The sequence below is a fragment of the Peromyscus eremicus genome, chromosome 7, assembly GCF_949786415.1.
Source record: "Peromyscus eremicus chromosome 7, PerEre_H2_v1, whole genome shotgun sequence".
Classification (NCBI taxonomy): Eukaryota; Metazoa; Chordata; class Mammalia; order Rodentia; family Cricetidae; genus Peromyscus; species Peromyscus eremicus.
In genome coordinates this window covers 3,753,476-4,041,833 of record NC_081422.1, presented here as the reverse complement: position 1 = coordinate 4,041,833, position 288,358 = coordinate 3,753,476, and the positions used below count along the sequence as shown (strand labels likewise).

The window sequence follows — 288,358 nt, the reverse complement described above, 5'->3', positions numbered from 1 at the left end:
AAACTCTTCTTGTGCTCCCATTATCTTTCCTTGTCAGTCATAGTTTTAGAATGGTGTCATTAAAGGAGACTGGAAAGGTTCTGTAGTCAGAAGTCCAATGTGGTGCTGGGTTCTTAACAAACATCCTTGCCAAGTGTTTTCCTAGTGTAGAGGGCTATACTGGGTATTTTAAAGATGTCTTCCCAACTCAAAGGTAAAGAGCTAACCTGTTTTTCTCACTCAGTCAGAACTAAAATGTCGAGGTGATTGCTACCTGAATCCCTGGCAGCTCGTCTTGATGGACCACCTTAGCAAGCCAGAGCCAAAATAGTGCCAGGGAGTAACTGGAGGCAAGCTTGTGTAGTATTCCGATGAATGTTTTTCTTGAATTCAGTGATGAACCTTAGGAGTGGTAAAGCACTTACTTTTTACTTTATGAGCCAACTACCAAGCAGAAACACATTGCAGATGTGCCGAGAGAAAACATATGTAGCATGAAGGAAATAACACTCCTAGATTTCCAAGCACAACACATGACCAAAGCTCCATATTCGTGCCACAATATTATCCTTACTAATATCTACATGCTATTTTTGAAAGTCCAGTAATGAAAGATCCATATTTTTCCTGCTGTTCCTTCTTTCTGAGAGTCGTTGGGTCCAAAGTAAGACCTAGAATTCAGGATATTCTTTTTCTTCCCCCATCTGGGATGTATAGAAAAGGAGATGAGGAAAGAACTTGGCAGTTCTCTATGTCATGGCTGGCTTCTTTTGAGTTAAAAAAATAAGCTGATATACTGAATTTTGCTTTTATAGAGTAACTGTAAAGAACAATAGAAACATTCTGTGTATTGTCAGTGAAAAGGTAACCGCATCAGCTCACAGACCAACTGATTTTCATGCGTTAATCTAAGTAGAAGCAATGAAAAAGCTTGAACAGCAATGCATGCTATATTTTCTCATGTTTCCAAATTTATAGCTTGATCTTTCTACTTAATTAAACCATTAGGTTTTTAGATCATGTTAAACTATGTCCTAAATTCATGTGCTTTCTGATGAAATCAGAAGAACAACACTTCTTTAAAGTGTGTATCACTGTAAATAATTCTTGCTGGGGTCTCCTGCTTGGTGCAGTTTTGAGATGGCTGTCAATCATGCTCACAGAATGGCATTTCAGTTGGTAGCAGAGTTTCTGAAGTTGTGTGTTTAATCCATGGATAGTTTTCAAATGTCCTTTTGACTAACCCAACTGAAGTCTCTCCTCTCCATCTATTCTGGTGTTTCTATCCCCACTCCTTCTCTGTGTGTATCCGAGGAGACCAAGTCTAGGTATCCTTCTATAGGAAAAAACTGGATAACGTGTGTGCAAAGAATTTCATGAAAAACAAAAAACAAATAACAGTGTGGAACAAATGTTAACAAACAGGCCTCTGGAGCCAAATTGGAAATGAAACTGTCATGGTTTCGTCCTACCCTGGAGAAGGACACCACAAGAAATCACCTGTCAGATCCAATTCTGTCTAAACGTGTCATCTGTGCTGGGCAGCAGGGAAATGAGCTCATTCAATTTAAATTCTGAAGGGCTCCTAAGACAGACAAAGGAAGAAGAACAGATCTGAGAAGACTGAATGAAAACATGCTGCATATGGCTGTGCCCCAGAGAACTAGGGTAACAAAGGTAAAGCTCTATTTTAAGGAAAGAGATTGAAAGAGAACTCTGGAAACCAGCAACGATGTGACAGGAACCATAAATAGCACATGGTTGGAAAAATGAGCTAGAGATAAAAACCAAACCACAACTTCAGCTGCAGATTTCTGGCAGGACGTTGGGGTGACAGAGACTCCTCACTGCTCAATCAATGCAAGTGAGGAGACTAGTGTAGCGTAAGACTGGAAGCCTTAATTACAGAACAGCACAGTGTCCACAGGCCTTAAGCTTAGTTAGTGTGGAGAGCTAGCTACTCCTTTTTTTCTCCACAGAAACAAGGCACACTGAGCTCTTCTTCACCCCTCCAGAACTCAGCTTGCTGCAATAGATACTGTGTAATGCAACCCAGTCTTAGGGGCCAGCATGGATATCTCAAAAGGAAGAACACACTCTGCATCATGCAACTTCAGAACCAGTCACCACTGCAGCTACTGCAGAAGCTCCCCCACATGTGCTTGCCCTGCTGACACTATAAAAATTCTCTTCTTAAGCTCATAGCATTTGGATTACAGCCACTGGCTCCCCAAATCCCTGGAATTTCCCAAGGCTGTCTTAGGAGATGGACCTGGAGAAGTTCTTATCCATAAACTTATGCTTCAAGAACATGACTGCCAATGCCACAAATCCTAGCTCTGCTAGTACTCATTCTGTGTGATACAAGGGCATTTCCATCCACATCCCAAAGCGCCTATACGACAGATGGGAGAAGTGGTAAGTCTTAAACCTAGGACTACCTGCTGACTGAGGTGCCTACTAACATATCGAAGTGGACTCTGGCTGTCGGGTGTCCCAGCATCCTTCAATCCATTTCAGGGTCCTCCTGGCTAGCATACCCCGCCCCCAACCCTGAACTCTCCAGTCCAAAGAATGGACTGGGATGCCTTTTTCCCAACTGTTCTTCCCTATATAACCTAGCCATTTTGGCTACGTGGTCCCTTTTTGGCCTTTTTGGGTTTTGTGCCTCTTGGCTGTAGTTCCTGGTTTCCCTCCCTTACCCTCTCTTACCCTTTCTCCTCACATGGCCTGGCTCAGTCTGCTGGTCATTGCCACTCTGGACTCTTTCAAATGCTTCTACCTCTGGCTGTATTCTCCACCTTATCTACAATAAAACTTCTCCATCATACCTAGGAGCAGTCATGTCCTCATTTTATTTCTATTTTTCATTCATGAAGAATGTGGTTACCAGTGGCACAAACCCCAATAGTACCTGTACATATTCTTCAGGACATAAGGATGGCACACCAGTGATTGTTTACCTGGGATTACCCCCGTGGAATCATGGGGCAATTCTTTCCACATCCTGCACTACTGAGATCACTGCAGCTACTGTCACAAGGCCTCGTATCTTTGGTGTTCGACTGTGTGGCCTCAGAAAATGTACTTTTGGAAGCCTATGTCCATTTCAAAGCCACACATCATTGTTCGTGGACTGCTACAGTCTTGAGCACTGAGCCGCTCATAGGTGCTCTTGACGCCAGTGACAGACAAGTACATCACACAGCAGTTACTCTTTTAAGCTCATGAAAAGCCAACGCCAAAGGCCCTACCCAGCTGATACCTTATCTCCCATTTAATGCAAAGAGCAGAGAAAGGTGACAATGGCGTCTAGTGTACATGCATTAGTCTAGGGATCCAAACGTGAAAGGATGCAGGATACCTCCAGAGGAGCAGAACAAGCTTACAGAAACAGGTCCCGGTTTGAACTAGAATAAATTCAAAACAATGAGTCTAAGAAAACTCAGAGGCATTTAATGGACTACAGGTAGACAGCACAAAGAAATGAGAAGAAATTCATACATGAATGATAAATTCATTAGAGATATAAATAATAAAAAACAACTAATTATAAATCTTGGAGCTAAAAATAATCAATGAAATAAAAAACACAACTGAGGTTTTCTAGAGGACACTAGAATGAGAAAAGGAAGGATTTCTGAAATTGATAAGAAGTATTTTGAATTATCACAGTTAGACAGAAAAGAAGGAAGAAGAAAAAGGAGCAAAAGGATAAGAGGATAAGTCGGGAAAGAGGAAGAGGAAAAGAGGAGACAAGAGAAGGAGGAGTAAGAGGTGGAAGAAAATGAAGTGAAAGAGAGAAGAAAATCAAATTAAAGTGTACATGAAATATGAAGCGGTATTGAATGAACAAAGATTTGCATTATGGGACTATCATAAGTAGGAGAACAACATTGAAAATCTAGGTAATTAAATATATAAACAATGTTAAGTTTTGTGAAGAAGGTAATTTGAGTGAGTTTGGAATCTTAGACAAAAAGTGGATAAATGTAGCTATAATTGTTAAAGAGATTAGCATCATTAAAAAGGAACCCAACTCTGAGTGGGCCACTGAAACTTAGGAAAGGAGTTCTGAAGGCAAGATCCAGCCAGTAAAGGCTTCAACTTGTGAATGGTATTTGAAAGGGGAGAGCCTAAATTGAGAGTGCCTCTGGGGGCGTTCCTTGCTTGAGAACAACGAAGTAGAAATATGTCTCAGATTGAGACACAAAAGAATTTAGAGACAGTACAACAGAGGACACACTACATCATGAGCTGACATGAAAACCTGGGAAAATTGTCCACATGACACTGGTTTTACAAGGATGAAAGGCACAAGAATGAGGAAGAGTGGATCGTAAAACTGCTTACCAAGGTTTCAAAGAGCTGTGGTGGCTAAGCAATGTCTAGCAGGATTGGATTCCTTGCAATGAGGTTCTGAAGGGCCGTTGACTGAAGCTGAGACAATGAAGCCTAGGTTGCCATTGAAGCTCCAGGATACTGGAGAAGAAAGAATCATAGGGTGTCTCTCCAGTAGAGTGGAAAGCATGGGATGGAGGCATCCCAAGACAGAAGCAGAGTTGAGTCATGGGCTCTTGGAGTCCTGATAATCTTTTTATGAGCAGCAGAGAGAAGATATGAAGATACAATGTTTTCTCTGCTGGGTTTAAGTCTTGCTTTGGTGCTGTCTTTCTTGCTACCTCCATCCCAATTTCTTTCTTTTGGAATAGGGATGCTTTCTTTGTACTCATGTGTATCAGAAGTAGGTAACTTTTAACTTTTATTTTACAGGCTTATTTTTATCTCACAGGAGTGTTTAACTTGACAAACATGGTATTATTTGCTTATATGTGTATGTTAGGTGATGAGACTTCGATAAGCAGGCTGCAATCAGTATAGCTACAGAGGCAAGGCAAAGAATAAGGGACTGGGGGGCAGGGATAGATCTCCCATGGAAGGGAAAATAGAATAGATAGCTATGGATGGATGAGGGGGATTGGAATGGGAGGATCAAACAGGAAGGGGAGGGAATAGGGAGCTGTGGAGAGAATACAGGCAGGGACAGCTAAAACTAACGGCCATTTGAGGGGTTGTATGAAAACCTAATACAGTAGAACCTTCCTAAAAATATACATGTCTAAATGAAACCACCAAATATCATGGGAATTGGGGCCTAAACTGGCCATTTCTTGTCAACAAATGAAGCCTCCAGTTCTGGGAATAGACTACATCTAATAGAGTTGTTGGCCAAAGGGACCCCATGGGAGCCTTAAAACAACACAGGCTATTGCCAATGCTATTGATTGCTCTCCATAAACTAATTGTGAGTCACCATTGCTGAAGAAAGACACCTATACAACTCATTCACCACAAAGAGGTCAAGCTCGTGCCTACCTAGACTATTCACTCCTACTAAAGACTAATGTTTGTGGTACTGGAAGGTGACCTACAGGCTACCAGGGGAACCTGGCTAGCGACAACCTAGCTACAAACACTTCTATCTACAATGACGACCTTTACCACAAGTTCTGCTAGTGCAACAGTGGCACAGAGCTTGTGGGAGTCACCAACCTCTCTCTAGTTGGATTTACAGCCCACTCCATGAGATGGAGCCATACACAATGCTGCTTGGGTGATCAAGAACCTGAGATAGACTGGGACTTAGGGAAAACCCAAATACTTTTGTTCTTAAAAAAATAGGGGCTGAAGAAATGGCTCAGCAGTTAAGAGCACTGGCTGACCTGGGGTCAATTACCAGCACCCACATGGCAGCTCAAGGTTATCTGTAACCTTCAGCTGGAGGGGATTTGACATCCTCACAGAGACCTCATACAGGCAAAACACCAGTGCACATAAAATAAAAATAAGCAAATAGTTATTTAAAAAAAAACAGTAGCAATAAAATGACTCAACATCATTTTGCTATAATTATAGGTCAGTGCTTTGCTAAGCCATCACGAGAGAAACTTTTTTCTGTAGCAGATGGGAATAAAGACAGACCCACAGCCAGAAAATACTCAGAGAGTGAGAGACCTTGGCACAACCAGCCCTAAATGGGATGCCTTCATCAAATACCTTTTCCCAGGTCCCCGGGAACCCCATAGAAGATGAGATGGAAAGATTATAAGAGCCAGAGAGGATGGAGGACACCAAGAAAAAAGGTCCTTCAGATACAGCATGACTAACTCACTTATGAACCCACAGAGACTGTCTCAGTATACACAGGTCTACATAGGTCTGCACCAGATGGTGCTTCAGTATGGATAGTAGAAATGGACACAAGCCCTTATATCTCTAATCCAGAAGATATCTTCAATTCATAACCACTTGCAAATGAAAATTAGTTTTTTCCAATGGAGTCTCACTGAAGGATACAAATCACTCTTAGTGGTAGTCCCCATACCCAGTAGTAGATAGCCAATAAATGGGATCTTTGGAGAGAATTTTGTTTTTGTCTCAATGTTTAGGCAGGTCATTCATTTACTTATTTTGAATTCTTTTAAGTTTTACTTCAGGTTTTTTTTTTTTTTTTTTTTTTTTTTTTTTTTAAGGGATTTCCTTGCAGGAAGGAATGTATCATTTTAGGGGGATTGGTGAATGGCTTCTTAATAGTCAAAAGAGTTATGATTGCAGTCTAGTCTGAGACATATACTGCAAAGGAAAAATAGGTATATTACCCATTTTAATCATGCTTGTTTAAAAGGAATACTGGATTAATCCACATTGCTTCAACTAAAATATTTTTTTTTTGCAGTGTCTCTTTTTTTTCCTCTATTAAGAAATTTTCTACTCACTCCACATACCATCCACAGACCCCCCTCCTCCCTCCTCCCACTCCCAAGCCCTTTTTCCCAAGCCACCCCAAATCCCCACATCCTCAAAATCAAGGTCTCCCATGGGGAGTCAGCAGAGCCTAGCACACTGAGACTAGGCAGGTCCAAACCCCTTCCCACTGAACCAAGGTTGTGTAAGGTGTCACACCACAGGCACCGGATTCCCAAAAGCCTGTCCATGCACCAGGAACAGATCCCGATCCCCCTGCCTGGGTGCCCCCCCCCCAAACAGTTCAAGCCAAACAACCATCTTCTGTATCCAGAGGGCCTAGTCCTGTCCCATGGGGGCTCCACAGCCGCCAGTGCACAGTTCATGGGCTTCCACTCTTCAGTTTGTTTTTTTTTTTGTGTGTTTTTTTAAAAAATTTTTTTCCTTTGGTTGGAAGTAGATTCCTTTCTCATACAGTGTATCCTGATTATAGTTTCCCTCCATTAACTAATCCCAGTTCCTTCCTACTTCCATTCCCTTCCAGATACAATCCTTTCTGTCTTTCACTAAAAAAAAAAGAACAGGCTTCCAAGAGATAGCAAACAAATATGAAAAACTAAAATATAATAAAATGAATAAAAAAATTATCATATTGAAGTTGGACATGGCAACCCAAAAGGAGGGAAAGGAGTCCCAAGAGCAGGCACAAGAGTCAGAGACCCACTTATTCCTGCAGTCAGGAGTCCCATAAAAATACTAAGCTAATAGTTATATATACTCAGGGGGGCTGGTGCAGACCCATGTAGGCCTGTGCTTGTTGCTTCAGTTTCTGTGAGCTCATATGTGCCTTGCTTAGTTGAATGAGGGGTCCTTGTTCTCCTGGTGTCCTTCATCCTCTCTGGCTCTTTACAATCATTCTGTCTCCTCTTCAGCAGGATTCCCTGAGCTATGAGGAGAGGAATTTGATGGAGGCCTCCAATTTAGACCCTCTCTCCACATAATGTTTGGCTATTGGTTTCTGCATCTGCTCCCATCTGCTCCTGGAGGAAGCCTCTCTGATGACTGACTGGATAAGGCAGTGATCTATAAATATACCAGAATATCAATAGAAATCATTTTAATGATTAAAAAAATTTTTAGGCCAGTAATATTTGGTTTTATCCTGGGTCTCTGGGCTATATAGTCTCTGGTTCTTGGTTACTCAGGCAGTGTTAGGTGTGGTTCCTTTTTGTTGAGTGGGCCTTAAGTCAAATCAGGCATTGATTGGCTGCTGCCACACATTCTATGAGACCATTTGCCTAGCATATTTTGCAGTCAGGACAGATTGTAGGTGAAAGGTTTTGTGGCTGAGTTGGTTTTTAAATTTTTCTTTCTGTAGCCTGTAGACTGCCTACCTAACATCAAAGAGACCAGAGTATAGAAGTGAGGGCTCCATGTAGGCACCAGTTTGACTTATACATGTTCAGTGAGTTCTGTGAGTGTTGTCCTTGGCAGTGGGGCTGCACTCTAAGTTTGCAGACAGCAACCTTTTGTCTTTGCAACAGTCTGTGTTGGTTGGGGCTTTGCATGGGACCTTTTTGGCCAACAATAAAATTGAGTGCAACTTCATCTTGCCACTGGAAGCCTAAACTGGCTATAAGAGATAGAGAATTGAGACTCCTTATCCCCTATTACTAGGATGCTTCATTTGGATCACCCTCATAGATTCCAGGAAGTTTCCATTGCACTAGGTTTCCATACTAATTTCCAAATGCCACCCAATTCCAGCTCTCTCTCCTTAAACTCTCTCCCTCTACCCCATTCCTTCCCAGCCCGATTCCCTTGCTCCTGTCCCATCCACCTCCATTTCTCCCATGAAATCTATTTTATTTTCCCCTCCCAGGAGATCCCTGTGTCCCCACTAGACTCTTCCTCTTTACCTAACCTCACTGGGTTTATGGATTATAGCTTGGTTATCATTTTCCTAAATGTTAATGTTCATTTATATGTTAATACATACCATATTTATTTTTCTGGGTCTGTGTTACCTCACTCAGGATGATTTTTGTCTAGTTTCATCTATTTGCCTTCAAATTTCCTGATGTCTTTTGTTTTTGTTTTTGTTGTTGCTGTTTTTAAAGCTGAGTTATACTCTGTTGTGTAAATTTGCCACATTTTCTTTATTTTTCTGTTGAGCAACATTTAGGTTGTTTCCAATTTCTGGGAACAAAACTGTGATGAACATGGTCAAGCAAGTGTTCTTGTGGTAGGATGGAAAATCCTTTGGGTGTATGACTGAGTGGTATAGCTGGATGTTGAGGTAGATTGTTTCCCAACTTTCTGAAGAACCACCATATTGATTTACATTGTGAATATACAAGTTTGCACTCCCATCAGCAGTGAAGGAGTGTTCCCCTTGCTCCACATTCTCTCCAGCATGAACTGTCACTTGTGTTTTTGATATTTGCCATTCTGACAGGGGTAAGAGGCAATTTCAAAGTAGTTTTGATTTTCATTTCCCTGGTGTTGTTAAACATTTCATGGTTTCTCAGCCATTTGAGAGTCCACTATTGAGAATTCTGTGTTTAGATATGTTCCCTATTTTTTAAATTGGATTATTCTTGTTTTTTTTTTTTTTAAAAAAATATCTAGTTTGTTGAGTTGTTTACTATCTTAGATGTTAATCTTTTATTGGATGTGGAGTTGGTAAAAATTATTTCCCATTCTGTAGGCTGCCATTTTGTCTAATTGATAGTCTTTTGCCTTACAGAAGATTTTCAGTTTCATGAAGTCCCATTTTTTAATTATTGATTTTAGCACCTGCACTAATGGTATTCTATTTAGAAACTCATCTCCTATACTAACACATTCAAAGCTATGTAGCATGAATTGCTAAACTGTCTAATTAATAAAAAAAACCCTAGAGCCAGATATTGGGGTAAAAGCTGAAAGATCAGAGAGGCAGAGCAGCAAGCCACAAGTTCTTACTCCTATGAAATCCTCCACCAAAAGAGAGCATGCTCCTCTCTCCACGCTGCCTTATCACTTCCTCTCTCTGCCCAGCTCTATCACTTCCTGTCTGTCTGTACAGACCTCTAGACCTCTATGGTTAACTAACGGCTAGCTCCTCCTTCTGATTTTCAGGCAAGCTTTATTTGTTAGAGCACAAATAAAATATCACCACAAGGCTATTTCCCACTTTCTCTTCTATCAGGTTTTATGTTGATGTCTTTGATCCACTTGAACTTTAGTTTTGTGCAGGGTGATAAGTATGGATCTATTTGCATCTTCTACATGCAGCTATCCAGTTTGACTAGCATCATTTGTTGAAGATATCTTTTTCTAGTGTGTATTTTGGGCTTCTTTATCAAAAATCAGGTGTCCTAATATATGTAGATTTATGTCTGTGTCTTCAATTCTATTCTATTCATCAATGTGTCTGCTTCTGTGCCAATACCATGTGGTTTTTAGTTACTACAACACTGTAGTACAGCTTAAACTTGGAAATAGTGATACTTTCAGCAGTTCTTTTACTGTTCATGATTTTTTTTTTTTTTTTAGCTATCTGGGTTCTTTTTTTCCTTATAAAATTGAGAATTGTTCTTTCAAGAGCTGCAAAGGCTGTGTTGAAATTTTGATGGAGATTGCATTGAATCTTTAAATTGCTTTTGGTAGGATGGCCATTTTTACTATGTTATTCCTACTGATCCATGAGCCTGGGAGATCTTTCCAACTTCTGATATCTTCTTCAATTTCTTTCTTCAAAGACTTGAAGTTTTTCTCATACAAGTCTTTCACTTGCTTGGTTAGAGTTACCCCAAGATGTTTTATTATTTGAGGCTATTGTGAAAGGTGTCGTTTCCCTGATTTCTTTCTCAGTCCATTTGTCATTTATATATAAAAGGCCCGATTATTTTTTAAGTTAATCTTGTATCCAGCCACTTTGCTGAAAGGGTTCATCAGCTGTAGGAGTTCCCTATGGAATTTTTAGTGTCGTCTATGTATACTATCATATTTTCTGCAAATGATGATACTCTGATATCTTCATCTTCAATTTGTATCCCTTTGATCACCTTCAGTTGTCTTATTGCTTTAGCTAAAACTTCAAGCACTGCAGTGACTAGATATGGAGAAAGTGGACAGCCTTGTCTTGTTCCTGATTTTAGTGGAATTGCTTTGCATTTTCCCTATTTACTTTGATGTTGCATATAGGCTTGCTGTAAATTACCTTTATATGTTTAGGTATTTCCCCTGCATCCCTAATCATTCCAGGACTGTTATCATGAAGGGGTGTTGGATTTTGTCAAAGGCCTTTTCTCCATGTAATGAGATGATCATAGTTTTTCTTTTAATTTGTTTATATGTGTTGGAAGGCTCTGTTGTTTAAGGATGCAGTCCACCATGTCCAGACAACTCTCTGAGCTCAGCGCACAATGGAGGACTCTCTCCTCCTCAAGCAAGTCCTCCTCTCTGCTTGACCTTATCTGAAAGCTGGCCCTAAGCCTGGATGCTTGACCTATCTCAAGTGTGACCTTTGACACAGATCCCTGCAGATGCTCTCTCCTTGCTGCCCATATGACGATAGTTATTGTGCTCCAGTTGTATGGTAGGATGTTGCTGCCAAACACAAATTAGGTGATGCTCCAGCTGCTGTCTCCATCTTCTATATTTCCTCTCACTCTGAAATAAAATTGAAGTGTAACATTGAAACTGTCTCCCAGAAAGCGGATTTCCATCATGCTCCATGCTCACAGCTGTCTGAACCCTGTTCATCACTTCTGCTCCCTCTTCCCTTGTAGACTGGTGGCCAATGATCCCCGAGGAGGATGGAAATCTACATGTATGGTGGATTAAATTTACTGATTTTCATATATCGACTCATTCCAGCATCTCTTTTTTTTTTTTTTTTTGGTTTTTCGAGACAGGGTTTCTCTGTGTAGCTTTGCGCCTCTCCTAGAACTCACTTGGTAGACCAGGCTGGCCTTGAACTCACAGAGATCCTCCTGGCTCTGCCTCCCGAGTGCTGGGATTAAAGGCGTGCGCCACCACTGCCTGGCCCCCAGCATCTCTTGATTGAAGCCTACTTAATCATGGTGAATCGTCTTTTTGATGTGTTCTTAGATTCAGTTTGCAAGTATTTTATTGAGTATTTTAACATCTATGTTCATAAGGGAAATTAATACTGTAATTCTCTTTCTTTGTTGAGTCTTTATGTAGTTTGGATATCAGTGTGACTGTGGCCTTATAAATTGAATTGGGCAATGTTCCTTCTGTTCCTACTTTGTGTAATAATTTGAGGAGTATTAGCAATAACTCTTCATTGAAAAATCTAGTATAATTCTGTGTTAGAACCATCTGATGCTGGCCTTTTTTTTAATGATTGTTTCTATTTCCCTGGGGCTTACAGGCCTTTTTAAATTGTTTTTTCTGAGCTTGATTTAATTTTGGTGAGTGGTACCTATAAAAATCATTCATTTCTTTTAGATTTTCTACTTTTGTGGAGTACAGGTTTTTAAAGTATGTCCTTACGGTTCTCTGGGTTTTCTAGGTGTCAGTTATTATGTCCCCCTTCTCCTTTCTGATTTTGTTAATTTGGATATTCTCTCTCTGCTTAGTTTGACCAAGAGTGTCTCTATTTTGTTGATTTTCTCAAAAAACCAACTCTTTGTTTCATTGACTCTTTATTTCTTACCATCTACTCCTCATGTGTGAGCTTTTATCTTTATCTTCTAGAGCTTTCAGATGTGCTGTTAAGCAACTGGTATAAGATCTCTTCTGTTATTTGATGTAGGCACTCAGTGCTATAGGATTTCCTCTTTGAACTACTTTCAATGTGTCTCATAATTTGGGGTATGCTGTGTATTCATTTTCATTGGACTCTAGAAATTCTTTAATTTCTTTCTTTATTTATTTCTCTCTTGACCCATTTTTTTTCATTCAGTAGAGAGCTGTTCAGTTCCATGAGTTTGTAGGCTTTCATTGTTTCTGTGGTTGTTATCTAGCTTTAATCTGTGATAGCCAGGATGCAAGGCATTCTTTTAATTTTCTGTATTTATTGAGACTTGTTTTGTGTCCAAGTATGTAGTCAACAGGAAGTTCCATGAGATACAGAGTAGAAGGCATATTCTTTTGGGTTTGAGTGAAATGTTCTGTAAACATCTATTAGGTCCATTTGATTTATAATGTCTGTTAGCTCCAGTATTTCTGCTTAGTTTTTGTCTAGATGACCTGTCCATTGGTGAGGGTAGGGTACTGAAGATTCCCACTCTCAGTGTGTGATTTAAGCTGTAGCAGTGTTTCTTGTACAGACTTAGGTTCCCTTGTGTTTGGGGCAAAGATGTTAAGAATTGAAATATCATCATGATAGATTTTTCCTTTGATGAGTAAATAGTGTCCTTCTCTATTTCTTTTGATTAGTTTTTGTTTGAAGTCTATTTTGTTAGGTATTAAAGTGTCTACACCAGTTTGAATCTTAGGTTCATGTGCTTGGGATAGCTTTTTCCAATCCATTACCTTGAAGTGATGTTTATCCTTGTTTTGTATAATATCAAAGGTCTAGCCTTAATATTACAGTATCCCAGGGGCCTAGAAGGGATGCTACTGTCAGCGTGGGAATAAATCCAGATGCACAGAGCTCTTTTGTCCAATTCGTTTATTCATCTGCCACCATCACACACCAATTCAACTCTCTCAATTCAACTCTCCCTATTCTCTCAGGACCGGTCTACATCTTTCCCAAGCAGCAACACCTCATGTTTACTATACAACACAAGACTGCAAGGTCCCCACCAGAAGCTTCCTGAAAACTTTATTTGCAACCCAAAAGGGGAGAGAACAAGAGCGGAGTCAGACAGCAGTTGGAATAAATCAGAAAAGGAATTTATGTGCTAGAAATATATCCTTACTGTGTGTGGTTTGGTGAAAGCATTACGAGTCTATCATAAATGTGTTCAACTATAAACTTACAGGAGATAGAAGAGGGAAAATCTGTGGGTCACTAAAGGTTAAAACTGTCACTATTTTCCTCTGCTGCCAGTTTCCTGACAGGGCGGGGGAGGTGTACTGATAGCTAGTCAATCTGCATCAGAGCTTGAAGCACCTGGTGAAGGAAAACCTCTTTGATCTAAGAAGTTGCTCTGGGGCAGTGGAAGACCTGAACTTGAGCTGCACAAGAAACAAAGCTGTGCAACTAGGGGGCCAACCACTTGGCCTGGGAGACAGGTTGTCTCCAGACGTTTTACCTTAGTTTGGGAGGGCTTCAGGCATCTAGCAGGTGGTCTGGTAGCTGTCTGTTCCTCATTTGTCTTTCAAGGCTTTGTTTGGGGTTGGCCCTATCTTAGGAAGTAGCTTTGAAGGATATTTGCAAAAAGCAGATACCCAAAACAAATGCTAAAGAGGAGCTGGGAACTCAGAGGCAGAAGGTTCTGTCTGCATGACTTTATCCAAGTACTTTGAGAAAGAGGTTCACATACACATACAAATTTTAGGAGAATTATGAGCACAAGGAATTCATAGCAAGGCACAACTTAATATTAACCTGTGTAACACCAAATAGTCCCTGCTGATTGGCTTTCCACTCAACTTACCCTTGGTCTTGTCAAGGTATAGCTTATTATATGCAGTCGGACTTCTGTTTCACATTCCTGTGGCTCGCTGCATCCTTGATGATGAGGTGTATTTTTTGGATACAGCAGAAGATTAGATCCTATTTTCACATCTACTCTGTCACTCCGAAAGGGAAAAATCAGTAGCCATCTTAAGAGATGCTTCCCCCTCCCCTCCTCCAAAGGTATTTGCTGACCAGCAGTTTTAGAAGTGATCAGAAGGTGAATTAAGGCTGGGATAATAAATCTACGTATCCTGGACTTGGCAAAACAAGATATGGGGAGTAATGGACTCAACTGACCAGAAGTTGACCTTAGAGGAGAGTAGGATTGCAACAATAAATCTGAATGTGTCAACAAAAGCAAGACATAGGGAATAAAAATTTATGTCTCTATAGATACCCTGAATCCTGTTAGCAATTATTAACCTTATGCTTACCTCACCCCTAGCCCCCTCATCCAATCCCAAGCTGCATGTAAACTTTTCCTATATAAACCCCTTAAAGTGAGTGCTTGGGGCCGCTCTCCTCCACCTGCTGTGTTGGATGCTGGACTGTGGACCAAGTTTGCTTGTTTTTTTAAAATAAAAACCTCTGTGTGCTTGCATCGGATAATGGCTCTGTGGTGGTCTTGCTTGGGGGTCTTGCAGCCTGGGCACAACAACTCTGTGTCTTTTTATTGGGGAATTGAATAATTCATATTAAGAGATATTAATGACCAATGATTGTTGATTTCTATTATTTTGTTGTTATTGTGGTTTTCAGTGTTGGTGTATGAGTGTGTGTGTGGACATATTTACTTTCTTTTGATTTCTCTGGTCTGAGATTACTTATTTCCTATGTTTTCATGGGTGTAGTTAACTTCCTTGGGTTGGTGTTTTCCTTCTAACACCTTCTGTAGGCTTGGATTTGTAGATTGTAGTAATTTGAATGTAATTGGTCCCCATAATCTCACAGGGAGCGGCACTCTTAGGAGGTATGGCCTTGTTGGAAGAAGTGTGTCACTATGGGGGTGGGTTTTGTTCAGGATACCACTCAGTGTCTCAGTCATGATTTCCTGTTGCCTCCAAGATGTAGGACTCTCAGCTACAACCACAGCACCACATCCACCTGCAGGCCACCATGCTCCTCACTATGATGATAATGGACTGGACCTCTGAAACTGTAAAAGGACCACCCAATTAAATGTTTTCTTTGTAAGAATCGCCATGATCATGATGTCTAGTCACAGCAATATAAACCCTAAGACACAGTTTAAATTTGACTTTATCGTTTCCTTTATTTTCTTCATGTATCATGATTCAAAGATTTGCAGGGATGGCCTCTGTGGTTTCTTAGCATCTGCAGCACATCTGTCCAAGCCCCCTGACTTTTAGAGTCTCCTTTGAGAAGTCAGGTACAATTCAAATAGGTATGCCTTTATGTGTTACTTGCTCCTTTTCCTTTGCAGCTTTTAATATTCTTTCTTTGTTTTGTATGTTTAGTTTTTGATTGTTATGTGGTAAGGAGACTTTTTTTTCATCTGGTACAGTCTATATAAGCTTCTTGTACCATTATGTGGTGTGGTGTATATTATGTCATGTGGTGGTATTTTATTTGAGCTCTAACAAGTAGAACTTATCTGGGGATCAGAGGACAGAGCCAGCCACTAAATTAGACATAGGTGGCACACACACTTAATCCTATCACTGGGGAGGCAGAGATCCATCTGGATCTATATGAGTTCAAAGCCACTCTGGAAACAAAGCAAAGCAGTGGTAGCACACACCTTTAATCCCAGGACTTGAGATCTCATGTCTTTGCTTGGAAAGGACATATACCTTTAATCCCAGAAAGTGATGGCAGGAAGCAAAAAGGTATATAAGGTATGAGGACCAGGAAGTAGAAGCTTTTTAGCAGCAGTTCAGTGGAAACACCTTTGGGTGAAGACTCAGGAAACAGGATTGGCTGAGGAATTGGCAAGGTGAGGTTGGCTGTGGCTCATTCTGTTTCTCTGATATTTCAGCTTTCACTCTAATATCTGGCTCTGGGTTTTTTTTTTATTAATAAGACAGTTTAGAAATTTGTGTTATATAGGCATCTCCTTATTTAGGTTAGGAGAATTTTCCTCTATGATTTTGTTGAAAATATTCTTGTTTTTTTAGCTGGATTTCTTCTCCTTCCTCTATACCTATTATTCTTAGGTTTGGTCTCTTTGTAGTGTCCCAGATTTCCTGAATGTTTTGTGTCATGAGTATTTTAGATTTAACACTTTCTTTGACCAGTGCATCCATTTCTTTTATTGTCTTCAACACTTGACATTCTTTCTTCCATCTCTTGTATTCTGTTGGTGAAGCTTGCCTCTGTAGTTCCTGTTTGAATTCCTAAAAATTTAATTTCCAGGATTCTCTCACTTTGAGTTTTAATTGGTTCTATTTTCAATTTCAGGTCTTGAGCAGTTTTATTTACTTCCTTACATTGTTTGTTTGTGTTTTCCTGAATTTCTTAAAGGGATTTATTCATTTCCTCTGTAAAGACCTCTATCATATTCATAATAGCTGTTTTCATGTCTTTTTCTTGTGTCTCAGCTATGTTGGAATATTCATAGTTTGCTGTGGTAGAATAGCTGGGCTCTAGTGGAGATGTATTGTCTTGGCTATTGCGGATTGTGTGTTCATGCTGGCATCTAGGCATCTGGGTTTGGGATGATAATAGGTCTAGGTGCTGATTTCTGGGTTTGTCTTTGTTGGATGAGTGTTCCTTGGTTTCTGTTTCCTGTCTGGATTTTTGGAGAATGTGATAGCTGTGTGTTAACAGTCTGTTTTCCCGGCCTTTTCAGCTAATGTGTTCACAGAAAATGTCTGGTGGTGTTGGAGGTTGGGTAACTGGGATGAGTTAGGGAAAGAAAGTTTGGAGGAGAAGGTCTTTGTGATCCTTTGGGGATGAGGTCAGAGAGGAAATGGAGATGGCAGCAGGTTTCCAGCTACAAATTTGGAGATGAGATTGGGAGGATTGAATCTCAGGAGCAGTGGGAGAGGTGTGGGGCTGCCATCAGCCTACTTGTTGCCTTGGGAGGAGCAGCCCTTGGATTTTATCAGGGGGGCCCTGTTGGGTTTGGGGTCTGGGACTAAGCAAAAGAGTGTGGGAGGAAGGTTATAAGGTAAAGATCTCTGGGATCCACAGGAGATGGGTCTGGGGAAGGAAAGACTTTCACAGGTATTCTGCAACAAGAGCTGGGGATGAGACTGGGAGATTGGATCTGGCACAAAAGAGAGACAAGACATGTTCTAAAGGCAGCCTACCTGGCTTTCTGGCAAGTGTGGCCTGTGGTTCAGCAGGGAGTACTTGCTGGAGTTGGAGGCTGTGATATGTCAACTGAGTGTAGGTGAGGGAGGGTGCCTAGGAGGGGATGGTCTATGGGGTCTGTGGGATGTCAGCAGGGGTAGGGAAGGCTGCAGCTGGTGTTCTGTTGCAGTGCTAGGGAGGAGACTGGGGGATTGGGTTTGGGGGAACAGAGGGGAGAGAGAGAGAGAGAGAGAGAGAGAGAGAGAGAGAGAAAGAGAAAGAGAGAGAGAACAGAAGGTCTGTAGGCAGCTTACCTGGTTTTCTGGCAGACATGGCCTGTGATTTAGCTGAAGATCCATTTTTAAAAATGATTTTACCTTACAGGTCCTTTGCATATATATTATAGCTTCAGGTTTTGTGTTTTTATGGGATTCCTGTGTGTGTCAATGTGTATGTCTCTGCATTTATATGTGTTTTTTGTGCTTTTTGTTTGGTTCCTTCTCTTCTGTTTGTTTTGTCTTATTCTGATTTATTTGTTATTGTTTTATGTTATTTTATCATTATTCTTTAGATGATTTTGATTTTTTTTTAAAATTTAGATTGTTTTCTAATGAAACAGAAAGGGGGTAGATTTGGATGGGATGTGAGGAAAGGTAGGGAGGATCTGGGAGGAATTGGGAGAAGGGAAACTGTAATCAGAATATTATGTGTGAAAAAAACTATTTTCTATTAAAAAATAGGAAAAAAGATGCCTCAGTAGCCTGATGACCTGAGTTAGAAGGAAATGATTCCTATAAGTTGTTCTAGACTTCCATGTACATGCTATGGCACCACACAGAGAAAATAAATGTATGTAATAAGAATATAAATAGTATATTACAAAAAGGAAAAGAGTTTTCTTGATTCTCTGAATATACTTTAGGTTTGTGAATGTTGTTGGGATTGCACAGACTATCAGGATGTTTAGAGTTGAAACAAATGTATTTTCATTATGAAGTGAAAATGAGATTTTAGGGGCCAGTGTGGAGTGTTGGTTTATTTCATTTTATTATTTTTTAAATGAATAATAGTTTTTATATCCAAGAATTTGATTCGTATTCTTCCCCCCATCCTCCTTCTCCTCCTAGTCCCTTCCCTCCACCCCCCACTCTATAACCACCCCCCCTCCCCCAATCCACTCATCCTCCATGTCTGTTCAGGAAAGGGCAGACCTCCCATGGGTATCAACAAAACATGGTATATCAAGTTGCAGTAAGACTAAGCATCTCCCCATGTATTAAGGCTAAGCAAGGTGACCCAGTATGAGGAGTCCCAAAAGCCAGGAAAAGAGTCAGAGACAGCCCTTGCTCCTACTGTTAGGAGTCCTGAAGAAGATCAAGTTACATAACTGTAACATATATGCAGAGTGTCTAGGTCAGTCCCATGCAGGCTCCCTGGTTGTTGGTTCAGTTGCTATGAGACCCTATGAGCGAAGGTTAGTTGATTCTGTGGGTTTTCTTATTGTGTCTTTGAACTCCCTGGCTCCTACAATCCTTTCTCCACGTCTTCTGCAGGGTTCCCCAAGGTCTGCCTCATGTTTGGCTGTGGGTCTCCATCTGTTTCCACCAGTTGCTGGATAAAGCCTCTCTGATAACAAATGGGCTACACATCAATTTACGAGTACATTGGAATATCATTAAGCATCACTACATTGACATTCCCCCCTCCAGTTGTGTTTGGTTCTAACCTAGGTCTCTGAGTCATCCAGCCTGTGGGTCCTCATGCTCCAGGCAGTATCAGGGATGAGTTTACTCTCCTGGCATGGATTTTAGGCTAGACCAGTCATTGGTTGGACACTCTCTCAATCTCTAAGCCACCCTTATGTCATCACATCTCATAGGCAGGGCAAACTGTGGGTCAAAGGTTACATAGCAGGGTTCATTTCCCACTCCCTCCACTGGAAGTCTTGCCTAGACAAAGGAGATGGCCAGTTCAGGCTACATATCTGCTGTTGCTAGAAGTGGAGTTGGGATCATCCTTACAGATTCCTGGGAGATTCCCTTGTGCTAGGTTTTTACCTGACCCTGAAATGACATCCCTCCAGTAGTCTCTTTCAGTACTCTCCTCCTCCCCTCCCCCAACCTGATCGCTCATATTCTCATCCCCACCTGCCCACAGTCCACTCACAAAATCTCTTCTATTTCCCCTTCCCAGGGAGATCTGGGCATTCTGTTATTTAGTCTCTGGGTCTGTGAATTGTAGCATAGCTATCCTTTATTGTATAGCTAATATCTATTTATGAGAGAGTACATACTATGTTTGTCCTTCTGGGTCTGGGTTACCTCACTCGAGATGATTTTTTTTTTCTAGTTCCATCCATATGCCTTCAAACTTCATGATGCCATTGTATTTAACAGCTGAGTAGTACTCCATTGTATATATGTACCACATTTTGTTTGTTCCTTAGTTGAGGGACATCTGGGTTGTTTTTAGGTTCTGGCATAAAATAAAGCTGCTGTGGACATAGTTGAGCAAGTGTCCCTGTGGTACAATTGGGCATCCTTTGGGTATATCCTTTGGTATAGGTGGGTCTTGTGGTAGATTGATTCCCAGTTTTCCAAGAAACTGCCATACTGATTTCCAAAGTGGATGTACAAGTTTGCACTCCCACAGTGAAGGAGAAGTATTCCCCTTGTTTCATATCCTCTCCAGCAAGAGCTGCTACTTGTGTTTTTGATGTTAGCCATTCTGACAGGTATAAGATGGAATCTCAGAATTGTTTTGATTTACATTTCCATGATGGCTAAGAATGCTGAACATTTTTAAGTTTTTCTTGGTCTTTTGAGATTTCTCTGTTGAGGATTCTCTGTCTAGGTCTGTACCCCATTTTTAAATTGAATTATTTGGTTTATTGATGCCTAGTTTCCTGAGTTCTTTATATATTTTGGAAATCAGCCCTCTGTCAGATGTGGAGTTGGTAAAGATCTTTTCCTATTCTATAGGCTGCCATTTTGTCATATTGATGGTGTCCTTTGCCTTACAGAAGCTTTTCAGTTTCATGAGGTCCTACTTATTAAGTGTTAATCTTAGTGTCTACACTATTGGTATCCTGTTCAGGAAGTTGTCTACTGTGCCAATGTATTCAAGGCTATTTCCCACTGTCTCTTCTATCATGTTCATTGTATCTGCATATATGTTGAAGAATTTTATCCACTCAGACTTGAGTTTTGTACAGCGTGATAGATATGGGTCTATTTGCATTCTTCTACATGTTGACATCCAGTTATACCAGCACCATTTGTTGAAGATACTTTCTTTTTTCCATTGTATATTTTGGCCTCTTTGTCAAAAATTAGGTGCCATAGGTGTGTAGATTTATGTCTGGGTCTTCAATTCCATTCCATTGATCCACTTGTCTGTTTTTATGCCAATACCATGCAGTTTTCATTATTATAGCTCTGTAGTAGAGCTTGAAATCAGGGACGGTGATATCTATGGAAGTTCTTTTATTGTACAAGATTGTTTTAGCTATCCTGGGTTTTTTTGTTTTTCCATATGAAATTGAGTATTATTCTTTTGAGGCCTGTAAAGAATTGTGTTGGGATTTTGATGGGGACTGCATTGAATCTGCAGATTGCTTTTGGTAAGAATGACATTTTTTTTTTTTTTTACTATATTAGTTCTATTGATCTATGAGCTTGGGAAATCTTTCTATCTTCTGATATCTTCTGCAATTTCTTTCTTCAAAGACTGGAAGTTCTCGTCGTACAGGTCTGTACCCCACTTGCTTGGTTAGAGTTACACCAAGGTTCTATATATTATTTGAGGCTGTTGTAAAGTGTGTTGATTCCCTGATTTCTTTCTCAGCCTGTTTATCATTTGTATATAGGAAAGTTATTGATTTTTTTGAGTTGATCTTGTATCCAGTCACATGAATAAAGGTGCTTATCAGCGGCAGGAGTTCCTTGGTAGAATTTTGGGGGTCACTTATGTACACTATCATATCATTTGTGAATAATGATACTTTGACTTCTTCCTTTCTGATTGTATCCCTTTGATTTCCTTTAGTTGTCTTATTGCACTACCTTCTTTAGTTTGGGAAATTTTCCTTACATGATTTTGTTAAATACATTCTCTGTGTTTTTGAGCTGAGATTCTTCTGTTTCTATTCCCATTATGCTTTGGTTTGGTCTTTTCATAGTGTCCCAGATTTCCTGGATGTTTTATGTTATGAATTTTTTAGATTTAACATTTTCTTTGATCAATGAATCGATTTCCTCTATCATCTCTTCAATGCTTGAAATTCTCTCTTCTATCTCTTGAATTCTGTTGATGACGCTTGCATCTACAGTTCCTGTTCACTTCCCTAGATTTTCCATTTCCAGAATTACCTCCATTTTTATTTTCTTTATTGCTTCTATTTTCATTTTCAGATCTTGAACTGTTTCTGTCACCTTTTTATTTTCTCTTGGCTTTCTTGGCATTATTTTAAGGAATTTATTGATTTCATTCAATTTTTGTCTTTTCCTCAATCTCTTTAAGGAATTATTTCATTTCCTCTTTAAGGACCTCTATCATCTTTATATAGTTATTTTTAGGGTCATTTTCTTGTGCTTCAGCTGTGTTGGATTGTTCAGGTCTTGCTGTCATGAGATAGCTTTGTTCTGGTGCTGCCATATTGCCCTTTCTGTTATTGATTGTGTTCTTATACTGTGTTTAGGTATTTGGATTTGGGATGATTATAGGTATTGATTCCTGTGTTTGTCTTTGTTGGATGGGTGTTGCTTAAGTAGCCAAGGTGACCTTTGAGTCTTCAGGTCCAGTAAGGTGTCTCTGCTGGAGTTTTTATGGCCTTGAGTCCCTAGACCTGTCCTGGTCTCTGGTAAAGCTGAAGTTGTAGGCTGGGATATGGAGCTGGGGAAGGGGGGGTAGAGTGGTTTCATTTTAGGGTTGTTGGGCAGGCTTAAAGAAATTTAGTGGGTAGTGTCTTGCCTGGGGTCCCTAGGGTCAGCTTGACCTCCAATAAAGCTGCTAGGGCTGTGGGCCCTACTATGGGGCCCAGGGGAAGCGGTTCAGTCTGAGGTTGTTGGATAAACTTGGAGGAGTGTTAGCAGGCAGTGGGCAGTATCTTACCTGGGGTCCCTAGATACGGCCTGGCCTCTGGTAAATACAAAATCTTGTTCTGAAGTTGTAGGCCAGGATATGGAGACCAGAAGAAGGAGTGAAGTCTGTGTGGAGTGTTTTTTAAATTGTTATCTTTTGGTGTCAAATTGATGAGGAGTGGAATTATAATGACTAATCTTCATTGTCAATTTGACTAGGTTCAAGCTCACCATGGAACATACTAAGTCTATGAAGGTGTTTTCAGGAAGATTGAACTGAAGAAGGAAAAGTAGACCTGAATGTGTGTTCCTGGACTGAGCAAAAAGGAGGAAGTAGACTGAGTGAGGAAGCGTTCACTTCTCTGTGCTTCCTTACTCTAGATGTAGATGACCAGCCACCTCATACTCATGCCACCATGACTTCACTACCATGATGCACTGCATCTCTTCTTAAAATCTGAGCCCAAACATACTTTTCCTCCCTGCAGTTGCTTTTAGAGGTGTTTGTCACACACAGAAAAGTACCTAGTACAGCATCTTTCCATACATGTTTGAAGTTCCATCTCTGCTCAAATAAGATATAGCTATTCTTACAAATGAAGAATTCTCACCCTTCCCAGATGTGAGATGTACGTTTGTAACAGTCATTTTAACCATCACTGGAGATAATAACTCTTACATTCTATTTTAGCTTCACTGACTATTCTGTTATCTTTAAAGTACATTTAAAATTTAATCCACAATAGTTTGCATCTAAAATTTAAAAATTATTAGAGAAGAAAATGGTTCCCATATAAACAAATGCATGTAATAAACAAATAGGAAACATACAGAAATATTAAAGTTTTATTCCTGTAATTGTTCAAATGGTTCTAGCCAGTATTTAATCATTTTTTTCCCACCACTGGTTTTGTACGTCTTCCACATTTACAGTCAAGGCTTTTGTTAGTTGAGGTTATTTACTTGGAAGCATGACTTGCATGTTAATCTCCAAAGGTCTAAGTTATTAATTAACCTGCATTTTTTTGTTGTTGTCATTTTATTAAGTTTTTATGTTGAGTGTGGAAGTACTAAGAGACACTCCAGAGTTCAGGTAGACATTTCCAATTCAGTGGATACACTATTGTGTCCCTAATGTAACATTCTCTCTTTATGTAGAAAGATAGCAAAGCACAGTGGAAAAATCCTGAGAGGGAATTATTAAGGTATTAATGAAAAGAGGCCTCCTTACACATTGTTTCCTAGGGTGACATAATCTAGCTGTGGGAGAGATAGTGTTATATTATGGTCTGTTATGTAAAGCACATGGTGTTATCCTGTAAACAAAATAGCATCATTTTTAGGATGCTTCCAATCTGTGTAGTAACTGAGTTTCTCATGAGCAATTCTTCATCTGATTAAGCCTACCTGATTCTAGGTCATGTCACCTGTAGTGAGACCAGTTAATGACACAGACATAAGCTTTACTTTGCAAGGAAATAAGTTCTTTCATTAGAACCAAAGCTATGCAGAATTCCATGGTAGGAGGTTGCTTTGGTTAGGCTTTCTATTGCAGTAAAGAGACACCATGAGCACAGCAACTCTTGTAAAGGAAAACATTTAACTGGGGCTGGCTTACAATTGAGAGGTTCAGTCCATTATTGTCATGATGAGAAACAAGGCAGCATGCAGGCACACATGGTGCTGGAGAGGTAACTGAGAGTTCTACTACTTGATCTGCAGGTAGTAGAAGGAGACTGTGTGCTACAATGGGTGGGTATAGATTTGAGTATGTGAGACCTCAAAGCCTGCCCCAACAGTGACACACACTTCCTCCAACAACGCCAGACCTCTTAACAGTGCCACTTCCTATGGGGCCAGTATTCAAACATATGAGTCTATGGGGGGTGGCAATACCTATTTAAACCACCACAAAGTATCCCTGCAGGCTATGGGTGCTGATGTTGACACAAGCATCACAGCACAGCAAGCAAGTCTAGAAGATAGGTTTCTTCCAGGGAAGACGAATCTTTTTTTCTTTTCTTTGCTCAGCTTTAGTCTTTTGCTTTGGAAAATTAGACAGTGGCATTAGCCAGATCATTCTTGGTAAAGGACCTTGATATTACTGAGTCCTGATGTTCTTGCCTCTATGGTCATTTTGTTTGCTGGTCCACTTAGCAAACACTAATATGGTTAGAGAGAGGTTTGTGTCATGAGAGCATGCTGCCTATACACAAATTGCTTTTAAGAGTCTCCACTTCAGTAGATGTATATAAACACAAGCACTGTCACAATCTGGTCATTATGAAATTCCTTCTACAGATGTCACTTCCTTCCTCATGTTCCTGTCAGCATTAATTTCCTGAGACAGAGTGGTCAACCAAATGCATTGTTGAAGTTGTACACATTGGGAAGGTTTTCTTTAAGTGGTTCTCAACCCATGAATTGCAACATCCCCAGGGGTCCCATATCAGATATTTACATTACAACCATAACAGTAGCAAAATTACAGTTATGAAATAACAATGAAATAATTTTATGGTTGAGGTCCTGTGGGGCGTTTACCCACCACCCCCACAGTTCCCCAGAGTTTTCTTGAGTGTGAGCAGCAGGAAATATTAGATAGAAGGATTTATTGCAGAGATAAACAGATAGAAAATAAAGGATAGCCTCGAGAGGGCCTGGAACCTATTCCAACGGGCCCCGATTGTCTCTGCCCCAGGGTTTTTATAGAGATGCCAAGGGATGGAGCAAAAGACCTCCCCCTCAGCACAGCCAAGTGCAGACCATCTCAGACATCTGCACTCAGGCCCCTAATCATCCTCTATGAGGACCTGCTGCTGGGTAAAGCCACGAGGAACCTGAGAACGGGCACCCATAGGGTCCCTACAACATGAGAAACTGTATTAGAGGTCACAGCAGTAGAAAGATTGGGAACCACTGCTCTAGAGTCTTGTCTGAGTGAGACTTCACTGGTACAGCTGTTCTCTTTTTACTAGTTCCATCACATCATACGTGCCCTGTGGCTGGAAATTCTTCTTCCTGTCATTTATACCCTACCTGAGGGTATAAAAACTATCATTAGAGGCCACAAACATGAACTAAAACAAAGCAGTCAATACAAGAGAATTCCTGCTAAAGGAACCTGAGCTACTTTTCTATTCTGACTTCCGAGATCTGGATGAACCTGGTCTTCTAAGTGTGGTCTTTGGTTCCTAACAGCTTGCTGCGGCAGCCATCCACCCCAGTAAATAAGTAGGTTAGAGAATTCTAGTTTATGAGGAAAAGCTCATTTCCCAGGGCCACCTGATACGCTGTCTTTAGGCATTCCGTTTCTGCCAATGCCCGACAGCAAATCCGAAGGTGTTTTTCATGAGAAAAGGTGCTGTCTGCAGAAGTTAGCTTGGGTTTGTTTCCAAATCTTAGAAACATTTCCTGATGGGGCTAAACTCTTCCACACAGTGTTCCCATTTATCAGACGTACTTCAGGTATTGCCGGGTGTGCAGGTACCTCAGGTACTGCCGGCTGTGCAGGTACCTCAGGTACTGCCGGGTGTGTAGGTACCTCAGGTACTGCCGGGTGTGTAGGTACTTCAGGTACTGCTATCACCTCTGCTACAAAGACTACTGCAGCTTGGCAGATCTAGCAGCCCACATTCACTTTAAGCCTTTTCTTGCTCTCATCTCTACTCAAAACTTACAGGCCTTCATGTGTCTGTGAGAAGAAACAGCACACACGATATTGTATAAATTACCTCTTCTATGCAGAATGTCTGCCAACCATCACTCCTGGTGTTCCTGGTAGGTAACAGGATGAGAATCCTCTCTTTTTTCACCTTGGAAAAATTACCTTGACATGTTGTGTGAGAGTGAGCCATCACTTACTTCACTGAGGTATCAGGTATCTGAAGTTGTGGGGTTTTTCTCCCATTCCTACTTTGCACATGTCTTACTGAAGCATCTAGAGTGCTTCCTAGCTCCTGGTCATCAGACCTAGTGGGTTGACACTGTGGTCTTGGGTAAGGTTTTGTGGAAGAAGGCAACTGGGGTTCCTTTTGGGAAAAACTGGCAATGCTTTGATAAAGGATAGAAGGGTTTGCTGTTTGCACCAACAACGTTTCACTTGTTGACTCAAGTCCATTCTGTGTTCCTGAGAAACTGTAGAAAGTGGTGTTTGTCAGGTCAATAGCTGCAAACTAAGTGCCTGAGTTCTTGCTGAGTTCTCATAAACTAATACAAGAGGAACAGTAGGAGTTTCAGGGTTGCCATCTGTGAACATTACAATAATCTCTGGTCATTTTTGAAGAGAACGCTGAAGAGTTGTGTGGGAATATGACCAGTAGCCCCACTGATCATACTTCAAAATCTTTGATGGAAACCTTAATCTCTCCACATTCCCAAGACCCAAGTATTCCTTATGTTGATGCCCCTGGCAGTGAAGGCATGTTCCATGGGCTTTTGTTGAGTCTTTCCCTCCACAATGACCCTCACTCTGCTTCTAGAGTCAACACGAAAACAAACAAAATCTACTCTGAGTTGTATTTCAAGCAAGTCCGTCTTTTATTTGATTACAATACTGACAGCCACAGTATTTTAGGTCTCCAAGAACTGATATCAATTTAGGACTATTATGTAACAATTTTCTACAAGTTTGAACATTTGCTGTGGTCCCAATACAGTCTAAAAAAATGGTCTTGGGATACTTATTGTATGTCCTTGTCAAATTGGCTAGAGGTCTTCTCAAGGTTACGTGACCTTTTTCTTCAGTGACGTGTTTGAGGTAGAGGTGTCAATAAATTGTCTAATATGATGTTTAGACCAATTAAGTGTCTTCACTGTGGTGACTCAAGTCAGGCTTTTGGTCCCAGACTTAGAGTTTATTATATCTGTTTAAAAATATTTGTTTAAGTTACTAGTCTATTTAATCTTGGAGAACATCATGATCAATTAGTCCACTGCTAAATATATGCAATTCAAATAATTTTGATTACTGGTATATCCCTGCTGCTCTCTGTGGTAACCATCCACACCTTGTTTTTCTGGTTAAATGTCATCACTTGTCTGACTCACTTAGACACCAGCCCTAGACACACTTCCTGAGCTTTGGCTCCTGTACAATAGATTGTGCAAGTCCTGTGCAAGCCTTGCAAATGTTTTGGGGCATAAATCCTCTCTCATGGTATATTGTGTGTCCTGGGCCTTGGAGTATGGCGAGGTATGACTTTAATCATGGGTGTAGTGCAGGAGAGTACAATGAGTGTGTTTGTGGGTCTGTATTTGGGAAATGGACATGGATTTTTAATACCTGCTCAAGGTGAGAATACTGTAAGATTTTAAGTAATTTTTCAAATGTTAGAGAAGAATCTAATTTCTTTAATAAAGAAGGCTCAACATGACATGGAAATTTGAAAGTTTGGCTATGTGGGTTCAGCCAAATGTCTCCAAAGGTTTCAGGATTCTGTTATTTCTTAATTGATATCCTAAATTTCTTGATGTAGGCCAAAAGTTAAATGACCAAGAATACCAGTTTCTAAGTACTCAAAAGCATTACAAATATCAATCCCAAGACACAGGACTTAGAGTTATTTTCACTACTAGGGAAATGAAGCGCATCCATTGCTTGGCTGTCAAGGTACCCATTTCAGTTGTCTCCACATCACAATCAACTGCAGACCATTGTTTGATTGATTATAATGTTGCCCTATACTGTGGGTTACTACCATCCAAATTCACTTTGTTGAGATGCTCAACACTGAACTTTAACACAAGGGCAGGATCAAATCAATTGTCTAATCTGTCTTTGGGGGGAATAATGCCTGCTACCAATTACTTATTGGTTAGCTTCCACTTAGAAGACAAACCACCCAGAAAAAGTTTAATATAAAACATCATTCAGTATAACGGGAGTTGAACCATGAGAAGCTACAAATATTTAGAGAACATTGAAGAACATCTCATGACTGCATTAGAGTACCTGAAGGAGAAACAGGCTTGGAGGAGGTTCTCCTTGCTGAGCTAAGATTTAGACATCCTTGAAAGTCTGCTTCAGTCAACTTACTGGAGAAGATTCCCAGGTTGTACCAATACCAGGTAAGCAGGCTAAGGCAAAGGACTGGACTACATGGAACCAGGGCTCATCATCAGAAGACCATCATAAAGGGACTACCTGATTAGGGTCAGGGCTGCAGTTATACTTTAAGCAACTGAGTGCCCAAGAAAAGTGGGCGAGGCTACTCTAGCCTCTCATCAGCATCCAGGACAGACATGTGGTAGAAACAACAAAGAAACCAAACAGCAAAGCTCCAGACACCAACAACATCTCCTTCCACCACTGCCCATTATCAGCAATGTTTACTTCATGGTCTTTGCAGTGCTGGGAAGATGGGTCAGTAGGTAAAGTGCTCACCGTACAAGTGTGAAGACCTGAGTTTGGATTGCTAGAACTCAAGTAAAAAGACAGATATGGCGGCACACGTTGGTAACCACAGTGCTGAGGACATAGAGGCAGTGGACTGCCAGACTTGATGTCCAGCCAGGCTAGCCAATTGGTGAGCCCAAGGTTCAGAGAGAGACCTTGTTCACAAATAAGATTGAGAGTGATAGAGGAAGTCACTGCACACACACATGTACATAGCACAATACAGGCTCACACACAGAAACCACACACGGATTTCATGCTCTTAGAGAATCTTACTGAAGGCTTTCATTACCATTATCACAGAAGCAGGGACTAACCAGCAGATTTGGCGCTGAGGGGCAGTTAGTGGGTGCTGAACTTGACCCTTTGTTTCCCTTGCTTTCTTTCCCCACCCTATCTTATCTAGTGTGCCTTATACCCAAGCATGCACCATGACTGCTGCAGTCTTCTGAGTTTGATGATAAAAACACCATAAAGTGCAGGTTAGTGAAGGGGCAGATGGAAGGCATTAGCTTTTAAAATACTGATGCAATTTCATTAAGTGATATTGAGAATAAATCTAGTATTACCAACTTCATTGTGATCTTAATTTTCCCTTTCCCTGTTCTGTAGCACAGATAATACAATTATAAAAAACCAGAAGACATCTTTCCCATTGCTTCTGATTTGCAGTGGCAATGATTGGAATTTAACCCAGAAATACTGTTACAATTACCTGGCTCCCTGGTGGCCTGTGGAAGTGTTATCAATTTAATAAGAGGGATTCTCCTAATACTGGTTGCCCATTTAAGTAGGTCTCGGTGGATGGATGGGAGTATTTGCCAGCACAAAATCTGCGCTTGAGCTTGCCCTAACTCAAATCACTCATTAAGCTGTAAAGGAATGGTGTGTGGGAGGTCATCTTAGAGGCTGGTAAGCCTTTTCTGTGAAATTGTGTTCTAATTTCAATTGCAAATAAGCATTTTCCAATTTCAGAGTCAATAAGCAATATAGTTTTCCAAGCAATGAAAACCAGGCTGTTGGACTCCTAAGCTGACCCCCTGTTAACCACAGTGGGCGGCAACTGCATGGTGATCCTAGTGCTGTTTACTCAGTAGACGGTGTCGGGCAAGCCTGCTGTGACAGATAAACACAACGATACAACAACAGTTCCAACTCACAGGTCTACAATGTGAACATCCTGGCTCTCTTGCCAGTGAGAGCTAATATAAAGCCTCCCCTTCACTTCCCAGTCTCAGGTTCCCTACATTGTATCAGCTGGGATTCTTTAGTGCAATCTAGAGGTAATAGACTATCTAAAGTCCTCAAAAGACTCTACTAGAGGGACACTTAGACTCACATAGCTAAGAGGTGCCTGACAGCCTAGAGTGAGCAGAGGGGCAGTACCAAGTGCTCTCTGGAAGTTGGCAGCTGACATCAGGCTGTACTGTCCCCTGTAGCTGTGCAGATGGTTCTGCCCATCTGTGAGACCACATGTCATTCTCTGTCACTGGAAAGTGTGGTCTTAGATGCCTTTCCTTAGAAAGAAGGTTCTCTTTCATCCCAAGGCCGCATGGAACAAAGAGATTGGGCGCTAATCAGAACAGAAGATTAGGTACTGGCCTGTCAATGGTGCTGACTTTTTTTCAGACGGTTTCTATTTTTTACAGCCCCTTTTGGGTGACTTGCCAATAGAGGTACCAAGAAGTGTTCATTTATAAAAAAGATTAGTGTAAAAAAATTAGTATCTGGTCACTCAGTCACACAAACACGCATTCACTATGTTTAAAGTGCATAGCCCTGCTTCAGCTCAGTGGAACAACCTTGCGGATGTGTGTATATGAATGGACATGTTCATGTACTTGCAGATACATGTGTTTCACAGCTATTTGTGCTAGTGTATAAATGTGGAAGAGAGAAGGACAACATTGGCTGTCATATTTTGGGTGCCATCTATCTTTTTTTTTCCTTTTCTCTCCTTCCTTCCTTCCTTCCTTCCTTCCTTCCTTCCTTCCTTTCTTTCTTTCTTTCTTTCTTTCTTTCTTTCTTTCTTTCTTTCTTTCTGTCTCTCTCTCTCTTTCTTTTTTTTTTTTTTGAGATTGAATCTCTCATTGGCTTAGAATTCAATACATACAGAAGGTGATTTGGCCAGTAAGCCCACAGTTCTGCCTGTCTCTGTCCCTGCAGCACATGGATTTAAAGTACGGTACCATGCCACCATTTTTTTTAAACATTGTGAATTCTGGGGTTGTATTCGGGTTCTTGGGTGTCCAAAACAGGCACTTTGCAGACTGACCCACAGCCCTAGTGCAAATCAAACCCCATTGCTCTCCAGTCGTCCATGCCCTGATCCCATTGTCTATCTCAGTCTTAGCTTATGTAATGGAACCAGTCAATCCTCATGGTTATTTCTGTGCTGGAGATGGAACCCAGGGCCTCACACATGCTAGCCATGCTCAGTTCCATCCCTAGCCCTTCAGTTATCACGTCTGGTGGATGTCATTAAGGTCCTTTTCCTATAGCACTCTCCTTCAGCTTTTCCTCCTGGGGCCAAGCCTTGGTTACTTGAGACTTTATTTAAACTCCTGTTGTAGGGAGGATAGGGAAAGGAAATAGAACCATCCAGGTATATCGCCAAGGTCATGTTAAACAGCCATGCCAAGAGATTTTTAACTAGATGTTGCATAAGACATATTCCAGAATTGTATTTGGATTTCAGTGACCTGTGCTTTCTCTGACCCCTGCCATTGAAGCAGAATGGCATTGGTGCAAGGAGTCTGTTAGTAAAATGGCAGCATTAAGCACTTGGGCAGGCAGCCATCAAATAGAGCACAAGACTTTCACGGGCCTTTTGGCTGTGTCTCTTACCAGATACATGAACTGCTTTATTGCTTATTTGAATATGTAACATGCACAGATATCCACATGCATGTTCACATATCTGTAGCTTGAGTTTTCCTGCCTGGCCCATGGTCAGGGCAAATCTCTCTCACCTGCCAGTCCCACAGCCGTCAGACCCAACCAAGTAAACACAGAGACTTATATTGGTTACAAACTGTATGGCCGTGGCAGGCTTCTTGCTAACTGTTCTTACAGTTTAAATTAATCCATTTCCATTAATCTATACCTTGCCACATGGCTCGTAGCTTACCAGCATCTTCACATGCTGTTTGTCATCGTGGCGGCTGGCAGTGTCTCTCTGACTCAGCCTTCCACTTCCCAGCTTTATTCTCCTCCTTGTCCTGCCTATACTTCCTACCTGGCCACTGGCCAATCAGTGTTTTATTTATTGACCAATCAGCAACACACTTGACATACAGACCATTCCATAGCACATATCTGTGCATATCAAGAAGTAGGGGAAGCAGTTATACTCATGGACTATGAAATGGAACTTAGATTAAAACCTTGATTCATCACTTAATTAGCTGTGAAACATTGAGGGAGTTACCTTCTTCAAGCATTAATTTCCATAGATGTAAAACAGGAATAATTTCAGAGCTTACTTCATGGCTTTGCTGTAAAAATTTAAAAATATGCATGCAAAGCTCTGGGTGAATAGTTGGGACAGAGCAACTCCCTGATAATAAGCAGAAGCTATTATGTACACAGACACACAGACACACAGACACACAGACACACACACACACACACACACACACACACCCTTGAATTATCTGCTTTGTGATCGTAAACATCTCCTTTAACCCTTCTGAGTTACCTTTGCATCTGGGCGTTAACAACTACCTCCTAAGTTTGTTTTCATGATTAAGAAAAAAAGAACAGGTAATATTGGTTGAGCCATTAACTCTGTACATGGATTCTCTGTATTATTATATTAATACAATATAAAATTCCATATGGTGCAAGATATTGCTGTGGAGCTGGGGATCGTGGTGTAGGCAGTTTAGTGGCGTATGAGTTAGAGATGTGGCCTGTCTGAGATACATGCTGAATTGCAGGCTAGCTTGAGCTATACTGTTAGATTCTATGGAAAAAAGAAAGAAAAATATCCACCAAATAAAAACACATTACTGTGCATAGCAGCTGGTGGGAGGACTCTCAACAGAACGAGCCTCACATGCATTTCACCATCACCTCTTATTAAAACGCCACTTGGGAAGTACAGACCTTTCATTCTGAAGTGATCCACAGCCAATCAAAAGGTTAAACAGCAAGCCACCACTCCAACTTTGCAATCAAAGGGAAGTTCAACCTGTCAGCCTGTGTTTATGAGGAGGAGAAAGGGTAGCAGCACACAGGTGAATGTCACCTCATTCAGCAGACACTTTTCTATGGAACTTTGAAAACCAGTACATTGAAGCCTTGGGCACATTTGAACTCTCTACAGTGAGACAGGGCACAGACACAAATTTGTTGTACACACATGCAGATTGAGAAAAAGTAAGGAGTGTACACGTGAACTCCATGATTTGAAAAGTCTGAAATGTATGGGACTGTGCAGCAAGTTGAAAATGCAGACAGGGTTTTTATGTCACCATCTCAGGGCAAAATTCTTTTTCTAGGTGTAGAGGCCCACAAAAGTTTCCTAGTGAGATCTGAGCTTGCTTTACCCAGCAGGGCTGCATTAGAGGATTGCTTGACCATGTACATGGTTACTAGGTGATTGGAAGGGTCTACACTTGGCTGTGCTAAGGGGTGGTCTTTGGCTCCACCCCTTGGTATTCCTATAAATAATCCTTTATAAGAAACAGAAGAGGCGGGTGGATAATGATCCAGGCCCTCCCGAGGCTATCCTGTGTTTCTTTTTTTTTTTTTTTTAAATTTTTATTTTGCAATACAATTCAGTTCTACATATCAGCCACAGATTCCCTTGTTCTCCCCCCTCCCGCCCCCCTCACCTTCCCCCCAGCCCGCCCCCCATTCCAATCTCCTCCAGGGCAAAGCCTTCCCCACAGACTGAGATCAACCTGGTGGACTCAGTCCAGGTAGGTCCAGTCCCCTCCTCCCAGGCCGAGCCAAGGGACCCTGCATAGGCCCCAGGTTTCAAACAGCCGACTCATGCAATGAGCACAGGACCCGGTGCCACTGCCTGGATGCCTCCCAAACAGATCAGGCCAATCAACTGTCTCACCCACTCAGAGGGCCTGATCCAGTTGGTGACCCCTCAGCCATTGGTTCATAGTTCATGTGTTTCCGTTTGTTTGGCTATTTGTCTCTGTGCTTTATCCGACCTTGGTCTCAACAATTCTCGCTCATATAAACCCTCCTCATTCTCGCTAATTGGACTCCCAGAGATCCACCTGGGGCCTAGTCATGGATCTCTGCATCCAGATCTCTCAGTAGTTGGATGAGGTTTCTAGCACGACAATTAGGGTGTTTGGCCATCCCATCACCAGAGTAGGTCAGGATACTAGATGTGGAACAAGGATGACTGGACTGCTACTCACATCACCAGGCAGGCTACCTGGAAAACAGGACCTCAAGAAAGACACAGGGATTGCCCAATGACAGAGAAATGGAATGAGATCTACATGAACAGCCTGGACATGAGTGGGGGTAGTGAAGGGCGAGGGTCGAGGGAAAGAGAGCTTGGGTGAGTGGGAGATCCCAGCTGGATCAACAACAGAGAGGGAGAACAAGGAATAGGAGACCATGGTAAATGAAGACCACATGAGAATAGGAAGAAACAAAGTGCTAGAGAGGCCCACAGAAATCCACAAAGATACCCCCACAACAGACTGCTGGCAATGGTCGAGAGACTATCCTGTGTTTCTATCTGTCTTTCTTCCCTCTATCCTTCTACCTCTATATTTCTACCTAATGCTCTTAATCCTCTCTCCTCAAGAGTTCTCTATCATAAAAAAGTGGGAGCTGGTCTCCCTTGTCTAGGAAGCTCCAGTCTCTATTCTGAAGTTTTTGCAACACATTCATAATCCTAGTTATATTGTGGAGAGGAATCTGCTTGGGTAAAATGAACTGATTTTAAGTGTTGATCTCACAACAGTCACTTTTACAGCAACTAGATGCTAGCAACCTCTCATGCTAAACTCTGGTCAAATTGTCAAATAAAATGTCCCATTGCAGCCGAGAAGAATATTGCCTAATTTTACTTGAGGTGGTTATGAAAACTCAGAATAGGATAGATGACATTTAGCATCCAAGAACTGACAGACCTCTATACATATGTTATGGTGTTATGGTTGTGTACCTTTGTGTTCTCATGGGATTCCTAACTTTTGGAGCAGGGGTTGTCTCTGATGCTTTTGCCTGCTTCTGGGGCCCTTTTCCTCTTACTGGGTTGCTTCGTCCAGCCTTGATGTGAGAACATGTGCCTGGCCTTATTGTAGTTTGTTATGCTGTATTTGGTTGATGTCCCTGGGAGGCCTGCTCTTTTCTGAGGGGAGGTGGGAGGGTGGGTGTTAGGGAAAGGGGAGGTGGAGGAGCGAAGACTGGGGGAGGAGTGGAAGGGAAACTACAGTTGAGCTGTAATATATGAGAGGAGAATAAATAAAAGGGAAAAAGGAGAGTCAGAAAATGGGAGTTCATTTTCTAATAAAACAAAAAGTAATAAAATAAAAATAAAATGAAGTCTCACCAGGAGCAACAAATCCACTAAAGTATGGACACTAGAAAGAGGTGATGTCTCAGCACAGTTGAGTGTTCATTTCCACAGGCCAGGAAAATAGTGCTATAAAGGCCATTGGCACACATGCTTGTGAGCGACCTAGATACCAGTGAGATGATCAGATCTCAATTAGTCTAAACACGAGTGTGGCAGTGGCCCTTGTGCTCGATTGGGATTAAAAATGGCTCAGTAGTTGATGAAACTGACAATTCTCAGGGTGTTTACTTGGGTCTTCCCACCCAACAGATACTCGCTGAGGTCCAACGCTGAGCAGATTTGTAACAAGCACATGATTTCTGTGCAGGTGTTTTGGTGACCATACCCAGAGTAGTACTAGTCCAGAAAGGACTCTAGCACCAGAGTGTGAACAAATGTAGGGAACCAAGATAGCAGCTCATGGTCGTAGTCATAGGCTTCACTGATGGACCAGACCCTAACCATCTACCTTAATCCTCTGAGCTCAAGGGAAAGAAGGGGTTCTCTAAAGACATAAACAGCCCCAGTATATAGGTCACCTGTTTCTTTACTTAGATGTCATTTATCACGACCATCCAGGGCAATGGTTTCATTTGCTGGACATTTCCACAGCAATACCTGGCATTGATGCTCTTACTCAGAATCTGTCCCTTTAGACACAAGTGACAGGGTACTCTGAAGGCTCCTACTATCTTCCTAAGCAACCATGTCCAAAGCTTGTTAAATGTCACAATTGATTGTTGTGGTTCTTTTTTTATATATACAATGAATTGTTTTCTAGGATTCCTTGGCTCCTGATATAAGCCACTTTCTCATGGTTGCTTTCTGCCAAGCCATCTAAAATCACCAGGTTTTTTCTGAATCCCTGTAAGGAATGTGCTTCAAACTTTGGTGGGAATAACGGATAAATATCAATTATTCTGCACAAGTCATGATGAATGCATCCATTCTGTTGTCCTCTGCATGGTTTTTAGAGCTAATCTCATCTAAATTCAAAGGTAAAACCTCAAGATTGCTCTTGCCAACATCCTAGGTTAAGCCTACAATGTAGGTTCTTAAGTCATGTCTTAGAGATTCCCTCATGACCATCATGGTAGCCCCACACTGCTTGGGCCCTGGTATGCATTCCAAAATAATTGACTCCCAGAACAAGCTCAGAATTTACCAGTTCTTTCCCTTACAAGACCATTGTGGAGAAGGACTTTGCAGATCCTTCTAAGTTTTGTGTGATGTGATATCACATGAATAATAAAGGACAATAACAATTCAAAGAGATGAAAGTTTACAGTTATATTTTAAGTTGACTCAACATGAAAATGCACATAAAATTTTGACAGATTTTTAAAAGCAAATTCAAAACATGCAGCAGGGAAGACAGCTTGGTTGGCAACTGCCTTCTTTGCAAGCACAACGACTGGAGTTTGACTCACATAACCCACGTAAAGGAAGTGTGAGGGGACATGCAGGAGATCCCTGAGGGAGGCTGGACCACCATCATTCATGTGTTTTACTCTGAAACTGGCTAGGCATTCCCAGGATGCATCAGATCTGCAAACACTGCTATTTTCAGCTCAAAAGAGGAAGGACAGAGCTCTCTATCTAGACTCCTATATGTGAAACATTTGCTTCAGCATAGTGTCATTTGTTGGTATAATAGCACTCTGCTTTCCACCTGGAGATTGTTCCTTGTATGTCCAGCTCTTTGAGTTAGGACACCAGGGACAGTCTGTAGTAAGATTTGAGGACCAAAACCTTCCTCCAAAGTATGTCCAAAGTGCAATTCATCAACTTCAGAATATTTTCCAAAGTATGCTGTCACAATCATTTCAGACTGCACATAAATTAACCAAGAATAGTCAATCAGTCCTTCCTTGATATTAAACCCTACTCATTGTCACTCTGCAAGACTTTTGGATATACCCTATACTTTAGTTCTTAGAAGAGAGATGATTTTTCCAGGGAGAGTGTATATTATGGTATAGAATTACAGAGCAAGGGGACAGTGCTAAGAATTGCTCTGAACTGACAGGAAGCTACCATACCACCAAGATTCATTATCACTTTGCAATGTGCACAAGGGGAACACATTTGCACTGTCACCTCAGGGGCAGCGAATAAGCAGCCACTTTATCAGCCCCTGTGATGCTCAGCTGCAGACTCTCTCCAGAAAAGCAGTTGCATTTTGATAGCCCATCAATCTTAGTTCTTGGGCAATTGACTTCCACCTATGCTGATGTGGGAAATCAATCATGATTCCCAGAAGGCAGAGCAACTGTTTCCAAAGGTCACATTCAACAATTTCAAGTGCTTTTCTTCAGGAGTGTAAGAGGTGTATCCCTGGGTTCTGCCTAAGTTCTCCTGGCCAGTTTGGAAGGAGGAATAATGGAGTCCATATCATTGATAGTGGGAAAGTCCAGCAGAAGGGCTGTCGTTTTCAAAAACTGTCACGTGTGTCAAACAGAGTTTGGAAAATTATGCAACTTCAAATTTCTCACAGCATTCCACCTCAGCACTTACAATCAAAGAAGTGCTATCCCTACATTTCTTTCATGCATACCAATCAACTGACAATTTGCCATTTTTCTTCTTCAGAACAGATCTCCCATCTATCCATATTTTCCATTCTTCTTTGTAAAATGGTACAGAATTGAACCTGGATTGTGATATGCCTTGCTTAAATTCCTACTTCAAGGATCTTTCTCTCTAGTTCACACAAAAGCTCCACACCTCAGAGCTACTTCTTGCCAGGAGTTTCTTTCCACACCCTAGGAAGGAGGTTTATATGTCCATGTAGATGAGGAAGTTACCCAGGCCCACCAAGTTGAAATGCGTAGAACACTCAAGGTCACGTACTGTCTTGGCAGGTTGAATATGGCTCTACAGACACTGGGTTTCACTGTTTTCCATCCCTCCTAACTTCTGATCTTCTCTGACAAAGCATTCGTTGTCCCATACCTTTCTTACCTATCTCCAGTTACCCATCTGTACTAGTTAGAGTTGTCTAAAATGATGAAATATTAAAAGAGAATTTACTAGCTTAGTTTACAGAATATGGTTACCATAGTCCAACAACAGCTGTTTCATTTTAAAGAGGCAGAGAATCTAGTAGTTTCTCAGTCTACAAGGCTGGTTATTCTAGCAGTCACAATCCAGTGCTGAAGACCTGGAGGACTCATGGACTCTAGTCTCCAACAGAAGAAGCCTGAAGAAGCTAGTTCTAATACCAAGTGTCTTAGTTACTTTTTTATTGCTGTGTAGAGACACCATGGCCAAGGCGAATTATAGAAGAAAGAGTTTCACAAGCATGAGGGGGGGGGGGAGAGAGAGAGAGAGAGAGAGAGAGAGAGAGAGAGAGAGAGAGAGAGAAAGAGAGAGAGAGAGAGCACAAATTGGGAATGGCATGAGTTTTTGAAACCTCAAAGCCCACATTCAGTGGCACATTTTCTCCAACAAGGCCACACTTCTTAATCCTTCCCAAACAGTTCCACCAACTGGGGACCAACCATTCAAATATATATGCCTATGGGGGCCATTCTCATTTAAACTACCACATGAGTGAAGTGATTCAGTAAAGGCAGCAAGAGAATAGATGAACTTGCCTTCAAGAGTGAAGGCAAACAAGCAAAATTTCCTTTTTCCATCTCTTTTTTATCTGGGCTCCCACTAGAAGGTGCCACCCACATTAGAGTGAGTCTTTCCACTTTAATTAATCTTATCAAGTAAATCCCTCACAGGAGTGTCAGTGGTTTACCTTTTAGTTGATTCCATATTTAGTCAACATGATAACAAAGAGTAAGGATTTCTCTGCCATTAGAACACTGCACCAGCATCTATGGTACAGTCTAATTAGGCTTCTATAACAACATGCCACATACTGGATATACTTTAATAAAAATCAGCTTTGATATGAGGGTTGGTGCCCAGTCTTATTGTATCTTATTATGCTGGATTTGTTTGATATCCCTGGGAAGCCTGCTCTTTTCTGAAGGGGAATGAAGGAGTGGATCTGGGGTAAAGGGAAGGTTGTAGGAGTGTGGAGGGAGGGGAAATTGCATTTGGGATGTACTGTATGAGAGAAGAAGAAGAACAGAGAAAAAGAAATCATTTCCCTATGTGGTGGAGGCTGGAAAGCATCCCTTGGGTTGCAGACAGCTTTCTGACTGTGAGTTCACATAGCCTGGCCTTAGTACTTGGAGAAAGAGTAGCACAGGACTGTAGACTTGTGTTGTTGTCTATGGCTCTGTGTGGCCTCTGAGGAATCTGAATTAAGGTTCTCATTCTTAGAAGGCAAATACTTTACCAACTGAGCCAGTTGCCTAACCCACTTCTCTCTTTTACTAAAATAACTACCTTAATTTCTGTATTTTTTCTTACTGTATCTAGTATAGAACCCAACAGCCTAACTCTAAGTTGTTTCATCTGTACTAGATGGATGAGTCTCCCTCCATCGTATCTCACTCTCTTACAGCCCTTAACTCATGCTTTAGCTCTTTGTTCCACATCACCTGCTCCATGCATCGAGATGCATGCCAAAGCCGTGTTTGATTTTCCTGCATCTTATGACCGTCTGTGCTTTCTTTTGTCATGTGGTCCATGCTTCACAGAAACTTGCTGCTCGGCTGAACACCATTCACTTTTAGTTTGCTCATCTCAGAGTCCCCTCCATGTACGCATCACCCACTCTACATTGTTGCTTGCCCAGGCTCATATCTAAAAATCTAAAATTGATTCTCTAAATTTGTGGTTCAGTCATGCTTTGCCAAAATCTTTCAATTTGTTTTCTGCCACAGCTTGGCTGCTCCAAACCAGTGAGTTTGTGTATCCACACGTGTCCTAACCCTTTCTTACTTCAGAGACCCACACTGCCTTTAAACTTGGAAGTTTCAATCTCTGATATTTCAAGCACAACGTTTGATAGCTGTGGCTTGCAAGTGGGTGACAAAGGAAAAAGTCATTAATTCTAGAGAAATATGATATTGCAACACAAGTACATGGCGGCAAAAAGCGACAGAAAGTATTTATGTGCTTCTCAACAATCCAATTAGGAAACGTCTGGATAGGGATTTGGTTTCCGACTCCAACCCTTAAAGCACACAGAGCAGACATATTTTACACATGAGTCTGGTTTTGAAAACAGCATGTAGGGTGAAAACTATGTAGAATATTCCTTACATGGTGTTGGACTGATACAAATCACTCAGAAAGTTTTTCCTGTTTTGTTTTCTGGTTGAAAAGCAGATGAAACAGTTAGCTTGAGTTTGGAATACATATCATTAAAAAGAGAAAGAACTTTAAATAACTAGCACCATTCTGCCCACCAAAAAAAAAAAAAATCCTTACATTATGAAAGTCATGTGAGAAATGATACTGACCCGCCCCCCCTAGCCCGCTCTTCTGCTTTTTTAAAATTTTTCTTTATTAAGAAATTTTCTACCACATACTATCCACACCCGCTCCCTCCTTCCACCCCCAGCCCTCTTTCCCAAGCAACCCCACATCCCCCAAATCGAGGTCTCCCATGGGGAGTCAGCAGAGCCCAGCACACTGAGCCTAGCCAGGTCCAAGCCCCTTCCCACTGCACCAAGACTGTGCAAGGTGTCACACCACAGGCACCGGATTCCAGAAGCCTGCCCATAGACCAGGGACAGATCCCTATTCCCCTGCAATACTGACTTTTTGAGTGCAGATTTATCTCTATTTTGGAGTGCCAACTCACTATTAGGAAAGTAAGCTTGTTTACTTGCACACTGCACAGACTTGTTGATATTTTTCCAATACATAATGGGCTTCATGTAGTAGGTGCTCAATAAATATGAGCCATTTGACTCCTTAGTTTCAGCCTTGCAAGATGAGAGAGACAGTGGCCTGTCTTTCTCCCCCACTTCGCTTGATGAGACACCTGAGTGCTGCTGAGACCTCACAGGCCACTGCATCCACAGCATGGTAGACCAGCCACCCACACTAGGAGGGAGTTCTGCCTGTGAAGCCAGGATAACCAGGGACACCCACACTCAGTTTTTTTCATTCAAAGCCAGGGGTCAAAAGATTGAAAGCTCATCCAATTAGGACCTAGGAAAGTGCCTTCCAAGGGGAGCACAGTACAGGAAACTGTTGCCATGATGAAGAGCTTTAATAAACCCACTATTTTGTAGGTCTTAGAAAAGCATATTACCCCCAGGTGAGTGATAAATGCCTTTCAGCTTCCCAACTCTGAGCAATATTCGCTCCATGATCCTCCTCTTAAATTTTCATTAGGGCAAAAATAAATGTATATTCATCCTACCTATTGAAGCTATCTCAAATTTATGAGTGGCAAAGTCTCCTATATTTCCTTGTAAGTTCCCCTGTTTTTGTTAAGTTGGATCTATTTCCCTATAAAAACCCTTATATGTTTAAGTTTCAGAATGATCCACAATGCCCTTTAAAATCTTCAGTGTGCATATATTGGAGAAAAAAAAAAAAGCCCTAAGCCTGGGGCAGAACCAAACCTAGCCTTAGTTTGGGACAAAGGTTTTGATGCTCAAGTCCTAAACTTCTGCTTCTGGACCAGGAAACACAGAGTAATTGTGGAGATTGGGTTTATGCTTTCTCAGATCTCAAAGGAGGGACCTCGGAGAGGGCTCAGTGGGTGAGATTTGGATCCTTCTTGTGCCTGGAATCCAGAGGAGTTGGAGCGAAGAGTTAGCCTGGGTGAAAAACAGCTCCAGATTCAGCAAAAAGTGATAAAATAGAGTGACATGTCTGGAAATTGCAGGTCTTCCTCTGGTTTTAGACTGTCATGTACACACAGACAGACACACACATGCAAAAGGTTCAATACAATGGGCTCAAAATGCTTCACAGGAATTAGCAGCAGCAAATGGGGAGCATGTAAGTGAATGGAAATTAAGTGTTTTAGGTGTTTACAATCACACCATCAGAGCAATCCTCCCATTCTTATCATTCCACGTTCTTTGTCCCTCTTCTGAAAAAAAGAGAGCTATTTTTTGAAATGTCCCCTTTCTCTATGGGAGACTTGGCCACTCATTTGGTGTTTGTGTCCTTCTGTGTGTCCTGTAGAGATAATGTTATTATTATGATGCTGCTTGCCTACTAAACTGTAGGAAACTGTGAAAACCTAGGCCATTTTTATAGCAGATAGCTCCACATGTATTTCTACACATGTAGTTAATATATCAAGCACTAAGCCAAAATATAAGCAGCCCTGAAGGGGATGTGAAAAACCAAAGTTGCTTGGAATGCAAAGTGTTATGCCCCCCTTGGTGAAGACAACCTTATTGACTTTGATTTTGAGGTCCTCCAGTCTAACCTGGGTTCCAGCACCAGGGCAGTCTTGAGTTTGGAATACATACATGAAGAGGAGAAGTACACCTTTCATGGCCAATTCTTTTCTCCGGCAGATAGCTTTATTTAGAATTGTATATACTGACCAAAGGGTACCTCTCATAGGAAACTTGTTTATGCTGGCAGAAACCTGTTTGGCCTTTGTCTGACCTGGTCTAGTTTATACTGCCTGGCCATTGTGCTGGTACTAGGAGACAACCATTTTTATTTCCTCAGAATCCCGGGAAAAACATTGCCTGCAGCAATCCCCGGTTCTTCAGACACAAGGGTGTAGTGTAGAACCATAGCCCTCTCAAGAGTGACAGAGCTGCTTTTTGTAAGAGATAGTTAAAACTTGTATTCTCACTGGACGCCAGGCCAACCGAAAATCACTAAATAAGCAATTACTACACGCGTACAGCAAGGTGTAGTTTCGTCAAGTAAAAGCAGCTGGGGGTCATAGGTCAAGAGTATGGTCAGAGTTCTTCCTCCTCAAGTAAGTAGCCCATTACTAAGACCATCTGTGAGGTGCAGATCCTGAGCCTATAATCTTGTCCTTTTCATAATCTCAGCTCCTACATTGGTCTGCAGTAAACACTGCCAAGGCCTGTCTTCTACAGTCAACCTAACCGATGGTATTTTCTGCTTTCTCTTTTTGTCTGACAGGCTCATTGATCTCTCCTATAAACAAATCCTATATTTCCAATTATCCCATGCCAGGGCATTCTGAAACTATCCTGTTCTCCATCTTACATGCCATATTGCATGCTTAACATGTTAAGTGTGAGTATCTTCAGACATGGGACTCTTTCAAGAATAGTAAAAGCCCTGAAGGATGTCTGATTAATGAACTTGGTGTTGGTTCTGGTAAGTCACCTCTTCTCCAGCTTTAATCTTGATGTCTGAGAAATCCTTATGGTACACAGATAATGGAGATGACAGCCTAAATCAGGAATGTGCATATAACAAGGCAAACTCCTGTCTAAAGGAAGGGCCTTGAGCTTCTCATTAGGAAAACTGGGCTTTAATTCTACAATTGCTTTAAGTGTGGCCTGGACTGAATGCCTAATCTTTCTGATATGAATTTTATTAATAGAAGCCACTGTATCTCTTCCAGCTGTTCCTCTGTTGTCTCCTGGTTCAAGTTAGATCATAGGTAAGAATGAATTCTTAAAAATAGCAAACATAAAATATTGACAATGTTTATAAACACCAAATTGCAAAACAACTCTGTAGCCTTTCGAATTCCGTGGTCAAATGCCATGTTGACCTCTATAGCAAGTCTGCTATGTTCCCAAAGGAGACACTGGCCTTTCAGATACAGCTCTCTATTTCTTGGTTCACTGAATTCCCTGTTCATTGGCCTGTGTCTGCCTTTCCAGTAACAATCAGCTTTCAGCATTGTTTAGAGTCTCCAAGTTGCTCTTCATATTTGACCATAGGTTGACACCAACTAATAAATGTACAGCAAGCACCAGCTTCATGGATTAGACATTAGACTTTTGGGAGGATGCAAAGAAAACTAAAGCCCAGTCACTAAGCTTAAGAAATCTACAATTGCTCTCAGGTTGCACTGTAAGGAAAGAAAGAAAATAGGAGTTTCACAAAGAGTATTCTCAGGGTCTATGACTGAAAGTTTTCAATTCCACTTCACTAACTGGAGGGCAGTACATATCCTCAGACAGCAACAGATGACCATGGAAAATGTGTTTTTCTACAATGTCTCACAAAAATGGCAGGGAGGTGCTGACCGTTTAATGTGCCTTCTGCTGTATGACATTTGAATAAAACATGCCAAGGATTACATGTATGTTATTGGTTGTTTTTGCTCTTTCACTCTTTTGGGGGCCCGCCACCCAGCTTCACACATGTAAGCTTATTTTTACTTATAAATGCCCAGCCTTAGCTTGGATTGTTTCTAGCCAGCTTTTCTTAACTTTAAACTATCCCATCTACTTTTTCCCCCTGGGCTTTTTCCTATTCTTACTTCTGTAGTCTTACTTTCACTCTTACTCTGTGGCTGGCTGGGTGGCTGGGTGGCTGGGTGGCTGGGTGGCTGGGTGGCTGGATAGCTGGCCCCTAGAATCCCCCTTTCTTTGTTCTCGTGCTCTTTTTTCTTTTCCTCCCAGATTTCTCCTTCTGTTTATTCTCTCCACCGGCCAGACCCACCTATCCTTTCTTCTGCCTCACTATTGGTTGTTCAGCTCTTTATTAGACCATCAGGTGTTTTAGACAGACAAAGTAACACAGCTTCAGAGAACTAAGCAATGCAGCATAAAAGAATACAACACATCTTTGCATCATTAAACAAATGTTCCAAAGCACAAACAAATGTAACACATCTTAAAATAATATCCTACAACACATGTGAGCATCTCTAAAAGACCAGATAAGAGGCAGCCTTCAAACTTACTGGCTTTGAGGGGAGTGACATTGAAGTAGCGCCTCTGAAGATGAGGGCACTGGACAGAGTCAAGCCAATTCTAGGAACAATGTGAGGTGACTGTTGAGCTATGCTTTAGGAGAGAGAAGTAGACTTGCTAAGTTGAATTCCATAATTTCATGGAAAATGGTGAAGTACAGGACTACAAAGACAGGCTGGGGGTCGATTTATAAGGTCCTTCATTAGGATGCAAATTCACTTTATCAGTCCATGGGAAGCTATTAAAGATTTTTAATGAGAAGCTTTGACGTGGAGAGAAAAATCCTCTGGTGACAGAGAACAGAGGAGACAGTAGTGGGTGACTATATAGGAAATGAGTTCTGCCAATGGGCTTCAAAGAAAATTGCATGCAGGGATTTCCTGAAGGGCTTTTCAAAATACAAATGTGTGTACCACTTCACTAAAATAATTCCATCAGAATTTTTGGGGCAAGTACTATACTTTTCAAAACTGAATGCATTGGTTCCTGTCAATAAAATTATAAAGATCAACATCAAGAACTGTCACACTAATTAGGTTGTTGCTGTTGTTGTTAAACAGGTGATCTTTGTCCCAGGATGGTCTCAAACTCACCATGTAGCCCTGACACTTCAAATCCTTCTGCTTCCATCTCCAAAGTTCTGAGATGGCACATGTCTTACTCATGTTCTATTGCTGTGAAGAGACACCATGACCAAGGTAACTTATAGAAGAAAGCTTTTAAATGGAAGCTTGCTTACAGTTTCAGAGCATGAGTTCTTGATTGTCATGCTGGGGAGCATGGCAGAGGCAGGCAGGCATGATGCTAGAGCAGTAGTTAGAGCTTACGTCTTATTTGTAAGTTTCAGGCAGATAAAGGAAGAGACTGGGCCTGGTGTGGACTTTTAAAACCTCAAAACCTATCCCCACTAACACACCTCCTTCTACAAATCCACACTTCCTAATACACCTCAAAACAGTCTACCAATTAGTGACCAACTTTCAAATATGAGCCTATGGGCCATTCTCTTTAGAACTACCACAACAAGTATGCACCGCCATGCACAGTGTATACAGTAGTGGGTATTGAACTCAGTCAGGTCTTCATTCATGCTAGGCAGAAACTCTTCCAGCCACACCTCTACCCTAATTAGGCATTAAAGAAAAACAGATTTTTTTGTTTTGTTTTGTTTTGTTTTTTTGTCAAGTAAAGAGGATATAATGTCTTAACTGTTTGATATGTTTTGTTGTTATATACTTCTGGTCTCAAATGAGTGGTTCTGTGGTTTAAGCTGGTGTGAAATCTTGGCTTGGAATCTGTTGAGAAGGATCAATGCCTCTAGTTAACAGTTTACACAAGGCAAGGGAAGCAAGTGACATTTCTAGACATTGGTCCCAGCATTTGTGTACAACAGTATTCAACTACTTTCTGATGCCTGTTGAAGTATCTGTATCAGTAACATATTAAGGGGGCTTCTCGTCTCCCTCCACAATACTGTGACTTTTAATCTTGTCCACACCCTCTCATCTAAGAATTTTACACCATCGTTACTAGCCAAGTCCTTTATCCTGTCTCAAGCTCTCACAGTCCTAATTATCTTCAGCACTATCTTGTTTTCTGTGGGTGTAGTTGCTGCTCTTTACAAGAGTTCATGATGAAGAACTGAGGTGCATTTCCATTTAAGTGTGAGCTCCATTAAGCCTGGGGCCCTTTCTGGAAATACCTCAAGCAGATGGGGCCTGGGACTCTTTGAAATACGCCTTTTATCCAGCATCCTCCTTAACATTTTGAACTTTCCCTTTTGAGTATCCCTTACTCTCTAACACCCTGTATTGGTTATGTTTCTCATTGATGTGACAAGATACTTGACAAAGGCAACTTAAGGAAGAAAGGCTCTTTTGGCTGAGATTTTAAGCTCATTGTAGCTGGGTGGGCACGGTAAGGGGCGTGAGCTGTCTGGTTACATTGCGTCTTCAGGCAGGCAGGAAAGGGCGAATCCTGGTGCTCAGCTCACTTCCCTGCACATCTCATTGAGTTCAGGATCCCAGCCCATGCAGTAGTGCTGTCCATGCTTGTGGTGGGCATTTGCTCCTCAGTTAAACCTCCTTGGAAACATCTTTGCATGTCTCAGAGGGGTATTTCTTGATGATTCTAAATTCTGTCAACAACATTTAACCATCACACAGCCTGCCAGTCTACAGCTTCAAACAATTTTCAGTATCCATAATTTTAACATCTGTTCCTTTAGCAGTGAGACCCATTTATTGTCAGTCTGCAATCTACCTCTCGAAAGTCATCTTCAAGGAGTACTCTAGGAGAACTCCAGTACCCATGAAGATCCTCTAATTCACTTGGACATCTTTGGGAACCCCTCATACATTGTGTCACATGATCTCATAGTCTTTGTTTCTCTTCTCCGTATCAGGATGCTGTACCTGGCGAGGCAGCAGAGTTCTTTTCTCTTCAGCTCTTACAGTCAAATACAGGCAAGTGCCTTGCTACTTTCTATCTGTCCCCTGTGGATTGCAAAAAACATGTGGATGCCAGATGCCTGGGACACTGGTAGGCATCTCAAGACTTTTCAGAATAAATAGGCAAATTAAATTCAGTTGCACCCCAGGTTACAGCTATGTTTCTCTATCAACAGATCAGCCTCTTCCTTTGCAAGGCAGTTTTGTAGTCTAAACTTGGTGTCATATATACAACATATTTTAAATAAAGCAGGATGGTCTCTAATGTTCTTACCTGAATTTCTATTAACAGTGTCTAGAGAATCCTGCTCACTTTACACAAACAACAATCTGTTTATGAAGGATGCTGAACTGCTGTGTAGGCTGCAGAATCTGCAGCTGTGCGTTAGTGTTCAATAGTTCATTCTGCTTTGCCACTTTTCTATGGCTTTTTGCCCTCTAGAGAGCATGAGAGGAGGGAGGACATTGCAGCTGTTATGTCTCCCAAGCTCTGCAGAGGGAAGTCAAATGGCTGCTGGATGCTCTGAGGCTGCATATCAGCTGCAGTTCAGAGCAGCTGGAAGGGAAGCTGTGGAAATTTTGACTGTGGTGATTCACATGTTAGGAGATTTTTAAGTCCCTGTCTTTTGAGAAAACGTGAGCGGAATACAAATAGTTGACTCCACACTTACATCTCTTACAATCTTTCAATGCTGCTTCTGAAGGAAAAAAATCCACTTCACGGGACATGATGCTGCCAAATATGAAGCTTGGTGTTTTCATTTGCATGTCAGCCCCAGAATGCTTTTCCAGCCTCGGCTTTTTTGAACCTGCTGTTTCAAGTAAAGAAAGGGCCAAGGAAGCCATGTGGTTTTCCAGTTTTGTATAAATTGAATCTATGATGTACAAACAAGAAAAGCAGGACTATGTTTCTTTATCTTAATTTAACATAGCTTTAAATGAGAGAGTGTGAGTCTGGATGAAGTGACTGTATGCTTATTTGTTACCTTCCAAAGTTATTCTCAAGCTTGTGATTCTATTTTCCTAAATTTTCTAAATGTGTGTGTGTGTGTGTATCCAAGTATGAGCACATGTGTAGAGGTGTGTGTGTGTGTGTGTGTGTGTGTGTGTGTGTGTGTGTGTGTATGTGTGTGTAGGTGGGTGGGTAGGTATCTGTTCTTGTGGAAGCCAGAGGACAATCTTGAGTGTCATGCTCAGGATGCCATCTACCTTTCTTGAGAAAGCGCCTCTCATTAGACTGGATCTCACCAATTAGGCTGCACAGGCTGGCCCATGAGCCCTAGGGATCTTCTTGTCCCTGCCTTGTCCCTTGTTGGAATTCTACGAGTTTGCCACCATGTCCTGGTTAGTTTATTTTCAACTTGACACAAGCTAGAGTCATCTGAGGGATCTCAGCTGAAAAGGTGCCTCCATCAGATTGGCTTTTTGGCAAACAAATGGGGTATTTTCTTGAATATGGTACATGTGGGAGGCCCAAGCCCACTGTAGGCAATGCCGTCTTACCTTTTAGATAATCAGGTGGTGCTGGGCTGTATAAAAGGAGCAGGGTAGGCAAGCCACAGAGAACAAGCCAGTAAGCAGTGCTCCTCCATGGTCTTGACTTAGGTTCTTGCTTCCAGGTTCTTGTTTTGTGTTCCTGCCCTGACTTTCCTCAGTGATGGACTGTGATCAAGACTTGTAAGCCAAATAAGCTCCCCAAGTTGCCTTTTGGCAACAGAAAAGCAAATTTAGACACACCACATCTATCATTTTCACATAAGCCCTGAGGACTGTATACATGTCTGCAAGGTAGAGGCAAGCACTGATCAACTGAGCTGTTTCCCCAGGGCCTTCAACCAATTTTTATTTCCCATTTTAGATGCAATAAATTATAAATTCAGAGATGTTAATAGCTGGACAATGCTTCACATATCTTCTGACTTAGAGTATCCCCAGTAAATTAGTACTGTCATCTGTGACCACTAACCCATCTGTGACCACTAGCCTGCTCTGCCCCCCATCGAGTGGCCTTGTTGGCAGTAAATTCTGAAGATAGTTGGAGTGAAGCTACAGCCCTTGTGGCCAGCCTGGCTGGCAGCTCTGCCTCTGCCACCTGTCTAACTCATGGATACAAAACCTTAAGAGCATGGGATGTCTACATCATTGATAAAAATAAAATGTATACTCTAAAAAATAATTTTGATGATTACCTTTAAAGGTAAGAAATCTGAGGCCAGAATGTGTCAAGCTTTCCAAGCCTTTCTGAAAAGCTGGCACTGCATAGAGTCAAGCCACCACCCACGTTCATTCCCGGGTCAATGTCTGTCCTACACAGCAGAGGCAGCAGCCATGAGCTAGCACATTGGAGCCACTGACCCAGGCTACAGCAATAGGCAAGTAACGGTCAAAAACTGTGTTCTGCCTTCACAGAGGCAAATGCACTTGACTGTTATATGTAATTGAAATTAATTAGGGATGAACAAGAACAAAGTGTAAGCATACGTATGGATGGAAACATGACATACATTTCTTTGTATAGTAACCAATACTCTGAAAGAATAAACCATAAAGAGGGTTTTCTTGGTTAAAATGAGGTGAGATTTTTGTACTCTAAATCTATGTTTATTCTTTCTTTTTTTCTGGAGCTGAGGACCAAACTCAGGGCCTTGTGCTTGCTAGGCAAGTGCTCTACCACTGAGCTAAATCCCCAACCCCCTGTGTTTATTCTTATTATGGATGTGTAGAAGAGTCTTCAGTTAATGAAATGCAACTTTAGTGCCTCAAGTGCAGAGAGAGGCAACAGCTTAATGACTGCTTCACTTACTGCTGATTTGACACCTATCATTTGCTACACACCATGCTAGGCATTAGGAATTAAAGAGAAGAAAGATGGGTTCTCTCCTCTAGAAGGCCCAGAGCAGAGAGCTGCATGAGTGTACCCAGGATAAAATGTCATGAACGCCACAGGAGGAAAATGTAGGAAATGCCGTGAGAGCATGCGCGAAAGACAATCTAGTAGATGGGAGGAGGATAAAGACCTTGCGAGGCAATCGTCCTGGCTGGGCTTTGACAGGTGTGCAGTGGGTTAGGGCATGTGAACTGCACTGAAGATAAGGGAAAGCAGGAGCAAACTTCGGAGCCTCTGGTGTCTCTGTGGCGCTCCCCTTTTATGTGCATTCTGCTCCACCACATGAAGCTGTGCACATTCCCGAGGGGAGAGCTAGAGGTGCAGGGAAGGCCTTTGTCTGTTAGCCGTCTACCACTGTGACAAAGTACTGGAGGAAAACAACTCAAGGAGGAAACACGTAATTGGGCCCATGATGACATCATTCCACAGTCAAGTAGTCAACTTGTGTTTAGAACTGTAGCAAAGCAGTACTTTGTAGAGCAAGTTTGTTGCAGAGAAAGGTGTTCGTGTTATAATTTCCAGGAAGCAAGGGATGAGGAACAAGATAAGCTCTCCCAGGGTGTGGTGGTTTGAAAGAAATTGGCCTCCATATTCTCGTAGGGTACCATTAGGAGTGGCCCTATTGTGGTCTTGTTGGAGGAAGTGTGTAACTGGTGGCAGGCTTTGAGGTGTTTTATACTCAGGATACCACTCAGTGACAGTCGACTTCCTGTTGCCTGCAAGATGTAGGACTCTCAGCTACCTCTCCAGCACCATATCTGACTGCACACTGCCATGCTCCCCATCATGACGAAAATGGACTGAACCTCTGAAACTATAAGCTGCCACCTCAATTAAATGTTTTCATTTATAAGTGTTGCTGTGGTCATGGTGTGTCTTCATAGCAATACAAATCTAATTAAGACCTTGGGCATACCCCAGTGACCGACTTATCCCCAGATCCCACCTCTCACCATTTCTCAGTTCCTCCCCTCTACCAGTAGTTAACTCAGTTATGAACCAATTAATAAATCAACTGGTTGATTAGGTCAGAACCATCATGATACAATCATTTTTCCAGATCCTGACCTCTGAAAATTGCTGTACAGATGTCTAAGCCTTATGTCAACACATAAGTTTTTGAGGAACTTTGTAGATCCAACATGTAACAATGTCTTCTTCTCAAAGGCATTTGAACTAGTGTAGCACAGTACCATCTCTCATCTTTTACTCTTCAAAGTAGGCTTCGTAAAAGAATGAGGGTGATGGGAAACCAAAATTGTCAGAGTACATGATATTCTTGAATAAAAATGTCATTATGAGTGCATCACTTTGTACAATAAACATACACTAATGAATTTTTAAAAAGAATAGGATTTCTTTGTTAGAAACATTAATTAATGATATGAAGTACTCAGAAAAGCTTCTAGTACACTATTAATACATGTTAACTCCTAATAACTGGATCATGGTGAGAAGTGCTATTGTCAAATGCTTTGAGCTCCATTTTCACAGTGCACATGTGCCATATGACACCTCCCAGAAGCCTTAAGGCTTTCTTGTGAAGATCATGGGCCATTCCTCTCTGTGGAAGGAAAAAGAGCAATGCCATTTTGGTTTGAGAACTGTTTGTGCTGCCACCTGGAGAGGAAGCTACTGTTGGTGGCAATGATTTTCCTTTTACACATTTCAAGTTTGCCTCAGTGATTTTTTTCCCAACACCATTAAGAGTTGAAGGCAGGAAGAGGCTGCTGCTAGCAGCCATCAATGATGGTCTCATGTGCTCTTTGTCAACTCCGGTCCAATTATGTAGGTTCTGTGGCTCCCTGCTTCCTTATCTCCTTCCCAAATTCTCCAAAGTAAGTGTTTGCTTTGTTTAGTGGTTGTTCTATGGTATCTTTACCACATCTTTTACCATTCTTGGTCTGTAGAATGTAGGATGTTTTCTCTTAGCTTGACAGAGCCTGGTTTCCTACATGGTCCTTAAGACCAAAATTCTCTGACCTCTGGCCACTGTCCAAAGCCCAGTTTGTGGCACGTCTCAACCCAGACGTAGATTCTGTCGCAGAATACAATAGCTGGAGACTGTGAAGTCCAAGTTCAGGTGGCAGTTGGCTCTTTTTGTTGCCCATGGCAGCCTTCTTTTGTATACTTAGATGGCAAAAGTAGGAGCAAAAGTCATCTGTTTCTTGGAACACTGTGGGGGACCTACCCATTTCTCTGTGGGAGGCCTGCTCCCACTTTTTTCCCGGGGTACTCTTGAGGAGGGAGGAGTGAGAAATATTTAGATAGAAAGATAGAGGGGAGAGAAACAGATAGAAATACAGAATATCCTTGAGAGGGCCTGGATCATTATCCACCAGTTCCTCTGTCTCTTCTCAAGGGCTTTTTATAGGAATGCTAAGGGGTAGAGCAAAAGACCTACCCCTAGCACAACCAAGTGCAGACCTTTCGAATCACCTTGTAACCACGCATGTGGTCAAGCAATCCTCTAATGCAGCCCTGCTGGGTAAAACAAGCTCAGATCTCACTAGGAAACCTTTGCGGGCCTCCACAGAACTCATTGCAGAGTATTTTGATTTCATGCTTGTTTCCTGGTAATTCCTAGGCTGAAGTCTGATTCTCATTGCAATGGAATTTGGAAGTTAGATGTCTGGGAGGTGATTAGGTCATGAGAGTGGTACCTGGTGAACACACATAGTGTCTCTATAATGACAGATAAGAGAGAGATAACTTCATTATGTGAGACCACAGGAGAAAGATGTCGTCTAAGCGGGAGACGTTCTTTACCAGGAGCCATTCCTAATAATACATTCTCTCCGGAGAGAACCCAGCTTAGGTGGCCCTTTATTTTCCTTAAAACACTGATTAGGAGGTGTGGCCTTGTTGGAGGAAGTGTATCACTTTGAGGTTTCAAAAGCCCAAGCCAGGTCCAGTGTCACTTTCTCTCCCTGCTCCCTGTAAATCTCGTTGTAGAACTCCCAGCTTACTTCTCCAGCATCACATCTGTCTGTGTGCTGCCATGTTTCTCACCACGATGAAAATAGATTAAACCTGAGAAACTGTAAGCAAGCCCCAGTTAAATGCTTTCTTTTGTAAAAGTTGCTGTGGACACGGTGTCTCTTTGAAGCATGATCAAGATACTGTATCTCTGGCTCTCTGTCTCTGAGTCCTTCCTTATCAGACACTGGATCACAGCAATGAGGAAATAACTAATTTTAGCATTACACATACTAAGGACTTGCATACAAAAACAAGGCACAAAAGAAGCTCAAAATGATTTAAGAAAATTTATGATTTTGAGTTGGGTCATTCATAGCTGTTCAGGGATGCATCTGGCCCATTGACTGCTGACTGGGAGCCACTGATGGAGAGTAGAATAAGAATTCTGATCTCTTTTATTTAGTATTCCCAGCATCTATAATTGCGCCTGAAGCACAGAAATCTAGCTATTTAATAATTTGTTGTTGTTGTTGAGTAAATATATATCCTAGAGATCAGTATTTTGTCATTACTTTAGCGTTTTGAACTTTGCAGGATTATGCTTAACTTTGCCTGCCTGCCTGGCTGGTTCTGGGAGTCTCTTCTAGACACATGATTAGGCAAAGTAACAAAATGAAGACTCAGAAGATGGAGTTTTACTACCAATACCATCCTTGAGGTTGGTGCTTCCTACAGATGATGCAAGACATTTGACAATGTGGGGGGGACTTTTGTTTCTGTCGTGTGCATGTGCTGATAATTTAGATCTAATCTTCCTTTAACATTTTCTACTTTCTTAATTTAACAGGCATGCAAAATTGCACATATTTATGAGGTATTGTGGAATGTTTCAATATATGTATATACTGTATAATGTGCAAGTCAGGCTAAATATATATGTGTCTTCTCAAATATTTATCATTTCTCAGTAGTGAATACTCAAATAGCTTGAATGTATACCTCATCTCTAGGCATCTCTTTTAAAAGGTTCATATATTCCTTGTACATACTGATGGGTTTTATAGACATTTTTACTCAAATGTGTTGTGTGCTCTGACCATCTCCACCCCCATACTCCATCTTCTCCTCCCCCTCACACGAGTTCCCTTCTTCTTCCTAGGTTTGCTTCTACGTTCATGTAGTATATAGGTTATTATTTTAGTTATATAGAAAATCTAAGATGCACATGTAAGAAAACTCTGGCTTGTTTCATCTAATATGATGGTTTCCAGTCATACCTGTTTTCCTGAAAATCACATGCTCTCATTATTCTTTATAGATGAAGACAACTCCAAGATGTGTATTGTCCACAATTTTTAAATCCATTTTTCTGCCAGTGGACATCTATAGTGTGGAGGAATGAGTGTGTAGAGGTGCAGGGGTACTGTTAAACAACTTGTAAAACAGAGGGCGGCCACCTCCATCCAAGAATGCTCCAAAATGTCAATAGCTATGTGCTTTAGAACCTTTGTTCTTTGTATGTGGGAAGTAATCATGTGTGTATATGTGTTGTGTGGAGTGTGAATGAGTGTATGGTGTGTGTGTACATGTACACGAGAGTGTGTACAATTATTCATGTGAATATGGAGGCCAGAGAAAGATGCCATATATCATCATCCATCTTAGTCTTTTAAGACAGGGCCTCTCTGGTTTCTCAGAAAATTGAGAATAAGTCTTCCTCAAGACCCAGCTATACCACTCTTGGGCATATACCCAAGGAATGATCAATCTTACCACAAGGACACATGCTCAGCTCTGTTCATATCAGCATTAATCATAATAGCAAGAACCTGGAAACATCCTAGATGCCCCTCAACTGAAGAATGGATAAAGAAAATGTGGTACATATACACAATGGAGTACTACTCAACAGTAAAAAACAAGGATATCATGCAATTTGCAGGCAAATGGATGGAACTAGAAAATATCATCCTGAGTGAGGTAACCCAGACTCAGAAGGACAAACATAATGTGTACTCACTAATAAGTGGATACTAGATGTGAGGGAAGGGATGGCCAGACTTCAACCCACAGCTCCAGAGAGGCTAGCTAACAGGAAAAGACTCTAGGAGGGAGACATGGATGGCCCAGTGAAGGAGAAGTGGATGAGATCTACATAAGCGGACTCAGAATGGGGGTGTGGCAGAGGCAAGGAGTGGGGTATGGGGACATAGGGAAAAGGGAGGGTTGAGCTGGAACAGGGACAGAGTGGGAGGTCAGGGAGGGAGATACCATGATAGATGAGGACATCATGGGAATAGGAAGAGGCAGGGTGCCGGGGAGACTCTCAGGAATCCACAAGGATGACCCCACCTTGGACTGCTGGCAATGGTCTAGAGGGTGCCTGGACTGGTCTACTCTGGTGACTGGTCTAGTGAATACCCTAACAGTCATCATAGAGCCTTTGTCAAGTGACTGATGGAGGCAGATGCAGAGATCCACAGCCAGGCACCAGGCTGAGTTCTGGGAATCCAATCGATGAGAGAGAGGAGAGATTCTGCAGGTGGGGGACGTCAAGATCATGATGGGAAGACGTGCAGAGATGACCGGCCACACTAGTGGAAATCCATGAACTGTAGACTAGTGGCTGTGGAGACCCCATGGGACTGGACTAGGCCCTCTGGATATGGAAGATGGTTGTTTGGCTCGAACTGTTTGGGGGGCACCCAGGCAGGGGGAGCGAGATCCATCCCTGGTGCATGGACAGGCTTTTGGGAATCCGGTGCCTGTGGTGTGACACCTTGCACAGCCTTGGTGCAGTGGGAAGGGGCTCGGACCTGCCTGGGCTCAGTGTGCTCGGCTCTGCTGACTTCCCATGGGAGACCTTGAATTGGGGGATGTGGGGATGCAGGGTGGCTTGGGAGGGAGGGCTGGGGGGTGGGAGGAGGAAGGAGATGGGATCTGTGGGTGGTATGTAGAGTGAGCAGAAAATTTCTTAATAAAGAAAAATGAAAGAAACAAAACAAAAAAAGACAGGGCCTCTCATTGATCCTAAATCTCTCCAATTCAGCAGGTTTCTGAGATCATCCTGTCTCTGACTCCTGAAGTTGGGATTGTGTGCACCTAGGGTCATGCCCTGATAATTACATGGTGCTGGAATTGAACTCAGGTCCTCTTTCTTACATAGCAGCTACTCTTAACTACTGAGCCATCTCCCTAGCTGGAGGAACTGTATTCTAAGGGAGGGCAGGGGCAGACATCTTATTAGCCGTCAGTGTTCTTCCTCCTGTATAACCAGAGAAAGTCAAGATGGTAGTCATTGTATTCTGAGCGCCCAGTACAGTGCAGGACCTGAAACATGGTCAGTTCGTAAAAATAATTGCTGAGCGCATTTATGAAAAAAAGTCCTATTAAAAACTAAACATGTTCTAGACACAGCTCTGTGATTTACCTTTGTCTCCTTTCCTTTATTCTAGTTTAAGATTCAGTTTAGGCCTGTAATATTCACAGTTCTGTGGTTTTTATTCTGTTTTCAATTCCTATGAGAATAAAAAAGAAGACATGAGCCTGAGACTTATGTGAAAGCTTATATAGTTGGTTAAAATGTCTCTTGGAGAAATGTTTCTCCTTGTGAGTGAAACAGGAAACGACTTTACTTCCTGTAGAGCCAAATGTGGTGAGCTCAAGGTATTGGAATTCAGTAACTTATTTTTAGTTTTTTTTTTTTTAAACTCCATTTCTGGGTAAATAGTTGACCAAAATACTTTCTCTCTCCCATCAATGACTATATTTACTGGTTCACTGATTTGGTCAAGGCTGCAGAGTGCAGGCTGTGTATCTCAGCAAAGCTAATTTGTTTAGCACTTCTCGTCAGATCCTTGTGTTAAACTCAAGCATCTTCACTGAGCCATATGTGTCCATGGGGGAAGTAAATTATCACACAGCCCTTCAGCTTAGTTTATGCCATAACCAAATTGTATCTAGTGTTCATACGAGTTTTAAATGAGGAAATACACCGTAGTTTCTTTTCTCTCCCTTACCCTTCCCTCTCTATTTTTCTTTACTCTTCTCTATTCTTCCCTCCCTTGCCTATCGTCTTTTTATTTTTCTTGTGTGTGGGTGGTGTATGAATATGTGCATATGCTGTCCCTGTATGCTGGGACCAGGAAAGACTCCAGTGTCTTTCTCAATTGCTCCTCAGTGCTCACTGCATATACTGTCTGGCCAGCAAGTTCTGGGATTTACCCATCTCTCACCCACCAGCCCCCAATGTTGTAGAAGTGAGTGACCACACATAGCTCTGTTATATGAGCACTAGGGATCATAAAAGCGCTCATGCTTGCAAGGCAGACACAGTACCAAGTAAAGAGTCTCCTTATTTCACTTCTATTTAACAAAATGAGAGTTTGAGGAGTAATCATGGCAATTATTTCAATGTACTGAGCACAAACTATCCAGCAGACCTGGATACCATTAAAAAATCTGGTAGGACTAGATAATCTAAGCTGTAGTAAAAGATGAAACTCCCAAGAACACTTGAGATTCTCTTTCAATGCCCCCTTATCACTGTCTGTCTCACTGAGACACTTCAGCATTTGTTGAGGAACTCAAGGTGGATTCTTGGAATCTCTCCTGAGCTCTTTCCATGACATTTTACATTTAAAGCTTTGTTTCCAAACTGTATCTGGAAGCTGCATCTCACTTTCCCATTTGGCCTCCAGAGATGGAGCCACCTCTCCCTGCTGAGCTTGCCAATGCCTCTTGCTCTCTGTGGTTAGCTGAGCACCAGAGAGACCGCGACTATCTCATCGTATTTCTTCATGCCCTTGCTCAATATACAGGTTCTCTGCATCAACAAGGTCAATCCAAATTCCTTATCCTGACCTATTAACCTTTCAGTGATTGGCTCAATACCATATCCTGACCTGATAGGCTCCACAGGATTGGCCCAGTCTTCTTCCAACTCAGTGTCTAGTTCTGATCTTCTCTACCTGAGCCCCCTTGCTATTTTTATACCATCCCTAGCTTATTTCTATCCCAGGACTCTTGTATTTTCTGTTCTCTTTACCTAACACACTCTTCCTTCTCACTTCTTTTAGGTATCAACAAAAAATATTGCCTCTTGAGATAGGATTTCTACTGACTTTCTAACTAGTTTTTCTTAAAAGCTTCATCATTTTATGAAATGTGTATTTATTTTGTGTCTCTCTTGTTCCTTTCTTTGTACATGGTACTTGGTGCCTAGCCTCACACTGCCACACAATGGTTACTCAGTGACCATTAGTGAAATAAGTGAACCCTGACTTGTACCTTCAGTTTCGACCTCAGGCTTGATGCCTCACAGAGTCCTTCCTGAAGAGTTCCTTTGGTTCTGCCAGGTATATATTCAATCAGATAGGTGGTGTTGTGATAGGATTAAGCATCTAGACTACAGCGGCATCATCTGGAGTTTATTATGTATTTGATGACATTTGGCAAGTTGCATGAATTTTTCTCTGCTCACTTTTTCATTCTTAGGAAACATAATAACGCTGTGTGTGATAAAACCTTTATCTTTTATTCTAGCTCATTTCATTCTCAAAAAGCCCACTTACCAATGAGTAAGCCTCAGAAATATCCTGGCATGTTACTGACATTTAATAAGTAGCATTATTATCAAGTCAATGCTCATTATTTAGTTTCTATATTTGTAAGTTTGCCTACTCAAAACCAAGCCACTATGTAGTATCCATGCAGTGTGTGTTCACAGACAGGCATGGAGCTGTAACAAAATACGAAATATAGTTGTTCCAAAACGGAGGCTAAACAGTCTGTCTTCCACTCTCCTACCACAAACAAGTGGTTTTTCATTTGGCTATCAACATGAAAAAGTTGTTGCAGTACTTACCTAGCATGTATGATGTCCCGGGTTCAAATCCCAGAACCATATAGAACTGTTTGCACATGCATGTAATTCCAACACTCAGGAGAAAGGTCAAAGGATCAGAAATTTGATGTCATTCATCCTAGGCTATACATAGCAAATTCAAGGTAAGCCTGGATTACACGTGAACCTGTTTCCAACATAAATACATAAACAACCTGCATATTTTTTAAAATGCAAGTTTCTTTCTTGCCCTTTTTCAAACTTTTTGTTGATTTTGCTTTTAAAATGATCTTCAAGGAAACTGCAGGTCCATTGCTGTCTTGAGTTCCTGAGGGCACACTGACTGTTCTGTGACTTATAGTAAAAATGCACATGCTAGGAAGCTTTGCTGAGGCCTGAGTTACAGTACAATTAGCTATGAATTCAATATTAATTCATCATCAATATTTAGTCAATAAGGTATCCTTAATCAGAAACTCACATAAAACCATATTACTCATTGATCAGTTGATGAATATGTTGTGACCAGTGGTTCTGTACTTGGGACCTGTTGTGACCAGTGGTTCTGTACTTGTGACCTGTGGTGACCAGTGGCTCTATACTTGGGACCTGTGGTGACCAGTGGCTCTGTACTTGTGACCTGTGGTGACCAGTGGTTCTGTACTTGTGACCTGTGGTGACCATTGGCTCTGTACTTGTGACCTGTGGTGACCAGTGGTTCTGTACTTGTGACCTGTGGTGACCATTGGCTCTATACTTGTGACCTGTTGTGACCAGAGGCTCTGTATTTGTGACCAGTGGTGACCAGTGGTTCTGTACTTGTGACCTGTGGTGACCAGTGGTTCTGTACTTGTGACCTGTTGTGACCAGAGGCTCTGTATTTGTGACCAGTGGTGACCAGTGGTTCTGTACTTGTGACCTGTGGTGACCATTGGCTCTATACTTGTGACCTGTTGTGACCAGAGGCTCTGTACTTGACTCATTGTGACCAGTGGCTCTGTACTTGTGACCCAGCTCTGTACTTCTAGGTATCACAGCAGAGTAGTTGCTAATTCAGTGATCAGGGTAACTTTATGGAGCATCATTGTCCTAGATAATGAGAACTAACTGTACTTTCTTTCTCTCAGGCACAAATCACCTGCTAGAGAAAGTGGTTTCTGTCACAGGTCTAGTCTGTTACAATCCCTCCCTCCACAGGATCTCACTGGGTCCATTGATCTATCATTTGATATTCTCAGAGTCCAACAATGGGACATGCCCAGACAATGGAACCAATGGGAACGGGGAGATCCCTCAGACCAGCAGCCACTGCAAGGTGATGCTGTCACCCCTCCCTCTCCTTTTGCTGTTTGATTTTCTATGGAGGTTTTGTCCCCAAGTCCCAACAGTCATTGCTTTTCAGATTTCACCACTCCAAACAAAGAGAGACTGAAGTTTTCTCAGGTCTGTCATCTAGAGAAAGCTTGGTTTGGGTGCCCCTTTCTTAGAGATTTGACTGTAATGCTCTCTCTCTTTTGGTTATTTTGAAGTAGTTATTCTGAATATAACCCTGTAGATGACAGCTAGGGCCCATAGCTGCTTTGGCTGATATAGTAGTCACTACTGGCCCATGCAGCTGTTTGTATCTAACTGCAATGTCATGAAAAAGGAAATAAAACCTTCATCAAACAAACTGGTCACATTTTAAGTCCTTAGCAGACACACAGAGCTAGTGGCTGTGGTCTTGGACAACACAAATGCAGAATAGTCCTATCATCCCACTAGCAATCATCACCCTATTAGTAAGTCATTTATCACGTTATTATAGAAGTGTTTCAGGAACAGAGTAGAGGTGGGGTCTAGAGGAGTCTTTATAGGCAAAAAGTCAGACATCCTGTCATCTCTATAGTCATTAATAAAATTGATTAGGTCCCCTTGAAATGATTTCTTCTCTGGCACTGAGCAGCTTCCTACCCTCTTCCAATTGTTCTGTGCTCCCACCCCCACTCTTCAGCCTTAGAGTCTCTGAGATTACTCCTGTGGCTATTACACACATGTTGGTCACTTCTAAACTTAACCTTTCATCCTTGGATTCCTGAGTTTCAGACTCACCACTGAATTGCCCACTTAATATCTCCACCTGGACATATCACAGGTTATCTACCTTGATACCTCACAGTGTGCTCCCTATCTATCATGTCACACCTCTTCCCTGTTCTCATCTCAGCACATGGTGACTCTATCTGCTCAGTTAGAAGCTTTTGAACAATCCATGATCTTCCTTGGCCTCATTCAAATCCATCACCAACTCTGCTTCATTAATTAGTCCAAAGATTTCTACAGCCGTTTTTCTTTTAATTTCTAACACATCTTTCCTTTCACATTTCCCTACTGCTGATTCATCTTTCTGCTCCTGTTTTAACATTGTTTTCTCAAGGAATCCTTCCCTGTCCCCTGGTCACTTACGTAATTGTTTGTTTAATCTGTCCTCCTTGCTCTAGATTGATAAAGCAAGAGACACATGTTTTGTGTTTTATGAATCTGTTGTGTCTAGCACAGGGCTAGGCACTTAACCAACCCTCATTGAGTATTTACTATGGTCTTGGAACGCAAGGTTATGCATTCATGAGCTCTTTGGTTGTCATTGTCCTCTGCATTCTCTGTGGCCACTAGAAGGATGGCAGCTTGTCTTGGCTCCTCTCCTGAATGATGTGCTTTCAAAATTGCGTTATCGTTTGCACTCCTGGTTCTCCTAGGAGAATGCTTTCAGAATCTAATTCACATGGCTCCATCCAGGACACCTCAATGCCTGTTCTGCCTTTCCTAGCTTTTCACAAAAGTCTCTGGATTTTCCTATTAGCCTTCCTGGTCCTTATAATTATTAGGGACGGAATTCCCTGGAGGATTTGAGAAGCTCGTGCACACACACACCTTCCTGGCTCAGATGTCTCCCTCCTAGAGCTCCCAAACACTCTGTACCTTACATCTCTGATTCTTCCCATAGACTGTTACTTTCCAAAAAGCAAGATCATTGAATTGTTTTGCTGGGACTGACACTTCTTATGTACCCAAGTTTTAAGCGAAGAAACACAGGCCCACACAGTGGCAAGCCTTCTAGCATCTGACTAGCTCTCTATGGCTATTATGAGCCCCCAATACTTAGAAGCTCACCACTTCCTCCCTAGTGTGGAAGAACAAACGCCCTCTAGCCACCTGGGTGAGACACACCTAATGTGGTACTCACTAATCAAAACTGCTAGCCAAGCATTCCACTATGGATCTTGTTCCTTCCTTTTCTGCCACTTTACTCTGTGAAACCCTTTGGATTTAGTCTTTGTCCTCTTTGAAGATTAACCTGGATTCCTTGTTTTCACCAGACATTCCCCCCCGGGGGGGATTTTTGATCTTTCCACTCACCCCACCTAGAATTCCTTTCTCCTGTTTTTTCCTTAGTTATGGATTAGACTTGGATTTGAACTCAAAAGTATGTCAGATACATAATGGGTTTCAAAGGATTTCTTATTGAGTGAATGAATGAACAAAAATAACATCAATAGACATAAATAAATATCAGCATCACAATCAGAAGTGTGCAACAAAGTGTATGACATTAGAAAATGTTTATACAATGTGCTCACTCTCAAGGAGCACTATTCTATTAGAAACAGTTGGCATTTTGCCCTATTAATTGCTTACTTGGGTAACTGTGCATGTAATCTGCTTACATGATCCCTTCCTTCAGTGGTCTCCAAAGTAGGCATCCAGCTTTCTCTGACTTCAATATTGGCAAGTAGAAGGTTGTGAGAAATGGATGGAGTGTGAATGTGACAGGCAGAAAAGAAATTCTCCATAGCACATAATAATCAAAACACTAAATGTACAGAACAAAGGAAGAGTATTAAAAGCTGCAAAAGAAAAAAAAAAACAAGTAACATCCTATCAGAATTACACCCGACTTCTCAATGGAGACTCTAAAAGCCAGAAGGGCCTGCACAGATGTGCAGCAGACTCTGAGAGAACACAGAAGTCAGCCCAGACTACTATACCCAGAAAAACTTTCAATCATGATAGATGGAGAAAGATAGTCTACAACAAAACAAATTTAAACAATTATCTCTTACATTCCAGCCTGACAGAAAGCACAAGAAGGAAAACTTCAACCTGAAGAGGTTAATTCCACCAAAGAAAACACAAGGAATAAATAATACCAGAACAGCAAATCAAAAGAGGGGATAGGAACCCACAGTACCACAACAAAATAAGGGGAATTGACAATTGCTGTTCATTGATGATTCTCAACATCGGTGATCTCAATTCCCTAATAAAAACCACTGGCTAACAGAATGGATGCAAAAAACAGGATACATCCATTGGCTGCATCTGAGAAACACAACATCAAGAATAGACATCACCTTAGAATAAAAGGATGGAAAAAGCTATTCCAAGCAAATGGAACTGAGAAGTAAGCTGGTACAGCCACTTTACTATCTGGCAAAACAGACTTCAAACCAAAACTATCAGAGAAGAAAGAGAAGGAAGGACACTACATATTCAAAGGAAAAATCCACCAAGAGGACATTGCGATTGCGAATAGACCAAACACAAGGGCATCTAAGCCCGTAAAATCACCACTGCTGCAGCTTAGATAATTTGCTGACCCTCATGAAATGGATAGTGGGAGACTGTTAGTCTCTCGACCCTCATCAGTAGACAGGTCATCCAGACAAAAACTCAACAGACAAATGTTGGAGCTAAATGACAGTATAAACCAAAGGTACCTCAGAGATATTTACAGACTGTTTCATCCAAACACAAATGAAAGTACCTATTCTCAGGAGTTCGTGGAACTTTCCCCAAAACTGATGACACACTTGGACACAAAACAAGTCTTAACAGATAAAAGACAATTGAAATAATACCCTGCATTATTTGTGACCACCATGGATTAAACTGAATATCAACAACAACAGAAATAACAGAAAGCTTACAAACTCATGAAAACTGAACAACTCACTACTGAATGAAAAATGGGTCAAAATAGAATTTAAGAATGAAATTTAAAACTTTTTTTTGAATTGGATGGAAATGAAAACACAACATATCCAAATTTATGGGACACATTAAAAGTGGTTCTAAGAGACAATTTTATACCACTAAGTTAAAAAAAATGGAGAGATAATAGTAACTTAATATCACACCTAAAAGCTGTAGAACAAACAAACAAACAAAAAACCAAAAAACCCCAAACAAACAAACAAACAAAAACCAGAAAAAGAAAAAGAAATCACATCCAAAAGTAGTAGGTGGCAAGAAATAATCAAACTTGGGGATGAAATCAATAATAAAGAAACAACAACAAAAAATTACAAGTATCAATGTAACAAATACTTGTTTCTTTGAAAAAATTAATAAGACCGACAAACTCTTAGCCAAATTGACTAAAAGGTGGAGAGAAGATCCAAATTAGTAGGAGATGAAAAGGGGGACATAACGGACACTGAGGAAATCCAGAGAACTGTAGGATCATACTTTAAAAACCTGTACCTTACCAAATTTAAAAACATCTATAACTCCTAGTCAAATATAAACCGTAATTAAAAGTTTACCACCACAAATGACCATGTTAGTGCAGAATTCTACCAGACTTTCAAGGCAGGTTAATGCCAATACTCTTTAAATTATTATACAAAATAGAAACAGAAGGAACACTGCTTAATTCTTTTTAAGAGGCCACAATTACCCTGATACTTAAGCCACACAAAGACCCAACAAAGAAAGAAAATTACAGATCAACTTCCCATATGAATACAGATGCAAAAATACTTATAAACCAAATACAAGAACATATATATCAGTAAGATCATCCACCATGATCAAGCAGTCTTCAGAGATGCAGGCAGGGATGATTCAACTATGTTATTTGATAAATGTAGTCCACCACTTAAATAAACTGAAAGAAAAACATTCACATGATCATCTCATCAGATGCAGAAAAGGCCTTTGACAAAATCCAGTACCTCTTCATGATAAACGTTTTAGAGACCTACAGCCAGAAAATGTGCATAAATTAAGAGACCTTGTCACACTTAGCCCTAACAGGATGTCCCCATCAAATATTTCCTTTCTCAGCTTTGAGAAGAAGAGGTGGTTAAGAGTTCAAGGATAGAGGGGGTGGAGGACACCAAGGAAACAATGCCTTCTAAACACTGCATGATGTTTTATATGCACATATAATGCACATGATGCACATATAAAACCATAGAGACTGTGCAGCAGCATGTACAGGGCCTGGACCAGATGGGGTCCCAGAGTTGAGAAGAAAGGTGGACATATGACCCCATCCCTAACCCAGAAGCTGTCTCTAGATGATAACTACTTGCAAATGAAAATTTAGTTTTCCCCAGAGGAGTCTCACTGGGGAAATGAACTACTCTTAAGGGTAGGCCATGTCCAGCAGTAGATAGTCAATAAAAAATGAACTCAAAGTTATCTTTGAAGATTCTTTGTCTCATAACATTGAGTCAAGGCATTCTTTAAAAAACAACAACTGTGTAGGCCCTTTGTGCATACATTATTGCTTCCAGTTTCGTGCTGTTATAGGACTCCTGTGTGCGAGTGTGCCTTTTCTTTGGCTCTTTTCCTTCTTTGTATTTGTTTTGTCCTATTCTGATTTGTTTTATCTTATTGTATTTTACTTAATTTTATTATTTTCCCTTGGATGCCTATTTGTTTTCTAAGGAGAGAGAGGAAGGGTGTGGAGCTGGATGAGAAGTGGGAGGTGGGCAAGAATGGGGAGGAGTAGAGGGAGGGGAAACTGTAATCAGAGTATATTGTGTGAATAAAATCTATTTTCAATAAAAGAAAATATACCTTCAACAGCAAGAAACAAACAACTCGTTGCTTACCCAAAAATGTCTATTTTATTTGACACATGTCAGGGGCTCTTTTACATTTGTAGATCTCTGCAGTGTTCAGCTTGATCTTTAAAAACAACAGAATTTGAGTGAATATCAATAAAGCCAATGCATTATAAATATTCTACTTTCTAGCATATATGATAGGGATGCCAATAAACAAAAAATGTATTTTCTAGCAATTCAGAACAAATACTAATCTCTGAATTTTAATTTAGTGATGTACCGGAAGACCCTGTGAAAATATGAGTCATTCAGAAACGAACATTAATCTACAAATTTTAATTTAGTGATGTACTGGAAGACCCTGTGAAAATGTGAGCCATTTAGCTGCTGAGTTAGTAGTGGAGTAAAACTGTACACATGTACATTTTAGGAGATGAAATTAAGTTCTTAATGCATTCATGTTAAATGCTTTGCATGTAGTTTTCATTATGCTTTACATAAAAACCCAAGCTATCTGAATTTACTACCACACACAGTACTGTTTAATCTTTTCCCCATTCCAACCCCTTGGCTAACACATTGGCTCATATTTCTCTTGATAAAGTTGATTCTTGTCATATAACACATACATTTCTGTATGTATTTATTCTCTAAACTTCTATAGTCATCAAGCTAGAAGTAAGGTTTCCCTCAGATCTTTGCAGCTGCCATTCTGTCTCTGGCAGGATGCTAATAAAGACTAAACTTGGAAGCAAGTGTTCTTGATCATACGAGACCTCTCTTTGTCGTCATGGTCTATGCTCCTTCGGGGGAGAGACCTCAGTTGGTTCCTCTGAGTGGGCAGCAGTGACCCACCATCTGTTCCAGCCAGAGGCATATGGAAGGGAGGGGAAAAGGAAGGTGAGGCTGTGATAATCTTAATTTAAGACCTCAAGGAAGAGAAAGGATGGGAACTTTCGTAGGTGGGCAACGTCAGAGGAGAATTCACTGAAAGGCTGACTGGAGCAGGAAACAGAAAAATGCAAGACCACTAGCAAGAGGAGACATGAATGAGCAACCCCCACCTCAGCTGTGAGGCAGGGAGCATGGATGCCTCTGGGCTGGGAGCAGGTGCTCAGTTCTCTCAGCAATCACCCGTCTTGTCATTCCAGTTAGATGGGTTTGTTAGAGTGCCTTGGTAATGTTGCACACCTTTTAAAATTGCAATTCAGTACTAAATAATGGAGTAGTTTTGTTCAAAGCAGTATTTATTCTTTTTATGAAGAAAAGAGCCATATTATATTTCTATCGAAAATGCTGTGAGAGGAAAAGCTGCATGTTACTGAAATGACAAAAGATCATAACAACCCTCCACTTATGAAAGTGTTCTTCCCTGTAAGAACATGTTGAATGAATGGCATTATTCCAGGTAGTGAGCTATGCAGAGCTGTGTATTTATTAGTTTGTTTTGAAATGTAATTTGTACAGTGGTTTGTTTTTTATTCTTATTTTGATGGCAATGAAACAGATTTATTTGCTACATGTTGGATGTGGAATAGGTAACAGATAACCAAGGGAATTCAAGAAAGGTAGTAGCCTCAGTGTATATGTCTGTCTACACTGCAGCTAGTAAATAAGAGGATGAGAAGGGTAAGGCTTTAACTTGCTGTTGCATCCTGGAAGGTTTACTGAAAATTGGGTAGAGCGCTCTAGTGTTTCATGTTCACAACTATGGTGTGAGTTGTGCCCTGTGCCTACAGTGAATTATAGCATGGTTTTGGTACAGGAAGCCATTATTTCACAGGAAACTTGCAAGTGGTTATGGAGGGGAAGTGGCTCCTGACTGTGGGCCTGGCCTATTTCTCATTGTTCTCTGTCATTCTGGACAACTGAAGAATGCAGTATTTGATTCTAATGATCATTGAATAGAAACTGATAAGATAATTGCACAGAACTTTTAAAAGACATGTGACAATAAGCACAGGTCTGCTGAGCACAGCTGTAACTTGGATTGGAGGGCACTATATACCTAGCAGTGCAAGTGTGTTTGAGCTGACCCTTTGACACTGGACTAAAGCAGATCGTGCACAAATCTTGTACCAAACCGGTCTGTGCTCAGGACACACTGGATTCACAGAAGAAATCACTTCTCTTCTACTCTCAAGGAAGGAAGAAGAATGTAGTTCCCTGAGAGCAGCCCAGGCTAACGTGACTTTAATGTTCCCTCCTAAGCATCTTGCTTTGGAGAGTGATGAATGACTTCCTGTTTCTGGACTCGGTCTCTAGCATAGATATAGGGGAGTCACTGAGGAAAACTGACTCTCGTTCCTAGTAACGAATACAAAAAGCTTTCCAGTGGAAAAGCAGGACCAGATGTGTTCCTCCACAACTATTGCTGGCTCTATAGAGTAAAGTCTGAAGATTGAAAAGGATAGGAAACCTCATATCTAAATTTCCGCTGATTCAGAATATAGATTCTGAATCTTAAGTATAGGATTAGGAATTTATATCAATAAAAGTTAGTTATTTTGTTAATACATAAAAGCTTTTAGGCTATAAATATTCCAGGATGGCTTGTCTGATATAACATGACATCTGACTACATGTACGTATTGAAAAGATAGGAACACAAAAGCAAAACATAGAAAATGATTGGCAGTTTCGAGAACTTAGACCCATTTTTAAATGTTCCCAGTTATGTCAATATTCGCTTATTTCTGACTTTCTATCACCCACATCTTCCTATGAATACCATGTTGAAAGGCTCAGGAGTAATGGCATGCTATTCCTGAAAATACTTGCTTTTCTGCAGAAAAAAAATGGAAAATTCTGCTGCAACCTATTGCTTGTCTCTTGAAGGACTATCACAACACTCCCTGAGCAATTCATTGAGAAAGGCGCTCAACAGGTTAGCTTGCTTTGACAAAATACATAAAAGAGGGCTTGATTTGATTTTTAACAACCATGTATTACTTTTGTGTTTTTTTTTTTTTTGGAGTAAGATTATTGCTGTCCACATTTGTAGGTGTGTAGTGCATCTCATGTAGAAAATAGTTAAATACTTGGTTTTATCCCCAGAAACTTTATTTTCTTCCATATTATTAAGACATATACATAAGAAAGTTTCATCTTCTGTTTAATGGACACATGCTTTCTTTAAGAGAGCAAGACGTGATATGTTTTGTGAATCAATGTTTCAAAAGAAATTTATATTCTGAATTTCTTAAAGAGATGTTTTATATGTTTAACACATTCCTTATTTTAGCAAAATTATTGAGTAATAATTGAATCATTTGTCTCTGGTGGACTTCAGTAAATATGCTGAATAAAGTATTTCATTTGTTTACACACATAGAGATAGACATGTGTGTGGGTATACATACATATCTTCACGTACTATTAATAAATGAATTCCTATATTTATGGATATAGAAGTTGACAATATATGCTTGTTCTTGCCATGGCATTAACAAAGAGAGCTTTCCACCTGTGTTCACTGCATTGTAGCTGAGAAGCAACTTTGATTGCTTAGGGTGAGACAAGGATCCCTTACCATGTCTTAACCCAAAGGTCTTTTCATTCTTCATGTATAAATGCACACAGAGTCTTATCGAGGTGGCCTTGAGCTGCAGATACAGTCACACCGCTCATGGTGATCCAACTGGATATCTACGAGAGCCATATTCTTAGCTTTGCCCCTTCTCCTGAAATGGCCAGGCTCAAACTTTAATACCTAAAATAAGAAGCATATTTTCAATTAGAAAGCCTGTGAGGTTTAATTCAATCAGATGTCACCTACCCATTCTCCTTCTGATAACTAGTGTGTGTGGTTGTTTGAAAGAAAATGCCCCCCTTAGGGAGTGGCACTATCAGGAAAATGCCCCCCCCCCCCCCGGGAGTGGCACTATCAGGAGATGTGGCTTGTTGGAGTAGGTGTGGCTTTGTTGAAGAAAGTTTGTCACTGTGGAGACAGGCTTTGAGGTCTTGTATGCTCAAGCTATGTCCAGTGTGGTACATAGTTCAGTCCCTGTTACTTGTGGATCAAATGTAGAACTCTTAGCTCCTTCTCCAGCACCATGTCTGTCTGAATGCCACCATGAAGATAATGGACTAAACCTTTAAAACTGTAAGTCAGCCCAAATTAAATGTTTTTCTTTATAAGAGTTGCTGTGGTCATGGTGTCTCTTCACAGTTAGAAACCCTGAGACAGTGCATAAGCCTTTGAAAAGTCCAATGAATGAGATAAACTTGATTTTGGAATAAAAACATGTAGACATTTCTGCAAATAACCATTGACCCCATAACATACAGGAGTCTACCCCTTCCAGAAAAATGTCCCTACCTTACTTTCAGTAGGAAGATGTTTTCAGGTGTTTAGGAAGGCATTATTAACTGCCTCCTAAAGACCTACGTTCTGCCAAGTACTATAGAAATAGATCATTGTTCTTCTCAGCAAAACATGTGTTGTAAACAAATATAAATACTATATTAACTCCAAGGACAGGATGATAAGGTTTGAGTAGACTGTCAATATGAATAAATAATAGATTGAAGTAAATTCCTCCTCCTCTCCCCAAGAGGCCCATTGCTGGCCACAAAATTACTTATTTGTGACTATATAATGCCTTTTGCAATTCAAAATACTCAGCTACAATAAAATATTTACACACTAATATTTGTAAGTCATCATTGTGTTAACATATTCAATATGTGTGTGAATGTGTGTATGTGTGTGTGTGTGTGTGTGTGTGTGTGTGTGTGTGTGTGAGATAGGGAGAGAGAGAGAGAGAGAGAGAGAGAGAGAGAGAGAGAGAGAGAGAGAGAGAGACAGAGAGACAGAGAGACAGAGAGACAGAGAGACAGAGAGAGAGAGTCAATGGAGGTCACAGGACAATTTTTGGGAGTTAGTTCTCTCCTACTGTGGGTTTTGGAGGATTGAATCCAGTTATCAGGCTTGCACAGCAAGTATTTTTGTCTGCTAAGCCATCTCTCTGGCCCCTAAAATAATTTTGCAAATAATTCGTTTAAAGAGACTCCAAGCCTTCTTTTCTGCTGCAGGCTTCACTGAGCCAAACACTGTCCCAGAGACGTACACTTGGTAACGTCACAAACTCCTCTTCATAGGTAATCAGCTCCTTGCTTCTCTCCCCCAGCCTGAATGTCCTCTTTGTTTCTTTCCTTGCCATGATACCAACAAACAATTGTGCAGCACTTTGCAGTTTTCCAAACATCTGTGCAGGTTTTCCCCATCTTTGGTCACTATTTGTTACATGATAGAAAGGTATGGCTATGCATGTTTACTGATTAGACAGGAAGGTTGTAACGGCAGAGAAGTCCATTGTCTACAGTCTTCTGGTGACGTAGGCCCTGGACCAGGATATTATCTTCTAGCTTCTAGAATGCTGATGAAATGTCTCTGTGATATAACTGTCATTTCCTTCTGCATCTGAAGCTTTGCCTGGAGCCAAATATGAAGTGCAGTGGGAGCTCCTTATGCTTTGTTTAGTATACTTTGGTCCTCACTGCAGACTCAATGGAGCAGGGGGAACTTACTTCAATGCCTGTATCACTTTCAACAGCATCTCTACAATTCTACACTATGAATTGTATTCTTAGCCATTTCATTACTCTCATAGTCAGTGCTGAGAGTCTTAACCACACACACCCAAAGCATGTATAAGAACAACTATGCCAAGACTCCTCAGCACTGAGCATCCCATCTTTAGTCTCCTTTTATTTAGCCACCAGCAAAGCTGTTTGCTGGGCTCTCCAGCAAGGTAGAGGACAAACCCTACTTTTTATGTTCATTCCAGTGAGGGATCTGGAGTTTGATTCGAAAGAATGATTATAAAAATCGAAGAATAAAGGACCATTCTTCAGTCAGTTCAAATGACAGTTTTATAGCTCGTATAATTTTCTCCTGTGACTCTACTGCAATTATGTATGCATAATCTACATCACACAATTCTGCATAAATTTTTATGTTCTCTCTGTTAACTGGATTGTAAAAATAAAGATGGTAAACATTACTGCCAACACTGAGTATGTCCTAGATACCAGACCTTGTTGTAAGTGGGTTGGCAAGTATGAAATTATTTGGACTTCGCTAGATGAATTAGCCATTTTCCTAATTTAAGGCATGGGTTAAGAGAGGGATTAAGTTACTTGCTCAAGATCATGGAGCTTGTAAGTGGGAGAACCAGAAAGCAATCAGCTCCAGGTGGCCTAGGCCAGGTCCTTATCCATGGAAAGTTTTTGCTTATATTCTAAGCAGCATGTTGGCAATAAAGTAGATCCTGAAAAACATATCTCGGTGAAGATGATGTGTGCTGTTGCTTGTGTGGAAATATATGGAAAATTTTCTTTCTTTCACATCTTCCCTGTGATCAAGCCTCCAACAAACACAGGAGGCAATATGGAAGAGACCAGGGTAATCCAATACAAAAAAAGATCTTGTTCTTCAATGAAAATTTAAGTAAGGCATGCACTTTGGGGTGTCAACCAGCCCTGAACATGGCAAATAGGAAAACTGCCACATTTGCTAAGCAGGTTTTGGACAGGACAGAGTTGCACCTCTGTAGTGTCACCAAGAATTTCTCCAGTATATTTTTCTTACTGTTGTCCCAGACTATCTGCCTGTAAACATGATTGGGGGTACTTGGGGACAACATGATTCCTAAGAAGCAGAGCTTCCTAAGTTATTGGTTTAAACAAGGCCATTATCAAGGTCTGGTAATTTTCAGTGGCAGGCACCTGTAACATCAGTGATCTGTTGACTTCCTTTCCATTTGATGGCAGACAAAGTGAATGGTTGGTAGAAGAGCTTGGGCAGGTTTTCTAGCTGGTTTTCTGATTGTTCAGGGATTTACCCCTGTGTTTTATAATAAGCTACAAGAGCACAGTATATATGTGTTTTGCTGATAAGAAATGAAAAAAAAAGTGAATTGGCAGACACTTTCTCCAGACAAGTCAGAAAAGCACTATTTGAACAAAGTGGAAATTGGACTGCTTTAATGGCTGATCACAGCACTGATGTTCAAAGCTTTCAGACCATGTAATAGTCTTAAGTTCAGGTACACAGTATTGAAAGGAAGAAGAAAGCAAGGCTGATTTGAGGAAGCATGGAAAGTTAAAAGAAAAATGAAAAGCTTCTATCAGCAAGAGCAAACTGGTAGGTTATGGGCTACCTGGCTACCTTTAGAGGGAAGTGACTGTTGAATTAATTACAGCAGCCAAAGGACCTTGGTAATAGGTACTATCACAAAATGCTTTTCTATTTCCTGAGCTATGATTCACAGCTACAAGCATACACATGGAAATGAAATTCCACTGAGGTACAGCCAGCCATGCCTCAGCACCTATGGGTGAAAATGGAAATCTTGACTCCTTTTCATTGTCTGGAAAAACTCCATGAAGCCAAGGAAATCGGCATCTATTAAATGGTGAGTGACGGACCAAGCTGATGGCTTTTGTGCCACAAAATCAGAGGTGCTTAGCTTTATAAATTACCAGTGTCACAATTGGACATGATTTTGACTACAGTCCTTTGCCTTGTTGCCAATAAACCAGTGAATGAGTCATTGCTATAAGGCTATTGCACTAATAAAACAATACCAGGCAGAAAAAGCTATCTGCCATCGTGAGCTCTTGTTTATTGGGAATGTAAAAAAAGTTGTTAAAACCTTGTAACAATTCCCAAATTAATGGCTGTCATAGAAACGCAAGTACATATTTCAGGGCAAATGTATTATATAAACCTGAATCACTAGGAGTTTTTAAGATTTTTACCTAACTTTGAAAGCAGGCAGTATTCAACACAGAGATTCAGTTCCTTACAAAACAAATTCCTACTTTTGCTTCTATATTGACTCCTTTCACATATAAAGACTTCATATGAAAGTAGAGATTCACACATTCCAAGGGATGTCAGTGAATTACTCTGAGTGTCTGAGGAAAGATATTTGGGATAGGAATTACGTTTTTCCCCTGGATGATGACTTGGCAGAGGCTGCTCAGTGTGTCTGAAGTGCTGAAGCATGGCTAAGACACAGCACCCCCAAAGAAGGAAGTGTCCACACACAGCTTAAATGACACACAGAAAGGTTTGAAGGTGACAGAGACCTGGGTTACAGTGAGGGTTTAGAAAATACTTATGGGTTCTGAAAAGGTAATTTTCACATCTGTGGATATTTGTTTCAAATAAAAGCTTTATATGAGCATGCCAGAAATACCATGGGAACCTTTGTAGAATTAAATGGTAAAATAATTTTAATGTCACTTTTAGAGAAACCCTGTCTACATATTTAGCCTCTCTGCTGCAGGAAAATATGGGAGCTCTCTTGCATGGAGTTCTGGAACACCTTTGGGTGTCGTTTGTGACACAGGTGGGCCTTGTTGGCCTTGACTGCTGTGTCCTTGCAGGATTGCTAAGGTTGTTTGAGAAGGCCTGGGAAGGGGTGTCCTGGGAAGGGGTGTCCGGGCAAGGGGTGTCCCAGGAAGGGATGTCCGGGGGAAGGGGTGCCCCAGGAAGGGGTGTCCCGGGAAGGGGTGTCCCGGGAAGGGATGTCTGGGGGAAGGGATGTCCCGGGAAGGGGTGCCCCAGGAAGGGATGTCCCGGGAAGGGGTGTCCCGGGAAGGCGTGTCCGGGGAAGGGATGACCCAGAAAAGGATGTACCAGGAAGGGATGTCCCGGGAAGGGGTGCCCCAGGAAGGGGTGTCCAGGGAAGGGATGTCCGGGGGAAGGGATATCCCGGGAAGGGGTGTCCCGGGAAGGCGTGTCGGGGAAGGGATGACACAGAAAGGGATGACCCAGAAAGGGATGTACCAGGAAGGGATGTCCCGGGAAGGGATGTCCGGGGGAAGGGATGTCCCGGGAAGGGGTGCCCCAGGAAGGGGTGTCCCGGGAAGGGATGTCTGGGGGAAGGGATGTCCCAGGAAGGGATGTCCCGGGAAGGGGTGTCCTGGGAAGGGATGTCTGGGGGAAGGGATGTCCCAGGAAGGGATGTCCCGGGAAGGGGTGCCCCGGGAAGGGATGTCCTGGGAAGGGGTGACCCGGGAAGGGATGTCCCGGGAAGGGGTGTCCGGGGGAAGGGATGTCCCGGGAAGGGGTGCCCCGGGAAGGGGTGTCCGGGGGAAGGGATGTCCCGGGAAGGGGTGCCCCGGGAAGAGATGTCCCGGGAAGGGGTGTCCACATGTTGTAGTATTGGAACAAAGAGTCCTTTGACTTGGCAAGTGAGTGAGCAGGGCTGGGAAGTGGTCAGTCTAGAGACAGTCGGGCCATTGGCTCTCATAGTTCTGTCGATACTTGCCTTATGGTTTACAATCTCTGGATGCTGTCAATCACCCGCATCCCCACATGGAAAGAAGTGTAAGTGTTATGATTGTCATTCTGAAAATGACTAAATGACTAAACTCCCTTTTATACAAGCTGTTTATACATGCAGCATCTCATACCATATCTTTATTCCTTTCCAATCATATGTCCCTTTAATCATCAATTCCTTTATATTGCTTATACAATTTTAATAAGAGATTCTGAGGGAAGGAAAAAGTAGAACAGCTCATGGATATCATGCTATTTCAAGTCCCAAGCTTCTCTGTGACTGAGGGATTTCCTTGGCTAGCATTCAGCTGCTTCCTGGCTGGGCAGAGCTTGAACCTACGTCTTTCCTCTTCCTGCCCTGGTTCCCTCTCACACAGCAGGGAAACAGGCATGACTCTTGGCACCTCCAAAAGTTGAGAAAGGCTCCCTGTGTGCTCCATGGATGCTGTTTCCAAGAAATTAATATCAAAAGTTCCCCTGACTTTCCTTGTGGCTAGTTACATTCATGACCTCGACCTCACGGCTCCTTTGGCAGAGAACAGAACGTCTGTGCTCTTGGTCTCCTAGTTCTTAGTCTGCTTTGTTAAGTGTGAGTTGTTTTAGTAACAAGTTTCAAACATGTAAAAAGTAACAATACACCTCTAAATCTGCGGTGGTGGAGATGTAACATTTCAGCACTGTAACATGGACCCTCTCCTCCTTTGAGCCTTTATTCATTATTGTGTCTTATAACTTGCTGTTCATTCTTCCAGAATAGATTCTTATGAAGCTTGTTTTTCAGGGATAAATGACCACTTCCATCTTCTAGCCTTCACGCTATAATCAGATGCCTGTTTTTAAACATAAAGTTCTGTAGTATCATACAAAGAGGCAAGGAAGATTTTAGATGTTATAAATCAGCAATTCTGAACCTGCATGTTATGAACCCTTTGTGGGCAAGCAACTCTTTCACAAGGGTCACCTAAGACCATCAGAAGACACAGATATTTATATTACTATTCATAACAGCAGCCAAATTGTGTCTAAGAAGTAGCAATGAAAATAATTTTATGGTTGGGGGCCACCTCAATATGAGGAACTGTATTAAAGGGTCGCAGCGTTAGGAAAGTTGAGAACCACCGCCATAAATGTACTAGCAACAAAGAGGTCTCTGCTCTATACGACATGATATCCACTGGCCCACGTGGCAATTTGTATTTTAATTACTTAAGATAGAATTAAATTAAAAAATTCACTTTCTCTCTGCCTTATGCACATGTCAGATGCTTGGCAGTCATACCTTTCTAGGAACTTCTCTACCACCTCTGCCTTGGGCTGCGCTGACATGCAGAGTTCATGCCATCACTGCAGGAAGTTTTATTAAACAGTGCGGGCAGCTAAGCTAATGTGTGATGTTTGGTTTTAGTGCCAACTAAAATCAATAAGCTGGGATCCTAAACTGAGGAGTTGACTTGATTGCCTTAGTTGACTCCTCAAGACAACACCCTAAGTACTGCAGCCTGTTCTGTTAGCAGCTCATACTTAAGCACTCTTCTCCCTAGGCATCCCTACTGTGCTGTTATTCTTTGTGGATTTCCATTGCTTGGTTTGACTAAGGAACAGCTGCTCTCCAGGAACCCTCCAGGTGTTTGGTGCCAGATTGGGATGGCTGGGGCATCCAAACATACACTAATTCAATAAATTCTCACTCTCTATTTCTCTGTCTCTCAGCTCTGTCACTGTCTCTGTCACACACACACACACACACACACACACACACACACACACACACACACCACTTCTATCACTCTTGTTACTCTAGAGAACCCTGATTAATTCACAGCATCATGAGAGTATCAGTAGGGGAAGGACAGAGAAAATAAGCAAATAAAATTAATAAATTTGTCACTGTCTCCTAAGTTTTTGGCTGTAGCTTAGAGGATAAACGATGGCATGTAGTCACAGTTCATTATGAAGGGGAGATTTGAAATAATATCATTGAATTATTATTGTTATTTATTGGCAGTAGTGGGATTGAACCTAGGACCTGATGTACGCCAGGTAAGGACTCTGCCGCTGAGCTACAGCCTTAGCTCTGAGCCTTGCTTTTATTTCTTTCTTTTACATCCTCCCTTCTTTCTTCACAGTCCTGCCCTTCCTCTGTTCCCACCTCCTAGCTCCCTTCTCCTCCATCGTTGTTTGGTAAGGACAGGTCTCTGATGGAAATCAACAAAACATGGCATATCAAGTTGCAGTAAGCATCTCTCCCTGTATTAAGGCTAGGCAAGGTGACCCAGTATGAGGAGTAGAGCCCAAAAGCCAGTAAAAGAGTCAGAGGCAGTTCCTGTTCCCACTATTAGGAGTCCCACAAGAGGACCAAGCTACGTAATTGTAACATATAGGCAGAGGGCCTAGCTCAGTCTCATGCAGGCTCCCTGGCTGTCGGTTCAGTTTCTGTGAGCCCTTATGAGCCCACATCAGTTGGTTCTGTGGGTTTTCTTGTGGTGTCCTTGACACCTCTGGCTCCTACAATCCCTTCTCCCTCTCTTCAACAGGATTCCCTGAGCTCTGCCTAATGTTTGGTTGTGGTCTGCATCTGTTCCCATCAGATGCTGGATGAACTAGGCTTTGCTTTTTAAAGAGTCACTACCCAGTTTTATTTTTGGGAGAACAGAAGTCATTCTATAGCCACTCCCAACTGTCTCATGTAAAATAGGTCATAAACCCCATGAAGCAGGATGAGAAAATCTCATGTGAGCCCTGTACCCTGATGAAAGAAGAGGCCCTCTTGTGAGCCATGGACCCTTTTTATTCTGATGAAAAAAGCACTGTCAACTTTCAGACAAAGGGACAGAGGAGAAGACTGAACAGAGCGGCCAGAGGGCTTTGCTCATCAGCATTGACTTACACTCCACCACCACCTAACGGCCTCCATCAAACCTGCTACACAGAACTCACGCAGGCTGATCTGTTAGGGTCTTCATTTCCTTATAATGGCTCCTGTGTCATATGAAATGTATTACATCTATATGCATCTCTGTTACTATCTCTCTTGTTAGGGTGGCCTCAGTCACAAACTTAGAAGGAGTAGAGGAAATATTTTTCCAATTTTATACTCAAAGATGAATATGAGGAATGCTATGAAAGAAGAGAAATCAGAAAACCTACAAAACAAAAAATGTTTATTGTGTGTGTGTGTGTGTGTGTGTGTGTGTGTCTTGTATGCCTGTGGACATCTATATGCAGATAACAGAGGAGGACCTCTGGTATCCTGCTTGCCACTCCTTGTCTATTATCTTGAGCAGGGGTCTCTCACTGAACATGGAGCTGACCTGGCGTCGAGCAAGCCCAGTGATCCCGCATCTCCACCTGCCATAGTGATGGGATTACAGGCACGTGCCATCATACCCAGGTTTTAGGTAGGTGCCCAGGATTTGAACTCAGGTCCTCAGGATTACACAGCAAACGCTATCATCTATGGATCCTGAAGTCTGAAAGCAGAAGTAACACTGTCCGGCACTGAAGACTGCTCATGCCACTACAGAAGAAGTACCGCGGCCCGTGCAAACAGTGACAATGTTGGCTTCACCCAGAGCTTTCTAATTGGTCACATTCTTATCTCTGACTGTTGAGAACTGAAATACTTGTGGAGAAGCATACAGGCTCGATACGTGACAAGTTCTTAATCCCTTAAGGCCATCATCTCTCATAGAAACTCATTTCACATCTCATCAGCTGCAAGCATAGACTGGGGAAACAGCCTTTAATGTAGCAGAGGTAAGAATAAAGGCACAGAACTAATAGAATAAAAGGCTTACACTTCCTCCTAATGAGATGAATGAACATAGTTTGAACAGCTATGCCTGTTTCTGGAACCAGAAGAGGCTCTCTGCCATTCCCACAGAGCACCTGACAGCGACCGTCAGGACACATTTCAGGGAATTTCAGCAGTTGGAGGGGAAGTCGACAGGCATGTTTGTTTCAGGTGTGCAGTCACTGAGTGACTGATGCTGTTGGGGGCTTTTGTCCTGCGCTTGGCAGGGTCATTTCATACAGGACTCTGCAGAGCCCTAGCTGTAAAGATATTATGACACGTGTTTGAATGAGAGGCTATCCACTGCATGCTCAAAAGAACGCCGGCGTTTTATACCTCACAACCAAACAAAAGGAACAAGGCTTTCCTCTTTCTCTACTAATTGTGAGAAGCAGCTCAAGGCTGGCTGTTACGCCGAACAGAGACAATAGAGAAAGTAATGAAAAACAGTACCTGGATGCTTCAGATTACACAGACCCAACCGTCTGCGATGCACATTCACTCTGGGAGTTCCCAGAATAAGGAATGGGGGGGGGGGGTGGGAGTCAGGGCTGAAACCTCTCCCCCAGAGTCAGGATAAAAGGAAAAAGGAAAGCAGTCCACAAATGCATCAAAGCCAGGCCTGTGCATGGTTGCTCACAACCCCTGCACGGTAGATCTTGCCAATTCCTAGATTATTTTAGCTCCCACCAATTACTGAACCCTATATTTATCCTTTTTGGTAAACATCACAAAACTGACATTCTGAGACTGAAGGACAATCTCCAATCTAGGGTTCATCAGTTCAGACACAAATAAAACATAATGAACAGGGGCATAGCACTCTGTTGATATGAGAACAGCTTTTATTTTTCCTTTGAAAGCAATGGGGTGGAGCCAACTATTCTTAAGACTAAGAAAATACTTTTTGTGTGGGTATAAATGGTAAGTTCCGCTTCTCTAAGTTGAGCTTAGCCATTGTGCTCAGTTTTTCCCCTCCCCCTCCAGAAGTTACCTAAAATTTAGTGTTTCATTGCTTTCAGGACAGAAAATCACCACCACAACAACAACAACCACTGCAGAAGTACCTGCCTGAAAGCTAGTGTTTTGTCTTTTGTTTGTTTGTTTGTTTTGATCAAGGTCTGGAACTCATTATATAGCCTAGACTGACCTCTAATTTGCAGAAATTCTCCTGCCTCAGCTTCCCAAATGCTGAGATTACAAACTTAACCTACTATGCCCAGCTCCCAAACCTGCAATTCCAAATCTGCAAGTCTTGTTTTGAGAGACTGTCTATGTATTCCTTTGCTCTGTTGGGTTTTGGACTCAGGTCCTCATGATTAGCCACTGTCTTATTTAGGGTTCTTATTGCTGTGAAAAGACACCATGACCACGGCAACTCTTATAAAGGAACACATTAAATTGAGGTGGCTTACATTTTCAGAGGTTCAGTCCATTATCATCATTGTAGGAAGCATGGCAGCTGGGAGTATGGCAGTGTGGAGGCAGACGTGGTACTGGCTACATCTTGACGTGCAGGCAACAGGAAATGGGCTAAAATACTTGAGCATGTATGAGACCTCAAAGCCTGTCTCCAAAGTGACACACTCCCTCCAACAAGGCCATTCCTGCTCCAGCAGAGCCACACCTCCTAATAGTGCCACTCCCTTTGAGCTGTGGGCGCCAAATACATTTAAACTACCACAGCCACCAAGTACTACTGCCCATAAAACACCTCCTTAGCACCCGAAGCTGCCCAATGGCAACATCTGCTTCACATGTTCGGATTTTTAAATGAATTTTCAGGGATGCCCCATCTCTTTCCACTCTGTCAGCCTTGGACCACTACATCTGAATACAACAGAAAGAGCTTCCCTACAGCATGACTGGCAAGCTGCTCAGTGAGCTAATGCATTCTCACTGTTACAAACATTGCTCTTTTTTAATTTGTATCCTCTGATCTTGATCTTTACATTTACTAACAATCCAAGAGCTAAATCTCCAGGTAGCAGTGAATACTGTTTAGGAAAAATAAGCATTTCCAGGAAAACAAATGAAAACTGCTTCAACATTTAGAGAATGAAAAGGTCTCTGACAATTTACATTTTTTACTCTTTGCTTTTTTTTTTTTTACAAGTATGATTCCACTGAATGAAAATTTGGCCCTTAGTATTTTCTTGCAGTCACCTAGACTTATCAGTTATAGCCTGTAAATAAACACCAAATTTCTTTACAAGTTGACTAAAGAGGCTCTGAAAAGTCTCTATCAATATATGAAGTTATATAATCTAAGTTGTCTACCCACATGGCGTATGGGAAGATTGAAACTAGGAATCCCTTCTTCAGAATGGAATTAACCCTTGAGCCAAGGCACTTAGCTTAAATAGAATTTTAGCTCCTAATCACACCTTTGACTGGATAAACAACTGACCAACCATATTTCTTTCTACAAATTTCATTATTTTCATTTTACATGTATGAGCATTTTATCTGCATGTATGTCTGTGCATCATGCATGTGCAGTGCCTGTGGGGGCCAGAAGAGGGCGCTGGATCCTCTGGAAACAGTGTTAGACATAGATGAACCTTTGTAAGGCCAGCAGGTGCTCTTTATCATTAAGCTATCCCTTCAGCCCCTTGAGCACCCATGTTAAGTGACACCATCATCTCCCATGACCTCACAGATGCAGGAGGATGTGGATAGAATAGCTGTGTACAGCCCTGGCATGGCATTGGAGAGGACATACCTCATGATACTTTTTCACCGTCTTCCCCGAGCTGCAGGTGCAGGACTTCCAGTTGACAGTTCCACAACCGCAGTTGCCTCCACAGCGCTGCACAAGCAGGCATCTGGGGAAGAAGACCGCATTGGTCAGCTTCAGCTCCTCCCTCAGATTGACCGAGTGATTCCTGGGAGTGCAACTGTAACGCTTGACGTCATCGTTGAGCCTGTCCAGGTCCACTGTGGGCAAAGACACATAGGCAGTGAGCACATGAGCAGACAGAAGCATGAGCAAAGATTCTGATCTGAGATAAACCTAACGCAGGTGTTAAATTTGTCCTTGGGATCGTACTGTGGTTGGAAAAATCCAGTTTCTCTTTTGATCCTATATGACCTTCAAAATAACAACAAAATCATTACCTGAAATTTTAATCTTGGCTCAATTTCATATAACCTGTGCATGTGTAACTTTTTTGAGACAGGTTTCATGTAGCCCAGGCTTGCCCTGAATTTGCTGTGTAGCTGAAAATGACAACTGCTGACTCACTCACCTCCTGTGTGCTAGGATTACAGACATGTACCACAAGGCCTTGCCTTGGTACCTTAAAAAATGATGCAAAAAGAAAAAAAGAAATAAACAACAAAATGGCTCGAGGTAAGAAAATGAAACATTTGGCAATTTAAAATAATTGCTTTTATCTTTGTCTTAAGAAACAAACACGCCGGGCGGTGGTGGCACACGCCTTTAATCCCAGCACTCGGGAGGCAGAGGCAGGCAGATCTCTGTGAGTTCGAGGCCAGCCTGGGCTACCAAGTGAGTCCCAGGAAAGGCGCAAAGCTACACAGAGAAACCCTGTCTCGAAAAACCAAAAGAAAAAAAAAAAAAAAAAGAAACAAACACACCCCAAATCCCAGCCGTTACTTAGATACAATCTGAATTATATAGGGGGAACATTAGGAGATTTGCACTAACGTTGTCTAATGATTTCTGGTGCTGGTGTTTACATATAAACAATACAAAGTAAAAGGTTTAATTTTTTATTTTAATTCCAAAGCCAATCAAAGTACTAGTGAGAATGGTATGGTAAGGCAAACAGGGTACATGTGTGTGCATCGAACCCTAGGTGAGGCAGACAGGGTAACATGTGTGTGCATCGAGCCCTAGGTGGGGCAGACAGGGTGCATGTGTGTGCATCGAACCATAGGTGGGGCAAACAGGGTACATGTGTGTGCATTGAACCCTAGGTGGGGCAGACAGGATGCATGTGTGTGCATCGAGTCCTAGGTGGGGCAAACAGGGTGCATGTGTGTGTATCGAGCCCTAGGTGGGGCAAACAGGGTGTATGTGTGTGCATCGAGTCCTAGGTTGGGCAGACAGGGTGCATGTGTGTGCATCGAGCCCTAGGTGGGGCAGACAGGGTGCATGTGTGTGCATCAATCCTAGGTGGGGCAAACAGGGTGCATGTGTGTGCATCAAACCTTAGGTGGGGTAGACAGGGTGCATGTGTATGCATCGAGTCCTAGGTGGCAGTAGTGTCTTGCTCTTTAGTGAGAATGTGATTTTTTTTATCTTATGTCTTCTTTCAGTGGGAAGTTGTTTAACAGCTTGGAGCCCCTGCTTCCTCCTCTAAAGCATTTAACTCTTTAGAAGGTTGAACAGAGTGGACCTGTTATATGATGAATGCTAGTTAATATTCTCTATTCACGTGATTCTCTCCACCTGTATTTTTCCCCCTTTAAAAGTCGATGGTTAAAATAAGGAAAGAAAATGCCAGGTTTTCTCCTCTCTACTTCTCTCTTTATTGAATATGCTGAATGGGGATTTCTATGAATTAAGAATGTTACACTAAACTCAAATCTAAGTTGTTGTGATGGTTGGTGATGTAGGCAGTCAGGTTTCCAGGCCCTCTTGTGAGGTTAATTGATAAGGTAAGATTCGTCTTAAACGCAGGTGGAAACACTCCTTGAGCAGGGATCCTGAATGCATCAAATGAAAATGTGATGTGAGCATTGGATTTGTTGCTTGTTGACTCTTATCTACTGGTGCAGTGTGAGCGGCTGCCCCCTCAAGCTCCTCCTGCTGGGGCTCCCCACAGTGATGGACTATAAGGTCAACCCCTGAGCCAAAGCAAAGCCTTCTTTCCCACATCGCTTGGTGTTTAGGTATTTTCTACAGCACCAGAACAGAAACCAAGACAACTAAAATTTTTACTTGTATGATTGCTGCATGGCTTACATTTTAAAAGGTGTTCTCAAAATCTACATCTGAATTCTCTGATTGATGCACACCCCATAACGACTGTACAATAACACAAGAAAATCCTGCACGCGCCCTTAGCACCTTACCCTGTGCACCAGCCAGGCTACCTCAGAGAAACATCACAGGTGCTGGCCGGGCAATGCCACCCTCACCAGCACTCTAGCTTCTGCAAAAGCCTTCGTCTTAACACAAAGCTGTTTGAGAAGCAGGAAGGAGTGATCTCTGGGGCATAGACCAAAAGCTAATGATGATAGTAAAATGGTTCTGAGAGAAGGAAAATTAAGAGAACACATAGATATGGGACAAGAGTTCATTAACTCCATACAGTCACAAAACTTCACTGGTAAGACTGAGTGGCCATATGGTCAGGTGACCCTTGTATGGGAGTTAAATGGCACCTGGATTGATGGGCTGCACTGAATACCTCTTCAGATAGACAGCTGTGCTTTGATTCTCAAGGGCAGCGGTTTATTCCTAGCTGTTATATGCTGAGCCCAGGACACTGTGGGGACTCAATAAATGCTAAATAATCACTGTACATAATTTATTGCTGTTTTTTCTTCCTTTGTAAAGACATGTCATAAGTTTAGCTATAATCAATCCAGCTTTAAATTGAATGAACTCTGTCTTGGGAAAGGGACCACTTTTATTGCCGCTAAAGCCCTGCCAACCACTGCAAGCAAAGGAGGAGGGACTGCATAAACGGATTAAGAAGTGCAGCAGTCAGCTATTACAAGTGTCACCTTGAGATAAATACTCATGCTGGCCTGTGCATTATTGGGCTGGTAGACCAGGCTGAGGTAGAGGGCCAAATCTGCTGCCAGTAATAATGACAATGCATTTGTCCAACAGAAGAGAAAAGAGATGAAATTAACATGGGGGTGGGTGGGTTCATGATGCCCACAAAGGTAAAGACAGGGCGTATTCACACTGAGCTGTTTCTTTACTGCAGCCTTGTGCTAAGCGACTTCTACATGTGACTACAGTTCTTTGCTCCGCACCTTTTTAAGGAGCATAACGGAAGTGCAGAGGACATGGTAAAGCTGCAGTCAATGCCCTTGCTTCTTTTGGTCCATAGCCTCTTTCCCAACAAGCAGATAGAGAGAAACCACTGGTGGAAGGAAGAAAACCAACATCACTGGACCGGCATCAGGCTCTTTTGAAGAATGCTGAGCCGAAGTTGGGGTAGTCATAGGTTCCACTCTCACATGCAGGGGTTCTAAGCCAATTTGCAGCATCCCTTCTCCATTAGGTTCCTTCCGCAATCTAGGTAAAGCACACAAGTCTAGTTCCCCTTGGAAAGACACCATCATGCTGCAGAAATGTTTCTATGGCCAAGCACTTCTCACTTCCACTCTCACAGGAAGAGATTTACAAGGCTGTCAGTTTAATGCATCAATCACTGGGTGGCAGCTGTCACCAGGGGATGGAGACCACAGAGGTACTCGGCTTAGAATGACAATGAACAGGTTCTTCTGACTGGAGGTAAATAATGTGGAAATTTGATCACAGGCATTCTGCATCATAGACTGAGTTTGCAGTCAGAGAAGACTGATTACAAAGTAGTACACAGAGTGAGTGAGAATGCAAGGCTTCGGGTGTTCTAGCTGGAAGGAGCACTCCAGTGTGAGCTCCCTGGGGACTGAGGAGGAGGGGCTGCCCTTCCTCTTCACTTTCCATCTCTGTGGCTGAACAGCAAAGGAGCAGCAAGGATATCCCAAGCTTAATGCAAATGTCCATCACTTTCATCTAATTGCCTTTATCTCGCCCAAGTGGACATGGTATTACAATGCTAAGTTTGCTTTCCCTTCTGATTTGACTCTCTCCATTTTTTAAAATGATTCTTTAACCTCAGTTAAGGCCTGGCTACTCTATACTGACAGTTTTCTAGAAATGATAAGAAGGTTTCAAGATGCAAAGCTCCTTCTGGACACAGTGATTCAGAGTAGAATGCTGCCCATGGGTAAAGGTTAGGAAGTACCTCCCTGCTACAGCCTCAGCCTTGACGTACAACCCAAGTGCAGGTTCCTCGAGCTGTGGTAAGAATTCTGTCTCTAAGCTAGAACGGGGATATGAATGGACATCTCTGTCCTATTTCTAATAGACGAGGGCTTAGGTGGGGGGAAGATGCGGCCATCTTGTCTCTGTCTATTAGATTACTAGTATCAGAAACTGTATCACATTCTCATACATGACTGCATGAAAACTCCATACAAAGTATGCACAAACATGAGCTTACTTTCATGATGGAGAAGATAGAATCTTTGAAAAATTGAGAAGAGACAAAAACAAAACCTAAACATCTCTAGTTCCTCTTCCAGTGACCTGTAAGGTTTAAGGAAGCAGACTAGTCATCATTATTTATCCTCTAGACTGTGTAGGTCCTGATGGGAGAAGCAGACACAGCTCATTTAAGATTTTCTTCTAAAACCACACAATATCCTCTAGTGCAGGGTGGAGCCAAAGAAAATACACCTTGTTTTTATGCCAGATTTTTTTTTTGCTAAAAACTGATATTCAATAACAACTACTTGAATTAATCGAAGAAATTATTCATATTCTTTTAAGCATAATTTTTCCAATCATACACAGAGGGAGAAATAATTCGAATCAGATTACCATCTCATATCCTGGGAAGCTCTTATCTCTAACCTAACCTAGGAAGTGGTCTGAAAGATGATAAATAAGAGCTGAGAAATCAGAGCTGGAGAATCAGCTGTTCCTTGGAGACAGCGCATGAAGAGCCGTGGCATCCAGAGCCTGGCTTCAAGAAGGCTGCCTCTCAGATGCGCACCTGTAGTGTTGAGGAACATGGCCCTTGCTTAATGTGGACCATCACAGCAACCCGGTAGGAAGAGCTAAGTGGCAGACACGGACGCTGTGGTGTGGACTTACAGCCTGGGGTGAGGGTGGGAGGTGAGAGAACAAATGAACAATTGGATTTTTATTTTATTTTATAACAAGCAACCAGGGCCTCTCAGCTCTTTTCAAGGTTCATGAATTCCTCAGGAGGAGTCTATCCACTTCATGGGCTTTACAACCTCACTGTGATATTTCAGGTCCCCTCTTCTATAAATCATACCCTAACTGCGCAAACTATTTTTATAGATCAATTAAAAACTGGGAAAGAACCTCATAATTATTTCATGATTTTTAGAAGAAATTAAGATCTTTTAAACTTAAAACCATAAAATGTTTTAAGTTTCATAATTCTTTTTGTAGGCTGAATATCCTAAAAATTAGAAGCATTTACCATTGTAACTTACAATACAATAATTGTCACCAGTCTGTTGCTGATTTCTAAGGTTCAAAAACTTCATGAAGCAATGTGGGAAGTTTCTGAGCCCCTGCACACTTGTATTGGTTTCTTGCACACATGCGTACTGGTTTCAAGACAAGCCTTTACTTTGCATATTACTATGCTAAGGAACTTGTCTACAAATAGTAGATAGTCATCCAAGATGTTCTAGCAAGTGACTATAGATAACAGAACGTCTGAAAGGCATTGAATTAGACTTGAAGAATATTGACACCATTATCAGGCAAGTCTCTGGCCCCTGGGAACACTACCTGGGCAGATGTATGCAGCCCATCTATGAAAATTAACAAGTGAAGGGCTGCTTAAGCATGGGGGAGGTTTTAACACATCCCTCTTTCTTACCCCTAAGCCTATGATTCTAAGCTTTTAAACACCAATGAATTCCTCACAGCTTTGTAGCCAGCAAAGCCAGGTTCATGACATGGCTCTCTACTTAGACAATGTCAGTGAACCTTTTTGAATTTGTTTCTCTTTCCGCAAAAACAGGAATGATGGTACTCTCATGCCATGCATTTATTTAGCTTGAATGAATTTCAAGTGTTTGAAGTCCAGGTCCAAATCCCAGCTCTCAGTAGGTATGACCCACATTAGTGTTGCTGACAAATGAGGTCAGGCTGAAAACAGAATCGCCTTCCAGCAGAAGTAGCTGAGGAGAGGAGGGTCATGGCCACCTTCATCTAAATATCAGAGGGGCCATGGCCAGGTGTGTTCAGTTTGATTTCATGTGACTTACACTGTTCTCTCAAGTAAAGACACTGAATGAGTTGAGTTTTCCTGCACTGGCAGTTCCTGTAACATATATGCTCATATTCAGGGTCATGTCTCGTAAATCTTGGTGGTCAAGAGAGCAAAAGGATAAGAACTTAAGAAAAAAAGTAAAGTTTAAGAGAGGAAATAATGATCAAAACAGGCTAGAAAGTTTATGGGTAGGCAGTATCCTAGTACTTGGCAATTCTTGTGTAAACTTTTAATGAGTGTGCCAATTATACAGACACTAAAACATGACAGTGTTTGGAGACTGTGCAGGAGACTCTCCAGATTACTGCATGACCTCAGATCCTTACAGGGGAGAGCACAGAGCTCAGAGAAGGAATTAGTTCTGCACAGAGCTTTGCAAGCGATTAACATAAATACCAAGTACCTTTCTCGGACCTGTGACTAAGTGTGGGATATCCTGCTACTTTCCCATCCTTATATAGTTTTGCAAAGTGCAGATATGACCATAGCTGTTTTACCTATGTGGGGGGAACAGAGAATTAGGTGTGATTTCCCCAAAGCTACTGTTTTAAGATTTGAGTTTGAATTGTACCACAGATTCACTTGGCTCCAAAGTCCTTTTTTATTTTTAATCTGCAGCAACAGCATTCTTTTCTTTTTTTCTTTTCTTTTTTCTTTTTTTTTGCTATATTTCAGAATTGATGGTAAACACTTTTAATACTTTGAAAACTCTTGCCTGGTGTTTCAGGAAGTGACTTGTTAGGAAAGGAAATCTATTGTGGTATTTGGTCTCCTGTGCCTCTGAGTGTCCAGCTTACACAGAGGGTTACAGAAACTGCCATTTCAAGTTTGGCTGGCCCAGTGCTCGCTGGTATCAGTCAAGGGCTTTATAAAAAACTTTCAAGCAGGGATTAAAGCTGTAAACACTTGGCTTCTCAAATATTTACTACCTCAGTATATTTGGAAACTTCTTGATATGACACATTTATTTTATCTGTTCTTCAGTTTCTTGTGGTCATCATTTACCTTATTTTAAAAATGAGTCATATGTTTTTAGAGATTAGAAAATGGAATGAAGAAAAGAACAGAATTGATATTAGATCCTTAGAACAATCTCAAAGTTACAATAAAAAACCATTTAGGGTCTGTAAAAGTCATGTATTTCACACTGTATTGTTTGTAATGAACTGAATACCAAGGCATTTGCTACACTGGATGTTAAAATATTGACAGGGAGGAGCACATGCCAACCTTGGTGGTATGTGCGTTCAAACTTGTCAAATTCTTTGGAGAGGAACATACTTTACTAATAACTCATAACTGCTAATTTGGAGCAGTCCAACACGTTTGCTAATATTTTATACTCTCCTCACTCCGAGGGGTGTGTGTGTGTAGGTATGTATGGGTGTGTGTCTCTGTGTGTGTATGTATGTGTGTGTGTAGGTATGTATGTGTGTATGTATATATGTGTGTGTGTGTGTGTGTGTGTGTGTGGCTAGATGTTGAACTCAGGTCCTTGCACATTCTAGGCAAGCATGCCTACCACAGCTGTTGTTTATAATTTCATCACAGCACGTATACTGTGGGCAGGCTTTTCCTGTGTTGGGCATTACTATGACATCATGTTTTCATTCTGAACAAACAAGTTTTCCTTCAAGAAGCAAGGAGCTAGCTCTTATCTGCATTGTTAATCTCCACAAATCATCTCTTACTTAACATCCAAATTTAGTATAACCTAGGACTGATTACTTCTTAATGTAGAAATGTCTGATTTCATTCTATGAGCTTAAATACACACTGCACCTAAGTTCACAGTTACATCATTTAAATGAATCATAGTTTAGCTTCAGTTAAACTACAGTGGCCATGCAGTGAGCTAGATGGCATTAGACAGATGCTCGAAAGAACATCCACATAATTTACCTAATTTTGCTATGCTCATTTGTGTAGTTATTAGAAAAAGTAAATAAAACTTGAATTAGAGAAGACTTTTTTTTTCTTTAACTTTTGGGCATCTGTGATGTTGGGAGTATAAGATTGATATTATTGACCAAAAATTGGGTTTTGGAGCTGTAGTCACCAACAGATTTCAATTTCACATGCTACCCCTCCTGTCCTACCCTGGAAGACTGAAGGTTGGGCTATTAACTTATATTCCCTGCAGTTCCCAATCCTGAGTAGCCAGAGTTTGAGCTTATCCATCTGGGAACTGGAGAGTGGGCCTTTATGGCACTCCTGGCTCGAAAAGAGTTAACGGTCCTGGATTTCCTCTCCCTCATTTCGAGCTCTCTTCTGGACAAGACCAGCTCATGTTCACCCACTTTTCCTCCCACCAGAGAAAGCAGAAGAAAATCATAGTATTGGATTTCAAAATATTCGCTGTTTGTGTGTCAGGTGTGGTGGCCTACAACTGTGATCCAAAAAGTGGGAAAGATGAGGCAGGAAGAATATTGTCAGTTTTAGGCTGGCCTGGGGTACAGAGTGTCACTATACCTTCACACACGCACACACACACACACACACACACACACACTCACACACACACACACACACATGCACAGACACACACACATGCACAGACACACACATAGACACACACACACACACAAACACACACACATGGGTTTTGATTCGCTACTGTATGTGTCCTTTGCTTCAGACCCTTGTCATACTTTATCACATTGTGTTTTTTCCCTATTCACATTCTAGTTTCGAGACTCTTCCTCCTCAGAACCATGAACAATGCGACTTCTGATCCCTGTGAAAACCAAAAGAGAGGGTACTTGATGAGTCAGCAAACGAAAAATGAAAATCACTGAGACTGATTGCACCATCTTATAATCCCAGCTATCAGGGATGCTGAGACAGGAGGATTGTAATTTTAAGTCTTTCCTGGGCTACAGAGTGACGTTAAGGCTAGCCTGGGGAATTCTGTGAGTTCCTGTCTCAAAATAAGAAGTAAAATGTGGGCTGGGCAGCGTAACTCTGGAAGCGTGCTTACCTAGCATTCACAAGGTCCAGGTTCAGCACCTCCTACCTTGAGACAAAAAGAAAGTCTACTTCTTTTCCTGTACAATATCATTAACACGTTTTATGGTGACAGTCGGGGATTCTTTGGTTTTATCTCAAAGGAGGGGTCACCATTGAGTGACTGCTTTTCTGTGTTCACTTCTTATACACTCTTCTCCGTGACCATCAGGACGCAAACCCTGGGCCTGTATTTTCTAAAGGCAGAAAAAACCAACTGAAATATCCAAGCCGACTTCCCTTCCTCTGTGATCTGAGCAGGTGGTTCAGCCTCAGTGGATGACAAACAGTCAGACCAGCACATTTATTCAGTGCCAGACAGTGGCAACTCGGCAGGGTTAAACGAGAGGTATGAGTCTGCCTTCGGGCTGTTTTATACATGAGACCAGAAATGGAACCTAAACCAGCAGGGAGAGAAATGCTGTTTACTTTGTCACAGACACCAAGTAGAACACTGCCTTGAATGCTCTGTCAAGGTTAGCTATTCCTGTAACCAAAGGCATTCTTAACAAAGCGACACACTTCTGTCTGTGGGTGGATTTCCACAGATTTTCAGAAATAGAGTGGACTGAGGAGGAGGGGAGAGCTAGGGGCAGAATATTTGTTAGGTGTGTGCAAGGCCCCAAGTTCAATCCTCAGCACTTCAAAAATTCACCAAATATCCAGTCACATATGAAATGCACATTAGACATATGGGCTGAATGCTGTCTTCACGGTGACTTTCAGGATCCCTCAAACACGCCAGTGAAAAACATCGGTGCCCCCACCTCTGCTCTCAAAGATTCTGGCCAACATATCTGGGGTGGGGCTATGCAGCTGTATTTCATAATGTACCCCATAAAATTATTGATTCAGGTAAAGTTAAGATTCATACAAGGTCCTGGATTGCTTATTCCCTAAAAAAGCCAATGTTTTCTTAGTGTTTGGTGTTATGTGTCTCAAGTACTCCTAACTTTGGATACAGCAGGGACAGAGTAAGGAACAAGATGGGAGCCGGGCGGTGGTGGCGCACGCCTTTAATCCAGCACTTGGGAGGCAGAGGCAGGTAGATCTCTGTGAGTTCAAGGCCAGCCTGGGCTACAGAGTGAGTTCCAGGAAAGGTGCAAAGCTACACAGAGAAACCCTGTCTCGAAAAACCAAAAAAAAAAAAAAAAAAAAAAAAGAACAAGATGGGTTCACCAAGGAAGTGATGCACACATATTTCAGAACTGGAAGTTGGTAGAGCTAGCTAAACATTCTTGAACAAGTGTCACATGGTTGAGGCTTGTCAGGGCTTTCTGAACAGCCCTCACAAGCAGCTGATAAGTACCTTACCAATATGAACTGGAGATACAAGAAAGTTCAGTGATTTAAGAAAAAAAAAAATCACAAAACCCCATAAGCTTAGGATTTGAACTCGAGTCTCCTGTCTCCCATACAACATAATTTTCAGAAAAAAAGAAAGAAAGAAAGACAGAAAGAGAACAGAAAAAAGCAGGACTCAGCAACTTCCCTCTGAGACAGGGTTTCTTGGTGTAGCCCTTGCTGTCCTAGAACTCGCTCTGTAGACCAGGCTGGGCTCATCACAAAGATCCACCTTGCTGGGATTAAAGGCGTGAGGCACCACTGCCCAGCCACTCAGCGATTTTAAGTTTAGTATTTGCGGAAAGAGGCATTAAGATCCGCCCTGAGATGCCTGAGGGCAGGGTCTGATGTCTCTAATTCTGTGTCTGAGAATGTTTTAAAATGTTTTCTGCTGGGATTTTCAAGACCTAGGTCTGTTCTACTATTCTATTCTTTGGGTTAACCTTGTGGAGACCCACCAAATACAGTAACACCTTAAGTAAAACCAATGAATTGAATCCAGTCTGAGCCCCAAGGACTTCCCCTTCTTGTTACTCAGATCCGCACACAGTGCATCTCCATACACCGGGGCACCTGCACCTCTTTCGTCCTTCCTCCAGGGTGCATACTTAGTATGTAAGATTTATGACCCAAGCCATGAGCAGAAAACCCTGACAGAAGTTTAGTAATTAGTCATTCGGGCTCAGTATTCTCACGGGTTGTGTGGGAGCAGCCTGGGCTCTGAGCCTGGAAACGCCCTTGACATTATACAGTGTGGGAAACAGGCCATGTCTTGGCTGAACACCTTCAAAGCCATGTGACACAAACCCTATGAGACTTGTTAGCATAACTTAATAACAAATCTTATCGAATAAAGCAAGTACAAAGCAGGAATTTGACTAGAGGTAGCCATGCTCTTCTCTGATTACTGGAGTTACACACCTAATCACACATTCTCTGAGATTATGTCAGTCTTCTGTGTGATAAATACGCAACAGAACTGATTTGTAACGTGTTAGAATTATTATTTGTCCTCAAATATTCTGTATAAACATTCCTTTCTGTTTCTCTCTCATTATTTTTTTTCCTCAAACTTACAATGAAATGTGCTCGGCTATGCCTTCAAACTATCCCATAAGATCTTACCCTCTTCTGGAACCCTTATCTTCTCAGCCTGTGAGTCACACAAGGTGCCTAGTACGTAGTAGATACGGATAGTAGATACGGATAAGAATGAACATTGTCAGCAGCAGGAAAAAAGCATGGGACTGCAGATAATCATATTAACTTAATAAATCTCAGAAAACAAATTTCACATTCTTTTTCACTTCTGGCTTCTAGATTTCATATAAGTATATAAGATCTTATAAACAGAAAACATGACAGTAGAAGCAACTACCAGATGAACCGAGGACCAGTAGGTGGGGGAGGTGTGAGAAGGGGAGAATGGGAGGACGCGCTCAATATGCATGTAGCATATGTTTAAGCAAACCAACATTGAATGGGTAGAACTGGACTGGTCCACGGAGGCCTCGCTGTTCACAGGGACCCTCTGGCCCCAACACTGGCAATCCTGCACCAAGCCAATACGGACAGCTGTCAGAAGAGCACAGCAGTTGAGCACAGGGACAATACTTGTATAAGCCAGAGACCAGGAAGCTCATGCCTTCACCGACGCCTAGCCGTGCAGCCTCCGGCAGGTGATCCATACACAGGGCCTGACTTTGGCTTCTTCCACTGTAAAATCAGAATTTACCTGCCAAGAAAGAGGAAGCTAGCCTGGATATTTTATTTTATATTTCTGTTGTGTGTTATGTATATGTATGGGTGCTTTTGTGCATTTGCGTCTGTGTATGCTGGCATATATGAACATGCATGTGGAGGCCAGAGTTTGATGCCTGGGGCCTTTCTCAATGGCTTTCTAACTCTTGTTTTTTGAGGCAGGGTTTCTCACTGTTCTGGCGCTACGCCTGCTGACCAGTGAGCCTAGAGATCCATTGTTCTCCGCTTCCCCAGTACTGGAACTGCAGGTGTGTGCTATCACATCTGACTTTTTGTCTGGGTTTAGATGATCCAAACTCGGGTTCTGATGCCTGTGAAGCAAGCTCTTTACCTACTGAACCATTTTTCTAGGCCACAGATACTTTTTATAAGGTCTCCAAACTATGGCTGATCTTTTTTAGTCATATACAAACAACATTTTGGACAAAACACAACTTAATTTGAAAGTGTTGTGACATACAGGTGCGATAATGGACTGATAATACTCACCAGACTTGAATGAATTAAGTAGATTATGCTACAGATTCTTATTATTACTTTGAGCACTCTTATTTACTTGATGAAGAACATCCAAGACTTTTCTTACCTTTGGACTTCCGGTCATGGTATGATCTGCCTCTGTAATGAGGGGTGTCCAGATACAAGTTTTCCAGATCATCTTGCCAAGTCTCTGGATTGAAGTGCTTAAGCAGATCTTCTACAGTATCGAATTCTGCAATTGTTTTGTCCAAAGCATCAGCAGTGAGCGTAGGGTCCGTTACTGGTGGAGAGTGATGAGACACCCCCTAAGAGTGACACACAGTTCAGTGTACTTAGAAAGGGTCCATTGCTGAAATACAACTATCATATAAACATACTGAAGGAACATAGATAGGAACACAATATATCATTAAAATATGATACCATGGCAATCTGGCACTGAACTGTTATATTAACTCTAATACACAACATAGCATGTGCATTTATGGACGTCAAAGCCAAGAAGATCATACAATGTTCAGTTCATTTGAGCTGAGATAATTTCAAAAGATATAGGCTAAGTAGAATATAAAAATTGACATCTGATTTCTTTGTTCCTAGTCCCAGATCATCCATATATTAACTAACAATAGAATTAAACTCTAATCTCCTTTCAAGCAATTTCTGCTGATATGATCCGTTCTCTCGTGCTGAGCTGTGCCCCATCCCCTTTCCACATTACTTCCCATGGCAGATGCTGTCTGAGCTGAATTTGACTGCACTCTGGAGACATTCTGATTTTATATCTGGCACTTTAACCAACTTATTTACTGTCAACAAGATAATTAGCCCTAAAACTGACTCTCTTAACTTATGAGAGCAAGGTTCACATGGGAAGCATATTAAAAGAAAAAAGTGAAAGAACTGCTCTAGCTTAGCAGTGATCTCAGTTTTCATTAAGAAAGTCTCAGAATATTATTTAAATGATGAACACAGTGCCTTTGAAAGTCCAGAAAGGGATTATGTATTTTGCCAGAAATAAAACATTCTCATGTAGTTTCTAAGCACTTACTCCACTAACCCTTGTGCAACTTGAGGTAAATGAGCCATGAGTCAAACATTTCTGTGAAAATTCATGACCCATTAACAGGGAAATAGGAAGAACTCAGCCTCAAATGATCATCTAAACATCTTTAAAGAAACTATCAAACAACTAAGGTCTCCCCATGGGTGAATACCTCCTATCACTAAAGGGAAGTGGAAATTAATGAAAATTTGCCTTCTTAAAACGGAACTGTAGGAGACAAATAGTGCAGGCATCAGAGCTTCCAGCCACCCACCAATGCTCGCACTGTCCTTCTATTCCTCCCTCTTCAACACTCATGGTTCATAGGTCTGTGAATGACTCACGATCCCTCACTTTCAGAGGACTGTACCCCAGTTGGTGAAACTACGGAGTCTGATGAAATCATCTACCATTGGCGTGACTCAGGAGCAGTTTTCATTTATGCTTTGTAGGAGGATTGGGGGGAATGTGGGAGCTGGGAAGTGCGGCGGGGACAGGAGATAGATTGGTGACTATGTCCCTTTTTAGACAGCCCTGTCAAAATAAGCAGATGTTCTCATCCTTTCCCACCGTGTGTTCTCCTTACCTGTCTGAGGCCACACAGGTACACAGCAATTGTTTATCTGGTCACTTGGCATTTGTCATGCATGACTTAAGAGGAATTTGTTAATAGTTTGAGGCAAGATAAAGACACATTCTATACTCACCTTGCTGATGATAAATAAAACTTCAACCAGGTGCAGACATATTGGTTTCTTCATTCTTTTTTGTTAAATGTCTTACATTTATTTATTTTATGTATATGAGATGAGTGTCTGTATTAATACATGCATGTATTAATATGTGTCACATACATACATGCCTGGTGACCACAGAGGTCAGAACAGCTCCAAATGGAGCTATGGTTGTTTGTAAACTACCACAGTGAGTACAGGGACCTGAACCTGGGTCCTCTGCAAGAGCAACTTAACTGTGGAACCATCTCCCTAGCCCCTGTTCCTTCAGTTATTGACAGTCTAGTTCTTTGAACTAGGTTTTTTTTTTTTTTTTTTGTGTGTGTGTGTGTGTGTGTGTGTGTGTGTGTGTGTGTGACATAAGCTGAACTCTGATAGAGACACATGATTTTGTCTTCTACAACTCTCTTGATACTCACATGCTTGGGGTATATGACACTTATAAGTCAGACTGTAATTACAAGTCTCCACTCACCCTGTATGGATAACTAATTATTTGCTCCATCCCCAGTGGTTCATATTCACCATACAATTAGCCTTATATCACAATGTGTTTCTAATAACCCACAAGTTAAAATGAGTTGACCAAAGTTATGAGATTGGCAGCATTTAAAAGCTTTGAAATAAAAGTAAGACCGTCCATCAAGCCATTTACACATAAGTAAAAGCTTCCTGCTATAGCTCTGGGAAAAGTGGCTGCAAGAAGCATTCTCAGACGGCTCTCTACAGTGCCTGGAGTGTTGCTGTGTGCACAGACATTTCTACAGTGCCTGGAGTCTTGCTGTGTGCACAGACATTTCTCCGAGAACAAACTCTTAAGGGACTCTCAGTCCTGGAATGGAGTCGGCGTGAGCTGAGAGGCTAGACTCTCCTCTAACTCTGAGCTGGGGAGAAAATTCAAACCGCACATAAAATCAAGACTTGTCCTTCTGTATGAGATCCATGGGTGTTTTCCAGGTTTCATTTAGGGAACTGACAGACACAGGATGATAATTAAGAATGCATTAACAAACCTACAAGAATACTTGCTTCTGAAGTAAATATTAAAAACTTTTGAGAGAGCCACTTACATGTATCTCCTTCAGCTGCACCACGCATTTGGTTGCATTGAGCTTCTGTTACATATTTATAAAGATAAATTAGAATGTTAAATTAAAATATTAATTGAATGAAAATCACCACAAAAGCATGCCTACTGTATAGAAAATAATCTCTGAACTAATTTTAACAAAACAAAATATGGTTGACATAGAACTTGATAGTTGGTCTAGTGATCCCTCACACTGCTCTAAACAGATCTAAAAAGCACAAACAGTTTTCACAGAGGAAGGGTGACAGAGAAGGGGGAGGGTGGAAGAGAGCAGCGGGCGAATGAGAGCAAAATGCACAGCGTCTATACAATATGTATCCCCGAAACTCTTTCTCGCTGTATACTAATGAAAATTAATTGAAACAACAAACAGAATATTTGGTTCTTTTGCTCTTCCAATAGTGTTAAAGCCTCAGATCTTAAACCAGAAGTTTCCAGTAAATATTGACCAGGGCTGAACTTTGCCAAATATTCCAAAGATTAAGCCAGTCTTCCCCCTGTTTAAAAGCCTGGATTCTGCTTAATTAGGTAAAGGCCATGTAAACTGTTTGGCTCTGCACTTAGAGCAGGAATAATCAGACCACCCTGAACCACCATGACGGAAAAGAAGCCGGAGAGTCCCTCAGCCCTCAGCCCTGTCTTCAAAGGCCACTGCTGTGTACTCAGGGTCATTAGCCACAGGTGGTTAAGTGCCCTAAGGAACGTCTCCATAGTGCCTGCCTTGTTTTGATGTCCTCCACCTGACAGAGTCACCTCCACTGAGCTAAGCACAGTGAGACTCAGAATGTCACCACCAGACCCTCAGTACTCTGTTTCTGTCTAGTCCCTAATGCACTATTTGTTTTAACTTTTTGATAATTTCATGCATGTATGGGATGTGGTATCACTGAGCTTCTATTATATATTTATGAGGATAAATTACAATGTTAATTGAATTAAAGTTACCTGAATTTTAATTCCTTCCTCATCCTTTCTCTTCTAACTCCTTCCCTATTTCCTCAGCACTTTTCCTCCCAGTTTCATGGGCTCTTAAAAAACAAAACCGGAACGCCCATTGAGTCCCCTTGGTGCCGCTGTGTATTCTCAGGTGTAGGACAAGCCACACTGTGGGCAGCCACTCAGGGGCCATGGTCCTCGAGAGAACCGACTTCCCACTCTCCTGAAGCCACCGATCGCTCCTCAGCTAGGGAGAGACTCCACAAGCCTCTCCACCCACAAGTGATTTTGTGTGGTTTGACCGTGTGCAGGCCTTGTGCATGCAATCACAGCTGCTGCTGGCTCATGTTTGCAACCGCCTTGTCATGTCTGGAAAATACTCACTACCTCTGGCTTTTACAGTGCTCGTACTTCCTCTTCTTCAATGATCCCTGAGCCCTGGAGGCAGAGGGTGTGTATACAAATTGATCAACCTCATTGGGGGATTCCAAAAGACACAGAATGCAGACTTATTGAAACTTCGCCATAGAGGGAATTAAACACATTGCTTCAGTAAGAAAAAAATAGCATTGGCTTAAAAACAGCAACACTGACTCAGCCACATAACCCATGTTAGACCTACAGACACTCGCTCCCCATGCTTAGGCCGGGCTGAGAGGAGCTTGGCTTTATTATCTTGTATTTTATTACTGCAAAAGTTCTACGTGCAGGATTGGTGAAGGCAAGATCTGTTCTTCCCATACAAAGCAGATAAAGAGACAGGATCCTGAGAAATGACTAAATTTGGAGGAAACAAAATGAGACAAGAACTGTTTTATAGCACAGGGTAAGATGTGTGGTATGTCCCACCCGAAGCACTGTGCATGGCTAATTTTCACTAAAGTCATATTACTGTAAACACTGAGATTTTCCCAGCCTGAAAAGACCCTTGAAAATGCAAACACTAAAGAGCAGCCAACAGGGGTGTTCCTGAAAGACATGGGGGAGCTCACACTGCCTGAGATCTGGCTCGCAGTCAAGCCCGAGTTCTTAATGCAGCTGAGGTCCCTCGGAGGCTGACCTGATATCTTCTAGCAGTTCACTGGCAACAGATAATAAATTACTCACAGAGACAGAGCTTGTGACTGATTCCCAGTTGGTCTCTGAGGCTGCTTTAGGTTGGAAATCTTCCTGGAAGGTAAAGACACATCCATGAGTAGTAAGTCACCTGTCTGTTCAGTTCACTACACCCATGGTTGCAGCATCTCAGCCTTCTGAACCTCATTCCGACTAAGTGAAAACACGAACAGGACTCCACTGTTAACAAGCAGGTCACTGTTTCTGTGAAGCATCTGTCCACAAGAACCCCTTGCATTCCAAACGTGGACACCTGTGCTCACATTGTCATATAAATATGGGAGAAATAGAAAATGTACAGACAGAAGTTCAAATTCAACTTGGCCGTCTATTGGTGTGTGACCTCGAATGACCTTCTCAGCCTCTAATTCTTCTCTTCTCCATCTGTAATGGGCTATGGTGTTTAAATTGCAGAGCTGTTTCAGGAATTGAATGTAGTAATTATGTAGTTATAACTGTCATTTAATAAGAGCTTAATCCAGAGAAAGAATAATTCTTGTCATTCTTGATGTCCATTTGGTTTAAGCTAGGTTCTAAATCCCGTTCAATTCCACCTGCTAAGCCAGTCCTCAACAGCAATGATCTTTTCAAAGATTAATCTCTAAAGGCTGTCCCAGACTCCATTAACAAATGTCAGAACGAATGGCAGGGGGAAGACCGTGACTGGGGGTCTGACAGCAGGCAGACAACAGAGTTATCTCCATCAACAGCAAGAGGATCTGTGGTAGCTACTGCCCTCACAGGAAGAATTCTCCCAAAGGCAAACTTATCTTCCATCTTCATGCTACTTTCCCATTAATTACTCCAGCACTAGTAAATCACACACACACACACACACACACACACACACACACACACACACACGGAAGGAGATCTGAGTCTACTATTTCCACATGTCACCAGAAGCTTCTTGCTTCAGCTAAAATTAGTCATCCTGGTAATTTCTTCCAGACTGAGTTGAGTTTGAGGCATTTTCTGATGATATTAAGGCATATTCAGTGACTCAAGCCTGAAAGCTTATTTGCTTAAGTATGCTTACTGAATCAGAGCTGAGAATCAGTTCTAAATTTCATTTGTACCATGGAGGTCAGAAAGTGCATCTTTTGAGTGGTCATGATGACATTAATTTCTGTATAAATGTTGGCATTGAAGGAATGTCAGCTGTTCACCTAGAGAGAACTGGATCACATATGAGGTAGGAGAAGGCAACTGGCTATTGACCATTGACCATTATTTTAATCCAACCTCAGTGCATAAAATGAAAGAAACAGCCAATGTGTGAGATGTGGACACAGGGAACAGAAAGGACCTGTGGTAGAAAGATGCATCCAAACAAGGGAAGACTGTGGCTTACAGGAGCCTCTTGGAAGCAGACGAGCAGACGGCCCTGGGAGAGAGGCAGGGTTTCTGTGGGAGATCACACTGCCGGGTGTGTGAGTGTGCTTTCATTCATACCCACATACTCCATACTGTCCTTAACAGAGAAACAAGAAATCTTTAGTTCAAAGTTTTGGACGTCCCCAAAGTCTGAAACTGGGCAGCCATGTTTATTAGGCCTCGGGCAAGGGCCTAAGGGCAGGTGACAAGACTGTGACAGCCTGTGTGAGAGGGAGAGAGCACTCTTGAAACAGGAAGTCCAGAGGCTGGAGAACTACATTAATTAATCCCAGGTGGCCTAAGGAAATCACATGAGGCTCCAACTTTTAAAGTTTTAACTACACATTGTCACCAGGAAAACAAGCTGCCCAGCACATGAGCTCCTGGGCTCACACTCCACCCATACCCAAACCACAGTACCAGGCAAGGTAATGCCACAAGCAATTTGTAGATCCTACAGTTTTCCTTCCACTTGTTCATGGAACATTTGTTAATTACCCACTACGTCAGAGTGTAGTCTCTAAAGTGAGGTTAATAAGTGAGTAAGACAGCACTTCTTCTCCCAAGGACCTTGAAATTATTAAAGTCATCTGAGTTCTCTGATATCACTCTGCTCAGATAACATGGAAGGTGGCAGACAACTGCACCTGAAGAGGAGGTGGGGTGGGAAGATTTTCCTGCCAAAAGACCTGGAATCTTGCATGGTAAGCAGGTTAGTTCCTAGAGAAGGCTAAGGAGTTGAGCATGGTGTCTGAGGTACATATACAACATGCAGGATAGAGCAGTCAGAGGAAGCTTCCTGTGGGCAGTGGATCTCACCAGAGACTTAAACTTGAGACAGATTTGGGAACTTTCCACACATAGAAGACAACAAAATCAAGTGATGGATTGGGAGAACAAGGCAAAATCAAGAATGGCTCTTTTCAAATTTCAGAACTAGAAACAGTTTTAGGATTTTCTAGTCTAATTTCCTCATTGTTAACAATTTATAAACAATAAATGTGTTACATATAATCTCAGGGAGACATGTGGCAGGCTCTGGGATGTAGACCCCTTTGGGTGAAGCTAGAAGCCGTCAGTGGGAGCTGTGGAGTGCTCCTTCCTGTCACCATAGCTGGCTTAGAGAATGTGTGGGGCAGAAAAGACGGAGCTGTGCCTACACTGCAGGCAATACAGGAGCAGAAAGAAAAGCAGTGTGTAGGTCTGGGAGGTCTTCCTGCCAGAAGATGGCAATGCCTAATGGATTCCATGATTCCAATTTATTTCCTCATATAGATGCACAGGTATTTTGTTGGGTAGGAAGATGGCTCAGTGGGTAAATCACCTGTCATACACACATGGGGGTCTGGGTTTGAATCCCTAGAACTCATGGAATACCAGGTATGATGATGTGCATCCACAATGACAGTGCTCCTGTGGAGAGATGGGAGGAGGAGGCAGCAGAGTCCCATCGAAGCTCAACGGCCAGTAGCCTGGCATCAATCCCTGAGTAAGAGACTGTCTCCAACAGGCTGGAATGTGAGGACTGACTACCGAGGTTGTCCTCGAATCCCACATCTTCACGGTAGCACTTGCTCAATTACACTCACACACACACGCACACAGAGAGAGAGAGAGAGGGGGGGGGGAGGGAGAGAGAGAGAGAGAGAGAGAGAGAGAGAGAGAGAGAGAGAGAGAGAGAGAGAGAATATGTATGAGTATGTATGAGGCCTTTTCAAAGTATAAAAGGGCTTTCATGTGTAAGTACCTAGACAAATGTTACACAGTGAATTTCAAGTTTATTCTCTGTGTGAATTACAGAATTCCTGCCAGAAACTGTAACAGGAACAAATGATAAAATAATTCATTACATTCCAGATAAAATACAACTTCATCTTCTCTTAGTCATACAAATATGAGACATTTAAGAAAAGCCAGGTTCTATGTTAAGCTTGCCATAATTTATAAGTGACATATTTAACATGAACTTATGAAAGGGAACAGCATTCTTTAAGAGAATAAGACACTGAGCCTCCCAAGTTTTAGATCTGAAAGAAGAATCTTGGCCTTGAGAAGGGGGGATGGATACAATTTCTAAATACATCCTGTGTGATCATTGCTCATCTCCTCCACTAAAGCACCACATCAAGTCCAAGATCCTAGCAAGCCTCTGGACGCCTGACAGTACTGCTTGAATATTCCTGTTCTGGTGGCAGCCAGCAGGGTGCTGGAATTGCAAACCACTGCAGACCTCTGCTCAAGCTGTTCAGTGACTGCTTTCCATGTGGGAAGTCCCTGGGTCTCCTGTCTGTGAGACCTCATTGCTGTGTCCTTCTCTCTGACTTGGGGTTCTGCTTTTCTCACCGACTTCATTATGTCAACAATGGCCTGGCCTTCTTAGGGTCCTCAGATAGTGTCCAGCTTCCTTTCCCTTGATCAGATGCTGTTTTCTCTGTCTGAAAGCAACTCCTTCAAATGTTTCTGGAGCTGGCTCCTCAGCAGTTAGTTAGCTGCTGAAATATCAGATCTTTAGGTAGAGCCCGTGGGCTCCTTAAACACATCCTCACTCCAGGTCACTTGTGGTCTGCCCTCTTAACCCATTCATTGACATTGTTAGGAATGTCTGGAATGATTAATCTCCCATTTCTTTGCTGATGACTTCATTAGCTAGAATGGCAGAGACCATAGTCTTTATTTTCTACTCAACCTCAAGTGCTTAGGTGCGCTTTCAGGATAAACTTCTCCTAGCTCCTAGTATCCTTAGGAGTGAGCAGCAGAAAGAGGCAGCATTCACCTTGACTGGTAGGTCCCTGTATTCTATGATTTAAATATCACCATGACTAGCCGATGGCTCCTTCTCACGAGTGCTCTCAGCAGAACAGTGGCCGCACTGTCACTTGAAGTGAGGCTAAAATAGAACAGTGAGTGATCATTGGAGATGTGTCAAAACATCAGTGTCTAAGAACACATTTCTGGTCTTTGTTAAAACACACTCATGCAAACACTTTAACAGCTGTGTCCCATCCCAGGGAGAGATAATGATTTCCTAACTCCAGAGATCTGGTGTATATTCCGATCTCAGTTTCTTCTGCTCTGAGCTGTAGTATCCACCAAAGAATGGAGGAAGCCCATGGCTTGGCTATTTTGTTCTTCCAGTCTGTACAGGGGATCGCCACACTTTAGTATGATGGGGAGCTTACTGTACCTTAGAGACATCATAGACATCCACCTTATAGGAGGAAATGACTTGTCTAGAGATGAAAAACGTGAGCTCCAAGAGCTGAATGAGTCGCCCAGCATACCTCCACATCAAGTACAGAGTTAGCTCTCAAATAGCTACTTTGTCTCTATTGTGACCTGTTCTTTTCAGCTCAAATAATATTATAAATCATTCTACAACCACAGGCATTGCAACCTACATTGCTTTCATATAAGAATATATCATTTAGTATGGTATTTTTCTTAGCTCACATCCTCGTGTATAAAAGTTCATAGTTACATTTTGGCAGTAAAGCTTATTGTTTGGTAGGTGCTCTCATTTCCTGCCTCTCACTCTTCAGGTTAGTTTACAAAGCAGACATGAGTCTCTGATACTCAGTTTTAAACAGCACAGCAAACAGAGTTTGATTTACATGGGGAAAGAATTGTTGTGGTGATACATAGAACTGAAATCTCAAAGTATTACATGGAAACACAGATAAGCATTTTATATCTGTGCAGTAAGGAAGCAATATTTCTTTTGAAATTTTATAGTTACATTTACTATTTTCTTTGTGTGGATGCATGTATTTGTGTGTGTGCGTGTGCGTGTGTGTATGGGTGCATGTACCCTGGTACCTGTGTGGAGGTCAGAGGACATTTTTTGGGAGTCAGTGCTCTCTTTTCACTGCATAGACCCAGGCATGGAACTCAAGTTATCAGACTCAGTAAGAGGCAAATCCTCACGAGTCCTAGAAGCAATATTTCTAACCATAAAAGCCAAACTTGAAAAACATAAAAACATATACAATGTGTTGGTAGAAAATCTGTAAATCCAAAAGATATCAAAACAAAATTAAAAGTATAAGGGTAAACTGATAAATGCACATACGAGAGAAGTAACAGACAATTCATATCTTTAAAATAAAGTGAAGTCATAGATGGTCAATTTTGATACCATGTAGTTTCACTAGAAAAATGTGCAGGAATGACTGAAGAGGAGGTAAACACATATTTACAAAGATTCTGATACTAGTTTATCCTGAATGGTAGATGGCTTGTTTTCTTCTTTTTGTTCATATATTACAAAAATTTCATAACATTTCATAACAAGCATCTAGTTTTAATAACATAATAATTTTTTTCCAGACAGAGTTTCTTTGTGTAACCCTGGCTGTCCTAGAACTAGCCTTATAGATCAGGCTGGTCTTGTCAAAATGATAAATTTTTAATATAGCAGTGAAAAAGAAAAATATTGATTAGAATATGCCTGATCATTTATCCTTACAGTCTTATCTGCTATTAAATTATGTCCTTAAAGGTGTCATTCATGGATTCCCTGTTGGAAGATAATAGCCTTCTAATGAAAAACAGTGCTCACCAATTATTAAACAGGGTGTTGTTATAGAATATTATTGAAACTAGGCAAAGATGTGTTATATTTGTTTACCCCGTGGAATATTAATTTAACTGTGTAAAGTTGTTACATTTATTTATGCTGCATTTGTTTAATGATGTATGGATATGTATTTAATTATGTAAAGAAGTGTTGCAATTGTTTCACCTTGCCTGCCTAAGGCAAATGATTGATGCAATGAAGAGCTGAATGGCCAATAGCTAGGCAGAAAAAGGATCTGCTGGGCTAGCAGGGAGAGAGAATGAACAGGAGGAGAAATCTAGGCAAGGAAGAATGAGAGAAGGAGAATAGAATAGAGAATGAGGGAGAAGCCCAGGGCCAGCCAGCCAGGAGATACAAAAAGTAGTGAAAGTAAGATTACAGAAGGAAAGAAAAGAAATAGCCCCAAGGCAAAAGGTGGGCAAAGAGAAACAGGTTCATTTCAGTTAAAAGAGGTAGGTTAAGTTAAAAGAGGCCAGAAATGAGCCTAAGCTAGACTGAGCATTCAAAACTATAATAAGTCTCAGTGTCATGATTTGGGAGCTGGCTGGTGGCCCAAAATAAAAAGCCTGGTACAGAATATTATGCAAAGAAGAGAGGTAAAGGGTGATAGAATGACCTCTACATAAGGCAAGACAAACAATGTCTTGAGAATCAGCTGTACCCCATCATCAACCTGGGGCCTCTACAGGTACGTGCACTCATGCTCATGAGCACCCCTCCCCTGTATACAGAGGAAAAAAGTAAGGAGGAGTCAGGAAACACACAACTAGTCATGAAATTAGGGTTAGATAGCTATTTACTAGTTAAGCTCTGAAAACCTGGAAACAACTTACCTCCAGACTTAAAGCAAATCTAGAGAGAGATAACAAATGTTTCAATAGATACCGTTGCTACTAAAGAAAGACAAAAGGCACAATGGGCAGTTCCCACTGTTGAAAGGGATTCCTTGAGATAATTTAACCTTTGATATTGGTTCCTTTGGCTTCATCTGAGAGAGAAGGCAGAAGATTACAAGTCAGCAAATACTCCACTCAGCAGAGTGAGCTTGCCAAACATCTAATGACAGAGTGCCTTCAGTGAATGTCCAAAACAAATTCCTCTCCTACCCCTTTAGAGCAGAGCTGGGGACTCCTGTTTTGAAGACAGCTGCTGCCATGCCTATATTCCAAATCTGGTGTGTTCAGCTGGTCCCATCTCATTCGGGACAGTTGTTCAGTTTCGTCCTCAGCTGAGTGTGAGCACATGAGCCATTGACTACTCATTGCTAGAGGAATATATTCACAACCCCCACAAAACATATGCAGTTACTTATAGTTTCACAAAGACTGCAGCCAAACAATCTTTAGCTTAGCAAGGAAAGCTTTCACTGGGAAAGCTTCCTTAACTTAGCAAGGAAAGCTTTCACTGGGAAAGCTTCCGAAGACATTTCTTGGAGTCCTTTTCATCACCTTCAATACTTTTCTTTGTTTGCTCTTTTACGCTCACTCCTCAGAGGAAGAAAATAAATATCTTTGCTAATCATATTTTTGCTTCTTGATTGAGCTAGTGCTTTGAATTACTTCCTTTGCAATTATTAGAAAGACACACTAAAGGATTGTTGGAATCCATGAGACAACAACTAACAAATACACTATCAACATTATTCCTCCAGTGAATTCCTTGCCCACTCACGGCACACTGTGCTCTGCTCAGGACCCACTGAGGAAAAGTGAAACCTGGAAGGCAGCAGAATAAGGTCACTCCATGGGGGAGATTCTTACAACAAAGCCTTTTGATCCTTCAGCACTTGAGTTTCTGTCATGAATCCAAAACTCTACCTGCAGAAATGATTATGCTGAACTGTCTGCAGGGGTGGGATAAAGCAAATGTTAAACACATAGAAACAATCCAACTCTGATCCAACAAGCATACTTTGTTGGATTGTACTTTGACTAATAATTAAAGAATCACTTCTAAAAATTTATGGGAAAGAAGGGCAGTTGTTACTGGCAGGTTATTTTTTTTAAAGATTTATTTATTTTTATTTATGTATTTGTGTCTTTGTGTGTATGTGGCCATGTGTACAGGTACCCTCAGAGACCAGAAGAGGCTGTCTGATGCCGTGGATCTGAAGTTATAGGTGGTTGTAAGTCACCTGACATGGGTGACATGGGAACCAAACTTGGGTCCTCTTCAAGAATACCAACCACTCTTAACTGCTGATTCATCTTTCCATCCCTGAGCCAAAGACATTTAATATAAGCATACTAAAAGTTGAGAATAAATAATTAACAAGAATCAAGGACTGCCTTTAAAGGTAGAAAAATCTCAATTTGCCTCTGGAATTTAACAAAACATGATACAGAGTTCTAAGAAACATGTAGTCAGTAATTTGGAGGAAGCTATGAGACAACACCTGAGATCCAGAGATGTCCTTGCAGACACAAGGTGAAGGATTTACCCAAATCAGTAAGGCAAAAAAAAAAAAAGTTGAAAACCTGCAGTTACTCATTTTGTAATATGACCTGACAACATAATGATGTTGGAATAATGATACTGGAGAGAAGAGGCCATTGTCAGGAAAGTTCACTAACTGCCACATGACAGAACTTTAAAGGAGTTATGCAGAAAACTGCAAACCAAAACATACAATTTTGGTAATTGTTTCTGTCATGTTTTTTTTTCTTCCTACCCCCCAAACAAATGATTAGAGAAAACTTAGTTCACACCAAGGAAATTCTATTAGAGATCTTGCTATGATTTGTTGCTGAGAAGCTAGGTGAAGATGAAAACTTGTGAACAATTCTTTTTTATTAAGACAAGCCATTGAAAGGCCACAGAGATGGTGCAGCTGTTAGGAGTACTAGTTGCTCTTCTAGAGGACCTAGGTTGGATTTCTAGCACCATCACGGCAGTTCACAACAGTCTGTAATTCATGTTGCAGGAATCTGACAATCTTGTCTGGCTTTTGTGGACACCAGGTATGCAAGTGGTACATAGACTTACATGCATGGAAAATACCTATACACCTAAAATGAAAATTAACAAAGAACTTGAGGTAATTCGAACCAAGCAACTGAAAGACTTGTATGCTGAAAACTTCAAGTCACTGAAGAAAATATCAGAAGATGGAAAGATCTTCCAAGCTTATGGATCAGAACGATTAACATGTGAAAAATGGCTATCTTACCAAAAGCTATCTAGAGATTCAATGCCATCCTCATCAAAATTTCAACACAATTCTTCACAGATCTTGAAAGGACAATTCTCAGCTTCATATGGAAACACACACACACACACACACACACACACACACACACACACACACACAGGAGAGCTAAAACAATCCTGACTAATAAAAGAACTGCTGGAGGTATGACCATCATCAATTTCAAATTGTACTAAAGAGTTATAGTAATAAAAACAGCATGGTACTTGCATAAACACAGATATGTTTATCAATGGAATTGAAATGAAGGCCCAGGCATAAATCCACAAACCTATGGACACCTGATTTTTGAAAAAGTCAGAAATACATACTGGAAAAAAGACAGAATCTCTAACAAATGGTGCTGGTCAAAATGGATATCTGAATGTAGAAAAATACAAATAGATCCATACTTATCTCCCTGCACTAAATCTAACTCTCAGTGAATCAAATACCTCAACATAAAGCCAGATACACTAAACCTAATGGAAGAGGAAGCAAGGAATAGCCTTGAACTCACTGGCACAGGAGAAGACTTTCTGAACAGAACACCAGTAGTGTAGGCATTAACATCAACGATTAATAAATGGGACCTCATAAAAATGAAAAGCTTTTGTAAGGCAAAGGGCACTGCCAATTGTATAAAACGGCCACATACATAACGAGAAAAGATTTTTAGGCAATTCCACATTTGATAGAGGACTAATATCCAAAATATTTAAAGACCTCAAGAAACTAGCTATCAAAAGCAAAAACTAAAATAAACAAACAAATTCAATTAAAAAATGAGGAGCGGAATTAAACAGAGAATTCTCAATAGAGAAATCTCAAATAGTTCAAATGGTTGGGAAGCTCTTAAAGAAATGTTCAATGTCCTTAGCCATCAGGGAAATGCAAATCAAAACTGCTTTGAGATTCCATATTACTCCCGTCAGAATGACTAAGATCAATAACACAAGTGACAGCTCATTCTGACAAGGATGTGGAGTAAAGGGAATGCTCATCTATTGCTGGTGGGAGTGCAAAGTTGTACAGCCACTATGGAACTCAATGTGATAGTTCCTCAGAAAGATGGGAATTGATTTACCTCAAGATCCATGTATATACTACTCTTGGGCATATACCCAAAAGACCCTTCACCCTACCGCAAGGACACTTGCTCAAATATGTTCATTGTTGCTATATTCACAATAGTCAGGAATTAGAATTAACCTCAGTGTTCTTCAACAGAAGAATGGATAAAGAAAATGTGATATGTTTACACAATGAAGCATTACTAAGCTGTTAAAAATAATATGAAATGTGTAGGCAAATGGATGGAACTAGAAAAAAACATCTTGAATGAAATAATCCAGACCCAGAAAGATAAATATAGTATATATTCACTTATATGTGGATATTATCTGTTAAGTAAATGATAACCAAGCTACATTCTGCAGACCCAGCCAGTTAGCTATAGAGGAAAAGATTAGGGGACACATGGATCTCCCTGGGAGAGGGAAATAGAATAGCTCTTATGGTTGGCCCCAGGGTGGGATGGGAACGGGAATGGAAGTATCAGGAGGAGAGCTGATGGGAGGTGGTGAGGAAGGGAATGCACGGAAGATAGCTAGGATCAAGCGGCATTTGATGGGTGGTATGGAAACCTAGGACAGTGAAAACCTCCTAAAATACGTAAAGGCAATCCTAATGAAGTTTTCAAAAATAATGGGGGAAACAGAGTCCTATATGGCCATCTCTTGTAACCAAATGAGCCTTCCAGTATCAGGACTGGGTTACATTCTATCAGTTGGTTGCCAAAGGAGTCCCATGGGAATCCCCAAATAATCCAGGTTCTTGCCAAGACTGTAGGTTGTTCCCGACAAACTGACAGCAAGGCCTCTTGCTGAAGGCAACACCCACACAACTCATTGAACAGGAGAGGTCAAGCTTGTGCCTACATGAAAATTTAACTCCCATGTTCTTGTGTCTTTGGTACAGAAAGTGCTCTTCAGGCTACCAAAAGTAAAACATAAACTCTAATTCAGCCATAAACTTGTCCTGCCTGCAAGATGTGTTAGGGCAATGGTGGCACAAAGCTTTTGGGAGCAACCAACCAACATCTGATTTGACCTATGGCCCACAGCAGATAGCTACCATGCCAGACACTGCTTGGGTGACCAAGAACCAGAGACTGTACAGCTCAGAGACCCAGGGAAAAGCTAAATGCCACTGGTTAAAAAATAAGTTGTGAAAATAACTCCTAATGATATTCTTCCATCTCATAGATCAGGGCCTTATTCAGCCATCATCAGAGAAGCTTCCTCCTGCAGCATATGGGAAAAATAGAGACCCACAGCCAGACATTACATAGATAGTGAGTGATCTTGGAGCACAAAGTTCCATCAAATCTCCCCCCTCAAAGTTTAGGGAACCCCCATGGAATAGGAAGAAGAAAGAGTGTTAGAGCCAGAGTGGGTAGAAGACACCAGGAGAACAAGGCCCTCTAAATCTACTGGGCAAAACTCACAGAAACTGAAGCAGCACGAACAGGGCCTGCATGGGTCTGCACCAGGTCCTCTGCATATATATTATATCTATCAGTTTAGTACTTTTATGGGACTCCATTGTTGCAGAATATTTGTTTAGTTGTGCAAAGATGTGTTGTATTTGTTTAACTATGGAAAGATGTGTTCTACTTATTTATGTTGCAGAATACTTGTTTAATTATGAAAAGACGTGTTGCTGTTTTACCTTGCCTACCTAAGGCACCTGAGTAGTCTAATAAAAAGCTGAACAGCCCAAACAGCCAATAGTGAGGGAGGAGGTATAGGCAGAACTTTTGGGCAGGGAGACTAAACAGGAGGAGAAATTTAGGCTCAAGGGATGAAAAAAAAAAGAGACAGCAAGGGAGACGCCAAGGGCCAGCCAGCCAGCCATGACAGAAGCAGGAAAGTAGGACACACAGAGTGAAAGAAAAGTAAAAGGTCCCAAAGCAAAACGTAGATGAATAGAAATAGGCTAAATTGAGTTAAAAGAGCTAGTGAGACAAGCCTAAGCTAAGCCTGAGCATGCATAATTAATAATAAGTCTTTATTTAGGAGCTGGTTGGCAGCCCAAAGAAAATTCCAGCAACATTTCTGAGTGTGTAAATGAGTAGGTCTCTGATTCTTGTGCCTTCTCTGGGGGCTTCTTCATTTTTCTCTTGGCTTAGCTCATCCAACTTCAGTGTGATGGTATTTGTTTTATCTTATTATACTTTGTTTTGTTTTGTTGTTTTCTCTTAGAAGCCTGTTCTTTTCTAATGAGAGATAGAAATGGAGTGGATCCAGAATGGGGAGGAGGTGAGAAGGAACTGGGAGGAGTACAGGGAGGGCAAACTGTAACCAGGATAATATATTGCATGAGAAAAGAATCTATTTTCCTTTAAAATGGGAGAAGAGGAGTCTGTAGTTAATCACTCTGTAGTAGTGGCTGCTGTTTGTAGAGTATAGACTTTACCTTAGGCACTATGTGAAAACTATCCCTACAGTGTCTTATTCATCATGTCTCCAAGTAGCTTTAAGAGACAAGGAAACAGGGAGACAGGATGCTGTCATGGTTTGAGGAAAGAGCCTGGTTACTGAGAAGATCCTCAGATGTCTGAACCTGAGGCCAACTCCTGACTTTGATCTCTGCAAGGAATCTTTTTATATAAGACAAATAAATCCTCTTAGTTTGTGTAAAGTACAGGCTTCTATAAATTCCTAAATATGTTTCAAGGAGAACATGTAGTTACAGGAACCTAAAAATGATTAGAGATTGTACTTTTGATATCATGCCACTAATCTTAAATACTGTTTATACTGCCAAGCTAAAGTGGAAGGCTGAAGGCATTATCCTATGACCCTAGGAAATAATTAGGTCTGGGCTATGCACATTTTATTTCTTGTATGTTGCATAAAGCCTGAAAAGACAACCACAAAGAAAGCGTACTGTTTACTTGCTTGTTTGATTTTTGTAACCGTGTTTGAGGAAGGAAATACTACTTCTTTGGTAGGGAAAAGCAGCATTAGGTTTGCTGTATGCTGAGCAAGATCTCTACACTGGAGATGTACTCCCAACCTCAAGAAGTCTCATTTCATGATCAAAATTCAAAAAAATCCTTTTCATGACTTTGCTAAATTTAGCAAGAACTATTTAATTTCTTTGTATTTGATTGTCATTCTATAAACATTGTCTTTGTCTTAGCCCAAAGCTAGCAGCATTGTTAAAGCTGTTATTAGAGAAGCTGGGAATTATAATCGGTATGAAGATTAAGGCCATGTCAGTAAAATCCCCTAGTTAAAAAAATTATCTCTGCAAACTCAAATCATTTCATTGGTAATTAAAATGTGCATGATCTGACTTTAGAGAGAAAAGAGTGTTTGAAGTTGAAAAGAAAACCACAGTGTATTTATAAGTTACTTGCCCTGGTCCTGGGATAAAATACCTGACAAAGGCAACTCAAGGAAGAGTTCATTCTGTTTCACAGTTCAAAGGTGCAGTCCATCATGGAGGGCAGTCACAGAAATAGGAACACCTTTATGTTTTGTCCACATTCAGGAAGCCGAGAGTAATGAACAAATGTGCTCAGCTTGCGTTCTCCTTTCTATCCATCTAGTACCCTGCCCATGGAAGACGATCACCCAAATTTATTGTGAGTCTTTCCACTTCAAATAATCAAATCTAGAAACTCCCTCATGGACACACCCAGAGACTTGCTTCCATGGTAATTCAAAATCTTGTCAAGTTGGCAATACGATTAAGCACTGCACCTATTAAGCATAGTATACACACACAAAGCCAGTGACTGAAGCCCTCACCATGTGTTATTCGGCACACTTTATGGTGAAGAAATCAAGGGGATCATCATGTAAGAGAATCAGAGAGAGACAGCCATGCAGCATTCAAGACATGGATGCTGTTCTAAAACATGTATATTGCCTAGGATGTATTTTAGTTCTTTCTATTCATGAGATAAAGCCCATAACCAGAAGCAACTTGAGGAAGAAAGGTTTTATTTCAGCTTAAAGTTGCAGTTAATCATGAAGGAAGGTCAGGGCTGGAACTCAAGGCAGGAATTGAAGCAGAGGCAACAGAGGAGCTGTCCTCGCTGCCTTGTTCTCTATGGCTTGCTCAGTCTGCTTTCTCATACAGCCCAGGACCACCTGCCCAGGGGTGGCCCTGCCTTCCCACATCAGTCCAGGAAAACGATATACAGATTTGCATATGGGTCAATCTAATGGAGGCATGTTCTCGACTGAGGTTACTCTCCCTAGAAAACTCTAGTTGTGTCAAGTTGACCAAAACCCAACCAGGACAGACGATGACTGAGTCTCTGCTGTGTGACATCTTCCTTCTACACATTAATCCATATTCTTCTATTAGATCATCCTGCATTCATCAATGAAGCAACCAATCCTAGCTGGATTTTGTCACCACAACTCACACCAAATATAAAATATTTGATAGCCACATGGTATTACAGAACTATGTATGTGAATTAATAGTTAATTAAAAATATCTTTTTTTTCAGACATGGTGTTTTCTTATAGGGTCTCCAGACTCATTTTTGCTGGTTATACCAGAAAGGTTATCAATATAAAGTTTGAAACAAAACCAAAGTGGGGCTTTTAGAGCCTTGTAAATCAACCTTTTCAGAAGGTGAGACTTGCACATCTTGAGCCTTAGGTCTTCCTTTCACTTCCTGTTCAGCCGAAGACTCATCAATGTAGATTTTTTTTTTCAGTTTCCTATCTCAGAAACAGGTTTGCTGTCTGGGCCCCAAACTGAGTCTGTTGGAGGCAAGGGCCAAATGGGCTTCCGTGTGTCTCATTCTGATCTTTGAACAGAGGAAATCCCAGTGCTGTTACAAGGCTCTGAGAGATCTTCTGAGGACCACATAATCCATATAACTTCATAACTGAATGATGCAGTTATGGTGCAGTTTGCTGGCTGGGGGTCTCCTCATTTCACAGGACAAATGGTACCTCAGTGAGTGAGCCCATCAACACAAAGGGACTTAGAATTCCTTCTGGATTTTGTTGTTTTGAGTTTCCAGTAGCATATTGTTATTCTTAGTGGAACCACACAGTGACAATTTGTTAGAACACTAGGCTGTACATGGCAAAGTTTTTACCCCAGATCAGCTATCCTTTGCTTTGTGCTATACTATTTGTGTATCACCATGTGCTGTGAACTTAGACAATATAAATACACTGTTGTATACTTCTGTCTTAGTTATGGTTTCTATTGCTGTGAAGAGACACCAGGACCAAAGCAACTCTTAGAGAGGAAAACATTTAATTGTAGCGGCTCACTTATAGTTCAGAGGTTTAGTCCATTATTGCTGTGGTGGGAAGCAAAACAGCATGCAGGCAGACATGGTGCTGGGGAAGGAGCTGAGAGTTCTTACATCTTAACCTGCAGGCAACAGGAAGTGTTCTGAGACACTGGGTGTGGCTTGAGCATATATGTGATCTCAAAGCCCACCTCCACAGTGACATGTATGTCATTCAACAAAGCCACATCTACTCCAACAAGTCCACACACACATCCTAATAGTGCCACTCCCTTTGGGGGCCATTTTCTTTCAAACAACCGCATTCCACTCCTTTTATTCCATTTCTTAATCTGTTTATCTTCTTGAACACAGGACTCAGCTCCATTCCACTTTCCAGTGCTCCTTTTCTCTTCAAATATTTTTTCCTTGCTCAGCTTGCTCCTTTTCCTTATGTATCTTTGTTAGAGTTAATACTAGTAACCACACTACAGAGTCTGTACCAGGCTGTTTTCAGATGTGCTCTGCCAAGGGAATTAATCCAAAACTCTTTACTTTAGCCTCAGGCAAACTTTTCAGACAAGGGCAAAAAGCAGTCATATTTTTCACCAAAATATCACAAGAATAATTTCTAGGCAATATACTAAAATTCTTCTCTGAATTCTCTTAAGCCAACCCGCCACAGTTCAAATCACTCTTAGCACCACTGTCTTCCATGCTCCTACTGGTATGGCTCACTAAGCAGCAAATAAAGCATTCCATTGCTTTCCTAACTTAAACTTCCAAAGCCCAAATTCCTCCGAACAAAATCATGGTCTGGTCTATACAGCAATACCAACTGGAATGGGTCTGATTGTGTCTGATCTTGGTGGGACCTCCATTGTGGAGAGGCAATCCAATTTACCCATGGTAATCTGCATCAATAGCCCCTACTTAAAAATGTTATTCCTTTCTTAGCTTGTTGATTTAAGGGCATTAGAAGCCCAAATGTGACCAGGGGGAAGTCAGAGCTTCCAGTTCAATGGAATGTTTGTTGTGGTTCCTGGAAGGAGCACTCTTCCCTCTGGAACCACAACTTCTAGGCCAGCAGAACTTAGATTTGCAGAAACAAGAAGTAAAAACTTTCCTAGTTGGTCACTAGGGGTGATAGTTAGTGGAACTATTCCCTTTTCCACCCCTTATTCCTGGACCCATGGATCCTGACTACAGGAGAAACAGTACCACTTGTTGGATGCTGATTCAAAGCATATGCCACCTTCTGGAGACCCTGCCCCAGCCCTCCATGTTGCTACCACCTAATTGACACTAACTGTGTCTTCAAAAGGCCATTCCATCTTTCTATCAGGCCGGCTGCTTCAGGAAGGTGGGGAACATGGTAAAACCAGAGGATTCCATGATTGTGGCCCCACTGTCACACTTCTCTGCCTGTGAACTGAGTTCCCTGATCAGAAACAATATTGTGTGGAATACCATGTTGGTAAATAAAGCATTCTATAAGTCTATGGATGGTAATTTCGGCAGAAACACTATGTGCAGGAAAGACAAATACATAACCAGAATAAGTACCTACTCCAGTAAGGACAAAGTGTTGTCCTATCCATGGAGGAAGTAGTCCAATGTAGTCAATCTACCACCAGGTTGCAGGCTGGTCATCCCAGGGAATGGTGTCATATCTGGGGAAGGAGCTGAGAGTTCTTACATCTTAACCCACAGGCAACAGGAAGTGGACTGTCTCACTGTGCGTGGCTTAAGCATACATGAGACTTCAAAGCTCACCTCCACAGTAACACACTTCCTCCAACAAAGACCCCAACTACTCCAGCAAGACCACACCTCCTAGTAGGCCACTCCCTTTTGGGGCCATATTCTTTCAAACTACCACATCATCTAAGCAAAATATAATTTTGTGTTTAAAAAAAAAAGCTCTAAATACAAAAAAAACAATAGATTCCAAAGTCAATGAATAACAAACTCACCAACACACCAAGAATAAGGTAAGCTTTTTTTTTCTCCCTCCTAGATCTGGAAAATTCAGAGCTGTGTATATGATATTGTTGCTAGACTCATAGATCGGCTCCTCAAATATCATATGGCTATTTTGTTTCTTCTGTTTTGCAGGTCTCATATCTCATACTTAAACTGCATAACAATTTCCTTATGCTCAGCAGCACAACATATTAGTTGAAAGGGAGCTCACAGATCTTATAAATTCCAAGCTATTATTTGACTACAACTTTGTGTGTGTGTTTGTATGCATCTGTCTGTCTGTACTGGGGTCATTTTATCTATCTTCTTGTATTTAATGAACTTAAGCAACATAATGGACTTTCTAGAAAAGAAATAGTAAACCACAGTTACTTTGAGTGATGGTAGAAGGAAAAAATGTTAAGGCAAGAAACTCCATGCTGTGATTTTGGGAAACGTTCTGACATGTCCATAATCTTCCCAGGCACTCACATAATTAGGAGTCATTCTTTATTTTGCAATCAAACCCTTAAGATGAATTCTCCTACTAAAATGCAATTTAGTCCCAGCTCAACTCTCAGCAGGGCACAGAAAGTACCTTCCTCTCTCAAAGATGAGTTCACATGAGTTTGTCTGATCAAAGGGTGCTGGAGATGAGGATTCCTTAAGTGCCTCATAGCTGCTCCTTAGGTCAGTTGGCAGAAACTGATTCAGTAGGGTTACCATAAGCTATTGAATAGCCAGCAGGGATCATATTGATGCTTGAATACAAATGGCCATTGGGTGTTTTCTTCAGAGGATGTTTGAGGACACACAAAATAAAAGCAGAACACATGCCTTCAGAAGAGCAGACAATTCCAGAACTTCCTGTGTGAATCACCTTGCTGAATAAGGACCATGGAGGTGGTTTCGGCTGGGAGAAGGGATTTAAGAATCAGCCTGCTAAAGCAATCTTTAGAAAATGTCAACTGGGGACAGAAATTTCCAAATCAGACAGCACTTGGAACACTTCAGGACTTTGGGGAAGGGAGATTTTGAGCATAGTACAACTTCTCAATGAGAAATGAGCAAGGGACACTTTCTGTCACTACAGAGTTAATATGAGGGTTGAAGCAGTTGAAGTTTGTTGAGCTCTTTCCCAAACACGTGCGGTGTTCGGTTTCTATGATCCCCTCAGAAGGTGACTCGATCAACTCCTGCAGAGACAGGAATCACCTGCTACAAACGAGACTCTCTACATTCTTTCCACACTGACCACTGAGGAGTTAGACTACTCAAATAACTCAGTTTCTCAGTTCTTCCATGCTCTTGCTTAGAAATGAAGACAGTTTCTACTAAGAGGAATTTTGGGGGCTGCTAAATAGGCTCCTACATGTAAAGTGGTAGAAAAGCTCCTGGCATAAGGTGTTAACTTAGATGCATTTTTATATTTCTTGCAAAAAAAAGCCCATTGGCTACTTTAACCAGCTCTATAATAGCCTAACGTATTGTCACATAACACAGAACTGAGATTTTCTGAAAGTGTCTCCCTCACATACAAGCTGGATACACTACAGCCACAGGCACATGAGGCACAGCAGCAGTTCTTTTCAGAGGACATGTTCAGATTTTCTCACTGCTCATTTCCGCCAGCACTAGTCAGGGGCATGGAAGATCTCTTTCCAGGCTTTTCCACAGGGGAAAAGGAAATAGTAACTATTCTCTCCTGTGTCCTCTGTACATGTGAACCCACCCCCTTCTAGCTAGGTACCTCTTCAGACAAGGGGAATGCCTGGTAAACAAACTAGATATGGACAGTTGGCTGATTACGCCTATTAGCTATAAATGACCATATGAATGAAAAATACTATTTTTATGCAACCTTCAAAACAAAAATTTGTTAGGATAAGAAGGAATAATCACTTTACAATTTGGTGATGGAACTTAAAAATAAGAAGGCCCTGTCCATGCACAAACTGCTAATTTACATGATGAGAGTTCAGTCTGCTCTTAGAATAGGTCATCCTTTATCCCGCCTACTGGTTCTGGACAACATATTCCTACACTGGAATCTGTTATTGCTATTTCTAATACAGAGATAAAATGTTGTAATTTTGGAGTTGGAGGAAAGTCTGCAAATCATTTAGAAAACTTTCAATGCATAGATATTCTACTGCTCTGTGTCATGGCTCCACCATTCCCACGCTTCCACTTGCGCCCTCCCTGGGAGGAATGTTCCAGGTTTGCAGCCTTCTCTCTGCAACTCACTCTGAGTACAATCTAAGTGCTCATCACTGTCCAAAGCTTTGAAAACATTGCATGTTCTTTCCATTGCTCATTTCTCTGCTACAATAATAGCCTTTCCTAGACAGGGGTGATCTTTCATGCTGCATCCCTAAATAAAGAAGCTTGATGGAGCACAGCTGTGGATAACTCGGGGCTGTCTGTAACAGGAGTGAGACACACATGATCAGCCACGCCTCTCCAACAAGGACACAGATAATTCCGAGAGTCTGAGTTTAATCCCCCCCTTCTGCCGTAGTCCTGGTCATTTCCCTATAGTGTATATTTTAAGAAAGCAGTGCCCTTCATTTAATCACAATCCTTTTCTTCTCACTGTGCCTGCTGAGGACTTACTTGGGATCTGGGTATTGAAACTCATACTTGAATGTCAACACTTAACCATGGTGCCATTTCCATGCCTTTCAATTTATATCTTTGAAAGGTAGGACGAGATCACAGGATGGTGGAGTATTCAAAGAGTAATGCCATACTATACATATTTGAAAATCACAAATTCTTCCTCTACTATGAGATACTACTTCTGTAAATTCCCTCAAGGAATTGCAACTGGCATTTAAAATAAATTCACAGAAATTGAATTTCTGGTTTACTGTAAAATGATAATCTCAATTGTCAACCTGATGAGATCTAGAATTACAGGCTTCTGGGCATGTCTGTATGAGATAATTCTGATTAGGTTAACTGAGATGGGAAGACATTCCACAGTGGGAGGCACCATTCACTAGGCTGCAGTATGATATCAGACTATATAAAAAGAAGAAAGTAAGCTGAGTGCAAGCATTCTCCCCTCTTGTCCTGACTACAGTAATGTGCCCAGCTATGGCCTCAAGGTTGCCCTGCTGTGACTTTCCTGCATGATAGACCGTGTATCCTGAACTGTGAGCCAAAATAAGCCCACCATTCTTTCTCTCTCCTTCCCTCCCTCCCTTTCTTCTTGCTTTCAGTTGCTTTTCTCAGGGTATTTTGTCACAGCAACAGCAAAACTAAGGCATCTTGATATACTGATCTGAGAAGCCACAGGAATTTTCATGCCCATTCAAATGAAACTGCCTTCAAATTACCATAAGTATGGAAGGCATCACCATTTGATATACTCTTTTCCACAAAAAAAGGTAATTCAAAGAGGATGTTAGACCTATCTGATTCAAAGCCCTACAAAGTGAAGCAATTCTTCATTATCATCAGAAGCAGCCAATGAGGTCTTCATCCTTATTTCCAGTTATAGAGGCTCTGTTTAAAAAGGTATAAAATCTATGCTTGATTCTGTTTGGATTCTAATTGGTTGCCACGTTTCCCATTATTTGAAGGACTTCTACCTTAATGCAATGCTTATATACACGAACAGTTCAAATGAAAATGTTTACATACAGAGGAAACTCTTACCAAGGGTGCTAGCTGGCAGCAGTGAGTTAGAAAGTGATAACAGTCCAGCTCACACTAGTCTATTGCATGGTATCAAATATTAACGTGAAATCCATACCTCTGAGAGGTCATTGGTGAACTCCTGACAGTGTGACCAGCAGGCATGGAAGAGGCTTCCTCAGTAATAGGAGCACCTGCACTGTGTAAAGTGAAAAACTCTGGCATTTCAACAAGTTCTCGCCAGCAGGGTCAAGGGAAGGGAAGCTCCCTGTTTAGCAGCTGCGGAGGCGTCTGTAGTGTCACAGGTAGCTGGTCTCAGCTGCTCTCTCCTAGACCTTGACTTGACAGGCTGACAGCACCAACTGCCCCTGTTTTAGCACATACTTGTTTCCAGAGCCACCCAGAAAAAAACAGGTGATCTTTTTGATACCTCTTTATGAAGCTGAGAGAAAACAATAAAAATCACGTTTACTATAGGAAAGCCCCAAACTGTTATTCTCAGGTTAAAGCTACCTAATTAGAATCACTTTATCCTGAGGTCTCTTAAGACGCTTCCCTGAGTTGTGGAAGTCAGAAGGATGGACAGAATAGGAAGAGAGAGCTGGGCGGTGGTGGCATATGCCTTTAATCCCCAGCACTCCAGAGGAAGAGGCAGACAGATCTCTGTGAGTTTGAGGCCAGCCTGTTACAGAGTGAGTTCCAGGAAAGGCGCTAAAGCTACTCAGAGAAACACTGTCTCAAAAACAACAACAACAAAAAAAAACAAAACAACAACAACAAAAAGAATAGGATGGGAGAAAGACAGCTCAAAGCAAAACAATATTGTATGTAAACAGTGTGAACAGATACTAAGTCAGGGAAGCTGGGGGTGGGATTTGCTGTAGCCCCATCCACCTCTGCTAATTCTCCCTCAAATAGCTCTAGGCAAGCCCTACAGTTATGTTCACCATTATATACATGGTGCGTGTGTATGTATACACATATTTATGCATATATATTATACTTTATCAGGATAAACAAAAGCATCCAATAACCCCATGTGGGGCATGGGAGATGGGATATTTTTAAAGAGCAATACCAACAACAAAAGGCCTTAAACTTGTATAGGAGGTAAGAACAGAAGGCAGCTGGCAGCTTTGCCTCAAGAGAACACCGGGTTTTCTTCTTCCCTCATCTTAGTTTAGTGATGGAATCAGAACTGAGGATTTACTATAAATGGTAAAGAATATTGCTTTGGGGAGACGTTTTATCCTGCACTCCATATTCTCTTAAAATGAACAGCAAACTTGATATTGGATTTCTGACAGTGCTGGAGTGATTTCAGTCTAGAATCTATTAAGTGTATTAACATTTAAACAGGCTACTGTGAATCCAGTGTTATTTCTGAGAGGATACATTTTGTTTTGTAATGCCTTGTAAATGCCCAAATCATTGCAGACATAACTCGGGATCTCTCAGCCTTCAGTGGCTGCTCACCCTTCACTGCTATAAAAGGTTTTACTATCACTGGAAAGTAAGACTTCTTTCTGCCCCAAAAGAAATGTGAGGGTTGGTTGCCTCTGTTCAAGTTCTTAGAAACTTTTGAGATTTCTAGCATTTAATAGTCATAGGATGGAATATAAAAGTTAGAAAGGGACTGTGACTCAGAAGCAATCAGTACTATTGACTGCTTCTGTATTCAACCACTATGGTTGTTGAGATTACGGTGGTTTGAATGAGAAAGATCCATTATAGCAGAAAACATTTACCACTTGGTCCCCAGTTGGTGGCATTGAAGGGGAGACTTGGGAGTCGGAGCCAAGTTGGAGGAAACACATCACTGCGATGGGCTATGAGGGTTTATAGCCTGGTCCATAGCTCTGCTTTTTGTTCCTGATGCCATGCCTTGCCTTCCCTGCCATCATGGACTCCACCCCTCTAGAATCATAAGCCAAAAATAAACCCTTCCATTCTTAAGTTTCTTTTGACTATGGTGCTTACCATAGTAACAGAAAAGTAACAAATACACAGATAAACCCACATATTATCATTTCTCCCCCCAAACTCAAGACACTCATCTTGTTTGGTAAGGGTTTAACCACTCTGTCCTTGCATCTACTGAAGTCCTGGTGATGTTGTGCTTTTTTTTTTATTTACACCTTATATTCAGCATTAAGTCACTGTATCCAAATTTAATAGGAGCTATGGGAAGAGGAACAATGGGCTTTCTCTGCAATAACAGTGACTATAGTCACTTTTGGGCTCTTATATATGATGGACCAAAAGATGGATATATATATATATATATATATATATATATATATATATATATCCTGTTATGCAATTCAATGTGCATTTGATATTTAATAATTGAGAAAATAGAAGTTCAAGGACACTAAATACTTTGTTGTGCTTTTTATGAAGGGCCTTGGCATGTGCATTCTTGCACTTGTATCCTTCACTGATAAGAATATTGTGGATGACGCCAGCATCTATAGAGTACCATAGAGGGTGGATGCCTTTGCTTTGCTCTTCCCAACTCTTCTACCATCATCTCTCCACAGCAGTTCTTGGATCTCAGGCCACCTCCATGTTTTCTCATGCTCCTTGATTCTTCTTCATCCTTCAGCCTTCCAGATACCTAATCTCTCTGTGTTCCTGCCTATAAACTCGGTCCTCTCTTATCAAAATCCCTTGACATTGAGTATATCATGGTGTCTACCCCACAGAAACCCTGTGGCAGCCCCACCAACAGCACCTAGACTCCTCATTGCTGGATTTCTGCAGCAGAGAAGCTGAAACTGCAGCAGACTGCTCTCTCTCTCTCTGTCTCTGTCTCTCTGTCTCTGTCTCTGTCTCTGTCTCTCTCTCTCTCTGTCTCTCTCTCTCTCCTCTCTCTTTCTCTCTCATTTTCTCTCTTTCCTTTTGCTCATTCATTGTTTATGACTTAGGGAAAGATGAATGTCTCTAGCACCTTGAAAACTATTTCCTTAATTCTAAATATTTTATCATTATTCTACATTGTTTTCCTTTTACATGCAAGCTTCTTGAGATGCTTTACTCTAGTTGTCTTAAATTTGAATTGTTTCTTTGTCCCACAGCAGTGTGGTTCTTGGGTCCCTGATTTTATAAGATGGCTCATTAAGACTTGAAACACTTTAAGAATTGGCAAAGCCTTCCCTTCTCTCCCACTTCTTCCATCCCTCCATTCATTCCTCTTTCCCTCCTCTGCTTTATTCTTTACATCTTCCCCTTTCCATCACTCTCTCTCCACTTCTCTGTTTCTTTCTCTTTTATTCATATATCCACCAAAGATATGCTAAAGTGCTCATTTCTGTGTGTATATGTATGTTCAATCTTTAAAATCAGATGTATTGGCTTGGCAAAATGGATCAGTGGGTCAAAACAGCTTTCTGTCAAGCCTGAAGACCTGAGTTTGATACTCAGGATTCATGTGGAAGGAGAGAATTGACTTCTTCTACAAGTTGTCCTCTGACCTGGAAAGATGTGCTTTGGTGTGTGACAACTCCTTACTCGACCCTCGACACATACATAAATGTAAAAGGATTCGGATATCTTTCAGAAAGTACAGTCATCTCTGCAGCTGCATGTGTCAGTGAAATCCTTCAAGATTTGTCAAATCCAGTTACCCTTTTTAGCCGTAGTGGTACATGACCTCTTTCTCACACTCAACACCTTCATGGTTCTCCCTTGACATTTTCCTCCTTTGGTTTGTGTGATATCACTGTGATGTACTTTGTAAGCTATTCCCTCTCTGCAGTCACTTCTCATCATCTCAAATGCCAATAGTTCTCACGATTCTGAAACTCAATATTTAGCACCTGAGCAATGTGCTGAATTCCTTGGCTTGTTTATTTATTTATACACCAGTGATGTAGGACTCCAAGTTCCAGGCCAGGAACTCTTTGCTGAGAACTGTCCCTCTGGCCTCTTCCTGTTGGATGCTCCACAGGTACTTCAAAGTCCACATGCCCAAAATATTATGCAACAACTTACCCCCAAAACTTGTTCACTGTCCTATGTTCCTTTCCAAGAAAAATACCAGGACTTGCATCTGGTAGTGTCTCCTACAGCAGAAAGTTATGCACAAACATTCCAAAATTCATCACAGAATCCTTCCCATATTTTCTTAGTCCTTCAAAATTGTATTTTCAAAGCCATTCTTTGAGTTTATCACTTCTCTTCTAAACAGCCTGTCTCTGTTCTTAACCACTTGAAATACCTTCTGCACAGGCTTGCCAAATTGGTCTCCAAAACCAAAATCCAAACAGAGAGTGATAAGCTGTGCACGTAATCTCCATGTTCAGATCCCTCAGAGGTCTGTGGACTTTCAGCCACTTCATAAATACATTAACCATTCTGAACCGGCTCTTGTCTTCTCCAACATCATCTCTGGCTATTCACACATGCCCAGGCTCCTTTTATCAGCCCTTAAATTTGCATAAGTTATTACTTTTTCTTGAAAGTTCTCCCAACTTTTTCCCATTTAGGGAAGTCTATCTCATTCCTTTAAGAAGTAATGGCCAGACCACTTGTAGATAGCAGAAGCCAGGAAATAAAAACCCCAGTCCCAGAAATTAGTTGCTTCTTTTGGAGTTGTTGGCCAGGGAGGTCTCATAGACTTCACAAACATTAAAAGCTATTTCCAATCTCTTGGTTACCACCCAGAACTTGACAACAAGATCCAATTGCTGAAGACAAGACATACTTAACTCATAGAACATGGAGAAATCAAGCTGGTACTGATCTGGAAGCTTCACCCCTGCTGGCTAGCTTTCACAGTGATCGGTGGTGCCAGATACCAGAGAAGATTTTATCATCAGTCTTATCCAGGTGTAAACCTTGTGAGCTATAATACTAATTGGGTGAACTAGTCCCATGAACACAGTAGTCACCAACCACTTTCTGATCAGACTTAAGATCCATTGCACAAGACGGAACCTACACTTGGCATCATTATTGGGCCAAGAACTCATGGCCAGACAGATCAGAGACCCCAGGGAGAACTTCACACTATTATTCTGCTAGGTAGATATACGATTAATATAACTCCTAATAACCTATCATCATATGCATAGATTAGTCATCTCTCATCAGAGAAGCATATGTTTAAAGTAGGTACTTATCAACACAGATCAACCATGCACTACTGGTCAAGGCACAGAGAATAAAAGACTGCAGAACATCCAGCCCTGAATGGAACATCTGTACTACACTTTCTCCTCCAAAGATTCAGGGATTATTTCAGAAGAGGGGATGAAATATTAAAAGAGCCAGAAGTACTGGATGACTACAGGAAAAGTGTCTTCTGCATGTAGTAGGGCTGCCAGACATATGAACCCACAGTGTGACAGCATGCACAATACCCGTGTAGGTTTAAATCAGACAAAATCTCAGCATGCAGAGGGGGTCTGAGCACAAGGTTCAACCCCTTTCTTAGGAGTAATTGGCAAATCGTAGCTGCTGGAGGAGGAAGGGTCAGTTTTCTTTAAAATAGGTTGACCGTCCTCAAGTGGAAGGCAAATTATCCAAGAGTATTTGGACAGCACAAGTTGGCATTAACGGGAAAATTAGAAAGAAAGAAAGAAAGAAGGGGGGAAGGGGGAAAGAGGGAAGGAGGGAAGGAGGGAGGGAGGGAGGAAGGAAGGAAGGAAGGAAGGAAGGAAGGAAGGAAGGAAGGAAGGAAGGAAGGAGAAAAGAAAGAAAGGACACAAAGTTGCATGAGAGGGAAGGAGGTGGAGGATATGGGAGGAGCTGGGGTGGGAAGAGTGATTATGATCAGAATATGGTATGAACGTTTCAAAGTTCTGTTAATGGGGAAAAAGCACAGTCAGGTCTGGTGTAGCTGCTTCCACCTCTATGTGTTTAGAGTTCATTTTCAATTTCTTTCTAGGCTCCATAGCAACCAGTATAATTCCTAAGATGCAATAGGATCTCAGTAAAGACTAAAAGATTGAATGGGCTCTAAGATTGTGGCACTGATATCATCAAATTCTCAGTTGAAGCTATCAGATTCTCAATAGAAACCCACTATTTATCAACTGGGAATTTATTTAGCAACTTTAGAAATCACATTCCAAGGTGATTGAAGTTTGGCTCAAGAATTAATCTTATTTCTAGTTTTTACACCTTAGACATGTGAAAGAACCGTGAAGGCCCTGCAGAGCCACGTACTCGTCTGTTAACATTTAGTTTTATCTTGAAGGTATTTTTCTTCCTGGTGAACTGTTATGGTATCACCTTAACATTAATGCTAAGGAGGTCATATAGAAGGTGACTAATTCAATTAATTTAAGCCTGGGTGAAAAGAATATTTTCCTGTACATTTTTGTCATTTGATACATCAAAACTAGTCCTTCAGAGACTTTTGTGTTGAAATTTAAGGTAATGATTCTACAGGCTCGATACTGCTAACAGGGTCAAGATCTTTTAAGATTTATTCAAAACCTACATTTAGTTGAAGATGAAAATAAATACATTGTCTAGGAGAAATATGCAGGAAAAAAACTGTGATGCTGATACAACCAATAATTGTGACTTGGGTGCTGTGAAGATAAAAGAACATGTTAGAAGACAGAAAACAACCATCCTACAGATAAACGAGCAGGAATTTGAAAAACAAGTTTCTCTTCCATAAGTGAACATGACTAATCAGCATGACAGATGCAGAGCAGGTGGGTGTTTGCGGAGTTCTAACCAGGCAAGGTCCTTGTCTGACAGAGGCCGTGCAGCAAGTTCAGGAACAGGTGGTGTGCACATCTTTGTGAGGATAGATTTAATGGGCTATTTCCCCATATAGTCATGTTGAGATTACAGTAGGTACAGATCACTTTGTAGGACACAAATATTACTGAAATGGCCTCTAAATATCAATAATAAATGTAACGTGTCTACTACAGTATGAGAGATACACTGCAGTGAGGAGTGTACGAGTTTTAATGCAAACTTTGGTTATCTTTAAACCTACAGCTGCAAAGGGCTATAGCTGAGAAGAGAAAGCTGTGAGGAATGCGGTGGGAGGTCTCTAAGGTTCAGGCAGCAGCAACAAATCCCTGTGGTCTGAAGCTAGAACCCACTGCCTACCTGTGAGCTGCCTTGATAAGAGAGGAAGGAAATTTCACAAGCATGCTCAAGTTAGATGTTCACAAAATTGAGAGAAATTGGTGAAGAGCTGATTGATCAGCAGACTGTGAACGTGACTTATGAGGCAAGAGTGGAAACCCTAATATATTGTTAACTGACTAAAGGATGACGTTATCGATGCATGAGTATAAACACCATTTTGTAGAAAGTAACTTGTGGGGTACAATACAAATTTCTGAAATTTTAAAAATGCATCCCTGTGAAGGGAAAGAATTGTTCATGAGGCTCCCTGGGGACCTAACTAGAAGTCAGAGCATGAAATTGAATATGAGAAAATGTAGGCTCTATATCTACAAAGTTTTCCCAATAGTGATATCCATTAAACTGTAGAACGGCCTCACAATAAAAGTAGTGGAAAGCCATCCTGCAAGTCATTTCACACAAGAGTGGACAAAGTGTTCAAAGACATACCTGTGGAAAGGAATCTGCACGGCTGCTGTGATGATGAACAGCATCAACGGCCCACTGGAGACTCTTGTTTCTGCCTCCAGGAGCCCTGTGTGCTTTAAGCAAATATCTGTCTTCTACTGTGAATATATTCAAGTCATAGCTTTGATTTTGCATTTATCATCTCTACTTTTTAATTTTTTAATTTTATCTTTTTACAAAATGCTCCTTAGATTATGACTTGTTTGGTTTGCCTAAAATATGTAAATCATTTTTCTAGTTAGTATCATGAGCTTTCCTATGATGACTGTTTGGGCAGGAGGCAAAACAAGCAGTTAGTATTTAATTCATTTTACCATTTATTTTGAAATGTACATGCCCAACCTTCAGCTAGTAGCCTTGAATGCAGATGAGAGAGTGATGAGAGAAACTTTCATGTTTTATTTAGTACTATAAATTCCATCTTAAAAATCTTCCCTTTTAACCACTCATAAACACACAGTTCCTTTGTATTTTATTGAAAACAATTTTGCAGCCTATGGGCATTTATTAACTGAACTTTCTCTTCTATGACAATTTATGAGAAATGAATTAAAAGTAATGGTTATACAACAAAGACATATCTGAGGCTGCACACTGAAGCTAGCCACTTAATTATAGGCTTATCCTGGAAGTGATAAATGTATATAGACACATTTCATGAACTAAAATACTCAGCTAAATGGGAATGTATTGTAAATTTCAAGTAATATCTAACAAAAAAAACCCCATGAGTCTGAGGCATTATCTTTATAGAAATGAAAATATTCATGTGCAAGATTGACTTGAGGGCCGGGCAGCAGTTCAGTGGGTAAAGCGCTAGAACTTCGATAACAGCCAGATGTCCCAGGATGGCTGTGTAATACCAGTGCTCCTAGAGAGATGGGTAGTGAGGCAGGTGAATCTCTAGAAGCTCTCAGGCCACGTAGCTTGACTTAAGCAACAGCGGCCAACAAAAGAGACCCTGATCTCAAGTAGAGAGTGAGGACCCACACCCAAGCTTGTCTTTTTTTTTTAAAATTTTTTTATTTTATAATTTAATTTAATTTTACATATCAGCCACGGATTCCCTCGTCCTCCCCCCTTCCACCCTCCCCCATTCCCCCCAGCCCACCCCCCATTCCCATCTCCTCCAGGGCAAAGATTCCCCTGGGGATTCAGCTCTACCTGGTAGATTCAGTCCAGGCAGGTCCAGTCCCCTCCTCCCAGGCTGAGTGAAGTGTCTCAGCATAGGCCACAGGTTCCAAAGAGCCAGCACATGAACTGAGGACAGGTCCCGGTCCCACTGCCTGGATGCCTCCCAAACAGTTCAAGCTAATCAACTGTCTCATTTATCCAGAGGGCCTGATCCAGTTGGGGGCTCCTCAGCTCCAAGCTTGTCTTTTAACCTCCACACTTAGACCATGTAAGTGCGTGCACACACATCAGACAGACACGACTGATTTAAGTCTAGTAAGGAGTTTCCAAGGCGTTAACTTAAGTAGGACTGGAATGTGTAAGAAGGGCCTGAAGCAGAAGCTATGGAAGGATGCTGCTTACTGGCTAACCCAGGACCACCTAGGTGCTCAAGGGTGACACTGTCTACAGTGAGCCAGTCCCTCCCTCTTCAAGAGTTGTTAAAAAAAAATGCTTCATAGACCGGTCTATTGCTAGTCTGATGGAAGCACACTCTCAGTGGAGGACATCATTTTCAGATGCCTCTAACTTGTGTCAAGTTGGTTAACTAACCAGCAGAAACAGTGATGTCAAAAATATCAAAATTCAGTTGCCTTAAGGGCTAGGGTGGAGGTGGGGTGGAATGGGATGGTATAAGGGAAAAGGTTTACTTTGTTTTCTTTCTTTTATTGTATTTCTTCCCTCCCTCCCTCCTTTCCTGTGTTCTTCCTTCCTTCCCTCCCTCCCTCCATCTCTCCCTTCCTTTCCCTCTTGCTCCCTTCATATTCTTTCCTTTGTATTCTCTTTCTCTCTGTCATTCCCCATCTTTCTCTCCTTAACTCTTGCTCGCTCCTGTATTCCTTTCCCTTCTCCCCTTTTCTGGGTCCTTTTCTCTGTCTTTTTTTCTGTTTCCCTCCCTCCGTCTTCTCCTCCCTCATTTCTCTTGGAAGAACAAAGCATTACTATTCTCTGTCCCAGTAGGTGTCCTGGGCACTTGCTCTCGTGACTCTACACAGGCAATGGAACATGCAAACTAGAATGCTATTTGACTTGAAGATATGAAATTAAGAGAACAACTTGAAAGTTTTCTCTTCATAGGACTTAAATACGTTCATAGAAATGTGAAAATCTCATGAGAGAAATGTGCCATTATACTGAGTACTTTAACAGAATTAAGCATGGCCCATAATTTGTATTACAAATTCCTTCAAAACTATATGGGGCGTTTACCTGTTACAGAGCACAGGCCATATCTCATTTCATGAAGTCTTACTCTGTGCTTGGCACATAGTAGTTTTAGAAATGTTTAGTAATTTTCCCAAATATTTTTGAACCAACACATGAATTCAAGTAATAATGTACATTGAGTACCTGCCTTCTCTATCCTAAGTGGTGTCTAAATCTTTGAAGCTCCTAGTCTAGTGACAGAAAGTAGGACCCATCATGGGACCTGTGTGCTCAGTGGTTTGCAGTGACCAGCAGCATGATCTTGGGGATGGTAGTAGGCGGGCACAGGGATTAATTCTGGTGTCTGCTTTCTGTAGAGAGAATTCCTATCAAGAAAAAAAAATCTATTCTTAAGGAGCCTGTGTATCAGAGCTGACTTCTTTTAAAAATACAGTTTGAATGCTCTGTCTCCCAAGAGAATCTCATATAGGCTCATGTTCTGGGCATCTGTATTACAAAAAGTCCTTAGATGGTTCTAATAGGAACACTTGTTTATGAATCAACTTCCCGGACTTGTGAGGCTTTCTGCTGCCTCACTGGTCCTCTACAGCTGGAGGTTGAGTTGCCCTGGGTCACTTTCTCTTGTTTAGCCTCAGACCTTGCTTTTATATGTAAATTCTTAGGATAGGTAAAGCTCTACACTGTGAACAGCCAGACACATTTCCTTATTTCTGCTGGAATGGGACGGTTCTCAGTTATTCCTTTTCTCTTTCACTGGCAGGTTCATTGTCCCTGGGATGTCCTCTTTCTCCCTTTCTTTCTCCCAGACCCTCAGCTTGCATTTAGCTGAGGTGTTTTGATGTCTCCCACCTCACTGGGTGCAATGCAGGCTCCAGCCAGGTCTTATCCACATCTCCAAAGCCTATGTCGAATCCTGGTGTTGGAGAATGAGACTCAAGTAAAAGGTTTGTAGAATAAGCTAATGAATTATTCAAGAATTAATTTATATTCCATGGTATGTTTACCATCAGCTAGTAATTTTTATTTCTGAGGAAGAGATATTGAGTATATTGTTAAAGAGAAGATATGTGGGTGGATGGCAGGTCTCTAAATGATTCAAAGAGGAAACTGCACAGCAATAAGGCTGCTCTGTCATGCTGCCTGGAACTAAAAAATTAACACCCCCAAATTACTAGTTTATTTTCATAGTGATGCATCCCACAATACATACATAGATACATATAAATATGTACGTTTGTATACGTTTTATGTAAAAATACTTTTTGTTTCACTTTAACTTGATTTATTTTTATTTTGTGTGTTTGCCTGCATGTGTGCGTGCATGCATGTATGTGTATGTGCGTGTGTGTGTATGTGTGTGTGTGTGTGCATATGTGCATGCGTGCACGCATGTGCATGTGTGTATGTGTGTGTGCATATGTGCATGTGTGTGTGCATGTGTGCGTGTGTGTGTGTGTGTGTGTGTGTGTGTGTGTGTGTGTGTGTGCTACCTGTGTGTAGGCACTAGTGGTGGTCAGAAGAGGTTGTTGAATTCCCTGGAGCTTGAGTTTCAAGCCACCTTGAGCTGCCTGATATGGGTGCTGGGAACTGGCCTCTACACCTCTGAGGAGCAACCATTGAGTGCTCCTGAGCCATCTCTGCAGCCCCTTCCTTGCTTTCTGAGACAAGGTCTAATGTAACCCAGGCTGGTCTTTCGATCACAGCCTCCATCTCCCAAGTGCTGGAATTACACAGTGTATGCCACCATATCTGTCTTATTACATACACTCTTATGAAAGACTCAGAAGAAAACTGAATCAAGACAGTCATTTATGCTAATTACAACATTAAATCAAAACTAGGTACTTGATTGAAAATTTAAATTAAAGTTCTGTCTTTCTAATTTTGAGCTCCCTTCAGCAATGATTTCTTAGTTAGAATTTTGTATTCATAGTTTTAATTTTCTACAATTAAAAAAGGTTCTTCCCTGACTAGGCTATCTCTTGTGGCTGAGTGGAAAAATTGTGTATTAATTATTCATATTTTTATTTGATATAGAGCTATTTATTGCAGAGACTTAAATACTAGGGATGTTTAGATGTTTTCTCCCTTACAATAATACCTGATTTAGCCTTTCAGGAAAGAAAGAAAATACCAGAGGATCAGAGGAGCACTGTGGCTTTGTGTCTATTTCCTTCAGAGAGCTGGAAAAATGCTAGAGCATCACAGGAGCACTGTGGCTTTGTGTCTATTTCCTTCAGAGATCTGGTTTACCTTTGAGCCAAAGGAATATATTAAGTGCTGTTTGTTCAGTATTTCATAGATTTATATTAGGAAGGAACACTTTCCCACCTCTGTGACATCAAGAACCTTTTCAAATCTAAACTTATTATTAATATTAGAATTTTTTATTAAAGCTATACTTCAGAGTTATCATTACCAGTTCAAAAGTGATGCAGAGAGAAACAGTAGATATGACAGAGCTGAATAACATCAGAGCTTTGGGCCTCTGGTCCTTCCTTCACTGTCTAAGAGATGTATGCTTCTAATTGGGAACTGGATTCACATGGTATAACTACTTCTTAATACAATCTTACACTAAAGTGTTGTCAGGGTTTATTTGGTTCTAAGCTTCCTGGAGAGGCCTTGGTTAGTGTGCATTCTCAAAATTCATATACGGAAATCCTAACCCTCAGTGTGATGATATTCAGATCAAGGGTATGACACCATTAAGTCATAAGGGTACAGCTCTCACTAAGGGGATTTGCACCCTTCTGAAATTCATCCCAGATAGCTGTCTCTCTATTGTTCTCCTCATGTGAGAACAAGGTTACAGAATACAGCCAAGAAGATCTTCATCAGACACATGTTCACACCCAGATTTCAAATTTCCAATGCTGCCAGAACAGTTAGGAATAGATTTCTGTTGTTTACAACCTACTCACTTATGGGAGTTTGTTAAAACAGCTACTTAATTTGATTCTTACCCTCCTAAGGTTTAAAAATAACTCCATCTTTGGTACAAAGACAGTGGCCAAGCCGGACGGTGGTGGCGCACGCCTTTAATCCCAGCACTCGGGAGGCAGAGCCAGGCGGATCTCTGTGAGTTCGAGGCCAGCCTGGGCTACCAAGTGAGTTCCAGGAGAGGCGCAAAGCTACACAGAGAAACCCTGTCTCAAAAAACCAAAAAAAAAAAAAAAAAAAAAAAAAAGACAGTGGCCAAATTTATATGGTTTATAGATAGTCCTCACAGCTTATTATCCAAGTGGATCTTTCCTGGCTTACAGATGAAGAAACAGTGGTTTGGGTTATTGAAATGACAGGCCCTCGACCTCATAGATAACACACAATTCTGAGGGCCTCTGACTTGTATATCCTCTACTCTGGGAGACAGGAAAGAATACAATCAAAATATATTGTATGAAACATACACACACACACACACACACACACACACACAGAGTCAAACAAGTGGTCATGCGGTTTCTTAAAATTCTACAAAGCTCCTGAGATCTCATCAAAGCCCCTCTGCAATGAAACTTTTGGAATGTCAGAGATGTAAGTATTCAAAACTCCTGAGCATTTCAAGGCTCTCAGTGCTCTTCACGAGGAAGGCCAGCTCAGCAGGATACAGGACTGAACCCTGTCTGCTAGGACACCAACTACACAGACTGATGAAAATCTGGCTGCTAGTAAAGGTTCCTTGAGGCTGGAATGTTGCAGAGACATTCAGAGTTGACTATGCGCTGCATCCGTATTCTACACTTACCCTAGCATAAGGGGCCTCACGGCTGACTCCCCTCCATCCTCACAGCTGCCTCCCGTCCATCCTCACGGCTGCCTCCCGTCCATCCTGTCCCCACAGCAGCTCTCAATTCCAGCTTCTTCAGTGTTCTAAGACCCCAAAGCAGAGCAGCTGGGAGCCCTTGGCATGGCCACAGGATTTCAGATTTGGATACTCTCAGGTTCATATAAATGAAGATGTGGTTTACACATGTGTTTTTACTTTCTACATCATTGGGAATTGCTTTCTATCACATTTTTTTCCAAACTCCCAGATGCATTTTAGGTAATGTAAGGATGTTCATTAGTTTAGCTAATTAAACATCACAGGACTTCTTAGAGCAATGTCTAGTGATAGAAATTCTAGCCAGTCCCCACCGTAAAAGAGCTCCAACTGTCATAGTAAGATATGCTCATGGGTTTTTATGGGTTAAAAGAACTAGAAATAAATGTGCCATCACACATGTGACAGTTGTGTTTGAGTGGGATGTGTGTGTGTGTGTGTGTGTGTGTGCGTGTGTGTGTGTGTGTGTGTTCATAATTACATTTAACTAAATGGTGAATTAAATATTTTTAAAATAGTTAAAATATCTCATTCAACTAGGGTTTTTTGCCAATAAAAATGAAAAGAATGTTCAATTATGTACCTTTGGAGGAGGGAGTTTGGGTTTTAGTTTTTAAGAGGAAAGTTAAAACAGCATTACAGCATTACAACAGAGTGTGTCAGGGGCAAGAAGGGGGAACCTAAGGAGGTAAGACTCACATGATCTTTATACTGAGGGGGAATGTATGACACAAAAGCTTGTTTTAGTTTTTCTAAGTGGTGAACATTAATGATCATGATTCTTTTTATTTGCTGCATTCCTCAACTGTCTTTTGCTTACACTTGAGGAGAAGAGGGCCTGTGGTGTGAATGAGAAATGCTCCCCATAGCATCAGGTGCCTTAGAACCAGAGTGAGTGGAATTCAGTTCCCAAAGATGACTGGTTAACAAGTATACATGTTCAGGGGACACCATCCATTGCTCTAGCTAAGGGAAGCCCTTGTTTCCATAGGATTGACACAGAAGTAATATTTTTGATCTCTTTCTTTAAATATTTCATTCCTTCTTCAGTTTCCTTCTCTTGCCTGTCCACAACTTTTGCCCCATTATCTTTTTTTTTTCTTTTTGTGAGGTCTGATTTCAGCACTGAACATCTCTTGGCTCTCTTCTACTTCCAGAGTTGACCTGCTCAGCACCTCAAGGGTCAATGTCTTCTCGCTTTGCCTGCTTCCTTACCTATTTGTGACCATTTATAACCAAACTCATATTCCTGCAGCTGGAGGAATAAACGGACCCACATGTTTAATTGACCTCAGAGTTTTCCTAAGAATCTTTGTTTGATGGTAAATCAGTTAGAACCACCCCTCTTTGGAACTTTGTCCCCCCAAAAGTCCTCAGTTCTAGCTTTACTAGGAAGTCCTGAGCCATGGGGATGAAACTGTCTTGCCACCTTTTGGCTTCTTGTACCACTACTGAGCTGAATAAAGAAATGGTAAGTGCAATGGATTCTCAATTTGCAGGGCTGAGTCATTCTGAAACACTTTTGAGTTTTCTTCCAGTTTTGCTTCTCTTAACCAACACTATCTTTCTGGGACCCTCTCCTTCACTCTGGTGGACGCAGGACCCCTTAGGGTTGACAGACCCGTCCTCCTGAACTACAAAGACTCTATCAGGTGTTTATCACAGCCTTCACACTCATTCAAGTGTTCATTTCTCTCCCACAGGACTTCGAATTCCTTCTTATTCAGAGTAAGTCTTCAGAAACATTTGTGAAATATGCAACATTAGGAGGAGGCTCACTTCGTCACTCCTGTTTGAGATCAAGTCTCACTGTGTAGCCTTAGCTGGCCTAGAAATCACTACTGGGCTGGGTTTAAAATAATAGCAATTCTGCTTTAGCCTCCCCAGGGCTGAGATTACATCCGCCGCACTCCCTCAGGCCTGGCTTCACCGTTTTAAATTGTTTTCTTTTACTACATTTATTTAATGTGTGTGTGTATGTGTGTGTGTGTGTGTGTGTGTGTGTGTGTGTGTGTGTGTGTGCTCACACACATGCCACAGTGTATTTGTGGAGGTCAGAGGGCAACTTTGTGCCGTCAGCCACGTGGGTACAGGTAGTTAAATTCAGTAGTGGCAGCAAGTGTCTTTACCCACTGAGCCATCTCTCTGACCCCTTTCACCACTTTTTAAAACTGAAATGGTGATCTGTCTTAGGCACATCTTAAAAATGCAAGCCACTTTCTATATGGCTGACTAGCTCTTATCATCTTCATTTTCTCCTTGCCTCTATGTGCCAAAATGTGAATATGCCAAAAATCACAGTGGTAGAGAGAAGGTATTATGTACTGAAAGGCACAATCATCTAAAAAATACTACAGCTTCCTGGATTTTAAGGGTGCGAGTTCACTGCTTGCACGTCAGTGTAATTAAATGTGAGATAAACAGGATGCTGGACTTTACAAGTGTCATCAAACAATATCTCTGTCCAAGCTGGAAATGTTTTTACTCAGCACACAGGAGAGTCATCTGCTCATGTGATTAGTGAATGTGGTTTACAAGGAAAATTAATTATGGTAGTAAAATAAGGTTCCAAACAAGGCCTAGTCAACATGCAAGTAAGCATTCCCAGAAGCCTCCTAACATGCAGAGGCAAAGTGTGTAAGGCTCAGCACTATACCTGGGGCTCCTTAAGACCTCACAGGTGAGATCTGGAGGGCCTCCTGGAATGTTATGCACAGTTTTGAGTGTATTTATTCTTGTCTGAAACAAGTTCACAGCTTTGAGTTTCCAGAATGCTGCACATCAGCCCTGGCGCTATGATCACACAGCCCACCTCCTCACTGCGCTGTGCTCACTGCTCCATTTCTCATTGGCTATGTTCACATAGCACCGGTTCTCTAAGCTGCCAGTGTTCCATCCTAAATGTTCCTAAGGCAGTTTTCATGGACATGCATGATTCATGGTTAAACAGCATATGATGTGCAGGCTCTCCATACATTAGATGTCTTACATAGAATCTCCTATATAAAATTCTTGAAGAATTCAGAGCTTTAGTAACTATTATTTTTTATCATCATTATTATGTAGCAATAGCAATATATAACTATTATATTATCATTGTTGCTGTTGTTGACAGGATTGTATCTACAAATGATATGTTCTATAAAAGCAGGAGTTTTGTTAAATTGACTACTATATATATAGCATGCAGTAAGATCCCAATAGACAATAAGCTTTGTAGTACATTGAAATCAGTGCATGATGGAGAAAGCCAAGCAATGCTAACAGAATTTCTCTTCTATTACCAACGTGGCTCCTCTCATCCTCTTGGCACTAACTGCTCCCCCCTCCCCGCCTTCCACCAGAGGAGCCCGACTTTGTCTTTAGTCCCTTCAACCATTGCCATTATTTACCCTAGCCATGTCTTTGTCAAATTATGTTTTACTCCAGGATTACAGTAGATTTTGTCTCTTTGTTGGTTATGAAATCTATCATAGTTCTGCTATATATTTATATATTAGGAAAGCAATCTGATTAAAATAAATGATTCACTCAATGTTCCCATGGAGAAACCTCATTCAGAGTGATCTCTAAAGTTTGTGATGTTTTAGGACACTTGAAAGATACTAACATTTTCTTTCCCTGTTTATTAAATACCTGGGCAAGGAGACTGCACATAAGAAGGTATGTGCCACCAACCTGTGGAAGCTGCTAGCTTCGGGGCCAGCACAGTGAACTGGGGACTTTGGAGCTATCATTTGTCCCTACTTTATCTGCCAGGACCCTGAGCTTTCCTTCTGTCAACACTGTTCAGTATCTTGATCATTTTTTTAGCATCTGGTCTTCCCTGACCTTCTGTTTTAGCTATTTTATCCCACATAAACACAGAAAAACTTAAGATGTGTCCAATATAGGATGGACTATGGATAAAGATAAGAATTTTCCTTCTTTGCTCTATCTTTTTGCAGTATTAGGGATTGAACCCAGGGCCTTGAACATGGTAGGCAAGTAATCTATTACTCACTAATAGCTCAGCCAGTTATTCCCTTCCTTCTTTCCTTCCTTCCTTCCTTCCTTCCTTCCTCCCTCCCTCCCTCCCTCCCTCCTTCCTTTTTTCTTTCTTTCTTTCTTTCTTTCTTTCTTTCTTTCTTTCTTTCTTTCTTTCTTTCTTTCTTTCTTTCTTTCTTTCCTTTCTGTTTTTGTTCATTTTGAGACTGGGTCTTGCTAAGTTACCCAAACTGATTTTGAACTTATTCTGTAGCCCAGGCAGGCTTTGAACTTGTGATCTTCCTGCTCGAAGCCTCCTGAGAAAACTGGATTATAGGTCTGTACTACAAAGCCCAGCCTGTCTTCTCTCTCACCTAACACAGGTGTTAGCTGTGGTTCTCCCACCCTCCTTGACGCTCTCCCCCTTCAGCAGCTGTGACTGAAAACATTGCCACCACCTCAGGGAAGACACTGCTTCTCTCTGTTCCAGACTTGGTTGTAGTTTAGTGTTTGCTCTGCCCCCACAGCCTCACATCACTGCCTCCTAATGTTTCAGATGTCAGTCGCCATTTTACCTCAACTCATCTTTTTTGACTCTCTGGCTAGTCTGAGCCCTCCTCAGTCATTCCTTGTCACATTGCTCTTTTATCTGTTTGTATTGGTCCTTTAATCTCTGCACAAATTAACTTAATTACCAGTTGATTACCTGTTCCCCTAATGCCATGAAGCAATAGCACAGCTCCCACAGCCCTCAGACTTCCAGAAGAACGTGTTTGCAGGGAGAAACTGAGGGGAATAGACTGTGCTGTAGATGTCACTACTCATGCTTGACAATTCTGCGCAAATGGTCAAACACCAGAAGATGTTCAGAGTATTCTAAAATTTTGTCTGGCTGTGTAAATCATGATGGAATTCCTGCAAATTCTAAAGATAAAAGGAAGAAGTCCTTTACTACTTCTGTTTAATAATTCAGCTCAGTGGAGTGAGCAAATAGGATCCAAGTCCATTGCATGAAATTCTCACAGAATTAATAAAACACTACATTAAAAATGGTTCAGCTGAGAATGAGAATTAGGTGTCTGTCTTTCTGTGGCTGATATTTTACTGTTGTTTCACAAACTGGAAATTATCAATAAGCAATATTAGCAGCTACAAAATTATAATAGAGGATTTGTGTTGTTTAACTGAGTTGACTTTGGATGTAATTATGCCTTCTTGTGCATCAGGGATTGTGCTATACCAGGAAGCTTTTTTCCATAACTGTAATGTATTTAACTATGCTTACAATAAACTGCCCAGTGTCAGACTCTCTGAAGGTTTCAACCAGCACTGACTAAGAAAGGCTGAAATGAATTTTCCTTTTTTCCTCTCTCCATTTGTTTCCTCTGATGTTTGCAGGGACCCCCACAGCTATCTAATATCCCACTTAACATTGGTTAGAGAATGAACAAATCATCTTCATCATGACCCCTAACTTTTCACATAATTACATTAATTATTCTGCAAGATCATATTTGCACTGCAGTTGTTTTACCTTAACAACATTGGTACTAGAAATGAGATATCTTATGATTTGGGGAGGTGGCTCTGTGACTAAATTGCTTGATCTGCAATCATGAGGACCTCAGTTCATATCCCCAGAATCCACATACAAGCCAAGAGTGCTGGTGAGTTCATGTAGCCACAATGCTTGGGAACAGAGACAGGAGGATCTTGGAGGCCTGCTGACCAGTCAATATAGCCCAAACAGATAACTCTAGTTTCAGTGAAAGAAACACAAAAACTTGTGCCAAGTGTGAGATATACTGTTGTGGGATATATGATCACACTGTGGGAAGATGTGTCTTTGTCCTTCCTTGTCTGTCTAAGGCACTTTCTGATTGGTTTAATGAAGAGCTGAACAGCCAACAGTTAGGCAAGAGAGGATAGGCGGGACTTCCAGGCAGAGATGGGAACTCTGGAAAGGAATTGGAAGTGAGAGGTCCACCAGCAAAAGGAGAGATAATGAGCCACATGGCAGGATGCAGATTCATATAAACAGTTAATTTAAGTTTTAAGAGTTAGTTGGGAACAAGCCTAAACTAAGACCAAGCTTTCATACTTAATAAGAAGTCTCCATGTCATTATCTGGGAACTGACAGTCCAAAGAAAGTCCATTTACAATATAACTTGCCAAGTTTTTGGATGGAGGGTGTGTAACCCCAGAGATCTACCCAAGTAATACAAACTATGTTCCTGGTTACCCACTAGAACTATTGTGGAAGACATCACATGCTTTGGTTATAAGGCATGGAGAAATCCAACTGGCACTGATCTGGAAGCTTCCTGTCCTGCTTGTTAACTTTCACACTGCCACAAGGTGTTTTGCAGGCTACAGGGAGAGAAAAGCCATCACCAGTCTGACCCAGCTGTGAACTCTACAAGCTTCAGTAATGACTGGTCTGGCAAGATCTGCCTATTGACAAAATAGTGACATGGCTTCTACGGAGGTAAGCAACAGATTTCTGGTAGGATTTAAGGCTTTCCTCAAAGGTGGAGACTCATGCTTCATATTGTAAGCCTAGCCAAAAACTCGTGGCTGGGATGGTCATAGACGCTGGGGAGAACCCATTACTATTATTTTGCTAAAGCGACTATCATCACACTGTCTTCTGAATACTTACCTTTATACCCATAGTGCAACTCTCAACCCTTTTCATAGGAGCTGCTTTTTATGGCAGGATGAGTTAACATAGAGACTCAAAGCTTGTTAAAGTACAGGGAATATGAGACTGTGGGGTGCTCATCCCTAAATGGGACAGCCAATCACAACCCTAATCCCTAGGCTTGGGGAACATCATGGAAAAGATGGCAGACAGATGTTAAGAGCCAGACTTTGGGAATGATGGCTGGAAAATAACGTCTTCTGGACATTATAAGAATCATTGCACTCATTGAACTCACAGCAGTGTTGGTTGTCTGTATGAGCTACTCAAGATTAAACCAGTCAGCACTCCAGCTAGAAGAGTAATGGAGGTCATAAGGCCCCACTCCTAGCCGAGGAGCTCTTAACAGTTGATAATTACTGATAGAGAGACAGTTGTTTCTTTTCAGTGGTGTAATCCAGAGTAGGTTGCCCAGTAGATGGTATCCCATACCTATTAGCATATGGGCAGCAGTAATTCAGCTCCGTGGAGTGTGGGAGGGAGGAAGGGAGGGGAAGAGAAAGAGAGAAACAGAGAGAAAAAAAGAGAGAGATTGTCTTGGGGGTTATCTGGGAGTTGTTGAAGGGGGATCTAGGGGTGTGTATGACCTTATTACACTGTATTCATGTATGAAATTATCAAAGAATTTTAAAAAATTAAAAAATGAGGTAGAAAAGTGAGCATATATCTCTACAAGCATCTATATGGGCAAACAGATACAACATGTGTCCACTTACATGCATACAATGAATAAATAAGCAAAATAAAAATGGAAATAAGTTGTCTGGCTTATGGAGCATTTAACTTAACCATGCCCAGGGCATCACAGAAGGCATATGTACTGGAGTAGTAGTCCTTGATGTTTTAAGAGGAAAAGACCTTTTGCTGAGCCAGTCTGCCCATCACCAACTAAATGTACCAAGTCCGCTTTGCCCATGAACAACCGTGAACATATGTATCACTGAGTACATACATTAAAAGGGAAAGAAATGGAGAAACTAAACATTCACACTTAATTTCAATGCTTAGCAGTACCACATAAGTCTTCAATAATCCAAACCACAATGGATGGATTGTTTCTAAATTAAAACTGGAACCAGTGTCAGCTCCTGATAGTTTTTCATTGACAATGTTCTGCTATAGAATTCACTTAGTGTTTAATAGCTCAGAACAATGAAGAAAACATTAGATGACAAAAATAGCAAGATATTTTTCTATTCTAAATTCAATTCAAACAGAAAGACAAAAAGACTGAACAAATTGATGCCATTTAGAGTGTGTGTTCTACTTGGCACCCATCCTTTATGCTAGGAACAGATACATGACCACATGTGGCCCAACAGCGAGAGTTAAAGCTAATGTACATTCCAGCTCACTATGCGAATGAATATTTCCAAACACACAGCCATTTGATGTTGGAAATGGCTGTTAAGAGGCACAAGTAGAAGCAGGTTATAAATATGCATGAATGTATCAAACAGGATTCAGATTCTTGGGCCAGAGTAGGGCTTTATAGTCTTGAAGATGCTGGCTAACCCTCAGACTCTTGGGCCAGAGTAGGGCTTTATGGAGATGCCTGCTAACCCTTTGGCTCTTAGGCAACAACATAGACCCTACTCAATTCTGGGGCATTACTTAAGCTAAAATCAGCAGGATTTTAATCCTCTGATAAAATTTGTGAACAACTTTTCAAAGCAAAGAGGGAAATATTTTACTTTCTATTTTAACTCAAAATGTGCTTAACACACACACACACACACACACACACACACACACACACACACACCACCCATTTGGTTAGATATATTTACCTTGCTTAGGTTGAATTGACCACACTTTGCTACAGATTCTTTCCCATTTCTGTTTTCCCTCAAAGCTCATGGCCCTAAGACTAGATCCAAAATGATTTTCCTTACAAAGAAAGGCTTTATGATTATCTTGTTCATAGGGAAGGAATAAAGCATGCAATAAGGAATTAACTACACTGCCCCTCATAGTACTGTATGTAATCACAGAAAATGATCTTTATGCCCTATAAATCCAGTGTTTGTTTTAATCACAGAGCAGTTTCGCTACTCACCACAAACGAATAATAAATTTTGAATCCAGGTTTTGCCACAAAGTAGTCGTCAGATTTGAATGTGATTTTAATCTGGTTTGTTTTTGACGTTATCCTTGGAGGGATTTCCTTGTGGCCACACCACCTTCCTCTAACTACAGTGCTGGTTTCAGAGATATCTTCAACTTCCACAAAATCATACCTAGAAACAATGTGATTCCATTAATGTTTTTACTAAAGTTGATTTTAGTTCCTGACAAATCAAGATTCACACTTGATTTCTTATGACCAACTAATTGAAACCTGTAGAAATGTGAAAAAACCAAAAACCAGTTTGTGGAATGTTCGGCAAACTTGAAATTCAATAACCTACATGGAGAGAACCCCGATTTACTCCATTATGACAGCTGCAACATCTTATATAATTAAAAAGAACTTTCAGTATATGAAGCTTAGAACATTTTCTGGGAAAAGTAAGTAGCTGTAATCTGTTAACATATTTTAGAGGTAGATTGAGTTACATGTCCAAATATTCACCATATGAAGCTTGCAAACCACTTCTCATTTTGAATCAATTTGCCCCACTCAATGCTTCTTTGAGAAGTACATGATAGACATTTCCATAGATCAAGGGGTCTCTTTTCTTTAAGTATCTTTTAGAAAGACCACATGATAACACATGATTTTTTTTTTCAGAAAGGAAAGCATATAATATTAAGTGGCTATATGTGTTAGTAACTACTGGTTGATTGCAACAGGGCTTGAATGAGTTCTGCATTAACACAGGATTACTCTTAGCACTAGTCACAGAAATAGAGAATCCCAGGACAATAAAGTAGAGCGCAGACTCATTAATCTTCTGTGTACCCATTGATCCTGTATTTCTTCTACCCATCCCAGCTTATGCTCCTTCAGTGGCATACCTACATTCTCTATGGAGCATTTATTCTATTCTAGGACCCCTCAAGTCTCGTACCATTCTACAAGATCCATTAAATAATCTGTCTTCCAGTTGGTCAAAATTTTCACTCCTTATTCCTACCTTCCCCTAAATGACTTTAGGTGTTAAAGTCACAAGCAAGTGATACACTTCAGTGAACGGGGCACTCATTTTAGTTGTTTATTTATTTTCTCATTAGGGTTACTAGAAGGAAGCAGCATAAGAAATATCAGGTCCGAATGTGCAGAAAAACCACCTGGAATTATTGCCTTTACTCAGCTTTGCAGAATTTTCACTGCACTGGGAAGGACGATCTAACGAGCAGCTAAAAATAATATGCTGACTAAATATTCCTGACAGTGATTTATGAGTCCCTTATGTCCTTTGCCTCAGTTTCTCTGTAGGCAAAAATAGAAGTTTATACAATTTTACCAGCTAGATGTCTACTGAGTGTTGTGTAAATTAATTATTTAATGTTTATATGGCTTTTGGAAGGTGAAAAGCACTGAGAAAGAGTCATTATTCAAGCAATAAAGTATTTCAGTGTATGCATCAGCAAGGTTATGAGGCAGATGGTAAGAAATCAATTGCATTTTATTTTATATATGATATGTATAAATCATATTTACTGCACAAACATGAATCTATTTGAAAGATTTTTAATAACACTAGGTCACTTTTATTTTAAAAACTTCAGTGTAATTTTAAGCTGAATCCCAGTGGAGCACACATCCCAGGCTAGCGGGGAGGAAAGGCTAGGCTCTGTTTTATCTCCATCATTCTCTTAGCGTTCTACCTTATCCTGGGAAATCTGAGAAGCAGCATGAGCTGATGGAGGGTCGAGAAAACGTACCACCCTAACACTTGTTCGAATATGGTCTAGGATCAAAATCCCAGTTCATCAGTGGCTTCCTCTTTGTGATGAGAAAACAGACATCTGGTCCTTGTCTTTGGCTCTCACCTACCCGCCCTCCCTGCGGTTTCCAAGCGACAGAGCGAGAAGAGCATCTGTAGTTTTCACCGCAGTTTACACTGACTGAGGACACCAAGGGTGACTGTGATAGCAAGTCAGCAAAACCAAGGAGGGTTGGGAGGCTCTGGTTCACTGGGTGGGGCAGAAGATGGGAGGCCAGGGACCTGCAGCTGACATTCAACAAAGGGGACACTCACAGGATTGAACTCTCCGGTCCTGTGGAGTTGGATGCCAAACCCAAGTGGTGATGTGAAACCCAAGTGGCTATGCCAGAATTAAATTTAACTATAGGACACTCAGCAAGTGGTAGAGAATTGTTCGGAGTAGAAATACAAAGCTTCCAACCTCATATACTTGGTGTCTGTGAAGACACACCACAATTGTTAACTTGATAAGGTTTAGAACCACTAAGGATACAGGCCTCTGGGCACAGGTCAGTTGAGGTGAGAAGACCACTGAGGAGGAGCCAGTCCCTGGGTCTACTTCCTGGGTTGCGTAATAACAAGAAAGCTGGCTAAGCACCAGAATTCATCCCTCCCCATTTGATGACTGGCATTGCCATGTGACCAGCTGCTTTGACTTCCCTGCCACGATGGATGGCACCTTTGAACTGTAAGCCCAAGCAGACCCTTCTCCCACCAGTTGCTATTGTCAGGCTATTGTAGCACAGCCCTGCAAAGGAAGCTAAGATGGTGTCTGACACATCCTTGGTGGAGACAGACCATACCATCATCCATGTTATCACCTTTAACCTCTTTTAATAGCATCTTATTTATTGCTTGTCCCTCCTGCCTTTTTTTTGTCAGCTCACACACATACAAAAATAGTTCTCTTTTTCAAGGTTGAAAGATACAAGATCATCTTTAGTTTACTCTCTTTGTAAATATTAACTAGCTTTCCATGTGTATTTATCTCTGCTTTCTGGCATATATTACCCTCTGTGGTCCTAGAAAATAATAGTCAATCCTGTTATTTTCTGGGGAAAACAGCAGCATAATAAAAGTTGTCAGTATAATAAATATGCAACAAAGGACAACCAAATCGGATGCACCTCTTTTTATTATCCAGAGGAAAATAAACTGCGGAAAGATTTAGTAGTTCAGTTCATTGGCAATGCAGAGTAAGTACGGCCAATAAAGTACAAAGAGGAAGAAGAAAAGCCTCCCCAAGTTTCACACAGGATAAATAAGGGAGTGAGATGCTGGGGGCCTACAAGTCAAAGAACAACAGCCTGGACTTTCTCTGATAAGCTTGCTGATGAGGGAGGGTCATTAGCTGGCTTTCATCTTCTCCCCTGATCAGGAAGAAGAGCACGTAGATCCTGGGTTGCTCTGCCTCCTCCTCATGTCTACCAATGAATGTCAGGAAGTCCCTGGCCTGGGTCTCTGCCACCATCTCTTGTCATGGTTACAGTGGCCTAGCCTGTGCAGCAAGTAGGGTCTTTACAATTTGTGCCTGTGGCAGACTTTGACCTGGGTTATAGTATGCAGCCCCGGGGACCTGGATTAGATGCGTCTACTTGCTCACAGATGTATCTCTGAGCCTTGGGAAGTCACAGATGCCCAGTCTGTCCTCAGGGAAATGTAATTGTGACTGATGGCAGTGTCCATTTCTGTGAGCCTTATACAGTGCCAATGTGACACTTTTTAAAAAGAAAGGCCATTGTTATTGTTAATATTGACTGAAAACCTGACAGAATCGAGTATAATCCAGGAGACAAGCTTCTGGCCATGCCTGTGAATGACTGTCTTGATTAAGTTAGTTTGAATGGGAACCTACCTGAAAGATGGTGGCACTATTACCCAAGCTAGGGTCCTACACTGTATGAAAAGGAACAAACAAGATGACTACCAACATTTGTGCCTCTTTTCTTTGTAGGTACAGCTGTGCCCAGCTACTACAGCTGAAATGAGATCCTCAGACTGTGAGCATAAATAACTTCTCCATTAAGTCGCTTTTGTATAGGAATGGGAAAAGTGACTAATAAGAAATGTCTTGGGTAATTCCAAACAGTTTAAGAAGAATATTCAATGTGATGTTTTAAATTCAGTTCCTCCCACTTTGATTAAAAACTAAAAAGGATTATTTTCTCTTACCTACAGATATCATTTTCTGCTTCCTCTAGTCCAAACTGATGGTCAAAGGCCAGTTGTATCCGTGTTTTCTCCTGAGAATGGAGCCGCCATGTGAGGAGTAGGTTCCGGGGATAACTTCTGGGGAAGCGAGGACTCTGCACATGACCACTGCCTGTCACCTGGATGTTCTCATCTCTTCGGTACAAGTCTGTGAGGTGATTGCTCTCTGTTAGTAGTCACAACTTGTAGAAATTAGTATGTTGCTCCAATTACAGGAAAGCAAAAACAACAAAAAGAACAATTTATAACATGACGTCTCAAAGCACTTCATGATTTTGTTTAAAGACATAAGACCAGTGGTTGATTTGGGTCAACAAAAAGTCCGTATTTCTAGTGTGCCTGTTTTCCCAAACTCCTTACAGCTCCCAGTGCCTAATACTTCCTATCCTTGGGGCTTTCCTCAGTCACTCTTGAGACACAAACACCCAATTATCTCAGACCTCAGATTCATTTACATTGGAATCAAATGAGAAAATAACTTCCAACAGTTCCTCTTTTATCTTAGCTTAGGTTTAACAGTCTCTATAGCAACTACAGGGCCCAACAAATAGTATTGAGTAAATGAGTGAAAAAGACAAGTGAAGAAATTCTAATAATATCCAGGACGACTTAGAATTTGTTCAAACAAATAGTTTTAAGGGAAATTTTCTAGTATAAACCCCAGAAATTTGTGACTTAAATAGATCTAATCTGTATTGTATTTTCTGAATGTTTTGTAACAGACAATTTATTTGGTCTTTGTCTTGGGTTCCTGGGAATAGGCTCCAGACCTTTGATATTCTCAGGTGGTTAGGAGGTTAGGAGTATCATTGTTTTCATGATGGGGCCCCTGGGACCACATCTAAGTTTATTCTCATGGAGAAATTTACTGTGGGGTCTTTAGACAGTTTCAGGATGGACACTAGACACACCAGAAAGACAATGCGATTAAAGAGGTATTTGCCAAAGTCTAAGGATGGCAGTGGGGCTGGATACACACTCATCGCCACTGGTTCAGAAAATCATGCCTGTGCAATGAGATTCACAGTAAAATCTCTTGTAAGCTTCCTGCTTGTGACACATGCTTCACCAGGAAGTGACATAACCCAGGAACACGTGGAACCTTCCAGGACTTGCCCTCTGGGTCTTACAATTCACCACACCTAATTTTGGGGTTTTAGTGTTTTCCTTAGTGACTTAAGGCTGTGCACAGGGACTCTTGCATTAGTAGCTAGCTGGTCGGCAGTGTAGCTATCTGGAGATTTTTATAAGTGTCTGAAATGAGGGCGGTTTTTAGGGCCTGTACACTTAATCTGTGAAATGACAAAGGTGGATATCAGAATTGCAATGCTGCATGGTGGATATCTTTTGGTATGTTTCAGTATTCAGAGTTCTTGGCATTTTTAAGGTTTCTAAATCCCATAATAAACAGCCCTCCAACCAGAGTCTATTTGTACCATCCCACAAAGAATTGCTTTGAGGCCTGTAATTCAAGTGAGCCTGGTGGAGGAAGGCTTACAAGGTGGGGCTGCTGAAGCCAGCTGTTAAAACTTCTAAAATAAGAGAGAGGATGATCAGCAGGTGCTCCTACAAGCAGATGCAAATGGAAACTTTCTTTGGAACGTGCTGGCTGGTTAATGAACTACAGCTTGCTCAGTCAGACCGAGGGAGAGGGAGTCATTCCAAAGAGGAGCAATGTGGCAGCTGAGGAGGCTGGGGTTGCCTCCCTAGACCTAGATGGCCGCACTCACTCTGTAACAGACATCCTCAAAGAGCTGGGACCAAAAAATCCTCCAGATGACCTTCTTCTCCTCACCCTTGACCTTATATTAAACAATCACGTGTAGAGAACTCAGGCAAATGCTGTTTCCTGGGCTGACCAATGTGTGCTCTTAACCAGCCAGCAATTATTCATCAAATGCAGATGAACTATGACATACCACATCGTATTCAAGCTTACTACTTGAGTACTGTGTTCACAATTGTGCTGTTTTCTTAAACTTGGTATTGTAGATGAATTTTTAAGTGAAATTTATGTTTAATAAACAATAAACTTTTCTAAAACATAAATTTATATCAATAATGTCAAAAGCCCATAAATATAATGTGTCAGGAATAGAAGGAATCATACATCTCAAAAGGCTACTAAATTCTAAAATACATATCTCAGGACTTCAGATTCCTCATTTATGTACTAAAAGGTTTGAGGGAATGTTTCTTTGGTCTTTTGGGGGGCAATATCCAGTCATTGCATGCATTATGTGTGTATATTTCCTGTTCCAGATGCTATGCCAGATTTGGGTATAATTGGTAGATACTTAAAGAATAGATTCCATCTTCCTACTGCAAAACAATGTGGAGACTTGTGACACAATGTAAACAAGGCCTAAAGGAATGCTAACGGGCAGGTGTTGTCCTGAGGCCACGTGAACTAGGGGGAAATGAATATAAGATGTGTGCTTGGGATGGCTGCAGAGGCCTGTTCATCACAGTTCAGTTTGACTCTTGGTCTACAGGCTTGAAAGATGAGTTTGGAACCACCTAAGGGACACACTGAAGGGTCTGCACTTGATTTGAGTGGAAACCAGAAAGCTCTGGGAGGAGCAAGTGGCTTGGCAGAAGGAAGATCAACCCACTGGTGGTCAGCAAGATGAACGGCAAGAAGAGTGCCGCTGAGGAGCCATCTCCTGGGGGATAACTGCTACAAAAGTTCTGACACAGCAGGGCAGGCGGCAGTGAAGCCCAGTGTCAAGGGACATACAATAAAGTTCAGAATTCAAAGGAATGGGCCAGAGGCTGCAATGGCATGGAAAGACCAGACTCGGTGACAGCCCTATCAGGGTGTTTTGCATTCTTTACTTGCCGCTGTCATAAAATCTCCAGACAAAAGGAACTTAAGGGAGAAATGGATGATTTGGCTCACAGTTCCAGGTTACAGGGTCTCACTGCTGGAATGATAGGAGCTTGAAGTGGGTGGCCATATCAGACAGACAATCAAAAGCAGAGAGCAATCCAGACAGCTCCTTACAGGCGGGCCTAGAGTCCTGCCTCCTCTGTGTCACACTGAAAATTTATCCTAATCATCACACAGGGTGTGTGTGACACTAGGGGCGTGCAAGGAAAGTTTGTTTGAGGATATGCAGGTTCAATGTGATATAGTGAAGAGGAATTCCAGTGGAAATGTTGCCAGGCTTGGGCATAGGAGGCTGGGTCCGAGATGAATGAGCAGAGTAGATGTGAGCCTTGAGCTTCCAGAGGAAAGAGTGTGGGTACACTGAGCCCCTAGAACACAAGTATGGTGCCATCCATCCTAAAGCCCCCAGGAGGAAGGTCAAGCTCAGTGTGAGTGGATCTGCTTGGGTGTTGGGAGACACGAGGCATGCTTGAGGGAACCAGAAGTGTCACGGGAGGGAAACCACATCTGAGCTAAGATGCCCTGCAAAGAGACACTTTCATATGTCAAAGTCCAGGGCCACTGAGGAAACACTGTAGAACTTGGCAATAGTGAAGTCAAGAGCATCCTTTAAAGTCCACATTGAGAGACTGTGTAAAAGGAGCTTTCTAATACATCTACCTGAGCACGTCATTGAAGGTTAGATTATCTTAAAGATACAAACTGTGGTTATAAACGAAATGTCACTCACATCTGGAATGAGGCGGTGGAGGAGGTGGGTAGAGGAGTTTATCTTTTTATATAATACTTGATTCCAGTTTGGTGAATTTACAGATGGCATTGTATTGAAATAGAGAAGGAAAGTAACAGTTTTCTAAGAGTTTTTCCTTACAAACAAATCTCTTCCAAAATATACATTAATATAAACTCAGTGCAAGTAACAGAAGATTACATCCATGTTTATTTTGTGTCAGACGTTATTTTAAAGTCTTCTCATGTAATTTCCAGGGTCAAGTCATTGCTTGTGTGTGTTTTGCTCTGTAATAGGAATTATTGAAACTACACTGTCATTGTTTGACATATGAGGTTTCTGGACCACAGAGAGGTCAAGTGTCTTGTTCAAAATAGCAGAACTAGTTAAAAGTGTAGTAAGAACAGGAATCCAGACAATCTGCCCCACAGTTGATGTTTATGATGGTGGTGAGACTTGGGAGACGTCTGGGGATTGTGTTTGCTGCATAAACATGGGGACCTGGGTTTGGACTTCCAGCACCCCTGTGAAGCCAGGAGCAGTGACATGCATCCATAATCTAGCATTCCAGCAGCAGGTGGAGCTGGAGACAATTCCTGGAGGCTCATGGATCAGCTATCCGTGCGTATACAGCAATGAATAACAGGTCTGTCTCACACTAGACAAAAGGAGATAATGGATGTCAGTTTGTCCTCTGATCTCAACTTATGTACAGTGATACAGGTAGGCCAGAAACAACCTTCCTTCCAATAAAAATAAATAAATAAATATCAATGAATAAGAGGAAGTGTTCTTTTTAGTGTGAAATTGTTAGAGGCAGTTTTGATTCTTGGCTATTTATAATACACCTTAACTTTTGAAATATATTGTTTATATATAATTTATAACTTCATGCCAACTCAAGGTTACTCTTGGCAGGAGAGTAGCAATTAATTATAGGTACAGAGAACTACCTATCAGGTTGAACACAAGATAACTACAAACATTATGCACAGTCACATTCCTGAACAAAAGCATTTACTTTGGTGTTCCAATAATAGCTAACATTTATGGGTCAATTATTATGTGCCAGGCACTCTGATAAGTGGCTTTTAATTCACTACTGCATTTAACCCCCTTGATAACTCTGTATAGTTAGTAATATCAGCACTTTACAAAGAAAATTCTGGGAGTTCAATAAATCTACGGCTCAAGGTACAAAGCCACTCCAGAAAAAATAACAGACTCTGACAGTTGACTTTTCAGAGCAGACTTAACCAGAACAAGGCAGGAGCTGTTAAACCAAAAACATAAGCCATCCATCAGTGATTCCTATGTGTACTTAGGTAACAGGAGTATAGATTCTTGTTTTGTATCTTAATACAGAAGGAGGTTCATATTTATAGCTTCATAAAATCTGAACTATGCATTTGACTGTTAAACATTCAGTTAAAATAAGAAAGGTAAAATGGCATTCGTATCTATTATGTCCCTAGCCCTTTAACAAAACTCAGCTCACCCCGTCACATTCTGAAGCTCCTGAAAAGTCACGCAAGCACTGTCACCTGCCTCTTGGATTCATTTAGACCAGTAAACACTGGTGTAACGATGACCAAAGGATCAGCAAATTCTCAACTACACCTAATCTACCCGGCCAGTCTTCCACACAATTCCGACCCACTTGAAGTTGAGAACCAAGGGCTACTGAAGCTTTCTGTTGTCTTGTGTCCTGCTCTGGTCTTCTGCACTTCCTGTCTCCTTGCTTTGATTCTGTATGCCATATGTGACTTTTCATTTCACTTTCTTGACTTGAACTCATTTTCCTGTCTTTGACCATGGAATCTCCTCCAACCCAGCACTACTAGTACCTAAAGACCTAAGATAAGAGGATATTTACCTCTTTGGCCTAGTATCTTCCCCTTTATCTTAGCTGAAAAATAAGCACTGGTTCCAACAGGTACTTTCGGTAATCCATTGCAATATATAATAATGCTGAAGAAATGGAACTATGAGTATTGGTAATGTTTTTTCTCATCTTCTAGAACATAATATTATCTGTAATATTAAATGCCAAGAGAGTATTGAATTGTTGAAGTAACAATTAAAGTAGTCAATGATCATTGATTCTATAGAACAAATAATGTAGTCTGCAGCTCTGCCATCTCACAAACATTCAGTGCAGAAAGTCAGACAGTGATGTGACTCATGGTCCCCATAAGAAAGCTGAGAGCCAGAGCCTAAAGTCATGGACCTGTATTCTTCAGCTACAAGCCCAAAGTCAAGAACAATCACACAGTCAGGAAATTCTCAGCTCACAAAGAGATTATTAGCAAGTTCCATTTGTGCAATGGCTGTTTCATGATCTCACACCATGTCACTGCAACAGTGCCCAGAATGTAGCTGAATGATTGATAAATATACAGTCTCAATTCTGCTTCTAAGAAACCACAGATAAGAGCACTTTTTGTGGGATGAAATGAGGTTAATACATACCCATCTCAGAAGTCTATCATAAGCTCACAAAAGTGAGAAACATCATCAGTGCTTTCATTTTTTTTTATTTTCATTATTATCACGAGAGGTGGGGACAAACTATGGGGCAGGGTCTCTTGTAGCTCAGACTGACCTTGAGCTCCTTATATATAGCTCAGGATGATCTTGAACTCCCTATCTTCCTGCCTTCACCTTCCAAGTTCTGGGAATACCACTATGCCTGGCTCATTATGATTTATTTGGATTTAAATAATTATTTTTTTGTAGTATTTTAACAGGGAATAAACTCAGCAAGGAGAGCTAAAATGATTGGGTGAAAGAATGAACAGTGGGTAAAGAATGCTAGAGCTGTGCCATGGCTTCCCCCTCCCTTGAGCTCACCCTGCCCCCTGCTTCCCCCTCCCTTGAGCTCACCCTGCCCCCTGCTCACCCTCCCTTGAGCTCACCCTTCCCCCTGCTTCCCCCTCCCTTGAGCTCACCCTGCCCCCTGCTCACCCTCCCTTGAGCTCACCTGGCTGACTCTCTACACTGCAGAAGCAGCACTGGTCACATGGCTTGTGTAGGTTTCCTAACCTGAGACATTCTTGGCTTGCTAAGATAGGATTTAAGAGTCTTTTTCAGGTAATGTTACTAGTAATTTGAGCATGGCTAATAGAATAGGAAATAACAGTGGGGTTGTGAAAATAAATTCAGCATGTGGTATTAATAATTAGATACTTTTTTACCCCTAAAACCAGTGCTTTTAAACACTCATTAATTTGCTTTCTAATGTGTCTGTGTGTACTTGTTTATGTATGCGAGTGTGACTGTGCAGTGTGTGTGTGAGACCCACCTTGGGTGTTGGTCTTTGGCTTCTACCTTCACTGATAAAAGTCCCCTTGTCATCCAGTGATGATGGTGTACCAGAAACTAGACCAGTGACTCTTTGAAATAAGCATTTGTCAGTAAAACTAATGAGACAAAGAGGTATACTGTGTGGCACACTGACGCCTCCAGTGCCACCAGGACGAATGAAGAGGTGTTGGAGACACAGGAAAGAAGAAGCAAAGAGATTTTTCTGTTGTTGTGGTTTTTCTTTTCTTTTGTTTTGGTTTGGGATTTTCTTGTTTTGTTTTTGTTTTTTACTTTGCTTTTGCTCTTGTTCGCTTGCTTGCTTACTTTGATTTGTTTCCTTATGTGGGGTGTGTGGCAGGGATGAGGAGAGGATATGGGGGGACCGGGAGCTGAACAGAATTGGGGTGCATGATGTGAAACTCCCAAAGAATCAATAAAGAAGTTAAATATAGACAGGTAGGTAGCCAGATAGATAGATAGAGAGAGAGATAGATAGGTAGGTAGATAAATCTTCAATGGCTAGGGCTGTATCTCTGTGGTATATGCTTGACCAGTGTGAGGTCCTAGGTTCAATGCCCTGTATGGCTAGTAAATAGATTAATGAATCTGAGGGAAAAAAGTCTCCTTGTTGTTCATTGGTATATACATAGGCCAGATGGCTCAGGAGCTTCTGTGACTTTCCTGTGTCTATCCATCTCAAGCTAAGCATGCTGGGATTACAGATGCTCACAATGCCAACTTCATGTGACTTCTTAAGATTTGAATTGAGGCCTTCTCACTTGCAAGCAATACTTAACTCACTGAGCCGCATCCCCAGCCCCCTTGAAAATGATATTAAGAATGGAATGCTATCATTTCCAGTAAAGGCAGAAATTGATTGTTTAAACAAGCTGATCAAAGATATTATTTAGAAAAATTATTTCTTAAAAATTAAGTGTCTGAAAGCACAAAATAATGCTTTTTCATTTGTTTTGAATATGTGGTAAAGAAATTAAAATTAATCTTTGAGTTTAAAAGCAATGTAGTGTGTCTTTTGCTCGTTTAAAACTATGTAAAGAATTCCCACCAAGCCAACTGAGAACCTAAGATAAAAACTAAAGTACTCAAAGGTACTGTATACTTTACTTGAAAGTTTGATGCGAGAGTTAAGAAAATCATATTGCAGATATTAAATTTCTTACGTCTTATTCAACCACATAACTTCTGTGTCTTGCCAGTCAGGGCATATGGAGCCACTCAGAACAAATCATTTTAATGCTATGTGGATGGATGGTTGCTGCAGATAATGAGGGGCAGACAACAGCAGATAAAATAACAAGTAAAAGATAATTTAGTCAAAAGAACATAAAGCAATCTAAATACTTTATTTGTAAGAAAGTCAACTCCATTGCAGCCCTGGAGGGCTGACATTTGTGTGAACATATTTACTATGAATGTTAACAGATCAATCTTGAGAGCACTCCATGGAAATGACTGTATTTGCTCTCTGATTTTTATTTATTTATTTATTTATTTTATTTTTTTTTTTTTTTGGTTTTTCGAGACAGGGTTTCTCTGTGTAGCTTTGCGCCTTTCCTGGAACTCGCTTTGGAGACCAGGCTGGCCTCGAACTCACAGAGATCCGCCTGCCTCTGCCTCCCGAGTGCTGGGATTAAAGGCGTGCGCCACCACCGCCCGGCCTTGATTTTTAGATACTAATTCTGCAATGGGTGCCTCCTATTGCAGACTACTGGCAGTTTCACTTACAACTAGTTGTACCAAACCAGATCCCAGTACACTTGGAAAGTCACGGCATGAAGGGAACAGGCAGACAAGAGCATGATCAAGTAGAAGGGTGTGGTTTTGTGTTTGAGGTTTGTCGTCAGATTCTCGACTGCTTTCCGTTGCTGTTACTAAGTGATACAAGAAGTAAGGCGATGGACTGTTCACAGACTCTGTGCCAATGTCTATTCGAATTGTAAGCTCAGGCTGATAAAACCTCAGCTCTGTGCTTTACAAGAACATTACTTCAGTGTTATTTCTCAACCACTTGCAAAGACTTCCACATTCTTGTTCAACAAATACAAACACAGTATAGAAAAATGTCCTAGCATGAGAGATGGTGCCTCTTGAGACCTGGTGCAGAGTATTGTTGCAGACATAAACGTATGAAAGAAACAAGAAATGGGGAGTATAAAAGAAAGGAAGGCAAGGGGCCCTTAATTTAAAAATGAAGAGGTCAAACTATAGAACAGAACCTAAAACACAGGACTGGGGTGAAATTAAACTTAATGAAATAATTTCCTACCAATTATTTCCTAACCTAAAAAGTACAGTGTTGGAGCCTCTGAAAAAGGGGAAAATTAAAGTTTAACAATGCTAGTTAACAACCTGCATATGCCCTTCAATGTTTGTTTGGGCACTGAGGCTTGCAATCAATAAATAAATTCCTCCTGCCCTGACTGCTAAGGGGCCAGTCTTCATTAGGAATTTTTGGTTAGCACCTTGCACGTATTTGCAGTGAGAACCCACATTACTAGCCCACCACTTCCTGAAAACAGCCTCACATCTGCTCGGCCTATCCTGTTTTGAAGCTACACAGGAACAAAGCTGGTAAAACAGGAGCTTTTGTCTAGGATTTGCAAAGAGATTTTTCTAGGAATAAAGTAATAATATTAAATTTTTCTGTTCACATTAATTTTGGAAGAAGTGTGTATACGCACATGCACACTTGTGCAATGCACATACATACACATGCACACGCACATTAGACACATGCAAATGCATGCACATGCACACACAGGCACACATGAACTTGCATAAGCACACAGAAACAGGCATTCACGCACAAGCTCATAGCTCTGCAAGCTAGGATAAATAGATTTTTTTTTAAAAAAATCATTTTACAAGGGTATGTTTTAGGTAGAATCAATCACTTAAATAAAGACATATTAGCAACATTTCTCATTACTGTAAATAATACAGTATGAGGAAATAAATAATTATCATGGCTTGAAGTTTCAGAGGGTTTAGCCCATGGCCTCATGGCCCTGTGTGCTTGAGCAAGAACATCATGGTGTCATGATTATGTGACGGTAGAAAAATGTTCACCTCCCAGCAGGCAGGAGGCACAGAAGGGGATACAGGAAGGGTCCAGAGACCTGGTAGTTCCCATAAGGACAGAGTCTCAGTGACATACTTCCTACCACTTAAGGTTTCCAGATCATTCTAAAGTAATGTTACCAGCTAGAACAGGGATTAAATACAGGATTCTATGGAGGACAGTTTACAGAACCATAACAAACTCTTATGTGTGGGATTGGACAGCCAGAAAAGATGGTCATAAATACCCCAGTGACCCGAAAAATGATCTTCATGGGCTAAAAGTACTTTCTTCACTATATTTGACCATACACAGATCTCAGGACAAACGTAACATATACTAACATAAGAAGCACATTGCTGATTATGTGAGGTGTGCATTATGTCTGCATTTAATAAGTAAGTTATATAGCATATAATTTATAGTCATACTTAAATAGTCAAGAAGCTACACGGCTTTAGTGCTATTTACAGGCTCTGTCATTTGAATATCATTGTTTTCCTGAGTTCTAAAATGTCTTTTTTTTTCACATCTCAATATTTTAAAACAAGGAAGTATTATTCTTACAGGTTACTACTGGTTTGTTAGAAAGAGGAGCAAGTTAGGACACAGTTGTAATGTCTTGGTATGTGTCAATTTAGTAATGGTAAGAAGACAGTTGCCCATTTGATTTCAGTCTCAGATATCTTCTTTAATGTTGCCAAGTACGCATGCATATAACATATTTGGATATTTAACTACCATTTGTAACGTCTTTATGAAGAATGTAACATGGTAGGATGCAGACAATCATAAAAATGTAATGAAACTTAAGATCCAGGTATACACAAAGATGTATCCATATTTGCTGGTAAAGACTCAAGGAGCTTATGGAATCACAGAGCTGGGATGATGTACACAAGTAATGCTACTGTGATTTGTTATTGATACTCTACATTCACTACCCACATCATAAAATAAAATCAAAGCCAGCAGAAATCAGGGACCATCTCAATTTGTCACAGAACTCTCCAACTTCTGAGAGACTGAAGTCAATAAATCCCACATTGTGACAATGCTTAGTACCTGCTCGGCAAAAGCTGGTGACTTTCAAGGAGACTAAGTACTTAGTCATGTCTAGCAGCCAAGGATGATAGAACGGAATGATGAACAGGAAATATGGACAAATTCTTCAGCATTACCTGTTAGCCTTTAAAATACCATCAAGTCCTACAGTGTTCACTAACCAAATCAAGACACCTTATTACTTAGAGGACCCTGCTACCTTAAAGCTCTGAATCAATACTGGGGGACACAGATGCCTGGGAGGACCTTGGAGCCTTTGTGTGAGGGCTCGCATTTGGACTCACACTGTTACAAATGGATGTACCCAGTTATCATTTTACTGCAAAGGGCTCTGGGTGCTTTTCATGTAGATCTTCTTTCTCCTCAAAGCCATTACTGGATGGAGGCACTGTCAGGCACAGGTAGTGCTTCAGAATGACATCTTCTGAGTCCCTGTTCAGTCTCAGGCTTACATGTCTCACCCAGCACTGCTGTTACCCGGACTGCAGAGTACCTCTAGGAGTTCTTGTCTTAGCTAGAAAATTCACATCATGTAGTTGTCTTTGCCAGCGCAGAGAACTATCCTACACCTCAGTGGATGCTATTACAAAGTTGTTTTTCTCTCTCCCATGCTGTGTCTCCACTCCCCACTGGTGAGATTCCATTCTCTCTCCCACACTGCAGCTCAGGCTCTGGTTGTAGAGATTCACAGCAGCAGCAGCCGCAGCAGCAGCAGCAGCAGCAGAAACCAGGAACTGATTGACTCACTGATTGCTCCAGTACTGCATGTTTTGTTTGCTTGTCTTTTTGTGGTGCTGAGGACCAAAGCCTTAGATAGACTATGGAAATATTTTACCCATGAGCTATAGCCTCGTGTGGGGTGTGTGTGTGTGCGCGCGCGCACATGCGAGTGCTCGCGTGCCTAACGTCCATGAGGAAAAGAAGAGGGCGACAGGAGTTACAGGTGGTTGTGAGCCACTGGATGTGGGTCCTCTGCAAGAGCAGCAAGTGCTCTTAACTGCTGAGCCATCTCTTCACACACAGACATTACTTTTTAAATGCTGCTGCTCACATTCTACTGGTGGCCTATGAAAATGAAATGGTCATACCCAGTTTCCAATAAGTGACTGGAATCATGAAATTACTAAAATCAGGTGATCAAGTGCAAAACTGAATGCTGTTATGGTCCATTTGCTTCTCACATGCTGGATGTAAAAGCTCAGCCTCATTTCCCTTCTGACCTTTTGTTTTAAACAACTGCAAAAATGAACTTTCCACATGCCAAGTAACATTCCATAATTGTTTTACTATAAATTATTGCAATGATGTTGGCAGAGATGATGAGAACTATAGATTGAAACTTGATAACTAGGAAAGAAGAAAAGTAGTGTTGAGATGCTAGGAAACTATACTTGAGCACCCCAAGTTCCTTAGACATACTGTCTTCTTGTGTTGAAAGAGAACAGATAGATTTTCCTCAATGCATAACCCTGAGCAGTGGTGGCTGCCTTCTTTTGGTGCTATCTTAAAGGACTGTTCTAGGGGAGGGGGTGGGAGGTAACTCAGCAGTTAAGAGCACTGGCTGCTCTTGCAGAGGACCTGGGTTGAGTCCCCAGCAACTACATGAAGGCTCACAGCCACCTACAACACTAGGTTCAGGGTATCTGATGTTCTCTTCTGGCTTCCAAGGGCATCACATTCATGTGGTGCACTTCCATACATGGAGAAATTTAAGTACATTTTTAAAGGAATGATGCTAAGCCTGTATCTGCAATAATGAAAAGGAGAGGCAATGTGATTAGTTAACAGTCTGGCAGGTGTTTGGGAGAAAAAGAGATAAATATGGTTTTGCTATCCTTTTTGACAGTAATATTCTGTATTTCCTCATTGCTCTGTTTTTTTTCTCTTGCTTGTTCAACAAGATTATGAATTTTCAGAGAGCAATATTTTTCATAGTAAGTATACAGTAATTACTTATTGAATGAATACTTGTTTATAATTTACTTAAAAACATTATCTAAAAGCCAAAAGAAATATCTGGGCAAAATACATTTCTATAGCAAGCCACTTCAGAATTTCTAAGGACGCTAATTGAAACAATGCTTTTCACAAAAGCTAACATTTGCTAAATATGTCCCAGGCACTCCAACAATGCTTAGTTCAGGTAAAGCTGACAGTGACACAGATGGGTTTGTTCCTGTTATTTCCGATTATTCAGAAATAAGAAGCAAACTCTGGTAGATGAAAATTAAATTTTCATATAAACTCAGCCAATCGTGAGGGGATAGTTGAAAAACAAGGAGGCCAGTGTTCCCTTGATCTGATTCTCCTCTTCCTCTCAGTAGTTCATCACTGATCACTCCACGAAAGACTGGTTACACACAACCCTAGCATCAGGTGTGGTCCCTAGAACAGATTCCTATGTGCTTGCTGCATGAGTAAATAAATGAGGAATAAAAGAAATGTATGGCTTGATGATCCTTCAAAAGGAGATGTCTTACCCTCTGAAGTGGTTTAAATGACAAATGTTCCCATGGTCTCAGGCACTTGAACACTTGGTCCCCAACTGGCTGGCAGTGCTGTTTTAAGAAGGTTTAGGTGGCTCAATATGTCACTGAGTACAGGCATTGAGATAAAAAACCTTACCCAGTTCCAGTTCACTCTCTCTATTTCATGCTCTTGGTTCAGGATGTGAGGTCCGAACGAACTTCCTGCTCCTTTGACTGTGCCTGCTGCCTGCTACAATGCTGTCCCCACCATTTTGGACTCTAACGTTATGGAGTCATAAACACAAATAAACTCTCTCTATTTCTTGTCTTTGGGCATGGTGCTTTATATCACAGCATTAGAAAGGTAACTAATATACCATCCAAGATGGTTCTACTTAATGCCTGTAACCATCATTTTAAGCCAAACCGTGGTAGCTGCTGGAAGTTCATGAGAGGAATTAATGTATTAAACAGCTTGGGCTTATCAATGTATGATCTTTGGAGTGTACACATCCAATAAACTGCCAAATAGGGAACCTATAAATATTCTAACACATATTATCTTTTATGGATTTTTCAAAATGCTTATGATATATTCCTGGCTGATGGACTATGTGACAGAGCCAGGCAAACTTGCTTTCTTATTTGACTGCTCCCACGACAAGTTATAGTTACTTTTCCAGATAAGTTATAAGAAATAGGTCTAGCCCTTAATAAGGAACAATGCATGTTTAATAAATATAGAAAATGCAGGGAAGCCAAGTATATATGTTACTAAAAAGAATCAATTTATGAATTCAAAGTGACATTCCCACACTTAATGAGCTTTGGAAAAAAATGACTAATACATAGTATTGGTTTGAATTCTCCAGCAACCCATATATCAATAATAATCAGACAATTTCTTATACGACCAACAGAAAACAATAAGTTATTATCTGAGATAACATTCAAAGTAGTCTGTCATTCTACATATACTTATTGAGAACATAAAAAGCCTTGGGCGAGAAATCAGAGCTGCGTACCAATGGTGAGAGGGACCAGTGCTTTCATCCTACAAATGATTGCCACTGAGCAAGGTGGGGAAATCTTCTGTCTGCTTGGTCTATTATTGCTGCAGAAGCAAAGAAAAAGTAACCTCTCCATTGCATCATCTAAAGGCCTCAGTGCATCTGCTCTTCACAGCTCTCACAGATGATCATTTTAAGTTCATAAACCATGAGTCCTTGCTTTCAGAATGTATGAAGTGAAGAAGCTTTAAATAAGAATATCAAATTCTGAAGCACTCACAGTAGAAGTCTGATTTGTAAATTGTGTTGAGTTACCAGTCTCCTCTGAGATTGTCACAGACTCCAGGCTATGAAAAGCCAGATAATGCAACAGGACTCTCTTTTCCTTCGTAGATTGACAGGCAACTAGTAGGGGGGAAATGGAGATTTTGTTTACTCTTAGAGTCTCAGGTGTGAACATAGCTACGGTTGAAGTTAATCTAAGAAAAAGAGCAATTTTAAAGTTGAAGGGCTGCAGGTAAGCTCTTTCAGGGCTTCACAGGGAAAAGGAGGCACACTGCTTCTGCACTGCAGCACGGAAGCAGCTGAGAACACCTGTGCTCATAAGAAATATGCACACTTAACATTTTCCTTAAATATAACATTACATTCAGAAGCATGCTTTTTTTAGCAAGTATGTCTTTACACTAGACTTAAAAACTATATTCTGAATAAATAGAGATCTCATAAATGTGAAACTGAATAAATATCAAACTACATAGGCATTAGTATACAATAACTCCCCAGGTTGGCACATTTCACCAAATTACAATATCACATGAAAATTTTGCATGGTTGTTTAATTTAGGTATTGATATATTTTACATGTCTATTTTCACTTTTGCCTAAAAATAGAGTCACACAGCATCCTTTGATGCGTATAAAGAGCTCATATGGAAACACCACATTGAATACCAGCTGGGTTTTTCTCCTGATTCCATATTTGTGCCACAGTGTCCAAAACCTCGGGAGAAACATGTTTTCTCTTAGTTTATTAATTTGCAAAGAGAAGTAAGCTCTCAAGAATAAGTTTTTACATGACTCCTACTGGGGTTTTGCACTATAATGTATATCATAGTGGCAAATTATCAAGTGCTGTTTAGACTTATTGGAAAAAGACAGTGAGAGCAAAAAGGCCTTCTCTGTCTTCCCCGAGACTCTCTACCCAAAGATGGGATGGTTACTGAACTGTGACAAGAAGCAGCAAAAAGGCCGAAGAGTTAAAATGTGTCCTTGTGAACTTCTATAACAGAGTTCATTACTGTGGATACAATAAAAAAAATCAAGGCATGGGTAAGAGAAACTAGAAGTTCAGCTATGGGCAGTTCAGCCACGGAGAGAAGGCTCAACCAGGCTCTCAACTCAAGCTGACTGCCTGAACCTCGCCAGCCAATTTCTTCTGGATGTATGGAAATTTCAAATTTGATAATGCTACTTCTGTGTGCTCCCTGAAGCCACTCCAACCACCTCTGCTGGATGCTGTACCAGCTCGAGTTGATGGTCTTTTGCTATCTGCTTCATCTTTATCTGCTACTTGGTATCTGTTCCTTACATTGGTTTGCTATGTACTTAATACATTCACCCATTAAAGAATGGCTATTGTGGTTCACTCTCCACATCATAGCAAACATGCACACAGGAAAGAACATCTTCTTTATTTGAATAGAACCATATGTTCAACTACCTACTGATCTTGTTCCTTAATTATGGCTATCAAGGACCAAAGACCAAGATCAAAATGGCTTAAAGTATAAGTGTGATGAGTTTGTCACAAAGGAAGTCAGAGGTAGGTGCCTTCAGTTTGGGTTAATGAAGAGCTTTGTGAGCAGTCATGAGTCATCTGACATGTCTGTTATTACCTCCTGGGATAGAGTCTATATGGTGTTAATAGGAAAACCCACTTCAGTTAGCATTACTAGCACATTTTTTTTTTTTTTTTTTTTTTTTTTTTTTTTTTGCTGTGAAACATACATGACAAGAAGCAATCTAAAGAAAAAAGTTCTACACTGGTTCAAGGAAATGCATTCCATCTGGGTAGAAAAGGCATGACTATAAGCCAGAGTAGGAGGCTGGTTAACTGGCCACAATATATTCACAGTCAGGAAGAGTGGTGTTGATTCATAGCATGCCCAATTATCTTTATCCTTTTTATTCAGATCAGGATCCCAACCCATAAAATGACGTGGATCTTCCCACCTCAGTTAACTTAGCCTCTACCACCCTTGTCCTTCACAGACCTTGCCAGAGGCTTGTCTTCTAGAGGAATCTAGATGCCATGAAACTGACAATCAATGTTAACCATCACAGCATGTCACAACTACAAAGGAATGTTAGTTCCCTGAAGAAGTTCGGTGAAGAAATCTTTGCTCATTTTCTCAATAGTCTGACATCTCTGTGCAGCGTGGGATATTTTTGTCCCCTTTGAAATCATAAGCTGCTTGGTGATCTTGTAAGGGAGCAGAGCCTTCTGAGAGATACTTAGGTCATATGGGCAGAGCCCCCACGGACAGATTAGTGGCTTCATGAAAGAATACCTAGAGATACCCTTGACATTTTCTACCAAATTAGAGCATGGTGACAAGACATTGCCAGTGACCCAGGAAATGACCCTCACCAGATATCAGATCTGCTGGTACCCTGACCTTGGACTTCCCAATTTCCAGAACTATGGGAAATAAATGAAGTTTCTGTTATTTGTAAGCCATTCTTTTTGTTGCAGCAATACAAACAACTAAAGCACACTGCCTCCTTATATCTTGAGTCTTTTTCCTGTATGTTTTATCATCCAGTTTATACAAATCAATGCTAGGAATTAAGTATCCATTTATTGTAAGTGGAGTCTTAGCCCACTTGAATGTCAGTCTTCCTCTCTTACCTTCTCCTGTTCTAACCAATCTTCTGACCAAATCTTTCTTAGTTAGGGTTTCTATTGCTGTGAAGAGATACTATGACCACGACAACTCTTCTTTTCTTGTAAAGGAAAACCATTTAAATAAAGTGGGTTACATTTTCAGAGGTTTAGTCCATTATCATCATGGTGGGACAAGGTGGCATTCAGACACACATGTACCCAGCGGTGTCCTACTTCTTGACTTGTAGGCAACAGGAAGTAGTCTAAGATACCATGTGTGGTTTGAGAATATGAGACCTCAAAGCCCAACTCCATGGTGACACAACTCCTCCAACAAGGCCATACTCACCTCAAAAAAAGCTACACCTCCTAATAGCGCCACTCCCTTAGGGGCTATTTTCTTTCAAACCACCACATCCCACTCCCTGGTCCCCAAGGCTTGTAGCCATATTATAGTGCAAAAAACGCATTCAGTCCAATTTCAAAAGTCCCCATGGTCTATCACAGTCTCAAACTTGTTTAAAGGTCTGAAGTTCAAAGTCTTTTCTGAGATTCATGCAATCTCTTAGCTGTAATCCTCTGGAAAATAAAAGACAAAAAAGCAGATCACATATTTCCATCATATGATGACACAGGATATACATTACTATTCCCAAACACAGGGAAGGGAGAATAGTGAGGAAAGTACAGGACCAAAGCAAGACCAAAAACCAACTGGGCAAACTCCAAACTCTGCATCTCCGTGTCTGATGTCAAAACACTCCAGATCTCCAACTCCTTTCAGCTTTGTTGACTGCAACACACTTCTTTCACTTGGTCTGGTTCTTCTCCCTGTTAGCAGCTTTCCTCAGCAGGTATCCCACTCTGGCATCTCCAACATCTTGAGGTCTCCAAGGCAATCCAGGCTTCTTCTTCACAGCTTCATACAATGGCCTCTCTGGGCTTCCATTCAGGGACACCCCTGACACATGCCTGGCCTCAGCAGCTTTCCTTAGCCACAGAGACAAATTCCATAGCCTCCTTCTATCTCTAACTCCAGAACCATGTGGCTGAAGCTGTTAAGTCCTGCTGCTTACAGGGCCTGGAACATGGCCCCCTTGTTCAATTACATCTTCACCAACTTTCTGGTTTTGGTGGTTTTCTTTACTGGCTAAGATTGGGTGTCCTGAAACTAGATCTCTAGACCAGGCTGGCCACAAACTCAGAGATCAACCAGCCTGTGCCTTGCTGGGATTAAAGGCATACACCACCACACTTGGCTCTAAGCTTTTCTTTAATTCCTTTTCACAACTTGGGAACTTAGCTGGGTAGGATATTACCTTGAGGTCATCACTCCCTTTATTCCATTTCTTAATCTGTTTATCTCATTGAATACAGGGCTTAGCTCCATTTCACTTTATGGTGCTTTTTTTCTACTCAAATAATTTTCATTGCTCAGCTTACTCCTTTTCATTATATATCTTCATTAGAGTTAATAACTATTAACACTAGTAACCACACAACAGAGTCTATGCTAGGGAATTAACCAAAATCTCTTCACTTTAGCCTTAGGCAGACTTTCTGAACAATGACAAATGGCAGCCACTTCCTACACCAAAATATCACAAGAATGATCTCTAGGCAACATACTAAAATTCTTCTCCTCCAAAACCCCTTGAGCCATCTCCCCACAGTTTAAATCACTCTTAGCAGCACTCTCTTGCATGCTCCTACTAGTATGGCCCATTAAGCAGCACTAGAAGCATTCCACTCCTTTTGTAACCCAAACTCCCAAAGTCCCTATTCCTCCAGACAAAAGCATGGTCAGGTATATCACAGCAATACTCCAGTCCCTGGTATCAACTTCTGTCTTGATGAGAAATTCTTTTGTTGTGAAGAGACACAATGACCATGGTAATACTTATATAGCAAAAACATTTAACTGGGGCTGGCTTATGTTTTTGAAAGATTTAGTCCACTATCATCATGGTGGGACATGGTGGCATACAGGCAGACATAGTGCTGGAGAAGTAGTCAATTGTCATACATCTTGACTTGCAGGCAACAGGAAGTGTTTGGAGACGCTGGATGTGTCTTGAGCATCTGTAAGACCTCAAAGCCTGCCTTCACAGTGACACATTTCCTCCAACAAGGCCACATCTCCTAATAGTGCCACTCCCTTTTGTGAACATTTTCTTTCAAACCACCATAAAACCCATCACCAAAAGTCCTTTTAACTAATAAACTTCATGAACCCCACACACTCATACATGGAAATGTCCCATAAACAATAATTAAAATGAGGAAATATTATTGTTTTCCTCTATCAAGGCAACTGTTAGTGTGTAGTATGCCTTTCAAAGACTTATACTGGAGGTGTTGCTTATGTCTATTATTATTACAGGGGCTTGAGATGTAGCCCAGTGATAGAACACTTGCTAAGCATGCGCAAGACTCCGATTCAGTCTCTGGCACTGCAAACCAAAAGAAAGCAAAGTGAGACAAAAGAAAAAAGGAATTTTAGTATATACACCAAGGTGATAACTTTTGTAAAAGCTAGCATCTCCAAATACCTATGAGAGACTGACAGAAGGTCAGTGCCCACTGTTGGTTACATTACAGACAATTTCATTGCTATTGCTGAAGATGCTATTTTGTAAGGTCTAACATTGCCATTTTAATGTGTAGAGAAATGTGAAAATGTGTTACAGTGGCTATTGCTGTTATTACTTGTGAATAATTATGAGAAGTGGGTTTTTTAGTTTGTTTATTTCATAGATAGATATTTAGATGTAGGAAATTAAGATTACCATTTTATATGGCAAGGTTGGAAGGATAAACAAATTTCTTAGGTATTCTGATGGAAAATTTATCAGGTGCCATCCTATTGGCTCTGCTTGAAACACTAATTTTTTTCCTTTGCCCTCACTTTGCAGACTGAAACCTTTGGCAAACAAAATCTGTTTTATTCCTTGTGACTTAATGTTGATGGGAAATATAGGTCCTTTCAAGAAAAATAAACAAATGAAGCTCAGAATATCCTGAAGGCAGGGCATGGATATGTGAAAACACACACACACACACACACACACACACACACACACACACACAGAGAGAGAGAGAGAGAGAGAGAGAGAGAGAGAGAGAGAGAGAGAGAGAGAGAGAGCGAGCTGAAGAAGATAGGCTAGTCATGCCTTCCTTAGCTGAACAAGACCATTGCGGTTTTAAAGCTAGATTCACACACATTCCATTCAAATTCATGTAGGGAAATCTTCCAGGCAAATTTCTGCACACTAAGATGCCTCTGAGAGTACTGCTCAGCTTCCATGATCCCCTTGTTGTGGGTAGTACCATGGGTGTCCTGCAATTCCTGTTGCTCAGGATGAGTTTGGGCCAGCTGTTTCCACACCATCCATGTATGCATTCCTAGCCTTCACTCATTCCAGCTGTTACGATATGTTGTGATGATCAGCTGTAAATGTCAATATTCCATGACGAGAATCACCCAGGAAGAGTCTTATTTGAATAATTATCTTAATCATCTTGCCCTTTGGGCATGCCCGTGAAGCTGTCTCAACTGTTAACTCACCTAGCCTACTGTAGGCTGCTCCCTTCTCCAGGCCAGACCCTCAGTGTATGAGTGAAGAGACCTGGCTAAGCAGGCAGGTAGCGTAGGTGCATTCCTTCCTCTCCACTCTTGACTGTGGATGTGATGGGAGTGGCTGCTTGAGTTTCAGTGTTTCCTCCTGTGAAGCCGGAATTGTAGCCTGAATAAGCCGTGTCCTGCCTCATGTTGCTTTTTGTTAGGATATTTTATGAAAGCAGGGCATCTGTTCCTCTCTATCTCCCATGCCTCAAGTGTGGTCTGCTTTGATAACTCTTCTTCCTGTTTTGTGAATCCCACCCCCTCTCCGTCTCAGATCATCCTGACATTCATCCTCATTTTACTACATAGTATGAGTGATGCTGATTAGTGCTTTTCCTCTGCTGGCTAGGATTCTCTTCTCTCAAGCATGGGAAGGATTCCTCCTTTGCCTGTTCTTCTGCCGCAGACCTCTCTCTGTACCACCATCCAAGCTCTTCCTTGAATCAGGTTCTTTATGCAGAATGCATACTCTCCAGCTCCTCCCCAGCAAACTGCCCTCCTCCCCTTTTGTGGACACCATCTTTTATGTGCATTGTAGCCTTTTCTGGTCCTTAAACACACATTATACTTTGCATTTTATATGTGGATGGCATTATTTTTAGCTGGCTCTTTCAGAAGCTGCACGATGTCAGATTACATTTTCTTGAGTCAACATTCTACATCCAGCATCTGGTACAGAGTTGACTAAAAAAATTCAGCCTTGAGCCTCAAATGAATAACATGGTGCCTGTCTCAAGTGAGTTTGGCATCACCTAACAAATAAATGATTCAATACTGGTTACAGTTTTTTTTCCTTATAGTCATCTAATTCTTCCACACTATAAATTTCACTAGGTTTACTTGAATTTATTAATTTGGGGAAAGTTTGATGGTACAAGTTACAGTGTAAGAGATATGGAAGACATAAATCCTCACAAAATATAGAGCTGGGAAAATCAAACATATTGAATCCTGAATAAAAATATCCAAAATTGGTCTGCAGTGATGAGTTACAACCTTTCCATTACTGTCTTCTCACCCATTGGCCACCTCTTCCAAGTGGGAAGCCATGCAGAAGATGTCAAGAAGGGCTCCACCATGGTTGGTGTCTGAGGAAGGGACATTGTTGCTCTTGGTGTGGAAAAAAAATTAATAGCCAAGCTAGAAGATGAAAGAACAGTATGGAAGGTTTGTGCTTTAGAACATAATGTCTGTATGGCCTTTGCAGGCCTCACTGCTGATGCAAGGATAGTCATCAACAGAGTCTACGTAGAGTGCCAGAGCCACTGGCTGACTGTGGAGGATCCAGTCACTGTGGAGTACATCACCTGCTACATTATCGGTCTGAAGCAGCACTATACCAGAGCGATGGGTACAGGTCATTTGACATCTCTGCCCTCATTGTGGGTTTTGTCTTTGGTGACACCTCCAGACTATCAACCTGACCCCTGGGTACATACCATACTTAGAAGGCCAATGCCATAGGCTGGAGCACCAAGTCAGTGCATGAATTCCTGGAGGAAAGCTACACAGATGATGAGACAGATTATCTGACCATCAAACTAGTGACCAAGGCACTTCTGGAAGTGGTCCAGTCAGGTGGCAAACACATTGAACTTGCTGTCTTGAGGCAGAATCACCCCCTTAATATTCTAAATCCTGAAGAATTTTAAAAGTTTGTTGCCAAAAAAAGAAGAAAGGAGAAGGAGGAGGAGGAGGAAAAGAAGAAACAAAATAAAGTATCTTGAAGAAGTGAACATTGGTTGGAACAGCTTTCAGCCTCAGTATTGTGTGGTCCTCTGTCTACTTGTCCAAGAGCTAAATAAAGATCTACATTTTTTAACTTAAAAAGAAGCCTAAAATTATGACATGCATCCTGATGTAGTATGGTAAGGAACATTGTGTACAAGTAAAATGTTTGCCCTGAGCATGGAGAAAAACAAATGTCCAGCACAAGTCACATTAGCTAGCACTGTTGGAAAAGAACAAATAGTGATGCACATTGTCTCTGCAAAGAAATGTGTGAGTCTTTAAACTTTGTATTGATTCTTTCTAGATTTCACATAATGCATCCTGATCCCACTCATCTCCTTGTCCCCTTGCATCCTCCCTCTGTCCTTGCAACCTCCTCCCCCAAGCCCCCAAAATAAACCAAAACAAAATTTAAAAGTGTAGCCAAACAAACAAACAAATCTGAGTGTGGAAGCTGTAGTGCAGCCCAGTGAGTCACACAGTATACCCATTAGTCCACACATTTTTCACTTGTTCATTGCTGCAGGTGGGAAAGCCAGCCTCTGAGGCATGTGAAGGAAGAGCTGGTCCTGTCCCTCAGCAGCTGCAGCAATCAAGAGAGGCAGGCCATGCTCCTTACCAGGGCAAAACGTAGAGCTGGCCCTGGTGGTGTGAGTGTGAGTGTGCTCATGAAGTGATTCCAAGGGCCGGAGAGCATGAGAATTGGTCCTGTTTCTTGCTGCCTGCTGCACGGGGTCAGCTAGCTGGAGCAGTGCTGGAGACCTCACCCTGGTGGTGGTGATGAGGGAAAGCTGGCTGGCTAGCTGGCTGATCAACCTAGTTACCACCCAGGCCCAGAACCAAACCTATAAGTTACTCCACTCCAATATCCACCTTATCCATGAACTGCTGGAGTGAGAAATGTGTTTGAATGAGGTTTCCTCCACTACATTTGTCCTTGTAAAGACATCTGTAATCTAGGTGCTGGTTTCTTCATTTGTAAAATAGTGACAATAAAAACTTCTTTACAGGACTGCTATAAACACCCTGGAAATGTGGACACTTTTTCAGCAAATGCAAAGCAGCACAGAAAAGTCATTAAGACGAGAAGACAGAGATAACACAGAAGACTGAACACCAGCTGAGCCCTAGGAGTCAGAGGGTGGAGCGGCCATCTTTAGGACAGTTTAGCAGCAGCAGCAGGCACAGAGGCAGGTGCAATGAGATGCAGAGATGTAGATATGCACTCGATGCTTGAACTTCACTCTCCTTGACGTTGTTTCCAGACATATTAGGCTTGAGAGCTACTTCATTGCCTTTTTTCTAGTAAGTTTACGATGATTGCTACAGTCTAAAGAACACATTGAAAATACAAAACCCATAACGTATCACCAAATTCTCTTCATTTAGTGTCTCCTAATGTATTGTAAATGATTTATTGATAATTTCTAAATGAAAATTGAAAATTTTGGGGTTGCCAAGATGGCTTAGTGGGTAAAGGTACCTGCCACCAGGCCTGATGATTTCAGTTCAATTCCAAGGATCCACGTGGTGGAAAGAGAACAGACTCCTGTGGGTTTTCCTCTAACCTCACAGGCATGGCGTAGTGTGAATACACACACACACACACACACACACACACACACACACACACAAATAAGAATGTGAAAAATAAAGACTTACTTTAAAAGTTCTAGTTTAACAAGAATGAGAAAATCCGTAGGGAAGCACAAGTATTTATCACGATAATTTTAAATTGTTACACTTTGAACAGATACTTACACACTTAAAGAAACAAAAATGTTTCAAGAATGTGTGAAAACAGGCAGAGAGGTGTGTATTTTACAATTTAAATTTACAAAAATGCCCCTATCTTAAGAATACTAGACTGAGGAAATGGTTACATTTTGCATTTTATTTTTCATGCATTTTTACAGAATTGCCACATATTGTATCTGTCCCACCACATGAGATTCCCTCCATGAACGTATACAACTAAGGAAATGGTTCTAAAACACAGGAATGTCAGTAAAAAGACATCAAGTTCATTACATCTTAGGTTCATTCTGGGTACTTAAATGATTTATTAATTGTGGGGAACTCTTTCTGGGTTATGGGCCCTGTTTTCCTGTAAACTCTAGGGCTAGAGGGCTTATCTGCATTGTATTAAGAACCTTGGGCCAGGTTGAAATCAAGATGAACTTTTCCCCTAATGGACACCTTCTTTCTACAGAAACATCTTTAGCAAATCAAGTAAGTATTTTTAGTTGCAATTAATCTAGGCATGACTAACATTTTTTTATTCCTTATCTGTAGACTAAAAATAAAGGCTCAGACAATGACACCCACCCATGTATCACATCTGGGCTGTGGCTGCTTCAGGAATGCAAGCAATGAAGTGATTCTTCGAGGTCTAACTCACTAGCAAGGAACTGTTACTAAAATATCTTAAACAGCATTGTTGTGGTAGACGAATGTCCTGGGGGTCAGTTCCTGAGAAAATCCAGTGGTAAATTACATTGTTCCGTTTCATCTCTCTGTATTTTAAAAATTCTTTTAGGTCTTTGTGACGCCCTATGTAGGGTCATTGTTTCGGTTTCCTGCCTGCTGATGCTGGTGTTGAGAATGTGCCTTGATTGTGGTAAGAAAACTCAGGGGGAAGTACTAAGTCTGAGCCAAGCTTTAGGGTCTTCCAGTGTTTTCCTTTAAATCTCTCAAGCTTCTGTGAGTGCCGTGGACAGAACATTCTACTGAGAGGGTGCTTGGCTAAGGTTTGCAGATATACAGAGAAGTTCCAGATCTAGCTTGAAGAGAGGAACCAGTACCATCCAAGCTATTAGAGGTTGGTGAAACCCCACTAACCCCAGATATGAAAGAGAATACATTATTTCTAGTTTAAGCCACTGAATTTTGAGAAGGTTGTTCTACAGCTCAATATGCTAATAGCTAAGATATACAAGAATAGTATGTTTCAAAATTTAAGACAGACAGGGCTATTGAAATGAATATTATTGGAAGAAAAATTTATACACCTTGGCCACAGCCATATTAAAAGTACTGATGACTGTGAGATCTGTGAGTGGCATATTCAAGTAGGTATTAACACCTCCTGATTTCATAAGTGCTGAAAACCCTCTTCAATGCTCCGAGACATGGGAATGACTATTCTTCCTGAATTTCTACCCATGTTAGTTTAGCAAACAACAAAAGCAGAATGTAACACACAAAGGCAAGCTTTATTAATAAAAGAAGGTTTCAAAGTAGGCTATAACAGAAGACTTTAATTATTTACTACACAGTAAGAATTTGAGATAATACAGAATATATGTAGACTGAAATATACTGACTATATTCATCTTGCTTCATTAAAATAGTTACACAGAGGCAAGTGCAGAGTTTATATCTGCAGTGTGGATTCAGTTGATCACCTACTTTTTGTGTGCTTTAAAATTCTAACTTAATGGGCTCCCTCAGGACATTGTTTAAGATTAGTAGTTGATTGAACTCCCTTTGGAAGATCACTGCATTAATTTATGCAGTCTGAAAAGACTGGACAAACTGAACTGCTTCTAGAATAATGCTTTCATAATTATTGTTTAGAAGTGCCACATTACCATAGCCTATACTTTTTGTGCCACTCACAAGGGACAGATTTTACCCCTCCAATTTTTCTAATGTCTGTTTCCAAAACATGTGGTCCCAACCATATGATAAGAAAAGAACAAGCTGACCTTAAAACTTACAAAAATAAGTGACATGATATTTTATCTTAGTTCCTGTGACTTCTATGTTAAGCCAAAATTTAGCACATATGTCTGACAAATATGTACATTTAGGTATATATACAAACACACACTGGAATGTGTAGTCTACTTTTGGTCTACTAAAATCTCCTGGATTCCATTGGGTAATGACTATTACCCAATAAGTGTAAAGATTTTCAGTTTATTTTCTTGAAGGCTTGTTGATATATATTTTCAAATAGTCAAGAAGTGAAAAATATGGGACGTTTTGCCCAAAGAAACAGAACATAGATACACAAACCTTTGAATTGGCAACCACAGCCAATTCTGTGGGAACTAATGTAATAAAATGGTTACAGTCATTTCGGGTGTGTGTGGGCTCCCCAGAGTGAAATGCCCCACTTTTTAAAGTTTTATTTTAAAGTATATAATTAAAATTCTGATGCAGATACAACCTCAAGTATCTTCTGGTAAAAGGTATAATTAAGTAACCCAGAGCTCTTGTAAGTAAGACCTGCAAGATAAGCAAGAGTTCTGCCATGCCATCAGTCCCCTGCCTCTGTCTGCACTCCCAGCTTCATGGCTCCTGCTCACTGCAGCTCCTTCTCTGTCTCTCTCTCTCTCTCTCTCTCTCTCTCTCTCTCTCTCTCTCTCTCTCTCTCTCTCTCTCTCTCTCTCTCTCACACACACACACACACAAAGGATTGATTGATTGATTGATTGATTGATTGATTGATTATGTATAGTATTCTGTCTGCACTTATCTCTTCAGGCCAGAAGAGGGCACCAGATCTCATTACAGATGGTTGTGAGCCACCATGTGGTTGCTGGGAATTGAACTCAGGACCTTTGGAAGAGCAAGCAGTGCTCTTAACCTCTGAGCCACCTCTCCAGCCCTCCTTGTCCCTCTTGATCTCAGAGTATCAGCATCTTTTTTGTAATTGAGGCTTTTTTCCTGTTCATTCATTTACCACAGATAGATTCACAGAACCATCTTCAAACACTCCTACTGGGAGGCATTGAAGAAGTGTTGATTTTGAGCAGCTGGGGAAAGAGCATTGGCGATCCTAGCAAGAGGCCTTACTGTAGTATATAAAAGCGTGATATTGATCCATTCTGATAAACTGCAACATTTCTCTGAGTGTCCAGGCCTAATATCACATAAAGACAATCTTGTGCTAAGAAACACATTATGGAGCCATAAAGTTTAAGTATACGTGGTGTGGAGACACAGAGCTCAGCGCTTCTGATAATGAAATCTTACTTTAGTCACAAACTTCCACATGTAGTTTTACAGGCTGGCAGAAAAACTATTGCATTTGATATGCATCACTGGGCTTCTTTTAGGAGCAATTAGCAATTTCCCTGTACGTATGAAAGTCAAATTACCTCTAATATTAGCCATATTTTAATGTATGAACTCAGCACAGCTAAGAAAGTGGTATAAAATTTGCAACAAAATGATTAATGTTGATCATAAACATTTCTTCAAAGCATCCTTGCTTTTGATAAGCTCCTATAAACATGTGTGTCACATGTATAACATGTGTGTTACATGTATAACATTAATCAGACTCCCATGGTAAGAGATAACCTGATCAAGGACAGGGGCCCTCTCTGCAGCCCCAAACATTAAATTCTCTTAAAACATACAATTTGGCATTTAGTATGAAAATGAAGTTTTCATCTCTTTCAGTAGAGGATGGGGATATCAAATAGATGTTAATATCCTTGAACATATGCTTCAAGAATATATTTCAACATTATATAATACAAAGAAAACAAAAAGATTTGAATTCACCAGTTGCCATGCTTTTGCTGACATTGCAAATGTAGCAGAAATGGTCAGAGAATATGAATTTTCTGCAGAGAACCACAGTGGGTTGACATTCAAACTGCATACAGACAACTGCTGCTGAAGTCAGTGTCTCTAATGTTTGCTAATATTGTCAAAACAATGAGGCAGACACTGGGACCTCTGTCAAAAATGTGCATACAAATTACACATTTGCACACATAAGTGTCAACTCTGTTCAGTCTCCACAGAAGACCTGATTTTAAGATGCTGTGTGTAGAATATGGAACACGTTCTTACCCAGTTACACTGTCAACACAGTGTCATAAGTGATTGAAGCTATGACATAAGCCTCTGAATCAATAACCCATGTGTTTCTTGACCACCAGCAAGATATGAATATTATCACTCTTTAAAATATGAAGAGAGTTACACACTTGAGATGTGCTCTCGAGGCCCCCTCTCTTACTCAGGAGCCATTGGCAGTTGCTAGCTGCTGGGAGAGGAAGAATCATTCTTTTTTGAAAGTGTTGGTGACTGGTATTTTTCCCACACTCTATTGGGCACCTGTACAGATAGGGACGACACTAATTGGACCTAGTGTGTTATCAAAGATTGAAAGAGACTGCCTGCCTTTGATTGTGTGTGAGAATTACTAAATAAATATGCATAATGCTCAGACCTGCTGTTAGGGCACTTTTGACTCTGAAGCAGTCGATCCAGAGCAGAAGTGGAGAGCGCTGCCATGGAACGGAATGTGTGGTATCAATCCCAGGGACACAGCTGCACACCTCATGAAACCCTGACCTAAGCATGGATATTTTGATTGATGATGTGAGGTACAAATCCATTTCGTTTTTTACATAAATTGTTTCAGGCTCTAGAAGAAAGTATTTTAGGAAAAACCAACACAATGGATAAAATATGGGACTCCACCTGCCATGCCAAATTCAGTCACAGCACGTGTCCCTCAAAAGCTGTATTCATCCTGGGCATGCGACCCAGGACATCTTTTGGGAGGACCAAGATCAGAATAATGTCTACATGCTTCCCCTTGGGAGGCTCCCAAGGACAGAGAAACCAAGACACAAATGTTCTAGACATGGAAAGATGTCAGCTTTACAGGGATGTCTGTGGATTTGGGGTGATGCACTGGGCAGAAAGCAGTGCCTGCTCCCAAAGCATAAATATCACGTGGTCACAGCTTTTCCACTCCCTACTATTGTCTTTCTCATGAACAGATCAACATCTGCTCCCAGGGAATAGAGGTGAAGTCTTTTGTGTCTGCTTTCCCCATTTCTCTCTTTCCTGGGATACTTGGCCACATCACCTGACTGCTGATGGCCCATGTAGTCTGTCTTGAGGCTCTCAGCAGCTCTGGGGAGGCTAAGGCCTGCAGAGCTTGCCCCTCAGCCGCTCCCCCTCGACCCCATTCTTGCCATAGCAGCTTCTGCATCCCTCTCTAGGGCAGTGGCTGTTGTATTATACTCTGATGGCTATCTGCTTAATCTTCCATGGAGTCCATACCTAAACCGTTTCGAAAAGAGATTGCTGCCATCATTATGTAACAGGGTAGCAAGGCTCAGAGGAGTACTGCTGTGTCTGCCATGGACCTGCAGGTAAGTAGGGAGGAACCTGAGGACTTCATGTCATCTTTTCTGATGCAAGGGCTTTCCATGTCACTGATTTGTAACTCTGCTCCAACTCCAAGGTTTGTGCCAAGATGCACAGAGGGCTGTTCTTCACAACTACAATTGGTACAGAACATTATTATTTCATGGGACATAGTAACATGCCTTCATTTTTGTGTGAAGTTTTTTTTTTTCTAATTTTTGTGTTTCATAGACTACTTTTGGATACACCAACTAAATCAAGTCAACATTTTCAAAGAACAGATATTAAGGATTTCGTGGTAAGCTGTGATTAACATAGAGCCTGTTACATTAAAAGTATGAAACATTTTTCTTCCCTATTGAGATATCTTTTGTCTAGCATGTTCCTACTTATTTTAGATAAAAAAAAAAATCCATCCATAAAAACCTCATCTTCCCTGTAATTCTAACAAGGAGGGTAGAGGCTGGCTGCTAACTTTGAATACATTTGCTCCATATCCATTGCTACAAATTCAAGTTACAATTCTTTGATTTTATCATTCTCTTTGTTTTTGGCTTACTGTAAATTCAAGTGCTGGTGGTCTTTCTTTCAACTTTCTATGTAGAGAGGCCTCAGAACCTCACTTTCGTATCAGAATCTCAACTGTAACAGGGCTTCACTTTTTGATGTCATTCTAGTGTCAGTGTATTCCATGTAATTCACAAGCAGTAATTTGTGGTTACCCTTAGAACACCAAGTCCAGTGTCTCAGAGCCACAGACCCACTGCAGCTCCACTTTCTAGATGAAAAACACTGCAGTTTGTACACAAAGTAAAACTGGGTCTTTATTTAAAGTTAACAGTGTTTTCAGCTTTTGTTTTAGTGCAGAAAAATAAAGAACTCAGGAACAGTTTTTTCTGACTTGCCTAAGACATTTTGATTCATTTTAAATGAAATCAATGTTCTCATCTGCTTTTTCCTCAGTATCATAAACCTGGTTCCTGGTTTTGAAGCCAGGGTACACAGTGACACAGCTTAATTCCTGAACTCCAAAGAGATATTCTGAGAGAAAGCATGGGGATATTTTTCCTATACTAAGTACACGAGAGCACATCAGTAGTTCCGCACGTCAGGAGGTGCACCAAACAGACTACTGTGATTGAATAGAAAACTAATGAAAAGAGGATGAGTGAGGAAGCTCTATGCCCAGTCTCTCAGGACAGACAGAGCACCGAGGCACGAATGTTCTCCAGCATTCTAATAATTAGAAATTCCACAGGCCTGCCATCATGCCAGTGCTATGGGAAGTCTGCTGTGTCCAGGCTGCTAAATTCAATTTCCTGGGGGAAAACAGATAAGAAGTGAGTTGGTTTATCTTTTTCTTCGCCATCTTAAAAAACTTAGCTTTTATTTATCAGGCTTTGTTTCTCATTCTCATAGTTGGGATACAAAGAAATTCTCCAGACAGATGGGCTTCAGCCATATTAATTACCACAGCAGTCTGTCAGCTCAGGTGCTGGCAAGTGAGACAGCCACACAATCAACAATAAGGGAATTCTGTCCTCTGTGATTCAGCTACAGAAGCACCACTTCTCATGCATGGAATTTGTCAAATATCCAAACGGCCATGTCTGGGGGGACAATGAGCCTTTTCTTATTTACTTGTGAGATTTCAATATACATAGCTATTCTACAAAGGCCTGGCATGTCACCACAAATGAAAGGACTTGAAGAGCAATAACTTTTAAAGTTTTCTGACCAGATTGGGCAGACTGTACTCTCTTACTCTGTTCTGAAAGGTTAGGAGGTAAAAGCCTGTGAGTAACACCAAAGCTGGCCACTTTCAGATAGCAGACAAAGACTGAAGGAATCTTCGTCGATGCTCATCAGATGAGCTGAGACGAGGACCCATGCAGGTTTTGACTCAAAACCTTTGTTCGTCCGGGGGCGGGGGGGACGACTTTGGCCATCAGATGGAAGCAGAGGCTTCCACTGTGCTTGTGGCTGGGATGAAGGCTAGTGTGGGGTGATGGGCTGCTTCTTTAAGGAAGGTAGACCAGCCTTCTCATATGCCAATTCTGCCATTTTAGTGAATGGTGATGGTTATATCAAGCACAGGAAAAGCATGGGCAGAAAAATTTACATGGTGCAAAACAAAACCAAACAAAAAATCAAAATGTCATATGGTAAATCTAAGCATGCATTCTCACCAGAACCCAAGTGGGTGCAATGTAAAGGCAGATACGGCTGAGTCTTCCAGTCACTGTTCTCGGGAGGACTCTGGATAGTTCCAGTAACTCAACTCACCATACCATCCCCAACAAATTAATACATTTACCTCCTCTAAGTAACTAGTACATCTTGCACATCTATCAGTAATTTCTATTCCATAGTACAACTCGGTATATATGGATTTTATCTCCATTAATAGACAACTTGTTCAAAGGAGGACACTGACTCTCATTCTTCTGACTACCCTCATATCCCCAGCTCACTTCATGCTCATGGAAAGTAGTTATCAAATAGTCACCACAAGAAATTAATAATGTACTTCTAAGACCATCTCTAAGTGGTGGATAACAGACAACTTTTCAAATTTGAAACAGCAATAATTCATTCTGTCCACTCACTTCTGGACACTCTATAGAACTATGTCAGGAGGCTTTCAATGAATGGTATTGCCTCCCACTTATTTACTAGAAGAATCAAGTGGGGCAAGGGTAAGATGAAGCCCGAAAAGGTAAGTAATTAGAAGATCCAGCAAATAAAAAGTTTCACATCTTCGCTTGGTTTGATGTCAGTGGGAAATGCACATGGAGGGAGGGAAAGGCCTTAACTGACTTTTTTTTGTCAAGAGTACTGTTTTCCTTTGTGTGGGCATGTGTTCATTTTGTTATTTGGCCCTATTTTCTGACATGTATCATGAACAAGAGACATGTTAGGTATTTTGAAGAATTCAAGGTTGAGCAAGGCAAGAAATCTGACACAGAAAAATTAAATGGTGGAAATAATTCAGAAATAGTTTTAATGTAAGAAAGCTAAAATTTCAAATTTAAAAGCATAATAATGAAGACAAAGACCTCACTGTCCTCTTACTGATACTTTCTCTAAGCATACACAAGCCGTTGCTTCTAGGGATGAATGTGTATGTTCAGAAATAAATGTTTAAAGAGACAGGCACCCAAAATGTGCCTGGAAGGCATTATATTCTTAAAGATTATTAATGCCACAAAAGGTTATTAGTTTTTTCCTTTTCATGAGAGCAGGGGCCAATTAAATGCAGTGTTGAGAGCATGTAAACATTTCCATTAATGTAAGAAACTAGTTGCTGTGGCTTTATGTATGTTAGAGCTTCTGATCAGGCCTTATGGGAATTCCTAAACTTCAGCGACTATGGTTTGTAAATGAGGAGATTACAGGACAGTGAGATAAACCAAAACCAGAGTGAATGCTTTTCTTAATTTAAAGGAACTCAATGTACTTATGGCCTCATTATTAGCCCTCCTATTTTTGTATCATACATTTTCCATATATGGTGAATAGGACCATGTGAACATTCTCCTAAGGTAGACTGAAAGTAATCAAAGTAAACAAATACATGTCAATCCACCAAGTCAAACATCTTTCTCATTGTGTTTCAAACTTGCACTTAATTTATATAAACTGTGTTTATTTCAGAAATTACAAATAATATCCACATCTTGATAGCAAGTCATGAGCCCCACAGACCAGATAATCTCTATACTACAGTTAAGAGATTACAAGCAACCATGGGGCATATGAAACCCCAGTGTTCTTCACACACTTACAGAGACAGACGTGGGGGAGGATTGAAAATGGTTTATAAAATGTAGCAATCAAGGTGGCCATGGAAATAGTCCTGCAAGAGAGTAACAGAATCTTTCAATTGTCCTTTCTATGTATTTATAAATGTGTCCTGTCCCTTGTGTTTCATACCAGGCTCCTTCTCTCCCTCTTCCTGTGTGTCCACAAGCATATGCTTTCTGTCTCAGTCTTACCAACTTACACTGGATGAAGAGCTGCTTGGAGCTGAGTTCCTTGAAGACTGATAGGAATTCTCATGCTTTTCTTAAATTACATATCTGTTTATGTATTTCATCAGTCTTGTGGTATTTGTTTCAATGACAGATGAGACTAACCCTTTTCTCTTTTTAATGTATCTAGCAAATAGGTATTTGATTATGCACATGCTATTGGTTCACGGTGGTTCTAACACACCTTCTTGCAATAATCTAAAGCAGCTGGAGGAACACAGTTCTTAATCTACGCGCACTGCACTAGCAACCTACTTCTGTTCTAAGTTTCACTGAAACTCTCAACTGGTGATTTAACTTCTTCTTAAGTCTTGATTACACTTTAAAGGTAATGCTTGGGACTGGTTGTGTGTGTGTGTATGTGTGTGTGTGTGTGTGTGTGTGTGTGTGATATCCATGTGCATATGATATATCTGTGTGTGTTTATTTGTAAATGTGTGTGGGTGTGATAGCAATGTGTATATGATGTATCTGTGTGGGTTTGTGAATGTGTGTGTTGCAATACCATGACCACTTCCAGTGTCAGGCCTCGCCTTCCACCTTGTTTGAGACAGGGTCTCATGCTGCTTGCCTCTGAGTACATGCCAGGCTCGTCAGCCACAAGTCTCCAGGGCTTCTCCTGTTTCTGCCTCCAGCTTGCTTTAGGAGGGCTGGGATTACTGACAGCTGCTAGAAGACCTAACTTTACACTGCACACGTTCTCCCTTTTGGAGTACTAGGGAAGAAACTCAGGGCCTCCCAGAGCTAGGCAGTCTACCCAGCTGCGAGCAACATCCTGAGCCCTCAGGCAGATTGTAATGGAAGGACTCTAAACAGGGTAAGCAAATAGAAGTACTAAATAGGCTTTTATTCTTATATACATAAAACATAAAATTTAATCAGATATTCTATTTTTTCACAAAAATAAACCCCATGTTTATTTTGCTTTGTAAAGCAATATATAATGCCTTAAACACGAACTGATTGTGCAACCATTAATTATCTGAGTTTTTGTTGATATTGTTGCGTTAAGGCAGCAGTTCTGAACCTGTGGGTTCCAACCCCTTTGGGGGTTGAGTGACTCTTTCACAGGGGTCACATATCAGATATCGCATATGAGATATTTATATTATGATTCATAATAGTAGCAAAATTACAGTTATGAAGTAGCAATGAAAATAATTTCATGGTTGGGGATCACCGCAACATGAGAAACTGTATTAAAGGATCAGAGCATTAGGAAGGTTGAGAACCACTGCATTAATGTTTCAAAAAGAAGCGAATTATAGAAGCTTTTACCATGGATTTTTTACAGAAAAAAGTCTTGTTTTTCCTTAGCTCGTATGAAATCAGTGTTCACTCTCCCAGTCTCTGAGTGTTTAGGCCATGGAATGAGAACTAATTTTCTGAGTGATAGCCACAAGACTTTGCAGGAGTCTCACTATCAGAGAAAGATTCAATTATGTTCTACATTTGCCAAGAAATAAATTTCAGGAAATATTTAAAGTATTCCTGGAGAAGAAGTTGCAATAACCTCCAGTTAGCTACATGTGCAAACCGGGTTAGTTCCCAATACCCATCAGTCCACAGGGCCTGTGCAGTGAAATTTATAGTCATCAGTCCACAGGGCCTGTGCAGTGGGGATTTACAGCACATTTGATGTTTGGGAGTGTTTATAATTGCGATGTTTACAACATAATCAGATGATGCTTTTAATTAAAAATTTGAGTTAAGAAAATTATACATCTGGTATTTGAATCCCCAATACTGCTGTGTAAATTCAGTGAATTAAGCAATATACAAACCAGGAATACCAAATAGCCTGGGGAGACTGTGTTTAGCTTTGGAGATTCCAGCTGTTTTGTGAAAAAGGTTTAAAAGCGGGTGGGTGGTTAAGCCAGATTATTTCTGCCAAGCCTTTCTTCCTGTGATGAAAATTAACTGCTCAGACCTAGAGACTCTTTGCTTCCTTATGGGTCAAAGGTAAAACAGTAAAGCCTACATCAACACAAATGTGCCACAAAAACTAAATTATTACAGCAAGGTAACAAAACAACTCCCATAAAACTCAATTCTGTTTAGTACCTAGGCAATGATAACTTAAAAAGATGTTAGCTTCTTTTAATGTAAAACCTTCAACTTTAATTTACCAAAACCAAAAGAAAAAAAACCAGTACAACACAAAACACCTTTTATCCTACAAAAATAATTTCAGCTGCTTACACACACACACACACACACACACACACACACACACACACACACACACACAGCAAACAATCCTAGTCATTATCTCCATAATTTAATAGAGTTTTAAGAACAAAATGTCCCATAATACTTAAGGAAATCACTGAATCCCAGTCATACCAGCCTTCCCAGTGTCTTCTGGAGCAGATTAGCTTGCACAAGATGTACCAAATCACAGCTGTTCCCAAGCTCACGAAGCCATTACTTACTTTAAGAAAACATCAGAATACAGAGACAGTAAAGAAACCAAATGACCTGGGGAGATGACTCTATGGGTAAATCACCTGCAACACAGTAGTGCGGCCAGGAGTTCAGATCCTGGCACCCGAGAGATGCCAAACAAGCTTGATTACCACCATATGATCGATCCCTGCACCCAGAGATGGAACCAAGGGGTTCTACCAGGGCAATCAGACTGGCTGAGTCTGCCAGCTTAGGTCTTAGTGACAGACACTGCCTTAATATGTAAGGAGTCGCCAAGTACAAGCCCTAATTGCAACCTCTGGCCATCATGTTCCTGTGCATCCATGCAGATATGAACACGCTTACACATGCAACAACAATGAAAAATGAATTCAATGTCTGGATAGGTCTAAATGTCTGTAAAAAGAAATTTCTCCATGTAATTAATATTCTTCCCAGAAAATTTTGTTATGTTTTTCCTAAAATTTTACATATTTCCCCACATTAAAAAGTTCTCTAAACTAGGGCATCCTCCTCCCCTTCTGACTTGCTTCTCCACCATCTGGCACCACAGAACCAACCCCTCATCTTGATAAGCCCGTCTCTTTCAGGAATCTTTTACTCCTCAACAGACCTCACCATCTTCCATGTCTGTTCTCCCGATAAATGATTTCCTTCAGGCTATTCAGAATTCTACTGTGGTTTCTTCCTCACATCCAACCTCCCCAACTTGTGTGTATGCATGTGTCCTCTTTTAGACTGTGAGGTCCTATAAGGACACAGCATGTATTTCACATCATTTATGACTGTGTCCCCATAACCCAGCTAATGTTTCCCATCATACATTCGGTCAACATTCATAATATAAGGAAAAAAGTATGAAAACATTCAGATAATTAGAGCAAGAAAGAAGTGATACGTAGTTTTTCATTTGAGACAAAAACAAGAGGAACAGAAATTCAAAAACATAAACAAAAATCTTTTCTTTAGGCTGATATGTATGATGTGGCACAGCTGAAAATTCCTAAATATGGAATTCCTAAATATGGAGGTCATGGCACAGAACTGTGACTACTCTTTGGTTCATAAGTAGACACCTGGGTGGGAGGAGCCAGAGACCTATGAACTCTTTATAGCACAGAACATTTTAAAATAGAGAAAAATGGGTACACAAGAGTTCTACCCAATCACCCTTGTCTTAGTCTCTACTTTGAGGTAGGAGCATGTTTGGGTGGTGGGGCTGCTCAAGGTCAGAGAGAGACATATTTAGCTTCTGGGTTGCCACGTACTTTACTATAGAATCAGTGTCAAGCTGGTTTCCTCAGAGGTTAATTTCACTCATCTGGGCAAGGCAATGGCCTATTTCTACCCAGCCTTCCACTTTAGAGACTTCCTGTTTTTGCATGTAAACTTTGTCTTTGATGTGACCCACATCAATGGTGGCCCTCTAACCAAGAACACCGCTCTTCCCATTACTTAGTCTTCGGCTTTCAAGCCCTGTCAGCATGCCCCCTCAGCTTCTTGAGCAGCTCTTTTGCTTCCCCCTAATATCCTTCATATGCTGCAAGAAGCTCCTTTTTATATGTCAATTCAATGAAAACAACAGCAATCATAATATGTCTCAAATCCTTTTTATTCCTCTCCATTTCCTTCCTACCACAAGTTCTGGTTCTTCTTCCTCTTTGTCCTTTGTCTCTCAATTTGTCTGAATGACTAACCTTTTCTCATCCAGAAAAATGTTCCTCCTTCTGCATTCAGCTCATCATTTCTTTAGTGGATTCAATCTCTGTATGGTTGACAGGGCAAAAGACATGCTGCCCCACCCCCGGGTCATGATTTACTCATCTACCCTCAATGGCAGGCACCTATGTGTCCTACTAAGAATACAGCATGGTCCTTGTCATGTCCAAGTCACACCTGCACTGTTTCAGAGATAAAAACAAGAGTGTAGAATACAGGTCTACAGTAAACAGACTGAACAGTAACATAGTAAAGAGACTTTAGAAGTTCTGCATAGCCTGTATTAAGTAGGCTTTGAAGAGCCAGGCTTGGAACTCACCGGCTTTGACTAACTATTTCTATGGAAACAGACATTCTAAGTTCCAAACAGCACATACACACATGGACTTGTTACCTTGAGGCTCAATGGGGCCATCAGCTGGCACTGAGGCTGGGAGGCAGCCCCCATTCTGGCCACTGGCTTTGCCTTTCTGAGAATTGAATGAGTTTCCTATCAAGGTGTTGAGGGGCCGGCCAGCCATTCGCCCAAACCAGCACCAACTGATCCACCAACTGTTTTCTGCCAAAGTGGCTTTCCTGAGTGTGTACCATGCTGATAACTGTGTACTGTGTGCGTAGGGACCTCACAGAGGTAACCTTTTCCCTCCAGGTCAGCCCTGACTTTGAGCTCTGCAACTTCAGAGTCCTCTGTGAACTTGAGTCTGGTGTGCCTGCTGAGGAGATTCAGTTCATCTACATGGAGCAGCTCCTTACAGATGATCACTGTTCCCTGGGCACCTATGGCTTCAAAGATGGTGATATGGTTGTACTACTTCAGAAGGAAAATGTGGGACTTCGGGCTCCAGGAAGGACCCCAAACCAGCCACGAGCAGATTTCAATGGGTCAGCCATACCGGGAACATCAAGTTCCCGACACCAGCATCCGCATCAGCATCAGCATCAGCATCAGCATCAGCATCATCAGCATCATCACCATCATCACCATCAGCAACGTATACCATCAACACAAGCCCACGGACTGGCCTCTGGAGAGAATATGGCCTATGCGCAGAATCTGGACAGCCCTGCTCTGATTCGCAGCATGTTGCTTTCCAACCCCCATGACTTGTCCCTGTTGAAGGAACGGAACCCCGCCTTGGCGGAAGCTCTGCTTAGTGGAAACCTTGAGACATTTTCTCAGGTCCTGATGGAGCAGCAGAGGGAAAGGGCCTTGAGAGAACAAGAGATGTTTCGTCTTTATTCTGCTGACCCATTTGATCAGGAAGCTCAGGCTAGAATAGAAGAAGAAATCAGACAGCAGAATATTGAAGAAAATATGAACATAGCTATGGAAGAGGCTCCGGAGAGTTTTGGACAAGTGGCTATGCTCTATATTAACTGCAAAGTGAATGGGCATCCTTTAAAGGCTTTTGTCGACTCAGGTGCCCAGATGACTATCATGAGCCAAGCTTGTGCTGAGAGATGTAACATCATGAGACTGGTGGACCGGCGATGGGCTGGGGTTGCTAAGGGAGTGGGCACACAGAGGATTGTGGGCCGAGTTCATCTGGCCCAGATTCAGATTGAAGGTGATTTCTTACAGTGCTCTTTCTCCATACTGGAGGAGCAGCCCATGGATATCCTTCTAGGGCTTGATATGCTCAGGAGGCATCAGTGTTCCATTGATCTGAAGAAAGATGTGCTGGTGATCGGCACCACCGGCACACAGACACACTTCCTTCCTGAAGGAGAGTTGCCCTTGTGTGCCAGGCTGGTGAGTGCAACGGTGCAAGAGGAATCAGCAGACAAGGAAGTGGCAGGCAATATCAAACACCCAGTCAAGGGTCCAGCTCGAAAAAAGCATTGAAGCAGGTTATATAAAAGCCACTGTACAAGGGAGCAAGCTGGAGGTTCCAGGAAAGTATAAGACATGAGCTCACTGGCAATGTCATCATTAAAAACATCTTAGCAATCAGCCTTGGCCTTGTGACTGAGTTCACAGATAGGTGACTATGTAAGTCATCACTGATTCATCATAGTGTGTCCATTCCTTCACCCCAGATCACTGAACCTCATTCAGGGGAAGGGCTGGAGCTTCAAGTTGGTTTCCCAACAGTCTAGTAGAGGGCAAACACATCTCCCCTATCAGATTACAGGGAGGGCATGTCCAAACCAAGAGCTGTTTATTTTGCATAGGTTCCTAGAAAAAAGCCTTTCTTTCAGACTACAAAGACATGTAAACAAAATGATTTCACATTAGCAATAGCAGTGGCTTTGAATTACCCCAGCCCAGTGTGTGTGTGTGTGTGTGTGTGTGTGTGTGTGTGTGTGTGTGGTGTGTTCGTGCATGTGTGCACATACACATGTGCACATATACACATGTGTAGTCCAGAGGTTGAGAAAGCTGGATGTCATCTTTAATTGCTTTCCCCTTTAGTTTTTTTAAATAGGTTCACTCACTGACTCTGGAACCTTCCTAGTGCTGCTATAGTGTAGTCAGTAACAACTTAATCCATCTTTTCTGGTGAATGCTAGAGATGGAATTTAGGTCCTAATGCTTGCCCAACAGGCATTGTACTGATAGCCATATATCTTCAGCACCTCCTCACCCGCCCTAAACATTCCTTTTTTAAGACAGTGTCTCATGATTCTCATCCTGGCTTCAGACTTGAGATATGGCTAAAGATGATTTTATACTTCTGATTCCCCTGCATCCACATACTGAGTGCTGGGAGTACAAGCATGTGCCATCACACCAGGTTTTAGTAGTGCATGTCAGACAACATACTACCAACTGAGTTAGGTAAACCCTAGCCTGACTTACTTTCATACTCAGAGATATGGCTATTTTCACATTTGTTTTCTTTAGGAAAGGTATGAGAAGTGGTGTAGATTCTACTCCCTTCTTGAGCTAAGTCTTATAAATGCCCTCTTGGGGCAGCATGCACAACCAGTTTTATGATGCTTTATGCTTTCTTTATCCCAGATTCCCATTGGTTCATGCTTCTCCAGACTTAATTTTGATATGTTTCAATGGAGAGATTAGAAATCTCCAAAGCATATACTTCTTCTTGTCATTAAAGAAAAGGCAATTAATTGTAAGACAAAAAATTAGTTGGGCATTTTATTTTAATTCTGGTACTTCTTGATCTGTATGGTGGTGGGCTTGAAGGGTGAGCATAAACTATAGTCTAGGATCCCAATGTCTAGTTGAAGATTTCAGTTAGGCCGTCTTGAAAGTACCTGCTTAGGCCCCTCAGCTCTGTGACTACTTGGAGAAAGGTTACTTTCAGTATGACTAAAGTGGGAAGTAGAATCCCTTCTCCTTTGCTCCAGCCTAAAACACCTAAGAATAAAAGTCAGCTCCAGAGGCCATCAGATGCAGGGAAAGTTATTTTGGGCAATAACTTATTAAGAGGGCTTATATTATAGGGCTAGAGAGATAGCTGTGTGGGAAGATTACTGTTTGCTTGACCCAGGTCAGTTCCCAGAATCTATGTAGGGGGTTCACAGCTAACTGTAACTCCAGCTCAAGGGGGATCCAATGTCCTCTTCTGGACTCTGCTAGTACTCACTTACATACACATATACTCACACAGAGTCACACATACATACACACATATTAAATTTTTTAAAAATTAAAAATATTGATATTATGTCAATCCACTTGAAGCCAAGAAGTACCAGCCCTGAGCATATCTCTCTATCACTTAGACAAGTCACCTACTTGAATTGCTTCAAAGGCAGGGCTGCTCTACAGTTGCCAGTACCACAATGTGATCTTGTTTTCCAAATAAGATCTAAGTCATTTGAAGAATTCCTAAAGGTCATAAGAAAAAATAATCCTCCCCAATAATCACATTTCCCTTTCTTTGGCTTGGTTCTTGGTAATGCTGATAATTTCCTTCTAACATAAGCTCAGCTGCAGTGTTCCCATGCCCACTCTTCTGACATTACCTACATTTGGGTCAAGGGTTACATGCATCAGAGCTGTTAAAAGACCTATGGATTGATGTCTTTTTTATCTGTGTGCTCAAACAGCACTCAAGACGAATTGTAATTACAAAAGGAAGATGGTCAGGGCCAGTGAGATGGCTCCGTGTGGCAGGTGCTTTCCACTAAGTCTAACCTCCTGGATTCCATCCTTGAGATTGACATGGCAGGAGGGGATAACTCATTTCTACAGCTTGATCTCTGAAATCCTCATATGTGTTGCAGTATGAACCATCCCCAAAACAAGAATTTTTAAAATGTTAAAATAATAATAATAATAATAATAATAATAAGAAGAAGAAGAAGAAGAAGAAGAAGGAAAAGAAGAAGAAGATTATAAATAAACAGTACACCTATGAAAAACATGGATTCTCTCAGTGATAAAAATATGTAATATCCTTAGCATGTATTTTCCAGACTCACTCTTAAGGTCATTTGCACCAAACATACTAGATTTCCAATGTCACATGGGATCTATTCCAACATCAAATGACCTTTCTTGTCTACAAAAGTCATTCCAAACATTCACAGAACCTTTAAGATAAAAAACAGTTTACATTCCAATCTTTACATTTACAATCTTGCTGTACATTCCTTTCCTTCTTCACAGGTCCAACTTAATGAGAAGGGTATGTAAGGTAGGTCTGCTTCAACTAACTGTGTAATAGTGTGCTCACACTGACCAAGGCCCCTTTCCTCTCTCTCTCTCTCATCCTCCTTTCCTTCCTCCCTCCCTTCCTACTTTCCTTGCTGTTTGCCCTCTAGCTTTCTGCTTTTAGAAGACTTGTAATTCAAGTTTTGTTTGTTTGTTTGTTTAAACATTACTTTTACTTAGTGTGTGTGTGTGTGTGTGTGTGTGTGTGTGTGTGTGTGTGTGTGTGTGTGTATATGTTCACACAGAAGCCAGGAGGGGTCATCAGACCCTATGGACCTGACAGTGTAGGCATTTGTGAGTATCCTGAAGTGGGTCCTGGGATCTGAACGATGGACTGGATAGAGCATTGATAACCTCTGAGCCATCTCTCCAGGTCATATTTTCTAATCAGTAGAGCTTACTAAAGTACAGCTTTATCGACATTTTGAAGTTGACTTTCTTCCATGTTGAAGTCTGTGGAGGGCGATGTGCTTTAGATGTGGGCAGAGTATGTGTTTTCTACTGCTAATTGATATATTGCTGTTTTATTTAAATAAAAGGTTAGCAGTTACTAACATAAATATACTCCAGGGATATATATATATATATATATAATCATCAATCCATCAGATTCTTGCCCTATAACTCAACCACCATTTTGAAATTCTATTGTGCCAGATCTTTATAACAAAAACCCTTTAATACAGAGAGAATACTTAAGACTATATTAATTCACATGTTTTCCTTTTCAAGTTCCTGTTGTGTCTATGGATATAATAACTTTCTAAATCAAAAAATATCAGTGTTTCCCATTTGAGGATGTGTGAGTTTTGCCCTTGTCTCATGCCATGAAGAGAGGCAAGAAAATACAAGGTACCAGCACAGCACTTCCAAACCATCAAAGCCCCAGGAGAGGAGTGCAAAGTGACATACTAAAAACATATAGACTCCAATGCTCATTCATGATCAGGAGACCCAACAAGACAGACTCAGCACAGCACAGCAGGATCTGCCCCAGGAACTGTAATGATCATCTCTGGTATGCCAGGTACAACCTTAGGTGCTGGATGTCCTCAGTCAGCAATTGATTTTCAGTGCTGAAATGGTGCTGTGAACTCTAACCAGATGTGTTGGAAAATCTACCACTTTGTTAGAAGTTGAAAATAATGTGACTGATTCAATCAGAGAATGGGAATGTATGTCTAAGTTACAACACTGATGATATTTGCATAGAAAATTAAATTCAAGTAACCACAAAACACATCCTTCAAAAACTTCTAGAAGAATCATGAAGGGCTTCCTCTATGTTACAATAATAGGTGTTTATAGTAGCCAATTAAACATTTTCCTAATATTCCTTCAGCCTCATCAACTCCTCAGACCTGGGTAATGCTGAACAGTTGGAAGAAGCATTAGAAGTAGACTTTAAAAAGTATGCTTGCAGGCATTCTGAGACCTCTGGAAAAGAAGAACCTGTAGTGGTCTGGTGATAAAGGTTCCATGCTAGTCTCAGCACCCTAAGGTTAATAGGAAGATACACTAAAACATTTGGATAGAAAGAACAATCTGATGAAACAATCTATCAAATATTTCTGGGATGGAGAAAAGTAATCACTTCAAAATTCTATGAAAACATTATTATTAAAGAAGTATAAAGATAATTTAGTGGAAGTACTCTGAAACAGTTTCAATCAAATTTATACTAGAGCTAAATCTTCAAAATTTTTGAATGTATACAAGTGAGACCTAGAATGAGTAGAAAGGGACATGAGAAAATGGAGGCATGAGACACCAAAAACAGAAACATTAAATGACTCACAAGCTCAAGTCAAGCTAGAGAACCATCAATCAAATTACATCATTTTTTCCTCTACCACTGATGTGGATAGAGTGAACTGATCTCAAATATTTCAGATTTGGGGTTTGAAGGGAATGTTTTTTTTTTAAGAGCAGAAATTTCCAAAGTAGCATAAATAGTTATGGCACCTTCATACTTACATTCAATTCCCATGAGGCTGTTGAGGGTTGGATGAAAAGACCAGGTAGGAATGAACACAGTGGGAGACAAAGAACTGCACAGGATTTAGACAGAGAGGTAATCCTACCGACAGACGTTATCATGCACATTACAGACTGGCTGGATGACGGGCTGAGTGGAGAGTGCAGTAAAAAGCAGAGGGTCCATGGTTCTGTGGTCTGCTATGAAGAGTGCAGGTTCTGAAAAGCTGTTGTGACCAGAGTAGCATGTTGCCATGGAAGTAGAGGGAAAGCAGGCCAGCTTATTTCTTTCTGTATGCTAAGCAATGGGGAGAAAGTACAATTTCAGAGTATGCTTCCTCTTTCAACCAGAAGCACAGAGAGTTTAGTTCCACAGCATTGAAGGTCAGTGCTCAAATAAATTGATCGTCAACTGAACATCATAAATTTACCCAAAATGTGTTTGCTACCTTCTTTGAAAGCCACACTTTAAAAATTTGTTCCTAGCGTAGCTCATCTAGAGTTTAAAATTAGATGACATGAAATCATTTTTATAAGAATTTGAGGGAGCCAATGGTATAGGCTCCTATCAGAAATAATCACATAAAGTTCAAGCAACAGATGGGCAGTTAGGGTGAAACAGAAATGGAATGGTCTCTGTTCACACACTGCCAAATGCCATCACCTGAGCTTCAGGACAGAAATTGACAGGAAATGATCCCACTGGTATTCCACAGTCATAGGAGTTTATGTCCCCATATGGCAAGGCCAGGGCTGTCAAAGTCTCACCACACCACCACTCCCACAGCACTGCTTTGGAAATGCCTTCATTGGCACAGGAAATAAAAACAGGGCTTGATTTCTAGCAAGATTCCAATTTGTATTTCATGAAAAACACAAATATTACCCCTACCATCTATCTGGTCTCACTGGATCACTTTAATAAAAAAAATTGAGAATAAAAATAGTGATAGTATCCTTTATAATTTTTCTCCCATGGAAAATTTCCAGGCATATTTCAGTTATGAAAAAGGGCTACTGGCCCACGCTGGGAAGTTTAAATTTCTACTGCAGTGAAGCTCTTGATCGTTTTCTAAAGTTCTGAAGATTTGGCCACCAACAAAAGGCACAGATTGATGTCTGAGAGCAAGCTCTGGCAATTGATTGGGAATCAGTGTCCTTTGGTGGAGAATGGGCCAATGTGACAGATCAGAATAACTGTAGCATATTCTTTCAAGGTTGGCCAAATGATTACAACGTGTATCTAAGGAAGATCTGCTGTAGCTCTGACAGGAAGGGAGAAGTCACCATTGTTGCCTGTCCATCAAAATGCAAATGAACACTCATATACACTTGGAGAGGACCATTCCTTGGCTGCATATGTAAAATCTCATTAAGAACCACCTGTGAGGATTCCTCTTATGGGATCATTCTCTGAATATTTGGTTATACTTCAGCAGTTTTCTCTGATGCTCTGAAGTTCTCCGTCCTTAGCTGACTGTGTTCAGTTTAAGGGTAATTCATTGACCCAGATCAATTTAAGTAGGTAGCAATTAAAATTCAACCCCAAGTAGAAAACATTAAGAAAGTTTAAATTTCCCAAGAATATTTAAAAGGTTCTAGAAGCAAATAGAAAAAGCTGAGTATTAGGATCACAATGTAAGCCTGCCATAAACTCAACTTTTCAGCTGTCTCTTTCCATGAATGACACAGCCAGTCCTCTGAGCTTATTGCTGTGCAGTTTCCTAGTTTACTGCATAAAGTCTGTGGCCCATTGTCTCTCCATGGTGCCCACCTAGGAGAAGGTCGAACACACCCTTAACTGATTGGAAGGTTATGGGAAGCATGCTGATAAGGCAGCTGCTATACTTCACAAGTGTTCTAAGCCACTTCTCATTACAGACAGACTCAATTAACTGTTTGCAGGCTGTATACAGCGTAAGAGTACCTCAAGACATAAATCTTCTCCATCACTCACCTGATGACCTCACGGCTAGATACTGAGAGCAACATCATGCATACTATAAAATGATAGTGCTCAAGAAAGCTACTGTAATCTTCTATTGAAGCTTATTTTCAAACAAAAGCTTCAAATAAAGATAAAAATCTTAGCGCTTACCAAGTGAATCATGTATTAAACTATTTAATGTATTTAAATCTATAGCAAGCTAAGTGATAAGTAATATCTTTATTTTAAAGATTGGGGCACTGAAGAATGAAGAATGACTAGCATGTCCATGGTCACAGGTCAGCAAACTAAGTGGCGATATTCAAGAACCAGGCATCCAGAGCCTGTTGCTTATTCTATTATGTTATCTCTCAGTGACAGTTTTTCAATTCAAAAGAACAGGTACCAGGTAAATCTACACAACTAGATAACAGTAAGGACTGCAGTGGAATAGAAGACAATGGAAGAGAGAATACTAGCTTAGACAAGAGTCAGGAATCAGCTCCCTGAAGAAGAGATAACTGAGGAAAATCTGGGTGCTGACAGGGACAAATCCAGAAGTCAGACCAAGAACATCACAGCAGGAAGGAGCTGGAGAGGCAGCAGATGAGACAGAAGTGTGGGCAGAGGGAATAATCTAGAAAGGACTGAATGGATCATGTAAAGTTTAGTCTTATAAAACAAAAGTAGTCTTTCCTTCCTTCTAATTGTCCTGTGAAGTTACGTGGATTTTAAGAAAATAGGGTCACTCTGTTTTTTAAAGTACTTTTACTGGCTGCTTTGTCAAAAGTAAGAAGTCTGTAGATGAGGCCTTTGGAAATCCAGAGCCTCTGGTTGTTCAGAGGACAAAGTAGAGCTGAAGGAGAACTAAGTGGTGAGGTTAAAAATGACCAAGACACCAAATGGGGACATTTCAAAGAGAATGGTGCAGACGTCGTGAGCACTCCCTATGTTGACTCAGAAAGGAGGGAAGGATGGGGCTCAGCACAGAAGCCGAAGGGAAGCTGTTGCCTACTCTGGGAGTGGCTTTGCAGGGGTGGTGGGTGAAGAATCTCCTGGTGTGAAAGGGTTGAGAAGCTGGTGAGATATAGGACAGACATGGAGAGCAGCACCAACTTTCAGGAATGAGCTCTACGGAGGCAAAAATGCTGCAATGGAGGAAGGTGTGAGAGCCTTTCTTTGGCTATTGATGGTAGTCCAGTATGGCTCCAAGTTAATGGCAATAATCACATGGGAGGAACTGAAGGAGGTAAGGAAGAGAATTCTAACAGCACACAGTCCTCATTCCTGAGGGAGGAGCTGGGATTGAGTGCGACTCTGCGGTGCAAAGGCAGGCCAGCTGATATGAAGGAGACTACTCCCTCTGTCAGCTCTTTAGTGAAGGAAGCATGAGACAGAGAGAAGGGAGGGCTGAGTGACAGAGCCAGGAGAAGGTACGAAATGTCCTTTAGACAAGACAGGAAGGTAACTAGATTTCAGATCAATTCTTGGACAAATTCTACCTTAAGATACAAAGGAAACCAACTCCACTGATGGGGCGTTAGATTGGTTCTGATGTGGATTTTGTCACTTCCTAGCCACATGTCTTTATTCAATGCAGCAAACCTCTCTGTAATTCAATTTGCTCATCACATAAAATGAGATGGCCACAGATTGACTCTGTGAGAGACAGAGGAGGGTAGAGGAAGCTTTGGGCTGTCTCGGGGACACTGGGGTTTGGTTCCGTAGGTTCTGAGGTGTCAGTGTTCATGAGTGTGTGAGAGAATCTGCAGAATAAATAATTATGCCTTCTGAGCCTCCAACAGTATCCATTCTCATTGAGATGGACAGAGGCAGATGATCATGACAAATGTCTCCCAAGTCTAATGATTGTATCCTGAGGGTCTGTGTCACAGGAGACCAGTTTATGGTGGTGAATAAACCTTGTACTCAGTAGTTCACTACTCTCAATCTTCCATCTTCTCTTACACATTTTACACTGAAAACACGTTGCTATCCAGACAAAATGAGCAGAAGTTGACTTTGCTCCTGTTAATTCTTCAGGTCTTAGAGGTAATAATGAGCAGTGAGATTCCCTGTAGATGATAATCAAGAAATAAAGTCAGCAGAGGGTGATCCAGAAGTGGGAAAAAAAAGCAGCCCCGAATTATAATGGAAACTGTTGTCATTAGTGATCATAATAGTCAAACCTTGGTGCTGGCAGCAATCATACCAACAGGAGCAGAGAGGGGTTGGGTCTCAGCAGTGTGGCAGAGATCATCTCACTACTTTAAAATGAGAAAAAATTAATTTTAACTAGATTGACCGTAAGGCTTCCAACATGAACTGAGAATGAGTTGACAGGGGCCGGGCGATTATCAAAGGCAATGTATCAAGTTCCATTCAAATGATCAGTAGGGTGCAGCAGCCATGGCTGTTAGTGACCTTTCTAGTTGACACCTTCATTAAGGACATGTAAAATAAAGATCAGCAACAAAATGGATTTTCAAAGGTAGTTCTGCCCTGGGAATTGCTCCAAGCGAGAGCTTCTAACATCACAGACAGGAGAGTAACAGATCTCGGTAGATGAAAAGACAGTGAAATAATAGACAGGTGAGCAGGACTCTAAGTGAAAATCTTTAGCAATAAGAAGGTGATTCCTGGGGTGAAAACCCAGTCATTGTAAATAGTTTTCTAAGTACTTATTTTTTAATTATGTGTGTAGGTGTATGGAGAGAGGGCATTCCACACTTGAAAGCAGGTGCTGACAGAGGCAGGCGAGAAGAGGTCGTCAGATCTGGAGCTGGAGTCACAGATGCATGTAAGCTGCCCTACACACGGGTGCTAGTGACTGAATCAAGTCCTATGCAAGAGCAGTATGTGCTCTTAAATGCTAAGCCAGCCCTCCAGCCCTCAAATAGTTTGGAAAACTGTTCATTATATCCATTACAGAGAGCACAGAGCAAAAAAGCACACACATTCAGCAGAGCAGAAATGCATAAACACATGCATAGTCTAGAGAGATCTAATCAAATGTAACGCTGAGCCACAAAACAGCACATGCTTGTTCTAAAATTTGATGAGTCTATAAAATGGATGGAACAATTCCCCAAGCTCCTGAGGCTTCCAGACTTTGGGACAGTTTTGATTATGATGCTGCTTTGCCACATAATGGAAGAGATTTATAATTTAGCAAAACAGGGGCATTTTGAAGGGACAAATGTCACGAACTACAGAAAAGGCAAAAAAGGTATGGCATTTTATTTTAAAAGATAAACTTGCTGCCGACACTCTACAGCAAGCAGGATTCCAGCAACACTATGGTCTGTCCCCAAGAGCTGCAGAGGCAAACACAGCAAATCCTCGGTTCACAACTGATTTGGACTGCTGGGAAGCGCGGTGTGCGGAGGAAGCAGGTGAGAAGATGAGGAGGGTCACATGATGACCCTCACCGTTCAGCTGCTGATGTTCTCAGCTACACGGTACTATTGACCTGTACGGGAGACTATGGAATCTTGCCCATTGCTGCTCAGAGAGGAAACAATCTTATTTTCACCAGTTGGCATGTCACTATCATTAAGAAAGGAAGCAATGACAACAAATAAATTGTCTAAACACTTTAACAAGTAATAAAAACAAACATTAGAAATGTGTGGGGATAGAGAAACATTCATTTGGATTAGAAATAAAATCAACATGGAGCAGAGTATTGTCATTTCCAGCACCAGGCTGGGAAAGTCTTTTGAAAACAGACAGTGGAAAGAGATAATAAGATGAAAGTGGTGAAGAATTAACAGATGAGGAGAAAGGTATGCCAGCATGCAGAGGATGCTTTCAAATTGTGTTGTCTCACAGGAAGAGAGGTACAGCATTGGCTTCAGGGGACCAGAGGGGTAGAGGGTGATGTTTCACAGATAGCAAATACTTGTGCAAATTGAAATGTCAAAAAGAAGTCTCTAAATACAGTAGGACAAACAAAGACCTAAGGACTGGGATAAGGACAAAGTAAGGATCTTGGGGCAGGTTAGCTGGGGCAACAGAACCAACAAGAGGTGGGGAGCCAGCCTTAGACAAAACAAGGGTCAGTGTCTCTGAGACTGTAGACAGGGGTTACCTCATTGTTTCTAAATCCAATTTGTTCCCTTTAAACTAAGACAACAGCGTTTATCATTTTAAAATATTTCAGTGAGTGACATGTGGCATATAAATGTTTATTCATTTTCCAGTACGTGGAGGACCTCTTCCTTAGGTGGATTTTACTAGGGTCTCGAGTGTTGAAATACAAGTCCCTAGGGTTGAGGAATGCAGCCCAGGATAGAGTGCTAAGTGAGTCCCTGAATTCAATCACTGGAACCTAAAAAGAAGAGAAGGAGGAGGAGGAGGAGAAGGAGAAAGAAGGAGATGGAGAAGGAGGAGGAGGAGGAGGAGAAGGAGAGAAGAAGAAGAAGAAGAAGAAGAAGAAGAAGAAGAAGAAGAAGAAGAAGAAGAAGAAGAAGAAGAAGAAGAAGAAAACAAAAAAAGAAAGATAAAAACAGAAAACAAACCCAATCTCCTGACAGAGACTAGGGTATGCTTTTCCTCTGTGCCACACAACACAAGTTCACTTCAAATGACTCATTGACAAGTAGCCAACAGTCTGAAAATCTGGCCCAGTTTGTTGCTAGCTCAGCCTTGTTCACTGCTGTATGCCTGATAAAAGAGTGTCTGGACTGGTGAATAATTATGGGATGGGAAAATGAGCAAACATGTTCCTAAGTTCCTGTGCTTTGATTTCTTTATGGGACTAATGATAACCTGGACTCAGCTGCAATAAAGAAACAAAGAGAAAGACTGAAGCGATGATGCAGCTGAATCTGGATCCAGCATTAGCTGGATCTGCACAGTATCACAAAGGTAATGGTAGGCAAAATCAACCCAGCAAAAAGGAGCAACGAGAAATGTTACATGTGTATGTAATACTACACTACTCTTCAAATCTGAGGTCAATTTAAAGCATTTTCACTTAGAAAACTTTCCCTAGGACTTGTAGCAGTGTGGATAACAGATACTCATGTGCTCTTCTCCAGGTTGCCTCTCTTGTAGATGCCCACTCCAGGGACGCATCACACTGTAGGGAATCACAATCAAAAGAACAGCATAATGGAGTCACTGCCATAGCAATGGTGTTTGCATGTTCTTCACTATTCATTGAATGTGCCTCCTTCAAATAGGACTTAAACACACACACACACACACACACACACAAATAAACAAACATGTAGATATATGACAAACATACACATACATGTAAACACATGCACACACAAACAGGCATGTACAAACACATATATGCATACACACAAATAAATGCAAAACTGCCTGAATTCTCTTATTTTTCATTTAAATATTCCTTCCTTTAGAATAATTTATCAACCAGCAGAGCCAGAATATTAACCCCAAACTGAGAGTTAAAATTTTAATCCATAATATGACTTAATTGCTAGAAATCCTAACAACAGAACCTATAGCTGCTCTCACTTGTATAAAACTTGTCAAACTTTAAAGATATTTCAAATACAGGGATGGGGGGAGGAGAGAGAAAGAGAGAGAGAGAGTGAGAGATAGAGATAGAGATAGAGAGAGAGAGAGAGAGAGAGAGAGAGAGAGAGAGAGTCAGATCAAGTTCAGAAACAAATATATCACACATCCAAGTCATTTCTCCTCCTTTACTGAAGCAGGCAGGACATTCAACAAGGAGCCAATGTCTTTATTTTCAGTCACACATTCTCTAAACTCTGTTAGTGATTGGAGAGTGTCTTCCTTCCTCACACAAATGACCAAGTCTTAATTGCTGATGCTTCTGTGTTTTTATGCAAACACAGACTTTGTAGATATACTTAAATTAAAGGTCTTGGAAACAGATAACCCTGAATTTAAGGTGGGCCCGGATTAGTATCTGTAAAGAGAAGGAGAAGGTTACTTGGGCCACAGAGGAAAGAATGCCATAGGAAGATATAAACATGGAAGGGTGCCACAAGCCAAGACTGTGCGGAGCTTGGGAGGCGTGACACAGACTCTCCCCAAGAGTTTCCAAAGGAAACCAACATTACGAACACCTTGTTCACAAATAATCAAAGCAAAATGACTGGCAGAGCCCAGGGGTAGGGTTCCACTACACAGGAACCCAGGAAGTATTCAGGTGAAAAGACACCCTGTATCTTTGCTGTGCTTAGAGCTACACAATCACCTAGTTCCAATTAATCAAGACCTGACTATACACCTCAAGATGGTGCACTGTGTTATGTATAAGTTACACCTTAATATGTCTGTAAAGAAATCATCTAAAAGGAGGATTTGGAGCAGCTTCCATGTAGCTATAAAATATAAAATGGTAGTTGGCCTCCTGAAGCTTCATTTTCCTGTGTAAAGTGTGGGGATCCAAACATAGGACCTTGTCCATAATCCATTTGCACAGATATATCCTTCAAGATGTCTGGCATTTCAGGGGAAATATATATCCTAACACTTACAAAATTTATATTTATATATCTGAAACGCACATTGTTCTTCTATGCATCAGCAGTCTCTTTAGCATAGTCCCAAGCATCTGTGTTGTGGGCAGTAATCATTCACCATTTAACAGGAAAAGCACAAAGCATCCGTGTGTGTGTGTGTGTGTGTGTGTGTGTGTGTGTGTGTGTGTGCCCTCATCTCCCAGGTCAGTCTTTTAGCTCTAGACTGATGATGTGTTCTTTTAAGATCAGTCAATTTAAGTTCAGTTATTCAGCATATTGTCCTTCCACAGTTGGCTGTAAAAACTTCTGCTTAGAGACACATTGCTCACGCACTGTTCATTCTCTCCCACCTCCTCCTCCTTTGAAGCTCTATATGTCTAAGAACTTTACTAATCCTTCAAGACAGCTGGCATCCCTCCTTCCCAGAAGCTCTGCTGTTCTACAGCTTTGACTCACTTGGTGCTCCTACTTGTGCCTTGGCAGAATGTTACCCTGTTCCTGGACAGTGCACTGCATTCATCTGTCTCTTGTCCTAATATGAGATCAATATTCTGTCATACACACCTGTATTTGCCTAGCCCACAGCAAAGAGCCATACCTTTGCAAAGTTCTAAATACAAGTTAGCTTTGGTAAGAAATCCTTTTGAAGATCAGCTATCATATCACTATGTGGAAGATTTAGCTTCTGTAACTAGTTGGCCTACATGGGTGATAGCCCTTGGAGAGACTTCAGGATGACATGGCATATGAAGGACAATACACTATATCTTAATTTCATGCTTGCAGATGATAAACAAACATGACAACATTATGTCACTCCAAAAGTCAAGCTAATATGAGTCTGTGTCAGAAACACGTGGCTGAAGAGACTGAAAAAGCTGCATAGATCTTCTTTGCTAAGAATCACATTCTGTGTCCTAAGGTACTTGATTCTGGGTTTGGGTTTTACCCATATCAGCAACCTAGAAGTCCACTTAGAACTTATACATAGGCTATTGACACTCAGATCCCATGGCTTCTTCATTCCTTGACCATGCTTTACTCACCTTTAGACCAGAGTAGCACCACAGTCCACTTAAGCAAAGTTATCAATCACTTATAAAGTGGCCCATGCAAATTTGGAATTAAATAATTTCTTTTGTTGGACTGTAAGAACACCTGGATGACACTCACTACCCTAGTATATCTCAGAAGTGGTAACTTACATTAATTAAATATTCAGATCTGCTCACTCACAATCTCCATTTATTGCAGCATTAGCCAAATGGGCAATGACATTCCAAGAGAGCAGATTACTGCACCATGTACACACTCCTCTGTGAACAGCCAGAAAGGCAAGACAGAGGGCTTTTCCAGAACTACTTCCTGGTGACAAGTAGATGCTGGGAAGTTTTTGTGAAAGCAGAAAACAAACAATCTTTAATCAGACTAATCACTTTAACCCACAATAGATATGCTAATAACCTTTATGATCAGATCTACAGCCTTATTTAGAGATGAAAAACATGGAGTCTGCCATTGCTGTTCATTTTATCTTCCATAGGGACCTTTCAGGCTACCTGCTTCATCTGAGCGTTAATGGAAAAACCTTTTCATTTGGAACATGCATATTTTGAGATAATTTGCATACTTTTAAGTAATTCTCCTGAGACTCAGCTAACTGAGGCAATTATTCCAAGTTTTGGAAAGTGCTAACTGACATGCATTCAATTATGCTGCTTCAATGGGGCACAATGTACGCACATTGGAGGCATAGAGAAGGCAGTTTTCTCTCAGGTACAGGATCTAGAACTTTCCACAAATACACACATTCCAGTAACATAACATCATCACTCCTACATGAAGACAAAATAGAAACCCGTGAGTCCCTTAATGATTCACCGTCTTCCCTTCTATGATGCTGTTGTCCATGACCATGCATGCCTGTGTGTGTGTGTGTGTGTGTGTGTGTGTGTGTGTGTGTGTGTGTAAGACAGAGACAGACAGATGAGTGCGGAGAATAAGACTGAATTTCTCCTTATAAGCAGGAGAAAGAGAACCAAACCCTGTGTTATGTGCACACAGTGGGACTGGGAATAGCACTGGATCACAGACTGCCTTTTTTTTTTTTTATAATTAAATGCATTCTTTTCCAAATCACTAAATTTAGCCACACCAAATTCCACTATAACTCAAAACGAAAAAAGGATAGAGGGCTCACAGAAGGCAGTGACCAGTAAGAAAACAACCACCCTATGGAAGTGAGTTCTGGTCTTCACTGTGAACCTACTGAAGCTATCCATATAAGCATTGATTTTAATCTTCCACATGAACACAATGACATAATAAAAATGACATTCACAGCATTCCAAATATTCCTTGTACACTTGATTTTGCACATATGATAGAACAGTGAGTGACGCCTTTATAAACTTTCCCTCCCTACTTTAGAGAGGTCACCTAAGACTGTGTTTGAGGTCATACCTTCAACTGCCACTTAGTAAACACATTTGCTGGGTTTACAGTGCGATCCAACTGAAATGATAATGAATGGCTCTGTGGGCAATACTTCTGATTCTTTAGACAGATGTGCCTGTACCTGAGCACACGTGGGCAGCTACATAGCCATTGTTCCTATAAGGTAGAGATGCACATCCATGAACGTCCACGGAAGCAGGGACCCAGACGCAGTGAAGATGGTCAGTCAGTCTGTGACTTGGATGTGACAGTCACATCATACACTGGTATTTAATTTTTAAGGAACCATTTTGAATTAAAGGGGAACTCAGAATACGGAAGGAAAGAGACAGAAAAGAAATGACAGGGAAGAATAAACCATGAACACGGGCGAGCCGCTCTCCAGGGAGCCATGACCCGACACAGCCTGCGTTCACACTAATGCTGCCTCCCTTTACGTGGTGATTTTTTGCTCCAAGTTGAGGCAATGTGTAATTGTTCATGCTTCAAATAAATAGAACCTAAACTGAATAAAAGACACAATTAATGATAGCTATTTTTATCCTAACCTATATGTGTACTTCTTTGACTTAGCCAAATAAAAAAAGAAATCATTGTTTTAACTTCATACCTTATTAAAGATTTTGATCTGGAAAGGTTTTATCTTTATTTTTTACTATTTTACTTGTGTATATATTAAAATGTGACCTTTTTCATCTAGCATTGTCCTGAAAATTCTATTTGGGAGTGTGAAATTTTTAACTACTTATAAACAAAAGTCTACTTCTTGAATTGGCATATGAGTAATTTGTAAAGAAATATAAAATAATAGCATACAAAGCTTCACAGAATGTAATTGCTATTTAAGAATTCATCTACAACTTCACTGACGGTAGAAAATGCCTCATTCCAACCCATTAGTCAAATCCATAGACTAATGAATGTAAAAATAGAACTTACAAAGGGCCATTTAAAATTACATTTCAAAAATTAATTGTGTGTGTGTGTGTGTGTGTGTGTGTGTGTGTGTGTGTGTGTGTATTGTGTGTGTGTATGGGCATGTGTTGGGGTACACATGATATGGCATGTATGTGGAGGTTGGAGGACTTGCGGAACCTGTTTATTCACGATGTGAGTCTTGGATCAAAGCCAGGCCGTCATTTGGCAGCAGGCAGTTTTACTCTGAACCATCTCATAGACCCGAAAAGGCCGTTTTAACATCTGTGCAGTTCTTGGTTCTGCCTTTGCCATCAGGTGTTTCAAACACAGAATGCTGAATTTTCTGGATACTTGGCCTGAAAAATTTGCTAGAGCAAAATTTTGCTAAAATATATGGACACTTTGTTCAATTTTGGCATATACTTAATATGTGATAGAGAAATGAGACAAGAAATCACTTTAGCTAATAAATGAAGGCCAGATCAACTCACCAGATCCAATGTTGCCTGGGTTGTGTCTCTGGGTGTGTTTGTGAGGGTGCTTCCAGAACAGATGACTGAGGAGGAAAGACCGGCAGGACCAGCACGTATCTTTCTCTGCTTCCTCATACTCCTGTGGCCAAGCCTTCACCAAGACAGGTTGTACCCCAAACCATGAACCGTAATAAACCCTTAAGTTTCTTCAGTCAGATATTTTTGTCACAGAGACAAGAAAAGTAGCCAGTAGAAATAGAGGTACACATACCTGGATTGTTCCAAATACTGTAATTAATAATAAAAATAGCACCTGGTTATCTATAATATTTCAATAATTATTTGAAAAACTCATTGTCATATATAACAGACTCCTGTAATCTGGCAATATATCAAGTTGAAAACATGTTTATTGTTGAAACATAACAGCAAATGGCTGCTTTTGGGGAGGTGGATGACTGACTTTTATAGGGCAATGCCAGATGTAATTCACCTTCCAGAATTTTGTATATTCTCTGACAGCAACATAGCCATGATTTGTCAGGATTACCAAGAACGCCTATCTCTGAGGATCTGTAACAAAAATATAAAAACAAACTGAAAAACGCTGGGAGAAATATCCCAAGTGTACTGAATCAGTCAGAGTGCTATGCAGAGTCTACAAATGTTCCAATACTCCAGCGAATAAATAAGAGCGAGTGGCAAAGTTCTTTCAGAAATCTGTTGGCTTTCGTCTCATTAACGTAAAATCCTAAGAGTGAGAAGCCAGTAAATAACTCATTGAGATGACATAAATATTACTACACAGGATTTTAGACCAACTAAGAGAAATATTCCTTTTATAATACATAACAGGTTTGACCTAATACTCAGAGGTGATGGTGTAAAGATGTGTAATGAATACTGATTACAGTTTAAATTTCATGTAGAGGAATGCTGGGGGTATTTCAAGCATATTATTAAGTACATACTAGAAGGTAGTGTTAAAAAAAACTCTAATATCATCACTGTATAAAACTCTGACTTCAGTCTGTCCACTTACCCATTCCAGACGTACTGACAGAGGTCATACGTTCAAATCTGACACTCTTTAATATTCCTCTTTCTTGAAATCTGAAAGTTTCTTAGATGCTTAAAAGGTTGTGTTCTATCAGGACTGTGTGTTTGGGTCTTCAAGTTCTCTCCCATTCTCAGTCATGGATCTCAGTTCTTCCCACAGTTTTGAGGATCAAACATAGGTGATTTATTTATATTTTTGTTTGTTTTTACCCATTTCTCTTTTTCTCTATGATGGATTGAATGAGATGTCTCCCATAGTCTAGGCATTTGGAGACTTGATCCCAGCTGGTGGCTCTTTGGGGAGACTTAGGTGGTGTGGCCTTGTTGGAGGGAGTATGTTAGTAGGGGTGGGCTTTGAGTACAAAGACTCATGCCATTTCAAGTTATCTTTCTGTTTCCTGGTTTTAGATTGAGATGTGAGCTCTCAGCTGCTCCTGCCACCATACCTGGTGGCTGTTGCCATGTTTCTCTGTCATGATAGTGATGGAGTCTTATCCCCCTGGAACCATAAGCCCAAAATAAACCCTTTCCTCCCTAAGTTGCTTTTAGCCACAATATTTAATCACAGTAATAGAGACCCTAACTATGACACTCCTGTGTGTATAAGAAGGGGAGGGACCTATACTCTATGCCCATGACATCCTATCCACCCCTTGCTATTTAAATGTTTATTTTCTAAAAGCAAAAAACAGTCTTATAGAATATGGTGCTATCATTTAGATCAGAAAACTAACATTGATGTAATATGAAATGTATAGATGCCACAACTTCCCCTGTCCTAATTATGTCTACAAAAGTCTAAGATCACACATTCATTTGTTGAGTCACATACACACCTTTTCCTCTGATGCTTCCTCTGTGTTTTTCTCTCATCACACATCCTTGAAGAGTACAAGCAAATTATTTCACAGAACAACTGACAATTTGGGCTTGCGTGCTGGTTGGTCAAGATCTGATTCCATTTGCATACTTCAGGTAAGAAAAGCACAGAGGCACTGCTAGAGTTCCCAGATGGAATCAACTGAGAGTGATGAAGGGCATAGTGTCTTTCAGACTCATAACTAGCTGATAATGCTATTTTTCAGTATTTTGTTCAGTCAGCTTTTGCCATGTTTTCCCCTTCAAAGTTATTAAGAGACCATTTGTAATTAATGCATATCTTACTACAGGGTATTTTGATACAAAGTGATTATTCTTTTACTTAAACTCATACTCATTTCTTTAAAATTTACTGATGTCATTTGCCAGAACCAATTCTTTTCATGGTAATTATGGCTCAGAAATGGAGGTTTTCTAATTCTATCAACCCATTTTTACTTAATGGATGAATTTCTCCTGAAGCAATAACTTTCCCACTACAGGTTCATATCGTGACATTTGTAAGTGCAACACTATGTCCTCACATTTTTAATGTCCCTAGGATCCCAGGTTTTCCCAGTGGGAACCCCTTCACTGCTGGCCCCTCTAAAGAGAGGTCTTTAGAAATCAAAATCGAGGTTCTAACTGTACTCATTCATTCCTTCTTTAGTGTGGCAGGTTCTGGACTTTCTTAGCGATCACAGCTGAGAAACTGATGCATCTATCTATAATTACTCAGTGCTGTTGAAGTCATGGATATTGGAGGAGAATCTACAAACACTACTTTATGAAACCAGCATAATCCCTAATAGCAATCTAAATATGTGTCCTTACACCCACAGATATGTAGTCTTCACCCCTCATCAAGGAAATTTCTCTTTGCAACAGATAGGGACCATTACAGAAAACCACAAACAACCAAAATACAAACTTAGGTCTATAAACCAGTGGATAGGTCTATAAAGTGTTCCCACACCTAAGACTCAGTGAACACTGGGATGTGTGTGTGGCGATTGTAAGACCCAGAAGGTCAGGGAATTTTCTGTGAGATTGTGTCTCTTAGTAATGTCATAAGCTACACCCATACACACACCAACAAGATCCCCCAAACATGAGCTGGATGAGGATATGCCAAAGTGGATGAGAAAAGCCCAGGAGGCCTCAACTCTGCACAAAGAAATACAGGCAACTAAGGAATGTTGAGAGAGAAAGAAACAGTGTTCTGAAGGGAAGAGCACACTGATTGGTTACCCAATACCAAATGGCCAGCCCTGAGGACAGACATTCAAGTAACAGTATAGAGACTTAGAAGGTTATATTTAGGAATATACATGCGTTTACACAATAATAATGAAGAACAAATGAAAGAAGGTAAGGAGAGGTATACAAGAATATTTGTAGGGAGGAAAGAGAAGGGATAAAATAAAAATATTCTCAAAAAATTACAAAATGGTCATGAAGAACAAGAAATGTCTATGGTTTTCTGTATCAAAAAACCAGCATAGTCATTGCTCTCTCCCATACAAATAATTAAGTGAAACATGTTATTGATAAGTTTACAAACATCTTTGCCCTAAGGACTGTTGGCAGTATTCAGCTGCATAAGCAGAATTTTTTGCAAAATATACAATGTCTATTTAGATTTAGCATTTGTATTTTTTCAGCTTTAAAGACATCTGTAATTCAAAGGGATATACTCACCCCCTTTCTTCCCAGTTATTAGCTAATATGAACATTTATTTGACAGAATGATTTCTATACTTTCCAAAGTTTGAGGGTTGTCATGAAGTAAACCTGTCCTCCACTGGTCCCTCTCTGCTGAATGGCTGTTACACTGCCATGTCACCTTGGTCTGCCTCTCCTTTCTCTTACACCTTGCCCGGGCTCCAGGATCCTAGTACTACATCTTATTTCTCTAAGCTATACATATCACTGTAAATTTACGATACACATCACACCGAGCTTATTGCAAAGACCTCTTGACTGGACTTCCTCTTATTAGCTCTATGATCTACTCACCTGCCATTAAAAGTATTTCCAGAGCTATCTGTTATCACTAATATTATTAACTTTTAGTGTGACTATATCACTTTTTATACTTTATTTATTTACTTATTTTACCTGATGGCTGCAGTTCCCCCCTCCTCCCAGTCTCTCCCTGGACCCCCCTCTATTCCCAACCCCAATCCATTCCTCCTCCATTTCTGTTTAGTAAAGGACAGGTCTCCCATGAGTATTAACAAAACATGGCATATCAAGTTGCAGTAAGACTTAGCACCTCCCCATGTATTGAGGCTGAGCAAGGAGACCCAGTATAAGGAGTAGGGTACCAAAAGCCAGTAAAAGGGTCAGAGACAGCCCCTGTTTCCACTGTTAGGAGTCCCACGAGAGTATCAAGCTACACAAGTGTAGCATATATGCAGAGTGCCCAGGTTGGTCTCATGTCCCTCCCTGGTCATCAGTTCAGGCTCTGTGAGCCCCTATGAGTCCAGGTTAGTTGATCCTGTGAGTTTTCTTGTGGCGTCCTTGACCCCTCTGGCTCCTACAATCCTTTCTCCCCCTCTTCTGCAGGATATCCAGAATTCAGCCTAAAGTTTGGTTGTGGGTCTGTATCTGTTTTCATCAGCTGCTGAATGAAACGTCTCTGATGACAATGGGGCTAGGCACCAATCAGGTAACAGGAGATGTGTATCCACTATTGCTACAAGTCTTAGCTGGGGTCATGCCTGTAGATTCCTGGGAGATTCTCTTGCATGATGAATGGGTGAAGAAAATGTGGTTCATTTACACAATGGAGTATTACTCAGCTGTTAAAAACAAGGACACAGGAAATTTGAAGGCAAATGAATGGAACTAGAAAAAAAATCTTGAGTGAGGCAATCCAGACTGAGAAAGACAAACATGGCATGTACTCACCCATAAGTGGATATTAACTATAAAGTGAAAGATAACTGTGCTACATTCCACAGCCCCAGAGAGGCTAGATAAAAAGGAGAGACCAAAAGGAGATGAGTGGATCTCCCTAGGAAGGGGAAATAGAGATCTGGGTGGACTGAGGGCAGGTGGGAATGGGAACTTGAGGGACTGGGTTGTGGGGGTGGAAGGATAGAGTATTGAAAGAGAAGACTGGAAAGGTAGTGCATTTCAGGGTCAGGTAGAAACCTGACTCTATCACTCTAGCTTGAGAATTTTCAAGTGTTTTCCTTTAGGGCACAGAAAGGCACTGATGTAGTTTCCTTCAGGAATATGTCTCTGTGAACAGCAAGATTTATATGAGAAGTGCTGAACTTAGTGTTTTTGCTTCAGAATTGTCTTTTAGAAATCAGTATGGATTTTCTAGATTGTTTTTTAGTAACTTTGGCTTTGATGGAATCTTCAAGTGAGTTTTGAGAAAGTATCAATCCAAGTACATCCAAATCCAGATAATCTGATGTATTGGTGCTGGAAGACTGGCTGTCACACCTTAAATCACTTAGACTGCATTCTTAAGGCAGTGGGCAGCTGAAGGAGGATTTCCAAGCATGGAGAAAGAGGAAGGTAGGTTTACACTTGGAAAGCTGTCACAGAAGCCCTGATGGTGATGTTCCCAGGGTGGGGAGGTCCAGGCAGGGTGCTAATGCTCTCTAGCAAAGAAGGAGGGGACCAGAGTCAAGAAATGGGGCAAAATGTAAATTATGAGAGAGAGACAGGGAGAGAGAGAGAGAGAGAGAGAGAGAGAGAGAGAGAGAGAGAGAGAGAGAGAGAGAGAGCTTAAGGAATTACAGTTAAGATAACTCAGGCTTAGGTATTTCACATCTAGGCCACCATCACTGTCACTGAAAAAATAACAGGGCTTGGGGAGAGGATAGGTAACCAGATAAGAAGCTTAACAGTAAGTGCAAGGAGCTTTGCTTTGGGGACACACAGGTGCAGAAACCGAGAGAAGTCAGAATCAGCAGTGGCATGGTGAAACTGCGCCGCCAGTGCATGTACCTTCATAGAGCACTGCATCTCCCCCCTGCATCTCCCTGCTGTGGGATGGTCTGTATGTCAAGTGTATTGCTGATTGGTCAATAAATAAATCACTGATTGGCCAGTGGCCAGGCAGGAAGTATAGGTGGGACAAGGAGGAGAATAAAGCTGGGAAGTGGAAGGCTGAGTCAGAGACACTGCCAGCCGCCACGATGAGAAACAGCATGTGAAGACTCTGGTAAGCCACGAGCCATGTGGCAAGGTATAGGTTTATAGAAATGGATTAGTTTAAGATATAAGAACAGTTAGCAAGAAGCCTGCCACGGCCATACAGTTTGTAAGCAATATAAGTCTCTGTGTTTACTTGGTCGGATCTGAGCTGCCGTGGGACTGGCAGATGAGAGAGATTTGTCCTGACTGTGGGCCAGGCAGGAAAACTCTAGCTGCATCTCCCCTCTGCATCTCCCCGCTGCATCTCCCCTCTGCATCTCCCCGCTGCATCTCCCCGCTGCATCTCTCCGCTGCATCTCCTCATGACCACATTCAAGGGGCAGCATCAGGGAAAGACATCTTGTTAAATACATACATTTCAGTGTTTTCGGGGCAGCTGAATCTGTTCTTTTCATTGTCACATAAGTAAGTACTGGATTAATTCACAATTTAGACTCTAAAATTTTGTGCTGTCTCTCCTCTCTCCACAGTGGCATCTGAATGGTTACAAAGCTCAGCTCTGGCTGTCTGGGAGGGGGGCTGGGGAAAGATCCAGCCATCCTGTGGTCTCTGTGGACACAGTCCCTGTCCACTCATGGTGCTAGCCACAAGGAACATGGTGTTATGATGTTGGTCCTCTCTATCCTCCAACATGGGTTTGCCCTTGCTGTCTTGAGTTCAGACCACTCAGGACTATGCTACTAATTGAGGAGTTAGACACAGTCTCTCTAAAAGCCTACATACCTCCTGTTATTATGCCCTAAGGAAACCAGTTGCTCCAGATTCTCAGGGTTCAGATCCTTGTTTTCTAGTGGAGGGTATTTATTAGTTTTATTTTTAATTATTATTGTTGTTGTGTGCATGATGAGAGAGAATGAAAGAGTGCGTGTGAACAGATGCAGGGGCCCAGAGATAAGCAGAGGGTGCCCAAACCTGGAGCTGCAGTTTCAGATGGCCCAATGGAGGTGGCTGGGGATTAAGCTCAGGTCTTCTGAAGGAGGAGCAAGTCCTCTTAAATGCTTATCCATCTCTCCAGTCCCTGAATATCATTTAAAAATAATTGACTGAATTGCTGTCTTCTTAAAAATGGATAGAACAATTTGATTTCCTCCAATTCTGACAATACTGAGAAGAGCCTGAAAGATCCGAAGGAAGCTCACAGTGATTCAAGTCACTGTAGACATACCAGGGGGAAGCTCAGGTTCCACTGTCCATTGTACCTCAGTTACCTCAGCATGGCTTAGGTAATAGGTCATACATGTGCAATTGTGACAAGACTCTTCCTCGCCCCACCCTCCTCCTAAAATTACCTAAGTAATTATAACAGGAGCTCCTGACTTTCGTGAACTTCAGTGCTAATTCTAGTTTAAGGACCACGTTTGTTCCTAACGATCCTCTTTACAGAAGCTCTGTCCATTCTTAAAATATCACTTATTTGTTTATGGACATGTGTATGAGTATATGCTATTTGTGTGGGGGGCACCTGTGGAGGCCAGAAGATGATTGGAGTCACGGGTGGTTGTGAACCGCATGACATGGATGCCAGGAAACAAACCCCAGCTCTGTGCAGGAGCAACAAGCACTCTTCACTGCTGGGCATCTTTCCATCACCACATTATTATTCATATCTGGTACATTCATAAATGTATCCCTGCATTCTCAAAAATTAATCCTAGCATGTGGATATTAATACATCCATAAATAAACTCAGGGCAAAGATAAAAAAGGTGAAAAGATGATTTCATGGGACTCGTGCACACTATAAACTTACATTTCTGAGCAGGACTATGCACCACTGATATGTTTGTCTCTTTTATACATGATCCTGAGTATACATCACAATCTGTGGATCAAAAACTAATGGTGCTGACATTATTATTGTTAATGCATATAAATGTGTCACAAAACCCCAGATGAGTTTTTTCTTTAGTCTTACTCAAAATCTATGCCAAACGGGGCTAAATAAAGTGAAAAGAAGAGAGTGAGAGTGTGCCTTCTGGAGAGAACATTCATGAAGCTCTAGGGTGAGTCTGCCTGCTCTCAAGGCAGGGTTTCCAGACACTGACTTATTCCATGTTTTTTCTCTCAACCCTATAGACTGACACTCAGAAGCACATATGTGTTATACTATATAACAATTAGTATAGATAACATGATACATTCAGCAACAAAGGTGGATAGTAACTTCTAAATAATGTCTTAATAATAACCACCATCCCATTTAGACCAGAAGCTGGAACTGCAAATCCTTCCATACCACACAGAGCATAAGCAATCCAGTTACCACACATATCTGAGCTCATTCATTCCTTAAACAATCACGTTTAAACATCTACTGTGTTCAGGTCCTGTAGTGGAATCAGCAATATAATATTGAGCAGAGAACAGTGTTTGTCCATATAAGACAAGTTCTTATTAGTCCTGTTTTTGCAAACTGGTGGGATTTCAATGCAAGTTCTATGCAACAAGGAAGCATTATGAATATAAATTGTTCACTCTAAGAAAGGAAAGAAGGAAGGGGGAGAGGGAGAGATGAGGGATAAGAGAAAAGGTAGTTTGATAGAAGCCACAAAATAAAAATTAAAAAAAAACAAGCTTATAATATGAGAAATAAACATTTACAATTACAACACATGCAATAAAATTAAGCAAAAAAAAAAAAAAACTGTATTGGGACCATACAAAGTCTAAAGAATAACCTTGTCTTACATCATTTTATTGTTTAATTGGGAAACCAAGACTTATCTAAGGCAGGACTCAATGTAATTGTTTAGTGGGTGGCGCGGGTGGTAAAGCACCACAGAAAACATTGGGAAGAGCGACCACTGTGCTTGGTTCGTAATCAGTGTACCAGTGTGACTGAGAGTCCTGTCAGCAGAAGCAGTAACGCCAACGGTTACATGGGAAGGAAGAACCAAAGTGGCAAATATTTAATGTATTAAAACCAATTACACTCTAAACTCAGAGCAATGGATGATTAAGCTACAAGGCTGGGCCTTTCATTTTGTGAGTTGTTCCTTCCCTCAGACAGAATATAGAAAAAACATGGGCATGAAAAGTCTGTCTTTCACTTTTTAACTCACCACAGCAACAAAGCAACTTTGTATGTTACTCGCTAAGAACACATTTTGTCCATCATCATTAAACAACTCCTTAATGAGCCTTTTTATGTGTTTGGTATTATTGCAAGATAGAGCAATGAGAAGATAAAAGAATAAATACAGCAAGTCTATAATTATGTCTAACATATTTACAGGCCCCTCTTTTCACAACCCATCCATTCACCCCACAACCATGATCCCACCACAACATACAGGATTCAGCAAGTGGAAATGATGGAAGCACAATGAACAGGATCTGGGGAAATAAAGCAATGGAATCTGGGTTTCGAAATAAGGAAATAGCCACACATACACACATACACATACACACACACACACACACACACACACACACACACACACACCATTTCAGGTGAGTGGAACAACTTGGTCAATCACAAATAAAATTTAAAAATAATAATGACTTTGGGTTCACCTTCAGATATTTAGAGTTAGTCATCCAAATTTTCTAAAGGAAAATGTTTCCTAAATCTCCTTCTCTAATAAATACCTAGGGTTTGCTTTCCAGTTGTCTAAGTGACTTAAGTATGTTTTTTAAACTTTTCCTGAAAGTGGACTAAAACATATCAGTACTACCTTATTATTAATGTGTTAAAGTATCTTCCCAGGCACTGGGGAGGCAGACTGCTGCGTGAAGTGCTTGAGAACTTGGTCTGTTCCTGACTGGCAGGTCTCTTCCTTTCAACTGATCATCAACTAGAAGGCACTGTGCAGCTATGGACCTCAACTTCTCTGTTCACCTACTGAAGGGCATCTCGCTGGCTTCCACGCTTAGTCAGGTGTGAAAAAAGCTGCTAACCATTCCTGCCAGAGTATTCACATGGACATGAATTTTATTCAACTCCCTTCTGGTAATTGCCAAAGGGTTTGTGATTTTTCTTCAATCAGTTACTTTAAGAACAGATTGTTATGTTTAGTATACAAATAATATGTTAGTGGATTCAGAGGAGAAATTGGTTTTCATTTATTTATGGACTCTGACAAGAAAATATCCAAAAAAGCATTGTGCATAAGCCCAGCAATATGCTGATGGAGTCATATTTTCAGGCTGCTGTTGATAAAAAAAATTCATTGCTAATATTCTTGGTGAGAGGCGAAGTTGCCTGTTTTATGTGACAGATTGAAAACCCCTCGGAATGCATGTTCAGCGTGTTATTTAATGTCTTGGAATAAATAAGTCATCAAATGTTATTTTTCTTTCATCAGGAAACCTATAATTCCTATCAAATATCAAATGAACTAAGAGCCACAAAGAATATACAGTCCCTATGATCAACTCTCTTCATTCAAACTATAAAATTTCACTTTCGTTGTAGTTATGGTGGCATAAACAATGAAGAATAGTTCAATTTTGCAATTGCAGCAGTGGGTAAGGATAGTCAGCTATAAAAATTCTGCGACTAAACCATGTTTACGAGGACAGTGAGAGCAGCCTATAGACAGGGCTTTGCTTTCCATCACAGTATCCTGCAGTTTACTCTCTAGAGAAAAACAATTCATATACACATTTCAATATCATATTCATAAAATGACTAAGTTCACTTTACAATTATTAAAGTTAGTTTAAATTGATGACATTTGAAACAGTCTATTTCACAAAATTTTCATATTAAGAAAAACTCACTGGACATACAAAGAGCACCATAGCAAATTTTTCAAGGCAAACACACACTAATGATAGCAATGGATTCAATGCACTAATCTTTTTTTTATTTATTTTGTTGCTATTATTGTTGCTATTTTTATTTCTTTCTTTTTCACTTTTTAGTTTTTATTTTTGTATATTTTCTTAATTATGTGTATACATGTATCTATGTATGTATATGTGCACATGAGTGCAAATATCTGCAGAGGCCAAAAGAGGGCATCAGATCCTCCAGGGCTGAAGTTCCAGGTCTTTATGAGCCACCCGTGTGGATGCTGGCACTGCCTTCTGGTCTCTGGGAGAATGTCATGCTTTTGACAGCCGAGCCCCACTTGTTTATTTTTTAAGCAATATTTCCTATTTAGCCCACACTGGCCTCAAACTGGTAGTCTTTCTATCCCACCGTTCAGGTGGCAGGATGATAAGCATGCCTACCACTCAAAGTTCTAGTTTTCATACAGCTGTCACTGTTGACAATCTTTTTCTCAGTTGCTTAGCAATCAGAGTAAATTAAATTTAAAGCACTTGTTATGGTTCAAAACTGAAATGTCCCCTTAGTTCATGTTGGTAATTCTCTTTTTCCAGCTTGTAGTACTATTCTGAAACCTGAGCTGCCTTTATGGCAGTAGGGTCCTGCCAGAAATAGGCTACCAGAGCAGGTTAAACCAGTGGCCTGGGGCATCCTGTGCTCGCTTTGTGCTTCCACGAGGGGCCCACATATGGAGGCATTTCATCATGCCTTCTCTGCTATAGTGGATTGAAGTCTCTGAAATCACAGAACAAAAGAATATTTTCCTTCCTTGATTTTGTGATAGAGACAAGGAAAAGAAATCTTAGTGCGATATCTTTGCTGTTGTCGGCATGCAAAGAACAAGTGCTGACTTTGGTTTTACTTGCATCACACGGACACATGAACAAGAGCTCCAGCTCTCTGCCAGGTGCTAGGTTTTCTTCTCTGATGGCATTGGATCCAGCAGATGGATTAGTTATACCTGACTGACAAAAAGCAAGTCAAAGAAGGGAAAGTTTGTTTTTGCTCACAGTTTAAGAATACTGTCCTTTAATAAGGAAGGGCACGGTGACAGGGACCTCAGAAAGATGGTCGTGTTGCATCCATTGTCAGGAAACAGGGAGAGTTGACTGGTGCTAGGTCCACTGTTTTCTTAATGCTAGTGTAGGAGCCCATTCCATAAAATGGTGCCTCTAACATTCAGGGTGGGTCTTTCTACTCAGTCAAATCTCTTAGGAAATACATTCACAGGCAAGCTCAGGAGTGTCTCCTAGATGATCCCAAATCGCATTAAGTTAAGAGTCATGATTCACCATTATAGGTGACTTCTACTCTGATGGGCCAAACTTGGATAGTTTTAGCTCTGTCCGTGGGTTTCAAAAAGTCTCTTTCTTTATATGAACTTCACTTACAAGTCATTCTAAGATTAGCTTTAAAAAATTTCTGACAGGAATATTTCTAAATTTGCTTGTAATTTTCATCCTGTAGACTATAGTTATGACATTTTTCTTATAGATACTAAAATTTCTAGTGAACTTTACCCAAAATTTGCATGCTGATTTTTTTTGCATTGTCCATCTTAAAGGCCAATACAAAAATTTTTAAAAAGTAGTGTTAGGTCTTATTTTTAGCAATACAGCTCATAAAAAGGCATGATTTTTAAAGAGTTTTTTCTCTTTAGCTGTTACTACTGGGGACAAAACTTATAATACCAGGTTTATTACAAAAAAAGTCTCTATTTAGGTCTTCGTCAGTTATCACATGATATTTCAGGCCACTGTAAATCACTGGCATCTTGTATAAGTTTCATCTCATATTTATATCATGCCAACCCAGGATCTTTTTTTTAAACTTTGGAGATTTTAACAGATTAATTTTAGAAATTTGAAAATAAGGTTGGTCATTTTTAACCAATTGCAAGAAGAATTAGAAACAACAATAGACACTAGTTTCAAATAAAACATTTAATCTTTGGGATTAAGATGGAAAACGATGTTAAACAGGAAAAGTTACAGCAAAGTCAAACTATATGGATTCTAAGGGACAAAAGCATGTATAAAAACATACCATGAAGATTCCTAGGGCATAATAAAAAGAGACACATCCCAAAGCAAGCGGAGTCCCTCATCTGTCAGTGTTCTCCTAAGCTTTGAGAATGTTCACTACTGCTCATGCTGATAACACTGGACATCCTGATCGTCCAAGCTAAAATCTTTAAGTACTAATATACAGAAAATAAGGCTGTAGTCTAAGATTTCCAAATAACAACAAACCAAACGAAATATGGTATTATTCCAAAGGGAAAATATAGAATTTATTAGTGTGTACATATAAGTACTTTAGACAGATTTCCATTACTGTAACAAAATACCAGAGATAAAAAAAATAGAAAGCAAAAATATTAAGATTGTCAAACCATTTTGGAGGTTTTAATCCATGATTGGTTTTTCTGGTAGAAGGGCAGTGTCTCTTAGCAGTACAGCAAGTTGCTCTGGTAGTATTAGTTGAAAAGAGACAGGAAGGACTAATACCTTTAGTCCCCTGTGATTATGCAAATCCTAATACTTCCTAAGGGCTCCCATTACACCCCACTTAACATTCTACCCTATCAACAGGGCCAAAGGTAATATCCCAGGTCTAAATGTTAGCACAACAAATTTAAGACTGGAATGACTTAGCTTAGACCGCACACTTGCAAACGAACAACCCTAGAAACTAGGCTCCCTGTTAGCATGTGCACTGGCACTCACATGAGTTTGCACATGTATTGAGAAGAATTAGTGAGCAGTGTAAGATAATTTACTATATCATGGGAAATCTTTCCTGATAAAATGCAAAACATCTGGTTAAATTTGAATTTCAGAGAATGAATAACACAAAAGTACACTGTCCACTCTGAAGGGGCTGCAACAGCTCAAATCCCACACAGAGATGATGAATTCAGCCATGCAACTGCAAATTAACTAAGTATTTTAGGCACAGAGTTCCTGAGAAGAAGGCTGATCAGACTTTGAGTTGACACTGAAGAAGAGCACACATGGATAAGAGAATTCACGTAGCCCATCTGTCTAGTTTAGGTAGTTTTCCCGTGATCGTGTGTGCAGGCTTGTGAAGTGTCATGGTGCAAGCTGAACCAAGAGAACACGAGCATGGTTCGTCTGCCTCATATAACATGGTCAACTGTGGCGATATGTTGTGTACCCTAATAAAATTTGCCTGAAGATCAGAAGACAAAACAAGCCACTAGATTAAACATAGAGGCCAGGCGGTGGTGGCACACACCTTTAATCCTAGCACTTGGGAGGCAGAGATCCATCTGTATCTCTGTGAGTTCAAAGTTACCCTAGACTACGTGAGATTGACTCAGTCTAGGAGAGAAACAGAGCCAGGCAGTGGTGGCACACACCTTTAATCCTAATATTTGAGAGTCACACACCATTAATCTCAGAACTAGGAAGGAAGTGAAATGGCAGGGTGGAGAAAGGCATATAAGGCATGAGGAGACAGGAACTAGAAGAGTTTTGGCTAAAATCTTTCTAGGCTGAAACTTTTTGGCTGGAGGCTCTTTCGGCTTAGGACTCAGAGACATTCAGTGAGAGGATTCATGGAGTTGGCAGTGGCTTGTTCCTTTGTCTCTCTGATCTTTCAGCATTTACCCCAATATCTGGCTCCACATTTTTTATTATAATACTATTTAGAAATTTGAGTTACAGTCAACTCCAAGGAAATCTGTTTAAACTAAGACTAAATGTGGTGATATTTTATTTGTGTATGCCAATAAAGCTTACCTTGGGATCAGAGGGAAAAGCCAGCCACTATATTAAACATAGAGGTAGGCAGTGGTAGCACATGCCTTTAATCCTAGCATTTGGGAGGCAGAGATTCATTTGGATCTCTGTGAGTTCAAGGTCACACTGGGAACAAAGCCAGGCGTGGTGACACATGCCTTAAATTCCAGTACTAATTGACCATAGAGGTCTGGAGGTCTGGACAGACATACAGGGAGTGATAGAGCTGAGCAAAAAGAGGAAGTGATGTACCTGGGCGGAGAGAGGAAGTAAGACGGCAGGTCACAGAAGGGTATATAGGGCTGAGTAGCTCTCTCTGGAGGCTGAGGGGTTGGTGAGATGAGGTTGGCTGTGGCTTGTTCTATTCCTCTGATCTCTCAGTTTTCACCCCAACATCTGGCTCCAGGTTTTGTTTTGTTTTTGTTTTTTAATAAGACCGTTTAGCAATTCATCTTACAACTAAATGATGGACAGAATCAGAGCTAGAAGAGGTATGGGTTCACATGTTTTAGGAAGAAGAAGGGATGGAACAAAGGTTTGGAATTCAGTTTAAAAAGTGCAGTAAAATGTAATGAAGACTAAGGAGAGGAAGGAAATCCAGGTAGGTGTCAGATTTGCTTAGGTATCCTTTCTATTCCCCTCAGCCTTTTTATTAGTTTATAAAACCTGATATTCTCTCTCTGTCTCTCTGTCTCTGTCTCTGTCTCTGTCTCTGTCTCTGTCTCTCTCTCTCTCTCTCTCTCTCTCTCTCTCTCTCTCTCTCTCTCTGTCACACACACACACACACACACACACACACACACACACACACACACACACACTTTTCCCTTCTTTGTATTTGTGCTTTTGTAGTGTATTATGTTTGTTCACATACATGTATTGGTGTGTATCTGTGCATACATGTGTGGAGACCAGAAATCAACACTTAGTGTCTTCCTCAATCACTGTCCACTATATGTTTTGAGGCAGTGTCACCACTAACCCTGGACCTCATCATTTCCATTAGACAGGCTGGTCAGCAAGCCCCAACAGCCCGCCTGTCTCCTACTTCCTAGATGTGGGGTTACACCCTCATGCATGTCTTTATGTGAGTTCTGGGGATCTGAACTCAGGCTCTCATATTTACACACCAGGTACTTTTTTTTTTTTGGGGGGGGGGTTTCGAGACAGGGTTTCTCTGTGTAGCTTTGCCTAGGCTGGCCTCGAACTCACAGAGATCCACCTGGCTCTGCCTCCCAAGTGGTAGGATTAAAGGCATGCGCCACTACCGCCCGGCCACACCAGGTACTTTAACCAATGGCCCTTCTCCAGGCCTCTGTAGTTTACATGTAACTGAATTTTATTTTCTCATGATCAACTAATTATGAAGCACTTGTATCATTTTAACATGTGATATATAATTTATAATACATGTATTACACAATATGGTGTTCCCTTCTCTCAACTGTAATTATTTACATAGTCACAGCACATGTTAAAATAAGGGAACTGAGAGTGGTGGGGACTATTAACTCACACACAGCCCTCATTCAAATTTCACTGTTTTGTGGTGGGTGGTTTTTTTGGGTTTTGCTTTGTTGTTTTTGGTCCATATATGTAGAAGTTGTCTCTCATGTATAAATGTGGTAAGCACATCACAATGCTGTTACATCACCACAAAGGAGCTTCCTGTTCACCCTTTAGCTGTTTTCTCATGTTGAGAATTCTATGTATGATGGCTCGAATAAGAAGTGCTCCGGAGGCTCTTCATGCATTTAAAAACTTTGTTCCATGTTACTGGCACTGTTTGGGGAAGGAGGTAACTTCTAGGACCTGTAGTCTTGCAGGAGGAAACATGCTACTGGATGTGGGCTTTGAGAGTTTATAGCCTTGCCCCATTTCAGTTTACTCTTCCTGTGTGACAAACTGTCTTCAGCCAGCTTTCTGCTTCCGTTTTAAGGCTCTGCCCTCATTACCAATGTGGACTGTCCTCCGGAACTGCAAGTGAAAATGAACCCTTTCTTCCATGAGTTGCCTTTGGCCATTGCAATTTGTAACAGAAAAATCACTAGTACCCAAGTGAATGAATTACTTCTTTTAAAAGCATAAAATACTTGAGATCTGGCAATCTGCGGCAGGTTTCAAGCAGTTCATTATGTTTAATTGCCAAGTAGTGTCCAGGTATGGATGCACCAGTTTACCTATGCATCTGCTTAGGGACAGTTCTGCTCTCTTTATACTCCAGAATAGTACCAAAGAGTCCAAGTATCTACCAATGTTTATCATGCTAGAATATTAAAAAGAAAATCTTAAAATATTAATTTATGGCCAGGCGGTGGTGGCACACGCCTTTAATCCCAGCACTCGGGAGGCAGAGCCTAGCTGATCTCTGTGAGTTCAAGACCAGCCTTGTCTACAGAGCTACAGAGCGAGGTCCAGGACAGGCCCCAAAACTACACAGAGAAACCCTGTCTTGAAACAAAACAAAACAAAACAAAACAAAACAATGTAAATTTACCTAAAAATAAATGCTAAGCTCATTACAAATATCAGGGTGTATATAAATGTGTGTATGTGTGGTATATTACATGTGTGTTTGTGTGCACATGAAAACTCATCTATTATAAGATGTAGAAGATGCAGGTATCTTTTGAGATTGCTTCCCATTCCACCTTTTGTTTTAGAAAGGGTTTCCCACAGAACCCATAGCTCACTGATTCCACTAGACTTTCTGACCAAGAAGTCCCTGGGAATCTGCTATTCTCTTCCCCTTCCACACTCAGGTCACAGAGGGGTCCCGCAGATAGTGCGGTCACAGAGGGGTCCCGCAGACAGTGCGGTCACAGAGGGTTCCCGCAGACAGTGCGGTCACAGAGGTGTCCCGCACACAGTGGGGTCACAGAGGGGTCCCACAGACAGTGGGGTCACAGAGGGTCCCGCAGACAGAGGGGTCACAGAGGGGTCCCGCAGACAGTGCGGTCACAGAGGGTCCCGCATACAGTGGGGTCACAGAGGGGTCCCGCAGACAGTGGGGTCACAGAGGGGTCCCGCAGACAGAGGGGTCCCGCAGACAGTGGGGTCACAGAGGGGTCCCGCAGACAGTGCGGACACAGAGGGTTCCCACAGACAGTGGGGTCACAGAGGGGTCCCGCAGACAGTGGGGTCACAGAGGGGTCCCGCAGACAGTGGGGTCACAGAGGGGTCCCGCAGACAGTGCGGACACAGAGGGGTCCCGCAGACAGTGGGGTCACAGAGGGGTCCCGCAGACAGTGGGGTCACAGAGGGGTCCCGCAGACAGTGCGGACACAGAGGGTCCCGCACACAGTGGGTCACAGAGGGGTCCTGCAGACAGTGGGTCACAGAGGGGTCCCGCAGACAGAGGGGTCCCGCAGACAGTGGGGTCACAGAGGGGTCCCGCAGACAGTGGGGTCACAGAGGGGTCCCGCAGACAGTGCGGACACAGAGGGGTCCCGCAGACAATGGGGTCACAGAGGTCCCACTGCATCTGGCTTTTATGTATCTTCTGAGGATCTGAATTCAGATCTTCAGGCTTGCAGAGTGAGTACTTTACCCAATGGCCATCTCTTCAAACTTACAAGTACTATTTTTATAAATGCATATATACACATATATGCACACATATATGTATTTATTATAGTATATATGTGTATGTATACACACATGTATTTAAATGAAAGCAGTTAAAAAAATGAATGGCATTGCTTTTTATGTTTACACATGTATTTAGTGTTTGGCTTAACAGATGATTTTAGGATTCTCACATCTGCATTCAATGTGTTTGGATATCACATGTCCCTTGACCTTTGAGGAACTTGCTTAAACAGTGATGAAAGAAGGAGGGAGAATTAAAAATTGCCTTAGAAATATTATACACGGTGTTGTGGTCTTATAGAACAATGTGCAGAGGTATCAAGGACCCCTGAAAATACCTGAGTTCTTAGATAATAAATAGTTGTGACGTTAAAGAGAAGTAAGTCTACCATAGAGTCTTGAGCCAGTTTCCTGATTTGATTCATACTTTTCCACTGATAATGTCTCTGGATTCTATGGGCACATGAATGTTTAGGGTTGGAATGGGAAAAATGAGGCACAGAAGGGGCCCAAGGGTTGCAGTTTACGCTCATGATGCTATGCTTGGATCAGAACTTCTTTGGGTAAGTGGGCCTCAGTGAAGACAGCATGGCTTTGGTTAATAGGGCCTGTATTCTCAGTGACTGATGCAAATGTGGGAAATGAGGGAAAGAAAACATACACTTGATTTACCTATTTTGCACCTGGGTTTTGGTGTATAGAACAATGTCCACAGCAGTAGTAAAATTTAGAGCAAATTAGGCAAAAGAGAGAAGTTTACAGGTGATAAGCTGTGTGTCGCCCGGTTCTTCCAAAACTGTTGTTCATATTGGCCAATTATAATCAATGGTACTATTAAAGAAACTATATGTCTTCACTATCCTAATATATTTTTTAAAAAGACTATCACTAAGTGAAGATTTACAAGGTGATTTCATACCTAGGGACATACAAATGTTTAAAACTCAATTCCACTTTTTCTCTCTATACTTTGTATCTTAGATAGACACTAACATTGCTTAAATATGGTATACTTCAGGCTAAAAGACACTAAAACAGGTGAGCACACTACTCACACACTGACACCGCTCACTTTTCATTAGCTGTTCATCCTGCTCTATTCCTTCCACAAATGAAACATAAACAAGATTATTTAATTGAAGTGAAAGCCAAGGCACATGTTTAGAGCCAGACGTAACCAGATGTGTAGCAGATTCAGCAATGCATAGCCACACTGTCCCAAGTATGCCCAATAATATTCCCTAGCACATTCACATCACGGGGAAGACTGTGTCTAAGGCCCCAAGAATAAAGAATAAAAACAGAGGTAGGGTTGCTAGCCTTTGCTTTCCAACGCAGTGGTCATCTCTCCATTGAATTATTAGGCTCTTAGTATTTCTGTCCTTCATCATCTCAATATATTTGACATGAGTTCTTAACAAAACAAAACTTACATCTAAACTATCTTATTACAATCACATTGCACCCAAAACCAAGCCATCTGTCCAGAGCCTTCTGTACCTTCCACAGATCCAATCTTCTCTTCTAGAAACTCCCAGTAGGAATTAGAGACTCAGGCTTCCTGAGGACGGGTTTTGAAACAATCTACCTTCAGTATGAAGGATCTTTAAAATGTGAGGGCAATTTGTACAATCGTGGGTGTTAGGATTTCTCTGAGAGTTAGAGAATTAATGAAACTAGACTTGGAATCAGGGAAGAGAAGAACATGAGTGTGTCTTCTCCCACCGAGGAGAACAGACTGACCCCTTGCATGCAGTGGCATTGACAAAGCCCCACTCAGGGGCAGCTGAATTAAGCTGCACATGACAGTTTAACCAGGATGCCCTCAGATTTCTAGACACAGGGGATCACGTTCTTTGAATGTGGGTTTGATGTTCGAAACTCTTAGAGAATACAAAGAGAAAATTCAGCTGTAACTATGAAATACTAACAGAAAGAATGTCAATGATAATCAGGTCAGCACTTAGAGATGCCAAGTACTATTGAAAGAATCCTAACAGCCACCATGGAAGTTATCTTTGCCATTTAATTGATGGAGAAATGGGTCAGAGGAAGGTTACAAGACACATTTGAGTTTAGCCAGCCCATGAGAATATTTATATTTGCAACTATTCATATTTTTAATACTAAAATGCAGCCTTCTTACTGTTAGGGGAAAATGATCAAAAATCTACTTTATTTTTATTTATGGAGATGTATGTGCATCTATGTGTGTATGTACTTTTGCATGTGGTCATCATGGATGCCAGAGTGAGCATTAGATTCCTTGGAGCTGGAGTTATAGCAGGTTGTGAACTGCCTGACATGGGTGATGGGAACCAAACTCATTGTCCTTCATAAGAGCAATGAGCTTTCTTACCTACTCCACCATCTCTCCAGCTCTAAAAGTCCATTCAAATAAAAACCTTTAAGACGTAAAGTGCGACCAACCAATATAACGAATTTAACCCAAGTAATTGGTAACATACATGTAATGAGGGAGCAAAGAAACATATTGAATGGATTGACAGGAATTGGCCACCTTTCCCCGGACAGAGACATCTGTCAGTTCATCAATCTCAGATCCAGAGAGTTGATTCAAAGATGTCACCAATTCATGAAGACAGCAATAAAAAGCTATGTGTGTCCCCAGTGTTCAAATATGTAAGAAGCGTGTAGTAAACACTGATCGTGGCACCATCTCTTCCTTGAAAGACAATAATGGGAAACAGGAAGAAGTGGCTTAAATTCTACTTTCTCTTTTTTCCCTGGAATCATATTGTGATAGCTATGGATCTCACAGAAACTGATCTGCAACACTGGGCTTGTACCTAATAAACCTGTGGACAATTTCTAATGACATTTTAGCATTTGTGAGCTTTCTTTCAAAGCAAGCTATTGGGAAGTACATTTGTTGAAAAATGCTACTGATTGAAAAATGAAAGAAACCCAGTATTTCTGGAGTGAAAAACAAGCAAACAAATAGCTCCCTCCCCTTTGAATATTTGCCTGCCATGGAAGAAGTTAAAGAAAAGGAACAACTGCTTCTTTGTGGCAGACCCAAGGCTAAGAGCTGCGCGCCCTCTGTTCTGCCTGGCACAGGTCCTCAGGGTGCACAGATACGTCAGTAGTCATTACATGCAAGATGATGCAATTTCTGTTATGGCTCTGCAACAGAGATATAACTTGGTCCGCAACTGTTCTCTCCAGAGCTACTCATACAGGCTACAGGTCTAGCACTGAGGTTTGAAAACATTCCCCTGGACTCTAAGCTGGCAAAAACTGCAACTCACCCAGCTACAGCTGATTCCCCAGGTGTGAAAGGAGAGAAGTTCTGTGAATGAAAACAATCTCTGGCAGCCTTTGACCTAGGCTTATGCATGTGTAATGACAGAGCAGACATTGTTTTACAAATATCTTTTCAGTTGAACATATTGAAAAATTAAAATCATATTGAAGATTTAGCTTTTCTCTTTATTAAATAATTATACTGCAACCTCAATTGTGAAATGCTTTCTTATACATAATGAGATGGGAATAATAAGGTCCATAATTCATATCTGGGGAAAGGAGTGATGTGTTTTATCTCCTTAGCCTTTCTGTAGTTCTGCAGGGACCACACAGAGCTGGTGTTGCAGAAACTGCCTGAGTAAATGTGGCTGGGTTAACAGCACTCACAGCATGGAGGGAGGCTGAATATCCTCAAATTGACTGGCATTTCATCAGTGCAGCAGAAGACAGATCCACAGTCTGCTTGTGGAGAGAAACTGACAAGCTGCCTCTAACGAATCAGTTTTCACAGTTTGCTGAAAGGTTCACTGATGTTGCCCTTCCAGGGACAGCAAGCTAACTCCTTATGAGTTATACTTAGAACAGAGCCTCTACTGCTTATACAACAAATAACTATAATGTCCATTATATAACTTCATAATCTTGGTCTTGACTTATTCTGAAATTGACACCGTATTGAGAAGATGACCTAATATCCAGGGACTTGTGGGTGCAACAGACCATGGGGACTGGGTAAGGGACTAGATGAAATTGCAAGTCATATCTGTCAGGATGGAGATGAATATGGCTGACAATAAAAGAGAATCTGGTCTGATAGAATTGTCTCTAACAATATAACAAATTGATATAATGATACGATACAAGCAAGCCTTACATATTCGCTTCCCTGTGCTTTCTCAATATATAAAATCATCATGTAACCAGAACACCAGCCTTATAAAATAAAGATGAACATTTTGCCTAAAAATGAAGAAGAAACTGAACTGTGAAAAATAGGTGCATCTCTAGTCCTAAAGATTAAGTTAGTCAAGGCTCAGAGAACAAGATGCTATCCTCAGATCATGCAGCAATTCCACAGTATAGACTTCTGGACACGTGACTGCAAAGACAATGACTTCTTAACTGCTATGTGTAGGCTCTCGCTTGGTCCTGTAACTTCTCCACATTTACGCTGGCCTATAATTACTGCTACCAGACAACAGCCCATGGAAGGGGTCATCCCATTATATTTATTTTTGTCAGTTTCATATGTTGACACAGGGCATATGGTCATATTCCATTTCCATTACTCTATCTTATCCCCTCCCATTCCCACTGAACCCCTTCTCCCTCTCAACTAGTCCCTCCAACTTTCACCTCTTATTTGTGCAGAGAGCCACTGTGGAATAGTCAGGATCCCAAGAACCAGGTCACGCCAAGAAGACTTTTCACATTCTCCAGGCTATGGTGTGTCAGGACAGGACAGACATTATTTTACAATTATCTTTACAATATCTCTACAGTTATCAGTGCCCTCTGCAGAAAGAAACTTTACAGAAGAGGAAGGAACTATCCCTATTTCCACTACAATCCGAACACTTGAGAATCCTCTCACTGAGCTTCCACAGTGCCCCAAATGTCTAGTTGCAAAGACTGCAAAACAGGTCTGGAGTTAAGAGTCATTCTTTTACTCCTTGTGGTGGCTTGAGTCGGAATGGCTCCCAGAGGCTCACACATTTGAATGATTAGTCATCAGGGATGGCACTACTTGTGAGGGATTAGGAGGTGTGGCCTTGTTGGAGGAAGTGTGTCACTGGGGGTGGGCCTGGAGGTTTCAGAAGCCTAAGCCAGGCCAGGGTCTCTTCCCGCTGCCTGCAGACCCAGGTGCATAACTCTCAGCTCCTTCTCCTGCACCACATGTGCCATCTTGTTTCCATGCTCCCTGCCATGTTAATGGACTGAAAGGAAAACTGTAAGCAAGCAACAAGTAAGTGCTTTGTTTTATAAGAGTTGTCATGGTCATGGTGTCTCTTCATAGCAACAGAACACTGACTAAGATACTATTATTAAACTCAAATTTAATAGTATTATGAGCAATGACTGCTCTTTGCACAGATATGAAATATCTTAGGCAAAGACATGTTTTTACAATTAAATGGATCTCCAGTGGGGGGAATGTCCTTAATTTTAGTTTCTTTCAAAAATCATTGCATGTGACATAGCACTGTGTCAACGGCACATGGGTAAGCAGTTCTAATTTTGAGAAATGTCCTCTTAATGAAAACGCACATTTACAATGTTGCCTTTTGTGACTTCTTAGTCAATGTGCAGAGTTATGAGAAAACTACACTAGCACAAGTGGGAAAGTAAACTAAGTCATTTTTGCTCTGTACTCCTACTCTGGTACTTTTAGTAGTGACCCACACACAGAATAAATCTCTCTACAGGTGAGCTGAAACTATGTCTAGCACTTTCCTGTGACATTAAACAAAAGCTTAGTAAAGAGCAAACCCAATAGATTACAAAATTATAAAACAGATGGAGTTTGCTGTGGCTCTTTTCCCACATGCTTTCAAGTATGGGCATTTTTCTGCCCTGTGCTCCCCTGGGTCCTAGGACAGATATTATACTGGCTTTCAGCCAGCTGAGTTTCACATGCTTATAAAACTTACAATGGCCTTTCTGAAAGAATTTGATTTCAGTGGAAAAACTGGATACTCAGAAAAAGATACATTTTGTTGATAAAATTTCAGAGGGAATTGATGGGAAAGAGCAATGGGAGATTCAGACTTGGAGGAGTTGGCATGAATGTATACTCAGACACATTCACACCCTCAGAAATCTGAATTGCTGTGAAGTAAGGCACATTTTCTTTAGTTAGGTATTCCTTTATTTTTATTTACTTCATTATTTTATGTCTATGAATGTTTTGCTTATATGTAAATAGATATAGCACACATGTGCCTGGAGATTGAGAATGTTAGTAGAGGGCATTGGAACCCTGGGATGGAGTTTAACATTTTTGTGCACCAACATGTGGGTTCTGGGAATAGAACCCAGGTCCTCTGAAAGATCAACAAGTGTCTTGACCACTGAGCCAACTCTCCAGCCCCTATTTAGGTATTTCTAAGCAGAGTGTTTTGGTGTTGAATGTGTTCTTCTGGAGCTACTCCAGTAGTACACAGAAAACTGGGAAGAATTCATGTTGTTTTCATCATCATCCCCACTCCTCTTCTTTGATTGGTCTGTGAGAAGTTATCAATAGTTATAAATAATTATCAATAGTTATTAATAACATGGTACAGCAACCATGATATCTTCCTGGTATTCTTGATCTATTTTCTTTTCAAATATGTCAAATGCTCTAATGTCCCCATGTTCTTTCTTTCTCCCACCTTTTGTCTAGAATCTACCATCTTAAAAACAATGCTCTTAATGTTACTCTCCTCCAGCTTTTGTTCACCTCACCTTGGGGACAGCCATCCTGTGAACATCTGACATCCACTTTCACTCCTCACCACATGGCAACTCTGCTCATCATAACACTTTGGTAAATCTCATTGGATAGCCTTCTGATCAGCACATGGCACATCATCCACCCCACTGCTGGTTAGCACCTCATGATGGTAACCCTTAGGACAAGATGAAGATTCTCCTTCAGGCTCCCCTGGCTTCCCCTGTCCTCTACCAGTAGCATCTCTTTGCACTTCTTTCTCTAATCCAAATGTGTGAATGCTAGGATTCCTTGGGGACAAATTCTGGCTGTTTCTTCACCTCCAAATAATCATCCTGGGTTATTTTTATTGAAACAATATGACATCCACACCTCAAATTCCAAATTTTCCATGGAAGTAACAAAATTATATACCGAAGCACCTACTTGAGATTCATGCATTTCAGACTTGTGTTTTACAAAATTAAACTCTTTGTCATCTCCTGAAAAACTTACCTTATTCTCTTTAGCAAACAGAACTGTTGTCAACCAAGCTTCTTGTATGAGTAACTTTGCTGCTGTGATAAAAATATCACTGTCAACGTTAACTTAAGAATCAAAAGTTTATCTTATTTAGCCTATGGTTACAAGGTGGTAAGAGTCCACAGTGGTAGGGAAGGAGTGGCAACGTGCAGGAGGAGCAGGAAACTGATGATCACATTTTATGCACACACAGGAATCGGAGAGAATGAGCAGAAGTGGAGTAAGGTTATAACCCTCAAAACCTATCCCCAGTGACACACTTCCATCCCTAATAGAACCATAACATCCCCAAACAGCAGCAGCCACTAGGGACCAAGTGTTCAAATGCGTGAATCTATGAGGGGTGCTTCTCATTCAAACTACCAGTGTTGAAAACAAAAGGCTAGGGTTCCCTTTGAGACTTTTCTCTAACTAACATCTTCTAATCCTTTGCCAAGTCACACTGTGTCTGAGCCATTAACTGCTTCTTTGTCTGTATATCTATAAACACACACACACACACACACACACACACACACACACACACACATCACAATCTATTATGTTTCCCATTTCTCTTTCAACAATTGTGCCAAACTTTGCCAGATTTTCCTCTCTTACATGAGCAGATACAATAGGTTCACCCACATTTTATCCATTTAGTCAACAATGCTCAGCAATATTCTTAAAACATACATCTGTGTTTTTAAAGCTTTTTTTATGTTTTTCTATTAAATTGAGAAAAATTAAAATTTTTAAATAGGCGCCTCAAATTTGCATGATCTTGAAACCCTTCTTAAGTTTCCAACCTTCCTGACATCTGGTGACCACTAACCAGACTGGTCTCCTAGCTGCCCAGGTGCATCAGGTTTTCATCTGTCAGATCATTCTTGCTACTGCAGGTTTCTGTTTGGAAATCTGCCCTTCCCAACCTCTCTCCCTTCTGTACTACCCCGCTCTCTTCTGTACTAACCCCGCTCTCTTCTGTACTAACCCCTCTCTCTTCTGTACCAGCCCCTCTCCCTTAGGTACCAGCCTCTCCCTCCTGTCCTCTTAACCTCTTAACCAATCCTGGTGAGAACAGTGTGCCTTCAAACACCTTTTTTGAATACTGATAAGACCTCAGTAGAATCCTCAGTGTCTTCCTCACAACTGGTTAAGTTCTTTACTTTATCCCTCCTCGTTCTTCTGTGTTGTTCACCTAAACTGTAATCCTTTGGCAAGAATCTTTATTTGTTCAGTATTTTATATTTAGCCATAGGCATAGTGTACCCAACATATACTCCAAAGTTATGTGTAAATTAATAAATAAAATGGATGTTCATCACTGAAAAATGCTCATCTGTCACCTGGGCTCTATGGGGGCAATATATGAGTTTCTGACATTTATGCCTAAAATTCCCATTATAACATCTGATTTTGTCCAAATGCTCTTTGAGTACTTTGGGGACAAAAATAAAAATGAGAAGGAGGAAGAAAAGAAGAAAGTGACAATTTAATTTCTTCAGTCAAAGCACATTTGATATGCAAGTAGTGTCCTCTTCATTTTCCTTTAAGATTGCTCTATAAAACATTTCACAATAAAGACAGTCATCTCTGTAATGAACACTTGCACATGCAGTCTTCATTACCATCAGTGTCTCTACTAGGGAGCCTCCTACACACTCCCGTGTAATCTTTATCTCTTCATATTTCACAGTAGAGATGAAATCCACGCTACAATATAAAAGGAGATAAAATGTGAGTTGGCTCTATCAGTTTTGGTGCAGTTCACTCTACAGATCCTATGTGGGAACTATAACTCATTCCATACTCCCCCAGTGGCTTGAAAGTATTAATACAATCCACAGATGTGCCTAAGCATATCCTCCAGAGAATCATTCAGACATTTGGTATTTAGTTCTAAATCCTCTGCTGTTATTATAGTGAAGTTTTCTGCAGTCTGTTGCTTGAAAAGATAATAATTCCATTCTAAATATACCAACTGAAGTTTATTAAATGAGCTACAATTTGACTGTCTCTAAGCAGTTAATTGCTCAAAAATCTAAATTTCTGATATCCATTTTACTTTTTCTGAAAGAAAACATTGTTATAGGGTTGGGGAAAAAAGACAATAGCTCTCTTGCCTGTAACTATCATGGAAAATGGGTCAAAGGCAGGGGCATTTGGAAAATGGCAAATACCCTTTGCATTACTTGTATACTCCATGCAGTCAATGGTCAATGCAAAAATAAGAGATTGGTATAGCATATGTATTCCTATTTGAGTTCACACTATTTTATTGCCTTTGTTTATCTCCTTCTTTTCCCTAAACTGTGTATGTTTATGTATATGTGCATGAGTTCATGCACAAAAAGGATATCAAATCCCCTGGAGCTAAAGTTATAGGCATCTGTGAGGCATGCAGGGTGAGTGTTAGGAATAGAATTTGGGTCTTCCGCAGGAGCATCATCTGTTCTTAAATGCTGAGTTGTCTATCCAGCTTCTGGATTTCATTTTAAGATGCATAGAAGAAGTAATGAACAAATAATCATTATCCATAGTCCCCCAACCTTCATTCTTTCTCCAGCAAACATATAGAGCTTTTAAAACATAAGACAGCACCCTTGGGATTGGAAAGAATGAACAGGAGAGTCAGCTCTTGGGGTTCAACATGTATTCATTCATGTACTCAACTATACATGTACTCATTCATAGGCAGTCCCTATGGCAAGGCCATATTTGCTAGAGGTTTCTTGAGTTGCCTTACAAGGATGGTCAAAATTTGATAATCTAGCACTAATGCAAAGTATCATTTATAACAAGCACAAAACTGTGCATGGGACTGATAATTGTGAGAGAAGGTATCAATGCACAATTTTATTCAATGGCATCAGACCCCTTCTTCAAAGGGTATAGAGCTCTAGTTTGCTAAGGAACAGTGATAGTGACAAAATGATCAGCAGAGATGAAACACATGGGTAGGGCTTGACTAACAACACATTGATTTAAGTGAGACCAGTATTTATTTCCTTTCATCACAACACAGCTTTTCAGGACGACGGTTTTGTTTTTCAACCAACCAGGCCATCTGCAAGCCATCATTTCTATAGTCAATGAGGCTGCGGGCTTGTTCCAGACCTTACAGAAGCCGCACACCTGTTGGTTCTGTGTGCAGTGCTGAGTGCATAAGTTTATGTAGTTTCAAAGCCATCATCAGCTATACCCCTCAGCAAGCCTCGGCGTGCACTTAGACATTTATTAGTGTGTTAACTATCAGTGCAGCAATCAGAGTGAATGGAGAACTGTAGCTGTCACATATGTAGGGATTTCTGCTCTTGGAATGTGGCAGTCAGACACTAATGGTGTCCTTGTGTCCTCAGTTTACCTTTGACAGGAGTTAACAACATCTCCAACTCAGGTTTGCTGAAGAAAAGCACGGTCTTTTAAACAATCCTGTCTGTAACTGCAAGGTGCTTAGAAAACAGGGCATCTAAGACACAAATACTTTGTGGATGCTAAAACTGCATATGAGTTGTGTTGAAATGTCATCTAAAATAAATAAAAAATGACTACACATGAAGAACAATCACATGACTTTCAACTGTGCTCAGAGCTGAGCCATCTTGTAGGTCTCCACATCTAGGAGGGAAGTTATGGTATTTCCTCATTATAAAATTACAGAAACAGTGATTTGCTAATGAAAACTTCCCAAATCAGAATTACCTGATATATTTGAGCACAGAAAAGAAGTTCGGTGAGCCCAAGTATTGAAGCATAGTCAGAGATCAGCAATGGGAAGGGTTTACGAGTGTGTGAGTGCACATCCACTTGTGTGGAGGGAGGGGAGAGAAAACCAGTGTGTGTGTCTCAGGGGAGTCCTTTGAGTTCTGGGGATCAAACTCAGGCACTCAGGCTTGGCCACAAGCACTCATCTTACCAACCTAGGGGTATCATTCCTAAAAAATTTCTAAATCTTTTGTTGTTGTTGTTTTGTTTTTTTAGACAGGGTTTCTCTGTGTAGTTTTGGTGCCTGTCCTGGATCTCGCTCTGCAGACCAGGCTGGCCTTGAACTTACAGAGATCCACCTGGCTCTGCCTCTACAGTGCTGGGAATAAAGGCATGTGCCACCACCACCCAGCCTCCAAATGTCAAAATCTTATCCTCAACTGTACATAGTCTTTAAAAATATATAATAAATGATCAAACCAAAAATTTTAATTTTTATGTGCTATCAGGAGTGGGAGGTAACACCTGGATTTTAGAAGCTCTCTAATTTCTCCCAATAAGGACTTAACTCTTGTAGTTCACCATAGGAGCCCAAGTCTCTGATTGGAAGACTATGCTTCTCTAAAAAGAGTTAGAGCTACAGTGTGACTGAGCTAAACAGAGTCTTTAAATGTAAATGCTTATTATACTCGACTGTCCTTGATATTACTTTGTTAGCAGCTACCTCAAATGACGTGAGCTAACTGCAAGTCATGGGCCCTTATAAATTGCCTGATAGATAAAATAACCCTGCTTACACTCAAGGAACATAATGTGGAACAAAATAGGAAAAAATAAAAAACTCCAAGTTTACATGTGTAAAGGGAACTGTTTGGCCAGTTCTGTCTAACTCACATAAAATTGTAAAAGAAAGGATAACAGAATGTTCCTGTCTTCAGTCATCCAAACTGCCTGGTATGATGGATGACCTCCACATTTCCTAATGGTGATGCAGGTTTGCATGCCATTTTTTTCTCTATGCAGTTAGTGATCTTCTGTATAAAGGTGATGACTCACAGAATTCAAGAATGAAAGCCCATAAATTACAAAATGACAGTAAGAAAACACTATTTCTAGAAGACACAGGATATGGACAGTAAAGACAGATGAACTAAAAAGTCTACCCTGTGTAAGAACTCTTAAAGTCGTGGGTTTTGCTGGAGAAGACATCATAGTTCTACAGAGAAAGTTAAGCTTCTAAGTTGATTACACTGGAGTTGGTATTATGAACTAGAAAAAAAATAGCTTGAACTTGAGACAGGGCTACAAATAAGTGTGAAAGAAATTTCTGGTTATCATAAATTTTTGGTATGTGTTTTGTTTTTAAAATCTGATGTGTTTGCTTTTGCTTTATTTTTAAAAAAGAAATGATGATGAGGTAAAATATGTAAGATGTTTGCAATCAGAAATATTATTAAAACTTAAAAGATTAGGTACCTTGAACCTTGAATCATACATATAGTAGAAGCTTAGATTCTGCCCCGTTTCTGACTAAACCATTGGCAAGCATCTGGGGAAGCATCTTGGGACTGTGCCTCTATAAACCTTGTAAGTTCCAGTCTCCAGCCAGGCCAGCTGTAAACAAGATGAGGTAATCCAAGTTTTTAGCCCTCGGTACTATTTATTTGCAAAGATCTTCATGAGCCCATTAACTGATAGTACATGCTTACATTTTTCAGCTCTGAAGAATGTGTGTAATCATCAAAAGTACAGCCAAACTCCTCTCAAATGGTTTCTATTACTCCTTCCACAGACACACAATCCCCAGCTCTGCTGCAGCCTATGTTCTAGTAGGGATTCCACAGACCTCTGTTCCTCTTCTATAAATAGGCACTGTTGATACTAATATCAACCATATGCCAACATGAACACTGCAGGAAAGATTGAAATTGATACATGGGGCATAAAAGGCCACACTCATTCATCCATTCAGCAAATATTTGGTGCCTAGGTGAAAGGTCAAGGCTTGGCACTGTATCCAGTGGGGCAGGGGGGGGGAGACAACAGTTCTTAGCCTTGTGTGAGTTTGAGACACAGAAGAACAGAGAAAGCAAGTCTTCCTCATGAGCTCCGATAGCCAAAAATCTATGATGACTACAAGTGACCCATGTCTTCATATAATCTCCATCCGTGGGTTTGGACAGGAACGATAATGGTAAAGGGAGACTATGCTTATGATTAGGTTACAAAATGAAACAAAGCTTAAAAAAATACAATTAAATGAAGGTCCCTAGATATTTGGTTACTGAATTCATCAAGGGAGATTATCTCCCAAAAGAAAATCTGGTATGACCTAGGACCTATGCCCCGCATTGCTGAAGACACCTACACAGCTCACTGAATATAGAGAAGTTGAGCTGGTGCCTACTTAGGCCCTTCACATCTATGGACTAGTGTTTATGTTACTAGAAGGTACTCTAGAAGGCACACTGCCAAAGGAGAAAGGTAAACACCAACCCACCTACAAACTCTTCTGTCTTCAATAGTATCCTACCTGCAAGATGTGATAGTGCAGTGGTGGCACAAAGTCTGGGGACTAACCAACCATGTCTGGTTGGATTTAAGGCCCACTCCATGAGATGGAACCCATACCCAATGTTGCTCTTATGACCAAGAATCTGAGAGGAGATAGGCAAGACAGCTGGGGAAACCAAATACTGTTCTGCTAAAGGAACATAGCACTAAAGTAGCTCCTAATGATGTCCTGCTACACCCATAGGTCAGCCTTGCTCGGCCACCATCAGAGATGCCTCCTCCTACAGCAGATGGGAACAAATACAAAGGCCCATAGCCAGACAATGTGCAGAGAGTGAGAGACCTTGGAACATTCTGTCCTAATTAGGATGTCTCTATGAAATCCCTCCCCTTCAGGGCCTAGGGAACCTTGCAGAAGAGGAAGTGGAAAGATTTTAAGAGACAGATGGGATGAGGACACCAAGGAAACAAGGCCTTCTAGGCACAACAGGACCATTACACACATGAACTCAGCCTGTGGCAGCATGCAGTGGGCCTGCATACGTCTGCACCAGATGGGTTTTCAGGGCTGAGAGAAGTGGACTCGAGTCCCAATTTAATTCTGAAGGTGTCTCCAACTAATAAGCACACACATATGAAAAATCAGTTTTCTCCAATGGAGTCTCACTGAGGAATACAAACTTATTGTATTCTTAAGGGCAGGCCCCATGACCAATAGTTAGATGCCAACAGAAAACAAACTCAACAGCATCTCTAGAGGTACTTTGTCGCATAATGTTTTGACAGAGAATTTTTTTTTAATTTTACAGATTCTTTGCATATATATTATAGCTTCCAGGTTTTTCGTTTGTTTTTATGGGATTCTTTTGTGTGTGGATATGTGTGTCTCTCTGTTTCTTGTGCTTTTTCTTTGGCTCCTTTTTTTCTATTTGTTTGTATGTTCTATTCCAGTTTGTTTGTTTTTATTTTATCTTATTATTATTCTTTAGATGCCTGTTTGCTTTCTAATGAAAGACAGAACGGGTGTGGACCTGAATGGGTGGTGAGGTGGACAATATCTGGGAGGAACTGGGAGTTGGAAACCATAATCTTAATATTATATGAAAAAAATCTATTTTCATTGAAAGAAAAAAGGAAGTGAAAAGGGCCCATTAACTATCAATAGGTATAAGACAAAAACACATGATAGGAAAGCTGTTTAAGGGGAAAGGGCTTACTTCGGGTCACAGTTTGAATGGACACAGCCTATCATGGTGGAATAGAACATGCATGAAGCAGAGACTGAAAGGAAGTGGGGGTGAACCATAGAACCTCAAGGCCCACCCCTTACAATCCACTTCCTCCAGCGAGGCTCTACTCCAGAAGGTTCCCCAATCTTCCCAAACAACACCACCAGCAGGGAGCCAGTACTCAAACACATTAGCCTGTGAGGTACATTTCACATCAAATCCACAATCGCCATAGTGCTGAATTCCAATATTGATCATGACAAAGAACTCCAAACCTCAATGAGACTGCAACCCAGACACTGAATCTGCTGGTAGGCAGATGACTCCACTATAGGACGCTTGGGCTCCGGAGCCTCTGAAACTGAGACAGTAACACGTGCTGCCTGGAGCTGCTAAATATGTGGCAATTTGTTACACTGAAAGAGCAACTCAATGTAGGAACCATTATCAACCAACATTCCATGAAAAAGATGATGCTTTGCTTTTCAGAGAGAGTGAGGTCTGTGCTAACCTCTTTATAAAACCTCCACTACCATTGTTAAGGCATTCTGGAACCAGAATTAGCAGCTGTGTAGCATTATCCATGTGCTAAGGATCAGGCTGCATAGGACACAGAACAGAACCACAGGTAGAGGTAACCCTCAAGACCCAACTCTAGCGTTCTAGATCCAGTGTCTCAAAGATCCCTTAATTTCCCCAAATAGTACAACAACCCATGGGAGACAGTTCACATTTATATCATAATAACTCCTCCCTCACCAGAAGGATCTATAGATGACAAATAAGCATGCAAAAATGTCCTCATTATCACATGTCACCAGAGGAATACATTAAAATTGTACTGAGATACAACTGCATACCTACGAAAATGTCCAAGGTGCAGAAGACAGTTAACACTAAATGCTAGCAAGAGTGCAGAACAACGAGAATGCTTCAAATGCTGCTAGGAATACAAAATGATGCAGCCACTTTAGAAGACAGGTTTTCCTGTATATCAACTGTATACTCCTACCTACGGCAATCTAGGACACAGCAATGTTGTTCATTAAGGTTTACTCCAAAGAGTTCAAAACTTACATCCACAAAAAGGGGCACATGCTTACCAGCACTTTATGAATAATTGCAAGACACTGAAGCAATAAAAATGTTTTTCACTGAGTGAATCTATAAATAAACTGAGAGCATCCAGATAACATGTCATTATTCAGAGCCAAAAAGATACGGTTATGGGAAAGAGATGAAGGAAAACTTAAAAGCATATTAAATGAAAGTAAATCTGAGGTCTACATCACATGAGTCCATCTTCTTTGACTTTCATTGTGATCATCTAACAAGGAGCCAACCACCACGATTTCTTCCTGAGTGCACACAATTCCTTCCCAAACAGATCAAAAGTCCTCTAACAGAAGGGTCCAGTGTGCTTTCTCTGTCCTTACAGCTCAAGTGCAAAAGAAGGCCATTTGCACATCAGCCCAAGATAAACTGCACTTGCTGACTTGCTCACCCACAGTAGCTACATATAAATGACACAGAGTGCTGTCTCAGAGAAGAGAATTACTTCCCCTTTATTCCAAGCAGGCTTACTGAAGATAGGAAGCGACAGCACATCTCATTATCGTTTTTAGTCTCTGGGAGATTTTTGTTAACAACAGATCTTCAGTCCAAATATATTAGATTTTCAAGAACAAAATGAAAATTTAATTTGATTGTCAACAATGCGCATGGTTTTCCTGGGGCCCCGGTAACATCCTTTTCAACCCAGGCGACAATATGAATAAATATTAAGGGAATGTGCTCAGAACTTCAGTCTGAGAAAGTAGTATTACCAAAAATCACTGCATCTGCTTTGAGTATATTTCATATTGCTCTGAAAAAAAATTGTTCAGTTTATCCAGAATTAAAAAAACTTGAAGCTAGAAAGAATATCTTAGAGATCATCTGGTCCACTACTACTACTATTTATAGTGGCTTGAATAAAATGTGCCCCATAGCCTAAGGCCCTTGAATGCTTGGTGCCCAGAAGGTGGTCCTGGGTGGTGAGGCTTAGGATGTCAGGCCTTAATGGAGGAAGTGTGTCACTGGAGGTAGACTTTGGGAGTTTAGACTCATGCTGTTTCTAGTTTGCCTCCTCTGATTTGTGCTTATGGTTCAAGACATGAACACTAAGCTTCCTGTTTCTGCTGCCATGCCTTCATTCTGCCATCCTGGACCCCAACCCTCTGGAGCTGTCAGCCCAACAAAGTCACCTTAGCCATGGTGTTCTTTCACAGTAATAGAAAGTAACTAATACACCATCCTTGGAACAAGGCAAGGTTTTATTTATTACTTATTTACTTTAGTAATTTGCAGTCTGCTATAGACCAATACTTTTGTAAAACTGAATTGCTACAAAATGAAGTAAATAAAATGTAAAACCTGTATAAACAGAGCCCCATTTTTTACAGAAGTCACTAGATGTAAAATTTTCCTGGCAAAATGCTTACAATTATTTCACTCACATTCTCCATTACTCTACTCCTCATGGAAGCGTTTGCTCATGGTTCATTACTAGTTCATAAAACATCTTATTTTACAGATAACAGGGAGAGACCTAAAACTCTCCGATTTATCTTGCGCTCTATATATCAAGCATTGCTCTAGACTTTTCAAATACATTACTTCCTCTTGTCTTAAAAGAATCTCTTTTCAGTAAACAGTATCTCTATGTTATAGTCCAAGAATATAAGCTCATAAAATACCACGCTCCTGACAATGCAGTAATACATCTGAGAATAACTAAAAATATTCATTCTGGTCCTATGTAATTCTTAGAATAACACTTTTGCTGTATAAAAGTTTTTTCTTCACTTAATTAAAAGTATATTGAAAGGAAAAATAAATTAGGAAGTTGTTCAGCATACTTTGATTCTGATAATTTTGTATGCAGAGAAAAAATAGAATGAGAAAGAGGGGAGACAGACAAACATAAAGACACACAGACACACACAGACACACACACACAGGAGAGAGAGAGAGAGAGAGAGAGAGAGAGAGAGAGAGAGAGAGAGAGAGAGAGAGAGAGGATGCTGACATAAGAAGAAATGGTCAAGAGTGGTCCAAACCTGGATATGATATGTAGGAAAAAGCCATGAATTCAATGGCATCGTGAATTCCTTCCCACCCTGCAGAACTGTGCTGACATTTTATTTTTCTTCTGTCACTACCAAATCTATGATAATTAGATGGTGTGGGACATGTCTTAGTTAGAGTTTACTATTGCTGTGAAGAGACACCATGATCACGGCAACTCTTACAAAGAAAACATTTAATTGAGGGTGGCTGGCTTACAGTTTCAGAGGTTCAGTCCATTTTGATCATGAAGGGAAGCATGCAGGCAGATGTGGGGCTGGAGCTAAGAGTGCTACATCTTGCAGGCAGCTGGAAGTTGACTGACTGTCACATTGAGGGAAGCTTGAGAAAAAGGGACCTCACAACAGGCCCCCACAGTGACACACTTCATCCAACAAGGCCACACCTCCTAATAATGCCATTTGGGGGTCATTTCCTTTCAAACTACCACAGGGAATTTCGTCACTTTCTAGAAACATTCATAGTAGGAGATATTTATTAGACATAATATCTTATGTGTAAAGTAATACATTTATTTTAAAAAGTTAAGCCAAAACAGAAACTTGAAGTAACAGCAGCAGTGTGGCTTTAGCTGGAAAGTGACTACTGAATAAGATTGTCATCTCTCTCATTTACCCTTTACAAAAGAGACAACTTCACATTCTACCTCTTTGTCTAAGTGTGAGAAGCAAATAGAGCACCAGGGTATCCAGACCACTCTAGGGAAAAGTTCTTACAATGTCTAGTTAATTGTCTTAAATCACTGTTTTATTACTCTCTGGAGACTAAACCTCTGTCTGCCTAGTGAATGGTAAATAATGAGTACAGCATCTATTATTAATAAGCATTCTATTAATTTTTAAACCCAGTGAACTCTGAGTCAATATTTTCCTGAAGCCATGAATTCAATTAATTAAATATGTTTAAAATGACATTCTTTTGTCTTTATTCATGAATTCAAATGCAAAATAAATCATTTGCTATCAGGGCTTACAATTTTAATGCTGACTCTTAAAGATCTTTCAAATGTCCTTTGTTTTGTAGATAATACCTGTATTTCTTTGAAATGAGTGTCTCAGGATTTTGTATTTCTGTAATTGAACTTCTGTCTTTGTTTTGGTATCTACTGTAGTCATTGGGTACCATCTCTGGATGACTGACAAAATAATAACAAATTGTTTCTAATCAAGAAAGACCCAGCTGGGCGGTGGTGGCGCACACCTTTAATCCCAGCACTCGGGAGGCAGAGGCAGGTGGATCGCTGTGAGTTCGAGGCCAGCCTGGGCTACCAAGTAAGTTCCAGGAAAGGCGCAAAGCTACACAGAGAAACCCTGTCTCAAAAAACCAAAAAAAAAAAACCAAAAAAAAAAAAAAAAAAAAAAAAAGACCCAGTCATTCTGTCAAAACTCGTTAGGGTTTGGGGACACATAAAGCAAAGCCTATTTGGCTTGGAAAAATATTATTTTTATATTGAGTTGCTATGTCACGGAGAAATTTGTACAATACTTGTGAACTGTAAAAGTCCAGCTGTCTTGAAAGCAGCTGGTGATTAAAGGTTGGCAAAAGAGAGAATCAATACATAGATGGAATTGCAGGAAATGGGTTCTAAGACCACCCCTGCAGGAAGTGTGCTGAGTAAGAAGAAGCTAAGCAGAATCCCGAAAACAGTGACCTTGAAGACCTTTCTAGTTTCTCTCGATGACACCCGTGAGATGCTGCAGAATATGCCAAGGTCCAGGTGCTGGAGTTACCTGGGTATTTGTTTTGCATACTCAAGGCAAACAAGGTCTTCACTTCCCCACCCCACTTCCCTCCCAGGTCAAAGCTGCACAGAACCACTGTGCCAGTCTCCCTGAGTGCAAATATAACAAAGATCAAGGGCAAAGAGCAAAATAAATGCCAGTATATTTTAGGAGTTGTCAGAGAGGAAAGAGGAGAGAGGAAAGGTTCACTTTGCATATGCAGCTGTTGAAATAAGTCAGGGCACCCTGTGCACAGTTTCAAGCTTCAAATTCTACTGTAAGGCATGGAAAGACCTTCACGGAACTGAGGCAACAACCGAATGATTGTAGGACAGATACTGCAACCCCCACTCCATGTGTCAACATCTACTACAGTAAATTTGGGGAAGGTAGCACACTCACAGATCCTTCAAGGTTATATACTCGATAAGTGTAAACATCAAAAATGATCACATGAGTTAAAACAGCTGCACTCATATTTCCCTGTACTCAGAAGTCATGAAATTGGTTTTATTTATCGAAGTGGTTATAAAAATTTATATGAGTTTATAGTATGACAAAGCTTTAATAGGCAGATGTAATTACTTGATAAACAGTTTTCAGAACTCCATCTAGTGCAAACTCTATTGTGTCCTGAGGGCTCTGCAGAGGCAGGACCTGGCTAAGACTGCGTGCCATGGGGAGCATGTTCCTATAAGCTGCTGTAGCAATTATATGAGTGACCTTAAAGTCTCCAGATAAGTCAGTAAGTGATATGTATTTCTAGTTGAGAGCAATAAAAATGATCACTTAGATATAATTTCTCAAGATTGAAAGAAGAAGAAATACTAATTTTCAGGCTTGATATTTTTATTTCCAAAATCACTAGTCCAAGAAACCCTTGACTAGTACCAGTGAGTTTACTGTTGCCTCTTAAACTTCCACATTCACTCTCATGCTGAGCTTCAGGAATATCCAAAACTTTAGAGAATACAAAAAGGAAACACAAGAAAAACAGCCACTCTGCCTTTACAAATACCTTTTCGAGGTGTGTTTTTGCGAATACCAGTAGAATAGTTTCACCACAGGAATGACTATTTTGTCTGTCATAGGATTTTTTACTCATCTAATGTAAAAAAGAATAGTGGACCAAAGCCAAGCATGTGTCCCCACACCTAATGGCCCCCAAACCTGACTTGCAATCCCTGTATCTGAGAGTCTAAGGCAAGAGGATGCCGTGAGTTCAAGGTCAAGGTAGACTACATAATGAGGTTTATGTAGTTAAAGTGTGAGACTCTATCTCAGAAAAACGAAAAAAAAAAAGAAGGAAGGAAGGAAGGAAGGAGAAAAGGAAGGAAGGGAAGAAGGAAGGAAGGAAGGAATGAAGGCAGGAAGGAAGGAAGGAAGGAAGGAAGGAAGGAAGGAAGGAAGGAAGGAAGGAAGGAAGGGTGACAAGCAATTATTCTTAAGGCTGGTTTAGTTAAGGATCGTGTAGTGGCCTTACAGGGAAAAGACAGATCCTTCAGAGGCGGCATTTCCAACTTCCTGGCTATTTGACCTTGAACAAGCTGCTGAACCTCTCTAAAGCTGCACATCTTTCTCTGACAACAGGATAAAATTTATACCTCCTCTGATTCTGTTTTTAGATCAAAAGACAAAGGAAACAAAGGGACCTTGTTTAACACATAACTTCACATAGGAAGAAGACATTCTTGAACATGTTTATTTTTTATTACAATGCTTTGCATTCACAGAATTATTCTTAAAGCATTTGTGAGAGTTTCTCTGTTTCAGACTTCCACACTGGTTAGAGGGAAATGGCCAGGGACATGTTTATTCTTCAGTGTAATTAGTGATTATGTATTCTGACTGAGGTTCAAATAAAACCACGTGGTACTTAAAATTCGTTGTTTACAGACTTTCAGTAGAATCCCACTATTAGAAAAATTTTAGGAATCATGTTACATGTTACAACTTCCAAGTGTTTATACTATTTGTCTTCATGGAGCCAATGCTACTCTTAGGATTTTATTTGAAAAAAAAAGGAAAAATCTATCCATAATGTAACTTGTAAATGTGTGTGTGTGAGGACCCTGATGCTGAAGACAGGTGGTGGATAAAGCTCCCGACTATAACCAACAGTATGTTTTCTCTGCACATTTAAACGTAAAGTGCTCATTTTAAGAAACTCATCGAGCTAGTGACAGCGCTATAGAAAGTAAGTTGTGACTTCATACAGGTCACACAAGGAGAAGCAATGAGGACAAAAGGTCATACACAAGGCTGCTGTACCTCAGGATATCTTGGTGTCACATGGTGATGAAGGGACCAGGAACCATCCACTCAATGTCTCCTTCTTCTCTGAGAGATCTCCACAGCATCATGTGCTCAGCTTCTCTCTGTTCTTTTACTCGTAAAGTAACTTGCTAGGGCCATGACTTGGATCAGTGTTAGAGTGCCAGTATAGTAGTGTGTATAAGGTTTTTATGTGTAAGGTTTTTAACCTGGTTCCCAGTGTGGAAAGAATCGGGAGCAGAAGGGAGGGAAGGTGGCGGGGGAGGAGAGAGAGAGAGAAATTAATTTGGTCTATACACTATAAGCAAGCAGGCTACGGCCACAAAATCACCCGTCTTCCTCCTTGCCCAGAAATGTGACTGGATGCAAGGTGACCAGCAGACTACCTATTTCTGTCACCACATTCGCAAACACGGTGGTCTATACTCCTTAGGAATTGTGAGCCCAAGTAAACTCTTCTACCTTAACTTACTTTTGTCACAGTATTTTATCATAGCAAAAGGAAAAGTAACCAAGACAGCATCCAAAGTATTTCTCATGCTTCCACCCACTTCAGCAGAGTAGTGTCACCTCTGGAATCTCATGGTAAGCCAACAGCTGGCACAAATAAAATGACATGCATAATTGTGTGTAGCTCTTCCTTTTACAGACATTCCACAAACAATGAAATGCCAGAAAAGATATTATCAACTTTGTTCCACAATAAGAAAAATTCAATGTGAAATCCTAGCTCCTCATTTGGGATATTTATTTTAATTCACAAGGTGTCAATGTGTAGGAGAGAGAGAGAGAGAGAGAGAGAGAGAGAGAGAGAGAGAGAGAGAGAGAGAGAGAGAGAGAGAGAACAGCCATATACAGAAACTCGGGTATGTCTGAGTGCTCTGAGAGGGAGAAAGACCCTTTATGATCTAAGATCATTTTGAATGCCATTTCATACCAAAACTTACAGTGAAGTTGAAGTTTTCTTCTTTGTAAGACCAGAATATAAAGGAGACTCCAACATCATCTACACACAATAGGAGCACTGTAAAACAGAGGCAGATGCGTGTGTCTCTAGGTGGTAGCCTGTTCTAAGGTGAATGAATCTGACAACAGCAGTGTTAAGCAAGGTGCATCAAAACAGCAGACAAGACTCATGGTAAGCAAGTTATTAGCCCACTGTACTGGCTGGCTTTGTGTGCCAACTTGACACAAGCTAGAGTCACCAGAGGAAGGAGCCTCAGCCTTGATGAGATTCAGCCAGAAAAGGCATTTTCTCATTTAGTGATCAATGAGGGAGGCCCAGTCCATATGGGTGGTGCCATCACTGGGCAGTGGTCCTAGGTTCTATAAGAAAGCAAGCTGAGCAAGCCATGGGAAGAAAGCCAGTAAGCAGCACCCTTCCGTGGCCTCTGCCTCCAGGTTCCTGCCCTCTCTGGGTTCCTGTCCTGACTTCCCTCAGTGTTGAACAGCAATATGGAAGTGGAAACAAAAAACATTTTTCTCCCCAACTTGCTTTCTGGTTATGGTGTTTCATCACAACAATAAAAACCCTAACTGAGACACCCACTCTCCCCAAAATGATCGGAGAGGTGACCTTAAAATGAGGAAGGGCAATATCCGACTTACACAAGTTGGTACCTCCTACCTTTGCAGCAATGACAAAGGTAGAAAATTGCCCGGTCTTCCTTGCACTCAACTACACAAGCCTGTTCTCTCAGGGCCGCTCACAGCTGAGCTGCTTTTCCTCTCGAGCATTCCTTTGGACTACGGTTCATTTTGTATCATTTCAGCTTTGGCCCAAACCTCTCCAGATAGTCCTCAGACAGCCTGCAGGAAGTAGCCTCCTTCTCTACTCCAGCTCTTCTCAATCTCTTCTTCATCTTCCAAAACTCTGCTTCTTTGGCTTATTAAATATATTACACTAGGTCTAAAAAGCTGCCACAGTAAGCTGTACCATTATTTTATACTACCCTAGTCAACTTTTATACTGTTGAATTCTAGCATTATTTTCTTTACCAGTTTGAATAGTGACTGTGCATTTAATTAAGAGTTCTTGTAGTCATTTTGTCATGTGTCAGTGCAAAGGCCATCTAATAAGGAAACAGAAATAATCCATGTTATTTTCTGTTTTGTAGTAAAACATGAAATTACAGCCAATTATTGTCACAAAGTAAGTATTAATTTCATTAATATAAAATTTGTGTTCTATTGTTCTGATTCTGTCTTCTCTACAGTACTAAGTTTTTGTTTGAATGTTAAACTGCAGCATAATCTGCAGGAAAACAATATAAATGGCAATTAATCTCAACTTTTGCAACACTAACAAAGCCCCTCTTTGAACAAGTTTAGACAGAAGTGGGAAACAGCTACTCCTGCTGCCTGGCCAGGGGTGTAGATGACACCTTTAACTGTAAGCAGCATCTCTCTTAAAATTAGCAAAAATGCCAAAATGTGTGTCATTTAGAGTCAATGAGTCAAGTCACTGATCACATGCTTGCCATCTCCCACACACTCCTCCAGCATTATTATATAAAAATCTACAAGAGCAGGGACCTTGCCTACCATCTCAGGAACCTATAGCATAGAACGTTCTCAGAGAAGGCTGTCCCAAGGGTGACCATGCTTGACCTACAGCAAGTACAAGATGTGATTAACTGTAAGTGAAACTTGCCATCAACTTCCAACAAGTGACTGTTCTGGTCTAGTAATTCTGCCTTGAAAGGTGGCTCCTTCAGTAAGGAAGGATACTATCTAATCTCCCTAGAGACATTGTCTAGATGTTTTCCTTTAAATATCCTAGACAGTAATGAACTGTGAGAACCTAACATGCGTTGTGACCTGCGCTGGGATGAGATAACCTCTAGGCTAAAATTCTCATTTGCAGAAGCTTGGCAGAGTAGAGCAAGAGCTGACAGAGGTACCACAGTGAATGTTCAGATGTCTGTGTCTGAGAAGCCACGTTAAAGCCTCATGAGGTTCAGGTCTAGACACATAAGTACCAGGTGACACGGTAAACATGCCCAAAAGACAAGAAAGTGTCAGCAATATAGTTTGCTTCAGGTAAGACTCTTTATCCAGCTGCATGAAGTTCAAGTTACTCATTCTTAAGTCAATCTACTGCTGTTTTTTATTCAGCATTCGTTGTGTCCCCCTTTCCTAGCTAGGTAAAACTGTACTTAACAGATTGAGTTCTAATAAAATTAAATTAAATCCACGGATTTTTCCAGAAATTCTGCCCAAATAGCATAGAGTTGCCATGCATGTGCCAAATGAACCTCAGACATTTCTTTTCCTGCATTTCTTGATACCTACATCAACAGCGGTACCCCTGTCAGGTTTATCTCCACTCTGTCAGGCTTCTACAAATGAGAACTTCAGCCAAGAAGTTATCTCAGCCCAGAGCCTAACACCAAGCACTCCATTTTGTTATAGTTTAGTGGCATACAGGATATTTAAAGGGAAACACTGGGGCAATGACTTGGTCTAAAAGATCTACTGAAAGCATTTCTTCTTATTGGCAGCCATCAATCTTCAGGACATAATTGGTAGATCAGAACAGCCACTTGCTGGAGTTGACAGATCAACAGCATTCATAGGCGTTGCCTCATCTCCGACTGCTCTGCATGGTGAAAGCCCGGCTCCAAGAGGGAGAGAGCCTTCTTCCCTGAATAAATATTTTTGAATAACTACTGTTTTCTAGGAGGCCAGTAAGTCCTGACAGAATGCTAAGGGTGTACTAGCCCACTTTCCTGTAGATAGATACTCATTGCTCGAAGATCTCAGGAAGCCTCCTTGGAGCTTAGTTCGCGACCATCTCCGAAGCTCCCTGCTCACAGTGACGTCTTCCAAGCTCCACTCTTTGTTTTGTCTTCTCAGTTATCCTCTGCTGTCAGACTATGTAATGTGAGTAAAACAAGCTGATAAAACATTCTACAAAGAGAGAGGTTTGATGTGTTAGTTAATAAAGAAAATATATTTATTCAAATTTTTCATTTGATGTTTATTGGTATGTGTGTGCATACAAGTATGGGTGTGTATAAGTTAGAGGTCAATTAAACTTTTCCTCAATCATATTTTACCTCATCTTTTTAAAAAATGACTTTTTAAAAAATTGTGTGTGTGTGTGTGTGTGTGTGTGTGTATGAGAGAGAGAGAGAGAGAGAGAGAGAGAGAGAGAGAGAGAGAGAGAGAGAGAGAGAACGTCATGTACATGAGTGCAGAGAGGAAGAGAGTTCCGTATACATGTGAGTGCCCACAGAGGACAGAAAAGGGCATTGGATCCTGAAGCTGCAGCACCGGCAGTTGTGAGCCACCCAGCATGGGTGCTGGGAATCAAAATCTGATCCCCTGAAAGAAGAGCAGACGCTCTTAAATGCCAACTCTTCTCTCCACCCCAACCCTTCCCAGCACCTTGTCTTGAGACATCCAAAACTCACTAACTGGCTGGTCTGGCTGGACAGAGAGCTCTGGAGACGGCCCATTCCTGGAATCTCTGAACTAGTGTTACAGATATGTTATCACATCCAGATTTTATTCTTATTTGCATACATGTGTGTATCTCTGTGTCATGTGCATGTACGTATGCAGCTGCTTCTAGAGTTCAGAAGAGTGTTGGATCCTCTGAGGCTGCAGTTACAGGTGGTTGTGAGCCCCCTGACACCACTTGTACAGCTGGTGCATTTCCGTCTGAGCACTCTCTGATCCCACTGTAATTCTTTAAACTGTGGTTGTGTAATCATCCAGACCTCTTTTTCTCCTTTAACCTGTGACTAGTTTCACACGGTTCTGCAAGAGCAGTTAGTTGCTTCCTCCCCAGTTCTAAACTCTCCCTCTCCAGAATATCCTGAAAACTAATAGATGAGCAATCTGACTGCCCAGTGTTGACTGTATTTGTCAATATAAGGTAGGCTATGCTCAGATAACAAAACAACCCTGGCTTGTCAGTTACCGCTCTCTGCATGTTGATTGCTTTGGTGTGATTTAAAGCTGTTTGTTGATCTGTTTATATCCGAGGAAGCTCCAAGCTGCTGCATTAGAATGAGAGGTCTATGGGAGGGGCGCGGTGACTCTTACCTAACCTGGAATTGACAATTTTCTCTTCCACTACTGTCCACTAGCTAGAGTTAGTTCATAAGGCACTTCACAGGCTGCATGAAGGAAGAGTCAATCCAGTGCTCTCCCAGCTCCAGAGAGCTGATCTCTCTTCAGCCCTGCAGCACTTACATTTGCTCCCGTCATGCCTCCTTCTGGTCTTCACCAGGCTTCTTCATCAGTTTCACCTAAGTCTCCTTTCATATATCACTTTGTGGTTTATATTTTCTCTCACTCACTTATCATTCTTGTCTCTACCAAGGTCACTGTCACAACTAAACATTTTAATTCTCCATAGCACTTCTAATTCCTGGAAATCATCCCTATCATTTAATAGCATCCTTTACTTCTTGTCATACAAAAAAGTGCCCCACAGAAGTATAAACTTTGTCTCCATTGGCTATAACCGTATATTGAGAGACAAGTATAATGTCACCATGCTCAGGATTCAAGTATATTCTCATTAGCAGGAAGATTATGTAACTGTTAGAATCTAATAAAGTAGAAGTTAACAATATCATAATCCAGTTTTTATTAATATCTTTAGTCTGTAAAATGATAAGAAACAGGAATTATGATAATTTCCCAAAACTTCAGCACAATTTTCTAAGCTAATAAGTCACTGCAGTTCTTAAAAACTGGGGACCTTCTGCACCTAACATTTTATGGTTATGTTTTAAAAGTAATAGAGCTGAGCAAAGTTTCAAAACTCATTACATTTCCATCTTCTATGTGGTAGAACATACAGCAAAGATACCCAAAGATAATCCTGAAGTTATCTGGCATTTAGTGATGCTCCATGTACTCACGTGACATGATGTTTGTGAGGAGTGCTCTATTTCTCATTTAGGATGCTATTGGCATGGTTCACTTTGTGCAGCCATGTTTTGATTCACAATTAAATATCACTCCTTAAGTTAAACAGCAGTTATGAGCATTAGAATTTAATGTGATGCTACGAAGTGTTATATACTAGGCATGCTTAGCACAAATGCTGGAGTATGAACTCAAATCTATATACAGTTTTTAAACCAGAAGAACAAGAAACTCAGGCCTATATAACATGCCATCATGAGGCAGAGCTCTGAGTCTTGGCAGGTCATGCATCCAGAGTCAATGTACCTTATTCTCCAGGGACATGATCTGGCAAAATGGAAAATACCTAGTGGCCATGTCTTATTGACTGGCATGGATCCATGCATGTCAGAGCACATATCTGTGTGGTTCACACTCAGGCTTACTTCTTGTCTACCTAAGGAACCTGATACCCACACTTATAGTTTCTTTCAGCTACCCCTGAAATACATACGACGCAGAAGTGTAGCCATTACATTTTTGTATTGTTCTGTTTTGTTTCCTTTACCCTTTGTATATATATATCTCAGCTGTGTATCTATTTTTGCATACCCAAACACAGATACATCTAAACTCAGACACAAGCAATAGCACCAAAAGCATATGCATTATCATGTGGGTCATGTTCATTGCCCAGTAGCTTTATTTCTTTCCAGTTATTAAGCATCTCTAAAAATCAGCATGATAATTTCCTAATAACACTCTTAAATAAAGAATTTTTTTTTTTTTGGTTTTCTGAGACAGGGTTTCTCTGTGTAGCTTTGCGCCTTTCCTGGAACTCACTTGGTAGTCCAGGCTGGCCTCGAACTCACAGAGATCCGCCTGGCTCTGCCTCCCGAGTGCTGGGATTAAAGGCGTGCGCCACCACCGCCCGGCTAAGAATTTTGTAGGATTAGAAACACTATCACAAACAGAAAGTGCAATCCCAAACTAGAATAATACAACTTTTCAAAAGCTCAACTAATTTAAGCCACATATCCCAGGGACAACTGGTAAAAGTCACAATGGTTTTGAGTATCTGAAGGTGTCAAGTCCACAAGCTGGATTACTTCAACCACTCACACAATCACAAAGTCACCCATCCTTAGGAAACACCAGTGTATCAGGCTGTGTGCTATGCTCTGAGAACCCGTTCTCCATGTGGTCAGTAAGCTCACAGTCAGTATTTTGATTAAACCCAACATTTAAACCAAAAACTATTTGCTTTCAAGCTACAGAACTCAGTCATTTAGCTTAAGTGCAAGGAACAGACAGATGTGCACCATGCAACAGACCTCATGAGGGCCTGAAGCCCAGTCATAAACTGTAAAAAAGAGATTTACATTTTACCTTTCCAGACATCATGACTGACAGATGCCATTTCCTTTATTTTTCTCAACTGGCTACTACTACTGGGTACCCCAAATAGAAATTTGTATTTCTCCTAACTTACTCTTCACTGACTTCCTATACCAGAGTCTCCTGAATCAGAATAATCTGACTCTGCACTTGAACTGTGAGTTCAGCCAAAATGGGCTTCTATTGATCATTAACGAAAACCTGGCTTCATGCACAACTATGCTGTAACCAAACCTAAGAGTATGTTATTATAGCTAAGCCACAGCAGTCACAGAGGCTGACCTCTCAGGCTAAGACTGCCACATTATTTCTAGTTAACATCAAGGGCTCAGTGCAGAAGTCGGGTAATCATGTATGATATTTTCCACCTTTTTCTTTATGGAAGTATCTCACCACATAGTAAAAAAGTCTGCATTTGAAGACCAGCTTTGGTCTGAAATTCAAGAATTATTTTCTTGTTTAAGTAAACTTTTAAACTGCAGTGATCTACTTTTATTTCCTAATTTTCAGAACAAATCTGAGCCCAAACTTGAGTATCTGTTCAAGGTAAATTGGTCATTTCAGACTAAGAAGTGTCTGTGTTTGCCAATGTCTGGAGGATGCATTCAAAAAGAATTTACTGTTCTCCTCAGTGCTTATGAAGGAAGCAAACGGACTACTTTGTTTGTTCAACTAGTCATTAAGTTGGCAATCACACTTGGGTAACTTGGTATCTATAAAACAGCACAGTACCAGAGAGAGAAAAATAAAACACCTTAATAAATGGTGGTTAATCTGCAAGGGGGTAACACACCTCACAGTGGTAGGTGCTAGAGAGAATGGTCAGTCTAAATCCTGGACCAGCCAGTATTGTGAGATGTTTGATCACACTGTGTGAAAATGTTTCACTGTTTTGTTCTGATTAGTTTAATAAAAAACTGAATGGCCAATAGCTAGGCAGGAAAGGATAGGTGGGACTTCTGGACAGAGATAGGAACTCTGTGTTAGAAACTGATGTGGGGAATTCGCCAGTGAGATGTGGAGCAAGTTGGACACTTGGTGCTGAGGCGAGATAAGGAGTCAAGTGGCAGAACATAGATTAATATAAATGGGTTGATTTAAGTTCTAGGAACTAGTTGGGAACAAGCCTGAGCTAAGGCCAAGCATTCATAATTAGCAAGAAGTCTCCATGTCATTATTTGGAAGCCGGCCAACCCTAAAGAAAGTCCAGCTACAAGCCAGTGCTGGAACATTTAGCTCTGTTTTAAGGACATCTAGAAGGATGAGGAAGAATTACATAGGGAATGATGGGCTGTGTGGGAGGTAGGGGAAAAGAGTAGCCTAAAAAGAAAAGTATATATGAAACTCTAGAGTGAGACAGAACACGTTATTTTCCACAAATGCTTTGCAACTCACTAAACCAAAGCTCAGAGTACACATCTGTGCAAAGCCTGGTCCACATATCAATGGGGGAGTTTGAAAGAGTCAGATCTTGAGACTTACCTAGAAGGTGATTTGATGAAATTAGAAATTGTTAAAAGGAGGAGTGATCTGCTCTCTGTCCCAGCTGTATAGGTGATGGCATCATAGGCCAGGTAAATGAATTACCATAAGAGGTAAGAATTTCATAAGAATGCCATTCACCACACTTTACTTCGTAAAGGCTAGGGTGAGCTTAGTTCTGTATTCAACAATTTTGAAGTCCCAGAAAAGAGTTAAGATATCTATAGAAGACATGAAATGTGATGGTCTGAACTCAGGAGAGGGGACTCAAGACAAGAGGTGGAGAGTCAAGGAGAATAGGAAATCAAATTCCAACAGCTACAAGACCAGACAAACAAGCCCTTAGCTCTCCAGAGCCCAGGGCAAGGATTCACAGAGAAAAGTACACTGGATTTGGAATCTGAAAGGAGAAGAGTGTCTCCAGGTGAGATGAGGCCTGGAAGGACAGAAGGACATTCTAGGATATGGATTCCACAAAGACATTACCCTGCAGACCTGAGCTTAGGAATTTGTAAAGGGGGGATATGATAGACCATGCAGCCACTTTGGGATTCAATCCTTAGAGACTGGGTGGCCAAGCAGTCTCTAAAGCCATATGACTTCATGATCTAGCTGCTATCCTACACAGACTATGAAAGCCAACAGATATTTCTAACACCACATCTGCAGCTTTCCATCATATGTGGTGGATGCAATGAGTGTTTACCTTCTGTTCCTCAGAAAACCCAAAAGTCATTATCTCTGAGTGTAATGTCTAAGTATGAAAAATAGAGGAACTGTCATATATAGGAAATAAGAACAAAACAAATGCCAATTAAAGCAAAAAGATGCAGTCCTTTAGCAACAGGCACTCATGTTTATGAAGGGATTAGATGGATCAATGTTCTTAATTATGAAGGGCTAGAGGTCATGGTTGCTTTTTAATATGTATATATATATATATTAAATATATATAATTATATATGTGTTGTTGGTTGTTTTTTCTCTTTTGCTTTTTTGGGGGGACAGCCACCCAGCTCCCAAATAAATCACACTTCTACTTATAAATGTGTAGCCTTAGTTTGGCTTCCTTCTTGCCAGGATTAAATTATCCCATCTATCTTTTGCCTCTGGGCTTTTATCTTTCTCTATTCCTGCATACCTTTCTGTGTTTCTTACTCTGTGGTGTGGCTTGCTATGTAGTTAGGTGGCTGGCCCCTAGCATCCTCCTCTCCTTGTTCTCTTGCTCTTTTTTCCTTTCTTCCCAGATTTCTCCTTCTATTTATTCTCTCTGCCTGCCAGCCCTGCCTATCCTTTCTCCTGCCTTGCTATTGGTTGTTCAGCTCTTTATTAGACCATTAGGTGTTTTAGACAGGCACAGTAACACAGCTTCAGAGTTAGACAAATGCAACATAAAAGAATACAACACATTAAACAATGTTCCATAGCATAAACAATGTAACATATCTTAAAATAATATTATACATTTCCCCCTTTTGTCTAAATAAAAAGATTTTAATTTTAACATAGTAAAACTATTATACACAACAAAAACATTTATCAAGTAAGAATTACATTTACAAGATCCTGTCCATTTGAGGTTAGCATATTCAGAGAAAATAATGCATTATCTATCCTATCTTAGTGAATCCAAAGTTTTACAACTAACTTACTTTTTATCATAACTATAGAAAACTGCATCTATAACTATCTAGTCTTCAATTCCATCAAAAAGCCAAAAGAATGTAATATTATCTAACAACAGAGAACTTTGGCTGCCTGGACAGTCACCCAAAATTCCTCTGAAACGTTGGGGCATCCATCTTCATCCTACATGCATAGAGTATCTGGCAGACTTTTCAGTGAAGCTGGACATTTGAAGGACTGTCCTGCCTTGTGTTGGCAAAGTTCATCAGTTGCTTTCCTCTTGTGTCCTGCAGAATGTCTGACAGACACTTCTGTGAAGCAGGAATTTGGGAAGACTGTCCTGCCTTGTTTTAGGAAAGTTCAACAGTCTTTTTCCTGTGTGTTCTGCATGTCCAGTCTATATAGCACACTGTCAGTAGTCAAAGGCAAGAATAGTTTCTTTGCCCAGTGAAAAACCTTGCCACAAATGAAAGCAAACTCCATCAGAAGTTTCTTCAATGCCCATCATCTCTGAAGTAAATTGGTGCTGCCAGGTGCAGATATGTCTCATTGGCATGAAAAACTTTAGATTAAAAAACATGTTAAATACCATATTCTGTAGGTCTTTGATGTGTTTGAAAACATGTATCTAAAATATACCTGTTTAACTTTAAAAACATACCTAGTGTGACTACATATTTAATTATTATACATTAAATACTAACTTCATTTCTTATTTATACATTGCATTTTTAAATGAGCTGCATAAGCACAATACCCCATACAAGAGTAGAAACATATACACAGTGTAACAAAAATAGCTTTAAATTTGTATCAATATACTATATTCTCCTAAATTATAGCAAACCTCTATAGCCCACCAAATAACCAAAGACCATGCACACACCCCCACTCTTGGGAATGTGGGCATAGTTTTCTCCATACGTCTTCTTGCTGTCTGTGGACAAAGTATCTTTAGGGTCCCCAAGAGAAAATTTGGGATAATGGCCAAGTTCTGGGAAGACTAGTAGTAACCTTTGCTGATAGATATCTCCTGTCAAGATTCAGGAGGTCTTCCTTGATCAAACCTGATTTATATTAACCTGGAATTAATCCACAGCTTCTTGTTTCCCGTGGAAACAAAAGCAAAACCCCTTCTCCAAAGCATCTTTGATTTCCCTTTGACAAATACATTCTTTAACTTTTTAAACGTTAAGGCATTCTTAAGTATATAGACTGGTTCATTTCAATAGTCCTTTCAACCCCATGTTTTTTAGCAGCTGTCATTTGCTTATCCACAATCAAAAAGTTCAAAATCAACACAATAACTTACAGGATGCAGACTCTGTGTATATTTCTGCTTTCTACGTGGCTTATTCTTTTTTTATTATTTTACTTCTCTCTTCAAAGACATTATTTTTAAACCATTTTTTTCTATGACTGTCCATACCCTTTTTCTTTCTTTCTTAAACCCATGCACATTGTAAACACACTGGAACCTATATAGAGGTTTTTCCATCTGGACCTCTTTTACTGTGTATCTTTTAGCCCTTTTCATCTGCATGAGCAAAAATCTGCTAAGTGGTGAGGCTAGGACCTCCAGGTGGTGGTCCTGCCCACTTCTCCAGTCAGGAAAGCCAGGATTAAAGCTCATGGCCCAGTCAGAGGTTTATTACTGAGAACTGCATTAAACCTTCCTAGCTGTGGAAGCCAGTACCTGTGTTCCCACAAGCAGTTTTTACTTAGATTGCCATTTTTATTTAGCACTGCCAGATGAACAGCAGTGTCTCTTGAAGGAGCTGTGTTCTTTTTCTTTTCAGCTTTTTCAGGCCCTACATGGAAATGTGGCCCACGTTGGTACACCAAAGCATTGTTGATTGTTCTTGCTCTTTTGCGCTTTGGGGAGTCCTACCACCTAGCTCCCAAATAAATCACAGTCTTATTCTTACTTATCAATGCCTGGACTTAGTTTGACTTGTTTCTTGCCAGCTTTTCTTAATGTTAAATTGTCCCATCTATGTTTTGCCTCTGAGCTTTTATCGTCCTCTCTTTCTGTATATCTTCTTTTTTTGTTTCTTACTCTGTGACTGACTGAGTGGCTGGGTGTCCAGCCCCTAGCATCCTCCTCTTCTTGTTCTCTTGCTCTTTCTTTCTTTCCTCCCAGATTTCTCCTTCTATTTATTCTCTCTGCCTGCCAGCCCCACCTATCCTTTCTCCTGCCTTGCTCTTTATTAGACATCAGGTGTTTCAGACAGGTACAGTAAAAGAGCTTCACAGAGTTAAACAAATGCACCATAAAAGAATGCAACATATCTTTGCATCATTAAAAAAAAGTTCCACAGAATAAACAATGTAACACATCTTAAAATAATATTCTACAACATATATATATATATATATATATATACATATACACATATATATCACTCTGAAGAAAATATTTTATAAAATATAAATATAAAAAATATGATATCAGGAAGTGAGAATAAGATTCAGTTTGAATGTAACACTTCACAAACATCTTCTTTCCAGTAGTAAACAACAGAAATACCTGGTCATGCTGCACTGTTTCATCTCTCTTTGCTCTGCCAGGTGTTTCTCCCTGCCCCCATTCCAATCTGTCGTTGTATTTACATTTCACTGAGATCAAATGTACAGAGTGCTCCTCTATGCCTGCTTAAGAAATACTCAATCTTTTGAGTCAACTCTGTAAAAATTTCTGAAAAATAAATTTTACAATCCTATATCACATAATTTGAGATGAAGAGGGTCTTAAGAATGTCAGTAGTGCATTGTTTCACACTGAATACACACAGACTCAGTACCATACTACAGATGTACCAGAAGTCACCCTCCTTCTAGTAGCTGAACTTGAGGAGGAACCTTCTCGTCATTGTTACTCACCCAGTACTTCAGCTCTGCTATGTCTTCCAATACAACACCCACAAAATATTAACACTAGTGACAGGTTTTAGTTGAATTTTCAACTTTAATATTTATAAGTGGTTATAGAAAGTAATCCAGGGAGCTTTAATATGCTGCCTGTGTTCAGTTGTTGCCAATGGTAATGTCTTGCAAAGCAATAGTACAATATCATAACTGTGGCATTGGCCTTAACAGCACTGAAATAGTATGTGAATTTTTAAATTTGTCTATGTTTAGAAGGTCAGTAACAAAAGAAGATCCTTAAACACTGGCCTGATATCATGAATGAACTAAATGCCCCAGTACTCTCCTGAGGACAAAGTGGTGAAGAGTGAAAGTCAATTCTTGTTTTTCTTATCAATACGTATCTCAGAGGGAGGTAAAAGGAATTAAACAAAAAGGAAAGAAAAAGAAAGAAAGAAACAAAGAGAGGATGAAGTAAATACTGTCTTTCTCTCTCTCTCTCTCTCTCTCTCTCTCTCTCTCTCTCACACACACACACACACACACACACACACACACACACACACATGGTGATATTTTATTTGTGCTGAAATGTGGTGATATTTTGTTTGTGCTTTAATAAATAAAGTTTTCCTGGAGATCAGAGGAAATAGCAAGCCATTTTAAGTAAACATAGAAGTCAGGCAGTGGTAGCACATGCCCTTAATCCAATCACTTAACAGACAGGATCTCTGTGAGTTCAAGCCCACACTAGGGAACAGACCCAAGAGTGGTGACACATGCCTTTAATCCCAGTACCAACCATAGAGTTCTGGAGGCCTGTACAGACCTGAAGTAACAGAGCTGGCCAGGAAGAGGAAGTGATGTAGCCAGACAGAGAGCAAATCAGATGGCAGAACAGCAAGGCAATAAAGGCATGGGTAGACAGGAACTAATTTACATTTTGGAAGCTGCAGAGTTGGTAAGGTAAGGTTGGCTGGTGACTTTCCCTATTTCCCTGATCTCTCTATGGCTTTCACCCCTATATTTAGCTCTGAGTTTTTTTTTATTTAATAAGACCATTTAAAAATTCGTACACACACACACACACACACACACACACACACACACACACACACGTTCCATGGGAACTAGACTACATTACAAAAACCTGAGATCAAAAATACATTTACAGATAGATGATTTTCAGGGTTGTTTCTAGAATATAATGAATTAGGGATTGTGATAGTGACACTTGACTGTCAAGGCGACAAGATCTGGAATCAATTAATTAATTAGGTGACAAACTTCTTGGCAAGTCTGTGAAGGTGTTTCCAGAAAGGTTTAAATGAGCAGGAAGGGGCTTCCCTCAGCCACACCAACCCAATGGAGACCTGAAGTACAGAGGGTCTGAGGTGTAGGGAGGCCTGTGGTATAGAGACGTCTGGGTATAGAGAGGTCTGAGGTATAGACAGGTCTGGGGTACAGAGAAATCTGGGGTATAAACAGGTCTGAGGTATAGCAAATATGCTGACCTGGAGTCTCACTAAACGAGTTTGTCTTTCTCCACTACTAGCACGGCTGCTCCTCCTGTTGTTCTGTGCTGACTTCACACTCCAGCATCTTCAGCCTTTCAACAGGAGTTGAATACAAATGACTCTATAGAAATGTTCTAGGTCTTCAGTACCTGACTGTGACAGCTGAAATTACAGCTTATGGACAGAGCAGCTCCTTCGTTTCCAGACTAGCCTCTATTGTGTAAGGCAATCTAATAAACCCACTTGATCATACATGGCTACATTCCACAAGCTCTGCTCTCTAGATAGCCTGGGCTAGGCCAAGGTTCTCTGGACAACCTTGGCAAAATTTATCATTAGCAGAAGGAAAAGTGACATTCCTTAAGAGCACTGAATTCCACCTGTCATATTTGATAAAGTTAGTTTAGATTATAGAAATCATTCCATTGCCACAGATAATCTTATTAATAAGATCACCGACTGATGGGGCTATTGACGTCTATAAAACAAATTCTAAGAAAAGTGACCACAATTCCATTGTATCTAAAGTTATTCTGTAGTTATTCGCCTGTTGGGGCCTTCCTCTGAACTAGATGTATGGATTTCTCCATTTGGAATCCTGTCTGTCACTACTCCCTTACCACACACAGGGTCACTTAACCCCCATATAAAAATGCTTCCATAGGCCACACAGGCACCCTCCCCCTAGGTACCCTTCCCAGGTCACTCTTACAAGGGCACCCTCACACAGCAGGCAAGCTGCCCTCTACAGAGAAATGCTTGGTTATAGTTCCTTCCACACAAGCCTACATCCCAGCAGAAAATGAACTCTAGAATGCAGACACCATACCTGCTCCTCTGTGTCTATGACTTGTGTCTCAGCTAATACTTGCTGGACAAGTTCCCCACAGCCTGGCCAAACACCTGCCAAACTGTTTGTTTCCTGAATACTTTTTAAGAGCAAGGAGTATAAATTCATATGATGTAATGTGACAATTCCATGATTTAAAGAAATAAAATTAAGTTTATGACTCACAAATTAGCATATTTATTGACGAGAGAGAATGTGTCAAAAAATATTTAAATCTCAATTCTTTTACTTAAAACAGTCAACTTTTAAGAAACTCAATATGTAAATCCATACTTAGTTGGTTATTTTGGGAAAAAATATTTTACAAAAGAATTTCACTATAGAGCTCATTTGTTTAATAGTTTTAAACCAGTTCTTTAAATGAGTAACGTGTAAGTTCACATTTCGTTCTATCATTCTGTGAGTTACAGGCAAGCTCTCTAGCTCCTCGCCCCAGAAACAGAAAGTGTCATCCACACAAGAGAAGTAAGCACTACACCCGAGAGCACAGACAATCTGGACCTCAGCACTGCCGCTTCGCCCTTCAGGCACTCCAAATTGGATCACGACCCCAGAGTGCAAAATAGATATGCCACTTTAGTCCATCAACAATTTCTGCTTTGGGGTCTGAATGTGTCACTTCACAGGAAAATGATGACATAACTATCATATTACACACACAACACAAGGTGAGCAAGATGTCTCAGTGGGAAAAGATGCTTGCATCAACCCTCACACCCTGAATCTAATCTCTAGGACCCACATAATGGAAGGTGAGAACCAACTCCTACAAGTTGTCCTCTGATTTCCACAAGTACACCAGCTCCTGAATGCCCCCACAAACACACACACACTAAAAAATAAATGACAAAATGCAGCACATTTAAACTATACATACTAAGGTACTTGAAATTTTTTCAGAGAACTTTTATATACATGCATTTCCATACAATTTTTCCATTCTCTACTCCAAAAATACTAGAGGTCATTTGTGCATTGAAGAGAATAGAATCCTCTAGTATTTTTTCGCTTGTAACTACGTAGACAGAGAAGTGGTAGCAAAGCCTAGGAGGACTAATTCCTCGTGTAAGAACCCGATGCACCATATTCAGCCACAGAGCATACTCAAAGCTGAGTTTAAGGGAGGGAGGACTCAACCTCCATGGGATAAAGCTGAAAGGTAAAATGGATACAAGTAATATACAATAATTGGAAAAAGGCAAGTGTCCTGAAGCCAGGAGAAATTATTACCTAATAAGTAGTGAAACAACAGGTTTTTATGGATCTGAACTGAAGTAGACATAGGCTCCTGGGACAAAAATCCAATCACGAACACTAAAGACTAACACAAAAGTTACAAGCGAAAGCTAGGCTTTAAGTGCTTTCTCGCCTGAAACAACAGAAGCTCCATACTATTAGAATCAGCTGCTAGTTAACAAATTCTTTTCTGTGAAACCTACTGTTATTACTGCTCACAGTGACAAAGCACTGGGCTCTTGCCATGTCTTAACAACTTTTTCTGAACAATGACAACAAAATGCCGAAGGATATATTGGGATAGATAACAACTCAGGCTGGTGTGCAAATTAAATCCTAATTAAACCACTTAAATATCAGAATAAATATAGCTCAAAATTGTAATGCCAATTAGCATTTTATTTATCTTTCATTACCATAAAACAAAGAGCAAATATAACGGTGCTACTTTAATAAGGTCATAATTAGAGAAAATTACTTTAGCACAAAATAGAAAGTAGCATAGCAAGATTCACATATCAGCGTTTGGCAGAGACAGCATAAAAAGACTGAGCCCATATGCAATCTAGTAGTCCATGGAAAGTCCTATAAACGCATTCCATGTGTGACAATCCTCTGCATGGAAAGTGTGAGAAATATGTACTTTTTGAAACAAGATGAAGCAAGAATGTCATTTCTCTTTTCCCTTCATCCAAAGTTTAAAATAAGAAATCATCGTGATACTAATTTTGAAGACAAGTATTTTTCCTCATAACTTTCTGTCTTTGGCACTTCACCATTTAAAGTGGACAATCCCAATACTAAGTTCTGTGTTCTGTTCAGTCATGTCTACCTTCCTCTTTGCCTGTGAGTTCAGGTACCACACTGGCACCTGTGCCTACTAACCACATCCATCTTCTAGAGCAGTGGTTCTCAATATGACTTTTGTCATGTTCTGTCATGTTGCAGAGGAGGAGGAAGAGGTGGTAGTGGTGGTGGTATAGATGGAATACTGGCAGGAAGAGTAGAGGAATTGAATTTGTAATCTAAATGGGGAAGTTTACTGTAGATTTTCCACATGAACTTAGATTGTAATTTCAAGTGTCCTTATAAAAAAAAAAGGTCAAGGGATATTTGGCACATGCATAAGCAAAAAAGAAGAAGGAAGGAAAAGGAAAAGAAAGAAGAAGAAGAGGAAGATGAAGGAGGAGGAGGAGGAAAGAAGAAAAAGAAGAAGAAGAAGAAGAAGAAGAAGAAGAAGAAGAAGAAGAAGAAGAAGAAGAAGAAGAAGAAGAAGAAGAAGAAGAAGAAATGTGACCATGAAGGTAGAGATCATGGTAATGTGGGCAAAGCCAAGAAATGCCAGCAGATTGAAGATGAGATTCTCTATTCAACCTTCCTATGGTAAGCAGTGTAGCCAATGTCTCACCTTTAACACATCTGGTTCTGGAATTGTGGTAAAATAAATTCATGTTGTCTTTAGACACACAGGAAAGCTTTGGAAGGGAGCATGATAAGAGTGGGTTTCATCCTGGCATTGAACTGTATTTAGATTCATGTTTTACACATAAGCAAGAGATTGCTGAAATTCAGACTATAGCGTTGTTTGATCTAAACTTTGTTGGATTCATGGACTCATTCCAGTAAATGGAACACTAGAGGATACGGATCTAAATAGAATAACAATGATAAAAATCATATGAATTCTCCATTCCTACCACTACTTTTCACTTAACATATAAAAATTATAGGCATTATATTGAAGATAAAATGTGGACAGGACCACATTTTCTCTCACTGGTTTTACTGAGATTGGCCATTTTTCATACCTACCAACAGACAGAAGACGTGTGAACCACTGTGAAGCAGAATAGATGAGAGATCAGAAACCTTGTATTTAAACCCCAACTCTGTCACAGTGTGAGTCTTGCCATTATATCTCTCTATGCCATAGTTTAGTAGCCAAAAATGACCTGGACCATCTCTAACCAACCTTCTAATGACTACACTTATGTAGTCTAAGGAGTTATCACAAAAATAATCAAACAAACAAACAAAAACCCCCACAATGTGATCACAACTGCCACTGCCATTTACCAAAAAATTTGGCCACAACTTTCACCATTTAAATTTTACTAGAAAAGGTGGAAATAGGAAAGCCCCTTCTTCAATAAGCAACTCCTCACAGGCATCTGAATGCCTTCCCATGATTGTATGTTGTTTTCCTCTCGATGTATTAAATGTTTTACTGACAGTCATCTTTCAATCTTTCCATTCACTTCCTAAAATGGGGTTTGTTGTTGATGCTGTCCAATCTCTGCATCCTGAGGAGGGGAGGGGGCAACTTCCCAAGAACGTATTGCCAGTGAGAGGCAGAGACAGGCTTTTCTTCTCCCCTTAATTAGTATTCTGTTCAGCCTTCACGGGTTAGATTTTCTTTTCAAGTTAATGAATTTCATTAACTTCAACTAATATAAATTGGACACCACATGATACAATACATGTATCTCCTTAATACATCAATTCCCCCCCATGCACACCATAATGAATCCTCTTATTTAATGCCATTGGAAGAGTACTAGATTGGTTAATTGAAAATACAAGTTGAAATGGGATTTTTGCATTTTTATTTCAGCTTAAAATACATGTGTGCATTCCTGTTACTGAGTTCTGACTAGGCACAAAGTTCTTTGATTATATCTCATGCTGATAAATGCTTTACAATAATTCTTACACAAGGTAGATCCATAATTTACCCATGCATTCCAATCTCCCTCTCTTGAAAGATGAGAAAAACATGAAGACAGTAATGAAGTAATCTCCGAATGGTGCCCTACAGTCTTTTAAAATTTATTTTATTTTCCTTTCTTTTCTCTTTCTGTAAAATCTTTCCTTTGTCTTTTCTGCTCAAACCTAATTATTATAAACTGAGTCACATTCCCTACAGTTCTTATGCTGAAGTCCTGAGCCCCAAGATGACTATAATTGAAGTCAGAACCTCTGGAGAGGTGACTACGGTTAGGTGGGTTGATAAGGGCAAGGCTCTCATCTGGAAGGTAAGGCGAGTGTCCTTACAAAAAGGAGCACTGGAAGTCCCCTCTCTCCACAGGAATAAAAAACGAAGGCCATGTGAAGGGCATAGATGACCCTGTGCTAGCCAGAAAGAGTGTTTTACAGAAACCCAGATTTGCAGGCTCCTTCCTTGATCTTGGCAGCCTCAAGGGAATGAATGACTGCTGTTGAAGCTGATCAGGCTGTAGGGTTTTGTTACAGCACTCAAAATAGACTGCTCCAGTGACTTAGTAAATTTTATTTAAGCAGCTCATCATTCAGGTTCATATAAAACAATGAATTAAATATTTATGCAGACAAAACTCTATTGCCTTCATGTTCTGCTGTGTCACACAATATTTAATTAAGTTCTACAGCTGTGTAACATACATTTGGGAACAAAGGCAACATGTCTTTGATAATACAGAGGTGTGCACCAGGAAAGTAACATAAGAGTCTGGTGATAGCATCAGACACTGAGACCAATTTAGGTTCTACAACAACGTACTTAAATCTCAATTTTAGGGAAACAAAGTCCCTGTTGCATTCATTGGCTCATCTGTTAGAGCACATCGAATTTTGTTTCCATAGTACTTCAAGCTAAGCCTCAACTGACAGGATGAGCACTTTAAACTGAGACTAAGGAATGATCTAGATTTTTCGGAGTCAAAGATTTACACAACGGAGAAGCCTCTGTAGGAATAAAAACAGCAAACTGTGACTATAAAATTAAATCGTAGGGCCTTATGTAAGAGGCTAACCAAGGGACCTGAAGTTTAAGACACATTAGTATCAAAGTTAGCCTGTTTTTGCCATCCACGTTCCTCTCTCTTGCTTGGGTTCGAGCTTTCCCTGGACTGCACTCTACTGCTATTCACTCAATCAGCAAATGTTCCTTGAGTGCCTCTTTTATCCCACACACTGCTCCAGGAGCCAGGAAACAAGAGATACAATGTCTTCATTATTATGGAGCTTATGTACTTGATGGAAGGCAGAACATAAACAAATTAATGAAATGATTTCAGGTAAAAATAAGTGAGAATGATGCACACGCCATACCAAGGCATATTTTAAAATTGGCTGTTTTTAAACTCACTTCTCTGTTGAAAAATGAAAAGTGCCTTTGGAATAAAATGATTTCAGTAGCACAAGAACCCTGCTGTGTCCTGACATACATCAGGCTGTTGAAGAGATGCTGAGCTCCTGAAGGCATTTCTTGCTTAGAAAAAGCCTTTCGCATCTCACCTGGCAGTTTTATGCCCTGGTCCTTCATGCAATGAGGCTTCAAACTGGGCAATTTGTTTGAGTTCTCCATAAATAGACTAAATGAATCCTACAGCAGAATTTCCTAGGATATTGTTATATATATATAAGCTTCTCTTGAAAAAAATCCAAAGAGATATTATGAAAGTCAGTTAAAGAAAAACAAGATACCAGACAACATTAAAAGAAATTTTATGTGATAGACTATTTCTGTTTGCACAAACTGCAAGTTGTAATTATATTAAAGACTTTGCCAACATAAACACAGCCACAAGCGTGGCATATGTATAATACTTGGAAAAGATATATGAATTATATTTCTGTAGCGATCTTTACTAATTGCCTTTAAATTTGGGTCCATATAGTAAGTGGGGATTTGAATATTTTAAAGTCTTAACAGTTTTTATAATTCATTTTTTTTTTAAATGACCTGCTACAAATGCCAAAGCCTCTCACTCTGAGGAGATATGGGCTACCTCATAAAATCATCTCTGTTGAAGACATGATGGTTAAATACCCCAAACAGACAGCAGGATTCTCTTTTTCATACATCTGTTACTGGTTAGCAAGGAAGAGTAATTATTAAAAATAGTCAAATGATAAGAAGCAGCGTTATAATTCCCTACATCAAATTAAATTGGGAATGAAAAAAATGTCATCACTGGTGTTTTCATAAAACATCCCAAATATCTTAACATCTGGCAATACACTGTGTCATCTGGATAACTGAGTTTAAGACTGTTAGTTATTATTTTTAAGGATAATGGTTGACTGAATAAAACAAAATGTAACCCTTAGAAAATGTATACACGTTGAATTATTAATCTCAATGATCTAGCCCTTAATCTCTGTAAAACCATATTTAATATTTTATGTTTATTTAATACTGCACTTAGATCCTGCCCTTGAAAAATACAACTCTCTTCAGGTGGTTTCAATAAAATGAATCACAGAAAGACTCACAATTTCATGCTTTACTTTTATGTTGGAAATAAAGCAAGGCCAACCTGTGTTTGTTTGAGTAAATTTCCTTAAGAGTGTTGCTGACCTTGGTAATGACCCAGAACAAGTTGCACTGGATGTTCAAGGTGCGGCTAGTCTGAAATTGCTTAAAGTGTAAATTACACAGTAGACTGAAGATTCAGTATCACCAAAATCATTCTAGAATAAATCCCAATAATTAAAAAAAATTACTTCACACAAAAATAACGTTTGCATATATATTGGATTAAATAAATACTTTAAAAGGAATTTCCCACGTTTCTCTTTTTGTTTACTTAGGTGGTTAATAAAGTTCATTCACACTATCATCTTTCTCTTGGGCAGTGATGATTTAGTGTGGCAAGAGTTGAATTCAATGTCAGCTAAGAGACTGAGCTCCAAAACCCAACTGGAATGTTTAACATTATTCCGTCTTGTATCTCCAAATGGCCAATTCTTTTTCAATTACATTTTAAATTTTATTTTTATTTGATGTATGTATATATACATGTACACATATGTGTGTATGTGTGCATATGTATGTATGAATGTGTGTATGTGTGTGTATATGTGAGTGTGTATGTGTGTGTGTGTACCTACACTTGTGCCACAGCACACATATGGAGATCAGAAGACAAGTGGGATGAGTCATTTCTCTGTTTCCATGTGGACCTGGAGGATTGAACTCAGATGGTTGGCTTGCTAGCAGGCATCTTTTCTACTCACTGAGAGATCTTGTCAGAAACCAGTAATCTTAATATGTGCAACTATCTCTTGTAGATCTATCTCTTCCTTGTTCTATCACTCAACGCAGCTGTGATTTTATATGTGCTTGAATGTGTGTGTGACTATGACACATGCACATACATTTTACATCATTATAATTGGTGCTCTAATGAGCTACCACTACATTTTATGATGTAATCAATAAAATAATCATAACATTGTCTCCAACACTTTAGACTCTAGTATGGAAATGCAAATATAGTGGAATATCATTAGAAATCTAGGAAATAAACCAACGAATACTACTTCTTGGCTGAAGGGTACTTTTTAATAATCATCTTTAATATAATAAAGTAGGATCCCTGCCCTAGTCCTCATGGCTGCCAACATCCATAGCTTATGGTACACTGCTCAGACCTTGGCCCCTGTGCCCATCCTTTCATCTTTCTTTCTGGACCAAATATCTGTGTGTCCAAGGATTTACCAACCAGTGGCTGCTCAAATGTATTCACTATTTTGAAAATTGTCTTCAACTCCTCAAAGTTTCTAAATTGTATCTCCATGCACTATACACAGATATACTAACTTGATGTGTTAAGAGTACAAACTCTTAAGCATTTATCTAAACTATTTCAGCATGTTCTCAGCATACCTCAAATTTATCAATAGTATACATAATAGTTTGATGTAAGTGATAAATTCCCGTTCTTTTTTTTTTTTTTAAGAATGACGTTTAGAAAAATATGAGAGTATCTTAGGTTTACATTCTCAACAACAGAAGGAGGCAAAAACAAACAAAAAACCAAAAACCATTAAGGTACATAAAGCCATTTTTGTCTACTGTAATCTAAGGGGTAATTTACTATGATGCATCAAAAAGTTAAGTCCTACTAGGCTGGTAATTGAGTGTATAGTGTACACACTGGCTTTTAGTCCTCATGCTTTTGACCGGTTGAACAAAGCCCTTCTTGGCTCACAGCTGATCTCGATTGGAGGGGCGAGAGGATATACACTTTGCTCTCAACTTTTATAAAACCATTGTGTCTGTGTTCTGCAAAATCTCTGCCACATCCTCACTGTTTCTGGTACTTGGCCCCACAGATGAAAAAGTCATAAATATAGTCTTAAAAGTTGCTTTTCAGTTCAAATTTTAACAGTATAATAGTACCTTAGTAAGAAATTTGCCTTTTATCTTCAAAGTATTGTGTTCAACAGTAGCTTGGCTAATACCCTTTTTCTAAACCAAGTATTAGGATAGAACGCCAGCATTTTGACAAAGGAAACAGAATCCTCAAAGTGAATATCCTAAAACAAACAAACAAACAACAGCAAAGCCCAATTATATCACACTAGGGCACATAAGGCCATACTCAGGGCACTACCTTGTCTTGGGTTTGTTCATAAGTATATTTTCTTCTCTTCATAAGCTTTAACTGAGTCAGGACTGTGTCTTAGGATTTATTTAGTGCTCTTGTTGCCCAGTTCTTTGCCTCCAGTCTCCATGTCCTCAAGACTCAGCAGATACCCTGATGACATCAGAAAGGCTGATGCTTACTGCGGCCAGGTTAGTGAACCATGGTACACCACAGAATCAACATGAAAGATTATGGCTGATTTTTGAGCTATTCAGGTATCTCCTATTAAAATTTGCTTAAGCCGGGTGGTGGTGGCGCACGCCTTTAATCCCAGCACTCGGGAGGTAGAGCCAGGTGGATCTCTGTGAGTTCAAGGCCAGCCTGGGCTACCAAGTGAGTTCCAGGAAAAGGCACAAAGCTACACAGAGAAACCCTGTCTCGAAAAAACAAAACAAAAAAAAATAAAATAAAAAAATAAATAAATAAAATTTGCTTAAACTCAATTCCAAGCAGCTCTCTCTCTACTCCAGACTCACTCTCTTTTAAAAATCAACAAATATTTTAAAATCTTTTCATTTCACATTTAATAACTTTGTCAATGTGTTCTTGTTATTATAAAAGTGCATACTATATTTCACTTAGTAACATCTTCCATAGAAGAGGTTGTATGAACATGTTTCACCATAGATAACTCCATAAATAGAATGAAAACGTACCAGTCATCCCTTCGCTTCTTAAAGTGCATCATGCAGACTCACTCTGAAGGCTTGCTCCCCAGCTTTTAACTTCTGTTTATACCTTTACTTGGTATTAAGTAGGAGAAATTTCAGACAAGTGTTTAAAGTGCTGAAGTATACTAAAAGAACCCACTTTGATCAGTGTTAGTTTTAACATAGTTGAGAGTTTGTTTTTTGTTAAAGTAGTTGAAATGTCACTGTATTTCTTCAACATTAGTTCTAACTTAGCTGAAAACATTATGCTTATGCCAAGGTAGCAGTCTAAAAGTAAGTATTATGTTGGAATTCTCTTCACCTGAAGTCATTTTTTATAAGAGCTATGAGCCCCTTTCCATGTTAAAAGTGCTTGGGGAATGTGGAGCACTATTATACCCTCACAATATTAGACCATTTGCCTTGGGTACATGAAGATGCACAGATGTTTACTGTAAAAGCATTTTGTAGAGATCTATTTTTGTCTTTCTTCCTGCATTTAGATTTTTCTATATGGAGGCTTCAAAATACCTTAAAGTGTCCAAAACTTATTTTCCTCTCTCTATGGCCATCCCTTATCCACTTTACTCTTTATTTCCTCTCTTGGTCAGTGATAAAACAACCACCCAATAATTAAGACAGCAACCCAACAGCCAAAAGGTCAAGGTTGAACTCCCTTTCTCTCACAGTTTGTTTCTGTTTTTTGTTGTTTTGGAGCTGAGGATCGAACCCAGGGCCTTATGCTTGCTAGGCAAGCGCTCTACCACTGAGATAAATCCCCCAACTGTTTGATCATGAGGAGACTTGTGGGGACTAAAATCTGTCAACAAAAGAGAATATTGGTTAGTTGATTTGTTGATTTATCAAATCTTATTTAACTTCTCCTATGTGCTAACCAATGAAGTGGACAAGGGAGGATGTTTGGCTGTGCTGAGCCAATCTGTAGTTGGACTTTTCTTGTTGATACTGTCGGCTCCCAAATAATGACACAGAGACTTATTAATTATGAAAGCTTAGCTGATAGCTTAGGCTTGTTGCTAACTAGCTCTTAAAATTTAAATTAACCCATATTTTTATTAATCTGCGTTCTACCACGTGGCTTTTTTTCTCTATCCCATTTTGTGTGTCTGACTCATTCCACATCTGTCTGGCTCCTCCCCTTCTTCTTTCCAACATCCTCTCTGCCTCAAAACTCCTGCCTAGGTATTGGCTTTAGCTAGCTTTTTGTTAAACCACTTACAGTGGTATACCTACACACAGTGTAAAGATGTTCAACAGCACCAGTCAGCCCACACATACAAGCAGATGTTGGCTGTGTAAACAAATATATGTAATCATAGGATTCATGACATAAACAGGATAAGCAGAGGGTCTGAGAAGGCTGGAAGTAGGGAAAAGAGATGTATAGTAGCCACTTCTGTTTAAAATGTTGTATCTGACCAACACATTCACCCAAGAATGCTCAAAAGCCACTATAAGGTGTCTGTCACAGAATTCTCCATTGGGTAAATAATAGAACCTAAAAAAAGAAACACTGAATATTTCACAGTTATTTACTGAATCAGAGTCTTATCATAAGTACCATTGGGATCATTCATTATAAGCTTTGAGTAATGAAATGAAATTAAATAAATAGACAAACTAATCAGGAGTTAAGCAAAGAGACAGAAAGCAGAAAATATAGGCCGATGGGTTATTTCTCCACAATAACATAATAATCAAAATAAAGTAAGATTTTCCAGAAAAGATCAGTGGGAGAAATGAAAAGATACAACCCAAGAAAATACAGCAGCATTTGTAGGACCTACAGGAAAAGGGGGAGCACTCAGCAACACAGAACAATTCTATGTATGTAGCCAATGTCTACTTTTAAAGCAACATTATTTTTTAGCCACACAAACGTTGCCCTTACATATAGGTCATAAGATATTACTTTTATCTTCAAGCATTCTGTTTATATTAATAGGATCCTCATAAAATGTTCTCAGATCTTTCTCATTTCTTTCACTACTTGCAACAGTCAGGAAGAAAGAAAAAGCATGAAACATATTTTAAAGTTTTCTCTAATCTTGCTTCTCCAAAGAAATTAAAATGAAAACTGTGTTAGCTTGGACCTTATTTCTACCATCATTTCAAATCCATCATTTAGGAGAGTCAAAACAGAAAGGGAGTATTCCTCAAGTAAAGAGAAGGTTTCATACCACTGTTCAGTCAGAGAAGACTATAAAGCTTAGAATCCCCACCAGAATGGCTCAGTGGGGCAGTGGGATGTTTTCAAACAGTAACCGGTACTGGAGATGAAAGGGAGTGGAGACCCTGAGGATATTTATGGAACGGCACCATTAAAAGAAACAGAAAAATGCCTCGCATTTTCTGTAGGGCAGGGAAAGGTGACCTGAGCCTGTGTGTTGGTTGAGCAGAGGCAGCCAACAAGAAGAGAAAGTTAGAGACAGAAGAGAAATGAACCCTAGACACCTAGGTCACGGAGCTAATGTTATGGGAAAAGTAGAACCATGAAAGTAACAGACCAAGCAAACTACACACCCAGACCCAGGGTACCTGAACAAAACAACATATATGGGAAATTGCCACCTTCTTAATAGGACAAACAGCAAAGCTAGTCACACTGTTGTCTGGGGTGGCAGTGGCAGTCCTTAAGCTTCATTCAACTACACCTGTTCAGAGACATGATTCATGATGCTCTCAGTGCATCGATCTACCTTTCCATTTATGATCTATGGTCAATCTATGATCATCAATCCATATCATGAGCTGATGCTAAGTCAAGTTATCTGATGCTACAAATGAGTTGTTTTTATTTTCTAATTATAGTTAGATTTTGTATGTACCATTTCCTCATCACAATTTCAGCCTTCACTTAAACAAAACATGTATAATTCCTCTAAATTGCGACCTGCAGGCTCCCAGTCATATTTGGGGAGTCAGGTTTTATACATTTAAAACACTTTGAAGAAGTTTATAGCCATCTCCATCCTCTTTTGCAATTTCTGTGGCTGTTTTCTGCTTTGATTGCAGAACCGAGACCATGTGACCTAGAAATCCGAAAATATTTGCCATCTGACCTCTACAAAAGTGTTGCCAACCCCTGTACCTGACCCAACTCACTAGCCATTGTTTTACAAACTAAAATATGTAGGTTGAATGTGGGTTTTGTGCACACACAAGTTACTAAGGATTCTGAACCCAATGGGGTCTAACCTACAGTGCAAAAATAACCCCTTGTTCACTTCTCTCTTGACTAGACATATCTATAAGCTTCAACTATACAAGTTCATTTCCAGTGGGGGTTGGTTCCTAGTAAATGTTGAATTTTCTGCTTTACCTCCATAAATTCTATAGCTATTGATACTTCCAGCTTAAGAACTTGGCACAACTATCAAACATGTAAAAATTTCTTGATGGCTCAAGGACATCATCATTTTAAAAACCAGTAACTGCACTGGACATGATCTAACCATTTCTACTGATATATGCAGGTAAGCTGGAAATATTTGCACCTATCTCAATAACAAGCCTGGAAATCAGTATGGGAAAAAGAAACCAAAAATCTAAAAAGTAGATCGACCATATAGCCTGACTACATCACTCTTTGGTGCTCACCTGCAAGCCTCCATATCAGCCTGTCACTGAAATCTTCACACAGCAGTGTTTATCACACCCTAGCTAAGCTATGAAACCAACCATGATGCCTAATAACAAAGGAATTGACACAGAAAATTTGGACTAGACACAAACTGAATGGTTTTTGTCTGTCAAGAATGAAGTCATTTGCAGGAAAATGGGTGCAAGTGGAAACGATCGCGTCATATAAGTGAAGCTGGGCTGAGACAGAGAACACTTTATCTCCTGTGCATTATTTTACATAGATTCATAAAATCATGGAAGTATATATGACATGAAAGTAGAAAAGAAACTGTGTTGGGGAACAAAGGGACTAAGAGAGGGAGAGGAGAGACAAATGAGAAGTTTTGGGTATGAGAGAATGTGCTCAATGTTTTAATAAATATTTGTATGAATATATCCTTATGTAATACAGTATGGTGCATTGAAAACATGCACTATAAAAATTTTTTAAAGAAACAAAAGAAATAAACAATAACAACAACAAGAAGAACATAAGTCAGATGTTTGTTTTCATGAAAACTTTCTAAAGCCTTGAAACATGGAGGGAGAAATATCCCTAGGTCTCTCTCTTCAATGCCCTCTCTCCTTAAATCATATGTTAATATTCTGTGTGCAGATATGGGAATCACCTAAGCAAGCAGGACAAGCAGGATAGAATTACAGAGTAATTAAAGTCAAGCGGTGATCCTTTATTATCTACCAAAACCTTAATGGCTTGTTTATATATACTGTTACCATCATTTAAGCTTTTGAATAAATTTGTTGCCTATTTATTGGTTCATTTGGTTGCTTTTCCCACAATTAAGGGTGCGTCAGCAGCATTTCATAAAAGGTGATGTTACTATGTTGCACACTAAATGTTCCAGTGAAATACAGAACTGTGAGCCTCTTCTCACATGAGGTGAGACTAACTGACTGTTTCTGTGCTTAGTCATGCTGCAGCTCATTTACAACTCCAAAAATCTTAACGAACACAAACTGATGATATATGATGTGCATGTATATAGTTATTAACAAAATATTGCACGCTTGAAAACTGTCAAGTAGATTTTAAGTGTACTTACCATCAAAAAAGTGTATGACATGATATATATGCCAATAAGTTTGATTTAGACACTACGCAATAAATTTATACTTTGAAAAATGTTGCACACAGATATATAAATTTCTGTTAATTAAAAATAAATAGCTATTGAAAATAATTTAAAAATTATATGAATTATAATTTTCATTAGACATATGAGAATTATAATAAAGTATAAAAATTTCAAATCATACTTGGTACAGTACTACATGAGTCCAAAACTTTCATGCACCCACTCTACAAGACAGTAAGTACTGAGTAAGGTATAAAAAATTTAAATCATACTTGGTACAGCACTACATGAGTCCAAAACTTTCATGGACCCACTTTACAAGATAGTAGGTACTGAGGTAAAACCTTAAAATCTGAGAAAATGTCACTCTAGTGATGAAAGGCAGCTCATGTATCTCTGCTATGGTGCCTCAACCAATTTCTCACCTGCCAATATGAAAATCAACAAACCATAGGTCCCACAAATCATAAGAAAGAAAACACTAAGATAATATATAGACGTCAGTAGACCAGAGTGAAGATAGGAAAGAAGATATATTACGGTATGTATCAACAATGCTTGAAGTGAAACAAAACAGAACATGCTTCATTCTTGTTGTAGAGAAAATCCTCACAAGGACATACAGCTTCCTGTATGTGAACTATGAGCCTATGCCTTTATGACTTACATTTATTTGGTCCTGAAATACTATAGAGGGAGACAGAATGTTTCTTCCTACTGCATCTGTATCAGATGCTTTTTCTTGTTATATATGATCCCTTTGTGCTTTTGCTGAAACTGTCCTACCCACAAAAGTTATTGTAAAGGGTTTGCGTTTTTCTGTTTGTTTGTTTATTTGTTTGTTTGTTTTGTTGAGACAGGATTTGGAACTAGCTCTGTAGACCAGGCTAGCCTCAAACTCACAGAGATCTGCCAGCCTCTACCTCTAAATGCTGGGATTAAAGGCATGTGTCACTACCACTTGGCCATGGTGTTTACTTTTAAATTGCTTTTAATTCTGAAATGAGGATATCTGAAATGACTTAGTGCTATAAAACCCTATTCAAGTTTTTCTGACCCTCCACATTTCCTTGTGGAGACCTCAGAACAAATTAAGGATACACTATTTTCCATGTTGAGTAACAGAAAAACTTCTGGAGTTAGAGGGACATAGAGAATAGCAAGTGGCTTTGGGCACTAGCATCTGGAGATTTTGAACTAGAGAAGTCATTCATGCCTTCTATTGTCATCTTGAAAACAAACTAACACAATCTGAGTAAATGTTATACAGGCAATGAATTTACAAGAAGTCTGGTCCCACCACACCCATGGCCTGGCTCACTTCTTAAAGCACAGTTTCTGCATTCAACGTGGAGAAGCCCTGTTTCTCTCTCAATTAAAATCTCCTTCTTCTCTCCTTTCGTTCTTTCTTTCCTTTATTTATTTATATTTTTTGAGGGGTTGCAGTGTCTCATGTAGCCCTGGCTAGTTTTGAACTCCTTATGTATCTAAGAATGACCTCGAATTTCTGATCTTTCTGACTCTACCTGTTAAGTGCTGGGTTACAGGCATGTGCCATCATACTCAGTTTGATATGGTGGTGAGGGTAGAACCAGCTCCTCCTGCCTTCTAGGTAATCACTCTGCTGACTGAGCTACACCTCAGTGCAATCTTCTGAAGGTTTCCCTACACCCTCAGAATTACAGTCAAACTCCCTCCCATTTCTTCCTGGTTCCTTAACTAGTGGACATGTGTATCCTTGCACTTTTACTTTAAATTTATCATTACTTATTTATTTAGTGTGTGCACGATGGGGGCAAGCATGCCACTGTCTGTATCTCAGGTCAGAGGACAGCTTTGTAAAGTCTATTCAATCCTTCCACCTTTACATGGGTCCCAGGGATGAAGCTCAGGTACCCACGCTTGTGCAGCAAGCACCTTTACTCACTGAGTCATCTTGCCGGCCCTTTATTTTATTTTATTAGTATTCTTTTTATAATTCTCATCTCTAAATCTTGAGAAGAGCTTTCTTTCCACTGATAAACTTCACTCTCTTCCCTCACCATCCCCAAGTTCTAAACTCCTATTCATCTTCTCTTTGACGGAAAGCCTTTCTCGGTCTCTCAAGTCTTTGTAAAGTTCTAGAACTTATCACACTGGTCCTCAGGAGAGCACCTGCCACACCATACTGTGCATTCCCCATTTCACACTTTAACTGCGAGATACACTTCTCTCAACTAAAAATCTTGTATTCAAACACACCATATAAAACAGGATAACGGGGAGAAATATGGGCTTATACTGCTGACAAGCTGATGGAAACCTGGAGGGTGTTCAGCAGCCTTAAAACACTTCCCCCTTGATGCCTAAGGCAAGTCTAGGGTCTTGGCTTTGCCAAATGAACCAGAAAGTCAGCTGGAACTATTCGTTTCTATTCTCTGTTAGATCAAGAGCTCGAGGACAGCAGGGACTATGCATGTGTCATTCATGTCCTGCTAGAGAACTGAACATCAGCACAGGATATGGCAGATATCAAGAAAGCAAACCAGTCATTAAATAAATAGCTGTTGCCGCAGAGCTCAGTGAAGGATTTGTGATAAGAACTGTTGGTGTCACATTCACCTTTAGAAAACAGTTGAACTCAAGTAAAGAGTTGCTTCAAAAGAGGTTACCAAATGAGTCCTAACTTACACCAACTCGTTTCTACCCTAAAACTTTCCAGATCCTTGTAAGAGATGAATAGTAAGGTGTCCAAGAGTTATAAACATCCTACACCTGGTTCACAAAGTACTCCCATCGTAACAAAGAGAAAGGTTTCAAGCGATGTTCATAAACTGCTCTGAAATACCGTTCGGATCATTTCAAAAATAAAACTTCAAGTCTCAGAAGGAACAGCATTTGCATATGTCTCAGTTCTCAAGGAGGAACATAGAAAACACGCTTATCCTTCCAGACTTTCAGAATGACAATGGGACAGGATTTAGAGACAACTAGTCCTCAGAGTCCTACCTGACAACAGGCTGAACTTCTGGCTGACTAGAAGAGAGCAATGACTCTGTGGGTTCTCCTCCATGTTTGGCCCTACTGTTCTGAAGCAATTTGGTTTTATTTTTAGTCACTTAAAGGAAAAAGTCCTTCAGACAAAAATCACTTTCAGTCAATGCAGCTCACAACTTAGCTCAGGGCAACCTCCACTGCACAGCAGCTAGGCACCTCAGAACACCCTACAATGCACAGCAAACAGACACCCCAGAATCCCCTACAATGCACAACAACCAGATACCCCAGGACACTCTACAATGCACAGCATCCAGACATATCAAGACACCCTACAATGCACAGCATGCAGGCACCTGTCCACCCCTCAAAAGCACAACTCTCACTCGAAGGGGAGAAGAGAGAATATATTCTGGAGCCAAATCACCATGGTCCAGGGATATATAGATAGATAGATAGATAGATAGATAGATAGATAGATAGATAGATATTACCCAGGATTCCTCACTCCAGTGTGGAAGTGGTTTCCTGAGGTTTTCATAATAACAGAACAATGAAGACCATGAATGAGGACACTTTAAAAACACACTGGTGGAGACATAAGGCAAGTGGGTGGAGCAAATGAGCCTCCAATGCAATCGGTGCAATTGGATGACGCTTAGCCTTTTGATTTGTGATGTAGGTGTCTGTAAATTCTAAATGATTTGCCTAATGTTTACAAAGATATTAGGTCAGGTACAAAGCAAGGCTATAAATGGCTATTAACAGGACTAAAGAGGGTCCCCGATAATTGGGCTCTGGACCTGCAGCATTCCAACCTCTCTACAATCATTAGAGTTCTAATCAGTTAATCAGTCTTTTGATAGGTCAGTTGGAGGAGAGGATTTTTTTTTCAGGAACTTTTGTTCATAACCATTGTGTGTGTGTGTTGTCGTCGTTTGTGTTCATTCATGTGAATTTTAGCATATATACCACTGCACTCACGTGGAGGTCATAGTACAGCCTTGGTATATAGTTCTTACATGGCACAACCTTGGCCCTCACCTTCCACTTTGAAATAAAGACAGAGCCCACCTCCTCCTACATGTGCCAGTACTGCTCCCCACAAACGTCTGGAGATTCTCCTCATATTGCCCCTGCCTCCCTGCAAGAGTTCTGGGAATGCAGACCTGCATATCAAAGAAGATTCTGAGGACTCCACCTTGACTCTCTTCACCCACTAAATCTCCCCAGCCCTATATCATCCTTTTAAAGAATGGTAATTAAGCACTTCTACCCATTCTGTTAAAAGGACAAAGCCAAGCTGCATTTAAAACAGGTAAACTCGGATATGCATTATAAGGTTTGAATCTTAGAACTGAACAGAAATTATAAAAACAAACGAATGCAAAATTTAGACATTCCTGTGGCCCTTAGCTCTCAAACACTTTCACAAGAGACAGTTTATATTTTTCTGTTTTGTTGCCATCCCTTTTCATCTCTAATCTCTAACCAAGATCAATGTGCTGTCATTTGTATGCCTCTAGAAAGCCACGTTGCTTAAGACTCACACTTGCTGCTGTGGAATCCAAGACAGCACAGTCCAGACCCTGTAGGGCTCGCCCCGGCAAGTGGTAAAGTTGGAGACAGTTCCATACTGGGATATTACCCAATCAGGACAGTCTAGAATTGTTGCCTACCAGCAACATTTGTACTTTCATAAAACAACCAAAGGTCAGAACTTGAAGAGGGACTTGTATTCTTAAGTCTACAGGCAGGAACTACTATTCAGGTAGGTTTTGGAATAATTAATAATGTGGTTTAGCTGTGACTATTTTCCTTTCTAGTATCAGTCAGAGCATCACCTGGTGTGAAGAGTCATCATCACAGAAGCGTCAACTGATAGACACTAAAATAAGATGTGACTTCTAAATTAGGATCTGTTCTAAGTTTAGAGACAAGATTAAAGTAAAGCATTTTGAGCAGAGTGATTAATAGTATGATAAGGAAGTATAAACATTGAATCACGTGTTTAAAATTATTGTAATGTATTCTTCCGTAGTTATAAAATCTCATTTGGATCGAATCTGCCACCTTCCTCCAGTGGCCACCTTTTGCTACTCTGAACGGAAGGATCTGGAGGTCTTGCTTTACAATAAGAACATATTGTAATAGAACATTCCAGAAGACCAATCACCTTATAAGAGGAGCCTATCATTTATTAACCTAATATCTCTATATCATTTCTTAGCTTCCTCAATATCTCTGCTATTAGACACAGCTGATTAAACCCAAGCTTTTTCTGTTATGTTGGAAATAAAAACACTGATCTCATGTCCTTCTCATGGGGCATCTGCCTTTATCCCTTATAGTTCCTTTCTCAACCAGCAAATTGGACAGCAACCAACAGAATTTCAAAGAGCAAACACATAGCATTCAAGTGTGAATGTAGCTTTACCTTCAGATCTTCCGCACATCTGCCCACCCCTATTCAGGGTTTTCAGTGGCTATTGACCACATCTTCTAATGACCACAAATTAGCGTTGATTGGATTTCGTTTTCTGTCTTTCCCCTGAATGTATTTCTCATGTATGTCCCCACCAGATGTCTGTGCTGTCTTCATCTGAGAGTCAAGGCAGCAAGACATCGTCGTCCTTTACAAGCCACGAGGGAGATTGGGGCAAGCAAGCTCCAGATGTGCAGCCTTTGAGCAAGGATTTCTCCCTGATCTGCATTAGGAATTTCAGTAATATTTAGACCTCTCCAAAGACCCTTTGTATCAGCCTGTGGACATTCCAACACACCATTGGAAGCCATATCTATGAGACACCTGCCCCTCCCCTTATGGTTCCTTTCTTGACCCTAACATTGGGCAACCAATCAGGGCTGGAAAGAATGTACAAAGGTTGTCTCCACAAAACTTTCTGGCTGCCACTCAACCAGTTGTTTTCTATTATCACCAAGATCCCTTCAAAGAACATTTTTAGACTTTTTTCTTCCAATCAAACTCCTGCCCTGTGGTATTTTAATATTACAGATATGTTGAATTATCTGTTCATAGGTAGTGGGCCTTTGGTAAAACATATACTACTGTAATACCTAATCTTTCAACTTTCAACCCTTACTACTCAATCTCACCTCTTTGAGCTATCTTTTCCCAGAAACTAACAAGCCGTTATGCATTATGAATGTTAGTATTTTATTATTTAGTTATGTCTGGATTTTTCCTACTTTCCAGTCCTTTTTAAAAGATTGTTAAATAGAAAAATATTAAGCAATCTTGTGTGTGAGTGTGTGTAGTGTTGTAGTAGCTGTGAAACAGCTTTAGCTAAAATACAAAGGAATCTAGAGACATCATCAGTATTTTGAGAAGTTCCCCTGTAGACAAGAGCTCCCTTGTATACAGAGTTCTAATAAAGAAAATTAACATGAGAGTGTGTTCTTCAACAAAAGAAGGGGGTAGGGAGACTAAAAACCCTCTGAGCTGTCTGACTGGATTTGGGTCAGAATCTTGGGTTAATAAGCAATGGTTGCATACTTTTCATTTTCTGTCCTTGACTTCTTGAAACCGATACTTGAGAGAGTTACAAAATTATGGCTATGAAGTCATGCATCAACATGATGGTTAACTCTTTGAAGCCAAAAAGGCAAATAAAGAATAATTAGCAAAGCTGAAAACTCAAAGATCTGTCCATCCTGGAGACTGCCTAGCAAGACAAACTAGTGAAGTGCACAGAGACTCAGGCTTCTTTGCTTTACCTAAGGTCATCAAAATAGACTATTATAATAGTTTGAACTGCAGTTAAAACACTGCTATCCAGTAGGGGACACACACCTTAACACATCAGGTAACTTGAAGACACTGCCATTGGGGCTACCTGTCATCAAAAAGTACAGCAATGCATTTTTCCACTCAAAATCCCAGAGTCCGAATTTATTATATATCAAGTAAGACATTCATAAGTGATGAAAGGTGTCTACAATGAATTTACTAAGATGGTCAAATGTTGCCAGCTCAAACACTGAAGCCACCAAGAACAGCTTGGTGATGTCCTTGGTGTTTGGGGGCCAGGCAGCGATATGGGAGAAAGTGGTGGCTGTGGGCACTTTAAGCAAGTGAAAGAGAATGAAATTCATGTAGGAAAACAAAAGCAGTAAAGCCTTGGGCCATTCCATATACCAGTGGCAAGGACTGCTCCATGCTGGGACCACAAGCTCCAGCTGAGGTCCTAAGCCCCAGGAGGAATACAAACTCAACTTGGAGTCTCAGGGACCCAGTGACCCATGTGTCTTCCACAAGACAGGAAAACAAGTATGTCTGCTCAGGACCTTGCTTAGGACAGCCATTTCAGGAGCTTGGAAAGCCTCTGCACAAAGGAAACCAACAATAGAAGCCAGGTCCCCTGCGGTACAAGGAAATTCCAGCAGCCCTGCCTCCCAGACTCTTGAGTTTCTGAGTCTCTCTGAACTAAAGTCATTTGAGGGACGGGACGGAGGGGGCAGCAATAACTTCTCTTAAAAATAAATGACATATAAATTGCCAGTTTGCTGCAGAAATAACCACACTACTGAAACGTGTCATTCCCACTCTCCTCACTAAAATAAATAAGAATTATGTCATCCAGTAAAGGCCACTGGACTCCACCACTTACCACAAAGCCTGCTTTACTGGTGTCAGATTAGCTTGACCCAAAGTGGGCACAGCATTCAGCTTTCCAATTCTGGAGGAAGTCACCCACATCCTGGTATCAACTGCTCCAGGACACACCTACCTTCGTGACTTCTAAGATGCAGGGGATAAACCCACTTGACCCACCATACTGCCTCCCATGGCCCCCAGGACACTTCACACTCTTTAGTACGGTTCTGGAAGGAGGAGCTACTGTAGCTCGGGGCGAAGCAGGAGAATCCCTCCCCCAAACAATGCTTTTGGTCTGAGTTGAAAAATTTAAAAAAACGGAGGGGTTGGGGGAGGGGTGAATGGCCCAAAGAACCCTGACAAAGACAAATGTGACCTTGTCAACGAAGAATACAAATCAATGAATCCCTTACCGTCTCTCCTGAGATTGGCATTGCGCAAAGCTTTGATGGATGCGCTCTGCGGAGTCGCAAAAGTGTCCCGATAGCTGCAAAAGTTCGCGCACACAAGAATGGAGATGAAGATGAGTCGGTGCATTTGGGATCAGCGACCTAGGGATAGCCTCGTTCCAGAAATAAATATATAAATAAATAAAGCCCACCGGGTTGGGCCGGTGGACCTCTGCTCCACCGCCCCGCGCCTTCGCCGCCTGCACTGCCCTGCGCTGCCCGGGCCGTCCAGCTACTCGCCCAGCTCTTCCCAAACTTCCTGCATGCTGAACTTTCCAAGCGCGTGTGGGTGCCGCACTTCCTTGTGGCGCTGACTAGATCAATGGGGACGGGACAAACAACAGGTTGACGTGGGTTCGCCCCCCTCCGGTGGCCGGCGGCTGCAGCACAAGCTGCAGGGGGCGGGCGGCGCGGCGTCTAGCCCTCCTAGAGCGCAGAAGCTGTGGAGTTATTCTGCAGTGGAGCTGGGAGCAGGGATCCCAGAGTCCCGGCTCGAAGTCTGGACCAAAGCAGCTCTGCCATTGAGCATGCCCAGTTTGAATGTCGGCCAGACCCTTCCTATCGCCAAAGGTTTTGTAGGCAGTCAGGAGGAGTGGGGGAAGGAAAGAACTTCTCAAGAGTGGAGAGCTAAGTCCTCCCGCCAGCTAGCTAAGGTGCTGGCCTTGGTGATGGTGTATCTGGGGAGCAGAGCTGTAGTGGAAGTGTTTATTGTACTGGACCCCAAATCAGCCTACTGAGTGGAGACTTTACTATACTCTCAGTGGGAAATGCAATCACAAAGAAAACCATGCTGCGCTTGCATTGAGGCCCCAGTCTGTAAGACAGAGTTGAGTCACAAGTGATTTCGAATGATGAACAAGGGAGCCAGCTTTCCTGTATGTATTTGTAATCTCTCCTACAGTGACTGCAGTAACCCATACCATCATCATGTTACGTGAAATAGCAAGATAGAGGGTGAGAATAAGGGAGTGTTTGCACAGCTTAACGGCAGAGGGTCTGCCAGCAATTGGAGGCCAGCTCGCTCTACATAACCCTTTTCCAGGTCAACTAGAGCTACATGATGGGACTTTGTCTCAAACAACAACAGAAAATGAATGAACACATAGATAAATTAGATGTAGTGGTGCATTCCTATGATCTTAGTGCGTGGGCAAGAGGACAAGGAGTTCAAGGCCATCCTAAGCTGTATAGTAAACTCCATTTCAAGGCCAGCCAGGGCTATATGGAGATCCTATCTAACATGAAACAAAACAAAATCCTATTGCTTGCTTTCTAGATTTCAAATATGTGCATGATACATGAAATGAAGGGGGAATATTTGGGCAAAGGTCAAGAACCAGTAGGACAAAGGGAAGCAAGAAAGTACCAGACTTTCTTGTGCAGTTGCTAATAAGTGGCAGTTCTTGGTTTGTGTGACTATGTCAAGGGTTAGATGAAATAATTTTAGACTATGATTGTTGTTTGTAGCTGAATCTAAATCCAAACATACATATTTCCTCAACTGTTCACTAGTAATATCTACAAAATAGAAGTCCCAAGCTCTTTTAGGCCTTCCAGTCCTGAAAGTCTAAGGTACAGGACATACATGATATCCATTCATTAGAAGTACTGAGACAGAGGCTACTCTACCATATGACACTAAAGAGGATAGTGATGTGGGTCACTTCATTTCAGTACCAGCACTATTTTTCTTAAGTGAGTAAAATGGAACACAATAGCTAAGTAAGTTCTCTATGAGGTTCAATGAAGCCACCCTTGCTTCATGGACATCATGGTTTTAGGACCTCATGCGTGGCAGTGTACATATTATTTCTGTAGGCCACAATCAAAAAGTTTGAAAACCTTTGAGGGGGGAAATCTGATAATGTTGTTTCAAAATATTATCTGTCCCTAAAAGAAACATAAAAAGTAGGTTTGCAGGCGATGGCGTAGTCAGTAAAGTGCATGGAGACCTAGGTTCAGGTCCTAGCACCTGTGTAAAAGCCCAGAACTGTGGTGCACACGTGAAGGCCCAGTGCAGTGGAAGGCAGAGATAAGCATGTCCCAGGGATTGAATAGGCTAGTCCATCTAGCCAAAGGGCAAGCTCATGATTCAGCCAGAAACAGTCTCAGAACCTAAGGTGGGAAGCAACAAAGAAATCCAGTGTCAATTTTGGGGCTTCACACACACACATATATGTACCACATACACAAGTTTAAAAATAAGCATAGGTTTGCATTTCCTCATTCATTTATTTGTCAAAAGATAGTTTTTCTTTTGTTGCATTCTCTATTCTAAATATCTTGACGTTGAAATAGCAATCGAGATACGGTTCTTAATCCATTGAAGCAGAGAGACCAAAGCAAATGGATACATGTCTGCACTGATAAGAGAAGAGGAGCCAGAGACAGAGGAGTAGGGGGCTAGTCAATCCATTTTCCAGACATAGCTGGAAATGCTGGTTGAATTTCATAGTTAAGTTCAACCACGAGGATGTAGGAAGAATGAGAAAACGTGCAGTGGATTATGTATTTATTACAAGTACCAAAATGGTCAAAGTATCTGTCTCAATTTCATATAAAATATCAAATTTAAAGTATTTATTTAAAGTAGTTTTATCCAAGATACTGATGCTGGACCCTTTTAAGCCATGGCAAATATTATGATTGAGGATGTTCAAAGACATAACTATCAACATGACCTTTGTTAGCAATAAATATCAAAATGCAGCAATGACACAAAAATCAGGCACCTGAGTCAAACTAATTATTTTGAACCTTGTTTCAGCATTACTTAATAACTAACTTTTACAAATTAGGTCTGTTATGGCTACTAAGGCATTATTGTGCACAGCATGAATTTAAATAAAAGTACTCTGAGAGTGGAAAAGCTCTGGTGCAAAGATAAGAGGGGAGATTATTTCAACTTCTTTTCTTATGTATGTCTCAAACCAATTCAACAAAACATTGAATTAGTCACTGCTTTTAAATGCTTGTGGACCAGTAAGAAGAATGAGTCAACACAATGAAATCAAGTTTATAAATATTATTATTATGATTAACTACTTAAATCAGCTCATCTATATTTAGCCACTGCCCAGTGAAATTCATATAACCAAAGGGTGCATGTATTGTTAAGAAAATGAAAGAAATAATAGCCTCTTACAATAGGTCTAGCCATAATGATGTTTGTCCCAAACAAATATTATATTAGGAAGGGTCTGTAATGTGGTTAAGCTAGGACATGGCACTATTTTTATCGTGTGCCCTTTTCCTTTATAATAGGAACCAAGAATGCTGTTTTCTGTTTCATTTTCAAACATTCTTGGCTTCTTTTGCTGCTTCTAAAAAGTCTCCATGGAAAAGGAATGAAATATGGCCTTGCCTTTTGAAAGGTTTCTCAACTTTGCAAGTGGGTCACCCCCGTTCCATTTTTATTAAACTGAACTTCTGCCAATCTTTAAAGTGTAACTCATGCAGAACCATTCTCTTGACAATAGTTGCCATTTTTAGGGTGACTACTTCCTTCAAAGAGGATCTCCTCTGTTGTTCACCTTTCACTCAATAGGTCTCAGAAAAAACCAAGAATCCAGGACATTGCCTCTTGATTTCTACTCTGTCCTTTATAGGACACCACTTTGAAGGCTGCTTTCAACGCTCTGGACATTTTTTCTTTTTAAAACAGGCCCTCACAAATAGATTTCAGTATGTGATACAAGTGCAGTCTCATTCAAACCCACATACATTTGAATCATTTTTGTTACAAAGTCTGGTTGTATTCTGTCCTAGCTTCATTTCTGTTAGTGTGATAAAATATTCAGACCAAGAACAACTTAAGGAATAAAGGATTTATTTTACCTTATAAGGTCACATTACTATTCATCACTTTAGAGAAGTCAAGACAGGAAATCAGGCAGCTAGTCATGTTATCTGCTCAGTCAAGAGTTGGGGAGTGGGGGCAGAGTGGGGTGGGGATGGGTGTGGGTGTGGGGTGTCAGTGCCCCCAGGCTGCCTGCCTGCTTGCTTCCTTATTTACTTAGTACTAAGCTAGCTTTACTCTTATGCACTCCAGAGTCTCCTGGCCAGGGAGAGGTGCCACTCACAAAGGGCTGGGTTACCACAAAATGCCCAAGGACAGAGATCAATCTAATATGTGCAATCCCTCCCTCCATTGTGACTTCCTTCTCCATTGAGTCTGGATTGTTTCAAGCTGACGGTTAAAACTAAACAGCACACATACTAGCATGAATAAAAGATTTCTACACATTATAATCAACATGGTTTTGAAATTTCAATAATTAATATAAAGTGTCAGCTCAAATGTGTATTTTTATACCCAATCTTGACAGTTATTTTTATTTTCAAAATTTGTCTCTTTTTCAAGAAATCAATAATTCAAATGTATAGAATATATCAATATTTGCAAAATGAAGTATTAAATTTTATTGTCTGATTAGGAAATAGCTGCTACAAGCCACAAAATAAATATGAAGTAGGGTTTCAACTAATTATGACAAGTTAATACCTGGAAGAAGCCAAGGGCCTTCCAGAGGTCAAGCTGAGGTTCAAGGAGTCTCGGTGATATTGGCTTCTGATTATTAGCCATTTCCTACTATGAATTTCTCATGTGCTATTATAGCTTTTCCAACATTCTTTGGGCACAATTTCCCCTCTGTTAAAAGAATATTTAGATAATCTTCTGAGCAGTAACACAACCAAGATCCCTAATTTCAGGCCTTTCTGTAATTATTGTCATTAGCAGCATCCAGCCAGAACCATCCCGGACGGATGAAAGTATTTTATACCTCTGTATCCTCTAAGAACAGACTTAAGCATCCATCCAGACTATCTGAGAATGCCTGGCAAAGGTGTTAATTAAGCTTAACTTTCTCCTTTCCAAAGTCTTACCTCTAGTTTTAGATCCACCCTTAACAATTAACTCAGAACTAAAGGGTTCCTTCTTACAGGTACATCTAGCTCTGACTGAAATTGCTTAGCCAAGTTGCCTAGCAACTGAGCACACTTCCCCGACCCTGCCAGAAACTGTGGGAGCAGAGATAGCTTAGAGATAAGGGGCAGGGGATAAAAGGCAGTTTTATTTTCAGAGCAAGCACTAGATGGAGAAGAGAAAAGAGAATGGAAGAACTAGATGGGTAAGAACTGGAGAGAAATGAACAGAGATGGGGAAGAACTAGATTGAAGGGTGAGAAGAGAGTACTGGAGGAACAAGATGGAAGATGAGGAAGAGCCAGATGGGGAAGAACAAGATGAGGAAGAGCAAGATGAGAAAGAAGGGGCTGGGAGAGGAGCTAAGATGGGAAGGAATTAGATGGATGAGAACCTAGATGGGGTGGAACTAAGATGAGAGAATTAAGATAGAACTTAGAGGAGACAGCAGATAAATGTAGAGACAAATCAGGCAATAAAGGAGCTAGGCATGAGAGCAGAACTAAAGCTGTGCAGACAGAATTTTATCCCAGAGGAATAAAATAGACGGACAAAAGAGCTTGGTGTATTTAGATTCTTTGCCTGAAAATAATTCTCACCATTCATAGCCTCTCTTCTGGGCCCCTGGGAAGGTTATTAAGGCTGGTCCTTAATAATATTCAAGAAATAGACTACCATTTTTTGACTCATCTCATGATTTTCTCTGAAAGATAAAGCATAAAGAGACCTTTAAGTTAAACTTGTCCACATTTTAACTGACTACTCTACTATATGCATGATAGTTATTCCTTTATTATCATTGTTATTAAAAGTGAAATAGATTGAATAAAATACTTTAACCACCTATTCTTAAAAACCTTATGGTCTCCAAGTAAACCTTCTTCTGGTCTTCTGTAGACACTTGCACATACTTGGGACACATACAGACATTAATGTACCAACATAAACACAATAAATAAATATTTTTTAAGTTACAAGATAGTTGATAGTGATGCAGAAAGAGCCCCCAAATTTCTCCTTTATGAACTCAGATGTGGACCTATTTATAACTTTGCCCTGACTTGTAGACAGCCACTGTATACATATATATCAGTGCTATCAGAAGTCAGGTGTTTTTAATTTATCCCACGTGGGAATATTGATAGCATAGATACAAATGTACGTTTTCTCTAAAATCCTATAAGAAATATCAGATACATTTAGGAAGTTCTAAAGTGGGCACATTTTGAGCGGTAAGTTCCAGATGTGATCATTGGAGTTGGTCTCTTGACAGGACAGCAAGCCTGGTCTCCAGCAGCGTCATGATCCATCAGTCTTGGTTCTTAACTGC

The 288,358-nt window shown here is 40.7% G+C and overlaps 2 protein-coding genes and 1 pseudogene across 4 annotated transcripts; 2 read left to right on the top strand and 1 right to left on the bottom strand.

Moving 5' to 3' along the window:
* Positions 1-69,232: 69,232 nt before the first annotated feature.
* Pdgfd (platelet derived growth factor D) lies at positions 69,233-282,590 on the bottom strand. Of its 3 annotated transcripts, none has more exons than XM_059267277.1 (8): positions 282,067-282,586; positions 147,390-147,576; positions 143,402-143,582; positions 99,895-99,957; positions 97,832-97,876; positions 95,089-95,287; positions 82,100-82,314; positions 69,233-69,992 (listed from the first exon to the last, which is right to left on the bottom strand). In XM_059267277.1, the coding sequence occupies exons 1-8, from the start codon at positions 282,188-282,190 to the stop codon at positions 69,867-69,869; spliced, it is 1,140 nt and encodes a 379-aa protein (XP_059123260.1). In that variant the 5' UTR covers positions 282,191-282,586; the 3' UTR covers positions 69,233-69,866. The 3 variants fall into 3 exon arrangements, with proteins under 3 accessions (XP_059123260.1, XP_059123259.1, XP_059123261.1); XM_059267276.1 differs by having other exon boundaries at positions 147,390-147,594; positions 282,067-282,585; XM_059267278.1 differs by having other exon boundaries at positions 69,880-69,992; positions 82,100-82,202; positions 147,390-147,594; positions 282,067-282,590.
* On the top strand, positions 169,482-170,224 carry LOC131914694 (proteasome subunit alpha type-7-like; annotated as a pseudogene).
* On the top strand, positions 185,894-187,496 carry Ddi1 (DNA damage inducible 1 homolog 1). Its single transcript, XM_059267274.1, has one exon. It carries the CDS (start codon positions 186,132-186,134, stop codon positions 187,386-187,388), a length of 1,257 nt encoding a protein of 418 aa, XP_059123257.1. The 5' UTR covers positions 185,894-186,131; the 3' UTR covers positions 187,389-187,496.
* Positions 282,591-288,358: the final 5,768 nt, after the last annotated feature.

Excerpts from the sequence above, each read along its gene's own strand:
- Ddi1 (XM_059267274.1), top strand. The coding sequence starts at position 186,132 with ATGCTGATAACTGTGTACTGTGTGCGTAGGGACCTCACAGAGGTAACC.
- Pdgfd (XM_059267276.1), bottom strand. The coding sequence starts at position 282,190 with ATGCACCGACTCATCTTCATCTCCATTCTTGTGTGCGCGAACTTTTGC. Across the intron at positions 147,595-282,066 it reads TGCCAATCTCAGGAGAGACG|AGAGCAATCACCTCACAGAC; the intron begins GTAAGGGATTCA and ends GACTACTAACAG. Across the intron at positions 69,993-82,099 it reads CGGTGAAAAAGTATCATGAG|GTATTAAAGTTTGAGCCTGG; the intron begins GTATGTCCTCTC and ends TTCTTATTTTAG.